This window comes from Brachycentrus maculatus, unplaced genomic scaffold, assembly GCF_059751285.1.
Source record: "Brachycentrus maculatus isolate JH-2025_06_01 unplaced genomic scaffold, ASM5975128v1 h1tg001133l, whole genome shotgun sequence".
Taxonomy (NCBI): Eukaryota; Metazoa; Arthropoda; class Insecta; order Trichoptera; family Brachycentridae; genus Brachycentrus; species Brachycentrus maculatus.
In genome coordinates this window covers 1-222,500 of record NW_028281830.1, presented here as the reverse complement: position 1 = coordinate 222,500, position 222,500 = coordinate 1, and the positions used below count along the sequence as shown (strand labels likewise).

Genomic DNA, 222,500 nt, shown 5'->3' with positions numbered 1-222,500 from the left:
ATTATTATAGTAAAACAATACTTATATTCATTAAATTCAAATTCGTCTACTCGGAAAAAAAAATTTCAAATTTCATGAGCCTCCTCAACTCCTGGCATGTTTTAAATGTATATTATGATATTTTGCTATCGTTACATTTCACCGTAACGTTACATTTTACCGTAACATCGTTACATTTCACCGTAACGATGACATCCGGCCTCTGTTCAAATATGTCAAAAGAGGAAAAAACATTTAGATATTAAAGTTTTTTTGTTATGTTTTCCTGAAACGTGAGTCATTATAGTTGGATTTTCTACCGCCCTCGGCTGATGCAATTTCACAAGTGACTCAAATTGAAATACCTATCGTTATTTTTCATAGGAAAGGAAATAGAAGTCTGAGTGTCCTAGAGAAAATAATTTTGGCTAAATTAAGCGATTACTTTTTACACTTGCGTATAGTTCATAAGTTAATCTATTATTAATAAATTAAATCATCAAAGATGAAGAAAAATATAGAAGTCTGGGCATTTACGGGGCTGACGACCGTCACAGGCTGGTTTTAGTGATCACTTTACACACGTGTAACATTCACCAATTCTACCCATTATTGACAGCCACACTACTCAAATTCTTGGAAGTTTTATATATATGAAACAATTTAGAAACCTTGTTTTTGAATCACGAGAACTTCACTAGAGACATCTATTGGTGAGATGTTAAGAAGCTTTTTACTAAGCAGAAACTCTTATATTAGTATGTGAGGTCCGAATCCTGGATTATAATCACACACATGAGAAACGCCAGAAAATACAATTTTCATTTTTATTATTTAACCTTATAATTTGAACAGATAATTTATTTATAAATTAATTAATATTGTTACAATTTCATTTTAAAATCGTTTTTATCATACCAGATATCAATAAACACACTGTTGTAGACAATAAATACGATTCTAGGATCAAATCTACCCACTAGTAAGAACTAACTTATCCCCTAAACTCACAACCCAACAACCATAATTTCTACAACTTGACAACCACCAAAAAAACTTCCTTGAAGTTTTGCGGAATGAAGGGTACGGGCCAAAATGTGCCCCATTGAGTATTAAATAGTATAGGTCCTAAAATATATACAATATTTAGGGTACACTATTTTTTTTCTTTCTTCCTATGTATTTTTTGTCATAGTTTTATTGTAATATATTATACGAAAACGAGAAGTTTTCGGATTTGCGTCATTAATTCAACTTTAAAATATACAACTTCAAAAATAAAAATAGAAAATCATAAAAATATTGAAGTTATCACAATTGTCATAATATTGAATTATTTGTATATTTTTTTTGCTTTAAATAAACTTCTTAATTTGATAATCCCTTTGGTTTTATGTGCCTTTTTCCATATTTTTCATCTTTTTATATATTTTATGTTTTAAGTCAGTCTTGTTTATTTTATACTTTTATTTTGTCTGTTTTAGTTACTTATACAGTGTTCTAAGTTTACATCCAGAACAATTTATTTTTAACTTTCCTACTTAAAATTTATATCACTGGTTCTTAGTATACTGTATACTGTAAAATGAAAGCTTATAATTTATTTAATGAAATTTCTTACTTTTCTTTCTGATTTTTAATTAATTTATCTTTAACTTGTATTATTTAAATTAATTTAAATTTATTTGAAGCATTATTTCATTATTTTGAAATTTATTTAATTATTTTGTTAATTTATTATTTTTTTCTTCATTTTTATTAAAATAAACATTTTTAAAACCACACACTTCATATCATTCAACATATACTGATAATGACCTGATGTGGGAATGGCTATCCCGAAATCGGTAGTCGTGAAGAAAAGTTTTAAGTGGTATTACACAAAGTGAACAATGAATGATGAGTGTTACGTGACTATACATAAATGCTGCTAATGATTTTAAAATAAAAAAACATATGTATATTTTCATATGTTCGCATTTTAGGTATCTCAATTTGAGACGAAGCATTTTTACATAAAAGAAAATATTTTTATAAAATGAGTATTTCTAAGGGTTTGATCACTTTATAAGGGTGTGATTACTTTATAAGCTTTTGTAACTTCCACCATTCTGTCATGATCGAAAATTCCAATAGGATTAATTTTAAAATATATTTATACAAAAACAGTTTTTTTGATACTTTTTGTGTCATATGTTTCAGTTACGATCCCTTTATATCTATTGAAAGAAAAATACAGCATCTCATTTTAAAATTGTAATTATTTTCCCGAATTTCTCTCTTTCTTATAATGTTGTAGTAACCTTATATAACGCAATTTAAAATGAGTGATTTAAACTAATCACGAATGTCTTTTACGTATGGAATATTTTTTTTTTCCCGAATAAAATTAATGAAGAAAAAAAACAAATCAGCAAATAGAGACGTAAGGGAGTCTTGATAAGTGCCATTGCTTTAAAATGCGTATATGTGTTTTGTACATTTTATTATTTTTAAATGCGTTGTTGAAAAATAATCCCACGGGAATTTATAACAGCCGGCTCGTTGGTTGGCAGGATACTCCTGAATTGTAGTACTTTATTTGAATTTCCAAATATCCTGGGAGACAGTATGTCTAAGTTCCTTTCATTGTTCGAAACCAAGTAACCTTTTTTCGTTTGTTGTCAAGCCAGGACCTATACTCTAGAACACGTAACAAAGTAACTAACAGTCGATATGTCTTATTTCAAACATGTCGCTTACAACTGTATGAGTATAGTCGATTTTTTTTTGTCGAAAATTTACACAGCTTCTTTCGACTTTTGTTTCAAGGTCAATAAGGTTATCTACCTCTAGATACAAAGTAATTTAGGTATTTATATATATATATATATATATATATATATATATATATATATATATATATATATATATATATATATATATATATATATACATATATATATATACATATATATATATATACATATATATATACATATATATATATATATATATATATATATATATATATATATATATATACATATATATATACATATATATATATATATATATATATATATATATATATATATATATATATATATATATATATATATATATATATATATAAATATATATATATATATATATATATATATATATAAATATATATATATATATATATATATACATATATATATATATTTATATATATATATATATATATATATATATATATAACATATATAAATATATATATATATATATATATATATATATATATATATATATATATATATATATATATATATATATATATATATATATATATATATATATTTATATATGTATATTTACATAAATATCATTGGCAGAATAATAAATTTTTCACGTTTATAAAATATTTAATTAAACTAGCCTATGACGGGTCGTAGGCCCTGTAAATACCCAGACTTCCATATTCTTCTTCATCTCCGCTGTGACGTTAAAATGTAAGTTTTTCGAATACCAGATTTTTTATCACAATGACTGCGCTGAATATGTTGAGCGTAACAGCAGCACACGCAAAACTAAATTGTACTTATGTCTGTCAGAATTGTATTTTTTGAGTTGCATTGCTGTTTAAAAACTTTTTAACATTTCAAGCGTTGTGATGTTAAATATATTAGAAATTTCTTCTATTTCCCTCTTCTTTCTTTTCCATTTGACCAGACCGAGCCACATCAGCGCACGACTAGATAGGGCTTGTAGATTTATAAAATTAATCACTATCTAATGAAGATCGAGTTCTGTGTACCATATTTAACTTTCTTCAGCATTGTTTTCAGCACTTAACTGTCCCATTAATCATTTGATTTGGTTTTCCCGTTTTCCCCAATGTATCTTTAGAGCAAACTTTTTGAGCAATGATGTTTATTTCTTTTAAAAGCATTAAATAATCTATTCTGGATAAACATCCATAATATTACAGTCTAAGTATTCAAAAAGACTAATATTAATCAATAAAACGACACAGAGATTCCTCGTTTTCAGAGAATTTCTAAACCAGGGATAGAAAACCTGCGGCCTTGGTGCCTTAGCTTATATCATATGACCTTTTAACTCGAATCATTTTCTAAAAAAGTACTTTTTTATGTAAAAATTCATCTTTTGTCTGTTTGCGTCTGCAAAAACTGCAAAAGCAGTTGATATATTTCCTTTTTTTTATACTTATATTGAATCAGATAAATGAATTTTGCCCTTACAAAATAGTTTCTAAACCCCTATCCGTTTATAATCCGTAATACGTTTGTAACAGCTGTAATAAATATCAATATCAACATAAATTTAAATGTTAGTTTTTTCAAAATCTGAAATTGCCTGAAGTTATTTAATGATTGCTTTGAAATTTTGATACAACCTTGCATTCAAATACGTCTGTGATAAGAAAAAATAGTTTTTTAAAACAGATTTTTAACCGTAGTAGTAACGCAATCTATTGAACGAAAGAGTATCTTTTGCAATACTATTGAAAACTGCTTATGTTAAACATTTTAAATGGTTTGATTGCATCTTTATTTCTTAGATTTTGAAAATCTATTTATATATATTTTTCGGTTCCAATATTTCTAAGTAAAATGCGGATTGCATCGAAACATGTGTCACGGTACATTTTAAGTAATAGTTAATACCAAGCAAAATTTTAATTTAAAAATTAATCGATATTACCATAAAATGACTTCCGAATCAATTAGGGAATATGTAATATTTTTAAATGTTATTTGCTTCACAATCATTCTTAAATTAAAACATTTTATAAATGTGTGCTTTTTTTTTTCATTCAACCTGATCGGGTATGGATAATTATCTATATCCGGTCTTAATTGAATGAATACAATGATTAAAATAAAAATTGGTCTAAAGTAATTGATATAAACTAACTACAACATTTTGAGTGTGTCCAAATACTTGTTCACAAAATCTGGATTATCTCTTATTACAGAAGTTAATTTCATATTATTTTTTAACATCTCATCAAAGATGAAGAAGAATATGGAAGTCTGGGCATTTACGGGGCTAACGACCGTCATAGACTTCCATATTCTTCTTCATCTTTGATGAGATGTAAAAAAATAATATAAACTAACTAACTAACAATCACGCCGCTTCGCCGGTAGGCAAATAGAATAGAACACCACACGCTCTGTCTTTGCAAAGATTCTTCGCCTCTTCAACGTTCATACATCTCCTCATACATACCCGCCGATTGTTTCGACTCTTAACCCGACCGCTTTCAAGTATTTGGCATACCTGATTAATATTTGATAAATTTATAAAACTGGACCTTCCATTAACCTCCTCCATCTTCATTATTCTCTACCCGCAGATAAGTCTTTAAAATTAAAAACTATGCTGACTATCTTTGGAAAAAAAAAAAAAAAACATAATGTTTTAACCGTATGAACCTAAGAGGCTTGAATAATTCACCCTCAGGTTTGGAATAAAGATAATTAAACAAATATCAATTTTCACAATAATTCAAATTGAGGGATTCAAGTGAGGGAGCTCAAATTACGCAGAGCGTTGGCGAAAATAATTATCTCAGCCATTTGTCTCTTTTGGTGATGCGTCATGGGAAATGGTTAGAGTGAGACCACAGTACTGAAATTCACGGTCAAGTCCACCATCGATTTTCATTGAAATCTATTTAGGGGATCTTCCAAGTAGGTATCCAATAAAAGTAATGATATAATAATTGAAGATTTTTTTTTAAACTCAACAAAGATGAAGAATGATATGGAAGTCTATGTATTTACAGTGCTAACGACCTGTCGTAGACTGGTTATCAGCCATTGACAGGTGATAAGCCATTGACATTGAGATTGACATATCGCTCACTCCTTTCATAACGTCATAAATCAAAAATCGTCAATTTTCAGTTGTGCATGTTTTCGAAATGCCCAGAAAATGTACTATATCCCAGCAAAAGCAGCATATTTTTAACTTAATATTTACCCGCTACAGGGCAGAAAGTGTTGTTTTTGGATTTTTAAGAAAAGGTGTTGTTTAATTTTTTTTTAAATATACTTATTATTTTTTAAATGGAGAAAAAACATTCAGGTTTTACCTTAAAATATCTGTCGCTGTAAAAAATTCAATAAGTGGCTTGATATTTATTTTTAATACATTCCATTATATTTTTAAATATTAAAAACGATCTCCTGAAAAATTAAGTTTTTTTGATTTATGAAGTTGTTGAAAAGAGTGGGCGATATGACATGTCGCTCACTCCTTTCAAAACATCATAAATCAAAAATCGTCAATTTTCAGTTGTACATGTTTTCGGAATGCCTGGAAAATCTACTATATCCCAGCAAAAGTGGCATATTTTTAACTTAATATATACCCGCTACAGGGCAGAAAGTGTTGTTTTTGCATTTTGAAGAAAAGGTATTGTTTAATTATTTTTTTAAATAAACTAAATATTTTACAAATGGAGAAAAAACCTTCAGGTTTTACCTAAAAAGATCTGTTGCCCAGTAAAAAGTTCAATAAGTGGCTTGATATTTATTTTTAATACATTCTATTATATTATTAAACTTTAAAAACTATCTCCTGAAAAATAAGTTTAAGTTTTTTTGATAAATAACGCTGTTGAAAGGAGTGAGCGATATGACATGTGTCAATTGGGTACCAGTCCAGAGTGATATAAAATATATATTATAGTGAAAAAAAAATATACATTTTGACCCCCCCTCCTCCCGGGAATTGAACCAAAGATCTCGAGTACGGTATCTAACTACTACATTACGGGGGTGGAATTATTTCCTTTTTGTAGATTCTAAATATTCTAAATTGATTATGTAAATCGATTATTTGTCCGTCTCGTGTTTAGCTACCGTGCTGGAGGTCCCGGGTTCGATTCCCAGGGGGGGGGGCGTAGAAAATAAATATAAGTGATTTAACACTGTAATATTTATTTAATATTACCCTGGACTGGTTCCTGAAGCGCAAGAGTGATCACCTTGCCTTCATGTAAGTAATGATCAAGATAACACTGCGTCAATTTGATGCTGTGCCCTATGCACCATTAGGTGCGGATAAGGATTATAAATAAATATAAAATAAAAAATCGATTATTACATTTACCGGACAAATAAGTGACATTAAAATTATTTGATGTCAATATTTTATATTTCACATTAACATCAAATCTTTATTGTCACAATTTTATTTCATATAAACACATTACGCTTCGTTTCACAACAATTATGAGTCACGTTATTACATTTCTAGTTTTAAAAATTGTTTACCGAAATAATCTCCGTATTTCAGAATATGGCGAAATAAATTAAAATTATTGTCATCATATGTCACAAAAATGTGTTTGTGAATGACTATAACGATTATGTATATTAAATTATCTAAAAAAAAATATCAACCCGCAAAGCCTCTACTTTTAGAGGCTTGTCTACAGGTAGGATAGTAAGGATAGGGAAGGTAAATGTGAAGAAAAAATCACAAACACCCAGACCAATTGAAAATAAATCTGTCTTGAATTTATTTTGCGATCGGTGAGAATCGAACCCGCGACGCCAGTTTTGCAGTCGAGCGTGTACCCAAACGTTTTATTTCGTTTAACGATAATTTAAGAAATTACGTACTGAGATTTAATTTTACTTCTTAAATACCAGTTTTTCTTAAAATATTTTATTTAACGTGTTTTGTTGCATTCAAAATCGTTTTCAACCTTCATATTTGATGATGATGCTGAATGCATCGATATCATTAAAAAAAAGAGTTTTACAATAATGATGAATGCATCAAAACACGTTTTACAATAAATTTTAAGAAATAAAAGTAAACGTTACGTGACCATTTATTTTTGTTCTCAAAATGGGACATCTACCAATTATTACGTTATAGTATGTATATTTAAGAAAACACGTGTTTTTTCATAGTTTTTAAATATTAATAAAAATAAAGGGATGTTGATAAAGAAAATAAGAGTAATAAATAATATATATGTGAAAAAATTATGTTGTTCAGACTATCTAAAAACGGGACGGTCCCGTTCAAAATGTGACGTATGGTCACTTTAAGTATACGCCAGGTATAAAATTAAAAACGAATGTATATATATTATCATAAAGTGTTGAAGCATTTAATGAAATTTGAAATAGAAAAATCGGTTAAATAAATTATTCAAGGTAAATATGAAAAAAGTATAATAGTAGGTACATGATTCTTCGATATATTATTATTTGATCAATGTAATATCTCTATCAAAATTTAAATAAAAGTATATTCAACAATATAAAATACCTCATTTATTATAATAATTTGGTACCCTTTAAGCATCAACAAATAAAATTATATTATTATTTGGATATTATCAATTGTTTTAGTCTGAATCGGCTATTGAAATGAAGAAGAATTCATATATTTGCTCGATTTAAATATTATGCAATGACTGGCACAAATAACCGTACTAATTAATACCTTTCATTAATTTTAATCGCATAATTGAACTCTTTTTCATGAGCGAATGTGCGAATGGAAACAGTAAAATAGAATGTACAAAACTATGGCTAGATTTTGTACAAGTACTTGACTCGCCTGGAAACAGGTATTACTAATGATAGTGAAATACACAATAATGAATAAATATTATTATTACCATGATTTTTCCATGCGAAAAATGACGCATTTTTAACTATTGCTCTTGTCTACGATTATTTCAATAAGTAAATATTTTTTATTTTTTTATTTATTTTTAACTAAATTAAAGCCTAAGAAATATAATTTACATCAATTTAAAAAGATTAAGATTTTTTTTTAAATAAAGTTACTCCCTACCTGACTTTTTTTTCAAGCAATGTATAAATTTATTTTTAGCTAAATATATAAATATATAAAACAAAAATATTTCTTAACTGGCGTTTTCAAAAAATGATCAACTAAAAGTCAAATTAATTCATAATCAAACGCTCCAAATAAATATATAGTAAATAAAAGTCAGTCTGTATTCTTCAAGTGTGAATATAACAAATTAATAATTAAGATGAAATCATGTATTAAAATATTAATAAATAATTAAATACACTCACCAATATGAAGAAATAACTATTGTATTAAAAATTCAATATTTATTCCGAAAACTTCACAAAAATGTTGTTCAGTAATGCACCGATTCACCGTTTTTAAAAATGTTTCAAAACAAATATTTTATCATTCTAACACCATGACCATAATAGAATTACGCGGTTTTGTGAAATACAATCAAATTTCCCAAATGGGATTTTAAATTGTTTACTGGTTTAGGAAATTAATCACTTTACTTGCAAAATTTTTCGGAAATTAGATTTATGCCTCGGATGGGTGCTTTACGGCGACCCTCTCGCGATCACTTTGGGCGGCTACTGAGGGTGGATGGAACGAAATAACTTGCAATTGGCGGGAAACCTCGGAAAAGTTGGAATGCGCATGCGCGAAAAAACTTTTCAACAGTTCCACACACTCGAATGCGCGCTTCTCTAATTTGGCATGCTTTTATTAAAAAAAAAAAACATATATAAGTTTATGTTTTGGATTCATATCCATGATACGATACGTTTTTTTTAAATATCAAAAAGGATAATTACTAAATTATTTTTGACATCTCATCAAAGATGAAGAAAAATATGGACGTCTGGGCATTTACGGGGCTGACGACCGTCATAGGCTGGTTTAAGTGATCACTTTACACATGTGTAACATTCACCAATTCTACCCATTATTGACAACCACACTACTCAAATTCTTGGAATTTCTATATATGTGAACCAAATTTGAAACATTGTTCTTGAATCACTAGAACTTCACTAGAGACATCTATTGGTGAGATGAAAAGAATCTTTTTACTGAGCATAAACTCTTTTATTAGTATGTGAGGTCCTTATCCTGGATTATAATCACACACACGAGAAGCGCCAGAAAACATCATTTTTATTATTTAAGCTTATCGTTTGATCAGATAATTTATTGACAACATTTTGAGTGAGAGTTTGTGATTTTGTGAACAAGTATTTGGACACACTCAAAATGTTGTGGATAATTACTAATAATATAAGGCTGGTACAATAATAAGTTCCGTTTTTTTTGTTACATGTTTTTAGTAACAGTCCTACTTATATTTTAAATAATAAAATAGGAACTTTGTATTTTTTCCCAAATACATTTTATTTAACCAGTCACCGGGTTACGACGTAACCGACATCATCAGACACCAGTCTGCAATGTGAATTACGATGAAACCCGGTCACTGGTCGGATAAAATTTATGGGGTAAAAACAATGGGGTTTGTTATTTAATTACATAAAATGCAGTTCCATCTAGAATGTCAGTACAAAACTCAATTCTATTTTTTTATTAGTAACATAGGATCTGATTACGACTTATGCAACACCGCTTATCGCGACTTTATGTAAGCATCATTTTTATAAGTTTAATATATTTTTCTACATGAGTACATTACTTACTTAATTAATTCATATCTGATCAGTATGTGGAGCATATGGAGTCCACAAACTGTCTCTAGGCTCTTCTGTTGTCTGCCAGCTTCTTTACCCTCCTCCCAAGTCTGACTGCGTCTCGAAGTTCAGACGAGAACTGTCGGCGGATTGTTTAATTTAATGCAATTTTTCATCTTTGCAATTCTTTGCAAAACCTTTACCATCGAATTCGTTTGTAATTTTATATATTTTGAAAAAAATGTTAAATAACTCCCGGTAAAATAAGTGGAAGAGCCCGATTTGTGAACAATTATTCGGACACACTCAAAATGTTGTGGACAAAGATTTTTCTCATATCGCTCACTCCTTTCAAGAACGTTATAAATCGAAACACTTGATTTTTCAGGAGAACGTTTTTAATGTTTAAAAATATAGCACAATGTATTTCAAATAAATATATAGCCATTTATTGAACTTTTTTACTGTGCAACCTGAAGGTATTTTCTCCATTTGAAAAATATTTAGTATATTCAAAAAAATAATTAAACAATACCTTTTCTTCAAAATGCAAAAACAACACTTTCTGCCCTGTAGCGGGTTAATATTAAGTTAAAATATGCCGCTTGTGCTGGGATATAGTAGATTTTCTGGGCATTCCGAAAACATGCACAACTGGAAATTGACGATTTTTGATTTATGACGTTCTTGAAAGGAGTAAGCGATATATCTCATATTCAATTTTTTTAGGGTGCTTGAACATAGCCTACTTTTCGTTATCAATCTGCTTTTGACGTTTTCATGGCAAAATATTTGAATACGTAGGTACATAAAGTAATGTCTGTTTTTAGTTTTCAGACGGGGTGAACTATAACCTTTGAACCGTCCATTTCTAGTTCAATTTTCAAGTTCACTTCAAGAATCTGTAGATCATACATCATACAGTTTAAAGTATTTTTTTTATTTATTTAAACCTATAAAACTGCTGAAACCGATAGTCAATTTATGGTTTAAAAAAACTGCGTACTTTTAAAGTTTTAAAGGTCGTAAAATAGGATTGCACTGACGTAAAAACGCCTTCCGATTAGTCGACAATTTAATGTTCGAAAAGTGACGGTTAAAAAACTACCAACATAACTAATAAATCAAAATGGGCATAGTGGTTAAGGGAGTGGTAAATATTCGGAATATATTTTTATTTATTTGGGAATTATACGATATTTTTTTTAAATATATAATGGCGTTGCATATGAAATACATTGCTTTTGCCAATGTCAAATTAATTGAATATTGTTACTTAATTATAAAATAATATAATTTTGTCCGCCTCCGTAGTGTAATGGTCAGCACGCTCGGCTACCGTTCTGGAGGTCCCGGGTTCGATTCTCGGGGGGTCAAATAAATGTAAATGTTTTTTTTTTCACTCTAATATTTATTCAATATTACCCTGGACTGGTGCCTGAAGCGGAGGGCTGATCACCTTTCCTTCGTGTGTTAACGATCAAGATAACACTGCGTTTGTATGATGCAGTGCCCTATGCACCATTGGGGTGCGGATAAGGGTTTGAATTGAATTGAAATTATAAAATATGATAGACTAATTATTAAACTATAAATTTATTCCATTCAATTAAAAAAAACAACAAAATGTCTGTACATAATTGGGTTCCTGCTCGCCAGGATGAGATGGATATCTGTAGGGAGGGGAATAAGCGGGGCCAGAGGTTTAAAAAATTTTGGCATTTGGTCACTTATTGGGCAAACAAAGAATATGTGGTTACGGTCTTCCTCTTCAAAATGACACTCGCAAATGGGGGAGTAAAAGACACCAATCTTCGCAACGTGCTCTCTCGTACAGCAATGTCCCATCCTCATTCGACAAATGATGGATGTATCTTTCTTGTTCATTGGAATTTTCCTAAACCAAAGATGGGATGGGACAGAAGCCTGAATGAGAGAGTAATGTTTTCCTTTTGAAACTTTGGAGATGTTCCATTTGAGGGACCGAATTATTCGATTAAAACATAAAAAAATAATAACAATAATAATTAGATGGACAATAATAAAAGAATTACATAAAATGTATAAAATAAAACAATTTTGTTTTAACCACTTTTTATTCTTACCCTTTATCCAACCGGTTTCGACAAGAACCTTGTCATCATCAAGGTTTATGTACTAAATTATAAAACATTGAGTATATTAATGTTTTAGAATTTAGTACATAAACCTTGATGATGACAAGTTTCTTGTTGAAACCGGTTGGATAAAGTGTACCAATAAAAAGTGGTTAAAACAAAGTTGTTTTATTTTATATGTCAATTTAAACTATATTGTTTGGAACACTGTTTAAGTAAAGTTTTATGATTGAATTAATTTCAATTTTCTCGAATAAAACTTGATACCATACTTACTAGACGTTTGCACCTCCCTATAAAGTTTAGGCAAGTCAGATTTGTAAAATGTTGTTTTTTTCATATTTATTTCAGGCTCTATTCCAGATTCTCATCAATTATGCGATTTCTCATTCTACTCTTGATAAGGGTCACGCTCGAAAAAGATTGTTTGCATGAATATGTAGAACCGTAAAGGGAAATAAACAATTATTTGGTGTTCTGATGATTGTACCATTCACGTGATTCAGGAACTTTATTCTTGATATTGATAATCATCATGTCTTCATTCTCCCAAATTTTAAGAGGCCAAACAGTCACATGTGGCTCCTGGGCTGTGGTTTGATGACCACTTACTGGTTTAATGAGTTTAAAAGGGTTCTATTAATACCCGAATTAATTATAATTAGAGGAAGACCGAGAAAAACATGGCACGATCAGGTATGCCAAATACTTGAAAGTGGTCAGGTTAGGAGTCGTAACAATCGGCGGGTATGTATGAGGAGATGCATGAACGTGGAAGAGGCGAAGAATGCTTGCAAGGACAGAGTGGTGTGGCGTTCTATTCTCTCTGCCTACCCCTGCGGGGAAGTGGCGTGATGGTTAGTTAGTTAGTTAGTTAGTTAGTCTATTAATACCCATACAGGATTTTTTAAAATTTTTAGTTCACTCTGTGCCTCCCAAAAACAGACTAGCTCTTTATTTAATAAATGATAATAAAACCCTTATCCGCACCCCAATAATGCATAGGGCACTGCTTCATATGAACACAGTATTATCTTGATCGTTTACACACGAAGGAAAGGTGATCAGCCCTCCACGTCAGGGTAATATTGAATATATATTACAGTGAAAAAATCAATTATATTTATTTGACCCCCCCTGGGAATCGAACCCGGGACCTCCAGAACGGTAGCCGAGCGTGTTGACCATTACACTACAGAGGCGGACAATTTATACCTTATTTAATAGAGCCCCTTTAACCTAAAATATGAATTCTCAACGTCCTTTTGTGACCGTTGTTTCCAAAAATATTTTATGACCGATCGTAGCGCTCGCGTCGTCTCAGGATCGAAGGGAAGAAGGAGAGGGAAGTTTGTTTAGACAGGCTCTTGTACTAAACCTGACATACTTATATGTATTCATACTATATAATTTGACCGCTAGCGCTGTGGCAAGCGAACGGTTACTGCCCTTGCATACGGGCGAATATTTTTACGAATGCATATGGCGCAGGATCCGTTTCGACCTTATCTTTTGCGGCGATCCGTTCACTATCGGTTTTTGGTCGCACACCAAATTGGAAATCAGCCTGACTTTGATATATGTCATGCTGTTGCGTATTTTCGTTATTTTTATTTACAATTATTAATGGGAGCTCAAGGCAAAACGACCTTGGTGTAATGTCACAAAGCTGGCTTTTCTCACTATATCCATGGTTGCCAGGTTGTTATTCTGAAAATACCTGGAGGTCAGCCATTTATGAAGTCCTCCGTGTATGAACCAGCCATTGGAGCATCGCATAGTTGTAGAAATTTAAAATTTGCTTTGCAGATACATACATACAAGAAAAAATACAGTTTCAGCGAATGAAAAACTAATATGAATGCATAGAAAATGCTAAATAAAATTAATAATGTGATACAAAAGGATAGACTGGACTACGTCAATTCTTTATGAATTATCTTAAATAAAAGTTGACAACTCCATTATCATTTCTCTAATTGCCCATAGACGTTTTCACGCAAAACAATATTATTACGATTATTTAAACGCATTTGGTCTTTAATGATATTTTAAAATACAAAATAATTTACACACTATGGTCGCTTTACTTACAAACCTCTACATTAATTTCCTTTCAAATCCATGATTTTCAATACTTTAAAAAACTCGACTATGGAAGAGAGTGAAGATTTCCTGGGATTCTCTGTTTTCAAATTCTTAGTATATTTTTGGACCTTAAAAGTTTTCGAATATCGTTACATTTTCTGTGACATTGTGCGTCACAACACCACTGTCAATAACAGTAACATATCTAGAAGTATTGGGACAATGGAAACATTTTTGGTGTTTCATAGTTATCAATAACATTCTGCGAAGAGACAAATGGAAGTTCGCTTTTATGGTAATGAAAAAAAATTCAACCTCTTAAAAACATTTAATACATCAAAGATAAATTCAAAATAAAAATGCAAAAAATAAACAGAAATTCCAAAAGATAATCAAGATAATAAATAATAAGATAAAAGATAATGACAATTTATTATTCGTTCAATAAGATTTCATAAAATAAAATAAATGTTGAATATTAATTATGACAATTTATTATTCGTTCAATAAGATTACATAAAATAAAATAAATGTTGAATATTAAATACGAATATTAATTATGGCATATGACTTATAAAAAATTGAGCAGCAAAATAACTGAAAAAAATATGGCAATAATTTATAAGAAGATTTAACGTTTTTGGTGACATTTTTATTTTAAACATGTCAAGTATTTAAACCAGGTGTTCATAAGTGTATATTTCTGGTCACGTTTTAGAAATAATTGTCTTAGATTACATATACAATTTCCGTCTTTTGCAATATTTAAAATTTGTTCACATCAATTTGTTCATCATTGTTGTACCGCTGTGTGGAACCGAAACGTGGATTACAAGGCAGGCAGAACGGGGGCGGCTGGAGTCGTTTGAGATGTGGTGCTACAAGCGCATGTTGGTGATTCATTGGTCGGAACATGTAGGGAAAAACGGGGTTTTTAGCAGGGCTGGGGGGAGTCTACATGCTTACTAAAAAAATAACAAAATGCTAAACCAAATGAATAAGGAATAATAGATACCCAAGCTTGCTTCTTTAGATTGCAGAAGGCATGTGGAATGTCTCAAACTATAGAAGACCACCCCACTTAAGCTACATGGACCAAATTATCTTTGACATGAGCTGTAGAGGGTACACCGAGTTGAAGAGACGAACGGAGGATAAAACGGATGGAGACTGGCTATGAAAGAAGCTAACCAAACATCACACAGATTGTAACCCACGAAGAAGAAAAAATTGGTCCATTTGTGAATGATTGCAAGTAGTCACCAGTTACTGCAAACGTTTAGTTGTTGCTGGGAGATATTACTAGTACAGTAGAGTCTCGGTTATCCGACCTTCTGAGTTATCCGACCGGCGTCTGAGAGATTTAGTTAATAGTTTCGTAGTTGACTGCATTGTATGTGAGTATTTACCTACTGTACAACATGTTTAATTACTTTGCCGTAAGTGCATTTTGATGTTTTAGTTCGTTACATAGTTACATGTACATATTTTAAAAGTTTTCGATGTACAAATACAATTAACACTTTTTCAATGTCGTTTTTATCATTTTCTGTGTTATCCGACCCTACTGCGGCTGGTTTAAGTCAGATAATCGAGACTCTACTGTATTATATTTCCGATTTTAAACTGCTACCGAAGGATCTGAAATTTTGGCCACGAATATAGGGACTAAGTCTTTGTTGATGATGAAGGCGAGGAAGGGTTCGTTTGCCGTGAAGTGGAACTCGTCGTAGTAACTGGCCAGCGACAGAGTGTTGACAGTTAGGACTGTGGCCGCCGCGGCAGTGGCTCCATTCTCGTCCACCGTGATGACGGCCTTCTGCACTGCATTACTGATGGTGACTGGTCTATCCCGGAGTATGGTGCGCAAGTCCGATTGAGTACTGAAGATTCTGAATAAATTCATCTGGAATCAACGATAAAAAATAACCACAAATTAAGTAATTTCAATATAAGAATAAAATAACACATGAGATGCCTAAATAATAATAATTTTTCTGAATTTACTGAACATATATTAAATAAAAATCGATCTTTTTATTTTTAAAATTGCATTGAAATACTACATTCTAATAATATTTGGAAATGAAAAAAGCCATCAAACAAAATTTCAATATTATTAATAATCAATTAAATTTAAGTAACAGTCCTATTTTTTATATTTTTCCAATTTCTGCTCCTAAAATTTCTGCACAGTAAGTTTTTGTGTGTGTTCTCCACTTAACGTATACGTTCGCAGCTTCATATTGTTGTTTTGGGTGATTCCATTATTTGTTATTTGGGGTTGCTATGCAACGAATAATAAAAATACTTTTATAATATAACATTATAATGCGAGAGTGTTATAATATTTTAATGTTTTTGAATTAATATAAACCCTGATGATGACAAGATTCTTGGTGAAACCGGTAAGTTTAATTGTATGAATAAAAAAGTGGTTATAACAAAGTTATTTCATTTTGTAAAGTTTATTAAATGTGCCACAAAGTATCTGCGGAAAACATTTAAGAAATAAATTAAGTATTTGGATACACTCAAAATGTCATAAATAAAATAACTGATCAAATCATAAGCTACATAAATATATTTAAATCATGCTTTCAGTCGGTTTTCAGTGTATGGACATAGTCCGGGGTTCGGACCTCGGATACAAATGAAAGAGTCCCAGCTTAATAAAAGCTTCCTCAATCCAACAAAGATGGCTGTTGTGAACTCATATGTGTGTTATGAGGCTGATAAATATTTCCGTGAGTTCCAAAAATTGAGGAGATTAATTGTCAATCATGGGTTGAATTAGTGAATGTTGCACGTGTGTAAAATGATCACTTAACCAGCTACGACAGGTCTAAAGCCCTGTAAATTCTCAGACTTCCATATTATTCTTCATCTATGTTGATATATTAACAAAAAACTTAGCACTAGTTGTATTAAATAACATGATTTATTAACAAAGTAACAAGCGAGGAAAAATGTGATTTAAATAAACTCATTGCATTGGTGACTATGTATATTTCTAAATGATGGAATAATACAAGGCTGAGAATAGCAGTATCGATAAAATTTAGAAAGGTGTGTGAAGGTAGTTTGGACATGTTGAACGAATGAGTGAGGAAAGAATGGTTAAACAATCGTATAAGGCAAATATTATTGGAAATAAATGTGGAATACAAAAGTAAATCTGAATACTTGAACGTAGTCAGATTGGGAGTCGGAATGATTAGCGGGTATGTAAGAGGAGATACATGAATGTGGAAGTGGCGAAGAGTATTTGTGAAGACAGACTGGTGTGGCGTTCTATTCTTACTGCTTACCCCTTTGAGGGAGTGGCGTGATGGTAAGTTTAATTTTTAATTTAATTTTATTTTTAATTGTTCATGGAATGAAACTTATAAAATATTATTTTTTTTACATCTCATCAAAGATGAAAAAGAATATGGAAGTCTGGGCATTTACGGGGCTGACGACCGTCATAGGCTGGTTTAAGTGATCGTTTTACATACGTGTAACATTCACCAATTATACCCATTATTGACAACCACACTACTCAAATTCTTGAAAGTTGTATGTATATGAACCAATTTTGAAACTTCACTAGAGACATATATTGGTGAGACGAAAAGAAGCTTTTTATTGAGCAGAAACTCTTTAATTAGTATGTGAGGTCCGAATCCTGGATTATGATCACACACATGAGAAACGCCAGAAAATATCATTTTCTTGTGAACAAGTATTTGGACACACTCAAAATGTTGTGAAGGAAACTTACCCTATTTAGTACATTTACAAGGGATGTGGTGTAGTCAATCTTGAATTTGGGAAGACCCAGGAATACTGAATGCTCATTCGTCGTATTGAAAATGGTGCGTAGATTCGCTTTATTCAATCTCTGTATCAGTCTGTCCAGACCATGACTCTCAGTAGGAAGCATGAATACCATGGAAAAATCTGATTCCTGTTGAAAATACGATAATCAAATTAGATGCACAAATAAGGATGATCTCTCGAAATGCTGCAAAGGATTGCTGACTTTGGATCATCTCGGGCACTATCAAGTATGAAATAAAATAAACATAATATCAAAAATAAAATCACAAAAAACAAAAAAAAAATACAATAGGCAAAACTGTTGGCTGAATGGATAACGAATCCATCCCAAGAGATCAAAGTCAGAAAGCCAAGAAACTGTTTTTCAAAACGAATGATCTCCTAAATAATCGAGACTTCAACCTCATACTGGTCTTGAGAATTATACGATTCTACATATTTTCGATGTCTTAGTATGACGTCGATAGCTTGACCCTCATCCACGCTACCACAAAGAGAAGTTCGAAATGTGGTACTATAGGAGAATGCTCAAAATATCGGTTTGAAAATCGATACAATATAAACATGAACAAATAACCTAAAAAATAAGATGAAACCTTTTTTTTAATCATGAGCGTTTTTTTGCAAATATGAACAGCCTCAACGTCATTTTAATTACTGAATAGACCGTCTTACTATCTTAGTATGACGTCGAAAGCTTGACTCTCATCCTTGCTACCACAAAGAGAAATTCGAAATGTGATGCTTTAGGAGAATGCTCAAAATATATGTTTGAAAATTGATACAAATAACATAAAAAATGTGATGACACATTTTTTTTAATCGTGAGCGTTTTTGCAAATATGAAAAGCGTCAACATCATTTTGATTACTGAATAATAATAGAAATATTAATAATAATAATAATATTAATGGACAAACTTCTATTTATTTGCAAAATCTTCATTCCAAGATCGAACACCAAAAGATAAATATGTGACTGCAAATATACCATAATATAATAACACTTTTACTAGAAAGCTGCAGTATACAAACAAATTGATAAAATGGGCAGAAATGTGTATCAATACTAGTGGCAGCTACTTGACAGATATCATATTTTCCACTTCAAAAGAAAAAAATAGAATCTAAATAAAGTTTTCCATTACTTAAAATATTTTTATTTATTTAGTAAAAAAGTTTTTCATAAACAAAATTGGATGGATGATATTGCACCATTTAATGTATACTAAAGCAGTTTAGTTCACAAATGTCAAATATGATTGACGTACAACGCCATTTGCAAGAATTATAACATATTCCGATATGATTAATTTTGCGCCACCCTGTATTAGGAACATCATGAACTGCAATCTGTTATGGTTTAGAGTTCAGTTGTCAGACATCGTGTTTATGCAATAAAGAAACGTTTCAGGTTAGTTATAAATTAATAAATCAATCTGAAGTCTGAACTTACGACGAAGGGTAGTTTAACCCATTTGGCCCCCATATTTTTGTCTTCATTACAGGGGAAACTGGACTTGACGCGCATAAAGTCCACGTCGACGTTGCGATGCGGACTAACGGCAAACTTTTGCTTGGTGGTCTTAGCAGGGTCGAACTTGGTCTTCCAGACGTTCTTAAAGAAAGCGGCGTTTAACAAGACGCACTGAGTACTTGAGTCGATCATTTCTGGGGGAAAATAATGTAAAATAACGTCAAAAATCTGGAGATATTATAATTTAATTATTCATACTCCTAGACATACATCAAATGCAATATCTCGACAATACATTCGCAGACTTTATCGATATCTGGAATTTGTCTTTTCTTAAGTACAAAGAAATAAAATATTTTTAATAAATGTTTTACTAAGTAAATACCACTATTTCTTAAAATCGACTGTGACACGTGTTTCGATGTATTCCGCATCATTTTCAAACACCGTATGTGAAGCTAATTCTAAATTTTACAGTTTGGTCTTTGGGACGTTGAAGGTTGAAGAGGGGGTAGTAGCGGTTTCTTATTTTTATTTATCAATTTAATTTTTTTTATTTCTTATCAGTGGGAACATAGACAAAAGGGGGGAGGCTTTAGTCATTTAGGCTTTAGTATTTACTAAGTAGAACATTAATTAAAAATGGATAGATTTTACCACAAAGTGACTGCCGAATCAATTAATGAAATAATGTATGCAACATTTGTGAATACAAAAATACGATTCCCATACGTCTACAATGCCAAAGATATTTAATTTGCTGCCCGTAACCATTAAGAATTCTAGTAGTGATCATGGATTTAAGAACAGTGTCCGTCGATGGTTGCTTCTCGTCGGAAGGGACAAGGTAGAACGTGAAATAATTAAATTAATTAAAGTCCAGGTGTAATTATTTTAATGTAAAACCTTCATACTGAAAATTGTTTTTGTATATGTTGTATGTAATGTATATAATCTAATAATAATAAAAAAACAAATAATAATAAATTTTAAAAAATGTATTAACATGTAAGTATTTCGGCTCTACACAAGCCATGCCTAAAGAGCCGTAATAATCTTTGAAATAAATAAATAAATAATAATTTTAATAACAAACATACAAATTCTTCACAGCAATTGCAATCAGCACTATTTGCAGAGTAAACAGAGTCGGGTTGGTCCCATGGTTAGTGTCGCGGACTCTCGAGTCAGAGTTTCTCGGTTCGAACCCACTCTACCACAATTTGATACCTATTTCTAATAATGAGCCGCATAGGCTCACAAAAATAGTGTGAAATTGAAATATTTTTGTAAATAACAAAAACCCTAATATTTTTCTTAAGAAAAAAAATTAATACACATTTTTTTCTCTTTATTTTGATGACAAAATTAATGTTTACTACTTCGAGATACTCACAAAATTTACGTAACGTTTATTTACTATGTATCGCTACATTTTATATGTATGATACTTAAACTGACCATTTATTTTTGTCCTCAAAACGGGACATCTACCAATTTTTACGCAAAAGTATGTATATTTAAGAAAATACGTATGTTTTCATAGGTTTTATGTTTTAATAAAAAGAAAAGGAATGTCGATAATGAAAATAAGAGGAAATGATGAAAAAATGATGTTGTTTTATATTTTCTGATGAACAAATTTTCTTCGGTACAAGTGGGTTTGCTTATAAATAAGATTGGAATTCTTGACAGGATTTTTGAAATTTTATCTTAACTAACAACACGGCTATACTACAATCTACCGCCAATTTTTTTCACTTTATTTAAATTGTTGCCGTGCGTTGCTCTTTTTTGAAAACGGGACATTTCGACGTCCCAAAACTTTACTTGGGGACAACGGGACAGGCTATCTAAAAACGGGACGGTCCCGTTCATAACGGGACGTATGGTCACTTTAATGATACTATCTCATTTAAAATGTCTACTAAAATAATACTTTAATAAATATATTATGTTGCATAATACAAAAAAAACATAATGAAATAAATATACGAAACCATTTTCGTGAAATTAAACCTATATTGGAGGTTTACAACCACGAATGACATCAATAATGGAGTATTCTTGAATTCTTGGTCTAAATTACCATTCGTAATGAATATGGCATTACCTAGATAAATAACAGCCGATACCCTGCTGTTTATTTGAATATGCTGAATATTTTCATTATCTGTTGATTTGATGAGGGAAGTTTACTAGAGACACATCTGCTCTGAAGCTCTGAATTGCAGAATTCCTGAAATCTTAGTTCAAATTACCATTCGCAACAAACATGGCATTCTTACCTGGATAAATAATAGCAAGTATTCTGCTTTCAGTATTTTCACAGATCTAGCTGTTGATTTGATGAGGGAAGTCCGCAAGAGACACATCTGCTCTGAAGCTCTGAGTTGCAGAATTCCTGAAGTCTTGGTTCAGATTACCATTCGCAACAAACATGGCATTCTTACCTGGATAAATAATAGCAAGTATTCCGCATTCAGTATTTTCACTGACCTAGCTGTTGATTTGATGAGGGAAGTCCGCAAGAGACACATCTGCTCTGAAGCTCTGAGTTGCAGAATTCTTGAAGTTATGGTTCAAATTACCATTCGCAACAAACATGGCATTCTTACCTGGATAAATAATAGCCGGTATTCTTCCTTTAGTATTTTCATTAACCCAGCTGTTGATTTGACTGGCGGCAGAACGCGGATGAGAGAAGTCCGCAAGTGACACATCTGCTCTGAAGCTCTGAGTTGCAGTATTCTTGAAGTTTTGGTTCAAATTACCATTCGCAACGAACATGGCATTCTTAAACAAAATGTCTTTGGTGCTGCTTTTCTACAACGCAAAAAGTAAAAACTTAGTATTAAATAAGTTTAAAAAAAAACAGAATTGAAAAATGACTTATTTAAAATTATTTTTTTAAACCATTTTCCGCACTGGTGGTGCATAGGGCACTGCATCATATAAACGCAGTTTTTTTGTTGATCCTTAACACATGAAGGAAAGGTGATCAGCTCTTCACTTTGGGAACTAGTCCAGGGTAATGTTGAATAAATATAATGGTGAAATAGTCACTTCTATTTATTTGATCCTCTCTGGGAATCGAACCCGGGACCTCCAGTACGAGCGTGCTGACCATTGCACTACGGTGGCAGACAATACTTGAATATGGTATTGCTGAATGTTATTGCCGAATTAATTAATAATATGCTCGTATCACAGTTCATTCGGACTTCCAAATATTTTTTTTATTAAATTATTAGTTTTTTTTTCATAATTATTATAAGTTTAAGCAAACCTGTAAATTAGTCACAAAGGCTTCATATATCCTCCTTGCGTCATTTTTGTTAAGTGACAGGACACCCTCTAGTTCAGCGAGCGTTTCGCTTTTGGCTCCTTGGGCCAACATTGCTAGCAAAGTGGACACTGAAACCGGCGATATCACCATGTTCCCCTGTTCCAACTGTACCAATTCCTGTTTGGGAATATGTAGTTTATTAGTATCGTTGCTCAATAATATAAAATAATAAAATATAGTAAAATCGTATTGGCAAATCGATTTATAACTTTGCTAAAAACAGAGGCGTGCATTCAATACAGGTTTAATCTCAAATATATTTTATATTTTTGTAAAAAACATAACAAATCGTTTTAAATTCTATCACCATAATATCTGGCATTTTTCACGTTAACAATTACGTCGAACAAAAAATATTTACTATTTTTTTTTGATAATGTAAGGTTACTAATTTATTACTTTAAGTAATAATATTTTGCCTTTATCAATTTATAAACATGAGTGTTAAGTTGAGAAGTTTGATAATAAGAACAAAAATAAATTATAACTTTAAAACTCGTGAAACAAGTTTCTGATTTGTATTTTTGGTATTTGTTTATTTCCCTTTGTTTTTGAACATTCAACGTTTGCACACATTTTCAGAAACTAATTATGTGCAAATATCATGGAGCAGCCTGTATGTATTTATTCAATTGGGGGAAGACATATATTGCCCTTTTTAAAGAATTAAATTGTTATGCATAATATATTTTGTATATTAAATGCATACTTATGTTTGTGGTATGGTAATATAACACCCTGTTTATTACATTTGACCTGATGATAGAATTACATAAGATTCATCCTCTTTCTATGAATATTAAAAATTATATTTATTGTTGTATATAAAAAGGAGATCGTATGAATTTCACTTAAGTCAACATTTGACCTGATTATAGAATGGTAATTGCGAAACAGGTAGTCATGAAGTAGAATTTTTAAGTGGTGTTACACAAAGTGAACGATGAATTGCACTGCACGGCAACCCCAAAAGTAGACGACTCCCGACCAGACCACTAAAGAGGTGGATTGACAGCTGAGAATCAACATCTAGAGGACTAGTCCCTCTTAAAAACAGGTCTTAAGGCGTACACAAAGCAGAAGAAAAAGAAGAACGATATTCATCGTTATTATGATAAATGTTGATAGCTTTTAATATCCTAAAATTGTTTGATGTATAAGAGTTTGAAAATGTATGATGAGATGCCTGAATGTATGAACAATAAAAAGAGTCTGAAAGAATTTAAGAATAAATGTTTTGTTTACTGTAAGGAGATGTAAATGTATTTATGAATAATGTAAATTGAGTATAAATAATTGTTTATATTAGTGTAATATAAGCTAATTAAAGAAATAAAATAAAATTAAAATAACGTAAAAAAGCCAAATATTTACCTTTGTCATTTTCAAAGAGAAATCAGTCAGAGCTTCAAAGTTCTCTTCATGTGCGGTCAAATCATGGCGGTTCTGGGAAGATTGTTGCGGATACGAAATTGAATCTGGGCGTTGTTTTGGTGGACTCTGTTCATATTGAGTCGGGGCTTGTCCAATGGAAGGTGAACTTTGCTCGTACTGAGGTTGACCATTCCTAGTTGGGATCGTTCCATACAACGGGGATTGTTCATACTGAGTAGAACCCTGAGGAGTGCCTTGGCGATGTTTGGTTGGACTCTGGCTATACGAGGTCGGATTAGCACCAACCGGATTCGGACTCTGGCCATATGAAGGAGCAACTGGATTCGGACTCTGACCATATGAAGGAGCAACCGGATTTGGACTCTGACCGTATGCAGGAGCTGGTGCATACTGAGGAGAACCCTGAGGAGTACCCTGGCGATGCTTCGGTGGACTTTGGTTATACGAGGTTGGAACAGTACCAATCGGATTTGGACTCTGGTTATACTGAGTTCCCCCTTGACCTCGCGACGGAGTTACATCAGGTTGTCCATACGTTGACAACTCATCATCAAAATGCAGTACCTCTGAAGCATCCTTCTTAATATTACTTATCGGCCTTTTTGGTACATTTGGCGCTGGAGTTTGCGACACTATTCTTATATTAGGATTATTTTGAACGTATGGTTGTATGCCCGAAACTGATTGCACTCTTCCAGTTTGAGAGTCAATCACACGTCCATACTCGTCATAAACTAGTTGTGACTGTACCGATGATATGAAAATTGCAAATAATACAAATAAATTAACACTCCATCTCGGGTTGGTGGTCATTGAGGAAAGTGCTGCCATTTTGGGTCTGAAAAGATAAATTGTCTATTTAAAATAACAAAATCTCAATTCTTATGCATTATGAAAATATCAAATAAAATATAACTAACCCAATAAAATAAAACAATAATGGAACTTTAAATCGTTCATATTATTTTTTGACATCTCATCAAAGATAAAGAAGAATATGAAAGTCTAGGCATTTACGGGGCTGACGACCGTCATAGGCTAGTTTAAGTGATCACTTTACACACGTATAACATTCACCAATTCTAACCATTATTGACAACCACACCACTCAAATTCTTGGAAGTTCTATATATATGAACCAAATTAGAAACCTTGTTCTTGAATCACTAGAACTTCACTAGACACATCTATTGGTGAGATGAAAAGAAGCTTTTTATTGAGCAGAAACTCTTATATTAGTATGTGAGGTCCGAATCCTGGATTATAATCACACTTCTTCATATTTGATGAGATGTCAAAAAAATCATTTGAAAAATAACTCCTATAATTGGAGATAATCCAGATTTGTGAAAAAGTATTTGGACACACTCAAAATGTTGTATCTAAATCGTTCTTTCATGCAAATAAATAATATTAAATATGATTTTTCGATGACCATAACACACAGTTTGAGGGCTCATATCACTTTTATTAGCATTTTTATTAAATAGGGTGATAACCCTAATTATGGGCACATTAATTAGATTTTTTCCGTAAATATTCATTTACAACCGAATCATTTATCAAATCAATGTATATATTTTTGGACTATTAAAGTTTGTTTATAAATTATTGCGGTTAAAGAGTTCAAATTAGATAGAAATTCCCTGAAACAGTATCATTGTATGTTGACTCAATTTACGGAAAATTTTCAACTAAATTATCATTAATATTAGCAACATATTGGTAGCACGAATATTTAAGAATGTAATTTTTACATGTATCTTTATTCAGGAAATATTAACAAATAAATTCAGTAATGACAACAATTAAGGAATGACAATGTCCTTATTTAACATATGTATTAAAATAACTTTATTGGTTAAACTAAATTAATTTAAAAAACGTATCAAATTCAAATTTGAAGCAGCGTTTTTAATTTGATACCTAAATTTTGGACATCTATCTAAATTACATAATAAGCAACAATAATATAACAATATATCTTATTTTTTTAATAAATTTAATTAAGGTCGTTTTTTATTTAAAAAATGTAAATCACTTTTTATTATCTTTTCCTTATAAGTATTTCAAACCAAATATAAAACACACACTATGAATTTTGTTTTTCAAAACACTTTTTAAATAAATATGTTCATTAAAATAATATATTATTTAATAAAACAGTGATCAATTCCTCGAAACATTTATTTAAAAGTATTAATAAAAGAGATGATGAAATATACTATATTATTGAGTTCAGTTTGGTGCCGAAATTCGTTCATTATTTTAGTAAATAATCTCATACAATTTAATAAAAATCAATTCAATTAAAATTATAATCACACGTATTTCACTCAGTCTATCCTCACTAGGTTTAACAAATATCTGTTCTTGTTATAATAGTTTATTGCCAGCAATTTTAAGGTTAGTTTAATGCTTACATGCTGATCTATATATATTAATGGTATGATAAACACATTACGAGGCAAGCAACACAACAAATGATACCGCAGATGAAAAACACTGGATTTCGGTTCACTACAACATAATTAGTTCACCTTTGACACGTACTTTAAAATGGTCACCGTTTAAAATATATCACGTCTTAATTTATCATGTTTACCGATCTTCAGACCTGTAAATTCAACACCGGAGAGTGTTTTCACAATTAACTTGTACCTACCTTGTTTGAAATCTTAGTAATAGTAATTTTACACTCACAACAATACAACTTTTGACGCCCGCGATGCGCGCGCGTTTAACAAACTACTCAAATTAAAAATCCACAAGGTCCACCATTTTCTTGCGTCGGACTCGACAGGGTTAACAGAAAATGCCGTACACATCTATGTTTCGTTTGGTTTTGAGTTTTAATCTATTTTGTTTTTTTTCTAGTCTGAGCTGTTTTATCCGATTTGTTTAGGGGGACAACGATACGAAGGTGCTAAATTATCCTAAAATAATGATTTTTACTCATGAGAGTGAATTATCAATTTTCTTCTTATAAGTTAACTGTCTCCGGATTGAGGCAAAGTTTTTTGAGGAAAGTTCCAAATTAGATTCTAACGACTAACTATTCTTTTTTATACAAACGTCATGTGACCAGTTTGAGACCAGTTTTTAGACCAGTATAAGGATGTTTTAGGGGTGGTTGAGTTAAATTGAGTAACACCAACACTTTAGCATAGGTTTTTAATTTGTTGCACAATGTTGCAAAAGCGAAATATTGTATTGCGCTCGTATCCATCATTTTTACCATGGATTCTATTCGTGCAAATATTGCTTTTTCTAGGCTACATCCCAACTTATCGTCTTTTTAGAATGTCAATGTTAGCTCACCTCATCCTCAGGTTGTAGGTCCTTCTATCACGGACAACGTCACCTAGGCCATGCTTTTAAATCATGCTATCTTTCTGTAGCATCTATGAATTTTTTGGTCTTCCTCTAGATGTCTTTCGAGGAAGATCCATGGCAATTGCTTGAAACATATTATGTTCAGAATTTCTGCGTCATATGTGTCCATACCATCTCAATTTCTTCCAATTGAACACAGGATACTGTGTCCAATTGAACACAGGATACTGGATATAATGATACGGAATAAAAAACTATATTTTTTTTCCAAATAGAACTTCAGTTAGATTAACTGATATTTTACTTATTTACATGAGTAACCATCGAGTATATTTAAAAAAATCTTGGAAACTAAACTGCAAATTTAATTTCAATGCTTTTTAAACACCCTGTTCACCGGCTCGTCATCAGATATTATGAACATGTATTATACGAACTTGTTCAAGGAATACGTAGCTCTGTTTGCGTTACTGACCATGTTCAGGAAACTTGTCAAGCCACTTTGTGCCATAGCACGAATTGGAATAAACGCCAACCGCAAACCGCAACACGTATAAGGAAAAATGAAATATAAGGATCAGAATTGTTTGACACTCATGTTGCAAGAAAGGACGTTTCTCCGTATTATCGGTATTTTATCGGACCGGGGATTTCAACCAATAAAATCAAAATTATTAATATACAGGTTTTTGATATGTCGGTGCCTACTTAATTTCTATATATTTGTGTTCAATTAAAATATTATATATTCCATATATTTTTTATTAAATACGCAGTAAAGTTATTTAAATGTATATATACATAGTCATAATAATAATATTATACGTGCAGCACAGTCCCTGTACACCAATAAATTTGAATAAATGATTTATTTATTATTTGTATAAATTGAATAAATTACAAGTATTGAGTAGCGTGAAATAAAAGGATATATCATCTCCCTTTCAGTTAATTGGCCCAGTACCGTATGCACCTTTAAGTCTCGATAAAGGTCTGAAGATAAATAAGTTCTATCTAATAGAACGTATCCATACTACTCTGTCTTTGCGAAAAATCTTCGTCTCTTTCACAATCAAGCATCCCTCATACATACACGCCGATTGCTCCGACCCCTGACCTGACCACTTGATGATGCCAAGTTTTCCTTGTTCTTCGTCTGCTCCTATTTCTAATTCCATTCGTCTCATATTTTTTTACCGTTTATTCGTTCCACGTGTCCAAAACATTTTAACACACCTTTCTTAATTTTATTTTGTCCGCCTCCGTAGTGTAATGGTCAGCCCGCTCGGCTACCGTTCTGGAGGTCCCGGGTTCGATTCCCAAGGGAGGTTAAATAAATATTAGTGATTTTTTCACTGTAATATTAATTCAAAATTACCATGGACTGGTACCTGAAGCGGAGGACTGATCACCTTTCCTTCATGTATAAACGATCAAGAGAACACTGCGTTTATATGACACAGTGCCCTATGCACCATTTGGGTGCGGATAAGGGTTTTATTATTATTATTTCTTAATTTTACTGATAATGCTTATCTCACCTATGAATTATTTTCTAATTTTATCATTCAAATATCTATTATACATGCTTTGGCCACATATTTATCTGATTTCATTCTTCTTTTGCTAACTCCATGTTTCATTTCCAAACATAAGCGTTGGAATCGGTACTCTGGACTCTAGATAAAGACTGGATATGATCTGAAGATTAATTAATAAAACTTGATTCTGACGGTACTTAGTAAAAAATACTACAAATAATATCGGCGCTTTTACTCAAAATTTTTATTATTGTCTGATTACCCATGAATCATCCCTTTTACTCCTCTTGCCATTAAAAATATATATGAAATCATTAAAATATTACATATCGCTCACTCCTTTCAACGTCATATATCAAAAATCGACAATTTTCAGTTGTGCATGTTTTCGGAATGCCCAGAAAACATACTATATCCCAGCAAAAGAGGCATATTTTTAATTTAACATTTACCCGCTACAGGGCAGAAAATGTTGTTTTTGCATTTTGAAGAAAAGGTATCGTTTAATTATTTTTTTTAAATAAACTAAATATTTTTCAAATGGAGAAAAAACCTTCAGGTTTTACCTCAAAAGATCTGTTGCACAGTAAAAAGTTTAATAAGTGGCGTGATATTTATTTTTAATACATTGTGTTATATTTTTAAACATTAAAAACGTTCTCCTGAAAAATCAAGTTTTTTGATTTATGACGTTCTTGAAAGGAGTGAGCGATATATCACAATATATTTAGCTCTACAAAAACAGATTTTTAACCCAAAAGTCTATAAAAGTGAGGATATTATCGTGTAATTTTAGACCGTTGGGTGAATGAAAACGTAAGTTCTAATAAATACGATAAAAAAATAAATATCGACATTCTTACTTACAGGTGTTTTTATTTCATTTCACGTGTTATTTATTTTACGCATTTTATTTATTTATTATTTGACGCAGCATTTTGACAACCCTGTATCAGGTATGTATTTGCAAATTACAAACTTGACCACTTAAATTTCACCTGCTTCTTTTGTCTGAGGTCAAAAAGATGTGCATACAGTTTGAGTAAACATTAACTAGGTTAATTAGCACAAACTTATATGTACGCCAAACTTCAGCGACGTCAGGTTTTTGAAATTCTGACTTGAGGTGACAACTCGGAAAAACCCAATAAATGCTTTCTGGTTTTCGATGCAAATGTTGTTTATATTCGAGTGATAATGAATGCAGTGAAGGAGGGGATAATGTAAGAAATCACAATATACGGCAAAGAATGTACAATCTCATTACAATTTAAAACATGTCTCTTTTTTTGGTAGTGTATTGTACGGAATACAAAATAAATACCGTATTTTCACATAATTATGGTATAAATGTAAATATTTGGAATTTTTAAAAATTATTTCACCATTTACTTTGTAATATACCATACGTATATATTCTTGACAACTCAACATAGATGAAGAATAATATGGAAGTCTGGGTATTTGCAAGGCTTATGACCTGCCATTGGCTGCTTACGTGATCATTTAAAGGTAGGGACTGGCCGGAGCATTTCGTCGTAACGTAACGTCGTAACATCGCTCGCGGCGAGCATCAGCGAGCATCAGCGAGCATCCGAAACTATGGATGGAGCGCTCGGCTCGCTGTACTGACTATACGAATGCTCATAACGTGTTATGTTACAACGAAATGGCTCCGGTCAGTCCCTACCATTACACCCGTGTAACATTCACCATTCTACCCATATGATTGACAACCACACTACTCAAATTTTTGGAACTCACACATATATCATAAAGCTTATGAAGCTTTATGTTTAAGTTCCAGGGAGACATCTATGGTTAGTTTGGAGAAGATTTTATTAAGTAGAAACCCCTTTATTTAGATGTATGCAATATCTTAACAGGAATAATTTACATATTGGGAGACAACTCATTTTTTATGCAGCTTACAATTTGACTAGATTCTTCTTCTTCTTCTTCTTCTTTTAGTACTAGGTCCTGTCATTCTCGGGTCGCTCCTGGGAGGTGGAAGACCAGCTATCCTTCCTTCGTTTAGGTGGTCTTCCTGGGGGAAGATTATTAAACTAGATTATTTTATTGAAATTTTTGGACATGTCCAAGTCTTTGTTCACAAATCTAGGTTCCTCCACTTAGAAGAAACCTAGCACTTAAGCAGAGAAGCCCAGATTTGTGAACAAGGATTAGGACACACCAAAGATATTGTGAACTATATATATATATACTTACGATTGAATTAACTTAGAAGTTTTACTCGATTCAAATTTTTAACTTACATTGTGGTTTTGGGAGAAGAGTCCCATGATCGATAAATGAATTAAAACTTAATCAAATTACCTGTCTTATAGAGTATTGATCACCTCAAACTTGGAGTTTTAATTTAAAATTTTAATTTACTTAGCTATTTTATGAAATCATAAATTATGTGTGCTTTTGTTTCAAATAAATATTTGCCATGGATTTATTTTAATACTATTACGTGCAGAGAGATTACAAATTAACCTTAGATATTTTGTAAGTAAATTCGAATATATAGCTCAAATAAGAAATAACAAAAAAAACGATATTTTTTTTCTCTTAAATATATTGATAATAATTCATTTTTTTGATGGGCCTTGTTTTATAGTAAAACGATTTTAAAAAAATCAACATAAATTATTTGAACTATTGAAAACTTTACAAACAATCGTTTACAAACAATCATTGAATATAAAAATTTAGTCGTTTGGTTTTTTTTTAATTGCAACAATAATTTCTAAAACGAATCAGCTGCATCAACTACCCTCCCTCTAGTCTTCCTCTCCCATTCTTCCCCCAAAACGACGCATTAATTTAAGATTCTGGGGATCAAAACAACAGGTGTTTGAACAAGTTATTTTTCATATTTTTGTCAAGTCGATGTTACTGTACGGTTCACTTGTTATTTTTTTATAATAAAATGCAAAATAATGTAGAATTGACACTATAACCATGAAAATTCATTAAATTCTACCATACTGTTTTAAAGACAAAGCTGAAACACTTTTTTTTACGTTTTTATTGCGGTAACAATATTAAAAAATACACGTGGCCATTTTTCAAATAATTTCTTTTTATTTCGCAATATTATGAAGTAAATTAATACAAAGTGTTTACTGAGAATGTAAACGTGTTGTTAATGTTTAAGTGCTTAATTATTTGTGAGTGTGAGTTCGTTATGAAAAAGCAGAATTTTCCATCATAGTTATCCAAAACATATCACTAGCAAATATACTTGTAAAAAGTAATTTTGTGCTGTTAGTCTATAAACTATGATAAAATATGATATGAATATATGCCAACCTAACAAACACATAACCCCTGGTTATGTGTTTGTTAGGTTAACTTTGATGGTAACGCCTGCAGTGTTGACATGTCGCTCACTCCTTTCAAGAACGTCATAAATCAAAATACTTGATTTTTCAGGAGAACGTTTTTAAAGTTTAAAAATATAACACAATATATTAAAAATAAATATCAAGCCACTTATTGCACTTTTTACTGTGCAACAGATCTTTTTAGGTTAAACCTGAGGGTTTTTTCTCCATTTGAAAAATGACTACTTTATTTTAAAAAATAATTAAACAATACCTTTTCTTCAAAATGCAAAAACAATACTTTCTGCCCTGTAGCGGGTAAATATTAAGTTAAAAATATGCCTCTTTTGCTGGGATATAGTACATTTTCTGGGCATTCCGAAAACACGCACAACTGAAAATTGACGATTTTTGATTTATGACGTTCTTGAAAGGAGTGAGCGATGTGTGTGATAAGATCAATGTGTATGCATTTGTTGAACATCGAACATTACAACGCTGAGACCAAAAAAGTTCTCGGAAAATCTTTCGTAAGTACCAATTATTTTTTTTCTATAAACTTTTATCGACATTTTTTGATGTTACCATTTCACTTTATGCTCGTAAGTTCAAGTGTGCATTTTGTGATTTTTGGATGAAAAACGTTTTAACTTTTGATCAAGTTTAATTCCTGAAGCAGGAATCGTTATTTATTTGACATGTTATAATTTTATTTTATGTATTTTAATATATTTTAACGATAGAACATTTCGCTAAATCTAAATTCTCTTAATAGAATTTTGAAATTATTACGCCTAAGGTCTTAAACATTCATTACCTGTCACAAAAGTATGGGTTTTACCTACAAGCAACGCCGAAACCCGGTCGCCGGTCAAATGAATAAAAAGTAGAAAAAACCATTCTCTTTTTATTTTATTCAAACAAACAAAGCAACAGTGCAAAAATCAGTAAACACTATCGAAAAATAAAATAAAATAGATTAAAAGGAATCTTTACCTTCCTGTAGGTATCATATGCTTGTTCACATGAAATCTTCATTTTATCTTATAAATTACCTGTGCTCAAAAATGGCGAACAAACGCTACTGTATTCGTTGAATTTAACTTCATTTTCAACGACTTCTTCTTCGCCTTCTGTCCTCCACTGCTAGATATAGCCCTCTGTTGCTGCAGTCAATTTCTACCCCCCAAAGCGACTATGTTGTCGGACCATCTTTTTTGAAGTCTTTCGACAACATTTTCAACGACAACAAGAATAAATTTTATACTCTCTATCAGAGACCTTTTTATTTGGATGTATGCAACATCCTAACCAGATTATTTTACATACTGGAAAAAGCCTGAAAACATGATTCTCAATTCTAATTTGGCTTATAATTTTATGTTGCTTTAACCTTTTCGAGAGTACAATAATTGGCGTTCGATTTTCTCTCGGGATTGGGTAATTTTTTGAATAAATAAAAAATCACGAAATCTATGCATTATGAAGAAAGGAATTGTGTAAAAATAATTTAAAAAAATAACAAACTCACCATCTCTTAGTTTTATTTTATGACAAAATTACATACAAACATCCACATATGTCATTTTCTATACAAGTTACATCATACCAATTGACAGACGGACTTCGACGTTCATTAACGTCGATACTCCTTTGAGGAAAATTTGCACCAACGTACATTTACGTCCATACTCCCGGAAAGGATAACATTGCATGCTTTATGATGTACTGTACATGCCGTTTGAACTTAAGACGTCTGCATACTACAGATCATGATTTGTCTCTTCTTTTTCCAGGCTACATCCCACCTTATCTTTGTAGACTGATGGGGTCAGCTCTCCTCGTCCTCAGGTTAAAGGTCCTTCTGTCCTGAACAACATCTTTTGGTCATGCCTTCGAATCATGTTATCCCTCTGCAGCACCCATGAATTCTTTGGCCTTCTTCTAGATAACTTTCGAGGAAGATCCATTTCTATTGCCTGGTTAACTACATGTTCGGGTTCTCTGCGTCCTATATGCCCATAACATGTCAATTGTCTCTCCTCTACCTTCCTATTTATGTATGTTGCGCCCAAGCTTCCACGAATGCGTGAACTCTTTATTTTGTCTCTAAGGGAGACTCCCGTTGACCATCTAAACATTCGCATTTCAGCGGATTCTAGTTGCCTAGAGAAGGTGCTATACATCGTTTAGCATTCGGAGTGTGGGTCTGACAATTGATTGGTATACTTTTCCCTTTAATTTGTATTCCATTTTTGGATCGCAAAGGCCTACCGTCACAGATCGGAATTTCATCCACCCCACACTTATTCTGTGCGATACATCTGCTGAGCACCCTCCATTCCTATGTAAAATTGATACAGATCAAGATTTGTAATAAAAATAAATAAACAACTTTCAATTTGTTTTGTAAAATATGGCGGTATGAAACGTTTTGTTTTGCCTTCGATATACCGCGCGCCTCTGCAGATAAACATGTTTGACTTGGAATTTCCCAAGCGTTATTTATTTATTATCATAATGACCTTTATGAACCGGTGAGGCGAGAACATATCGGGATAGTATATTAAAATTAAAATCGTTTAATATTTTATTTTATCTCAACCTATTTATAAGAGACACTGTCTAATGCTCGTTCCAGACGATGCGCAGTAGCTGGTGCAAATGTTTATATTAAGCGACGATTTTTGCGTTTAACAATCTTTTTCGATGAAATAACACTAGAAAATAGGTATTATCACGCGGGAGGAATATCTAATTTAAAATACTCTACCTATAAAGGATTGTGTAAGATTCGTTTTTTTTTTGTTTATAACAGCCGATATAGTCAATATTTTCATTCATCATTTTCTTTTGCGAATTTCGCCTTTATGTATCTGCTTTATAGAGCTGTAATAGTAGTAGTGTTTATTTGTTTCTGTGACGTCATTCGTTACCAACTTACGAATGGCAGTAATGCCAATTTTATCATACTTTACAAAATAATCGAACCCGGGACCTCCAGAACAGTAGCTGAGCGTGCTGACCATTATACTACGAGGCGAACGTTCTGGAGGTCCCGGGTTCGATTCCCAGGGGGGGGTCAAATGAATATAAGTGATTTTTTCACTCTAATATTTATTCAATACTACCCTGGACTAGTACCTGAATCAGAAGGCTGATCACCTTTCCTTCGCGTGTAAACGATCAAGATAACACTGCGTTTATATGACGCAGTGCCCTATGCACCATTGGGGTGCGGATAAGGGTTTATTATTACTATTATTATAACAAAATCATTGTAGAATACCAATACCATCGTACCCAATTGCACCAGTGCAACATCGTCTGCGACGCCATAACATATCGCTACCCAATTTTTTTAATAACATATTCACACAAGTTACACACATCATACAAGTCACACATTCAAAAAAAAAAGATTAGATATTAACATCGTTCTTGGACTTTTTCTATAAAAAATCTCATTAAAAAATAACACAAGTATTTTGTTTACAATTTTATTTTTATTAAGTTAAAAAATATATCCGTAAACATACTAATTAAATTAAGTCTTAATAATTATAAATAAAAATACCCTTAAATTCAATTAAGTTTTATAAAAATAAATAAATTGTGTACTTTCTCATTATCAAATGCTTCTGGAAATCATAATAATAATAATAATAAATTAAATATCTTTTTTTTCTTATTCTAAAATATATCACAAGGAAAAAAGTAATATTATTTACGTCTTGCCAACTCTTCTACAAAAATAATCTTAGAAATAATTGGATATTTTTTTAATGTAACATTTTCTTCCGATAGCTTTCTCGCTCTTGCTCGCATCATTTGGTGTAATATTAAATGAGATAGCAAACATGTTTAGTATTTTTTTTTTAAATATAGTTATCTCATTTGCACTGATGCAGTTGTATCTTAGAATGAGCGAGACGACGATATATTTTTAGAATGTCTCGGGTTGTTCGGGGTCAGTTACAATACCAGCGACAACGACAATGTTATCTATTACGTCCATTACGAAGAAGAGGAACGGTCTGTCGACTGCAAATTCTTCGGTGTTGTCTTCTTTTTCTAATGTTGAAATTGGTTCGCTTCTCTCCAAATATACTACTGGATTTGACACTGAAAAAAGGAAAAAGGAAAAATTGCATTAAAATCTCTTTTTTTGACATCTACACATAGACATCTCACACATCGCTCACTCCTTTCAAGAACGTCATAAATCTAAAATCCTCAATTTTCAGTTGTGCATGTTTTCGGAATGCCCAGAAAATGTTCTATATCCTAGCAAAAGAGACATATTTTAAACTTAACATTTACCCGCTACAGGGCAGAACGTGTTGTTTTTGCATTTCGAAGAAAAGGTATTGTTGAAGTATTTTTTGAAATAAACTAAATATTTTTCAAATGGAGAAAAAACCTTCAGGTTTTACCTAAAAAGATCTGTTGCACAGTAAAAAGTTCAATAAGTGGCTTGATATCAATTTTTAATACATTGTATTATATTTTTAAACTTTAAAAAGGTTCTCCTGAAAAATCTAGTTTTTTGATTTATGACGTTATGAAAGGAGTGAGCGACATACCATACTACTCCCATACTCACACACTCACACACACACTCACACACACACTCACACACACACACACACACACACACACACACACACACACACACACATATACATTATTATAAAACCCTTATCCGTACCCCAATGGTGCATAGGGCACTGCATCATATAAACGCAGTGTTACCTTGATCGTTAACACACGAAGGAAAGGTGATCAGCCCTCTGCTTCAGGTACCAGTCCAGGGGTAGGTAATATTGTATAAACATTAGTGAAAAAATCACTTTCATTTATTTAACCCCCCCTGGGAATCGAACCCAGGACCTCCATAACGGTAGCCGAGCGTGCTGACCATTACACTACAGAGGCGGACGACATCCATACACACACATATTTACACTCACACACAGACACACATACATACCCTCGCACACACCTACCTTCTCTTTTCTCTCTTAATATACATACAACAACATTCATAACATATTGTATATATCGCAGTCATACAGGAGAATGTGACCAAGTGTATTGTTTTACAAAAACGAGATCATTGACTATTTGATATCTTACTAGCTTAATATTGCCCTCAAAAAAAATCAAAGGATTTTAAATTTGGAATTATAATATATTGACTTGTTAAAAATGACTAACTGCATTGGTTTTTATTTTCTTGACAAGCAAAAGTGACTTAAATGGCCATCCTAAACATTTTACGTTTTGGTAGTTGGTCAATTTCTCCTGTACGACTACGATATAGAGTTATTTAGTTGGCTTTTATTATAATCAATCTAACTATTTTTACATTTTTTATACATGCTGGATATTTTTTTTCTCGATAACAAATTGGTACGACATAAAAACCGGAATATTATGTATAACACATTCATTAATTGATCAACCCGACATGTGCCTTCGATAGCTCAGTTGGTAGAGCGGTGGACTGTAGAGAGTAAAGCATTGTAATCCATAGGTCACTGGTTCAAATCCGGTTCGAAGGAATTTTTTTATAATCACAAATATACAAAAAAAAAAAGTTCGTTTTTTCAAAATCTACAATATCTTAACGTGATTCACTGATTTGACGCAACGTCGCATTTGAATGTAAGCGGTTTTTTAAAGTGTGACAGATGCTTTAACCTGTTACAGGTAAAAAAAAATCGCAATGACAGTGCCATCTGTTGACTGTAACAGCAACAAACGCAATACTAAACATTGCTCGTGGTGGCTACGGGCTTCTTGACAGCTGTTGTCACTTTTTGTTTTGCAATTTTAATGCTTCGATTGCATTGTTGTTTGAAAGATTTTTAATATTTTCATCGCTTCACAAGCATTGTTTCATCAAACGTATAGGAAATGGGTGTTTTTACTTTATTTCTTTTTCATTTAACTAGAACAGGACACAGCAATACGTGTCCGGGTACAGCTAGTACGAAACTAATTTATTTAATCTCTTTTAACTTTTTTTTTAAATCCTATTTTATATATTTTATATGCCTATAAATATTATTTTCTGTAAAGAAATTCATTTTCATTAAATACTACTTTTAAGGCATATTTATAAAGAAGTGAATTCCTTTACAGAATAAAATATTCATAGGCATATAAAATATATAAAATGGGATTTTAGAAATGAGTTTATAAGTCAACAGTCCATGTAAATTTAATTGTCAGGTCAAGCCATCAGTATTACTAATATAAGAAAATATTTCATAACTATCCTTAACGAACCAATCAATGCAATTGTAAAAAACAGTTCATGACTTTTGACAGTTTAACTTGAACAAGACACTTGTTATACACATAAATGTGCAAAAATTTATTTTATTATTATTGATTATCTTGATAATTAATTCATCAGACATTGGTCTGATAATGCCACAAGATCAATGAGACTGCGGGTCAAGAAAATTAAACGGAAAAACATTTATTTTATTTTCAATATTAATTTTAATTAAATGACGTTGAATTTCTACCATGAAATTTAACTATAAGGCAACTAATACCAGCTTATGCGAGATTAAAATACAACGGATTTATTTCGGCATATAAATAATTAAGTATTCACCCAGTTTTCTTAAACTTTAATTATTATTATTATTTACATACTAATATAAGAGTTTCTGCTAATAAAAAGCTTCTTTACATCTCACCAATAGATGTCTCTAGTGAAGTTCTAGTGATTCAAGAACAAGGTTTCTAAATTGGTTCATATATATAGAGCTTCCAAGAATTTAAGTAGTGTGGTTGTCAATAATGGGTAGAATTGGTGAATGTTACACGTGTGTAAAGTGATCACTTAAACCAGCCCATGACGGTCGTCAGCCCCGTAAATGCCCAGACTTCCATATTCTTCTTCATCTTTGATGAGATGTAAAAAAATAATATGAAAATAACTCCTGTAATTGGAGATAATCCAGATTTTGTGAACAAGTATTTGGACACACTCAAAATGTTGTATTGTTATTTTACTTTCATTATTGTAATTTGACTTGTCTTTTTAGTTCATCATTTCCCAAATTTTTATTCATTAATTTTTCGTTTTAATAAGATCATTATGTTCAACAAATAGTTTTTGTATGAAACTAGGAAAACCAAGAGTAGTCTACTTAAAATTTGTATAAAAAAAAAACAAAAACATTGATTTTCAAATACAGTCCAAGTTTGAAAATGTATGAAAATGAGAATAAATATATGTTTTGATGTCACAAATCTGTTTATGGAATTTTGTCGCATTATCAGTGTCTAACGAATCTATCAAGTTTATATGAGTACATATCGCTCACTCCTTTCAAGAGCGTCATAAATAAAAAATCGTCAATTTTCAGCTGTGCATATTTTCGGAATGCCCAGAAAATGTACTAAATCTCAGCAAAAGAGGCATATTTTAACTTCATATTTACCCGCTACAGAGCAAAAAGTGTTGTTTTTGCATTTTGAAGAAAAGTTATTGTTTAATTATTTTTTTAATATACTAAATATTTTTCAATTAGGGAAAAAACCTTCAAGTTTTACCTAAAAAGATCTGTTGCACAGTAAAAAGTTTAATAAGTGGCTGATATTTATTTTTAATACATTTTACTGTATTTTTAAACTTTAAATACGTTCTCCTGAAAAAACAAGTTTTTTGATTTATGACGTTCTTGAAAAGAATGAGCGATATATACATTCTCAAGTGCCCTGGCTATTGCTGGTGTAATAATTTTCCCTTGTTATTGTTGAAGTTTTATTCCCATATCAGTTATATTCATCACCCTTAGCTCCTTCACCTACGTCATGTGTAACCTATCAAATATATTCTGCCATATTCCTATATTCCCATCTCAAATAACTTCTTCTTCTTTGTTAAGACATAAAAAAATGACAACTTCAAATCTCATTTTGATTGATATTTGTCTATGAAAAAAGTCATAAAAAAGCAAAAAATTCCTTCGAACCGGATTTGAACCAGTGACCTATGGATTACAATGCTTAACTCTACAGTCCACCGCTCTACCAACTGAGCTATCGAAGGTGTGATAGTTTCAGACAAATAATAAATACAGTTTCCAATGTCTGTCAAGTAAACATTATATAAGAGTAAACAAATGCCTCCGAGCAAGTTTTGATTTCTCATTCACCGCCTTTCTCTTCAGCAATTGCTCCATTTTAAATTGATTATTTCATTCGCAACTCGCACACCTTCGATAGCTCAGTTGGTAGAGCGGTGGACTGTAGAGTAAAGCATTGTAATCCATAGGTCACTGGTTCAAATCCGGTTCGAAGGAATTTTTTTTGTGTTCAAAAACATTTTTTATTGCCATTATGTTTTACAAAATTATAAATTTACTCATTACGTTTAACCGGTCAAAATTAATAATTCGTGCATTTTTTTTGTCCACAAGGAACTCGTTCACAAGCTAGTACGAGTACGGGTATGTAACCCCGAACGTCTTAGTGATTACTGTCATTCTCATTTTATATATTTCTTAGAGATTCATTCTCTACCCTCTCTTCCATACAGCAGTAATATAATTCACCATAAATTCCTTTAAATACGTCATATGCATCCCTTCAAATATAGTTTACCTCCCTCTCAGATTTGGAGATACTGCTTGATCATCTAACCTTAAAACTATTAAACTATTGAATTCAAATCACTTCGAACCAAAGTAGTGCTCTATACACCATCTCAATGCCAAGAGGAGTCAATGAAGATTTTTAACTTAAGGGAGAGGATACGGTGTTTGAAAATGATGCGGAATGCATCAAAACACGCGTCACAGTAGATTTTAGGAAATAGTGGTTTACAAAGTAAAAAATTTAATTAGAAATTAATGGAAAGCTTCTGTCATAGTGTAAGTTCCACTAAAATATATATTTGCCTATTACACATAATAGGCAGTTTCGTATATAGTTGGTGTATCATTTATTATAGAAGTCAAAAACCTCATTTGACAAACGTAGTACTCGCGATATTAAAAAAGACACGCAGGTATTATTCTAAATCCAGTTTATACTCAAACCCGTAGATGGATCATCTGTAGCTTCCAAAACTATTCGTTTAAATATAATACTCGCGTGGTACAAAACAAGTGTTTATTAATAATTTAACTGTACAAAAATCTACATTAGCCTAAGAGGCAGTAACACTTTAACATGTCATATACAATGATCCGTCTGAAATAGTTATTTTTTCAAACCAAGTAGCACACTAAAGTATGCAGCTTATAATTTTCATTCGTCCCGATATGTCCCAAAGAATAAACATGTCAACGTTATTGACAACCATGTCCCAACGTCTTGACGATCCGATATTCAAAAAATATTTGTGACCTGAATGTTTCAGGGTAGTTGGAAACACAATAATATGAATCCTTCTTTCCCCTCAATGAGAATTTACAGAAAACTTAAAAAATGATTAAGTCCTTAAAATCCTGGAAAAGCATAGAATCTGAAAAAATATATAAATCAAATTGTAGTCGACGATTTTTTTTCATCGTGAAAATATTCCTACAACTCTAGGCTTGTCTATTTTTCTTTGTGTTGGGTTTCTGAAATTTATGTACCAAAATAATCTTGATTAATTGATGCTAATTGATCTCTGAACTCTCCGACCATTTGTATTCGCAAATTAAAACTAATTGTTCGAAATTGTAAAATGTACAGTTCATACTACTGAATTTAAGTGACACTATCAAACGATCACGTATAAAACACCTAAGTAAATTGTCAAAAAAACATATGCATAACAATTTTTCTGTTCGAGTCAGATTTACACAATAAACAAACAAAAACATGATCAAACAAATCTTAAGATAAACATTTTAACAACACTTGTATTTTACTGATTATTATTGTGAATTATTTCAATATTCTAACAAAAAACTAATTGACTAACCATCAAGCCGCTTTCCGCGGGGATGGGCAGAGAAATTGGAGCGCCGCACAACTCTGTCTTTGCAAATAGTCTTTGCCACTTCTACATTAATGTATCATCTCCTCATACATAGCCGCCGATTATTCCGATTCTCGAATTACGAGTTTGAATAAAAATTGTTTATTCATTAAATTTTTTTACTATAAAAATTTTATTGAAACGAATCTGTTCATATTTCAGTGGTATTTTTACTACAACATTTTGAGTGTGTCCAAATACTTGTTCACAAAATCTGGATTATCTTCAATTACAGGAGTCATTTTCATATTATTTTTGACATCTCATCAAAGATGAAGAAGATTATGGAAGTCTGGGCATTTACGGGGCTGACGACCGTCATAGGCTGGTTTAAGTGATCACTTTACTCACGTGTAACATTCACCAATTCTACCCATTATTGACAACCACACTACTCAAATTCTTGGAAGTTCTTTATGTATGAACCAATTTAGAAACCTTGTTCTTGAATCACTAGAACTTCACTAGAGACATCTATTGGTGAGATGTAAAGAAGCTTTTTACTAAGCAGAAACTCTTTTATTCTTTACATCTCACCAATAGATGTCTCTAGTGAAGTTCTAGTGATTCAAGAACAAGGTTTCTAAATTGGTTCATACATAAAGAACTTCCAAGAATTTGAGTAGTGTGGTTGTCAATAATGGGTAGAATTGGTGAATGTTACACGTGAGTAAAGTGATCACTTAAACCAGCCTATGACGGTCGTCAGCCCCGTAAATGCCCAGACTTCCATATTCTTCTTCATCTTTGATGAGATGTCAAAAATAGTATTTTTACTATTTTAATCATTTCACAAAATTACCATAATAGAAATAATATGTATGATAAATATATGAACATGCGTTTCAGTTTGAATCTTCCAATAAATTTTGCACACTAAATGCGCCTTGATAAAAATGAGCCGATTATTTGCTTAGCATTTGCGTTAGTTAGAATACAGCGATCAAGGAGCATCCGAAAATACGCGTATATATATTTTATTTTCGATCAAATCTAATAACTTCTGAATTCATAACGTTTTCACCACCGTATATAAAAAAACATCACTGTTTCAAATGTAGGTTATTTTTCTGATTTTTAGTTTATTATTTTATGGTCGTTTTGGAAATAATAACCTACATATTGGTACATCATGCCAAGAAATATTGGCAAGAAAAAAATCTAACTACCGAACCATCACGCATTCAGAGAATAGAACCCACACCATTCTGTCTTTGCAATCTTCGGCTCTTCCACATTCGTGCATCTCCTTATATATACACGCCGATTATTCGCAGACTCCTGATCTATGTAACCACACCCAAGTATGTATTTGAACTACTTGATCATGCCAAGTGTTTTTTAAATAAATTTATTATAACCAAGCACTGCCTGTCAGTTTATTTCAAGTAGCTGGGTATGTAAGTAACAAATTTTGATCAATTTCACTAGTCAATTTTTAAGTGGTTGGAAAAAATTAATTTGAACATAAAAATCAAAATTAAAGATACGTTTCTTGAATGTTTATCGCAGATACTCAGTGGCACATTTTATAAACTTTATAAAATAAAACAACTTTGTTTTATTTTATAAAGTTCAAGTTTTTGGTATCGTTAGAGAAGGGTTATTAACTATAACCTAACTATGAGTATTTCAATATTTTAGAATTAGTACATAAACTCTAAGGATGACAAGGTTCTTGTCGAAACCGGTTGAAAAAGTGTACCAATAAAAAGTTGTTAAAACAAAGCTGTTTTATTTTATAAAGTTTATTAAACATACATTCTGAAGAATAATTTTTATGTCACACAATAAACAAATCATGATTGTTAAGTTGACAACTTCGCGAACGTTCATGTTCTCAGAGCATAAAGTTTAATAAACGTAAAAATAATTTTGTAAGCTGCAGAACAGTTCTATTTACAGATGGTGAATTGTATGTCAAAACATGGTTTTATTACCTGACAGCTGAGCCTGAGAGCTTCCTCCATCATCAACTTTCACCGAGACGTGTTGGACCATCTCTTGCACAAAGAGTCCAGGAACGGTTGAGATACCAGATAAGTCCGCTTCAGGTCCAAATATAGAGCTCACTCCAAACTGAAAAAAATATATATAAAAATAACTCATCGTTATTTTACGTGTAAAAACTCATGTTTATATTTAAAATAACAAACATTTAACAAAACATACAAATGAATAACCAACATAACAAAACTAAACACATATACTACTTTTTTATTTATTCAATTATTTATTTGGAAAACCAACAGAAAATTTTACAAAAATCAACAAAATATGATAATTTTTAATTTGAGTTTAACTTAGTTAATACCACTATTTCTTTAAATCTACTGTGAAACGTGTTTCGATGCATTTCGCATCATTTTCAAACCCGTATCAAAACTGCATCGAAACACGTGTCACAGTAGATTATAAGAAATAGTGGTATTTACTAGGTAAAACATAAATAAAAGTGGATAGATTTTACCACGAAGTGCCTGCCGAATGAAATTATTAAGTCTATTGTAACATGACAACATTGATGTCAAGGAGTGGGGAATGATGTCAGCCAATGGATACCCGCCAGGTTGCCTGGAGCACATGTACTGGAAAACAACCGCTGGCAACCCGCACTTCTTCCCTGGATCGAGACCAATGTAGATCATACATAAAATCGTATTGCGCACCTTAAGTATTTTTACTAACAAACACGACGGCTGTTACACTATTTCAATACCCAGTATGACCTGCGACCTACCTTAGCCAGAGCTGTCAATGGTTTAGTGGTGACCTCAACATAGAAGGTGGGCAGCTTGACCTTCAGTTGTCGAGGAGTGAGGGCAGCAACCAATCGGGATGGTGGTAGACCGGGCAGGTCCGCTACAAGTCTACGCAATCCGTTCCTAGCGCGTGGTACCACAACCACCAATGCATATCTGTCACCCTGGTAACGCGAATAATACAAGTATCACATAAACAAGAATGCAAGTATTACGTGAACAATAAAACAAGTTTAATATAAATAAATATATTTATAATAATAATAATATTTTTTAGAGGATGGCGACTGACAGAGACAAGTGGCTGACACAACAAGGCGCTGCCTTTAGAAGATGATGATGAATATAAATAATAATATAACTAATACATACACAATAATACTAGTGTTACATTAACAATGGTTCTATTAATACGTAAATAGAAATACAATATTTTTTTTACAATAACAGGTACACGTCCAAACGTCATACTATTAGAGCTTATTAGGACTGTAAATGATAAATATGTTTCATATAAAAATATTATTTTTTGACATCACATCAAAGATGAAGAAGAATATGGAAGTCTGGGCATTTACGGGGCTACGACCGTCATAGGCTGGTTTACGTGATCACTTTACACACGTGTAACATTCACCAATTCTACCCATCATTGACAACCATACTACCCAAATTCTTGGAAGTTCTATATATATGAACCAATTTCGAAACGTTGTTCTTGAATCACTAGAACTTTACTAGAGACATCTATTGGTGAGATGAAAAGAAGCTATATATTAAGCAGAAACTCTTTTATTAGTACGTAAGTTCCGAATCCTGGATTATAATCACATACATGAGAAACGCCAGAAAATGTCATTTTCATTTTTATTATTTTAGCTTATAATTTGACCATTTTATTTATTTACAACATTTTGAGTGTGTCCAAATACTTGTTCACAAATCTGGATTATCTCTTATATTCTTCTTTATCTTTGATGACATGTCAAAAATAACTATATTTGGAGATCATCCAGATTTGTGAACAAGTATTTGGACACGCTCAAAATGCTGTAAATACAATATTTATATACACATTGTATACATATTATATACACATTTACGAAATGCGTGGTACTGAAAATAAACTTAATTATTTGGCATCGATTTGTAGAATGGACCGCAAAATGCAATCAACAAATGTCAAGTGAAGTGAACGTTACATTAGCACTGTCTGGTGCGTTTGTGAAGAGAGTGTATATGAATTTGACAGGTCAGTCGCAAAATGTACCGTCAATTTTTCCTATTCTTCTCAAACTATCAAATTGATTGATTTATCTTTTTTTCAATTCGTCTATATATTTAACGATTATTGAGAAGAAATAAATATATTTACTTTTATGTATTTTACATTTGTGAATATGTAAATAATGAAATAATTCTCATCTTCAAACCCTTATCCGTACACTAATGGTGTTATATATTTATATATATATATATATATATATATATATATATATATATATATATATATATATATATATATATATATATATATATATATATATATATATATATATATATATATATATATATATATATATATATATATATATATATATATATATATATATATATATATATATATATATATATATTTAGATATATATATATATATATATATATATATATATATATATATATATATATATATATTTAAATTTATTTAAACACAGTGTTATCTTGACACATGAAAGAAAAGGTGATCAGCCCTCCGCTTCATATACCAGTCCAGAGTAATATTGAAAAAATATTAATGTGAAAAAATAACTTATATTTTTTTGACCCCCCCCCTGAAAATAGAATTTAGGATCTCTAGAACGGTAGCCAAGCGTGCTGACCATTACACTACGAAGGTGGACATTACATTACGGACACATATTTATACATTTTCTTTATATTTTTACTAATTTCCATTCCTAGGTTTTATATAATATTTTTGATTTTATTAGATTTTTATCGGCTTCTTTGTTTGAGAAGCACTGCGCACTGTTTATTCGCACGGCGGACGGCCTAGAGCAATCAAAAGTTCAAAGTAACTGTTTGATACTGCGATGCACGTTCCGCTCGCCAAACTCGCGTTACAAGTAATTAATCGCCGACAAAATGTCATAATATGACTTCAGCTCTATTACAATGTCAACGTTAAGGTCGCGTATTATCTCGGATCGCAGAACGGGTTCTCGATATTCAGACGAAAATGTAACCGTGCAAAGTCAAATTACTTAGTGGAAAACATTGCATGTGTACGGCCATTAACTATGGCGTTAGAAAAATGCGTAAAGTCATTTTACATATTTATTGATTTGGTGTTTAATTTGTAACTCCATTTGAATTTATCCGACCACTTAATTTGGCTGACATTTTAATTTGACCGCTTTCTTTACGTTTTTCTAGGTCTTCCTCTGCTCCTATTTCTAAATATATTCACCCAATTTATTTATTTCACCGTCCTTTCCTCACTCATTCGTTCCAGATGTCTAAACCATTCCAACACACCTTTCTAAATTTTATGGACAATGCTTATCTCAGCCTTGCATTATTTTCTTATTTCACCATTCGAACATCTTTCATACGTTGTTTTACATCACATTCTTCTGAGAGATCGCATTTACATTTGGAATACTTTTGACATAATTTATCAAATCATAAGAGAGTTTTTTTTATTTCTTTGCACTGCGTAACACGTACAATATGCAAGGTAATAAAACGAAGTTTCTAAGGGGATTTTTTTACTGTTGTAGCCAAGTTATGGATGCGTTGAAACACATTTTCATTTTATTTCGAAATATCACTACAGCCCACCGGAGCATAGTTGATGAGGCAACAAAAAGCGGTCTATTGTTTCCCCAGATGCAATCGTGAATCTGCCTTTATAATTCGAAATCCTTGTTCAAATAACCGTGTTGGAGTAATTGCAACAAAATGCTAATCATTAAATGCAAGGCGTTTCAACCTTTTACAGACTTCAACACACTTATTGCAACATAATTTATTTAGGGCTGGTTTGATTATCCTGAAAGACATATCGCTCTCTCCTTTCAACAACGTTATATATCAACAATGTTAATTTTTCAGGAGATCGTTTTTTAAGTTTAAAAATATAATGAAATGTATTAAAAATAAATATCAAGCCACTTGTTGCACTTTTTACTGTGCAACAGATCTTTTTAGGTAAAACCTGAATGTTTTTTCTCCATTTGAAAAATATTTAGGATATTTAAAAATATAATTAAACAATACCTTTTCTTAAAAATGCAAAAACATCACTTTCTGCCCTGTAGCGGGTAAATATTAAGTTAAAAATATGCCGCTTTTGCTGGGATATTGTACATTTTTTGGGAATTCCGAAAACATGCACAACTGAAAATTGATGATTTTTGAAATATGACGTTGTTGAAAGGAGTGAGCGATATAGACACAGTAGCAATAATCACATAGTCATATTGATAGATTACTAGATAGTCATATAATAATGAAGACAGACATTATAGCACTTTTGCAAACATACTGGCAAGGATTGTGGCGCCATCTGCACACAGCGAACGCAATTACCAATAGTGATAAGCAATTTTATGAATACAAATTTTAACTTTAAAAAAATGTAAACGATTTCAATAAGCAAAGAGATTATGTTAATCTAACGTATGAATTGAGTTATAATTTTAATTTAATTTTTGTGTATTTGTATTCCTTCATTTTCTGATTTATGAGTTCTCGAATATTATTATTTACCTTCATAGAAATTTCTTTTCCATCACGCGAATTTTTGTATTATTATTAAAAATTCAAAGACGCCAGTACATAACAATAAATTTAACACAATGGTGAATTATGATGTTTTTTCCATGCACGGAATTTTCATGTTTCTTAGAAAAGTGTCAAAACGCCAAAATAACACAAATAAATAATGTCCGAAACTATTTTACTATAAAAAATATACGCGCTACGCATATTACACGTCAATGGTCAGATACCTTTACGTATTCGTAATAAATGACCTTTCTGAAGTTAATAACAATAAATATGAATAAATTGTGGATGATTTACGGCTAATTTTTTTGACGAATTAAAATACCACAAAATATTAAAAAATGTTGGTCAACGTTTTTTTTATAAAAATGGAAGAAATTTGTAAAAAAAAAATATCCAAGTTCTTTCCTATGCAATACTTCAATTGATGAATTTCCTTCTCTTCGAGATTTGCGTCACTTTATGTATTAATCAACCATTTAGCGCTTTATTCTTGTTTCTTTAACCCTTCCCTTAAGGTGCTAAAAACACCGGCGACATGTATTTTGTACACCATATGAAAATGAGATTTAAAAACTAAAAAAATGTAAATATTTCAAAATGTTGTTTTTATTGACCATAGTTGAAGTTGAAATGTATCAATTTTGTAATGTTAGCTCTGGTATTTACCTAAAAATGAGAAGAAAAAAATCGCAAGTACCCGCCATAGCTAGCGTAGCGACCCGACCACCCTGAACGACGACTTGTGCGCAACTAAAATGAGACCATCGGAAACAGTATGAAGCCGCGTGAGCGTGTACGTAAAGTGCGGCACGCATGCATACTCTGAAAAACGTTTGTGTATTGGTGATTCTATCCCCGATTATTTTGCAATTTAATCATTTCCTTAGCTGCAAATGAATAAGTCTATATTATAATGCTTTTATGGAACACTTTAAAGAAAGGTATTACGGAAAGGTATTACGGAGAAAAACAAAAATTGTGAGCCCGTATCTTTTATATTTTATATTGAAAGTCAAGTTGTAGTAAATATGTACGTATCACCGAGAGGGGAAGGTTAAAAGACCAAACACGAGATAATATTTAAATCAATTTTCTCAAAAGAAAATTACAACTAACGATTCCGTTAGTTTTATCTTTTCGCTATTGTGAAGCCAACAAAACTTTCAGCTGGTTTTTTTGTTTGTTTTTTTCACATTTTTTTCCGATATTTGAAAAGGTTAGGTCATGCAACTAATATGAATTTAAATATTAAAGGTGACTTAGTTCGCCCTTTATTAGCGTGCGTGTTCATATAAAAATTTATAAGATTTCTAAAAACTATTATTAGACACCCTAAGGAAAAAATTCCTTTCATGTGTACAAAAAGATGAGCTTTTCTACAAATAAAGTAAAGTTTACGAACGATGTTAATCGATTTCAACAACACAAGCAACAAAAAAAAAGTATATGAGAAAAATAAATCCCTATAAATATTAAATGTTCTTTTGTTGAAAATCTCAAATATTTTAAAGTTTATATAATTTTTTGATATCTCATCAAAGATGAAGAAGAATATGTAAATAAGCTTTTTATTGAGCAGAAACTCTTATATTTAGTATGTGAGGTCCGAATCTTGGATGATAATGACATACATGAGAAACGCCAGAAAATATAATTTTCATTTTTATTATTTTAGCTTATAATTTGGCCAGTTAATATATTTACAACATTTTGAGTGTGTCCAAATACTTGTTCACAAAATCTGGATTATCTCCAATTACAGGAGTTATTTTCATATTAGTTTTTGACACCTCATCAAAGATGAAGACGAATATGGAAGGCTGGGCATTTACGGGGCTGACGACCGTCATAGGCTGGTTTAAGTGAATTTAGAATTTGAGTAGTGTGGTTGTCAATAATGGGTAGAATTGGTGAATGTTACACGTGTGTAAAGTGATCACTTAAACCAGCCTATGACGGTCGTCAGCCCCGTAAATGCCCAGACTTCCATATTCTTCTTCATCTTTGATGAGATGTCAAAAAATAATAAATATCAAATATTAAAAGGTATTTATGAACTTTTGGGCACAGACAAAAGTTATAAGCAGAAAATTGATGCTTTGTTAAGTAACACTTTAATTATATAAAGGCAAGGTGATCAGTCTTACGCTTCAAACCTACCTAGTTCCCTTTGACTATGCCATTTTCAGTTTTTTTTAGTTTACTCATCCATTTATTCCTCAAATAGTCCGACGCCCTATCGCGTGAGGAAATTGAATTAGACATGCTCTGGCGAAACGCGAGTTTGCCAATTGCAAAGGAAAATATGAAAAATACACAATCATTACCGTGAACATTAATAAATTATGCCCTGGCATGTAGGTGTGCGCAATTAGAATTTTTGCACGGGCACCTTTTCAACCTCACACGTGACCTCATCAATTCCTGTTCCCCGTTGATAGGTGCCCTTAATGACTTCGCAAGTATTTCAATAACTTTCCGTAAACAAATTACGGTATTTCATTTGCTGAACCTATTTTATTTCAATACTTTTCATTTGACAATACTCTCGGAAGATCAATCAATTGTCACACGAAAACGAAATGCGTTGACTCACAACGTATTATTGACTGTCTCTTTATCTCCTTTCTCTCTCTTCTCCCTCTTTCTCTCTTTTACTCTTAAGTAGTGGACTCAATCGTTGATTAAATTAAGGTATGGTGATCATTCCTTAAGAGTTTTGAATCTAGGAGTCTAATATATGTATAGAGATGACGTTAGTGACGGATTTTAATGTTTAGGATATGACTGCCATATTGCAATGGAAATGGAGTATAAGTAATAGTAGGTAGGAATGTGAGAATAGCACACACGCATAAGTTTGTAAAATATTTGAAGAGAGTGTATGATCTATGCATAGGTACTTATTCAGTTCCTTATTTTGTAAACTTTTGAAAAAATATTTTGAAAACAGTCAAGTAATTATTTATCTTCGAAACAAATTTATTTTTATTTTTTTTAAAACGAAAACTAAAGATTTATTGATTTTCAAAAATATCGTGATGGATTGGTTAGATTATGACGATAGATTTAATTTTTACAAGGCTAATATAACGATCTTACTATAAAACTTATTATAATGGTTATTTAGCATCGAACAAATCGCTCACTTCTTTCAAGAACGTCGTAAATCAAAAATCGTCAATTTTCAGTTGTGCATATTTTCAAAATGCTCAGAAAATGTTCTATATCCCAGCAAAAGGGGCATATTTTTAACATAATATTTACCCGCTACAGATCAGAAAGTGTTGTGTTTGCATTTTGAAGAAAAAGTAATGTTCAATTCTTTTTTTTAAATATACAAAATATTTTTCAAATGGCAAAAAAAACTTCAGGTTTTACCAAAAAAAAAATCTGTTGCACAGTAAAAAGTTCAATAAGTGGCTTGATATTTATTTTTAATACATTGTGTTATATTTTTAAACTTTAAAAACGTTCACCTGAAAATTCAAGTTTTTTGATTTATGATGTTCTTGAAAGGAGTGAGCGAAATGTCCAACCCTTTATTGGTACCTTTTTGTTTACATATAGTTTTAACTTCAAATCGGATTGTTGATATTAGTACATACTTCATAGGGTACTTCTACAGCAATGCTGTCCAAGCCTGGAAGAGAACCAGTCTTGAAGGTTCCCTTGGCTTCCATCATGGGGACTGACTTCTTTTCTGTGTCAGACTTGTAGAAAGAATCCGATGGAATGTTCTTGAAGGGGGTCTTCCACGAGCCTCGGAAATACAGACCGTTGAAGAGAATCATGACGGAATTGGGATCTGTAACCACATTTACAAAAAAAATAGTGTGCATGTTTTTGAAGTTACAAACAACCGCTTCAAAAAAATTGACAAATCAGACTATTTGGAGATTTATTTTTATTGATTTTAATTACAAACCGATTTTTCAAAGATAGATTTTATTTGATTTTAGTAATAGTTGTATTTACAACATTTTGAGTGTGTCCAAATACTTGTTCACAAAATCTGGATTATCTCCAATCACAAGAGTTATTTTCATTAAAATAACTCCTGTCATTGGAGATAATCCAGATTTTGTAAAAAAAAATAATTGGGCACACTCAAACTGTTGTAAATATTATCTGGTCAAATTATAAGCTTAAATAATTAAATTAAAAAAGATATTTTCTGGCGTTTCTCATGTGTATCCAGGATTCGGACCTCACATACTAATAAAAGAGTTTCTGCTCAATAAAAAGCTTCTTTTCATCTCACATTTACCAAAGATGTCTCCAGTGAAGTTCTAGTGATTCAAGATTAATGTTTTAAAATTGCTTCATATTTATAGAACTTCCAAGAATTTGAGTAGTGTGGTTGTCAATAATGGGTAGAATTGTTAAATGTTACACTTGTGTAAAGTGATCTTTTAAACCAGCCTATGACTAAGCAAATACCCAGACTTCCATATTCTTCTTCATCTTTGATGAGATGTCAAAAAATAATATAGCTTTATTTCTTTAAATCAAAACAATTTTTAAAACAAAAAGTATCGGTAACATTCGTTTTGAGACTGCATATCAAGAAGTTTTGATAGTGAACGCATGTTGGTCCTCGGATCGACCAAAACGCATGTGATTAACATTTGGTGTAGTTGTAACTATAAAAATACTACACGTCACTACCATAGCACTATTAATTATTTTGTGCTATGCCAGAAAAAAAATCAATAGTGCTATGGTAGTTACGTCAATTATTGTTTGCATGCTGTTGTAGTGAATATCTTGACGTACGTGGGTGCGTCTCGAAACCGGCAGACTAAATTCTCGGTGAATGGTTATATACTAACATTATTAGTATTTTGTTAAAAAAAATACTTAATTACAAAGATAATCCTTAAAATATTAATAATAAATATAAGTGTATTCCCATACGAGTGGAAATGGAATCGGCTAAGACTTGATTTCCCATCGTATAGAATCAAATTCATTTGACGAAATTAAATATGTCATAACAAATTCGATCAAACAGAAATACAGTTGCAATAAATACAGTTGCAATAGATAAGACGAATCCAATTAAATGACTTTTAAACGCCTCACCCCGGATATCCTTACTTCCGACGCGGTTAGCCGACAAAGTATTGGTGATGTCATCCTTTCCAAAAATGGATTTCGACTTCCTGTCATGATTTCTTGCTTCCACAGCTTCCATGATCTCGTCGGCACCGCTGATCTCTTGTGTCTTTTTAAGAAGCGTGTTAATAAATTTGGTCTTGTCTTTGTTATTCTTTCCTGGCTTCTTCAAATCCTGCTTATCGTATAGTTCCGAGTCAGGTTTCTCTGGTGTATCTTCCATTGCAAATGTTATAATTTTTTCCCCTTCGCTTTTTGGTGTTTTATCTAATTTATGTGATTCTGCAGCCTCTGAATCATCTACTTTTACCTTGATTTCATCTTCTACTTGGACAACCGCTTCTTTTTCCTCTGGCTTTATTTCGACGGAAACACTTTGTTTATTAGGAACAATATCTGTTACAACAGGATCTTTAACTTCAACTGATGGCATTGGTTCAATTTGATCTACTTTCTCTTCGGTGTCTACAGCTTCTTTTTTAATTTGGAAAAAGCTCGAATCGTACCTTTCTACGCTTTTGACTTCTGTCAAGTAAAATTCTTCCAAAATTTTTCTGTAGTCATCATTAACCGTGTAGTTTTTGTAAACGTAGAACCAGTTCTTGAATTCTGGAGTGTTGACTTTGTATTGGTTAGTTTGATTTAGCCTCTGCATGATGCCTTGATACATGCTTCTTACGAGTTTATCATTTTTAGGGAATTTAAGGGCTGCTTCCAGTTGAGTTTTGGTTTCGCCGCGAGCTCCTTCAGCCAAAATAGCCAAAATTACAGAATACCCCAAAGGAGAAAACGCCAAGTTTGATACATCGTCCACGTAGCTCTGAAATGAAAAAAAAACAATGCAAATCATTCAATAGCAGATAACAGAAACTTTTCACCGAGTTAATCAATTCATTACTAAATATAGACATACCTGGAATATAGCAGAAGATAATTCATTAGTGGCTTCTCCAATAAAACTTCCAGGATTTTCATCAGACCTTCCTCTCCTGGGCCAAGCAATTGCTAAGGATACAAGTCCTAGCAACACCAAAACTAAAATCAAGATGAAAAAGTATTTATTAAAATCTTAAAAAGCCAATAATAAAAACAATAAATAGAATCGATTAATCATATACGATAATTTAATAAACAGTAAGACTCCATCTACAATCGTCAGTTTAAATGGTGCAGTTTTAAATATATTCTTCTCTTATGTTTACATATCGCTCACTCCTTTCGAGAACGTCATAAATCAAAAATCGTCAATTTTCAGTTGTGCGTGTTTTCGGAATGCCCAAAAAATGTACTATATCCCAGAAAAAGAGGCACATTTTTAACTTAATATTTACTCGCTACAGGGCAGAAAGTTTTGTTTTTACATTTTGAAGAAAATGTATTGTTTAATTATTTTTTTTAAATACACAAAATATTTTTCAAAAGGAGAAAAAGGTTTTGGGTTCTTTCAGGTTTTGCCTAAAAACACCTGTTGCACATCAAAAAGTTCAAAAAGTGGTTTGATATTTATTTTTTTACACATTGTATTACATTTTTAAACTTGAAAAAGTTTTACCTTTAAAAATCAAGTTTAGTGATATATGACGATATGAGTGATATGTGAATAACTCTGTAATCGTTAATTTTATCCGCCTTCGTAGTGTAGTCGTCAGCGCGGTTGCCTACCGTGCTGGAGGTCTCGCGTTTGGTTCCCATGGGGGCCAAAATAAATATTTAATACATGTTTTTTGTCTCTTATAATGATTAAATATTACGCTGGACTTGAAAGCTGAATAACCTGAAATGCAGGTCTTTTCTTCACGTATTTAACGATCAAGATATCAATGTTTAAATACGATGCAGTGCTCTTTGTACTACTGGGTGTGGATAGCGGTGAAAAGTTGAAGAATCGTTGAAATATAATTAATGATTTTTATTTTACTTTTGGCTTTTTATTATATTTTTACATACTTAAGTGACATTACAAAACCTAGTGCCCTTCTATAGCTGTTATACTTATCGTAATTTTAATATTCTCACGTTGGTTTTGTTTTATTTTAAATGAAAACATTGTCAACAGATAAATGTATCAGAAATACAAGAGGCTCGATGAGCCACAAACCATTCTTAAAGTTTCACAGAATTAAAAAAGAAATATTAATTGCCTTCATTTGTTTTCCAGGGGTTGTAACAAGGAAACAATTAATATTAAAAGAGTCCTCAACAAACCACCCTTATAAATAATTAACTACTCTATAAATATTTGAGATAAAAACACAGCAAGTAAGAAAGCGATTCTTGATAAAAAGCTGAAGGGTTATTTTTTTTAGAATTAAGGAAGCTAAGTCCGTCTCTTAATTTATATTTTGTTTTTTAAAAAAGAAGTATTTTTTAATTAAATAAAAACAATAAACCCTTTTAATCGTTACTTTGTGTAGATCAACGTCATGATAATACAGATTAATAAACGGTTTCAAAATACCTATGTCGTTATAAATAAAAGACAATAAATAGGGTAAAATTCATCTGCAGTTCACTAACCTACGTTGATAATATCTTTGTAATAGTCCCATTCTATACAAACAGCAACCAGATTTTTTTTTCATAATACATTGATATTTTAAATACATTTCCTCCCTAAGATTTTCTCCCTATTTCTTAAGGGAAAATCATATAGTTGAAGGGATTTTTTAAAAGCATTTATGAATAGATACTATGAACTTAAGTAATTTAGAAAATAGCAAAGAAAAATGTATTTAATTTTGTATTTTAGAAGCAATATGTTAACTTTGTGGTATGGTAATATAACACTCTCCTTATCATTCATCGTTCACTTTGTGTAATACCACTCAAAAACTTTTCTTCACGATCACGATCGGGTCATTCTTCAGTTGGCCTGATGAGGGAATGGATATTCCGAAACCGTTAGCCGTGAAGTGTTTTTAAGTGATATTACACAAAGTGAACGATGAATGATAAGAAGAAAATATATTTTATGTAAAAAAGTATCTACTAACACAGATTCGTTTTAAAATATAGTGGAAAATCAGGACAGCCTTAAATTGATCCTTTTAGGAAGAAAAAAAGTGTCAACAATCTACATACATTTGCAAGTGTATGGTACACCAAAGAAAACGGTAGCGTTCTCAATCAAAACTCCCGTTAAATGTATTTTAGATATCAACCTCCAGTTACGGGTATTATTTTAACAATACTTAACCGCCCGTCCCAGTTTAAGCTTGACGCCATAAACAAGGCTGAAGAGGGTCACCTGAGGGCGTTCACATTACGCCTGATGATAAACGGTGTTACTGAAATGGTAACAAATTGAAGACACGTGTGCAAAAAGATTACTTTTCTTCTTTAACAGTTGATCTTTCATTTTATAAATGCAAAGTAACTTTTTGCTACAACTCAATTACTGTCTCAAAAAATTCTTTAGCAAATCTCCAAAATTAAGGAAGTTTTGTCAATATTGAACGAGATAGGAAGAAATAAAGAAACCCAATTATCTTTGTATTTTTCTGTTTAGTCGCAGACGAAATCTCTGAAACATATTTTGAACATTTTTAATATTTACTTAACGATGATATAAAATTCCAGATGAAAAATGCAATACAAATATTGATTAAGTACAATATAAAATATTAACAAAAGTCAAAATTATACGTTAAATTGCATTTTTTAACAGCTTGTCATCAGCTTACTCAATATATATATATATATATATATATATATATATATATATATATATATATATATATATATATATATATATATATATATATATATATATATATATATATATATATATATATATATATATATATATATATATATATATATATATATATATATGTATATATATATATATATATATATATATATATATATATATATAAATATATATATATATATATATATATATATATATATATATATATATCTTTCACGTGTGAGTTCTCGGCACCATCTGTGGTTGAATTGAGTAAGCTTTTTATTATGCTGACACCTTCGTGAATTTTTTTTTAAATGTATAGCATTTGAATACGATCGTGTTTTTTATCTATCCATACCATATTAATAGAAATTAAACAAATAGAAAAACTTTTTTTCAAACAGTTTTTTTAGCAGTGGCAACGCCAATTTCTAAACGTTACCGCAACATACGCAATATTACACCTTGCCCATGGTGGACAACGTGCTTCTTGACAGATGCTGTCACTTAGCACTTTAAATGTTTTCGATTGGATCGTTGTTTCATAGGTTTTATATATTTTCATTGCTTGACAAACATTGTGAAATTTTACATGCATACTAGAAAAGTGTGCATTCTATTATTTTATTTTCCATTTACCAAACCGAGTCACAGTCACACGTGGCCATGCCCAGCTGATTAATAATTATAAAAACAGATTATATGCAAATTAAACATCTGTAGAAAAATTCATGTTAAACGTAAAAGTTACTTGAAATATTTTATAACATTTTTCATTCACGCTGTATATCAAAAATGCATTGAATATATAGCCGTATTTAAAATTGCTCTTTTTTAACCTATTTCTCCGGAAAGTATACATTCTTTTGTTTCATCCGCAAAAAAGAAATTTGCTTTGAAAACAATGGAAACTAAAATCTCAACTTGATTAATATGATACGAAGATACTGTTGGATTTATGTACCTAATTTGATGGTGATATACGAGATGTGCCAATTTTTTGACGGAGGTATTAGGTTAGTCCAAAAGTTCATGGGATTTTTTTTGTAGAGTGTAAATCAAACCCAAATTATTATTTTGTACAATAATGCAAACAATACTACACCATAGCACTATTCACACACGTATAACTACACAAAATGTTAATCACATGCAATGTTGGTGGAGATCATTCTGACGAAGAGACGTTCTAAGAGACAAAAATCTCGGTTAGTGGTTATATCCTACCATTACTATTTTTTTTTATTTAAAAAATGTAAAAATTTACAACTGTAAAGTTAATGCTTTCAATGTTAAAAGTATTAAAAATAAAATTTATTATTTCTCCGCGGGGGTAGACAGATAACATAAAACGCCACAATAATATATTTTTTCAAATAATGTTCATTTCTTCCGCAATCACGCATCTCCTTATACATACTAGTCGATTATTCCGACTCCTGACCTGGTCACTTTCAAGTATTTGAAATACTTGATCGTAACAAATATTTTTCATAAATATAACTTCCGAAATTTGGGTCGTGTGGTTATCAATCATGGGTAGAATAGTGATTTTCACACGTGTATAAATAGATCACTTAAACCAGTATATTACCAATACTACTCAAATTTCTGAACTCTTAGATATATTGATCAATCTCATGACACAGTACGTATGGGTTCACAACAGCCATCTATGTTGACATATCGCTCACTCCTTTCAAGAACGTCATAAATCAAAAATCGTCAATTTTCACTTGTGCATGTTTTCGGAATGCCTAGAAAATGTACTATATCCCAGAAAAAGAGGCATATTTTAAACTTAATATTTACCAAGTACAGGGCAGAAGTGTTGTTTTTGCATTTTGAAGACAAGGTTTTGTTTAATTATTTTTTGAAATATACCAAATATTTTTCAAATAGAGAAAAAACCTTCAGGTTTTACCTAAAAAGATATGCTGCAAAGTAGAAAATTCAATAAGTGGCTTCATATTTATTTTGAATAAATTGTGTTATATTTTAAAAGTCTATAAACATTCTCCTGAAAAATCAAGTTTTTTGATTTATGACGTTCTTGAAAGGAGTGAGCGATATTACCTAGCCTACAAAAATGTACTTTCAGTTTTCATAATTTATGCAAATCTACCATTAAAATTAATTGATTTGTGCCAAGTTCAAGTTTCAAACCGGCTATGATTGTTTATTTTAGTGATATTTCCTAGATGAAAAAAGTCAACTTTCTTTGCAAATATTAATGCAAATTTCAAATTTCTTTTTTGGCTAACGACCGACCCACTTAATAATCACAACAATTAATTTAAAATCTTGACAGTCAGGTTAAACTGTACCCGGTAGGTAATTAACACACAATCCTTGATTAAAACCAACGGTTTATTTATAATCTACGTTGAACAGTTGTGATGCATTCTCTTTTCTCTTATTTTGCGACTTTGACCTTAAGAAATTTGAGTCGACTGAAAAAAACAAAAGTAAAATTAGTATCTACTCAACACAACACACAATGACCATAAATCATTCGACGAGATAAAAGATTTCTCTTTGTAGTAAACGTAGTCAGGATTTCCGTATTACCATCGTGAAAAAAGAGTTTGATAATGAAAAAACGACGCTAGTTTTGAATAAGATGACAGAAAAGCGCTTTGAAATATTTTATGACATAAATATTCAAACGGTAAGTCTGTATAAGAAATTTAAGGACAGCATTCTGGATATAGATATTGTCTCCAGAGGTCACAGTCATCAATGATATCGATGTTGTCAGGTCAAAAAGTGGTCCGATTGTGTGTGTGTTTTATTTGTATGTTTTTTTTTCATATACAGAGGCCTTTGTAGTATATAGAATGCCTTTGTCGGTGCCAAATTTGCCTTTTGATATTCAAAATTATTAATTTGAATTAAAACGCGATCAATGACTCGATTGACTTTATGCTGTTTTGAAAGATAGATCTTTAAATACGCACTATTTAGGTGCTTAGATCTTCAAATAACTAATGTAAATATTGAAAAATCCATTAAACATGATTTAAAAATATTTAAACACTCCTATAAGACTAATTTTTGAGTTATTTATGTAAACACGATAAGTTTTGAGAACTATAGACGTTCTCGAAACTAGTCGTGTTTAAGTAGCTACTAAGTAGCGAAGTTTATGAAACATGATGAAATAATCTAACTAACTAACCATCACGCCACTTCTCTGCAAGGGGTAGGCAGAAGAAAAGAATACCACACTAGTCTGTCTTTGTAAATATTTTTCGCCTCTTCCACATTCATGTATCTCTTCACACATATCCGCTGATTATTTCGACTCCCATCCTGACCACTTTGCAGTATTTGACATACCTACCATCTATTTTACATCATGCCAAGTTTTTCTCGGTCTTCCCCTGCTCCTTTTCCCAACTACATTCCCAATCTCATAAATTTATTTTACCGTTCTTTCCTCACTTATTTGTTCCATATGGCCAAACTATCTCAACACACCTTTCTTAATTTTATCGATAATGCTTATCTCATTTTTGCATTCTTTCCTCATTTCGCCATTCGAACATCTATCGCACATCGTTTCGCCGCACATTCGTCTGAGAGATCGCATTTCGACTGCATTCAGTCTACTTTTACCAACTCCATGCTTCACTTCCATGCCTGGGGTTGGAACCAGGACTCCGTTATAACGCGTTGTGTACTGCCAGTTTATTCAGAAATATACTGATTTAATTTTGCTCACAGTCAATGCCTGGTATAAGCGTTGTGCAATGACCTTTCTGGGTAGGTGCATAAACGCAATACTGCAAACTTGTCACTTAAAACAAAAATGGCGCTTAACCAAACGATAATATAAACGCCCACGTGGTATGAAGTTTGTACAAACGAGTAATCCCGACATTTTCCGACCGTCAACATCTTTTATTACACTATCAAAAATATAATAAACTCCTTGCCCCGGGTAAAGTGTTTTATATACACTTTTGCGATAAAGAAAAATCGTTATTTATTTGCATTAAAGTCTCTTATATCGATACAATGCCACCGAAGTGCCCATAAGGTTTCTTAATGAATTTCGCAGCAGAAGAAAACAACGTTTTGTATTTTGAAAAGCAATCACCCTCTACTTCTTCGTTCGGGACATGTCACATTTTTAATCATAAACCGTGTTGAAAATGAACATATATTTTAATAGTATATATATATATATATATATATATATATATATATATATATATATATATATATATATATATATATATATATATATATATATATATATATATATATATATATATATATATATATATATATATATATATATATATATATATATATATATATATATATATATATATATATATATATATAAGCACCTTATCGTTATGAATTTGGAGAACTAGACACGGTGTAAATTTGAGCATAGGATAACCTAATCAATAATTTCATGAATATTTTTTTCTATTAATGTTGTTTTTTTTAATTGCTTTTTTATTGAGAATTTCAGAACATATAGTATTTGATACTACCTACTGTAGTCAATAATTTAACACCGCACCTAGAACAAGTCGATCAGTACGTTTCTTCAAATTAACAAAACATCTGACCGATATTCTAGAAACTTCATTATTTGTGCGAACATTTAAAACAAATATATATGTAGTCACTCCTTAGACGAAAAAACCGATATACCTACCATGCTAATAACTAACAATGAAATCATAGGATTACGTCATAGTACTATAAAGCTGAATGATATATAGTAAGTAGGCTTGAGTGCATACAAACTCTAATGACTGAATCGTTGAAAATACCATGAATGGAATATTAAATTCACAATATATTAAGTCTCTTCAAATCTTTGTACACAAATCTGGATTTTTCCAATTTAGAAAAATAATGTGGTGGTCCATCATGGGTAGAATGGTGAATGTTTCAAGTGTGTAAAGTGATCACTTCATCAGCCTCTGATAGGTCATAAGGCCTGTAACAACCCAGACTTTTTTTTAAAGCAATAACCCGCAAAGCATCTATTTAAGTTGCTTGGTGGGATAGTAAGGGTAGGGAAGGTAAACGTGAAAAATACATCACAAGCACCTAGACCGATTGAAAATAAATCATTCCTGAATTCATTTTGCAACTGGCGGAAATCGAACCCGCGACGCCAGTTTCGCAGTCGAGCCTCTACTCAATTACGCCACGTCGCCTGGCTCTGGGTTATAGTCAAAATTCAACCATTTTAATTTATATTATTTTTGACATCTCACCAAAGATAAATAAGAATACGGAAGCCTGGGCATTTACGGGGCTGACGACCGTCATAGGCTGGTTTAAGTGATCACTTTACACACGTGTAACATTCACCAATTCTACCCATTATTGACAACCACAATACTCAAAATCTTGGATGTTCTATATATATGAACCAATTTAGAAACCTTGTTCTTGAATCACTAGAACTTCACTAGAGACATTTATAGGTGAGATGTAAAGAAGCTTTTTACTAAGCAGAAACTCTTATATTAGTATGTGAGGTCCGAAAATCCGAGTATGTGAGGTGGATTTCAATCACAAACATGAGATATTTGGACACACTCAAAATGTTGAAAAAATCATTTTAACTTAATTTTGATAAGTTTAAGGTTATGTATTCATTTTAAATCAAACACAGATTTTTTGAGTCTACCAAGTTGTTAACTTAGTAGACTAAAAAAACAACTTAGCAGACTCGAAAAATCTGTGTTTGATTTAAAATTAATACATAAATTAAAATGGAGTTCTACAAATTAAACGCCAAATCAATAAATAAGTTTAAGGTTGTAAACACATGTATTACGTCGCTTGTTATTTTCTTAACATATTAGGCTGAACCGAGTATTTCCTAAAGGTCCAAAAGTTGTGAAACAATTTCTTAATATTGATTATTGATATGACCTTTATTTTAAGGCTACACATTATCTTTTCAATGCGTGTATCCACCATCAATGGTTTATTGTTATCACGTCTTACAATTTCGTTGGGTAGGTACACCAATAAAACACTTTTTTCCATGCTGAAATAGTTGTGAGACAATATAATACGTCAGTGACGAAATCATCCTAACACCATAATACAAATATTTTGGCATGTTTAAAGACACGATTAAAATACCCAAAATTCCCAAAGTTAATTAATTTTTTTAGGGATTTTTTTTTATTTGAATTTAATATGACTAACTTGCTAAGCATCACGCCGCTTCACCGCAGGTATAGTTAGAGTGAATAGAACGCCACACTACTCTGTCGTTACGTTGTGTCGGGTTGTGGCCCCGTGGTTAGTGTCGCGGACTCTTTTTTAAGTCAGAGTTTCTCGGTTCGAACCCACTCTACCACAGTTTAAAACCTGTTTCTAATAATGAGCCGCTTAGGCTCACAGAAATAGTTTGAAATTTAAATATTTGTGTTAATAACATAAACAATTATCTTTAAAAAAAATATTTTCCACATTCATGCATCTCCTCATTCATACTCGCCGATTATTTCGACTCCTTGTCTGATAACTTCCTAGTATTTGATTATATCAAGTCTCCCCTATCTTCCTCTGATGTTATTTCCAATTACTTATACTAAGCAATGTTTTTTACTGTTCTTTCCTCACTCATTCGTTCCACATGTCCAAACTATTTCAACACATCTTTCTTTTAGGGACTTTTGGGTTTGAGAGATAATTCAGAGTAAACATGATTTAACCGGTAACCATATGTAATATTCGTTATAAATTTGGAAGAAATCAATGTTAAATTTTCCCGAATCTACTTGAGGCCTTGGCTCATTTTGAAATCAAGCCCATGACAAAACAAGCGATCTTTCGATGACGAAATTACACACAATTGAGGCTATGTTTATATGGTTCAATCATACGGCTCAGACCATATTTCATTTCGAAATGTTTATTTGCTTAAAAATAGTTTCGGAACAACCGATTGAACAGCTTCTATTCTCCTTTAAGGCTTTCCTATCTACATACTTCAAAATTCAATTGCGTACAAAACAAAGGCGAAGCTTTTTAAAATGCTAATCAATTCAATTATAAATAATTGGCATATGATTAAAACTCCAACGCACGTTTAAAACGAAAACACAAAAAACTCTTCGTTCTGTCTTTGAAAAAAAACATCCTAAATGTTTGTATTGTATTTTAATATCGTCTACTACATATTACGATAAAAAGAACTAGCTTACTGTATGTATGCAATAACCCTATGTTATAATCCTTATCAATGTCCACCTCCGTAGTCTAGTGGTTAGCACGTTTGTCTACGAGATGGAGGTCCATGTTTCGATTCCCAGCGGTATCAAAATAAGTGTATTTTTTTACTTTTATTGTAATATTTATTTAAGGCCTATTAATTGTTAAGTCGCAACTATATTTTCAACAGATTTAATTAAACAACGTTTATTTTCTATACATCTAGGTAACATTTTACGTATTATTTATTGATTTGGCGTTTAATTTGTAGAACTCCATTTAACTTATGTATTAATTTTAAATCAAACACAGATTTTTTGAGTCTACTAAGTTGTCACAATATTAATTTTTATGTGTTTTTGTTAATAAAATACAACTTAGTATACTCAAAAAATCTGTGTTTGATTTAAAATTAATACATAAAGTAAAAACATTTTAATTAATTGATTTTTTTATAAAACACAGTTTTTGGATTGAAAAAATAAGTTTTTCTTCGAAATAATTATATGGATTTGAAAATAAAAGAGTTATTGAAAGTAAAGGAGTGAAATAAATAATAAATAATATTTTTATGTATTCTAAAATTCAAAAAAAAATATCCAATACACATTCTTTAAAATATCGGGCGAAATTATTGAATTCTGTGTTTGCCTTAACACTACTCGGGATTAGTAGCTGAAGCGAAGGTCTGATCATCTTTCCTTCGTGTATTTTACGTTCACGATAACTCCTAAAGCCCTTTGCAGCACTGGTTACGAATAAATATTAGAAAGAAGAAATGATAGAAAAGACATATTCATAAAGTATACCAGTTCATTTTCACGTCTGTGACCACAGACAAATCATCTAAAGCTCTTTAAAGGATATAATTATGATGCCGATGAAAGCTTTTTTTATCTGAAAGGATTTACCGTACTCACAATTTCGTGCGGATGAATTTGATTATCTTTAGCCCATTTTTAATGAACGCTTTTTTAATCCACATTTATTCCTCTCTTAGTCGTTCTATAACCATTGTAAAAAATATTTAAAATTACAGGGAATGGTTTATACTTAAAATACTAATTTGAATTTCGCTTTTGACTCTGTAGTAGTCTTAACAATAAACCGAATAATGAATAGAAGAGCATACATATTATCACATACATGTTGTTAAATATTTTTCTCATTCATTTGCTGGTATAATTTTCTTTTCAAGTTTATTTATAAAAGTCAATAAAATATAGATTCAGTAACTTTAAAAACAAAGATATGTTTAAGTGTCTAATAACACAATACAAATTGAATCACACCATATTTTACAATTTCAATTAAATGTGTGAATTAACACTTGCAATCCCGATGAAAAAATTAAATAAAATTCCGGGTACTGTCAAAATCTTAAAATTTGGATCGATTAAAGTATTTTCATTAATTTATTTATAAGAAATACCACAGTTTAAGGGTACATTAAAATAACAAAAATTAATGGAATCTCCTCAATATTTGGTCGTTTAATCGAATTGTGAAATATAATTAAACTTATTTTTATTTTTAATTCAACTAATATATATATATTTTTAATTGTAACAATATAAATTGTTAAATGGATGGAATTTTCTGAAGACTAGTCCGATGATGTCGGTAACAATGAAATCCAAAAGCTAATAAAAAAAATAAGTCAAAAAATTTATTCCGTGGAATATTAATTTCTTATATAAAGTGCGTTTACACCAAGAAATGTTGATTTAGAACTTAAATTTAATGAATGTTTATCTAATTAAATATAACAATAATGGACAATACCGAGATGTTTCTGAGATAAACAGAAAAAAATGAGGTTTTTTAGATTATGCAATAAAGAAGATCTGGGAATATAAGATTAGAAAGAAAAGCAAAAGCAAAATTGCATAATTGCCTTTTGTATAAAGGAAGTCAAATACACAAGGAAATTAAAAATAAACAACCAAAATAAATGAAACTATTTTTGATTAAAACGAACAATATATAGAAGAGAAATATTGATGTAAATGTGTTGATTTTAATGAATTATTATCAAAGCATTAAAAACAAGGATAAAGTTTACATTTAAGTTATAAATAAATTTTAATATGACACATCCTATAAGACAATGTATGTGTACCATATATATGTATATATATATATATATATATATATATATATATATATATATATATATATATATATATATATATATATATATATATATATATATATATATATATATATATATATATACATATTTATATATATATATATATATATATATATATATATATATATATATATATATATATATATATATATATATATACATATATATATATATACATATATATATATATATATATATATATATATATATATATATATATATATATATATATATATATATATATATATATATATATATATATATATATATGTATATATACCATACACACATACGCATGGGTGTGTACAAAGAAATAAACACAAATATAAGTTGAAAATCTTATGATACAAAGTACGTGTGTAGGCCGTTGTAAAAAACTATTTTTTTACACAAAAGATCTATTTTACTTCCTCACCTGATTTCAACTCCATTGTCCGCTGGCCCCAGATCAACAAGTAATATTGATTCTACTTATTTTAAATATATATTTAATGCACTGTAACATCCGATACATAAATGTCAAAATAAAATTTGTAAGTGAGGTTAGGTTTGCCGCCTTAAAATAATCCTATTCCCGCCAGGTGCGCGCGCAACTCGAACTATTCTGCTATTCAAAAGTTTGTTCCATTCGTTTTATATTACGTGCTAGCCGCGATGGCCTGTATCGAAACAGTCGTTTCTTGTGACAATCGTTCAGGTAAATTAGAAGCACGAGTAAAAGGGCATAGATCATTTGTTTCGTGGTCTTTTCTTTTAAAGCGATTTTTGCGGAGGAGCCTTCTACTGGCTAATTAACAATGTATACTTTCTCAGTGCAGTTCAGGTATAACAGTAAGGTCTTCTCAATATTGTACAGGGTAAACATAAAAATGGTGAATTTAAATTCAGTTATGGTTTCTAATTGCATTTCTTAAAAATCTATTGTAATCTTAGCTTTGTATGTATTGTAGAATTAAAATAATAATAATAATAATTTAATAATACTCTATTTTAAACCAATTAAAAATGTTCAAAAACCAAAGATAGATATTACTATATAAAATCACTAAATCGGCATATTGGAGCTTTTTATTTCATGTATAATTGCAAAATATAATTATCAATTTTTGGTGAAATTTTCATTATATACAATATATTTTTTATAAATAACTATAAATGCAGGTACAGTAATAATAATGGTTCGAATAACATCATTAATCAGCCTTAAAATAATATTTCCTCTTCTGCCCCTATCTACACTCAAGTGGTGCATAGGGCACCGAATCGACATAGTGTCAACTAGATCGTGATTATATGAAGACAGGAGAGAAATATATATGATAAATTCATGATGATACTGATGATGTAAGTGAGGTAGCTCTTGATGAAGGAAATTACTGCTTTATAGAAAAATGTGTGCAACAGGAATAGTATTTAGGTAGAGAAAGAAGAATAGCCTAATGGCTACAGCACTCAAAATTGCTTACCAGTACTCGTACTAGCTTTTGAAAATTGTATACTGTTAATTTACACGATTTCCAATAGAGGTACCTAACTTATTATGATTATTGTAGACAAATATATATAAAATATCTAAAAATAATATTGTAGTATATTTCTTTATAAATATTTTTTACTTATTTGTTTCCAATGGGTAGGTGGTACAAAGGCTTCTTTCTTCAGGAAATTACTTCGTTAAAAAATGTACAACAGGAAATGAATGCCTTACCTTTTTTACTAATGGTCTTCATTTTGCATTTTCCAATTCTGTTAATTTCTTTTTAAATCTCCGGTACCGCTAAGAAGAGAATGACCGCGTTTAGTACCATCTTACGTCTTAAAGCAGTAAAGACGGCTAGGAAATTAAGGCTGTTGGTAAAAAATAGAGTGCATTTGATGTAATATTTTTATTAATCCTATGCAATCAAAACGACCTTTTGATGAATTCTCTATATCCTGCTTTTGAATCTTGAAAACAAGTCTGACCTTATGTCTGAGATTGAGTTATATCATAAATGAATACAAGGAGTTCACAAAATACGTATCACTTACATAATATATTTTGTATATTAAAAGCACTGTTAACTTTGTGGTATGGTAATATAACACCCTCCTTATCATTCAATTTTCACTTTGTGTAATACCACTTTAGTTAAAGTGGTATTACATAAAGTGAACGATGAATGATAAGAAGAGTGTTAACATTCATAAAACTTTATTTAATTTAACTTCTGCTTTCCTTTTTTGTTTATGATAAATAATCCAAAGAAAATTTATTGTTAACACAAAGTTCTAAATTTATATATTTATTAATTTTATTAAGCTTTTAATTGAAGACCTTGGGACGAAAACAACAAATATCAATTTTTTTGACTAATTTTTATGATAAGATATTATTTTTAAGTTAATATATAAAATAAAATCATATGTCCCTTCAATCAGCTGTGATAAATATGTTTTGCTTTCTAATATGCTAAAAAATATATGTGATTATGTATATATATATATATATATATATATATATATATATATATATATATATATATATATATATATATATATATATATATATATATATATATATATATATATATATATATATATATATATATATATATATATATAACACCTCCTGAAAAATGGTATTGAGACATTATGTATGCTTTTTAGCCCAGTTGTTTGAATGAGTACAGACCAATTATCCCTGACCAACTATGTATTGTTGAAATGAAAATAAAGATAGGGATAGCGAAGTCAAATTAGTCACGCTTAACAAGATATGGAATTATCGAGGAATCTCTTTAACATCATAATGGGAGTTGGTGGGTTTTAATATTTTAATCAATTTTGAAACATTATTCTTGAATCACTTCACTAGAGACATCGATTGGTGAGATGAAAGAAGCTTTTTATTGAGCAGAAACTCTTTTTATTAGTATATGAGGTCCGAATCCTGGATTATAAGCACACACATGAGAAAATATCATTTTCATTTTTATTATTTGCGCTTATAATTTGACCAGATAATTTAGAAGACAAGGTGATCACTCATGTGCTTCAGGGGACCAGTCCAGGGTAATATTAAATTAATATTAAACGGTAAAATCATTAATTTTCATATTTATTTTCACTCCCCCCCCCTGGGAATCGAACCCGGGACCTCCAGAACGGCAGCTTAACACGCTAATCATTACACCACGGGGTTGTTAAATTAATTGGCTGAAAAATACTATATAGTTGGTGTTTTCTACGTCTTCCATGTGTTGTAGACGTATTCTGCAAAACTTTGAAAACCGGAAAGTTTGGAAAACCCTGTTATTTGTCGCCAGCTTGAGAGCCAAAGGGGGAAAGAGAGGTCACCTGTATGCACTTAAATGGAGTATAGTGCATCGCATTGGGTCGATGTGGTGTTAAAATCATTGCAACGTAGTATTCTCATTTAAATTTATTTTACCATAAACCCTTTATGAACGAAAGAATCTTCAGAATATTAGACCTGCGCTTCAGGTCATTGAATTTAAGAGTAATATATATTTTAAAGTGTCTTATTCTCTTTGCTCATCCTAACTCATCTTCTTTGTTGACTGGTTAGGGTCAGCTCTCCTCGTCCTCAGGTTGTAGGTTCCCCTATCATATACAGCATCACGTACGTCATGCCTTTGAATCATGTTATCTTTCTGTAGCATCCATATTTTTTTTGGTCTTCCTCTAGATGTCTTTCGAGGAAGATCCATGGCGATCGCCTGGTTTACAATATGTTCAGGTTCTCTCCGTCATACGTGCCCATACTATCTCAATTGCCTTTCTTCTACCTTACTATTGATACAAGTTACATCCAGGCTTCTGTGAATGCGTGGACTATTTATTTTATCTCTAAGAGACAATCCAGCTGACCATCTAAGCATTCGCATATCAGCAGTTTCTAGTGTACGTGTAATGAAAAAAATGGAGTGATTTATATTAATATTTTTATTTTTCAATGTTTTAATAGTAATTGTAACATAAATGTGGAATTGTTTAATTGGCTTTATTATTATTATTGTAACTGTTTTTGTTTATGTAATGTAATGTTTATTATTGTTGATGTATTTTTTCATTATTATATAATTTTTAATTCCCGAACAAATAAAAAAAAATATTTCAACATACATGAAGAAGAATATAGTAATCTGGATATTTACCCGGCTTACGACCTGTCAAAGGCTGGTTTCAGTGATCATTTTACACACGTATACCATTCGCCATTCTACCCATGATTGACAACCACACTTTTCATGTTTCGGATGTTATTAAAGGGAATTTGAAAGAAGATAGAAATGTAGAAGTGTGAGCATACGGGGTATTTGATTGGCTAAAGTGATCACTTTATATACTCGTGTAACATTGACTATTCTGCCCATTATTGCATTAATTTTTAAACATCACAGTTCGTAAGCTATTGGATGCTCATCTTCCATCTTCTTTCATATAAACGAAAGATGTTTCATCTTAAGTCGAGGCACCTAAAAGGTTGATATCTATTCAAAAGTATTTCAAGATGAATGAAAAAATCCCAAATATGTATAAAATATTGCAAGGAGATTTATGCATTTAAACATGTGGTTAAAGAAAAAGGCTTTAAGTATTGTTGACATACCCTCACCTTTTTGGTAAGACCCTTCCGGATTACCTAGAAATCACATGCTATTTCTAAGAATAGGGAACTCCGTCTTTTAAAGGGGTTAACCATTGGAATATTTTTAATTCCTAGTGATTCTACAACTTGAACTTGAAAGGATTTTTGATACACCAGAAATGATAAGTGAATATAAAAGTTTTTTTTTGTAAATTCCTTTTTATTTAATTATATTAATATAATCACGCATACAATAAAAAAATCTACATAAATAAAAATTTCAATGTTCGTTGGCTCAAAATCTTAAAGCTCCTAAAGTTATTCACCGATTACTTATGAAGGAGGCATAGATGAAGAAGAAGTCTGAGTATTTACAGGTAAAGTCTGGGTATTTACAGGGCTTATGAACTTAACCAGCCTATGAATGGTTGTACGTCCTGTAAGTACTAAGACTTCCATATTATTTTTCATCTGAGTTGAAATGTCAATAATGTAAAAATAACTAATAAGTGGAAAAAACCCCTGATTTGTGAATAAGTATTTGGACACACTCAAAACGTTGTACATGGTGATGAGTGAAAAATTACTTAGATTTAGCTTGACCCCCCTGGGAATCAAACCCGTGGTCTACAGGTAGCTAAACGTGACAATCATTACACTGCGGATGCGGGAAACAGGGGTAAAAAGTATTATTGGGGTTATTTTTTTTACTAAAAACCATTGAAAGAAGGTGTTCAGAAATAATGAATACATTGTAATTGTTGTAATAAATGTTTATTCCTTCGTTTAGACAACTTACATAAGTACTATGTCTAAAAGTCTTTATGAATACATTTGTTTTAAGTTGGTCTTACATTTTGTGGAGTCAAAAAATACCTGGTCTGTTTGTGGTTTGATCGTCTACAGAAAACGATACATCGGTCTTCTTTTGTGACGTAACATTTTCAAGGTTGCAATTTTAAAATTCTGACTGGTTTTGGTTCGATAATGAGCTGACCAGATACAATTTAGGCCGTAGCCACACTTCGCGGTCAAATTCTAGTAGACAACAAGTAGAGATTTGTTTTTTTTTTTAATTACAATTCTGCTCTGTAAAAAAATACAGGCCAGACAAAAAAGTTCACAATATACAACACACCTTTTATCCAACATCTTTTTGAGTTGAAAAAAAAATACATTTTTAAGATTAACGAAAAATTTTCACATAATTTTTGAACACAGTAAAACACAGCATCGCCACTGCTTATAAATAATACACTAACGCTCGTAGCACAAAAGTTTATGAACGACAATGATTGGTTACTTTAAAGTAAATCGTTAGTTAAATTAATGTGCTATCGGATTTGAACTCAATTGTTAAAGTTACTTTTACTTAAGTATATATCTACTTTATTAATGTTTTTTTCGAGAATTTTTATATCGATTTCATATCGCTCACTCCTTTCAAGAACGTCATAAATCAAAAATCGTCAATTTTCAGTTATGCATGTTTTCGGAATGCTCAAAAAATGTACTATATCCCAGCAAAAGAGGCATATTTTTAACATGATATTTACCCACTACAGGGCAGAAAATGTTGTTTTTGCATTTTGAAGAAAAGGTAATGTTTAATTATTTTTTAAAATATACCTACTGTTTTTCAAACGATAAAAAACCTTCAGATTTTACATAAAAAGATGTGTAGCACAGTAAAAATTTCAAAAAGTAGCTTGATATTTATTTTTAATACATTTTATAATATTTTTTAACTTTAAAAACGTTCTCCTGAAAACTCAAGTTTTTTTATTTATGACGTTCTTGAAAGGAGTGAGCGATGTGTTATTCTACATATTTATTCAACTTACAATATTTACAATACATAATGAAATATAAATGCGATGTAGTTTTGTCATTTGATTTCAAAATTTGTCATTGTTTCTTTTGTGAATTAGTTTGATAGATGTGGCAACGGCTTAAAATAATCAATTTTTTAATCAAGCATATTATTTAGGTATTAAAAATAAAAATTGGTACGTACGTAAAATTACCATATTGTAGTCGTACAGGGGAAAGTCACCAACTAACAAAATGTAAAATGTTCAGGAGGGCCATTTAAGTCATATTTGCTTGGCAAGAAAATAAACATCAATGCAGATAGTCATTTTTAACAAATCAATATATTATACTTCCATGTTTCAGATCCTTTGGGATTTTTTCAGGGCAATATTAAGCTAGTAAGATATCAAATAGTCAATGATCACGTTTTTGTAAAAAATGCACTTGGTCACTTTCTCCTGTATGACTACGATATATATGTTTTTCTTATCGAAGACTAATGACTTAATTTTGAGTTTTCTCGTTTAGTCGGTAAACATATGCGCTACTGAATTATTCGAATTCATCATACTCGTAGCTTCGTTCCAGATTTGATCGATAAACTGTCGAGGGTTTTCTTCTATCATCATAGCTCCGTTCTTGGCTTGGTCGATATACCGGTGATAGTGGTTTTCTATCGATGTAAATTGTTTCCTCGTCTGATTCGTACACTATCGGATTGCTGGCTTGCTTCCTCTCTTGGTAGACTCTTTCCTGATCTGATCGATATAGTGTTGGGACAGTGGGTTGTTTCCTATCGTCATAAGTTCTTTGCTGGTCTGTGCGATAATCGATTGGGTTATTGACTGCAGATTTATTATCATAGTACGTTTGAGGTTGTGGCTGCGGTTGGTAGATGGACGGGTTATTCGATTGTTCTTTAACGTTGAAGTTCGTTCGCTGTTCCGAATAATAAACAGGTGAGCTGGTAGTTTGTCGATTTGCCTCATATTTATTTTGAGGCTGATTGTTGGACTGCGTGTTATAAATTTCTGGCTCTCTCGATCGGTAAGTGGTAGTTGATTGGTCCTTAGTACTATACGCAGCGGGATAATAATCTACTTTGGGAACTTGGTCTCCCTGATTCAGGTCTTGGGCTTTATAAGACTGGGTCGCTTGATAGCCAGGCTGGTATTTATTGTAACTTGCTGGAGCTTCTTGGAGTACAGTTTGTTGTGGAGGTTGTTGGTATATTGCAGCTGGAACAGCTTTGAATTGAATTTTAGGGGTGGTTTGTTGCGGTGTTGGATTTCGAACACCATATTCGGAAGATACTGGCGAGTTTCTTGATGGAGTTTCTTGTATCTTCGGTTTTGAAGGTTGCTGAACGTTTTGCTTGATTGTTTGAGGTACTTGAGAGTTCACAAACGCGGGTCCAAAGTCTGAAATCAGGAACATTTTTTTAGAGATGTTATTTCACAAAAAGCATAAAGCATACAAATAACTTTAATGAAATCTTATTCATGCGTTGATTTGAACATGCCCTTTTTAAAACTCTTTTTTTTTAGTTTAATGACGTTTAGTATATATGGAGAATTCAATTCTTTAATTGGAATCATCCTTAATTACTACTACTGTTAGTAACTGAAAGACTCTCTACGACATGGAAAACAATTTTATGCTGACAGGAGTAGTATTGATAATACAAACAGGAACATTCAAGGGTTAGCGCCCAAGTGAACAACCTGAATGGAGCGGAGACCAAATAAAAAAGTTTACCAAGTCCTTTCAAAACCTTGAGTTCGGATAAATTGAGACGAAGTGTTCAACGAATGTCTGACATTCTAAAAGACCACGACGCTGAGCATTGAAAAAAATGAAGACTGCTTCTAAAATACTCAACGCTCAATTGAAAGCAGTAACAGTTGTTTAAAATAATTGAAGTTTGCCAATGTTCGTGTCTTCAATAATATTTTATCGAGCATTAAAAAACATTTTGAAAAATACTCAACTTTTCATCTTTTATTAAATTTGATTTGTTGATGGATGGATACTTTATAATAATACGTGCAAAAGCATCAGTCAAGACATTTTTTTTTCTCTTTTTTTTTATAATTCAAGCCACGCTTTATCACAGACAAAATTTGCTTAATATGGTTTTTAGGATGAATCTGCATTCTGAATGATTAAGTTGAGTAATAAGTAAACAAAACGTTTAATTAAATGAATATATTTTTTTTTTTAATTACAGAAATCAATAATCTTTTTTTTTCTAAGAAACTAACATATTCGACAGTAAAAAATAATCACAAAAAATAATAAATTGATACATCGCTCACTCCTTTCAAGAACGTCATAAATAAAAAATCATCAATTTTCAGTTGTGCATGTTTTTGGAATGTCCAGAAAATGTACTATATCCCAGCAAAAGAGGCATATTTTTAACTTAATATTTAACCGCTACAGGGCAGAATATGATTTTTTTTACATTTTGTAGAAAATGTATTGTTTAATTATTTTTTTAACTAAACTAAATATTTTTCAAATGGAGAAAAAATCTTCAGGTTTTACCTAAAAATATCAATAAGTGGCACAGTAAAAAGTTCAATAAGTGGCTTAATATTTATTTTTAAAACATTGTGTTATATTTTTAAACTTTTAAAACGTTCTCCTGAAAAATCAAGTTTTTTAATTTATGACGTTCTTGGAAGGAGTGAGCGACATGTTCTCTTGTATCAATCAATTTTCTTTTGTAGTCTTAATAACACTTTTTTATTCATAGTACACTTTAACCTACAAATGCCAGGCCATAAGCCCTGAGATGGTCTGAATTCCACCTTCTTTCATATAAAAATTCGATAAATGTTTCATCTCAAGTTAAAACACCTGTAGTAAAGAAACGTGTTTTGTTTGTATTGATTTCGAACGCATGCGGTTCTTAGTGAATGTATGGAACCAGAAAATTTATGATATTTTAAATGAAATTTAACCAAATGACAGTGGATATAATACGGCTGTCCAAACTTAAAACACGGTAAGGGACATTTTTTTGTAGTACGTTTTTTTTGCATTTTTGGACTAAGTAGGTTCTACTTAGTCCAAAAATTAAATAAAAAACTACTACAAAAAAATGTCCCTTACTGGACAGCCGAATAGGTGAGGATCAACTCTATCTCTTTTTATGTATGGTATTTTTATTCCAAGATCAAATATCGTCAGGATTTATGAATACGGGTATAAATGAGGTTATGAGCTTGTCATGCATTCTTTGATGCAGTATGGAAAACTCTATATGATATTTAATCTTTTTAAATTTTAATCGATATTGATATTTTTATTTTATTTTCAATCAAAGCGATGACGAATTTCCCAGTGCAATGCAATGCGAAATAATAAACTGCACATACTTTACAAATAGTTTTCAGCTCCTTTACTTCTTCCGAAATGAAATTTTCCTTTAGTACCTATTATCACATAAAATACAATATTAAATAAAAAATTCAGACATGATTAATTCAATATATATATGCATAAAAATAAATTTAAGATTTCCTTATTATCTCCTGTTTGGTTTGCTTCTTCTATAGCCGTAAAAAAGGTTATTGCAGGCAATTTATTTGACTTATTTTCAGTATTATTTGTTTAATTGAAACATCCAAAGCATATATTAATATCTGCACAAAAATGTGTTTGAGGTAAGTGGTTTTAAATTTTATATAAAAAGCTCCTTTATTGAACAAGAAAAAATAAATAACCAGGTACAATTTCGACAATTTATTTACTATATGCAGTGTTGCGATTTTGTAAAAATAAGTGTGCAGTTTGATCGGAACTTTCGCATTTATTAATTTAACTTTTTGTTTTGAGAGGTAAGTACTTAACGTATGTAATCGATAACTGAAATTTGATATTCGTCTTGTATTTCGATTTATTTGTAACTAAATACTTACATACATTTTCCTGTATACTGAAAACACTATTAAACATATGTAAATAAAACTGTTGAGATTTCAGAAGTGGTGTCTGTTTTTTTAATTAGTAGATGTAACCAAAATCAGTAAAAAATTGAAAAGTGACTCCTTTCGTTTTTAATTTTTTCGATGATGCTTATTTTATTCTCAATATTATTATTGTTTAAAGCATTTACTTTGTGGTTAGTCATTTTTACTTATTTTTTTTTTACAAAAATGTTAATAAAATTAGTATATAACCACTCACCGCTTATTTTATACATTGTTTTCATATTTCACCATTTAAACACCTATCATACATCATCTTGCCAAATTTGTTTGAAAGATCACATTTGGACAGCTTTCAGTCTACATTAATTCTTCTTTTGCCAACTCCATTATATAATTTCATACATTTGGGTTGGTAGTACCAAGGACTTTATATTGTACTGCCAGTTTAAATTCCACTGTTAGGCTTTTATTTGCCACAACTGATTTCAGTATACTATTCACTCTCCATTTTATATCTTCATCAATCTTTTCATCTCTGGAAAACGTTCTTCCCAAATATATGAAATCATCTACCAGTTCCATAATGTCTTCATTTACTACTATTTTACATCCAAATATATTTTCATCTCTTTTAAAAACCAAGTCCATATATTTTTTAACGTTCGTCAGTAAATCATCTTTGTTACCAGCGCCTGCAGATATTCCCTACTATCGGTAAGAAGAACTGCATCGTCACCACACAAAAAGCAAAAGACAGTGAAAAATAACATTTTAGCTCCCATATTCACATTTCAGTTCATTCATGCAATTATCCATGTATATATTAAATAGCCTCGACGACATTACACATCCCTGTTTGACACCATTAAAACTGCTAAACCAAGATGCGTTGCATGAGATACACCGTAATACTCACATTAAATTTACATGAATCATTTCACACTCATTGTGGAGATAATCAAACATAGTAGGTTTATTTGATTTAAATTTTTTAAATGGATGCAAAATATGAAATTTTCGCGTTTTTTCTTCATTTTTTAGGACCACATAAAAATAATAGAACAATGTTTTTCTTCAGTTTGATGTAATACGCCATGCACTTTGAGTTATGATTAAAAATAAAATATACGTATATGATAAATACAGGCCAATATCCCAATACATTGTAAAATATTTTGAAATAAGTAGTAGACAGTAGGGTTTCTGGAAAATCTTTAATATTTAATTTTTTTGTTAGTATGATTTATTTTCGAAGTTGTTGATAGAAGCAAGAAAATATGAAAGACAGTTGAATACTATAAAATAAGTTTTATTAATAATAACGTTATAACTAGATCACAGAATTTCTCACGGAATTTAAATGTTACTATAATATTTTACATCAAAAGTCAATACAAGTACATAGAATGTAGAGGAATTATACGTATATTATTTACTAAGCAGATATAATATAAAATTAATATAATTATAAAATATGCAGAATAAGTCAAATCATTTAATATGTATTCGTAACGAATATTAATTCTTCGGCTTAAAAACCATAACAAAAAAATCACAAAACATTAAAAGAGTTTTTTTTTATTTGAGGACTATAAGTAAGGATCATTTCAAGTTACACAATTATTATTGTTTCGTATTTCTCAACTTTTATAGTTCATTATTGAAAATACATACTTGAATGACACTAATTTGCAAACAAGAAAGACTAATCGTGGTAGAAATATATTATAAAATGGAATCCACCTCTTTTATTTCCAATTTTTACTATCTTCAAATATAAACATACATTTTCTTTTGTATATTGATTTTGTATTTTCTTTATGGAATAATGTGATGATTGAAATATAAAAAATATAACACTTGTATTTAACCGCTTTTTTGGTTTATTGATATAAAAACGACTAGTTTCGAGAATCTCATATCATCAATTTCATCTGTAGTTCCTGAGAGGCAAGTAGTGTTGTCATAGATAAAATCTATAAATTAGTCATGTACAAATGTTTTATTTATTATATTTTTAGAATTTATCTTCAGAATCTTTGAATATTTATGATACCCTTGTGATTTTTTTGTTTTGATTTAAAGAGAGAAGAATTTGTTTTACCGAATACATAAATAAATATTTTTACTTAAATATGGAAAAAGGCACCAGTATTAAAAGAAGCTCCCAATACATAAAATGACACCAATATAGCTATGTACTTCTTTGTAGAAATAAATAATCTTACAACTAAAAACAGAATATCATCTGTCATGCTACAATGTAATTACAATTAATAATAAATAATAAATCCCTTACCGCACCCCAATGGTGCATAGGGCACTGCTTCATATAAACGCAGTGTCATCTCGATCGATTACACACGAAGGAAAGGTGATCAGCCCTCCGCTTCAGGTACCAGTCCAGTGTAATATTGAATTATTGAGTTATAAAATATACTTATTCTACCTTTCTAAATATGATATTTTTATACTTAATAATTATAATGAATCTCAATTGAATGCAGCAGAATATTATTCGACTTTTTCACTACCCTTAAATAAAATTTCGTAAAACCTCCATGTGTATTTACAATGAAACATTTTAAATACACACGAATAAAATATTTTTCTATTTATTTTTAATAAACGTGATTTAAATCTTCAAAATTAAATACTCCATTTAGTTCTGATACAAATTTTAATGTCAAAATTTTTCTAAATTGTTAATTTTTTGGTTTCATAGGAACAAGTATACTGCCAAACGTGGCCAATTGTTATATTTTCACTTTTTTATTATAAAATATCTGCTTTGAAAAGCCAAAAATAAACCGTTACATAAATTGTAGTTTACACTATATTGAGGGTATTTTACTATTTAAAAATCCTTGATAGTTTTTACGAGACCGGATTTATTTTCTGCCTTTTTTCAGTAAATAATACGCGAATTTATAGTTTTGTAGTAAAACCAACGATACAATGTTTTATAGAAATCTCCAAAATGTCTTTAACATTTTGAAAAGGTCGTACAAATCGATAATTTTAGTGATAATAGTCGGATAGTAATTAACTATGTATAATTTAAGTAATATTTACATTAATATATAGACACTGGGAGAGGTAAAATCTCTAACCTACAACATCTGCATTCTTGTTCCATCAAGAACAAGGTACTAATAATGTCATGGTGATGTTGCCATGCGGGCATTAGATTATTTTCTAAACCTAATTTACTCTATGATTTTGTGAATAAAATGGAATCGCTGTTAGCTATCGCTTCCACGTACGCTCGGTCGGAGTTATTCTGGATGACCAAAGCAAATACAGGATCAGGCCTTCCCTGACTGGAGAAGCTAGGATTTTGGGGTGAAGATGATCCCAAGTTTCGATGAATAGCCCCCTGGTTGGAAGATTGCGATGATGGTGGATTCGAATGAGTAAGCACGTTTGTATTCTCATCGTTCGCCCACTTACCTGAGTTTGTATTGGGACCCTGGAAATTGTAACTGCTCGGCTGTGCTGGTTGTTGGCTTCCAGCTGAGTACTGATTATTCGGCGGATTATAAACAGGTCTAGTAGAAGATTCTACGTTAGGATTGCTATTGTAGGGTTTTCGGATTCCGGGATTGTTATCGTTGGTTCCTAGGTTGTGGACATTTCCTTGGTTGTGAACATTTCCTTGGTTGTGGACATTTCCTTGGTTGTGAACATTCCCTTGGTTGTTAGTGTTTCTATTACTTTGGATGTTATTCACTGGGCGTTGAGTCGTTCTCACAGGCGTTGGCGCCAGAGGAACTTCGTCGGGTTTATTGACTCGTCCGCCGAAGATAATTGCGCCGGTGCTGACATCTCTGATGAAGAAGAGGAACGGATGGTTGATATTCATGGTGTCTACGGTTCCACCCATGAGAGGTACAACCATGGCTCCTGTGACAGCGGCCGCAATAGCCCCCTTTTCGTTTACTTCTATATAAGTCTTGTGGACTACTTTATTGACTTGTGGGCTCTGTCCAATGTCGATTACAATTCCGGACAGGTTCGCAGTTGGTGCGAATATCTCTCTGATTCCAACCTGTAAAGAAAAAATAAATTGATTAGTTCGAATGGAAATATGATATTAAAAAAATGATAACGCTACAGTCATACAGACGTAAATAAATATTTGAGAACACTGACGAAACACAACACATTTCCTTATTTTCTCACTCATCTTTAAATATACAATCTTATCTACCTTTTAAGATTATGACAACATTAACATCCTGGATTTCAAGTGTCGATATTTTGGAGAAGATTGTGTAAAATAATAGATAAAAAAGAACAAGGATATTTAAGTAAACTTTACGTTGTGAAATAAGAAGCTTAATGGACAAATTCTCAAGACAACTTCAAGACCATTAAAAAAATGTAAAATTATATTTTTTGTTACATAAAATATTTCATTTTTTAATAGATTTATATTATCCACTGACACTTCGTGATGGAATTGCATTTTTAATTTATTATTAGATTAAAACCAATATTTTTAGCTTTTCCACTTTTTTATTTGACCAGCGACCGGGTTTCGTCGTTACCGACATCATCAGACTGGTGAGAGGCTATACAAATTGTTATGTTATATATAAAAACTCCTGCCTTCTTTTATATATAACATAACAATTTGTATAGCCTCTTACCAGTCTGATGATGTCGGTAACGACGAAACCCGGTCGCTGGTCAAATAAAAAAGTGGAAAAGCTAAAAATATTGGTTTTAATCTAATAATAAAATAAAATATTTCAACTACAAAATTTGACCAAATTGATTGTCAATTAAAGAAACTAAACTAAATAAATATATGTAGTAACTAAATACAATGAAAATATTCTAATACAGTTTTGATTTGTTTATTTGTAGGTATAGTATTGCTTTTATCAAAGCTCTTCTACTATTTATTATACAAAAAACATTAAATAAAACAAACCGAAAAACATGTACTTGAGTGATATTGCATCGTATTATTTATTGATTTGGCATTTAGTTCGAGAAACAATATTAAATACAAAAATAAATAATAAAAAATAAAATAAAAACTTTTATTAAAATAAGACCATTTTCGAATTTATCAATCTAAATAACGAGAACGCATGTTCTCATCAACAGGTGAAAATTCAAAAGAATAGTATGAGGCTCACCTTTTTGAGTACTTCGGTTATTTCTGTCTCAAACCCAATCTTGAATTTGGGCATCGATAGCTGCACTTCAGTTTTCTGCATCTTACTCAATATATCTTGGAACTTCACGTGCCTCAAATCTCTAACTACTGAATCCACTTCCCCCTTCTCTTTCGGCAACAAAATCAGCATAGAGAATTTACCACCCTGCAAATAATATAAATCACGCTGTATAAACACAGAATTTAACAATTATTTAATAGTATTCGTCCTAATTTATTAAATATTTCAATAAATTTTGAATGATTAAATCTTGATCTATCTTAAAGTTGTATGTTTCATTTGTGTAATTTAAAAACCTTTTCACGTTACGTATATCCATACCTAATTTTCAACTTTAATTTAATGACGTGTTACGGTCTGTGGTTAGTATCACGGATTCAAAGTCAGAGTTTCTAGACTCAAATCCACTCTACCATAATTTGAAACTTATTTTTAATAATGATCCACTTTGTCTCACAAAAATATATTTGATAAAAGCACAAAAAATATAAATTAAAACGTAAATTGGGTAAACTCTCGCAAAACGGAATTTGAATGCGTTAAAAATCAAAGTACATCATACGAATGTTTAATCATCATTAGTAATCGTGCATTGAATGACCACTTAAACCAACCCATGGCATATGGTAAGCCTTAGTAGGAATAGCAGGTAGGAACACGTTAATAGTAGTAAATAAGGGCTACGTATTCATTTTATATTGTACGAATATTAAAATGAATATGAGCATGTCTTATAAGGTAATTCGATATATGTATATGGACATACCTCGTTAGGTTATTGCGTTAATCAATATATAAACACACCTTGTAAGTTTATTCAAAATGTGAATATAAACATACCTTCTAAGGTAATTTAAAATATGAAGATATCTTTTAAAGTAATTCAATAATTGAATATGAACATACCTTGTTAGGTAAAACAATATATGAAAATGACAATACCTTGTAAGATTATTCAAAATATGAATATGAACACATCTAGTTAAGTAATTCGAATTATGAATATGAACATACCTTGTAAGGTAATTCAATTGCGTGTGAATTCAGCGCATCGATGTATGCAAAATTGTATTCCTCTTCAGAGTCCATCATGGCGACATAACGACAATCATCCTCAGTCGAGTAGAAACAGGTTGTCTTCGTCAATTTTGCGTCAAATGACTGCTCCCAATCTCCCTTGAAGTACAGAGCATTCGCGAGGAGCGTTATCGTGTCGTAATTGAAGTCACCTGAAAATACAAATTGGTCATCAATACATGATAAGGGTGCTCTCAACTAACTAACCATCACGCCGCTTCTCCACAGGGGTAGGCAGAAAGAATATAATATTATTTTATTGATTCGGCATTAACTTTGTGGAATGACATGATTATTTTATTAAAATTAAACACTTGAATATACCACATTAATGAGTTTTATTTTTATTTACGACTAGTTTCGAAAACGACATATGTTTTCATCTTCTGGTACAAATTAAAACATTAAAATTAAAACATCTGTCGTTTTCGAAACTAGTCGTAAATAAAAATAAAACTCATTAAAGTGGTACATTCAAGTGTTTAATTTTAATAAAAAAAATGAAGAATATAACGCCACACCACTCGCAGAAAGAATATAACGTCATATATCAAAAAACTTGATTTTTCAGGAGAACGTTTTTAAAGTTTAAAAATATAACACAATCTATTAAAAATAAATAACATACCACCCTGTCTTTGCAAAAAATATTCGCCTCTTCCACATTCATTCATCTCCTCATACATACCAGCCGATAATTTCAACTCCTGACCTGACCGCTATTTTTATTGGTATTTGACATTCACACATGATCATGTTTTTTCTGTAAAAACTGTGTTTATACAGAAAAACTTGATAAGGTATGTCAAAATTATTTTTTTGTGCCAAGTTTTTCTCGGCCTTTCTCTGCTCCTTTTTCCAATTATAGTCCCCTCATAATTTTATTTTACCGTTATTTCCTTACTCATTCGTTCCACATGTCCAAACCATCTCAACATACTTTCCTTATATCATAATTCGAACATCTAGCTCAATCAATAATCTAGAAAGATCGTTTTTCGACTGCATTCAATCTACCTTCATTATTTTTTTGCCAACTCTTTGTTTCACTTCTATCAGTGTTGGTACCAGACTCCATTGTATACTGCTAATTAGGCTATATCTGTTAGGTTTTATTTTTTATGTGTACTCACCAGGGGTGACAAAGTTCTGAATAGTTTTGTGTGTAGCATCACTAATCCAGCTGTTGACCATTCGAGCAGCTGCAGTAGGATTATTGAAGTCGACGGATTTCAATTCTGACTGATAATAATTTTTCAAAATCTGTTGGTACTGAGGCTTCGGAGTGAAGTTTTTGTTCATGAATATTCTATTGGCACTCTCCAGAATCACTCCATTAGTAGACTGTAATTAAAATAAAATGTTTTTAATATTTATGGCATTTCCTTTGTCAATTTGAATTTTTTTTCCAAAAATGTTTTTTATTTTATTTATGTAAACGTATATAACCACACACTGAGATGTGCACTGAGAGCATGTTCGTCCTCGGGTCGACCAAAAACGCATGTGATCAATATTTGGTGTAGTTTTAAGTTTGTGAGTAATGCAATGGTAGTAAGGTGTGGTATCGTTTGCATGCTGGTATAGTAATTATCCTGACGAAGAGAAGGGTACGTCTTGAAACCGGAAGACTTAAATTGTGGTGAGTGGCTATATGCTAATATTACTAACATTTTTATTAATAAAGTAAAACATATTTTATTGAACGTGTTTAATATGTTAAGATGTGTAATGTACATATGTATGTATGTATTAAATATCAAAATTTTGGTAAATGGGTAGGACATATTGCGAGACAGGACCCCACAAGATGAACCCCTAAAATTTTGAGACGAAGACCTTGTAAGAATAAATTTTCCCTCTCCAAGCACAAGAGCTTCTTGGACTCTTTATTGCAGAGAACAGCCTAAATAATTTTAAGATTGTCCAAAGAAGAAATAACCAGATGAAATGACCAAATGAATTAAATTATTTAAAAATATGAAATGAATCAAATAAAAATGATAAGCAGTCAAAAGCTTCAAAAAAGTTCCGATGACTTAGCCGCTATGGGAGATAGAAACTGGTTGCAAACAGCAACAGAATGAAAATAATAGAAGGCTATGGAAGAGGCCTATATTCAGGAGTGAAGGACAGAAGGTTAATGAAAAATAACAGACAAAAACACAAGCTCAGACCCCAGTACTTGACGGTACGTCAAAAAATATATTTTCATTACCTTTAAAGATTGCAAGTAATTTGAGAATAATTCTCTCGCCGCGTTCACATTCTGCGGAAGCCTCAAAGCTTTTCCAAGTTCGGCAGCACTGGCCCCTTCAGCACCCTCATAGATCATCGCAAGGGTGGCCTTTATGCTGGCCGGGGATATCATGAAGTTCCCGTTGATCTCCTGCGCAGCCACCTCGAGGAGTTCCTGGTCGAAGTAGTGGAAGCGGGCAGTGGAAGGCTCTTCAGGCTGCACCCAGCTCGGGTTGAGGGATTGTGAAAACTGTGGACTGGCGGCCTCAATAGGTTGAATGTCGCTAGTTAAAACTGCTACTGAAATAAATCAAATAAAAAAGATAAATAAAAATTCCATAGGCACACTTTTTAAAAATTTGGAACTCACACAACACACTTCTTAAAAATTTGAATTTCACACAACACACTTCTTAAAAATTTGGAACTCTTGTCACACTTCTTAAAAATTTAGAACTCAAATAACACACTTCTTAAAAATTTGAAACTCACGCAACACACTTCTTAAAAATTTGTAACTCATATAAATACGATAAAATTCCCACATCGCTTCATCTGTGACTTTGCTGCAGTATCTATGGTTGATTTGAGTAAGCTTATTATAAAACAGAGACCATTTTATTGGAAAAAAAGAGCAGAGGAAGACCGAGAAAAACTTTCTCCCTTCCTCACACACACACTCCCACTTTTTTTTATTTTATTTTTTATCTCTTTATGTTTTTGATCGTTGTTAAAACATAAATGTGGAATTGTGTAATTGTTTTTTAATGTAACTATTTTTTAGTATAAAATAATAATAATAATAAAACCCTTACCGCACCCCAATGGTGCATAGGGCACTGCTTCATATAAACGCAGTGTTATCTCGATTGTTTACACATGAAGGAAAGGTGATCAGCCCTCTACTTCAGGTACCAGTCCAGTGTAATATTGAATAAATATTAGAGTGAAAAAATCACTTTTATTTATTAAACCCCCCTGGGAATTGAACCCGGGACCTCCAGAACGGTAGCCGAGCATGCTGACCATTACGCTACGGAGGCGGACAACTTTTTGTTGTATACTTTTACGAAATGTAAAGCTGTACAATTCCCGATTATTTTTTTTTTTAATTAAAAAAAACATGGCACGATCAGGTATGCCAAATACTTGAAAGTGATCAGGTTAGGAGGCGTAACAATCGGCGGGTATGTATGAGGAGATGCATGAACGTGGATGAGGCGAAGAATGTTTGCAAAGACGGAGTGGTGTGGCGTTCTGTTCTCTCTGCCTACCCCTGCGGGGAAGTGGCGTTATGGTTAGTTAGTTAGACCATTTTATTATCAAAAGTAGGCAAAATCCTTTCCGGATTACTTCACATACTGGGAAATGCCGAAAAACGTTATTTTTATTTTATTTTAATGGAGCTTATTATTGGACCAGTTATTTTTATCACAACATTTTTTGTGTGTACAAAGTCTTATTTGCAACTCTTCAAACTCCAAATCACGAACTACACTTAGGATTTATTTTGTACTATTTTGTACAGTAATACGGAAATACTCAAAAATTCGTTATTTCATATTTAATTGTACTTTATGAACCATATTTTTGGTTGTGTTTTATTTATTTCCTATATTTTTTACCCTTCACTATGCGTTAATGTAACAAGAAAAGTAATTAAATCGTTTTAAAAAAAATTATAATTGTGCACCTTTACATTTTTTCGCATGTTTAAAATAATTAAAAGAATTAAAATATATTAAGTGTTTAATGTGCTTGTGAGGAAGTCATTAATATTGATTACTTTAATAATTTAAGTTCTTACAAAAATTAAGAGATTCAAGGTTCAAAAATTGTGTAAATGAACATATGTAGCTGTTCTAAACACATACAAAACCTTGTTAATAGTATTTTGCTCACAAACTGAAAAATTAATTTGGAGTACTAAAAAAATATTAATCTTATTTAATTAATAAAAATGGCCAGCTTTTCTATAAATTACTTCCTTTCTGGATATTATTTACACATTTAAAAAATCTAAATATCAACCAAATTATTCACAAAATCGATGAAAGCAAATCTGCGTTTTGACACTAAGAAACTATTGTTATTGAAGTCTTTACAAAGATGAATAAGAATATTGAAATTTGGGTATGTACAGGGCTCACAACCTGTCATATCCCCCATATGACAGCGTTTTTTAAGTGATTTGGCGTGTAATATTCACCATTCTATCCATGATTTATAACCACACCACTCAAAATTTTGGAACTCATACATATATCATAAATCTTTTGATGGTTTATCATAATTGACACGTTCTTTCATCTCTGAGTTCTCGCCACCATCTATGGTTGACTTAAACCAACCTGTGATAGGTTGTAAGACCTGTACATACCAAGACATTCTTTTTTATCTATGTTGAGATGTCAACTTTTTTTATTATTCAAGTTCAACTCAAATATTATTCAAACCAAAAATTTGAAGAAAAAAAATCCATACATGTTTTTTTTTAAATATTTCTTTATTATAGGAAACTTAATTCAAGCGAAAAGCCGTTTGTTTTTATGAAATAGCGGGAAAACAATTTTTTTTAGAAATATTCGAAATTACCTACATGATGTAGTTTTTCACACAAACATGAAGTCAGTATTTTTCATATTTTTCTTTGACATCTCATCAAAGATGAAGAAGAATATGAAAGTCTGGGTATTTACGGGGCTGACCGAATAATATTTTATTTAGTTTTTTGTTGTATTTTATTAGAAGGAAAAACAAATGCTTCTATATATGATAAATCAGAATACAAAAAAAATCATGAATACCAATTACAGTTTTTCACATTTAGGCATAGGAAAAGTCTATATATAAGAAGAGATATGAGATAAGGATAGGATAAAGAGAAAAGGAGATGACAGTGATAGGAAAAGAAGAAAAGGAGAGGACAGGGAATAGAATTACCCTCTTAGGTTTATAAAATTTCTAATAATATGAACTTAACTCCTGTAATTGGAGATAATCCAGATTTTGTGAACAAGTATTTGGACACACTCAAAATGTTGAGTATTTTTCACTTGTGTGAAGAAAAAACTACATGATTTTGGTAGACTTAAATTAACGAGTGAACAATGTTTCATAAAAACGGTGACGGTTCGCTAATCAACGACCTCGAATACCACCGAAGGTTATCAGTAAACGTCCATTTCACAACATCTAATAATTAAAATTCGATTCGTCTTCTCTGTAATACCGAATCACAAAATAATATTTCCTAGTAATGAATGTACTACACCACAAAATATATTTAGGTGCAGCGCCAGTTATTGACATTTTGATAAATTCGTTTGTCAATATTGATTTACAATTATACCATTCATGACATCGACGTATTTTTTTAACCACGTTTTTTTCCTCTTTTAGGTTTTTTTTATTATTATTATAACAATAATATAAAGAATCACTCTATTTGTGCTAGTTTTTAGCACACTTTGTACTTTTTTTAATATTTGATGAATGATATGTTAAATTTTAAAATAACCTCTACGCAGTCAGCAAAAAAACATTTTCAACCAAAAATAAAACGTACATTTTATAAACTCTTTATTAAATTTATTACTACCAAATTCGTTGTACGAGTTTCATTTTAAAATTCATGCAAAAACGCGTTACTTCCTGTAAAAATCATCACTGATTAGATCCTCCTGACTACGTCATCAAACATCCGTTTTGCCGCGAAACGTGATTGGAAAATTTTTGTGCATTGTAGATATTTTCAGTCGATTACGAGGCCCATTATTCGCAATGTATAAAATGAAGAACTTTTTAATTTATGTTTTTAAAATATTGATTTACTAAAGAGAGAGTTATGGAAATCTGGATATGGAACTTACAGCATATAATTAGCTGGTGTAAGTGATCACTGTGTAATATTCACAATTCTATCTATGATTGACGACTATATTGCTCAAATTACGAAAATTGAATGTATCTGATGGAAGAGTGTTTTTTTAATCCACATCCATTGGTGCATAGAGTATTGCATCGTTTATAATCAGTGTCATCTTGATCGTTACACGCATGAAGGAACGGCACATAGCTCCACACTTTAGGTACTTGTTCAGGGTAGTATAAAATAAAAATTGTAATGAAAAATCACTTATATATATATATTTTGATCCCCCTAGAAATTGAATCGAAGACCTTTAGCAAGGTATCCAAACGCGCTGACTACTACACTACAGAGGTAGATGCAGTGTCAACTTGATCGTTAATTACATAGAATCATGCTAATTTGAAGCGATCCAGGGTAATTTAAGCTTCATTGAACAATATTCTTAAAAAGTTGTTGAATATTTTCGGTAGGGATTTCAATCATAGTAATTGTCTGCTTCCTGTTTTTCTCGACGAATTCTCCTTATTAAACTGAGTCAAAAAAGAACAAGATGACACATACTCCTAAGTACAAATTCATTCGCAAAAATTTAAACCATTTAGTGCATTATGTAGTTAAATAACAGTTAAGACTGAAGTCAAATAATCGTGGGAATATCCCTCAAATCCATAATCCATTGTTTTACAGGTAGATTCGCCCAATTATGTATATGCCCATTATTTAGAAGTTATCTATGAATGCCCTTTTTTCAGTCAATAGTTACAAAAAAATGTTATTGAAAAAAATATTACAGTAACAAAAAATATATATTAATATACAACTTCATCGAGAATGGTTTACATTTTACGGTTACATTTTTTTTTAAATTTAAAGTAGTTTTTTTCCAAAATGTAATTATTAGTTAAGTTTAGACATATTAAGATACTATTTTAAAAATAATTTTGTAATGCTTGAAATGAAATAATTTTTTTTTTCATAATTTGTGAAATTAATATATATAAATGGAATATTCAGTGAGGCAAGTAAATGCATTTTATCATCTTGTTTTTTACTTACATCAATTGTGACATTAATATATTATATTGTGTTCTTAGTAGTAGACTTGCGTCATTCAATTTATTTTTGATTAATTTATATAAAAAGTCTCAGTGAAAAGAACAGTTTGAATAGTTTTGGGCTTTGTACATTAGGATATTAAAACTAACAGCACTCTGTATTAATAGCTTTTTACGCAATTCTTAACCACTCAAAGGCAAACGACACTCCATCTAATTTGATGCTATTAAAGGTAAATATAAACTTATTACAGTATTGGAACACACCATTATAATCCATTTATACACATATATATATATATATATATATATATATATATATATATATATATATATATATATATATATATATATATATATAATATATATATACATATATTTATATTAGATATCCCGCTAATAACTAAGTGTGTAATGGAGCGAAGAATAAAAATATTAAAATAGCTCAAGTTTGCCCAAATTTGAGATTAGTTTTCCGGAAAACCCACATAAAAGCTGTTTAAAATCGATAATTTTTTTTTTATTTATTCGGGAATTGTACAGCATTACATTTAGTAAAAGTATATCATAAAAAATAGTTACATTTAAAAAAAGGTCAATTATACAATTCCACATTTATGTTATAATAACGATCAAGAACATAAAGAGATAAAATATAAATAAGAGTGTGTGCCTTTGTAATAGGTAAAAGTGAGAAAATTTTACGCATATGATTATGTTATTGTTATTAATCAAAACATTTGATATTTACCGGCGATAACAAGAAACAACACATTCACAGCCATGTTTGAAGATAAAATTTCAACACCGCACTGATGGTACACACGCACAAACGTCACACAATACGTCTTTAACAATATTTTGCTTGGCGATATTTGGTAAATAACTATATTTTTCCTTTAACTGTTCGTTCACGAGTCGCCAGTAACTCACTCTCCGACGATTCGGAGTTTATGAATACAGACTTGAGTCGTTCATGGTCACTACTCGAGGCGGCCATTTGCATTTTGCGTAGGTAGAGGGGGTATATGGAAAAACCGATGATTTTATCCTGCGCTGAGCCGACTGACCAGTAGTGGTACATTAAAAAAAATACACACAAGATTTTCGTCCGACACTGCGTCAATACCGAATTCAATTAAAATGATTTTTTGTTTTTTACAGACGATTTTTTAATTAAATGATTGAATAAAGTTATTTAAAAATAATAATAAAAATACCCTGATATGGTATAAACTTTAATTTAAGTCTACCAATTTATTTATCTGAAAAATTATAAACTTAAATTCACTCACCAATATAGTATGTGTTGCAAAAAATTACTAATAAAATTATATCGTCATGTATAATTCCGATATGACAATTATACTTGTTTTACGTTATTATACGTATGGACATGTGGAGCAAATGGAAAACGATAGAATGGCTAAGAAAATATATGTGGCGAATGTGAGTGGGAAAACAGAACGAGGACGACCGAAAAAGACTTGGCACGATCGGAACCTAAAATCTGGCGGTGTCAAAAGTCTGCGTAATCGGAGACAATGTATGACTAGATGTATGGATGTGAAGGAGGCGAGGAGTGTATGTCAGGATAGAGGAGTGTGGCGTTCCATCCTTTCTGTCTACGTCTGCGGGGAAATGGCGTGATGGTAGTAGTAGTAGTAGTAATTATTATAATATAAAACTCAAACTCAACGTTTTTAATCACTTTTATTTTTGGTAGTTTTCTCCAACCGGTTTCGATAATAACCTTAAATAAAATAAAAAACGCATTTTAGAGGCATATCTTTCCGCTTCTATGAAATTCAGACCACCTCCCAACGAAAATTTAAAGATTTTAAAATATTTATGTATGATTTTCTAAAATTTACAAATATTTAAAAATCTAACAATCTAATGACATAAAATTTACACAAAATATTTTTTTTCCAAACTCTCACAATCACTGTTATGTTTAAAATAAAATACATTATGAAGAAAATAACTAAAAGGATTTTGAGTAGATTTCACCACAAAGTAAGTGCGCGATCAATCTATGAAAATATAATAATATATATCAAAAATGTCTTTATAAATGAAAAATGTCTTAATATTACTTTTTCTGTAAATGTCGTTTCAATTAATCCTCTTATGTAAGAAAACAAATAGTCGCAATAATCAAAACTAAATTTGTCAATCTATTATTTTTGACGCTATCGCCGATTCATATCCGGTAAACATAAATTTCACCAAAATAATTCCGTAGCAAATGATGTCAATAGTGAAATGGTCAATAGTTGAGTTGTTGTGTTAAAATAGCGCTGAAAACACCTACTTCATAAAGAATTTGTGTATTGTTACATCGTCATCAAATAATAATATGAATATTATTGATCTACATATTAACTTTATGCGCCCGTGAAACAACTCAAATTACATTTTTTGCCCTTTTTTACTTGAACTTTAAACATTAATAATTAATCCCCTTATTAGTAAGAAAATGCTATAAAACTTTTAAAGTAAGACCCTAAGAAGGGCCATTATAATCAGCGTTGCATAAGCCGAGATTGGACGTTGGGTAATTTAAAAAAAAACTCAAATAACTTCGTATTAAATATCAAAACTCTTTTAATTGCGAAAAAGTGATCTAGGACTTTTTTTCCATGATTAACGTAATATTTATATACATTTCTACAAAGAGTTATTTAATCGACATACAAATCTAACTAAAATTTTGTTATATTTTTATTTTTTAAATATATACACATCATATAAGGAACATTGTGTGAAATAAAAAAAGTCACCCAAAAAATGTTTTGATCAAATTTCACCTGATCGAGATCGTTCTAACATTGATTCATTCTCATAAGACTATTTCTTCCTTGAATATTTTACAAATATTCAAAAAATATTTGTTTTTTAAATAATTTACAGTTGTATCGAATTGTGGAAGAATGGGTTCAAACCTAGATAATCTGAGTACTGGACACTTAGTACGGGACCACAACCCAGCATGTTATCAAGGGTTTTTTCTTGTCCTCAAATAATTTATTTGAGATGTTCTATTATTTTATTTACATTCCATGCTTTGTTTGCTAGAATTCGTATTAATTAATTAATTATTCCTAATTTATTATTATTATATCAAAACTCTTTTAATTGCGAAAGAGTAATCTAGGACCTTCTGGGTGGAAATTTCGTACTTTTGCAATCCGTCGAAACTTACATTCAGCTAATTGGTATGAGTTCTACTATATAACATACCATTTTCTTTTATCTAATCATCTTGTTTATTAAATTTATTATTTTCACATTCATCTCGCATACGTTGAGAATGCATTTCTGATTGTAACACAGCCTAAGATTTCTCTTCATTCACAAAAATTCCTGGAATAATTATGCTAAATAAGCTTATTACTTAGAATGAACGTCATACAAGATACTTTTAGTCGTTATTATTTTATTTGTATGCTTACTATCTGCACATAATATTATCACCGAATTAGAATGCAATTAGACACTTCACAAAAAAAATCTTACTTGTATAAATACATATATATATATATATATATATATATATATATATATATATATATATATATATATATATATATATATATATATATATATATATATATACATATACATATATATATATATATATATATATATATATATATATATATATATATATATATATATATATATATATATATATATATATATATATAAATATGTATATATATATATATATATATATACACATATGTTTATAAATATTTGGCCAAAACATTGTTTAAACATTAAAAAATAAAAATGTTTTTAATCAATGTTTTCGTTTTATTTTTTAATAAAATGTATATCATTAGCTCACCCTTTATAAAATATATAAAACTTACAATGTAAGGCCTCATTTCGTTTATATTACTTCACATATAGGATGTTTTGTTTGACCGAATTATTTAAACATTTGGGTTAAAATATACAAATTCGGTAAAAAATAATTATTATAATATTTTATTAACCGTCTAATACCAGTCTGTTTAAGGAAATTTACCTTCGCTGCATTTACATCAATTGATAATCGTCCCTATTTACAAATATTATCACAACTCGCATATTATAAATTAATAGTTTATGGCATAAAACTACCGCTTAAAAAATGTCGTTTCTAAATATCATACAGCAGTGGTATCCAACAAGTTTGCTTCTCAGGATAGTAGTTTTTGACGTCACATAACATACTAGTGATTGCCAATGAGAAAATAATTCATAGTTAACATATATTTATTTTTTGCTTACTGTGGTTAACACACTTGGCCATCAAGCTATGCATCAAGGAATGCCAAAATAAAGATTGGTGTTTTTGTTATTATTTTTTATTACTCTGGACTAGAATCTAGTTTAGAGTAATATTAAATAAATATTACATGTGTAGGACTACCTTTATATAAAATTTATAAAAACGATCAAATTAACATTGCATCAATTTGATACAGTGTCATAAGCATCATTGGGTGTTGATAAGGGTAAGCAGTTGACTCAATTTTTTACGTGTCATGGAGCATTTCGTGAATACCTCTTCCGTTTTAAAATTAGACAAAACCCTTAAATGAAAGTGATGAGACGTCATCACATTATGTCCCTCAATTAGTATTGATGTGTGTAATTTTTGAAAAATAAAGATTCAAATTTGAAACACAATGTGTGAAAGAAGGTATGCAGTTGACAATAATTGACGAGGCAATAGGCCATAAAGATTTAACGGATTTAGTGATGTCTTTTTCAGAAAGTATGACAAAAAAGGCGAAAAAATGGAGGATGTGACAAATCTTAATTGATATAAGATATTGAATCCATTTTATCTGTTGTACCTATTGTTTTTTGTAATCAACATTATTCAATTGTTTTCAAATAAACACATTTACTTTAATTTTCAAGACCTACAAACTAAATATGCTATAAATCCTTGTACATAATATGTACTATAATAGTAGCACGGAGAATTTTCTCAGGCAAGTAATAAATATTATTAAAAAAGGATCAGTGGTAACATATTCAAGTATTTTAAATTTATTTTGAAAGAAGAAGAATAACAATATTATGGAATATTTAAGATGTTAGCATTCTTTATAAAACGCTGTCATAATCGGGTTCGAAGGAAACATGTAACATGAATTATAACCCTCAGTTTATTTTTAGATGCTTAATGGTTCCAGTTTTATAATATATGTGTTTCATCTTTAAAAATAGCTGCTAAAATAACGGATCAGTGGCGTGCCATTTAAGAACAACATTTTTTATTTAATTGTACTTAAAAACCCCTGGCGGAAATATATATCATGATTTAAATCAAACAATGGCAGGCCGTAAACCCTGTTTATGCCAAGATTTACATATTTCATTGTATGTTTGTGTAAAAATATTATTTTATAAACCTTTCGTTGCTTAAATCGTACTAAATTTAAAATTATTTATTGTTCAATTTAGCAAATCAATAATGCTGAACTAACTAACCATCATGCTGCTTCCCCGTTGAAGTAGGTAGAGAGAAAAGAACGCTTCACTTATCTGTCTTTGTAAGCAATGTTTGCTTATTCTACATTCATACATCTCATACATATCCGCCAATTATTTGGACTCCTGACCTGACTACTTTCAAGTATTTAAAATACTTGATATTTTCACTGTAATATTTATTAAATATAACCCTGAAGCGGAGGGCTGATCACCCTTCCTTCGTATGTTAAATATCAAGATAACATTTCGTTTATATGATGCAGTGCCCTATACACCATCGGAGGCAGATAAGGGTTTTAAAAAAATGTCGGTAACGCATTATAATTATATTAGAATAGTCACATCATACAACAACAAAAAATACAGAAATATCGTACTTTGGAATTGATTTTATATCGTATCTTGTCTGTACTTGATATATTGAGGGGAAAATGAAATATAAATTCATTGGAATCCAAAACATCGTTATCGACTTATGACGCTCGGGAAAAGTGTATTGATTTTAGTCCAACAGCTCCCTTAACATCCTGTTTTATATCTGAGAAAAACCAACCGTGTAACATCAGACAGATAACGTATAAAATTCGTTAGAAAAAAATTCCTTTTACACATTTTTTTCTTACCTCAATATCAATTGCATTAATGTGGTTTTAGCGGTGGGCTTTTACACTAATCGTGCAATACAACATGTCGTGACATTGGGATTTTTTATTCGGATAACAGAGAATACCACGAAACATGAAGATGCTTCAGTGGGAACTATTTAACAGTCGTTATTAATTATTAACAAGAATATACTTTGACTATTCTCTCAAAGAACGTGATTCATTCCGAGAATAATGTGGTATAGTTTGATCACTTGAGGACGTTTTAAAGTTTTTTTGTCATTTATTTTTTACGGTTTACCCCACATTTAAGGGCATGACGCGATATAGTGACTAAACTCTATAGGCATTTTTGAATATCCGAATTTTAAAAACATGTGTAAATGAATGTGTGAAAAATCATTGCATGGCAGAATTAAAAACTAAGCTATAAAAAAGTTGAAATGAATGTAAGGCTGAACAAGGGATACTTGAAAAGATGAGGATGATTCTTTAAGGTGGTATGGAAATGTGGAGTGAATGGATAACGAGAGAATGACTAAAAAACTGTACGTAGCGAATGTGAGCGAGAGAACAGAACGAGGACTATCGAAAAAGACTTGGCACGATCAGATCAATCAGAACCTAAATGACTAGATGTACGGATGTGAATGAGGCGAGGAGTGTATGTCGGGACAGAGGAGTGTGGCGTTCCATCCTCTCTGCCTACCCCTGCGGAACAGCATGATGTTAGTAGTAGTTGTAGTTGTAGTATTAGCAGTATGAATATATCACAGTAAATTTTGGTGGACAAGTATTGTATATTGTGCAAGTCAATTACATATTTAACATTAAAATAATAAATCAGGCAGTATGGAAAAAATATTTGGTTGACAACATGTTTGTTTTATTATTCTACGTGTTACTAACATAGTAAACAAAAACTTTTATGATATGAACTATTTCAAGTTTCGCAGAGTACATACCTACTCTTAATAAAGTTGACGAAAGCTAATCTTATCAGATTACATGTAGGGATAATAATCCTCACGATAACTGTATCAAATACTTAACGAGCGGGTAAAGATAAAACCCAAAAAATAAATCAAATGATTTTTTTTTTTTATTTAAAAAAAACTTAATTAATTAACCAATGTTATATTTATCTTATTTATTCGTATAGCCTATTTTTCTACTGTTCATTAGGTTTTGGGTTACGAATTCCCAGGAGGGTAAAAATAAACATTTTCACGGTTGTTAAAAAATAACGTGATATTAAACGCATTGTATATTGTAATATTTATCATTACAATAATTCTGACATAATTTCAATCATCAAAATTTTACACATTATTATTAATAATTGATATTCTATAAATACTACTTTCTATGGTAGCTTTATTAATTTTTTATGAAAATTAAAATATTGCAAATAACTACCTACATAAAATTTTCAACAGTATAATTTTTTTCTATGATTAACGTAATATTTATATACATTTCTACAAAGAGTTATTTAATCGACATACAAATCTAACTAAATTTTTGTTATATTTTTATTTATGAAATATATAAACATCATACAAGGAACATTGTGTGGAATAAAAAAAGTCACCCAAAAAATGCTTTGATTAAATTTCACCTGATCGAGATCGTTCTAACATTGATTCATTCTCATAAGACATAAAATTTTCAACAGTATAATTTTTTTCTATGATTAACGTAATATTTATATACATTTCTACAAAGAGTTATTTAATCGACATACAAATCTAACTAAATTTTTGTTATATTTTTATTTATGAAATATATAAACATCATACAAGGAACATTGTGTGGAATAAAAAAAGTCACCCAAAAAATGCTTTGATTAAATTTCACCTGATCGAGATCGTTCTAACATTGATTCATTCTCATAAGACTATTTCTTCCTTGAATATTTTACAAATATTCAAAAAATATTTGTTTTTTAAATAATTTACAGTTGTATCGAATTGTGGAAGAATGGGTTCAAACCCAGATAATCTGTATACTGGTCACTCAGTACGGGACCACAACCCAGCATGTTATCAAGGGTTTTTTCTTCACGAACCACATCTTCGTGTTTCATTTTTAAAACAGGGCTACTGTTTCAAAAACTGAGACACAAAGATGTGGTCTTCACAAATAAGTTAATATTAATGGTTCTCAAATTGTCCTCAAATAATTTATTTGAGATGTCCTATTATTTTATTTACATTCCATGGTTCGCTAGAATTCGTATTAATAAATTAATTATTTCTACTTTATTTTGAATTTACAATTCTTTTTAAGTATTTGTACACATGAAGAATTCCCGTTTTACGAGCCTATGTTATGAAGGAGGCTTGGCTCACTTTAACGACATTTTTTTAATGTATACGTTTATTGATTATTCATTTAAGTAAATACATAAAATCCTCTTAGTATACATAAACATAAAAGTATTAAATTCCGTTCATGCCTGTCATTAAATACACAAGAATTTTTATGCGAAATTCAATATTTCGACCTCCTCTGTACTATTGTACGCCGAAAATTAAATATGTTTATATTTTTTATGCAGTGTTTTCATAAAAGTAAAAAGTTTTGTTACCCTTTTAATTACATTTTTCATGAAATATTCATCATTACTCTCTTGAAGGCAGGGTAATCAACCACGAGCTACGGGTAGCAGTCTGTAGTGACAATAAACAAATATGAAAGTGAAAAAATCACTTTGATTTATTTTGGCCAACTGGGAATCAAATCTGGGACCCCCGGTACGAAAGCCGAGCATGCTGACCATAACATTACGAAGGCGAACAAAAATCATACCTAATAATCAAATAGCAATATGTTATAATCACGAAAATACTAAAGGTGTTATACCTTTATAAGATTAAGCAACTTTGTTTTAACTACTCTTTTATTTTTAGTATACTTTAATCTACCGGTTTTGACAAGAACACACGAAAAAGTTTTTGGTAAAGGAATGTTATTAGTATGAGTATTTTAATGTTTTTAATGTTTTAGAATTTAATAAACCCTGATGATGACAATGTTACTGTCGAATCCGGTGGGTTGAAGTGTACGTATAATAAACAAGTGGTTAAAACAAAGCTGTTTAATTTTATCAAGTTTATAAAATGTGCTACAAAATATCTGCGAAAAACATTCAAGAAAAAGTATTATACCTTCTTCATACATACATTTACTAACATAAAAAATTAACGTTTTTCAAGTAATTTCCGTATCATTTTTTAAAATAAATAATTCATTGTTCAAATAGTGTAAGAAAAACATATTATTTTTCAATAAGCATAAAGCGAATACGTGCTCTGAGCATCCAATCAAGGATCTTCACACTAAAAAAACAAAGTCGAGACACCTCCCGTACATACTAGCCAATTTCCTGTTTCTATGTCTATAAATAAAATTCTCTTCTCGATCCAGACAGACGAAGCAAAAATATGTCTAAAATAAACAAGACTCTAAATTGAGGGAAAATTTACGCCTGGGAAAATATTAAACTCACAGGAGCTTATGAGGAGGTAGAAGATGTGTTATATCTGTTCCGGATTACCGAGAAATGAAATTCCCCGTGGTGTGGATCACATAAGGCTTATCAGCCTGTTTAATCCCTTGTTTGGGTTTAACTACCCTTCTGTGAGGATTGTCATTAGGAGAACAATGCGACGTTCAGTAAACTGACCAACACATTACTTTTAACCCTGACAATTATCATATCCTGTTATTTTAGGTGCCTTTTCAATTAATATTGTGGTTTTTTGAAGAGGAGATGTTTTTTGTACCCATTTTGAAACACAATCTGAAAAAGATTTATTAAATATCTTGATACTAAAAATACAATATTACAAAAAAATACAATCAGAGTTTCTGAGTTCGAACCCACTCTACCACACTTTGATACCTATTTTTAATAATGAGCCTCTTAGGCTCACAGAAATAGTATGAAATTGAAGTATTTTTGTAAATAATAAAAACACAAATATTTGTATTATAAAATAAAACTTACAAAATATATGTGTATAACTTTTTTTAACTAGCATCACGCCGCTTCTTTGCAGGGTTAGGTAAAGAGAATAGAACGCCACACCATTCTGTCATTGCAAACATTCTTCGCCTCTTCCTCGTTCATGCATCTTCTCATACATAGCCGTCGATTATTTCGACTCCTGACGTGACCGTTTTCAAGTTGTTTTTTTTTATCTATCATAATCATTTTCATAACACAATTCAGGTTTGTGTAAGCGCCCTTGTGGTAGTATTTTATAAAATAGCGCCATAAAACATGAAACGAAGCTTGAGTTGTGTGTTTATCAACAATGGGTAGTACGGTGAATGCTACTGGTAAAAAAAGTGACGAATAATTCCAGTCTTTGACTGGTCAGTAGTCCTTTAAAAGCCCACACTTCCATCATCTACTTCATCTATTTTGAATTATTAATAAATTTTAAAAGAAATATTGTTTTATTAAGCCTTAAATCGAGTGATAAATTATTTTTTATTATTACATATTAAATTATTAACATTTCTTCTACACCGCAGTCGATAAGAATATAAAAATGAAATTTCATCAAGAAATATTTCATTACAATATTTTAAGCTAACGAGTCGAATAAACTTCGAAGATATAGAATTTTCAAGATTTATATTCATGCGACCATTTGATAAATGTATGTGTAAACTACACTTTAATGAGTTGTACAGGTATTCATTGATATGTTTTTCGTAAATTTGTAAACAATTATGTTATCGTTTGGGGTTTTCCCAAAGCACTTAAACATTATATTAAATTACGTACGTCGCGCGAAGACTAACCAATAAATTATTCAAATGGTGTAAATCTTTACAATTATACATGCCACCAATAACATACGTCAGATAAAATATACTTCCAGTTGTGATGTACATTGCATCAGATAAAATATACTTAAAGTTGTGAAGTGTTACATTACATCAGTTAAAATATACTTCCAGTTGTAATATATTACATTACGTAAGATTAAATATAATTCCACGTGTGATGTGTTTGTTATATAGATGAAATATACATCGAGTTGAGAAGTGGTACGTTACGGCAGATAAAATATGCTTCCAGTTGTGATGTATTATATTACATTATCTAAGATAAAATACACTTCCAGTTGAGATATTTTACATTGCGTAAGATAAAATATACTTCCAGTTGTGATGAGTTGAGAAGTGGTACATCACGGCCAATAAAATATGCTTCCAGTCGTAATGTGTTACATTACATTTCGTAAGATAAAATAAACTTCCAGTTGAGATATTTTACATTGTGTAAGATACAATATACTTCCAGTTGTGATGTGTTACATCACGGTTGATAAAATAAACTTCCAGTTGTGATGTGTTACATTACATCAAATTAAAAATATTTCTAGTTTACTATGAAAATGTAATGTTATGTTAATTTCCTTAATGGAACTCGGATGTACTATTATTTGACTCATCGTCGATAAGTTTAGTTTAGGTCAATATCGTGTGGTTTCCCCAAACCCTAAAGTAGTGCGTGTGATTAGGAATAACTACATTCGTATATAGCTCATTATAATCCCGTGATTTCCCAGAACCGCTAACGCGTTAAGGCCAGTTGTGACGTTAGGATTTTATTCACCCCCCAGCTTCGAGTAGAACTGCAGGTATAAAACTGAGTTCAAGGGATTTTAGAATAACTTTTTGGGTTTTCACGTTTTTTGGGAACTCATTCTTTACATATTATCATTTTTATAATACTAATCAATAGAGATTGATATACCATAGAACGAGGCTACTTGAACATTGATGTGTTACTTGAGCCCAGTACAAAAAAGAGATTCAAATCTGTATTTGGTCTACAATAATGAACGTATCGTGACAATAAGTGTCACCTGTCAGGGAAACAATGAATCATGTCAATACGTTCATTATTGTAGACCAAATACAGATTATAAATATTTTTTTGTACTGGGCTCAAGTAACACATTAAAGTTCAAATAGCCCCGTTCGACGGTACTGATTGTTAAATATATGTATAAAAAATCCTTACTTCAGCTTTACATAGTATTTTGGCAACACTTTACGTCGTATTTTTTAAAATGGGTTGTTACGCAAATATGTTCGTTTTAACTAAAAATAGAAGAATCTTTAAATGTAATTCGGCTTCGATTATTCGGATCAATCAACTTTTTTTAAAATGTCTTTCAAATTCTGGAGCCTTCTTATTTAAAGATGTCACCATGAAGTGGTTTGAGAGGCAAGAAGAGTGTAATTCAGAGATACTTAACGTATCGAAAGTATTCGCAATTTTATACTTGAAAAATAACAGCTGGCCTAAAGTCAAAATGGTAGTTTTCTTTATGAATTAAAAAAAATAACATTATTTTTTGACATCTCAACAAAAATGAAGAAGGATAAGGAAGTCTAGGCATTAACGGGGCTTACGACCGTCATAAGCTGGTTTAAGTGATCATTTTACACACTGTAACATTCACCAATTCTACCCATGATTGAAAACCACACTACTCAAATTCTTAGAAGTTCTATATGTATGATTCAATTTCGAAACATTGTTCTTGAATCACTAGTATTTTACTAGAAACGTCTATTGGAGAGATGAAAAAAAGCTTTTTATTCAGAAAAAACTCTTTTATAAGTATGTTAGGTCCGAATCCTGGATTATAATTACATACATGATAAACGCCAGAAAATAACATTTTTATTTTTATTATTTTTATCTTATAATTTGACTAGTTAATTTATTTTATGAACAAGTATTTGAACACCCTCAAAATGTTGTAAATAATTTAATATTTAAGCTATTTGTAAATCTACATTAATAAAAAGTGTTTATACTAAATGTATGTACTTGTCTTTCCTTGTCAATTATGATATTTTCGACTGTCCGGATTTTTTCTTATCAGGACTACCTTCATCCCAAATCAGCCCAAATAATATAGGTTCTACTGTTCATAAATATCGTCGCTTTCTTAAGCGTCGATATCTGAAATGCCTAAGCCACTTTTTTCCTTTAACCCTTATACGCACCCAATGGTTCATAGAACCCTCCTTTATATCGACGTAGCGCTTTCTTGTTCATTAATTGCGTAAATGCAAGGTCCTGGTACTAGTCCAGGGTGATATTAAATCAATATTAGAAAGGAACATCACCTATGACCCCCCTAGGAATCAATCCCGGAACCTCCAGCGCGGTAGCCAAACGTTATGACAGAGATATTTAGTTTCCGGTATTGTAATATTTATTTAATGACGTGTCGTAAAGTATGACTGTCGTTAGTACTGTAATTAAACGTGTCTTTTGTGGTTCTCAATACATACTTATATCTAAACCATTTCGAAAAATATTTTTAATGATACTTAAAATTATATATTTTACATTATTTTTCAAAATAATTCATACCAGTTCTAAAGAATATCAGAATATCAATTATTTTACATGACTTATCAAAATTATTCAAATCGGTTTTGAGGAATATCAGAATTCAAATTATTATATATAATTCCTCAAATTAATTCATGTCAATTTTTAAGAATGTCAGAAAATCAATTATTTTACATAATACCTTAAAATAATTTGTATAAGCTATGTAGAATATAAAAAAATCAATTATTTAAGCTGCTTTTTATGCAAGAAAACTTGATTTCCTTTTTTTTACCAGTTTTAATATTTATATTGCTAATTATAATATTACGTAGCCTTATGAATGATGAGGACATGATATTTTATTACATTTTTTACAGAATGTAGTTTTTTAACACTTTTTGCTCGTTCTAAACAATTAAACACCATGGTTTTTAACAAACCGCAAATTATTATCTACAATATGAAAAAGTATTTGATTTGAGTAATTTGGAAAAACGAATCCCCAAATAAAGGATATTCCAAATTTCGACCCCTTCTCTTTTGATGAGGACAAACAGATTTAGTTTTATATGAATATAAAATAAAACGATTTTTGTATGTTTGTTTCTAAATGAATTATATTTGCATAGATACTTGTGTTCTTTTGCAAATAAGTACCATAAAATTATCTAAGCACGATAGTTTCTAAATCAATCAGTTATAAATACTTTTGTTATTTTACAAATAAGTTCCATGAAATGATCTAAGTAGGATAATTGTAAAATGAATTATGTTTAGGCATTTGTGTTATTTTGAAAATAAGTAACAAAAAATTATTCAAGTATAAAAGTTGCAAGATGAATCATATTTAGATAAATGTGTTATTTTGAAGCAAAAGCACCTTAAAATGCTTTTAGCATGATAGTTGTAAAATAAATCATATTTAGATACTTGTGTTTTATTGAAAATAAGTACCAAAAAATGATCTAAGCATGATACTAGTAAAATTGAACATTTTACGATATTTGTGATATTAAAAAAAAAACATGATAAATGATCTAAGCATGATAGTAGCAAAATTGATAATTTTAAGATACTTGTGATTTTTTGAAAAAAAGTTTCATAAAATGGTGTTGCGCAAACTAGCATGTTAGTTGCAAAATTGATCATTTTAAGATACTTGTGCTATTTTGAAAAAGAGCACTATAAAATGGTCTAAGTATGAATTCTGCGTCATTAATAATATTAATATATTTATGCTATTTTGCAAAAAGTACCATAGAGTTGTCCATAAATGATAGTTGCAAAAATTATCATATTTAGATACGTGAGCTATTTTGAAATTAAGTACCATAAATAATTTTGAATGCCCAAGTCCTGACCTGACTACTTTCAAGTATTTTAAATATTTTAATATATCAAGTTTTCCTCGGTCTTCCTTAGCTCCTATATCCAACTTCATTCGCCTCCCAAATTTGTTGAAATACATCAGGTTCAAAATAAAACAAAACATTATAGAAATATATATAAAAGGTGTTTATTTTTTTTTAATCTATCAAAACATTATAAAACAGAAACAATGATAAATATAAATCGTTACACAAACAATTTTTAGTAAAAATTTGTACAGTATTATTAACATATACGAAAATTATATAAATGTATGTAGATAAAAGAAAAAAAATGTACGCCATATTTTTAGTTATTCTTGGTGTTATTGTTAACTTTCTCCTCATCGACTTTCAAAATACCTGAAAAAGCAAAAAAAAATATCAATAAAAAATCACCTTATATTATAATTATTGCAAAAAAAGCGTTTTTGGTTAGGCAACAAAAAGTTTAAAAAAAAAATTATAAATTTCTTTTGTATACACAAAAATAATCTTGTATTGACGTTTACATGGATAAAAATAAAGGCATAATTATAACTCTTTGCAAAAATTATTCTATAATAATCCCATATGATAGCAGAAAATATGAATATAAATATAATATATATATATTAGTAATTTTCACTCTCATATTTATTGAATATTACCCTGGACTGGTACAAGAAGCACATGACTGATCGCCTTGTATGCATGCAATGAATGATCAAGATAATAATGCAGTGCCTTATTCACCGTACCATTGGGTTAGAGTCCTGTTGTAGTAGAATATATATTTATAGGGATGCAAATGATGTATGTTGTTTATGTAAATTTTCAATTATTAAATGAAGGAATGGTTTGTTCAATGATTCTTTGTTTACATCGTGATTAGTTAAAAAGTTAAAAAATTCCAAAAACTTCTTTTCTCCTACAAATTTGACGATAAGAATTTACGATTGTTTATTTATGGAATTGTTAATCACCAATGATGAACCATAATAAAAATGAATCACAATTTTCACATTCAATTAATCATGGAAAGAACAATGATACATAAAAGATACTAAAAAAATGACAATCATATTTTTCAATGATGAATTGATAAAACAATTTTTAATGACCACGACATTCTTGATATGTGAAATGTGTCCCATACGTACATCCGTGTTGCAATTATGTATGTATTTAAACATCGAAAAGATTTTTTTATGTACTAAAGAAAACGGTGATTTTTAAAAATATTTCACTGTAATTTTTATGATGCAAACAAAAATTACTGAGCATTTTTATATTACTGCAAGAAAAACCCTTTACTGCCTTTTTCAAATATTTTATTGCTTTCAATAATTCATTAATTGATTTGGCAGTCACTTTCTGGTAATATGGTATCTAACCATCTTCGAATTAAGTTTTACTTGGTTAATTATGGTGTCCGCCTCCGTAGTGTAATAGTCAGCACGCTCGGCTACCGTACTGGAGGTCCCGGGTTCGATTCCCAGGGGGGGTAAAATAAATATAAGTGATTTTTTCACTGAAATATTTATTCAATATTACCCTGGACTGGTACCTGAAGTGGAGGGCTGATCACCTTTCCTTCATGTGTAAACGATTAAGATAACACTGCGTTTATATGAACCAGTGCCCTATGCACCATTGGGGTGCGGATAAGGGTTTTATTATTATTTATTAATACCACTTTTTCTTGACAATCTAATGTAATATGTATTACGATGCATTCCGCATCATTGACACGGTATTTAAAAATGATGCGGACTGCATCAAAATACGTGTGATATTAGATTTAAAAAATAGTAGCATTTACCAAGCATAATCTTATTTAAATAGTAAAAAAATCATTTTGAGTTCCAACAATGGAAATTCAATTGTTTTTTATGATTTATGTTATTATGTACTGTTATATGAAACTGATGGATTTAAAATGATATCTTTTGGTAGGGACTGACCGGAGCCATTTCGTCATAACGTTACACGTTACGATGAGAGCATTCAGGCAGTCAGTACAGCTAGTCGAGCGCTCCATCCATAGTTTCGGATGCTCGCTGATGCTCGCCGCGAGCGATGTTATGACGTTACGTTACGACGAAATGTTCGGGTCAATCTCCACCATAAAGGAAACAAATAATTGGGTTACGAACGGTTTTAGGGACAAAATTCAAGTTCAACTACCTAACATATTTTTACTAAGGAAAAGTCAAATATAAATGGATTGATTTTTTCACAAAGTGACTGCCGAATCAATTAATGAAATTATTTTTAAAGAGCTTAAAAACAGCATAATATATTTAAACTAAAAATCCCGACAGCGACATAATGTTTTTCTAAATAAGACCTTTAACAAAAATTAATTTTAGAACATACAGCTAGTGTTCATATATATTTTGTAAAGTTCTATTTTAATTGTAACGTTGTAAATAAAGTTATGTGAAATAAAAAAAAACCTTAATTAAAAAGCCAATTTAGTACGACGTCGTAACAATAAATATACATGATCTAATTTCGAAACATTGTGTTTGAATAACTAGAATTTCATAAATGCCCAGACTTCCATATTCTTCTTCATCTTTGATGAGATGTCAAAAAATAATATGAAAATAACTCCTGTATTTGGAGACAATCCAGATTTTGTGAACAAGTTTTTGGACACACTCAAATTGTAATAATTTTAGAATATTTAATTATAACATATGAATATCACTTCTATTCTGACACCCTGTTATACACATAAGACTGTTGTCTTAAAACATTAGCCTTAAAGGATACTAACGTGGAAATATAAATTGGACTTTGTAATCCCGAAGAATTTCTCCTCTTCCGGTCAAATTCTGAGAAAAGAGAAGTACGCATGTAGCCATAATCAGCACGTCTGGGAGAAACCAAAATTTGATTACTTTTTGTATTATTATTTTTAAATCGTGAACCATTTTGCTGAAGACGGGAAGCCCTCAGCATCGAACCAATCCAATTTTAACTTTCTTTTTCCTCAATGAATATATAAACTATGTAAATTATGTATGTAGATCATTATAACTGCTCGGGTAGCGTATTACCAAACTCCTGACGCAGCAGACACCCACGATACACGTTGGGATACAGTTCGGAACTACGTAAATTTTTATTTAAAAATCAAAATATAGCATGGTAAAAAAAAAATTATAGCGATTCTTTGCAGAAATGTGCAAAATTGTCATCAAGCTGTGCAAATCACATAGGTGTGACGTTTCATTTTCTAATTTTCAATACAAATGCATCACGCAGAATTATCTACCTACGGCTTATACCACTTTTTTAAATCCTTATCCGCACCGGTTGGTTCATAGGGCACTACATCTTATAATCGCAATGTTATTTTCATCATTAACACATGAAGGAAATTTGGTCAGCCCTCCGCCTTAGGTAACAGTCCAGGGTAATATTGAATAAATATTGGTGAAAAAATCACTTTTATTCTTAATTTACCCCCACCCTGGGAATCGATACTGGGATCTCCAGTACGGTAGCCAAGCTTGCTGACCATTGCACTACGGAGGCAGACCATATGTCGTCTTGCAAAACGATGTCCATATAACACTATTTAGCCTCCACGGCTTAGTAGTTACTACGTTTGGCTACAACGCTGAAGGTCCCGGGTTCGATTCCTAGGGGGATCAAAGGAATGCTAGTATTTGTTTCACTCTAATATTGATTTAATATTTCTTTGGACTGGTACCTGAAGCGTGAGACTAACCACCTTGCCTTCGTTTAATAAACAATAAACTTCACATTCCATCAATTCGATCCAGTGCCCTATGTACATATGTTGGATGGCAGATGAGGGAACAAAGAAGATGAAGAATATTAATTTTTTTGTTACATTTGTTTTATTAAGTATTTTTGGCACGACCTGATTCGAGTACTGCTGGTTTTAATAATGCGGTTTAGTGTAAGCAAAATAATGTCTGGGAATTTCCAAAACATTTTAATGGAGCTTGCCTTTAGGCCAATTAGAACATAATGGGGTTAAATTTGGCCGATTTTACAAATAAATAATAATACCTCGTGATATTTGAAACAATAAATATTGTGGTTTTCCCGAGTGATTTGTTCCGGAAATAAAACGCGGAAACAGGACGAGCTCTTCACCGATCGAAATAATTACTAATCGAAGGCAGGAATATCCCAAATTCGTCACAGTCACAAATAATAATAATATTATTTGAGTGAACTTTGATTTGATTTCCACATTTCTATTTGAAATCTTAATGATTGAAGATGACAGAAAATATTCAAATAAAGAATATATATTTAAATAACTGGCATTTTTATCCGGACATGTAAATTCTGAAATCCAATTAAATGAATTATTTTAAAGATATTCTTGGTAAATTGATTAATTGATTATTCATTGCCAGATGTTGAGTGCATTGGAATTTTAAAATATTTACTTTTACAATTTATATATATATATATATATATATATATATATATATATATATATATATATATATATATATATATATATATATATATATATATATATATATATATATATATATATATATATATATATATATATATATATATATATATATATATATATATATATATATATATATATATATATATATATATATATATATATGTATATGTATTTATAAATATATATATTTAAATATAAATATATATATTATATATATATATATATATATATATATATATATATATATATATATATATATATATATATATATATATATATATATATGTATATGTATTTATAAATATATATATTTAAATATAAATATATATATTATATATATATATATATATATATATATATATATATATATATATATATATATATATATATATATATATATGTTTATGTATTTTTTTTTTATTTCAATTTTTTTTTAAAGAAAGGAGAAATATTTGTGTTTTTATTATTCACACAAATATTCTAATTTCACACTATTTCTGTGAGCCTAAGTGGCTTATTATTTGAATCAAATTATGTAATCAAATTGTGGTAGAGTGGATTTGAACCGAGAAACTCTGACTTAAGAGCGTCATCCGCAATCATATTATATACACATTCATTATTAGCCCTCCAATGAGCACTCTTTTCATACAAAAATAAATTTTAGAAAATGGTTATTTTTTCAATTAAAAATAATACAAAAAGATTTTAGTCGGTAGCTTCAGTCCATAGATTTCAGTGGATAATTAGGTTGCGTTGCGTTAGTATCTACACAACAATTTATAATAACATAATATTGAAATGTAATACTATGAACATAATAAATAATAATAATACTGTTTCTATAACATACATACATAACAAGTAAAGTGACATTACACATCCCTGTTTCTCTGCTTTCGATAGTGCAAAACCACGATATAACCCTCCGTCAATCATTTTATAAACATTATGCTTTTGTCCAAGGAAGTAAGTGAGTTTATCGATTTATCGCATACTCCATATTTGTCCAACACATCATGTTATTTCATTCATTGATCAATCAACATGTTAGTAAGAGTTGATAAAGCGTGGTGTTAACAAACAAATAAAAGTGTTAATAAAATATACAGGGTGTGATGACCTGATGCAAATAAATTAAGAAGATACAATAGGCTATATTCGAGACTAGTTTCGAGAACTACAGATGTTATCATTAACAGGTAAAAACACAAAAGTATTTAAATAGGTAAAAAAAAATGCGTTAAATGTTAATTGTTTGTGTTTTTTTTTACCTGCTGATGAGAACATCCGTAGTTCTCGAAAACATCGCCCTGTATAATTAAAGAGAATGAAATGTGCCTACCTTAATAGAAGACATCCACGTGCAATAACAGGGCCCATAACACAATGTCACAAAACACAAAAATAGTGAAACGAGGGATGAAAAGTGTCAAAATGATGAATCGGTGAAACACAAAATCATTACACCAAAGCAACGAGTCGTTCTTATAAAAAAGTGCATAATTATGTCAGTCGCTATGGACATTTGAAATTCCAATAAATAAATGCAGAAATTCTTCTTTTTTGTATTACAGGAGTTCATTAAAAGTATAAACCAGGGGTGGAGATTAAATTAACCTGCGGCCTTAAGGCTGAAATCTCTAACGTTCAAATAAGAACGCGTTGATCGCGCTAGAGGCTTGACGTCTTTCCGCGCTTCATTTTTTTTACATTATATATTGAAATTATTTTTTTTTTAGATTATATATAATATATAAAAATATTTTTATGTATTTTTTAAACTCCTTACCTTTCGATAACTCTTTTATTTCGAGGAAAAACTTATTTTTTCAATACAAAAACGGTGTGTTACGAAAAGAATCAATTACGTTCAATGTTACCTGGGTTTAATGAAAATGTTGCGATTTATCATCGGGCCTTAAGGCAGAATTCGGCTTTAAGGCTACTCTGATATGACCTTTTAACTTGTGCAAATTTTTTAAAAATAAATATTATAACGCAACAAGGTTGGAGTCTCCATAATCTGGTTTTGTCTACTTATGATCTCCTCTTACGATAGCAAAAGAAAAACTGCTATATTTTATTAACGTCATTTCAAACTATCTAGTGACTGCAGGCGTCGTATGTCGGTCGCAGTACACACTGCAAATAAGAAAGGTACATTTTTTTACTGCCCTCATTTTTGCTTTATAAATATAAATATTTAGACAACCTTTAACCGTTATTATAGTCTAAATATTTATCAGTCATAAACAAATGTGGAGGTCCTCATCAAAACGTCACATTTCCATTATAAATGATTTTAAGAAATCAGGTAGCTTGTAAAATTGTTACGTTTTGGTGCGATTTAAGGATTTCATATTGGTTTAACACAGGATTGGTCACGTTTTATCGTATATTTAATTAAAATTTCGATAGAAAACAGTAAACAGAACAGATCTGCATTTGAAGGATTTTTGTGCAAAATATATATTGTTTAAATAAAAGATAAATACTTGTGTTTTTTTTATTTACTTAAACGCATATTTCAATTTCATACTATTTCTGTGAGTCTAAGCGACTCATTATTAGAAATAGGTATCAAATTGTGGTAGAGTGGGTTCGAACCGAGAAGAGTCCGCGATACTAACCACGGGACCACAACCTGACACTATATCGCTCACTCCTTTCAAGAACGTCATGAATAAAAAACTTCATTTTTCAGGAGAACGTTTTTAAAGTTTAAAAATATAGTACAATGTATTAAAAAAAATATAAGGCCACTTATTGGACTTTTTACTGTGCAACAGATCTTTTTAGGTAAAACCTGAAGGTTTTTTCTACATTTGAAAACTATTAAGTATATTTAAAAAATAATTAAACAATACCTTTTCTTCAAAATGAACACTTTCTGCACTGTAGCGGGTAAATATTAAGTTAAATATATGACTCTTTTGCTGGGATATAGTACATTTTTTGGGCATTCCGAAAACATGCACAACTGAAAATTGACGATTTTTGATTGATGACGTTCTTGAAAGGAGTGAGCGATATTTTGGGTATTCAACTTTTTGGTGAGGACCTCCACAAATGTAGGCAGTAAAAAATGTTTGATGTAACTTGTTGCATTGTGTATCAGGACCGCAGAACTAGCGGGGGTAATACGCTTTCCGGTTGCAGCGACCCCCGAGTGATGAAAGCGACCCCCGAAATTTTATTTAGTGATTTACCATCATCAAACTTGGTTATCCGGGGAGCGAATAACCCGTGGAGTCGCGGAACGTATTTCCATCTGATCTTGCTAGCGGTACTCTAGCGAGCTTGGAACCGACAGGACGCTGGGTTAGGTTTGGAGGCGGTCGAGAATTTGGTACACCGCCATAGTGCGACGGGGCTGCTACCCCTAGCGAGTAAAATCGTGTTATTATGGAAGTAGCTGTTTGTACTTCTGTTTTTTCAAATAAATAGGTAAACTTAATATATAGTTGCTCATACTATAACAATATATAACTTGACGAGAGTAAAATGGTGTTATTTTGGGGGTGTCTTGACTTCTATTATATTTTTTCAAATATTTTTTTTACTTAATATATAGTTGTTCATACTACAAGAATACATAACTGATTATCACTAATAACTAAAGCTGTGACTAATTGGTAGTCACCAAGTAGTGATTTTTAAAGTGGTATTACACAAAATGAACAATGAATGATAAGGAGAGTGTCAAAAGGTAGCTGTTGCTTTTTCAGTTACCTGATTGCTAAAGCATTCGTTACTTTTTCTGTGTATATATTTTAGTCCAACCAAAGTTTTCTATTTATGTATTAATGTTAAATCAAACACTGATTTTTTGAGTCTACTACGTTGTATTTAATTGTTAAAAAACACATATAAAATAAATTATGTGACAATTGTATCGCCTAGTTACGGCATTTTCAAACGAATGTCATCACGGACATAAAATAAAATAAAATACAATTTAGTAGACTAAAAAAATCAGTTTTTATTTTTAACATTTAACAAATAAATTAAAACGGAGTTCTACAAATTAAACGCCAAATCTATTAACAATACTAAACTGTTTATCACTTGTAACTTGAGTTGTGATTAATGGGTAATTTGTCATTTACCTTATTGATATGGTATTCGTTACTTTTTCTATGTATATATCCGGCTTAAGTTTTCCATATCAAAATATCAACTTTTTGTTATTAAGAGCTAGAAAAATGCAATGCGCAACTAAATTTGTGCATTGATTGGCGTAATAAACTTTTAATACCGAATCCAAGTATCGAATTATGTAAGTAAAGACTTTTTTTTAATAGAAGTCCTCGTTTATTTGTTTTTTTTTTTCGATTTCCTATATCTCTAGTTCACATCAACTCTTTAACTTCATTCTATCATTAACACTTTTTTAGCCATTTTTTAACATATAATGCTATCAAGTATATTTATGCTAATCTTGGTCTTTATAAAAAAATCAAAAGTACTAAAAATCATTAAAATTAGAAGGATTGCTCTTGCTTTCAAAAATCTGTTGCGTATTTTGCAGTATCGGCATAGCGAAGTGGAAATTAATGAAAGAAAATCCAGGATAATGATTTTCTAGAATACTTAATAAATTTTCCAATACAGTAAAACTTTAAGTCAAAGTTGGATGAATCAAGAGTAACAATATAACCATGTACTATATCTTCAACCAATCATATACAATCTCATGGCTGTTTGCCGGACTAAATGAGGACACACCGGCAGCTAGAAGCTGCATCCTGAACTAGAGGATATATTCCTTTATCAACTGTTCGTTAGATGGAATTTCATCCTATTTACTCTGAATAAAATTTTAAAATAGTTCTTATTGTGGTCATTTAACGATTTCAATGCCTCAGCGTACGAACATACCAATTACATTGCTTTTAGGAAAAAAATCTTTATATGAACCAAATGATTGATTACTTTTTTATAGGTATCTCAAATTGATATGAAACGTCCATCGTTCCTCTTTATATTTAAAAAGACATCTCATCCGTAGGATGAATAATACAATGTATGATGTAATAAATAATATAAGTATTGTTGATTGATTACTTATTTAAAGTTTTGAAAAAAACTTTTGAAACAAAAAACTTGAGATATTATATTTAGAGAAAATTAAAACCTATTATTTTCTATCACTTATTAAGGTACGTTTATAAGCGCTGGGCATTGATATACGTAAAACAAGTAGTTTATATATTTTTTTTAATATACATAATTTGACATTTTTAGTATTAATAACAAACAGATCCATCATTCCCAATTCTACTGATTCTTAATTTTACTAGAATCAAATAAAATCTTGATTAATACCCTCAACCAAATCAAAACTACTCATGTATACTACTTAATTATTATTTCACTGAAATTTTTATAGTACCTTAATGAATACACAGATAATGTACGATAGGATAGAGTTAAAATACAAAAATAAATGTGGAATGTGTGGGTAATATATATGTATATCGGGTTTCATCAGGTTTTCAGATCTTGTTTTTCTAGTTTGGTAAAGCAGTTGAAGGAAATAAAACTACGATTAATAGATTTTTAAACAATAAAATCAAGATTGGAGAAAGAAGATTGCAGAAATGATAAGCATTTATAAAATTATCATTCCCGTTGTATTTCAAATAACAGACAGTTTTAATGTTGGATACTAGAAACCATGGCCAATGTCTATACACGATGGATTCTTCAGTTCTTTGGACACGTTGTGTGTGATAATGAGGATTGCCTGGAACGTTAGATTGTGATCGTAGCGTAGAGGGAAAGAGAGGGAGAGGAAGATCCTCACACGATGGACCGATCAAGTTAAGGCAGCAACAGGCACCTCGGTGGTTGGAGCGCTAGGTGCAGTACAGTCAAGGGATAGCTGGAGAAGAGTCATTGCTTCCACAAGGGTCATAAACCTCAGTAAAGAGGAATAAGACAGAGAAGGAAACTAGAAACTTTATTTCCTATGATTCCTTTCTACCTTTTCTTTAAGAAAGGTCTACATATACACATATTATAAGACATTGCAATTGTAACTTCCAACACCCGCCATTGAATGTAGAAGACATTTGGTACATATCTCCGAATTTGGTATAATTCTATTATTTGGAAAGACGCGTCAATTGTTATCCCTTCTATATCGTAATTTAAAATGACTGGAATTAAATTCATTTTCAATTTACAGTCTGCTCATCAACAAACACCATAATTGAGAATCATACATCGTCATTTCGCAATAGGACACTCAATAATGACTAGTATGAGTCCATTTTTATTCGTTTATAATAAAGTTCAATAGGAATGATATTTTTACAAGGACACAAGTTAGTTAAAGAATCTGATCACATACCAGGGACGTGTTTCTCTTCAAGGACTCCGGTAGTGATAAGAGGATTGTTGACAGTTCCGCTGAAGAGGACTTGCTTGGTTGAAGAGTCTTCAATGAAGAACAGGAAAGGTTTATCTGCCAGGAAGTCTTCCGGTGCATCGTCATCGATACCGAATTTGTTCACTAGTGATATGGCTGAGAAGGAAAAGAGAAATGTTAGAATCCTCCAGGATATAATATAATAAGTGGACGTATCGATAGCCCGAAATAACGTATTTTGTACCCGGCTACCGTACCCGTTACACGTCACAATCTTTATTCAGAGTACCTATTATGCACGGAGCTCACCTATGTTTCGAATGGCTAGTGTAGTGTCAACATAGCTAAACCATGAGTAAAACTCATGTTTTAGCTATGTTGACATTTTCAATTGCGGAAAATCTGTGTTGAAAAGTGGAATGTTGAGCATATTGTCCTCTCAGGATCTTTAAAAACTATGCTTCTCTGCATTGTATGTATGTCCCTACTAGAATCAACATCACACACACACACACACACACACACACACACACACACACACACACACACACACACAAACACACACGCGCGCACATTCATTCATTTGCTAGATCTACACCAAATATTTTGTAATAATCTTTATGTTCCTGAGGCAAACTTTAATTGGCTTATTTAATGTTTATCTTTCAACTGTTTTGTTTTACATATCGCTCACTCCTTTCAAGAACGTCATAAATCAAAAATCGTCAATTTTCAGTTGTGCGTGTTTTCGGAATGCCCAGAAAATGTACTATTTCCCAGCAAAAGAGGCATATTTTTAACTAATTTTTTTAATTTTTTACCCGCTACAGGGGAGAAAGTGTTGTTTTTGCATTTTGAAGAAAAGGTATTGTTTAATATTTTTTTTTAAATATACTAAATATTTTTCAAATGGTGAAAAAACCTTCAGGGTTTACCTAAAAAGATCTGATGCTCAGTAAAAAGCTAGGTAAGTGGCTCGATATTTATTTTTAATGCATTGTATTATATTTTTTAACTTTAAAAACGTTCTCCTGAAAAATCAGGTTTTTTGTTTCATGACGTTCTTGAAAGAAGTGAGCGATATGTTGCTGTTGTTAACCCAAATAAAAAAATAAATCTTTGGGTTTTGTAATGTCTTAGACTCTGTTCTAATAGCCAATAATCTCTCCCAGATATCTCTATAAGAAAGCAATATGAATGCTAACTACTCTTTCCTTATTATAGTTGTCTCAACTTAATATGTAACATCCATCGCTCCTTTTTATATGAAAGAAGATGGAAGTCTGAGCATCCCAGGGCTTTCGACCTGGCATTTGGCTGGCTTGAGCGATCACTTTACACACTTGTATAAGTGTCAGCCTCCGTGGTGTAATGGTCAGCGTGTTTAGCTACCGTGCTGGAGGTCCCGGGTTCGATTCCCAGGGGGGGTGAAGATAAATATTACTGATTTTACACTGTAATATTTATTTGATACTACCCTAGACTGGTTCCTGAAGCGCAAGAGTGGTCACCTTGCCTTCATGTAAGTAATGATCAAGAAAACACTGCCTCAATTCGATGCAGTGCCCTATGCACCATTGGGCGTGGATAAGGGTTATAAGTAAGTAATAAATGTATAAATTATTGAAACTTTTATACATGCAATGGTCGTGGAACCTTTCATATGTCGATATATTTGGAAATACAGTTAAGCAATACCTGCAGTACTAGCTTATTCCGTTTGAACACAGTTGTTAACATACCCTTTTCGTTTCTGATCTTCTTTACATTATGGGTTCACAGCAGCCATATTTTCAGGCGTTTCCCAGTATGTTAAAATTATCCGGGGTTCGGATCTTGCATACAAATAAAAGGGTCTTTACTGAATAAAAGCTTGCTTAATCCAAAATAGATGACTTTTGTGAACTGTGGTATGAGATTGATCAATATATGTAGGAGTTCCGAAAATTCAAGTAGTGTGGTTGTCCGTCTTGGGTAGAATGATGAATGTTTTACTTGTGTGAAATGTTTGCTTAACCACCCTATAACAGGTCATAAGTCCTGTAAATACCCAGATTTCCCTATTCTTCTTCATCTATGTTGAGATGTCAAAATGTAAAAATAACTCCTGAGTGGAGAAACCAACATTTATGAACGAGTATTTGGACACACTCAAAATGTTAGGAAATAATAATAATAATAAAACCCTTATCCGCACCCCAATGGTGCATAGGGCACTGCGTCATATAAGTGCAGTGTTATCTTGATCGTTTACACATGAAGGAAAGGTGATCAGCCCTCCGCTTCAGGTACCAATCCAGGGTAATATCGAATAAATATTACAGTGAAAAATTCACCTTCATTTATTTAACCCCCCCCTGGGAATCGAACCCGGGACCTCCAGAACGGTAGCCGAGCGTGCTGACCATTACACTACGGAGGCGGATATATATGTTAGGAAGAGTGTGTAAGAATCTCACCGGTGGCAGCGAACGCCGTAGTACCGAGTTCATTTACTTCAATTCCAGCCTTTTGCAGGATATTGTTGACGGCTAGTTTATCTTCCAGACCAGCTCCTGCTGCTATCCCCGCGAGGGAAGCTGTGTTCTCAAATAACTCCGTGATACCCATCTGAAAATATCATCATCAATATTTAAATGTATTATATCACCATGCTCAACCCTTTCCACTCTTTTCCACATTTTTTCTCATAACTGATCAGCTACTCTGATACAAAAATGCGACGTTTTTCTACCATTAAAATAAATATTTTGCTTCCCTAATTTTGGGACACTATCTGGCAATTCGTATGACCATGTTAATTAAGATTAACTGTTACAATGATTAAAGAAAACACTTCGTTTTTTACCACTTGAGTTTTATTATAGACTACATGTTTCAGAAGTTAAACTTCCATCATTCAGGTCTGTATAATAACTAAAATATAAAATATAAAATTGTTCTATAAATAAGGAGAGGGGAAAGTAAAGGGAAGGGGTTATTTCTAAATTTTCAATTATCTTGAAAATTTTGAAATCCAAAAAAACCTGAATTCTAATAATAGTTTATTAAATAATATATTGTTTCAAAATTCTTCACCATTGCTTTCCATTTTTCCTTTGTTTTCAAACTCCGTCCCTTGACTAACCCCTTCCCCTTACTTTCCCCTCTCCTTATTTATAGAACAATTTTATATTTTATACTTTAGTTATTATACAGACCTGAATGATGAAAGTTTAACTTCTGAAACATGTAGTCTATAATAAAACTCAAGTGGTAAAAAACGAAGTGTTTTCTTTAATCATTGTAACATGTCTTACCACGAAGTTAATGCCGAAACAATAAATAAAATAAGATTGACTGTATTTATCTAAAATATTTTTTGGAAGAAAATACTATAAATCAGTGATTAAAGTTATACCTGCGCCGGGACAGACATTGTGGCCCACGGAGCTGCCTACTAGAATCATACGGGCCAGAATGTCTGGCCTACAGAGTGGAAAGAGTTAATACACAAGAAGAATAACATTTGCATCTTCTCTGTTTCGAGGAATTTGCTGCCTTTAGACATATACGCAGTCGCGTTTATGAAGTGACACCATCATTCAAGTTTTACCTAAAATGATCTGTTGCACAGTAAAAAGTTTAATGAGTGGCTTGATATTTATTTTAAATAAAAAAAAATTTAAACTTTAAAAACGATCTCCTGAAAATTCAAGTTTTTTGATGTATGACGTTGTTGAAAGGAGTGAGCGACACGTGAATCTAAGAAAATAAAAGAAAACACAAAAAATTATAATAAAAATAAATCGTATTACCAACAAACATGTCTAATAATGTATTATTAGATTAAAACAAATATTTTTAGCTTTTCAACTTTATTTTTATTTGACCAGCGACCGGGTTTCGTCGTTACCGACATCATCAGACTGATGATGCCGGTAACGACGAAACCCGGTCGCTGGTCAAATAAAAATAAAGTGGAAAAGCTAAAAATATTGGTTTGAATCTAATAATATATTAAAATGCAATTCCATCACGAAGTGTCAGTGGATCCATGTCTAATAAATAATAAGTGTAAGTCCCTCTCCAAGCACAAGAGCTCAGTCTCTTTATTGGAGAGAACTGCGTTATTAATTTTCAGATTGTAAAAGTAGAAATGTCTAGAAAATTAATTAAAATTATTATATTTAAACTTTTGTAACTATATTAAATTATTAAAAAAAAAATTGTATTTGATTTACCTCTTTGAGAACGGGAATGAGATGAGATTCAAAGTCGTACTTGAATTTGGGAATAGTAACTTTGACGTTGACATTCTTTAAAACATCCATCTCCTGTTGGATGTTGTAGGATGTCAGCTTCCTCTTCATTTCTTGAAGGCCTTGGATGCTGTTTGGGAGCAATATAACCATGGAAAGGCTTCCACCCTGTGTAAAAAGAAACAAACACATGAGAATAGAAAGTAAAATGAAAATATACAAAACATGTGTTTAACCAATAGCCACTTATGGGATTGAGGCAAGAGCAGATACTTCTAGAACAAAATCTCGACTTCGAACCCCTGAGATGAAGACTCTCCGATCCATAACTGGAAACATATTGCGAGACCGAGTAAGAAAAATACCGACATCCGGAGCATGTGTAAGACGGAGGATATCGTGAGGTGGGGACGATAACGAAGGCGATACAGGAATGATCATGTTAACAGAATGTGAGATAACAGACTTCCACGTATCGCTCTTCAAGGAATCCCTGAAGGACGCAGACCCCCAGGCAGACCTCCAAAAAGGTGGAAAGACAGCTGGGAGTCAACATCCCAAGAGCTACAAGCGGAGGCACAAACAGATCCTTAGGATCTCGAAAAAGAAGAAGAATAAGATATTTTTACCATTTACAGGAATTTGGTTTATTTATGTTGTCTAGTTGGCACGCTTACAGATCAAATTACCTTAAAACTGAGTGATTGAATAATATAACTAACTAAATAGCCATCACACCGCTTCCCCGCAAGGGTAGACAGAAAAAATACAACGCCACACAATTTTTGCAAACAATCTTCGCCTATTACACATTCATGCATCTCCTTATACCCACCGATTATTCAGACTCCTGACTCGACAGCTTTCAAGTATTTGAAACACTTGATCATAACAAGTCTTCCTCTGCTTCTTTTACCATTAACATTCGCCTCATAAATTTGAGTTACTATTCTTTCTTCCCTCATTCGATTCACATGCCCAAACCATCTCAACACATCTTTATCGATAACGCTTAACTCAACCAAGCATCTTTTCCTTATATCACCATTCAAACATCTACCAAAAAACGTTTTGCTGCATATTCGTCTGAGAGAATGCATTCCGACTGCATTCAATCTACTTTCATCCTTTTTTGCCAACTCCATGCTTTACTTCACTTCAATAATATATTTTTTTGTAAATAATCATTGTATTTGTAAATGACAAGTACAGTTGCTCACTTACCTTGAAAGGCATCTTCAATATCTTGGCATCAAGTTCTTCGGAATTTGTGTAGTTGAATTTTTCAATTTGCGTCATGAAGGGAACATCGACTGAATGACTTCCGTTGAAGTAGAAGTTTCTGAACTTCGTCTCTTTCGCGACAAAGGGGGTCTCCCAGGCCCCTTTGAAGTAAATGGCCGAGAGCAGGAGCAGTACGACATCTGTCAAGTCATCTGAAAACAAAGAACCGCAATACTGTTTTCAAAAATATGCAAAACAAAATGTTCGATCTATGCAGGCTTTTAGCTTATGGTACTCTTTCTCTGAGGTCATGTCAAGAGATGAATTCATCCCTAAAGCCCCAGTATTCGATAAGTCGCTTCATTTATCTGGTGACCACCGGAAAGGTCTCATGTATCTTCACGTCTGATTTTTTTAAAGAATGTATTTTCGATTTTTTTTTGTTTTTTAGAATAAATACAGAAAAAATATTTTCATATTTTTTTTAAACTCCTTCCCTTTTCATAACTTTTTTAAACCATATAATTATTTCGAAGAAAAACTTATTTTTTCAATGCAAAAACAATGTTTTAAGAAAAAAAATAATTACGTAGACTGGTACCTGGATTTAGAGAAAATTTAGTTACGATTTAACGTATGTATGTTGGGCTTTAATTTTTTAATCGAAATAATTTGGCATACATCCCTTAAGTGTAATAGTGACGTAATAGATATCTAACCAAATTACTTAGCTCTCTCGTGGACCAATTACTGACACAAAACTATGAAAACCTTTATATTATTTATTGATTCGGCATTAACTTTGTGGAATGACATGATTATTTCAATTAAATTAAACACTTGAATAATCCACTGAATTGAGTTTTACTTTTATTTACGACTAGTTTCGAAAACGATAATTGTTTTCATCTTCTGGTATAAATTAAAACTAATTAACAAATTAAAATTAAGTTTTAATTTGTACCAGAAGATGAAAACAATTGTCGTTTTCGAAACCAGTCGTAAATAAAAATTAAACTCAACTCAGTGGATTATTCAAGTGTTTAATTTAATTAAAATGAAAACCTTTTTTCTCGTAACGAACAACGATATTTCAAATAATATATTAACGGCTCTAAGTGAATAATAAAAAAATAATATTATTACTATTGCAAATATGCCTCATTAGTGTAGTGGTTAGCGCGCAAGGCTACCATGCTGGAGGTCACGGGTTCAATTCCCAAGGGGGTCAAAATAAATATTAGTGATTTTTCAGTCCAATATTTATTTAATATCATCCTGCACTGGTACCTGAAGCGCAAGATTGATCACCTTTCCTTCGTGTATTTAACGATCAAGATTATACTGCTTCTATACGATGCAGTGCCCTATGCACCATTGGTGCGGATAAGGGTTAGAAAAAGAGACCATGGCATTTCTAATGTCTAGCTTGTATTTTTCGCAACACATTTTACTGTTACGAGTACCTACTTATAATGCCTTTGGTGTAAAGTAGCTCAGGGTAATTTTGTGTGTATACTCTTTCGACTAGGTTTATTTTGTACATAGACCATCCATTTTTAATATAACTACTTTGTATGTTGCACATTCTAACCTGGGCTATTATATATGAAAACTATTATAACACAAAGTAAATTTGTGTGATCACCTACCGTTTTACCGAGAGTTTTTTTTTGTGTGTAGACCATTTTCACCGGGACTAATCAGTGTTTAGACTAATAATATAATAAGCTAGGTAATTTGGACATGGAGTAATAATGTCATCTATCTCTGGCTTCTATTCGCATCCAACGGTGCATGTCGAATCGACATGGTGTTAAATTGACCGCTAATTATATGAAATCAAAGTGATTAGTTCTAGATGGTGTGTCTAGGTGGAAAATATATTTAAAATGATATGAATGACAACGGCAATAACTCGACACTGGCTATAACACCCAAGATGGGTGAAAAGCTATCAAAAAGAAGAAGAAAAATAAGAATGACAACGTCATTCATGACAATATGTATGACAAGAGAAGAACTGAGAGCCAAACATGTTTCTGGTATATAGGAAATAAAATGGAGGTTGAATAAAAACAACTAATAGATAAATACAATAGCAGCGATATCTTGGTCACTTAGGTTTGGATAATTTTCAAAAATATTTGTATGTGTGAGTCAGATAAATCAAGCCAAAGTTGGTAGCATCTATTGAGATCTATTGGAACTTTGATAAGTATATCTTTTCTTTTAACCAAAAATTTTAGAATATGATTTTACAGTCTTCATTTATCGTTACATTAAAACAACATATAGCTAAATTTATGTGAGATAATATACATATGAACCATGCGAACATATTTTGTAAATCGTTTTGCCCCACATACGTCTGATTAATTGCATTTCGATTGAATTCAGTCTACTTTCATCCTTCTTTTGCCAAAACCATTTTTCATAACCCTGTTTGTGTAGCACACTTGATAATTATTTGTTTTTTTTTTTTATTATGTTAATTCAATTTTATAATACATATTTAGTTGTAAACAAAATATGTCGCACATAGTATCGCACACACCACTTAATCAACCCGAAATAAAATTATTATTATTACTTTTATAAATATGTATGTATGTATTTAAATATATATTTATATATATATATATATATATTTATATATATATATATATATATATATATATATATATATATATATATATATATACATATATATATATATATATATATATATATATATATATATATATATATATATATATATATATATATATATATATATATATATATTTATATATATATACAGTATCTACTCAATGAATTAGGGCCACGCAGAATTTCGCGCATTTTCTCAATTCAAACAGGAAAAACTCAGAGAAAACCTTGAATAAAACAACATTGAATTTTATTTACACATGAACACTTTATTACGCTTAAATTATGCATATATTTTCATATAAATATAGATAGTATTTAGTATTTCCACCTTTGGCAGAAATAACTGCCTCAATTCTTTTTGGCATACTTAAAATGCACTGTTTTATCATTTTTTTATTTCTTCGTCTTCTGACCAAATTTTTTGAATATTTTTTTTAGACAGTCTACTGTCGGATTTGGAAATGAGTATACCTTATTTTTTAACATGCTCCATACGTTTTCTATAGGATTAAGGTCCGGAGAATTTCCAGGCCAGGGGAGCAAAGGCAGATTTTTGTTAGACAAAAATTTTATTATTGATTTAGCCCGGTGGCAAGGTGCCCCATCCTGCATGAAGGTGTATGGACCTTCTGTTGGGTCGAGTGTATGGTAGAAGGGCAATAAAATTCGTTCGAGGACCTGCTTATAGGAATTTTGGTTCATTGTTCCTTCCACGAAAAACAACGGCCCAGGTAAATTGTTAATAATACATGACCATATCATTGTTGCAGGGGGGTGTTTGATAACTTTTACCACACAGGCCTCATTGTAACGTTCCATTGGTGTTCTCCTGACGAATCGACGGCTCTCTGTCACGGCTTCTAACCGGCACTCATCACTAAAGATGACCTGAAAAATAATGAAAATTTAAGTTTAATTCAAATATATAAGTTTATTTACTAAAATGATATGTTGAAAATTCAATTTAAATAAATACCTTTTTCCAATCATCTACCGAGTAATTTCGATGTAGCCTGGCCCATTTTAATCGATCCGCTTTCATTCGTGGTGTCAATTTTGGTACTTTTACAGGGCGCCTGCATTTCAGATTTATTTCGTAAAGACGTCGCCTCAGTGTTGATACCGATATATTTATACCCTCTTCTTCCAATTTTATTTTTAACGTTTTTGCTGATGCACTACGGTTTTCTAAGGCACTTTGAACGATTTTTCGATCAGTCCTCGGTGTTGTTTTTCTAATCCTACGACAGTTCTTTCGCCGATTGCTGGTGGCGGGTGACTGATTTTTTATTGATTTTGAAATTCTGTCCACTGTTTGACGAGAAACGTTTTCTTTTTTTGAAATTTCTCTATTAGATAGTATTCCTAATTTCAGTAGCACTATAACACTAGACTTTTTTTCCTCAGAAATGTCTTTACTTTTTCCCATTTTGCCCTTTTCAAAAAAAACACTTGTGCTTACAAAAAAATTTTATACTTTATGAACTAAAATTAAAAATTAAGTTTTTTTCACAAGACACGATAACTATATAACCTCTCTGAACAAAACAACAACCAGAACTCAAGAAACTTCACTAATAAATGAGATAGGACTATTTTTTGAACTTTCAACTATCTGTCTACCTGTGCTAATTAGGGACCTTTCTCAGAAAAAGGGTTTGAAATTTTGTAAAGGCTTAAATAATCCAGGTATATTTTACATATTATTGAAGGTAATATACATGATATTAGATGTCAATAGAAAACTTAAAGTATTTATGTAAAATAAATATAATAATCCAAAAGATTTCAGAGTATTCAAAAAAATAATGGGTGGCCCTAATTCATTGAGTAGATACTGTATATATATATATATATATATATATATATATATATATATATATATATATATATATATATATATATATATATGTATATATATATGTATATGTTTATATATATATATAAAGTAATATTATTAAATATATACATCACGATATGATTAGGTCCAGTCACAGACATTATGCCATAGTTCCGGTCATTGTATCCGTTTGCGGTTTTTACTGCGAAACGTGAATATTGTTATTTTGTTTATGTTACAAAACATACCAAAAACGATCCTATTCATAATACGAATGCATGACGTTTCGTACTACAAAAAACCGTAATGGAATATCTATTGAATTAGGAATGAAGCATTTATTCATTTTAACTAACTAATTTTCATGCTGCGTCATTCTGGATGTATAGAATTAACATTCTAGAGAGATAGAAAGCCACACCATTCTATCTTAACAAACATTATTCGCCTCTTCCTTAATGATGCATCTTCTTATACATACCCGCTGATTATTCTAAGTACCTACATCATGCCTGGTTTTCGTCTGCTTTCAACTACATTCACCTTACATATTTGTTTAACCATTCTTTCCTCACTCATTCGTTCTACACCTTTTAACCATCTCAACATTTCATTTTTAATTTGTCGATAATGCTTACCTCAGTTTTGTAATATTCCCTTCTTTCGCCACATGAACATCTATCACACATCATTTTGCCTCACCTTGGTCTGATTTATCTCTTTTCGATTGCATTCAGCTTTTTCTCTTTTTCAAACATCCTTCTTTTGCTTAATCCATGTTATTCTTCCATACAATAGGTTTTGTACCAAGATTCCTTTATGCACTCCTAGTTTAGCTACTGATCTAGGCTTTTGTTGGATTCAATTGATTAAATTACGTTATTCCATCTCCATCGTTAGAAAACTTACTTCCCTGATATACAAAATCATCTACCTGTTCCAAAATGTCTAACTGTTTCAATTTTTAGTTTTATTTTTCATGTCATCTGTGATCTATTTTATAAGTCGATAAAGTAATACACTCATGAACAGTTAAATAAATACACGATAAAGAAAAATTAGAACTGTATCATTTTAAGTTTCATTAATATTATTTAAATATTTTACATTATTTTTATCTTGAGTTGTTTATATCAAAGAGGAAAAAAAAAATAGAAAAAATGTATCCAAGACTCAGTTAATTTTATTTATCAACAGGCAGTGGACACTGGGGTCAATTAAGCAGTATCGGAATGAATATGTAGATATAAAAAATGTAACATGTATGAATTTAAAATATACATTTGTATTTTAGGATAAACTGGAATAATTACTTAAGACTATCTTAGAACAGCGATTAAAAACATACAGTATTGTTTTTATTTTATTTGTAAATGTCATTTTTTCTTAATATAAATACAATACTTACATATATACGAGTATAAAATTTATCTATTTTTTGTGATTCCTTTGATATTAGAGTTTCTAGGCCAACCTACCAAAATTTGAAAAATGATCATTCTTTTGTATATATTTTACAGTGTTGGTCACTAAGAGATTCAGAGAAAAAACGATTCCAGGATTCAGACCTCACATACTAATAAAAGAGTTTCTGCTCAATAAAAAGCTTCTTTTTGTCTCACCAATAGATGTCTCTAGTGAAGTTCTAGTGATTCAAGAATAACGTTTCGAAATTGGTTCATAAATATAGAAATTTCCAAGAATTTGAGTATTGTGGTTGTCAATAATGGGTAGAATTGGTGAATGTTACACGTGCGAGTGATCACTTAAACTAGTCTATGACGGTCATCAGCCCCGTCCATATTGTTCTTCATCTTTGATGAGATGTCAAAAAATAATATGAAAAACAATCATTTTGATTCACCTATGTCCTTGATGTATGTACCTATGTCCTAAATGTGTGTAGTCTAATGATATTTTCCTATAGTTTATTACCACGACTCTTATTATCATTCTCACTGCGAGTAATATAGCCGAAAAATTTAATAATTTCCATGTAGCCAACAGATCGTATTTTTTTGGGTTCTCAATTTATTTTTAATTTGATAAGGGGTTTATAAAATCACAAAATTACAGTTACGGCCCTCATCTTTTCTGTTTGTGATATAAATCGTAAATATATTGGTCTATTACATAGTTATACACATAATGTGATACAGTGAGTGTACTTGTCTGCGTATTGGTACATTTGTGTGAGTGAATCTCCCATTAGCGATAGTGACCATGTCGCCACCACTTGTTGACCTCTGTGTTATTAGCAGAGCAGTAGGAATTCCCAGATATTAAATTCTGTCATTATTTATTCCGAGGTGCTTATAATATTCCGAATTCATCAAATTTATCAACAAGCGTCTAAAATAGATTTTTGGCTTATGAAAAGAAACGTTAGCTTTTAAAAAGAGTATGCTGAGATGTTCCTAGCTCATAATACGAATTTGAATTCAATTTACTTAAAACTTTAAAAAGTAAAAAACACTAAGCTTTTTACTTACAATTTGTGAGAAATTTACCAAAAAGTTTTTATTTATTCAAAAATTACTTATATATTGTTGGAATATGTAATATAATAAAATATTCGTTCGCAAGTGCTCAATTTAACACCCGAAACTTCTTATAAAAACATACTTCATCCCTGAAAAATCTATAATATGTATAAAGAAAATAATGCCGCGAACGAAAATTCTAATATCTGTATATAATACAATGTTTACAAAAATTTTCTGTCTTTGGATAAATCAAAACCGGTTTAATTAATAAAAATTATCAATGCATCGTATCACCTCTAATTACGACTATAATTATAATACTTCTAGCCTCATCCATACAATTAGACTTGGCGAACGTCGTCCCACACAAGTTAGCTTTTTGGTAATATTTTTTTTACGTTTTATACGTCTGCATCAAAAACGTCGAACATTGAACATATATTTTAAGCCTGTTTTTAAATTTTAAAAATGTTTACTATTAACTATGTGATCATTATTGATCTGATATGCGCTATCTATACCCCAAAAATATATATATTTTTAAATAATAACTCCAAAACACTTCCACTTATCGAGTCCAAAATTTTCCACCTTTGTTAGGGCCAGACTAACTTATGAAAGAAATTTGGTTTAACGGTTCCAGTGAAATAACTTAAAATGCCCAGAAAATGTACTACATCCCAGCAAAAGCGGCATATTTTTAACTAAATATTTACCCGCTATAGGGCAGAATGTGATGTTTTTGCATTTTGAAGAAAAGGTATTTTTTATTTTTATTTTTTGTAATACACTAAAAAAAATTCAAATGGAGAAAAAACATTCAGGTTTTACCTAAAAAGATCTGTTACACATAGTTAAAAGTTCAATAAGTGGCTTGATATTTATTTTCAATACATTTTATTATATTTTTAAATATAAAAAAACGATCTCCTGAAAAATCTAGTTTTTAATATATGACGTTGTTCATAGGAGTGTGCGATATGCACCAATTTTTTATATATTAACACATTGACTGCCACCAATTTCCGACACCAGGCATTTCAATTGCTGCATTTCTTATCAGCCACCGGAGACTGATACTTAGTACCTTATATTGGCTCATATTGGCCACCGTAGGCTGACACTTTGAACCTTATATTGTCAATATAAGGAACAAAGTGTCAGCCTCCGGTGGCCAATATACATAACTCAATATAGGGTGCAAAGTGTCAGCCTCCGGTAGCCGACAAGACGCAATTGAAATGCCTTGTGTCGCCCACCGGGTGGCTGACATTGGCAGTCAATATGTTAAGATATACATATATCGTAGTCATACAGGAGAAAGTGACCAAGTGCGTTTTTTACAAAAACGTTATCATTGACTATTCGATATCTTATTAGCTTAATATCCCCCTGAAAAAACCCAAAGGATTTTAAACATGGAAGTAAAATTGACTTGTTTAAAAAGGACTAACTGCATTGATGTTTATTTTCTTGCCAAGCAAATGTGACTTAGATGGCCCTCCTGAACATTTTACATTTTGTCAGTTGGTCACTTTCTCCTGTAGGCTTTCGATTAAACATTAGTTGATCTATACGATCAGCACACTCACCTTCCTGGAGCAGTTGGTTGATGTTCCCGCGGGTTACTTCCCCGACCCACTGATTAGCGTCGATGACAGTGTCCTTGGGCCGCAAGCTGTCTAGTGGTCTGACTTTGGTGTTGAAGTTATGCTCCAATAGACTCGAGTACTTTGGTCTCACATGAACTATCTTATCAGCGTACATCCTGGTTGCCAAATCTAGCGTGTACTCTTCAGACGGTGGACTCTAGAAATATCATAACAATTTACATTTTTTACATCTCAGCATAGATGAAGAAGAATACTGAATAAATTGATTCGGCAGTCACTTTGTGATAAAATCTATCAATTTTTAATTAATGTATTACATAGTTAATACTACTTTTTTCTTAAAATCTACTGTGACACGTGTTTCGATGCATTCCGCATCATTTTCAAACACCGTATGTGAAACTTGAAAATTCTTCCCACTGATAAGAAATAAAAATAAATAATAAATAAATAACTAAAAATAAGAAACAGCTACTACACCCTCTTCAACCTTCAGCGTCCCAAGGACCCAACTCTAAAATTTAGAATTAGCCTCACACACAGTGTTTGAAAATGATGAGGAATGCATCAAAACACGTGTCACAGAAGATTTGAAGAAAAAGTGGTATTTACTAAGGAAAACATTAATTAAAAAATAATACTGAAGTCTGGATTTTTACAGACCTGATGACCTATATGTGTTTAGGTGATAACTTTACACACGTGTAACATTCACCACTATACCCGTGATTGACAACCACATAACTCAAATTGTTAAAACTCATAAATCTAATGACAGTTTTAATTTGAGTTCACAGGAGCCATCTATGGCCGGTTTGAGACATATTTGATTAAGCAGTGACCATAACCACATTATTTTTACATACTGGGAAATTCCTGAAAACATGATTTTCAATTTTTATGTAGCTTATAACTCGACCAATTGCTGGTACTTGAGTGTTAACATATCGCTCACTCCTTTCAACGTCATATATCAAAAATCAACAATTTTCAGTCATGCATGTTTTTGGAATGCCCAGAAAATGTACTATATCCCAGCAAACGCGGCATATTTTAACTAAATATTTACCGGCCATAGGGTAGAAAGTGTGATTTTTGCATTTTGAAGAAAAGGTATTGTTCAATAATATTTTTAAATATGCTAAATATTTTTTAAAATGGAGAAAAAACATTCTGGTTTTACCTAAAAAGATCTGTTGCACAGTAAAAGTTGAATAAGTGGCTTGATATTTTTTTAATACATTTTATTATATTTTTAAGCTTAAAAAACGATCTCCTGAAAAATCAAGTTTTTTGATATATGACGTTGTTGAAAGTAGTGAGCGATATGTTATACGAGTACTAGTTACGCTGTGCCTCCTACTGTACTCTACTACGCTGTACTCTCTCTGCCTACCCCTTCGAGGAAGCGGCTTGATTGTCATTTAGTTGTTTTTTTATTTATCTAAATGATTATACGCACCTTGAGACATTCCCTCATCGCTTTGAACTCCTTCGCAACACGAAGTTCGTCGGAATGGAATCCCATAACTTGTTGCATTTGTCCCTTTGTAGTGCCCGCTGCTCCCAAGTACAGAATCGCCATGGCTATCTTGACGCTGAGCGGTGATACAAGGGTGTTTTCCTTCTGTTGGTTGAATTTCTGCACAAACAAACATTTTTATTTATTGTTTCGGCATTAACTTTGTGGTAAGACATGTTACAATGATTAAAGAAAACACTTCGTTTTTTACCACTTGAGTTTTATTATAGACTACATATACTTGACAAACCCCTTCCCCTTACTTTCCCCTCTCCTTATTTATAGAACAATTTTATATTTTATATTTTAGTTATTATACAGACCTGAATGATGGAAATTTAACTTCTGAAACATGTAGTCTATAATAAAATTCAAGTGGTAAAAAACGAAGTGTTTTCTTTAATCATTGTAACAAACATTTTATTTATTTATTTTATTATATTCGTTCGGAAATTAAACAGTTTTACATTTTAAAAAGCATATAATATAAAATATAAAATATAATATAAAAAAAGCAAATAATGTCAGCCTCCATAGTGTAATGGTCAGCACGGTCGGCTACCGTTCTGGAGATCCCGGGTTCGATTCCAAGGGGGGTAAGATAAATATAAGTGATTTTTTTCACTGTAATATTTTTTCAATATTACCCTAGACTAGTACCTGAAGCGGAAGGCTGATCACCTTTCCTTCATGTGTAAACGATCAAGATAACACTGCGTTTATATGACGCAGTGCCCTATGCACCATTGGGTGCGGATAAGGGTTTTATTTATATTATTTTTAATATAAAATAGTTACATTAACAATAATAAACATTACATTACATTAACAAAAATAGTTACATCAATAAAAATAAAGCCAATTAAACAATTCCACATTTATGTCTAAATAATAATAATAATAATAATAAAACCCTTATCCGCACCCTAATGGTGCATAGGGCACTGCTTCATATAAACGCAGTGTTATCTTGATCGTTTACACATGAAGGAAAGGTGATCAACCCTCCGCTTCAGGTACCAGTCCAGGGTAATATTGAATAAATATTACAGTGAAAAAATCACTCATATTTATTTTACCCCCCCCCCTGGGAATCGAACCCGGGTCCTCCAGAACGGTAGCCGAGCGTGCTGACCATTACACTACGGAGGCGGACAAAATGTGGAGGCGGATGTCAAAATAACTATATTAAAACGTTAAGAGATAAAAAATGTGGGTGTGTGTGAGTGTGAGGAAGGGAGTAAAAGGGTAAGGGTATGGTATAAAAAAAGTAATATTAAATGGGTTACATCACATTACCCGCAGAGACAAAGCAATTAATGGGAAAGAAATGTGAATGTACACAACATTTTTGGTGTATCCAAATTCTTGTTCAGAAATCTGGGTTAGGAAATACGGCATAAAAAAATAATTTAGTTGGCTAGGCCATGCACTTCGCATACCTCCCGAGAGCCATAATAAAGCTTACATCTTTTACTAGATATCAGGCTCCCGCCACCCATAAGATGTTAAGAAGCTAGCAACCGACAAAAGAGTCTGGAGGCAGTTTGTGGACTCCATATGCTCCACATGCGGAGCGGATATGAATTAATAGAAGTAGTGACAGAAACTAAAAACTGAAAACTTGATTATTTCAACTGATAACTTGATTGTAAGGCTGAACAAGGAATAATTGAAAAGATTAGGAGGAGTTCTTTACGGTGGTATGGACATGTGGATCGAATGGATAACGAGAGAACTAAGAAAATATATTTGGCGAATGTGAGAGGGAAAACATAACGAGGATGACCGAAAAAGACTTGGCACGATCAGATCAATCAGAACCCAAAATCTGGCGGTGTCAAAAGTCTGCGTAATCGGAGGGCATGTATGACTAGATGTATGGATGTGAAGGAGGCGAGGAGTGTATGCCAGGACAGAAGGGTGTGGCGTTCCATCCTTTATGCCAACCCCTGCTGGGAAACGGCGTGATGGTAGTAGTAGTTGATTCTTTCTTAATTTGGTTGAAAGATTATTGCACGCTTATGCACCAACTTTTTATATCAACCGGTTTCGAGGTACATATACCGGTTTTCATCAGAAAAACTACATAAACTGAGATTAAATGTTTTGTGCCGGTGTGAAATATTATTCACTGGATCCTGGCAAAGACACGAGCGTATCGAAACCGCTATACAAAAAAGTCGGTAAGTGGTTATTGCATATACTGACATGACTAACATAAGTAAGATAGTTGAAAAAACTGACATAGCTCACATATCTTCCATAGCCGACATACAGTATCGAACAGATTAATTGAAACAAAACATTTTTTTCGTATTATTAACATCCTCTAAATAAAATGTTTTGGTGTGTTCCTCGTATTATGGACCAGGGGTGCTTCTTTCAGTGACTGAGATGATGAATAGCGAGAAGTATCACCCAACTCTACTGGAAAAGATACTACCAGTGATACAAAGACGAAGGTCAAATGGTAATGGAATATTTCAGCAGGATTTCAACTCCACAAATGCAAACAAAATTCTGAAATTTTTCACACAAAAAAAATTAACTGTGTTGGACTGGTCAAGAATTTTACCAGACCTTATAGAAAATCTATCGGCAATCTGTAAGAATCGGCTCTCCATAATTGATTGAACTACGGTGGAAAAACTCATTTTGTCCATTATTCAGGTATAGTTTCGAAACGATAAAATAGCATCCATACATCTATGTAAGATACTCGTATGAGAGCTATCAGATATATAACATATCGCTCACTCCTTTCAAGAACGTCATAAATAAAAAAACTTGATTTTTCAGGAGAACGTTTTTAAAGCTTAAAAATATAACACAATGTATTAAAAATAAACATCAAGCCGTTTATTAAACTTTTTACTGTGCAACATATCTTTTTAGGTAAAATCTGAAGGTTTTTTCTCCAATTGAAAAATAATTAGTCTATTTAAAAATAATAAAAAATTAAACCTTTTCTTTAGGAACCGACCTTTTCTTCAAAATGCAAAAACAACACTTTCTGCCCTGTAGCGGGTAAATATTAAATTAAAAATATGCCTCTTTTTCTGGGATATAGTACATTTTCTGGGCATTCCGAAAACACGCATAACTGAAAATTGACGATTTTTATATATGACGTTGTTGAAAGGAGTGAGCGATATCGAACATAGCCAACATAGCTTACATAGTGACATAACTGACATAGCGACAAAACTAATGAATTGTTAAAATAACAACCACTTACCCCGATAAGTTTCCAATCGAAGTCATCGTGAGAATCTTTTTCAGCATTCGAAGAGCATTTGAAGAATTGGTCCAATTCAGGATTAACTGTGGTGTATTTATTGCTTTGACTGACAGTCAAATCGACGGATAAATAAATCACTGAAAAAACATCAAAATTTATTAATTTACGTTTATAATATCCACATGTACGAGATATGATCCATGGAAAGATCCATTTTGGTTTTAACATGAAGGATAAAGTAGGAAATGAAGAAATTAGGAACAGAACAAAAGGATATCATGGATCGCGAGGCAAGACTCAAATGGCAATCGGCGGGACTTATTGCAGGACAAGATGGACCCCAAAAAAATTCAGATGGAGACCTTGGGAGAATAAAAGAGGCGTCGGAAGACCCCAAAAAGATTGTTCAACGACATAGCTGCTGTGAGGGGTAGAAACTGGCTGCAAACAGCAACTAACAAGGAAATGGAAGTATACGGAAGAGGCCTATATACAGCAGTGGAGAACAAAAGGCTAGGGAAGAAAAAATATGTAGGTACGTGATTATTGAAGGCATTGTTTTATTGAAACAGTCGATAGAAGGGAAAGTAAGCAGAACGCATAATTTGTATATAAATACTTTGGAGAACATATATTATCCTTGGGTAGCTAGATTTAAAATTAAACACATATCGCTCACTCCTTTCAAAAACGTCATTAATCAAAAATCGTCAATTTTCAGTTGTGCAAGTTTTCGGAATACCCAAAAAAGTACTATATCCCAGCAAAAGAGGCATATTTTTTACTTAATATTTACCCACTACAGGGCAGAAAGTGTTGTTTTTTCATTTTGAAGAAAAGGCATTGGTTAATTCTTTTTTTAAATAAACTAAATATTTTTCAAATGGAGAAAAAACATTCAGGTTTTACCTTAAAAGATCTGTTGCACAGTAAAAAGTGCAATTAGTGGCTTGATATTATTTTTAATACATTGAATTATATTTTTAAACTTTAAAAACGTTCTCCTAAAAATTTTTTTTTTTTTAATTTATGACGTTCTTGAAAGGAGTGAGCGATATGTGAAATAATTTGGTTGGGATCTTGCATCTTAATAAAAGGATTTCTGCTAAATAAAAGCTTTCTCAAACCAACCATAGATGGCTTACTAGCTTTCAAAGATTAAAATGGAAAAAAACCCTTTAAAAGATTACTTAAAATAATAAAATAAATATTTTGAATATTGAAAGCATTTACTTTGTGGATCATATTGATATATTAATTTGAGAAATAAAAAGACTTTGTTTTTTGATCCACTCACATTTTTATTAACAACCGACTAGTTTCGGCAACAACCTGTTGCCCTCTTCAGGGTTTAATTTATATAATATAATATTTATATACATATAAATATATATATTTATATATATATATATATATATATATATATATATATATATATATATATATATATATATATATAAATATATATATATATATATATATATATATATATACATATATATATATATATATATATATATATATATATATATATATATATATATATATATATATATATATATATATATATATATATATATATATATATATATATATATATATATATATATATATATATATATATATATATATATATATATATATATATATATATATATATATTTATATATATATATATATATATATATATATATATATATATATATATATATATATATATATATATATATATATATATATATATATATATATATATATATATATATATATATATATATATATATATATATATATATATATATATATATATATATTTATAAATATACATTTATATATATATATATATAAATATATATGTACATATATATAAAAAAAGCAGTGATTATCTTTCAACGTAAATTGGCAAGATTTTTCCAAATCCATTTTGAATTCACTTTTTCAATTCCGTGGTATACATTATTATGTATATCGTGGTGAAACGTCACGCAGTACCTAATACCAGGCATCTCTGTACTTGACCGCTGGCAGTGGACTATACTAGCGGCTCAAAACCGGTTATCAGTCCCGCACAAAGTGGACGCGACGACTCTACGGAGAGATAATAACTTTATCGCGAATATTGCAAAACAAAACTAAAAACAACTTCGTACCAACAAACACGTTCTCCTACCGAGAAACCATTAGCAATCGATACCGCGGGATAATTCCAAATAATCTTTGACCATATTTATTATTTATTATATCAGACACTGGATTATTCGCCCTACGGATGAGATGTCAATATTAGAGGTATCTCAATTAGATATAAAACATCCATCGTTCTTCTTATATGGAAGTCTAAATATTTCATAAATTTCTCAACTGATGGCACAACAATCAGCTATGCTTCCAAACGCATCGAAAATCATACCCACATGTGGAAGGCTCTGGGATTTTTTGAAAAATAATGTGAGTATATGTCCGCCTCCGTAGTGTAATGGTCAGCACGCTCGGCTACCGTTCTGGAGGTCCCGGGTTCGATTCCCAGGGGGGTCAAATAAATATAAGTGATTTTTTCACTCTAATATTTATTCCATATTACCCTGGACTGGTACCTGAAGTTGAGGGCTGATCACCTTTCCTTCGTGTGTTAACGATCAAGATGACACTGCGTATGTATGATGCAGTGCCCTATGCACCATTTGGATGCGGATAAGGGTTTGAATGAATATGTACAGGATGCCGAAAAATTAATCACCCTATAGAAAGATGTTATATTTTATGCAAATGGCGTCGCACGTCAATTAAATTGTATTTGCAAATGAGATAGCTTCAATATACAAACAAATTTACGAAACAGACACAAATATGTATTAACATTGACGGCAGCCACTTGACGGAAATCATCTTTTCCACTTAACAGAAAAATGATAAAATCAAGATATCGATCACTCAAAAATTTTTAAATAAAAAAAGTATTAAAAAAACAAAATTGATTTTTTTATATACTTCAGCTGTCTAGTTTACAATTTCTAAATATGATTTATGTGCAATGCCATTTTCAAATATTATATCTTCCGATAAGGTGATTAATTTTGCGCCACCTTGTACGTCTCTTCACAAGTTCTGGTTAGTGTGGCGATCATTAAAAAATCTATTTTAAACCACAAAAACAAATTAATATTATCTCTTTAGGTCATAATTGCTATCTAGGAACTATTATAATTAATAATCATTGTGTTTCTTTGGCTATAAATATTGTTAAATATATGGGTATATTATTGTTAAAACAATAGATTCTTAGAAAACAATGTTCGATAACAACCGACTAGTTTTTCAGCATAACCTTCAAATCATTGGAGAATATATATTTATATTTGCCATGTATCTGCCTATCTCTGATAGGCAAATACATATAGTATTTACACAATTCGTAATAAGTTAGTATAAGTATTGATTTTACAATCAGAAAATCGATTATGCACAATACGTATTTACTGGAGCGTTCAATAAATAACTATTTAAGTGTTTAGACTTTTTCTTATGTGTATGCTAAAATTTCTGACGATTTTTTCTGCCAAAATGTGACGTGTGTTTTTTGACAGAAGAATGTATCAAGCTCATGTGAAAATCGTACTCGAAGTTTTCACTATCATTGGTAAACATTCTAATTTCATCGTCACTATCACTATTTTGAGCAGAACAAACAATTTCGTGCGATATTTGACAATCGCTTTCAGCTTCACTATTGAACGAATCCATCGTTGTTAAAGCAAAAACAAAAAGTTGTACATATTTTACCAAAAACTAGTTAATTTTTTTAATTTATTTTTACGAATCAGAGCTTTTGAAACGTGCAAGCTGTGACACAACATCATGGCTTGATTGCTAAAATAAACTGGCGTCATCGTCTATATGTCGATGGCCGCGCTTTATGCAAAGTATACCAGAGTCGATATATCGATTATTCGTAGTTTAACAGTTAATCGATTTAATCTCCAGGCAAATAAAAAACATCTAGTTGTTCGCAGTATCAGGTCAACTTCACAGCCTTCCTCTTTATGACAAGAGTTGATTCAAGTTATTGGAACCCAAATAGGAGAGTGGCAATCTAAACTCTAGGAGGCATATGTTATGGTGCCTACTCACACAGAAGCAGAACGCCTTTTATGTGTTTTCATTGTCAAACCTCGTTAAAGGACTTTCGCAGAGATGCTACTATTTCAGCAAAAGTCTATTATATTATATTAAAGCTGTCTCCTATGATAAATTTGACTAGACAAAGTCGTAAAAATTCCTAATAATTCCAAAAAACTGTCACTATATCTTCATAACAAAATATCTATACCAGACTTAAATGTTATATAATATCACAAGATGCCCCGGATTGAAGTTGTGTATATCTACGTTTTGTTGATAGCCTTTACTTAAAATATGTAAACATTCTCTGACCCATTTTTTATCAGCATTTGAAATGACAAGTTTCTCGTGAATATGATTAAAAATTAGGTGAGTTGAGATGGTATGGACATGTGGAAAAAATGAGTGAGGAATGAACGGTAAAATAAATGTATGAGACGATGTAGTTGGAAATAGGAGCAGATGAAAACATTCAATGATCTGAAAAGGTTGACCATTCTATATTTCTTTTATTGGATTTAATTCGTTTATGGTGATTAGACATTTTCAGTATATTCATCAACTGGTAGGACTATACGAGTACATACGTCTAGAACAATAGATGACTGAAAATTATTGTGAATACTATATAGCTACGTTTAGTAATCATGTAAATCGTATTGTTCTCAAACTATGTACTGTATTATATACATCAGGAAATATCATAAAAACTAATTATCTAGACGTGTTTACCAGTTACCACTCAAATAACAAAGATAAAATTTAAATTTACCTAATATCCTAATCAACGCATTTACCGAATCCATTCAACCAGAAACTGAAATTGTGCGATCGTGACTATCTTTCAAATATCGTACATATTCAATATTCATCATATGGCAAATTGTGTATAAAGTACTTTAAAATGTGTTAATACTACTACCATCTATAATAAAAAATTAAATGTTAGTTTTTACAAAATCTAAAACCCACTAAAGCTAAAACCATAAAATTTTAACAAAACTTCGCATTCAAATACACGCGTGTTTTAATATACCACTGTGACAGGTAAAAACATATGTATTTAACCTTTTTTTTTCCACAATGGCAGCGCCATCTGTTAAAAGTTAAAGCAACATATTTAATACTTAATATTGCTTACGACGGACAACGTGCTTCTTGACAACTCCTCTTGCGTACCAGTTTCAATGTTTTCGGTTCCATTATTGTTCAATGGATTTTTAATAGTTTCATTACTTCACAAGCATTGTTTTAAAATAAATATAAAAATTGAATGTTTATTTTTTTATTCTATTTAAACAAAATGAGCCTTAGCAAGGCGTAGTCGGTTACAGCTAGCACTAAATAAATAGTTTATATTATATTCATGTAAATATGTGATAGTGAAGTACCTACATAGTTTTCATTTTTCTTTTGATTTATTTGGCCAATGACTGAGATTCGTCGTTACCGGCATCATCAGTCTGCTGTCGGTAAAGACGAAGTCCGGTCACTGGTCAAATAAAATAAATAAAAAAAAACAAAAATAAAATTGTTTTATTATATAAAATGCAGTTCCACCAAGAAATGTCAGTACGAAACTTTTATGTAAATATGTGTTATATTTCATATTCCCTATCCAATATAAAAACTTATAAATTGTGTTTGTCACAGCTATAAAAAATCTTAGTAGAATGAAACAGACATTAACAAATTAAATATTTATTTAGCTTTTTTATTTTTATTTATTTTATTTGGTTTAACAAAAGCTACATATCGCTCACTCCTTTCAAGAGCGTCGTAAATCAAAAAACTTGATTTTTCAGGAGAACGTTTTTAGAGTTAAAAATATAACACAATGTATTAAAAATAAATATCAAGCCACTTATTGAACTTTTTACTGTACAACGGGTCTTTTAAGGTAAAACCTGAAGGTTTTTTCTCCATTTGGAAAATATTTAGCATATTTAAAAAAATAATTGAACAATACCTTTTCTTCAAAATGCAAAAACAACATTTTCTGCCTTGTAGCGGGTAAATATTAAGTTAAAAATATGCCTCTTTTGCTGGTATATAGTACATTTTTTGGGCATTCCGAAAACATGCACAAGTGAAAATTGATAATTTTTTATTTATGACGTTCTTGAAAGGAGTGAGCGATATGTAAAACAGAACATTAAAAGATGTATATTAAACTAGCCAATTATAGTTGACCAGAGAAACATAAATATTAGTACATAATATTTAGTGTAGATCTAGCAAATAAACACGTATTTATGAGAGAAAATGTGTGTGTTTGTGTGTGATGTTGATTCCAGTAGGAACATACATCGAATGCAGAGAAGCATAGTTTTTAATGATCCTGAGAGGATAATATTCTCACCATTCAACTTTTCAACACAGATTTTCAAATTAATAATTAAAATAATATATTCCGCTAAAATTGAACGATGCTGATCCCAAGTTCATAAAGTACGTGTAAGATGCTGCAAAAGTTCAGGTTTGTAACTGGATTATCCGGTTCGCCAATTAACCGAGGGTTTTTTCATCGAACGCGGGCTGAATCGAAGATGAAACTTCCTCATATGCCAATAAGTAATAATCAAAGAGTAAGGAAACTAAAATATGCCAGATATATAAATACTAACTGCCAATAAGAGAAAATAAAGTCTATTTTATGTAAAAAGATATTTGGAAAATATAAAAATTACATTTTGACATCTCAACGAAGATGAAGGAGAATATGGAAGTCTGGGACAGGGCTTACCACCTGCCATAAGCGGGTTTAATCACTTTACATATACACGTGTAAAATTTACCAATCTACATATGATTAACAACCACACTGCTTATTTTTTTAGAACATATATATGTGTGTGTACATATATATATATATATATATATATATATATATATATATATATATATATATATATATATATATATATATATATATATATATATATATATATATATATATATATATATATATATATATATATATATATATATATATATATATATATATATATGTATGTATAGATACAAACATAAGTATATATCATTCATTTATTGGTTGAATTTTATACAACGAAAAACTAGCAAAGGAAAATAAAAATAGATAACAACATTTTGAGTGTGCCCAAATACTTGTTCACAGATCTGGATTGTCTCCAATTATAGGAGTTATTTTTCATATTATTTGTGGAAAAAAAAATTAAATGAAAAATAACTCCCATAGTTGGAGATAATCCAGATTTGTGAACAAGTATTTGGACACACTCAAAATGTTGTAAATAAATTATCTGTTCAAATTATAAGCTTAAATAATACAAATAAAAATTATATTTTCTGGCGTTTCTCATGTGTGTGATTATAATCAAGGATTCGGACCTCGCATACTAATAAAAGAGTTTCTGCTCAATAAAAAGGTTCTTTTCATCTCACTAATAGACTAGTCTCTAGTGAAGTTCTAGTGATTCAAAAACAATGTTTCGAAATTGGTTCATATATATAGAACTTCCAAGAATTTGAGTAGTGTGGTTGTCAACAATGGGTAGAATTGGTGAATGTTACACGTGTGTAAAGTGATCACTTAAACCAGCCTATGACGGTCGTCAGCCCCGTAAATGCCCAGACTTCCATATTCTTCTTCTTTTTTGATGAGATGTCAAAAAACAATATAAATAGATGACCATAATATTATCAAAACAGTATTTAGTGTTAAGACGTATTCTTTTACGACAATTGTCTGTCATTACTTAACTTTATGGTAGATTCGTGACTGTTAACAGGCCATAAACAATATTCTAGAGGTAGTTAAATTCAACAGTTTTTTATTGTCTTCGAAAGTTGCTTCTGCTTTGGAATTTTTAGGGAATATGACGGTTATTACTAGTGTGAATCGGCCTTATCTTTTTTAAGAACTCATCGTTACAAGGTATACGATTTAGTGAATTCGCACACATACCTTCTCGAATTCAAAATAATGTTAATAACACGATATTCAATAAATTAATCGATTTCAAAAAAATGGTCTATCATGTAATTAAAAGTGTGAATTACTCGAACCGCTGAAAAAAAAAACTTTGGGATGTTTCGTGCTAAATTTTAATAGAACCACAGTAAATAATGGGCCCAGATAGAAATAAATGGACACAGTGTCAAAATGCTATATTCTACTATTTTTTGAAACCTTTTCGCACATTTTATTTATGCCCTGTACGTACTGTAGAATTATTGCAGTTAAATAAATACAATAAAATAACAATTTTATAGTTTTCACCACATAATTTTTATTTGACCAGCGACCGGGTTTCGTCGTACCAGTTTATGATGTCGGTTACAACGACACCCGGTCGCTGGTCAAATAAAAATTATGTGGAAATAATTATGTGGTTATTTTATCATATAAAATGCAGTTCCACTAAGAAATGTCAGTTTAAAACTTTTTAAAATAATTAAATAAAGCGTTTTTCAATTAATACTTATCATCACTTTTTTTCCTATTTTTCAATTCAACAAGTTTTTTTAGCTCATCACATGACGGTATTCTTTTTAAGCCTTTTTGATCTACCAAGGACAACAATGATTTAAAAATGATATGCATATATGTATGAGAAAACCTGACATCATGTTTTTAACATTTTATGTTCCTTAATATCTTGTATATTTTTAAACACACATATACATTTAAAAACAAGAACTATCGGGCACTTACCGAAAAAACACAGAAGAAACGACTTCATTTTAAATCACTTTTAAAACTTTTAATTATTCAGTTTTTAAATTATAAATAACAAGTACAATACAACGTAAAAACTTTTAAAGCATAGCGCGCCCTTTGTAACCCGACCGCAGTACATACAATCTGTAACGTTATTATCAGAACAAATTGTACTCCTTCAAAACTAGTACTTGTTATTTTTACTGTTGATAAATATTGCTACTGGATTTGAAATTATCAAGCCCACGCAAATGAGCGAATTCGGCATCCACCGCTACGGATGCGAGGTGCTAGACTGTTTCAATTCGTATGGTAATCATTGGCATTGGCGATTCCCGTCGGTCATCCTCGCTAGAACTTGTTTTGTCAACACCGAATCTGAACGCGATGCACATACTCCGTACTGCCATGCTAAAGGAAAAAGGGGTATCTACGTTCTGAGTTTATGAATTCGAGATTTAATTTTTTTTACATATTTTATTTTTAAAAGAGAAATATTTGTGTTTTTATTATTTAAAAAAATACTTCAATATCATAATATTTCTGTGAGCCTAAGCCGCTCATTATTAGAAATAGGTATCAAATTGTGGTAGAGTGGATTCGAACCGAGAGACTCTGATTGAAGAGTCCGCGACACTAACCACGCGACCACAACCCGACACTCGACATCTCAACATAGATGAAGAAGAATATAGATGTCCCGGTATTTACGGGTCTTACGACCGTCATGGGCTGGTTTGAGTGATCACTTTACACACGTGTAACATTCGCCAATTCTACCCATGATTGACAACCACACTACTCAAATTCTGGGAAGCTCTAATATTGTTCAAATTCGAAATATAGTTCTTCAATTCACTAGAGACATACGAGTATATGGTGAAATGAAAGAAGCCATTACCCCAGACTTCCATAAGCCCAGAAGCCCAGACTTCCATATTCTTCTTCATCTTTTCTCATCGTTGAGATGTCAAAAATAATATAAAAAATAACTCCTAATTGGAGATAATCCAGATTTGTGAACAAGTATTTGGACATACTCAAAGTGTTGTAAATTCGAGATATTATTTAAAATTTTATATTTTTATTAATTCCAAGCTCAGCGATGTTATTAGTTTTGTTATGAAAGGTCATAAATCTCAAAAAGTTGCCGACAGGCGCCGTGGCGTAGTTGGGTAGACGCTCTACTGTAAAACTGGCGTCGCGGGTCCGATTCCCGCTAATTGCAAAATTAATTTAAGAATGATTTATTTTCAACAAGTCTGGGTACTTTTGATGTATTTTTCATATTAACCTTCCCTATCCTTACTTTTCTACCTGCAGCCATGCATCTAAAATATAGGCTTTGGGGGTTATTCCTTTTTTAAATGCATTTTTATGAAATATTTTTAACACTCCAATAGTCGAAGCTTTGTAACTCTACATTTGTGATAGCGTTGTGTCCTTTTTATAAATAATATTATTATTAGTGACGCCATTATGTATATTGTAACAACGTCATTATGTGAAAATCATTTTACACATTGTCATTATATTAATGGAATGAAATATCTGGTATAAGTAATTAAGAATGTTGTTCTGAAAAGGACGTTTGTAGGATTAAAATGTAATTTAGTATGGAATGCTGTCCAATCAAGAAAGAGTTTCGCTTTCGAGGGAATAAATATGCAGCAAAATATAATAATTTATACATACATATACGAAAATGAAAATTATAATGTTACGAAAAAGTAGCATCTTGTATGTTCCGGCACGGGAGCTGTTCCCCGACCGACTTCCTCTTAGATTCAGTCACTATAATTTGAATCTCTTTTCACTCATCTTATTTGCCTTAATCTGTAATTTTCTTTATGGATATCGACACTTAATTTTTAAACAACGTATTGAAAAAAAACAGAGATCCAAATTAATAAAAGGATGAAATTATATTAAATTGTTAGTTACCCCTTTTGTGCTTAGTACCAAATTTTAATTATTCCATAAAAAATTATAAGCCACTTTTTAAAATAAAAATTAAACTGGTAAACCACATTAAAACAATGACTCAAATAATGTATTGTGAAAATTATTAACAAAACCACACAAAAAAATCCTAGGGAATTGTAAACTTGACATAAAATGACAAACAATCGCATCCTGTTTAACGAGAAATTAATGGAAGCATGTCAGTATTTAAAAAAAAAGAATAAATAAATAAATAAATAAAGTTTAAAAAAAACTATGACCAATTTAATATTTTTTTTCGTTACACTCATATTGTAAAAATATTTTTTTTTTTTTAAATAAAAATTTTATATTAATATACATATTTCTATAAATATTTTTTAATATACATATTTCTATCGAGATAAGATTCTTGTTGGAATCCAATGTGTTTTAAATTTGGATTACACTCGTACAATTATCACCTGTTTTATAACAGGTTCTTATGGTACGCTTATGCGTACATGTTAAACATATAATAGTATTTTTTTTAATATATTACTTTTATCAATTTGGATGTTGGTCTTTCGGTCTGACGCTGTATAACAACCGACCGGGCTTCTCCAAAATTTCAAATAGTTTCCGTCAGTAATTTGCACTAAAGTCTGTAACTTTTTGCATACATAGAAAAACTGTGCTTGACGTTTACTTGAAATTGTTAAAACTCACAATATTCTAAAGGTTAGAAAAGGTTATCAGAGAAAAGTTCATCGATGATATTATTCCGTCATTCATATAGTAATCCAAAGTTATTATTATTATAAAAATTTCTTCAAAGGACTCGTACATATTGGCTGTGTCAAACTTACTCTAGCTAGTACGAGTACGGGTATGCAATCTCTAGTCATTGCCGATATTTTCCTTTTTCCCTATATACTGTTCCTCTCTCATTTCCATAGCAGTTGTGTCCTTTAACTTAACCTCCTTGACTTACGTTCATCTGTATCCCAACTAATAGATTCCACTCCTTTATCTAAAAAAAAAAGAGCCCGAGAGTGATCACCTCACTTTCGTGTAATTAACGATCAACTTTATACTTATACCACGTTGATCCTATGTTCTGTGTACTCTGAGTGCGGTTAGGGGTTAAAAAAATAGCATCCTTTTTATTTTTTATAAACCTTTACTCAAAACTATGACCATGTTTATTTTTGCTCAAATGATAAGAGGATAGTTTAGAGTTTGGGGAAATACAATAGTTTTATTTTCCTTCCCGGATTTAAAAACCACAATATCAAACGTCACATTTTTATGTTTTTTTTTATCCCTAACTAATGGCAACATTTACTAAACGTCAAAATGTCGGCGAGAAAATATAAATTTTGATGTTCTGATAAATTGTCAAAACCTATTATTACATAAAATAAGTGTACGCCTTTGTTTTCCAATACGTATTTATTTTGCCTGTAAAATGAAGGCAATTATTCAACGAGTCACTAAAGCTAGCGTCACAGGTAAATAACAAAACTTTTTTGAGGTTAAATCCGTTGAATGTAATACATATTTTAATTATTTGTGTAAATTAAATTCTTTCGCCATTATACGTCGCTGATAATATAAGTACTCCCGCTATGATTGTTTAGATTAGTCTCTGTGGTAATCTTTATATAATAATAATTTTTAATCGTTTTGACTTTGCTGCTACATTTGCCTGATCCAGCTAACATAGTTAAATTAAGGTTATCGGCACCGAATGGTAAAAAAAGGGTTTACCACTATTCTTCTTCTTCTTACCCTTATTCGCACCCAATGGTGCATAAGGCACTACATCGTATTGACGCAGTGTTATCTTGATCATTACTTACATGAAGGCAAGGTGATAACTCCTGCGCTTCAGGGACCAGTCCAGGGTAATATCAAATAATTATTAGCGTGTAAAATCACTAATAGTAACCACCATTAGACGGAGCAAAATAATGAGCGTCAAAAGTTTCCATTAAGGCGGAGACTGACCGGAGCATTTCGTGGTAACATAAGGCCGTAACATAGCTCGCGGCGAGCATCAGCGAGCATCCGAAACTATGGATGGAGCGCTCGGCTCGCTGTACTGACTGCCTGAATGCTTGCATCGTAACGTGTTACGTTACGACGAAATGAACCGGTCAGTCTCCACCTTTAGACAGTTGGTGACATTCGTAGTGTAGTTTGTATTTGACCAGTTACCGGAGTTCAAATATTACCAACATCACCAATCTGAAAGCTACCAGGTTTGCGTAATCTCTTGTCTTCTCTTTTTATTTGCCAACGAGCACTATTTCTACGTATGGGTAGCATCAAGCAGAGTTAAGTCCTATTTAGACTCAGTGCTTAACTCATCTCTGATGTTTGAGACTATAATTAAATACATTTGATATTAATACCGATATAGGTACCGTAGAACGGGGCTACTTGAACTTTGAAGTGTTACTTGAGCCCAGTACAATAAAAAGGTTTAAATCTGTATTTGGTCTACAAGAATGAACGTATCGACATGATTCATTGTTTCCCTGATGACAAGTGACACTTACTGCCACGATACTTCGATCGATACCGCGATCTAAATATTTTTTTTGTACTGGGCTCAAGTAACACATCAAAGTTCAAGTAGCCCCGTTCTACGGTACTCTAAATAAAAAGGCATATAAATTTGGCATTTGAATGCATTTTTATTTAATTATATCCAGACTTTTCACAGTTTTTTGCGTCTCCAGTATTTTATTTGTTATTATTTTGTGTTATATGAGGTATTTGTTATACAACAAACAATACGCGTAGTCGATCACAGACGTTAAGGTTATCTCAAACATTATTTTTCCGATAAAAGTTACAGAAATACGTAAATAAATTTTATCTAAATTAACATTATCCATCACACTGTAATCCGTCAGAGAACCATGACTGAGCAAGGAAAAACCCACAATTACAATATAAGGGAACTACCGATTACTTAATTTCCTCTTCATTGAAATAATGAATGGGAACAATATTGTACTGTATTTAGTTGTTTATACACAGCAACAGGGTTTTTTTTTAAAGGTCTCCGAACTCACTTCATGTCAAGCTTTTAACTAAAAAAACATATATTGAAAAAAGATGGTGAAATGCTGTTCCATCGCGTTGCATGAAAAAAAGCTCTGCATAGCAGTATAGTTTTATAAATCTAAGGTATAACTTGCACTTGAGCAATAATTGTTTGTGAACATTATACATACCGTATTTTATGGACTATAAAAACGCACCATGATTTTTAGGCAATTGTTAAAAAAATAAAAATAAATCAACTGCTAAGCCAGACCAAAAAAAAATATGACTTCCATCACTACAATGTTCCCAGATAGAGATAGGTTTCCCGCAGCATCCAACATATGGGTATTTTGAAGACTGGTGGAAATTTGAAATAAAACATTGGACATTTTCATTTGATTCCCGCCAAGTGCAAAATGAATTAATTTTTTATTTTATTTCAATTGGCCTGCGTGTTTGTGATGAATTTTTCATAGCTACCTTCCCTATCCTTTCTATTCTCCCTACAGACAAGCCTCTAAAAATCTTTTATTTTCTTCTAAAAAAAGAGTCTTCGCTATTTATTTTTCTTTTTATAAATATACACAACTATCCAGTCCACAAATTCATAGTCAAAAGAGTCAAATTTCTCTATAATCAATAACCCTGATATTTTTCAACAATGACAATATTAGAAAAAAAATTGTTACTAAAGTTTTAATGATTATGATTTTTTATTTATTATTTTTAAAGAAATGGTAAATAGATGGAAGTATAGTATATCCATCCCATTAGACCACATGGTAAAACATAATATATCCATCTCATAAGACCACATGGGGAAAACATAACATATCCATCCCATTAGACCACATGGGAAAACACCAGCACGGAACCATGAAAGTTGACACAATCCAATTGATATTTTGCGCTATCCTGTAGCTAACCCCACACAACACGATTGTACCATGACACAACAGTTTTATTTGAACCACGCTTGCCAAGTTCAGATGTGTGAATTTCTCATTCGTACATCTGAGGTTTGCGAGAGTTTACTACATGTAACATTTTTATGCAGCGTGTGAACATTACTATTGTAGTGTACTTCTATGCAAAAATGTTTGCTTGTGTATCTTCTGTAAAAAAATGTAATGTTATATGCCATCAGAATTATCACTCATATCGCTCACTCCTTTCAAGAACGTCATAAATCAAAAAACTTGATTTTTCAGGAGAACGTTTTTAAAGTTTAAAAATATAACACAATGTATTAAAAATAAATATCAAGCCACTTATTGAACTTTTTACCGTGCAACAGATCTTTTTAGGTAAAACCTGAAGGTTTTTTCTCCATTTGAAAAATATTTAGTTTATTTCAAAAAAAATTAAACAATAACTTTTCTTCAAATTGCAAAAACAACACTTTCTGCCCTGTAGCGGGTAAATATTAAGTTAAAAATATGCCTCTTTTGATGGGATATAGTACATTTTCTGGGCATTCCGAAAACATGCACATCTGAATATTGACGATTTTTTATTTATGACGTTCTTGAGAGCGATATTTAATATGAATTTTTCAATTAATATAGATGATTTAACTTTTCAGTTGGAGATGAATTAATAAACAGCATAGGACAAGGATTATGTATTCTAGTCGGCATCTGTCGAGAAGACACTAAACAAGATTATGAATATTTGTAAGTTCACTTCACTTATATAATCCGTATCCGCCCTCAATGTGGAACAAATGTAGTCGTAGTCAATGTCTGTTGGCTGCTAGTATACGACTGAGGCAACTGAATCACCTTTTCTTGGTGACTGTTGTGACCATTGATTGGTGTATCCTGCTCTTTGTTTATATCTTCCTCATAAAGTCAAACCATTGAATGTCTAAAATGTGTCAGAGACACCTATTTTCAAAGCTAAGTATAAGGTTGTCCTAAGCCCTTGAAAGGTGCCATGTTTCAGAACATTATAGATTCTTAATTAAAAACATTAATTAAAAATGGAGAGATTTTACCACAAAGTGACTGCCGAATCAATTAATGACATTATAGATTCAATGAAGATGTTGAATAGTTGGCATTTGGTCTTTATTGGGTACAAATCTGATCTCCATACAGCCTTCACACTATTGAATCCTGTAAATCCTAAATGCTCTCCTGTAAATCCTAAATCCTAAGGCTATCCTGTGTACACTTACAAGTAAAGAAACTCTTGACCCTGAAACTTGATTATAATGCTTGTTTTTCTAATTGTAGCTCCAAAACGGTGTTTTACCAGTTCCCAGTTTAGCCTAGGAGTGTGAGTGTGACTAGGACAAGGAGTTTGCATTGTAATGATGAGCCCGAGTGCGGCTCGTGAAAATTGTATTCCAACTTCTCGGCTTTAATTTGCCTGTGACAAATATATATATAAATATTTTTTTACTAACCCAAGCGGTGTTCGGGTAGTCTTGTTTCGACTTATTGGAGAAAATTTCTTCACTGGTGAATTTTCTCGCACAAATTTAACTGTTAGGTGGTTAAACGCATTCATGCACTGAAGTGATTATCTTATGAATGTAAAATAAATGCATTGTATGGGTAAATGAAATTTCCATTGGTCTTATATTCGAAAATCTATCAATTGACTAAGTAATAATTATTAAATTTTCAGAGCTAAGAAGATATTAAACCTTAGAATATTTGATGACGATGCTGGTAAGAGATGGAGCCACAGTATAACTGATAAACAGCTGGAAGTACTATGTATCAGTCAATTTACGCTTTATAGCTCTCTCAAGGGAAGGAAACCAGACTTCCATAAAGCTATGGGAGGAGAACAATCTCAATCCTTATACAATGATTTTCTAGCCGAACTAGGGAGACTTTATAATCAAGAAAAGATTAAAGGTATATTTATTTTTAAATGAATGACAAATCACTACTTTTCTGGAGACACACAAAACGCTCTTTAACTTTGTTAACACTATGCTGTCCCTGCATCTAATCAGGATTCTTTTGTTTGGCGCCAGTAGGACTGGTTCAGATAATTTTGCTTGTCGCTGGCCGTTTTTCCAGGTTTTCAGAAGATCATAAATTATTTATTTATTGATTTGGCGTTTAATTTGTAAAACTCCATTTTAATTTATGTATTAATTGTTAAATCAAACACAGATTTTTTGAGTCTACTAAGTTGTATTTTATTTTTAAAAAACACATAAAAATTTATATTGTGACAATTGTTTCGCCTAGTTATGGCATTTTCAAATGAATGTGAAGACTTAATGGACCGACTGTCCTTAAATAGCGATACAATTCTAGGTTTGATTTAACAATCATAAATTGTCAAGTTTTACTAATCTACTATCATCATCAATTAAAATGAGTTCTCAATTCTGTCCCTCTATTTTCACGATATTAAAAGATATTGTCTCATGATATTGGATAATGTCACCGGCACCTCGATAATTTTGTGCACGACACCAATACGGATTACCGCCATTTGCCTGATAGTTTTTGCGGGACACCAAAGTGGTTTCGCAAGATAGCATAGTGTTAACTAGTATTATTTAACTATTGTTAAATAATAATATACATGTGCAATAGGTTGATGACTGCTTTATAACGCTTTATTACGCTTCAAATGCGCTCCTGAAAAAAAGCGATTCATCCCTTTTGGCTACTGATAATCAACATGTACATGAGATGACACTATTATCTTTCTAAATAATAATGGTTGATTCCAGATGGTGTATTTGGAGCCTATATGCAAGTACACATACAGAATGATGGACCCGTCACTATAGAAATTGAATCGCCACAAAAAAATACATCTTGTGAAGACATTCACTGAGATTGTTGTATTAGATATATCATCGAATTGATTTTGCTGAATATCGTATGTGTTTTGATATTGCCTCACATCTTTGGAGAGACATAACACTAGTAATTCACGAAACAGATTTCAGTAGGGAATGTTTCCCAGCTGGGCAATAAACGTATTAATGTTTCATAAATGTATTTTATTGCATAATTTATATTTGAAGCACTAACTTTGTGATTTTCCATTTTATAATTTAAATGTAACTTTGTTTAAAAATCACTATAAATATTTTATTGTAATTTAATTTTAATGTCTAGCGAAGCTAACCGGTGTGCATTATAATTAAGTTATATTAAAATATTTATAGTGATTTTAAAACAAAGTTACATTTTAAGTATTTTATTATCTTTATTTTAAGGGCTTTTAGAGAGAACAGACCAAATGGCTTTGATCATATCGACACAAATAATCAAAAAAGTTTCGAGCGCTATGCTGAACATTTTTTAACTACAGTATTTGGTATAAAGTTTGATGGTATTTTTACATAAATAAAAAACAGTGGCTTATCAGATTTATTTAAAAATGTTTTTATCTCATTATATTCATAATAAATAAAATCTGGAATAAAGGAGTTCATGATCAATAACTAATTTTCCCTAACTCGTCAATGTAATTCTACAGAAAAAGATATTTTGATCCAATTCAAGTAATTATATTGATTTAAAAAAATAAATACATGAAGTAAATAATATATCAAGCGAAAACAATATTTCCTTGATCATTTGTTTTACAATCTATGGGTATTCCCAATAAACAAACGTATGTTTATGTCATAAAATGTACTTTCCAATATGAATAACGATAACCACAAAAATAAAAATTGTAAGGGAATGATATAAAAGATCTATCATGAATTTATCTATCATGATAATTTTATTATTTATTTTTTGCATATGCCACGGTACATGGATTCATATGTGTGTGTGAGTGTATGTGTGTGTGTGTGTGTATATGTATACAATTTTTAGAAAGTTTTGTAGTTTTATGTTTTATGAAAAATAAAAATTAAAAAAAGCTTTATCAGGTAATACAAATAGTTTCCCGCATTATCTATTACCACCTCAAAGGAAGAGAAAAGACACCAGTTTTGATTGATTATATTTTAACAGTTTTTTAATCTTACTTTATATTTAACTATTTGAAATAAGAGGCTTCATTATTACGAGAAAATACTATCTATTCTCCTCCTGAATATGCAAATATTGTTATATAAATCTTCAGTGCTTCTCTACTGCATCGAAAGTTCATGTCTCGCCCACATGGGCATTTTTTGTGGTGACATCACCACAAAAATTTAAGCAATGAAAATTTGGTATTATTGATGGATATGGGATATTAATTTTAAAAACAATGAGGTATAAAAATTATTGGTAAAATACAAATAAATATTAAATTCTATCAATACATTGTAAAGTGTTTTGATGTAGCTGCAGCTTTCTTTACTTGGTGTTTTATTCCCTTTTCGGCGGTTTTGGTAGCACAACAGGTCCTTTTCCAGGTACTTTAAATGTTAATGCTGGCAACATTTTACAAAATGTTTCTGCAACCCATATTTACAAATTGGCAGTTGTATTGCATATTTACAAATTGTTTATACTTGCACCATCTATGAGAAATTCTTTATAACTTTTGAGTAAAGGAATAGTCTTGAATGTTGGATTAAAAAGGGACATAATAATTTACTAATTTTAACAAGGTCTTCATAGAGGGCCTCAATGGCCATATTGTACAAACTTCAATTAAAATTTGTAATTGGTTTACTAAAAGCTTGATGATTTTAAATAGCGGTACCAAAATTTGAGAAATATTTTGATAAATGAAACGTAGGAATGAAAACATTCAGTGTTTTGATAATTATATTTTAGAATTTTAAAATATAAAACATTCAAACTCTGAGAATGAAAACAATCATTGGAAAAACCAGAATATGAAAAAATTAATTGTTGGAAAATTCTAATTATTGTTTTGAGTTAATGTGCTTTTGTGTAAAATAATTTTGCTGGCCCTCACAACTTGATTTAATAAAAGCAATATTTATTATTAATTTTATTTTATTATTATTTAAAAACATATTTTTTATATAAAGATCCAAGGAACATCGTTTACATATTTTACAAATTCTTTTTTTTTTTTTTTTTTTCTCACCTTAGTGCCTTTTAGGATGTCTAAACATGTTGCATGATTCGTGTCTATTCTTCCTGACTCTGGGCGATGTGGCATAAAGAAGATCCCATTAAGTTGCTTTCCTCTTGCTCACTTTTCTTCAACTGTCCCTTCTTTTCCCTTCTAGAAATACTTCCCTTTCTTCCTGGCAATATGCCCAGCGTAAGACTCAATCTTTTATCTCTTATGTGTTATAAATAAATATTATTAAACCAAGATCGTGGATAAAAACCATGTATGTAACCGACTTGCTCATAACTACCAGAAGTACTACTGATTGATAATCCTGAAATTATCCGGAACATTGGTATGTATGTTCCCGATAGTTACCTAAGACAGCGTCGGCATAGATTGTTTCACATTCCTACACAGGACCAACCTGCCGATAGTTATGCCTGTAGCTTCCTCTTCAGCTACCGCTATGTTGAACAATATCTCATTGGATATTGATCTGTTCCATGTGTCTGAAGGAGTTTTCCGAAGCGGGATTCTTCTACACCTTTAGCAATAGTTCTGGCATATTTTCTTTTTTTGTATTTATTTAATGTATACGCTTAAAAAAAAATTGTTTGTAATGTATATGTTAATTGAAAATAAATAAATTGAAATTGAATTGAAAGTTGCCTCTAATGTACCAGGGGCTGAATCCTGAGTACTATATCTATATATGTATATAAGTAATGTGTAAATAAATTATACATTGCTTCTGGACTTTTATTCTGACGGCTTTGACATTTAGTTGTCCATTTGTATTATAAGGAAATCAATATTTTAGAAAAAGGATTGTTGTCAGTTTACTGAAAAGAAGTAAACTTAAATTTACTTGGCTTATCTACATAGATAACACCTACATCATAAGTCCAGCACAGAAACCTGATAATTTTTATCCAGGCTTTTAAAAAATTACTTGTTTAAATAAACACTTGATGGGTCATCAACAACTCAATGGTATTTTTTTTAATGTATTATTTTACAATGCATTTTAAAGCCAAACAATATAAGTAAAATAGGAATTGGGGTTGTTTTCTAAAACATGTTATATCAAAATAATCATATACACAACCCCAATAGCCCTAATTGTTGATATTAAATTTTAATTCCATTAACTTTTTCTACTTCCATTCCTCCTCCATTTCCTTCCTCGTTCAGTAATAATATACTTCACCCCCAGCTCTTTCACTTTATTCACTGTATTCTATCAAATATATGCCACTCCTATATCCAGAAATCTGAAGAACAGGGCTGATCACCCCTTACCTTCATATAATTGGTGAACAAATTACCCACTGTGTTAATCCAATGTAGTGCCCTATGCACCATTGGATGTAAAATGGAAGTAAAACATTTTTGATAAAACTGCAATTTGATAAGAAATATAAGTGCAACTGTAAACTGCGACCAATTTTGTAAACAGCAAAGTAAAGATGTGCCTAATGGGTAAGAGCGCTTGTGCACTACACGGAATTTTACCATCCGGCAGTCCGTTTTTTTTTTAAATAAAAGCAACTACTACAGTTTAGCGTGATCTAATTTACGCGCCTCCGCATGTCCGTCTCCGTAGTGTAATGGTCAGCAAGCTCGGCTACCGTTCTGAAGGTCCCGGGTTCGATTCCCAAGGGGGGTAAAATAAATATAAGTGATTTTTTCACTGTAATATTTATTCAATATTATTACCCTGGACTGGTACCTGAAGCGGAGGGCTAATCACCTTTCCTTCATGTGTAAACGATCAAGATAACACTGCGTTTATATGACGCAGTGCCTTATGCATCATTGGGGTGCGGATAAGGGTTTTATTATTAATTTACGCGCACCGATCAAGCACACCGATCCGAATAAAGACGGCCAAAAGCACAAGCCAATCATCCGCCGTACAGAAAAATTGCGTGTAAGCACCCTAAGGGCGTTTGTGCACTACACGGAATTTTACCGTCCGGCACTTCAGTTAGCGTGATAAAACGATGATTGGCTTGGATTGGCTTGTGCTTTTGTCCATCTTTCTTCGAATCGGTGCGTGAACACGTTACGCATAAATTCAATCACGCTTAACTGTCGTAGTCGCTTTTATTTTTCAAAACCGGACTGCCGGACGGTAAAATTCCGTGTAGTGTACAAGCTGCCTTACTGTTACATTTTCCTGATTGGAATTATATTTGTTACTTTCTCTCAGTTAATATTTCTTTCCAGCTTTTGGCATCAAGTTTTTGATGTCAAATTGTCTTCTTCTTCTTCTTCAACTTGGTGTAGGCCTTGTGGCCTGTTTTTAAGAGGGATTAGCCTCCTGCGATTTTGATTCCCAACCATCGACCCATCTCTTTGGTGGTCTGCCCGGGAGTCGTTTACCATGGGGTTGGCCGTACAGTGCGATGTGGGGGAGTCTGGATGGTTCCATTCTCCTCACAAAGTTATAAATATATTTGACATACGTCGAATTGTCAAATATATTTATAACTTTTGTAATACGCGGCCAAATTTATGGATTGATTGGCGTGATTAGTTTCAAATTTTCGATTCATGAACCTGAACTTGGTAACTATTTGTTTTAAGTTCATCATTTCATGTTTCTTTTTTTGGCGAAGCACCCGAAATTGAGTGATTCATGCCACACAACTGGTATTTTTTAAAATTATAATTAATACTTACTAAAATGTTTTTGTTTTATGTTTTGAACAAATTAACTTGCCATGGTAAACCATGGGGGTAATGGAATAAAGTACAAATTAACTTGCCATGATTGCAATGCATTTTATATTGGAAAAACATCGCATTCATTTAACATTAGAATAAAGGAACATATGAGATGTCTTAATAATAACAATTTTTCGTAATTCGCGGACCACATCTTATCTAATAATCATTTGTTCAATTTTGAAGATGGGATAGAAATTTTACATTGTAATAACAGAACTAGCCAAATGAATAATTTAGAGGTGTTAGAAATAAAAAAATCGGTTAAACAAAAATTAAATATAATTAACAACCAAATAAACGTTAGTCAAAGTCCCATTTTTAATATTTTTCCCATAAAATCAAACCCAACCTAAACAGAGTTATCCCCTTCCTTGCTCTTACCCCTCCTTAAAACACCATTACCCCCACCCCTACCCTTTTGAAACCCAACAACTTGTACACTGTTTCTTTTTATATATATATATATATATTTAGTAATAAATGAAACCCTGAAGAGGGCAACATGTCGTTGCCGAAACTAGTTGGTTAATAAAAATGTGAGTGGATCAGAACACAAAGTATTTTTATTTCTCGAAATAATATATGTTTTTGTTTTAATTGGCCACATGCTTTATGATTGCATTACTGATTTTTGGAGAGTTTAGTGATAGGACATTTAACGGAAGGACAAACCCTCCGAGTGAATGTCCTGAAGGAATTCAAGGTTAGCGAAGTATTCGTTTTTAATTTGATGATCTATCACTTGGGTAAAGGGTTGAAATAAGAAAATAGTTTAGGAAAAATCTTTATTTACTAATTTAATGAATATTATCTAAAAACCTTATATGAATATACATAATTAGTAGCTTATGATTGTAAGTAATTATACAATATCTTCAAATAAGGAAAAAAATGATTGATGTGTTGAATAAGTTAAGTTTTGATTTTTATATTATCAATAATTAAAAATAATATGTAGAATGTTTTCATTCCTAAATGTGATAATAACCTAGGGAGAGCATCAAGAAATCTGATACTAATTATTCCAACGGTGCTACGTTACAATCAAAATAAACGAAATACGCAAGGTGAGTACAAAAAGTATAAAAATGCTTCAAAATTTCCAAAGACAGAAATGAGGCTAAAATGAAATATAAAATTTGATACATTTTAGGTTAACACGTCTATACTCTCTCTTGGGATTCTAGGAAGGCACACTATTCTAACAATTTTGGACATAGCTGATTGGTGTCAGGAAATCTGATCTTTACTTACACGACCTCTGAGAACGGTGACAGCCGTTAATAAGTTGTTACTACAACCGCTTCGTAAACCAACTCTATAGCACCTGATACTGGGCCCTTAGTCTCACACAGTTCTGAATCGTATCGATTCGTCATTATCTACACAAATCCAAAATGCGCATGTTTGAAGAAACACTTTTATTCTCAGAGTAACTTAAATTTAACACCACTATAAAATAATTATTGTAAGGAAAGTATCTTGAATATAAAGAAAAGATGTTATATAATATTTAGTAATTAGTATCGCTAAAATTTATAAGAAAAATTGTTAGCCTTCAAAACCTAAATTCTAATACACTAAATCTATAGTTTTTGATAAAAATAAAAGATAAAATAGAACAATAAAAAATGCATACGGGAGTATGGATGTTAGAGAATAATATCGCTTATTATGTAGACTGAAATAATTTAAATAAAAAAAAGCACAAAAAATAAAGCATTAAATGAATATAAATACATAAAAAATTAAAGGCAGCTTACACACAAAAATGAAAAAAGAATCATCAAGATTGCGGTCGAACAATGCACTTTCTGTATATATTAATTTCAAATAACGTGGTATATATCACTATAAAACTAAGTATATAAGTATATCCATCAATATTTTAGCTGTTAAATGCATCGACAACTTCTCTAATGAAAGGTGACGCGGACATCCGATCGAGTACAAAATTTTACAAAACGCCAACAGACAAACTTGGACTGAAACAATTTACTGCCAAAAACTCAAACGCCAGTAATGAAATTGGCCTTGCGTTGATATGTCAATAGTACTTGCATTCTAGTGAAGATTAGTCGATTCAACAAATCGCCGGGGTCTACACCGATGTAGGAATTATCTGGAAGCGATATAATTTAGTTTGGCTTGTGTCCTTTGTTTCCGGGGTTGCTAATAGCGATATGCAGAGGGCCGGGAAGAGTCTACCACAGTCCGGAAGAGTAGCCGCCGGGAGGAACGCGGTTGTGGTTGATGGGAGCAGCGTTTCCATTGAGGGGTGCCACATAAGTGTTGATCTCTCCGTTCATGGACTTGTATCCATCTCCTGTGATTGGATTACCCTCTGAAATATTACAAATTAAATTAGTTTTGAAAACCTAATCAAAAACATTTATTTTAAATCAACATTAGTTTTTACTAATTCAGTTTCCCTCTATTATATTCACTGTAATTTAATTTAAAAACCAAGAAAAGTGTCATATCTTTTTACGAATTTCCAAATTAATATTTACCACCACAACGATTCCGTAATCTAATATCTTTTTAAAGAAATCCACCGACAAGATTGGTGGATTTCTGCAAAAAAAAAATTGTATGTATATTTATGAATGAATGTACATGTACGTATATATTTTTAATAAATAAATGAAATTCTGAAAAAGAAAAGTAAGAAAATTTTCTTTGAGAGTTTTTAAAATTAAAATTATTTTATTATTTATTTTATCTTTAAAAAATGTTAATTTTATTTTTTCAAATCCCCATCACTAGATTTCAAAATTTGGGAAATGCATAGATTCATTTTTCTTTATATAGTCTCCAAAAGAACCTAGAGTTTTAGACTGAAGTCCATGTGTTCATTAATATGTAATTTATCATTTAATTATTATACATATGTGCAAATTTATAGTACGTTAAAGTTTTCGGTAACATTGGTACAGTGTGTTAGTAATAAATAAAATATTTTTAAAATACAGCATACAATTTAAGATTCAGAAAAAATATTCAGTACAAATGACCAAGCGACATTTAAGAAAAACAGGACACAAAAACATATGTACATATTTTCTAAAATATATTAAGTTTGAAGGATTTGTTGAAAATATATACCATCACCCGATTGCTTGTATGGTCTGCATACCATTCAGAAAAAAAATGAAAATAGTTTTCTTCTTCAGCATTTTTCTCTATTTGAAGTTAATAATATTAATTAGATTTATGAGTAAGTAAACAAGCACTCAGATGAGGATTTACTATAAATATTTATTATTTATCTATTTTTAAAAAATACATAAAAAAATGTACTTTGTGCAGTAATATATAACAATTCATTAAATTTAAGACAAAAGACAATAATATTTTTAACAAGTATATATTACAACATTTTGAGTGTGTCCAAATACTTGTTCACAAAATCTGGATTATCTCCAATTACAGGAGTTATTTTCATATTATTTTTTGACATTTCATCAAAGATGAAGAAGAATATGGAAGTCTGGGCATTTACGGGGCTTACGACCGTCATAGGCTGGTTTAAGTGATCACTTTACACACGTGTAACATTCACCAATTCTACCCATTATTGACAACCACACTACTCAAAATCTTGGAAGTTCTATATATATGAACCAATTTAGAAACTTTGTTATCTCACCAATAGATGTCTCTAGTGAAGTTCTAGTGATTCAAGAACAAAGTTTCTAAATTGGTTCATATATATAGAACTTCCAAGAATTTGAGTAGTGTGGTTGTCAATAATGGGTAGAATTGGTGAATGTTACACGTGTGTAAAGTGATCACTTAAACCAGCCTATGACGGTCGTAAGCCCCGTAAATGCCCAGACTTCCATATTCTTCTTCATCTTTGATGAAATGTCAAAAAATAAGTATATATTATATTTAGAGAAGACAGAAAGTACTAACTAAACCGAGGAATATGCAAATATAAGAAAATTACTCATAACCATACTTACTACATTCCTACCCAATTAATATTATGAAAATTCAAATAAAATAATAAAAAACACAAATATTTATCATTTAAAAAAAGACATTTAACAAAAATAGAAATAAAAAAGAAAAAAATACTAGAGGTAAAAACTTATTCCCCAAAAAAAAACAATAATGTTCAAAAGATCCCATAATTATACCAAAAAAGTTATGTACATATTCAAGATTTGTAAAACGATTTTATAACAATAAAGAGATGAATGAAATGACAATTCTACATCTTCCACTATCCTTCGAGGAAACATTGAAAGGGAACAACAAATGATGATGACATCCACATAACACTGGACAACGACTTCTAAAGGGATACGATGATACTAATATCACCTACTATCACCTACTATTTGTAAAATTATTGCTAATTTAGTGATACGCAAAAATAACAATGATTTTTAACTAAAGCATCCTTATGAATTATGGAGATAACAAATGATGATGACGGCCAACAGAAAGTACTTTAAAATGATGATTCTCAGCCACCAAGACCCATACAACCTAAATATAATCAGTACAACATAACCTCACAAAAAATGTTGATATTTGATTGACAAGAGCGCATTTCCATTAGAGAAAGCTTAAAAAAAAGTACTCGAATACAAATGATTTTAATTCCTTCAAAATAACATAATGATGTTCATCATTGATTAGAATTAGAAGGTTTGAAAATGCTAGCTAGTTTCAAGATACTGTGGTCCAAGACATGTTTGGAGCAATGTTGAGGTTATGTTGTGATGCAACTAACGCAATATGATGAAGCAGGGATGATTAGGAAGGAAGAGGATGAAGGGCACCTCTGCGAAAGCGCGTACTCCAGATATTTCTCTCTGGTTCTCCGATCCCATCACCGGTAACTGGATTCCTCCGTACCCATTTTGCTGCAATTTGCCAATGAAACGTTCTGATACAAAAGTAAGATCCTGGCTGCGTACTTAGCTATACATGGGTCTTGCCTCACAAAGCTAGGGGACGATGCTTCTCTTGCCAAACAATTCATACTTAGAATGAAACCTAATTTATATTTTTGGGTAGTTATTTAAAAGGTCGAGTCTTACGAAATAATAAGCGAGGATTTCAAAAAATACTTTAGTAATCTGAATAGTTTAAGATGAACCTAAGAAGCCAAATGATTATTTATATTATTTTTTCCATTTATGAAATATTTATTTCTATTACTCTTAAATACTAGCCATTTTATACTTCGTATTCAAATGAATTGTGTAGCAAAATCATCAACATATTTTTTTTAAATAGGAAGAAATTTAAACATCATAGATGGGCATGATGGGTTTCTTCCCACAACTCAATGTTCGATATTTAATACCTTATCTTGACAAGTTGAAGAGATGTTGTAAAAACGTTTTTATGTAACTATAACATGTATGTATCATACAACCCTTGGACGACTCCAGAAAGTAGCATACAATTTCTGGATAGTGACAGTTGCTGAAGCATATTTCTCAAGGATTTAAATAAAGTATTACTAAGATTTTAGATAAAAAGGCGAGCTGGTTAGTTTTAATTGCATTAAAAATGATGTTTAAAGTAGTTCGAGAAATGTGCCTTGCGGAACACCGGTAGAAGCAATGAAGAACAGGCTTTGTAGTGTTACCTTTGGCGGGGTTGGCGGCGTGGCCGTTGGTCTGATTGGCGTGTCCATGGTGGCCGTTGCTGGGGGAGCTCTCGTGGTGGCCGTTCCCGTTGGCGTTGCCGTTGCCGTTGGCGGCGCCGGCGGGGGCGCCGCGAGCCTGGGGGCCCCCGAAGAGACGCGCGTGGGTGTCGCGCGGGCGGCTGGGGGTGTCAGGACCGGAGGAAGAAGGAGTAGATCCGCCGTTCTGGCTGCCGTCGCCGAAAATCTCACCGATGCAGCCGCGAGGTGCGTTCGGAACCCTGAAACAAATATTTTATATTTAGAAAATAATAAAAAATCAGACACATTCTTCTTCAATCCCTTATCATATACCCAATGGTGCATAAATAGGGTAAAATTACTTTTGAAAATAAATTATACTTAAAAAGGTGTTCTTCTACGTCTAACTCTTATCCGCACCCAATGGTGCATAGGGCACTGCATTGTATAGAAGCAGTGTTATCTTGATCGTAAAATACACGAAGGAAAGGTGATCAGCCTTCCGCTTCAGGTGCCAGTCCAGGGTCATATTAAAAAAATATTAGATTGTAAAATCACTAATATTCATTTTGACCCTCTTGGGAATCGAACCCGGGACCTTCAACATAGCCTAGCGTGCTAATCAGGCACATAGGTACAAGATAGCGCAAAAATGAGTTTCCCCGGAATATTTGCGTAATGCACTCTGTATAATCTATAAAGATTATCTTTGTGGTGATTTTGCGGTAGAATTTACTTCAGATTACAATACCATAAACTTGTCACGATGATGTGGAAAAAATAGGTAAAGTTTCCTTACATAACAATTCAAATAGTCACACTTTTATGATGAATACATAATACTACGAGTAAATTAGGCTGTGAGGCATTTAAATAATGTGTATAATAAGACGTAAGAGATATTTTGCAACAACTAGCGATAATAATATATACAAAAATGTTAGTCGTGATGGTCCATCGCTCCCATATCACGTACTAAGTATAACACGCATGCAGCAAGTGTATATTTATCCACTTTGCCCGAAGACATTGGTTAGCTTAAAGAAAGCCACCAATAAAAGCAAAATGGAAGTCGAGCCGTACATATAATATAGCGAGCACTTGGCATCTGCTGAGGTACTACGCTCTAGAAGTTCTTTTAATTGATACCACGATTGGCCATGCTTCGTCTGCAATACGGCTTCCTAATAACGGAGAATTTACACAACCACGTTCGTGATGAAAATAAACAGTAAATATGCACTTCATATTAGCCCAAACTTAAACCCCTGACCCGACACCAACCTGCAACAGCCAGAAATCTGATGCAAGATCCACGAAAATAAAGTAATATGATAATATGGAATCCACCAAGCTCCTTGTTATTTTCACCAAATTTCAAAATGTGTTTGATCGATTTTTTTTATAAAATGCATGCAAATATACTATTTACGTAAAGTTTTATAATTGAGCAAATAAAATACAAAATATTTAAATAACAATTTTTGCGTAAAAACTGTGACTGTTGACTTTTTTTTAAGTTAAAAGTTTTAAAGTTAAAGAATATATCTAATCATATCTAAATATTTTTTTAAAAGAATACTCAGAACCGCATTCGATTTTTATAAACTTGGTTACTTTTATGAGAATGACCGTAAAAATAATATAACAAAATAAAGAAATCAAAATAAAAACCGAGAGTATATATATATATATAATAATAATAATAATAAGACCCTTATCCGCGCCCCAATGGTGCATAGGGCACTGCGTCATATAAACGCAGTGTTATCTTGATCGTGAAGGAAAGGTGATCAGCCCTCCGCTTCAAGTACCAGTCCAGGGTAATATTGAATAAATATTACAGTGAAAAAATCACTCATATTTATTCTTACCCCCCCTGGGAATCGAACCCGGGTCCTCCAGAACGGTAGCGGCTGTCCAAATTTAAAACACAGTAAGGGACATTTTTTTTGTAGTAGGTTTTTTTTGGACTAAGTAGAGCCTACAAAAAAATGTCCCTTACTGTGTTTTAAATTTGGACAGCCGATTAATTGAGAGTAGCGGAATGATGCCGTTTTACGCGAGTATTTTATAGCAACACCACGTCTTCGGCACGATTTAGTTATCCATAACGATATTACGAGCGTAATGCATTGTTCGGTGACCATTATTATACGACAGTTAATACATAGTTAACTGTACTAAAAACGTGCAGCCAGAAACCGCGAACTTCTAAGTGCAAGGGCGCGGTCAATCAAACAAGTATTGAACATTTCAACAAGTAAAAGGCAATCGGCAGTGAATAATAATGCATCTTAATTTGATCACGTGCCGAGGTAAGTGCCTATCGAGCTGTCCAGAATATTCCCGGAATGGGCTACCGTTATACAATTTGATTGTGAACGCATAATGGATGGCCAATCAGTGGCCAACATAACCGAGTAAGGCTCTCGGCCCAGATAAAAACGGGGCAGAGGAGTTGTTCGCGGTGTGGTGCATTACGAATTGAATTATCGAAGAATGCGTGACTAATTTATTGAAAGATCCCTTCGATTAAGAGTCAAGGAAAAAGCAGCACCGAAATCTCTCGTGGGTCACACTTAATCAGATGATAGCGTTTCACTTCTGACTCTCGTGGGCTTAATATTTTACAATTTAAAGTCTCGAATGGACATAAATCTCCATCGCTGTCCATTTTAAAGGCGGGATTGAGGATCCACAGCTTAAATTTGTAGACAAAAAATAAAAATTATTATTTCGGCGAGTTCTTTTTTATCAACAGTTCTATAGTCCGTACGGATTTATCACAATTATCAATTTAAAATATTCAACAAGTGAAACTAGGAACCTATCTATACACAAAGCACTAAATCTAAACAGACAATATAAAATCTAGGCCCAAAATGAATCGATCAAATAAAAGATGTAAATAATAGGTCTAAAACATAAACTCGGGAAACGCAGAAAGTAATGGGAGATTAATAATAATTAACAAACGAGGAGTAAAAAGTACAAAAAATGAACAAAGATATTGGTGGTACACTAAATGACTCTGGTTTCTGTCGTTTGCGTTGTAGTAAAAATGTCTCAGTGATATGATTTTATCAAGTACACGGATAATAATAATACAGACAGCTGTCTCAAAAAGAAAAGCCAGCATTAGTTTCACTTTGTTAACCGCCAACTTCCTCGTGCCGTGATAGCCCATCATTACTCTTCACCGCAAACCATCCTCCTTGAGCACTAGTTGTATAGAAGATGTAAAGATTCTGCGTAATCTCAAAATCGTTCGGTTAAATAATCATCATATAAAACAAAACGACACGATAAAAATAAATTGAGACATGATTTATCGGCAAATTTGTGGAAGCGATATTGGTCAATGAACACCGTAGTTAGCCACTGCGGATGACTTGAATATTTTTAATTCGAATTATGGTTCATCGAAATGATGTATCGATAATTAGAAGTGTGAAGTATATTTGATATTATAATTCGAGTATTCCTAAAAAGAAATGAACTCCTAAACTCCATACAGTATCGGTAGTCAGAGTGTGAACACAATATGACGAGCGTCAAGTGGATAACGTCTAGCCTGTAGTCCATAGCGTGACTGACACCCTTATAATTATGTTACACGACTCAATAGTACGCTATTCATTCCTTTAGACATTGTTGATAAGTGCTTTTGGTTCATATAATTTGATGTAAAATGTCAGTACAATAACATTTGTATCTAATTGACAAATATATGACAAAAATAAATATATTAATATTCCAATAGTAAGATTTTTAAAAATAATATACGGATGATTGATACAAAAGTATTAAACTGTGCTGTGATTTTCATGTCATAAATATAAAATCCTTGTAAAGGCAGTGGAAATAGTTCCGAGTACGTGCATGAAACGTTTAGTGTTTATCGATTATGCCATAAAGACGGCTGAAAACAGGAGGACGTTGCACTCACAGCCTTCCAAGGTGTGACTACTGCCAATACAGGGTCGCTCGTAATACTCGGCTTCATGACATATTAAAAGGATATTGGCAAACAGCACTCCGTTTACACAAGGTGCACAAAGAAAGCTAATATTATAGAATACAATCGCGTAAAGTATTTGGAAAGGAGGATTAAAAAAAACTTTGTGGTGAATCAGGTCACCCTAAACAAATAATCGAGGCTTTCGCAAATGGTGCGAAGCCAAAATACGCCAGACGCAGAAAGCAATAACTGGAACAGAGCCTAAATGTCCCAGACGTGTGGAGCGAGTTGGAATAAGAAATATGCCAAAAATGGAGCTAAGAACGGAAATGTCCGACACGCGAATGAGAAACTCCTTATATTCTGGACTAGGCGGTTCGATTGTTATGACTCTTCCGTGTCTGGTTGTCACATTGCGATAAACTCTAAAATTATTGCGTGCCGTCATTACTTCCTTAAAAACGAAACTAAAGATAAAGTCAAATCGCTGACAGAACTAGGAGAAACATAGGAATATCGAATAATAACGATTTGGCAATAATGAAATAGGCTGCACGGAATAGAATAAACACGAAAGGGTTATATCCCTGACAAACTATAAGACATGAGAGTTTACCAGTATAATTTTTGTGTAAACGCTTTATATAAAATAATTAAAAGTTTCCTATCCAGATTAAAAATTTTAATATTAAAAAAACTGCATTTAGGTGGCGATTTTAAGAAACTATTTATGTTTTTTCTCGATAAATCATTTGTTATTCGGTTTGCTTCGCGAGGCACTGGATCCAAAACATCAAAGGAAAATTACGGTTAAAACAATCGATGGAACGATCAGAAATACAGCATTACAACAACATAAAACATTATGCCCGGGCATCCATAATGCGATAACTGCGCAGCCGAGCGTATTGGATTGAAAACTGTAAACTGTGATTTTTTTCAATGAACGTTTAGCATCGGTCTAGCAAAATAGCGTTAAAACTAAGTTTAGATAATAACATTTTTTTAAATAAGTTCGTAAATCAAAAATCAATCTAATCTTTTTCTTCTTGATGTAGACCTTTTGGCATGTTTTTGAGAGACACTAGCCTCCTGCGATGTCGATTCAAAGCTGTCAATCCATCTCATTAGTGGTCTCCCTGGGAGTTTTCTACCTTGGGGTTGGCCGTGCAGTGCAGTGTGGAGGAGTCTGGATGGGTCTATTCCATCACCTGCGCATAACATTGTCTACCTAACGATATCATCGATCTCGCATATTTCTCTTATCCTGGTGTTCCTTATTATTTATTTTTTTTAGATGGGAACTGCATTTATTATTTACGGAAAATTACATTACGGTTGCATTTTTTCACCCGACACTCGCGTGTGACATCTTGTGGGGTCTTTACCCACGTGTCCATTCGTTCTCGTGATTCATTAATGACACTTCTCCCTGTTACAACCCTAACATCCCCTCGCGGTGCAATACCAACGCATGTTCCACTCACATGTTAATTATGGTTCCATATTTGTTCCAGTTGTTACTCCGATTGCGTTTTCCGGCGTGCATTCTGATACGCTTTTTACGTGGTCTAATGTTCATTTCATACTTTCAGATATCGTATTAGTATCGGCCCATTTGTATTGGCCCATTTGTATTTGGTATAATATGAAGCCGGTTTATTCTGATGGTATTAGTATTTCGTTCAATCACAATATTGATCTATTTTGATATCGCAATAACAAAAGAGCTTAGAGTGTAAGAACTGAAGACTCTAAGAAACATATCTGGCAAGAGTCTACGAGATACGTATAATAAGGAACACCACAAAATGTCGAACCCTCTCCTAGTGGAATGGAAGGTCTGCTGATGACAGTCCGCCTTCTCCTGAGTGCAACGTGGTAAGATTCACAAACAGTTCCTTTTAAATGTTTCTACATATTACTTATACTTAAATTATTTTTATCCTCCGCAATCAACCTTCTGCATACGTCTTTTCCGAATTTAATCTTTATGTCGTCATTCTGTAGTTTTTTTTCCTTTTTTCTCCATCTTTGGAACAGGATTACTCTTAAAACCACCAAAAAATGATCTGTTTTATTACGGTAACTAATGTAATTTTATCTGATACTAACGTAGAAAACGGATACTTGTTCAAAAAACAAACTGCTAATTTGATGTAACGTTGCTAAATTTTGATTATTTCCAGTGCTTGCAGTAGATACAATTAACTCTGTAATAAAATCAAGGAAACCTTCAGAATTTTTTTTATCAATTTTCACTCGCAGAACCAACATAAGATGGATAGAAAAGGCGCCATTTAATTTTTATGTTATTTTAATTTAATCTCAAATAATTTTAACGACAGGGCGGCCTTGTGTTACGTTAACTTTGGGAAAAAATAACAGTAATGGTTTACATGTTAAAAATATCACATATCCCCAACCCCGGCTGGAATATGTGCGGCAATATAAAAATACACACGGGCTACCCTAATTTTAACTTTCCAGTAAGTATCCTCGTGTGTACTGTGTACATAGTTGGAGTGGTGCCTAATACGCGTGTAAAGTTTTAGAGCGGCTTCTTACATTATTCAGTCGCCGAGCGAAAGAATGTCGCTCATACATAATTTACCGAAACACCGTGTACATTCATAAATTAATAGGACTGAACCCTCTTTGTATTGTATGATTAAATTTATAGTCAATAGGTAAAGTACTCTCAGCTGTTTATCGGCTGCAGCAGGACAACAAAGGATACCCAAACGCAGACAAGAAGACGACTTCAATAGAACAAAAGATAAAAACAAAAAAGGAGTCCAGAAATGTTTATTTGCCTTCGTCTTCCTCCTTCTTATAATAAATCCGAGGATCTGTCTGATCTGTTTTCCGTCTCTTGTTACGTGGACTGCCAGCTATCAGGCCATAGCTTTGGAGGTCTTCCAGGTGGTCTTTTTCCGTCTGCGTTCTTTTGAAGATCACATAGGCCTAGTTTATTTTCTTGCATTCTATTGACATGTCCGCCTCCGTAGTGGTTAGCATGGTCGGCTACCGTTCTGGAGGTCCCGGGTTCGATTACCAGCGGGGGTTAAATAAATATATAAGTGATTTTTTCACTCTGATATTTATTCAATACTACCGTGGACTGATCACCTTTCCTTCGTGTGTTAACGATCAAGATAACACTGCGTTTATATGTGCAGTATCCTATGCACCACTGGGGTGCGGATAAGGGTTTGAAGAAGAAATAATTGACAGGGGCATTCCAGAATTGCCTTCGCTGTTTTCTCCATCGGACTATATCCTCCGTACTGTTACACATTTTCCGAATTTTCGTATTCCTTATTCGGTCTCTTAACGTGTTTCCGGTTATACACGTCAATGTCTTCATTTCTGAAGAAGATATTTGGCTCTCGCTGTGTCTGCTCTGGTCTCTATCCCATATGTGGCAATCGATCTTACACACGTCTCGTATATTCTTACTTGGTATTCAATATTGATTCGCCGATATATTAAATTACACGAGAATACTTTTTGCGAGTGTCGCGAGACTCGACACGTTCTAGAAACAAGAAATGCAACAATTCCAGTGCTTCCGAGACTACTGCGGGCATTCGTTTCCTCTTCCACTATCCTTGCAGTGGTATCAAATTACTCGGTGCACCGCATGACGCAATATCAACGTACACTAATGGAATTCTAGAATGTAATTAATAGCCGTCATCGAGGGGTGAAACAAGGATCACGAGAGGGACTAAATTCGCCGTAGGACTTCCCTTTAGTTTAATTAAACTGGGGTGTCCTTATCCCAAAAGGACATTACAAAGATTAAAAACGCGATCTAAAACTCAATTCATCGGTTAATGAAGAAATACGATATCTCTAATAGAATTTGTACACAAGTAACTAAACGATATTAATAGGATGTAACGGACGAGTAAAATGATACTGCAAGTGTAGTAAATATAAAACAATACTGTTTAAAACCAAACTACCGGACACAGTATTAATGAAATTAATCCATAGAACTCATCGCTTCTAAAAATAACGACTTGGTTATGTAGTATAACATGTTAGTAATGTAATATGGGTACAATTGAAACATTATATTATGTACTACCGTTAACAATTCGATATGAATTAAATTGTACACAATTTGACTAAACACTAAAACGGAACAAGTAAAAAATGTAGTGATAAATTACATCTTTGACATTTCAACTTGGACGAAAAAGAATATGGGGGTCTTAGCATTTACAGGGCTTACGACCGTCATAAGCTTGGTTGAGTGATCACTTTACACAGTGTAACATTCACCAATTCTACCCATTATTGTAATCCATACTTCTCGATTTTTGGAACTCCTAGAAATATTTGATTGTAATCCATACATCTCAATTTTTGGAACTCCTAGATATATTTGATTGTAATCCATATATCTAAATTTTTGAACTCCTAGATATATTTGATTGTAATCCATACATCTAAATTTTTGGAACTCCTAGATATATTTGATTGTAATCCATACATCTAAATTTTTGGAACTCCTAGATATATTTGATTGTAATCCATACTTCTCAATTTTTGGAACTCCTTGATATATTTGATTGTAATCCATACATCTAAATTTTTGGAACTCCTAGATATATTTGATTGTAATCCATACTTCTCAATTTTTGGAACTCCTAGATATATTTGATTGTAATCCATATATCTAAATTTTTGGAACTCCTAGATTTATTTTATTGTAATCCATACATCTCAATTTTTGGAACTCCTAGATATATTTGATTGTAATCCATACATCTCAATTTTTGGAACACCTAGATATATTTGATTGAAAACCACACTTCTCAACTTTTTAAACTCCTAGATACATTGATCAAACTCGTGACACATGTGTGAGTTCACAACAACCATGTATGTTGGAATACGGAAAGCGTTTATTCAGCAAAGAACAAGTATGAACTTAAAATGTAGTGACAAATGTTTCAAAAATATTATTTATGCCTTGCGTATAATATATTAAATTCTCGGGAAGCAGACTAATTTTATGTCGCTAAAGCGGAAATTCTACTCGTTAAGGTGTTAATAGTTAGTATTTTATACGTATATTAACGTCTACATACGTGGTTTCTAGGCGAGGCGAGGGGGAGCTGCTAGAGTGTACTACGTACCCTGCTGGGTTGAATGGAAAAAGGAAACAACGCAAGACACGGGGCTAGGAAGCGTGCCAACACTCGTGCAGCCGAGTGCAGCAGAGATTCAGGCAGATAGCCGCAAAGTTTCATTAATGAATTTTATATGTGCATTTTATAACAACGAGGCAATTTGTACAAGACAGGAAGCCGGCAAAATCCACAAGCGTGAAAAAGCCTGAATGAAAATAGAAACAAGTTACGTAAACATGGAAAAGACTGACGATCTACATTTTAAAACATATTTTTAAAATTGTTTTATGTGTGAAGTAGGAGTTATATTGAACTCTATCTGTGCCCTTTTTTGCATTTCACAATATAATATAATTATTCTTCTTCAAACCCTTATCCGCACCCCAATGGTGCATAGGGCACTGCATCATATAAACGCAGTATTATCTTGATCGTTAAACATGAAGGAAAGGTATGATCAGCCCTCCGCTTCAGGTACCAGTCAAGGATACTATTGAATAAATATTATAGTGAAAAAATTACTTATATTTATTTGACTCCCCCTTGGGAATCGAACCCGTGACCTCCAGAACGGTAGGCGAGCGAGCTGACTATTATACTACGGAGGCGGATATAATATAATTACAAGTGCAAAAATATTATATTATATTAAAACAACAGCAAAAAAGATCCCACAAAATCATGGTCTGTGTGCGGGTCTACATTTTATTTTAAGTTATAATAAAGGGCACTACAAATAATACAATAAATATCAACAAAAAATAGACTAAAAGGCTACTATAAAATACAAATATTTGATTTTAATCAAAAACAAAAAAAAAAACAAAGAAAAAAAAACATAAAAGTTAACAATAAGTAAATAAACACTATATGAGTTATAAATTAAAAGTAGAAGCTACATATATTTGTTTTTTATTTAATAATTTCAGAAAAAATCTCAAATCGAAACAAATTAAAATTAAATAGCAAGATTGAAAACCTGCAGATTGACAATCTCGCTATTAAAATTAAAATTTGTTTGGCCAAAAAATGCAGTTCAACTAAAATCAATCAGGGTACTGACTGCATCGCTTCAGGTTGCCGATATTGTACAATGATAATTGCAACGAACCAGTTAGACCGTATAATTGGACGAAAAAATAAATTTGCGAAAAAGCCAGTTAATCTAGTGTTCCGCAAAGTGTGTGCCGCGGCACACTGATGTACAGTGGAGATTAGTTGGTGTGCCGCGGAAAAAGTCTAGTTTTGTGAAGATAACACAGCTTTATGAACGCTTGCTACAAATTTTGATTGCCTGTGCTCAGTTAAGCAGAATCACATTTCCCATTAAACATAATATGTTAAACATGTCGCTCACTCCTTTCAACAACGTCATATACAAAAAAACTTGATTTTTCAGGAGATCGTTTTTAAGTTTAAGAATTTAATAAAATGTATAAAAATAAATATCAAGCCACTTATTAAACTTTTTACTGTGCAATAGATCTTTTAATGGAGATAAAACCTGAAGGTTTTGTCTCCATTTGAAAAATATCTAGTATATTAAAAAAAGAATTGAACAATACCTTTTTTTTCAAAATGCAAAAAAAAAACACTTTCTGCCCTGTAGCGGGTAAATATTATGTTAAAAATATGTTGTTTTGCTGGGATATAGTACATTTTCTGGGCATTACGAAAACAACTGCACAACTGAAAATTAACGACTTTTGATATATTTTGATAGTTTGTTGAAAGGAGTGAGCGATTTGTTTTCGCTTTATGTTACTTTTAATAATAAATCAATGTTAAATAAACTTTAATTTTTTTCCTTTAAAATTTCTTTATTTGGCCGGTGTACCTTGAACGGAAACAGTTTGCGGAACACTGAGTTAATCGATCCCGCGCGTCGAATCAGCCGTGACATCCGATAAACAAAGGAATTCGCTGCAATTCTACGCCAATAGGAATTTCACACGTCTTTTAGCGTTTTTAGGCGGTATTACCCGAAACCGCCAGACTCAATTTTGACGGCGAAACGGAAACGTAACTCACTTCCGATGGCAGTTAATATCCATTACACTAAAATACCGTTCAATGAAGCAATAATACACACAAAATTGAAACCTCGATTTAAAGTGTGATTTGTAACGCATCAATACCAACTGAATTCTAAAGTATTAAATCCGCCTCAAGAAGATTTTTCACCCAAATATTTATTAAGACTAATTATTACTTAAGCGCAGGGCTGATCACCTTCTATTCACGTATTTGACGATCAACATAACACTTATACGTTGCAGTGTCCTATGCACCATTGGGCTGAGATACGATTATACCGTTTTTATTTGTTTAAGCTTCTTCAACCGGGCAAGATTTTATCTACCGCTTTAACTAAAAGCATGTTTGATATTGTAATTTCAATTACATATGCAGATTCACTAATAACAAATTAAATAAGAGAAAAAAGGCGCGTACATTGCATAACAGATAATAACACACTTCACGTTACACAATCAGATTAATGAGTTCATTCCCGGGTTACGATATTTTATTTTAATTTAATGTTAACAAGAACTTAACACGCAAAGGGCGTCTAATGTTTATTACATTCCCTGAAAATTAGTTTTCACCCAAATTTTAATGATTACCAGATCCAGATGTTTCCTTGTTAATTTGGGTTCTAAAATTAATAGATAATTATAAACACTTTTCGAAATTGCTGAGAAAAACGTAATACGTATTCAGTCGGTTATTCGCAAAAAAAGTATATCATTGCAATCGATGACAAAGTACTAAAATGCGTAGATACGAGTAGGTACAGTTTAATAATAAATAATAATAATAACGATTTTGGATAAATTATATAGCGCCATTTTCGTAAAATACTACCTCAAAGGCGCTTACACAGACGTGAATTATGGTATGATAATGATGTACAAAAAAAATATTTAAAAAAAAGGTCGATAACGTTGAAAAAAACCAAAATTCATAGGATTCAAAAGCGTCGTTTTTACAGTGTCATTATAAAAAAAGAACAGAAAAATATCGAGCATTAAATTGGACTGATGCAGCGTTATCATTTTTATTCAATTTGTCAAACAATATATAAAATCGTGGTTTTTAACCCCTGCTTTGTTGTGTATATAACATTAAACTTTATCTAGTCTCCCAATAGTTTGATAATGTCGGTAACGAGGAAACCCAGTCACTGGTCAAATAAAATATATAAATACGGAAAACTACAAAAAAGTTATTTTATAACATCGAAATGTAAGATTTATTGAGTAAAAAATAATATTCTTATTTTCATCAAGGGAATGAGAAGTACATACAAATTTACCATATATTATATGGTAAATTGTCAAACATCAAATGGATAAAAAGTTTGTCGTAAATAGTAATAGTAGGCGTTCCCTACATTAACATATCCCTATATCTTCCCGGGTATCGGCAATAAAGTAAGAACATACTGGAATAATTTTCGTGTGTAATGTGTGCATTATGTGTAATAAGCTCGTGGGAGGCGAAGATGATTAAGAAAGCCAAACTTCCTCATTAAAATAATAGTCGCTCGAGATCAGTGAACTCTCCCGATGCACTGCAAACCGCATCAACGTACTTAGACACTAGACAAAAATAATGAACGTTAATTTTAATGTGCATGCCTACACCGATGTTTCCGTAATAGCGCATAAAGCAAATTAAAAACATAATTTATAATTGAACAAATAAAAGAAACAATTTAAAAGATTATTAATCGCTTTGCGACGTCCAATATTAGCTGATGTAATACGCTCTTGTTTTTTATTCATTTAATATATTTACATTTTTATTTATAACATAATACATTTGAATCATTTATACATATGGAGAACTTTTATATTTCGATTCGTTGTGCCTCTCCATAAAAGAGTCTGTGCTCTTGTGCTTGGAGAGGGACTTACACTCGTGGTTTAATGCTATATAATAAAAGATATAATAGTTTTTTTGTATATTTTTTTAAGATTGAAATGTATAGAGCTTTAATTTTTTTCTTAAGTATTTTTATATCATCTATTTTTTTTATTTCTTTAGGGAGTTTATTGAAATGTTTGATTGCCAAATATTTGTTGTTCTATCACTTTATCCACTTATGAATTATATAGTACCGTAATCATTATTTATACATTTAAAAAATTCTTGTATTAGGAAAAGGGGAAAAGGGAAAAAGATCGAAACCCAAGTCAAAGATAAATTGAACGAAACGAGAGACACAAAACGATATTAATGTCGTCTTGCAATGTTAGTGATCTCAGCGTTGACAATGTCGAGTTGAACATATTCATCGTTAACTAATTCTGACGAACGATAAATATAGGAACCTTGTTTAGATTTTGTTTTACTCATGGGATATAAAATATATAAATTTTATAACAAAATTAGTTTTATATTACAAACTGGTTCAATGTGATTGATATTAGAAGCAGAGAAAAATCAAGGAAAACTTGGCATGATCGGGTATTTTTGAAATACTTGAAAACGGTCAGGTCAAGAGTCGGAATGATCGGCGGATATTTATCAGGAGATTCATAAATAAGGAAGAGACGAAGAATGTTTGAAAAGACAAGAGTGGTGTGGCTTTTTATTTCTCTGCCAAACCCCTATGGGACGCAGCATATGAAATGTGAAAGAGACGCGATAGTCAGTTAGTCACGCAGATTTCAAGTTTTTTTTTACTTAGTTTTTGAAATATATTGTTTTGTGTGGTGTGATTCGAGAAGATTGTATGTAGTACTGTATTAGTAAAATAAATTGCATCTAAATAGAAAATTAAGTAAGAAAAAAAATTATGGAAATTACGTACGCTGAAATTAATTCATTATCGTATATTTTATTGCATCTGACTGGGATTACTTATCTTTAACCGTAATAAGCGTACAATCAAGATTTCTTCTACATTAATTGTGTTTCGGAAGAAGCGCTTAAAAAAATTACCATACCGAATCAGATTATTGTTAAGTCTCATGGTTAAAGTTCAGAGCCAGCATCGGTGGGCCGCTTCGAACAGCTATTTCACGAGACAGCAAAATTACACTATTGTAAAATTTTGACGCATAACGGAATGATACTATCTCTTCTAATGGAGTCGATTAATGAACGCGAATGTAAAAAAATACACGACTTGATATTCAAATTTACCGTTTTTCTACAGGTTAACATCCCAGTTCACATCAAAATCAACCGATACGGTAGCCAGGTACTAATTATTTTACGTCTCATCTTTTGCATCTCGTATGCACGGAATTATGATGTCTAGAGATTATAATACAGTAAAACCAAGATATAACGGACCTGTACTTAACGAACTTCGGAAATAAGGGATCAAAAATAAAACATAAGTAAAACGTCCTGTTAATATTATCCACCTCCATGGTGTAATGGTTACCGTGTTTAGCTATCGTGCTGGAGGTCCCGAGTTCGATTCCCAAGGAAGAAGGTAATAAATATTAAAGGACAAAATAATATTAGTGGTTTTACATTTACATATTTAATATTACCCTGGACTGATCCCTGAAGCACAGGAATGATCAGCTTGCCTTCAAGTAAGCAATGATCTAGATAACATTGCGACAATGCGATGCAGTGCCCTATACACCATTGGGTACGGATAAGGATTATAAGAAGTAGAAGTTAATATTATACATGCTTAAATTCAAGTGTCGCAGCATGTCAACAATTTTTATCGGACATGATAATCACGTCATAGAGCAGTCTAGCACTAGAATTTGAGACATAATGCCGTCCTGCGCGTAGACTGCACCTAGCCGTAGCAACAACAACACTGCCAAAAATTAAGTTTTCAGTGCTAAGATCACATCTCGGCGATCTAATAACATTTTTTGATTATTCGTCAGATAACGAAGTTCAACTATATTATACGCATTTTCGTAATTTTATAAAGTTGATTATAAAAAAAAAGCAAACTTAAAAAGTACAATCAAAGCTTGATTCCTTTTTCAAAGCGGGATAACTAAGCGGGAAAGCAAGCGCGTCAGTATCAAACAGCAACGTCACTTCGCGACGAGTGTCCGAAGACAATAAATATATATATTTTTTGTGTTTTGTTTTGTTTTTTTTTTATATCTAAATACAGTGTTCATATTTTTTTAAGTTTATTTACTTATTTTTAACTTATTTTTATATAACTGCTCTAACGGACACCCCCTGGCCTTTATTAGTCCGTTATATCGAGGTTTTACTGTACTTACAAGTTATGACACTGATACGGGTAAAAATATGCTTCAATAACTTCGAATGCACGTTCGTGTACTCGTAATTATGAAGCAATTCAAAGTGTTGGTATGCAGAACCTTCCAAGCAATAAAAAAACCGTTTGATTTTATTCTGGATATTGTTTATAATGAACGCTTAATGGCGAAACCGTTGCTCTAAAAAATAAAACTAGCGATCTAACATTCAGTTAAAGATAAAACCTGAAACTCAAATTGATTCAGCGCGCATTTTGTACGATTTATTTTGGTAGTTTGTTCAAAATCTCATATCTCCCAAAGTTGCTCACCAATTGCTATGAAATTTGGATACAACGTTGCATTCGAATACGTATTTGTTTTCATTTACCTGCAACTTTATTTGCCTGTTTTTACATGGGACAGATATTTTTTTTTCAAAACAGCATTTTTACCTCAATGGCAGCGCCATCTGGTGAATGTAACTAGAGCATACGCAATATTCAACATTGCTTGCGGCGGACAGCGTGCCTCTTGACATTTAACATTATCAATGTTTACGATTGCATTGTTGCTTCATACATTTTAAATATATTATATAATAACTTCACTTAATTAGAAATTAGAGCTTTCTTTATTAGATTATACCTTGATTTACAAATCGTTTTTCATTGGATTACACATTGTATTAGAAATAAGTGGGTTTTTTTCTTTCTCATTTAATCAGACTGAGCCACAGCAACGTGTATCCGGGTATAGCTAGTTAGGTAATATAAGTAACGCCTACATAACTGTGTACTGTACATCATACAGTGTAGTGAATATTCCCGACTGTATGTACTAGTACGACGCTATGCAGTTACATATGTAGATATGAGTATTTAGTACAAGAGAACCATCTAATCCTAGTATTAGAGCGATCCTGGAAAATAGCTGTGAAAATATTAAAGTAAAAAAAGTAAAGGCAAAACCATTGGAGATTGTGAAATCAGTTTTATGATGTACAAATGGACGTCAGTGAAACTAGCATACCAAACATATGTATACATCCGGTATATTTCCCACTAATACAAACTGCATTATTTATCCGATGGAACCCAAACATCGTGTTCCATGGGATTAACTGCATCGAATGTGTGGAAAATCATTGTATAACACGCTGTACTTGTATGTAACGCTGAACTAGGGATAATTGAAAAGGTTAAGAAGAGTTATTTAAGGTGGTATGGACATGTGGAGCGAACGGATAACGAGAGAATGACTAAGAAATTAGAAAATATATGTGGCGAATGTGAGCCAGTGAACAGAACGAAGACTGCCGAAAAAAATCTTGGCAAAATCAGATCAATCAGAACCTAAATCTGGTGGTCTTGTCCACTCTGCCTACCCCTGCGGAAACTGCGTGGTGGTAGTATTACATGTATATATATATATATATATATATATATATATATATATATATATATATATATATATATATATATATATATATATATATATATATATATATATATATATATATATATATATATATATATATATATAAATATATAAATAACCATGCAAACTAAATCCAGGTCATCCGAAGGCGGTGGCGATTAATATTATGCTTATTAGTTCATACAAATGGATTTAGAGGCCATAAAACTGTGAAGGGAGTCTCAATGCAGGGCTGACAGTAATGGTTTACAGAAAACATGATTAATTTATGTAATAATTTCCGAAAAATCTTAGTTCACGTTACAAGTTTCAGAGACTTACGTATTTTGTTTTTTTTTTTTCTCATTGATTGGCCAACATTAATTTCGTGTGCCATAAATATACAAATTAATTTACTCATATATTTAAGGATTTTTGTTTATACGTTTTTTTAACTGTAGACATTTGGAAGAGTCGGCGGGTACTGCATGCAATCCCTTATATTTTATATTAATGCTGAAATCGAAATAGTATTGATTTTTCTTCATTACTCAACATTTATTGAGTATTTCTCTTATAGTATAACTATAGTATAGTATAACTAAAGTATAGTATAACTCTTCACACGTTAAACCATAACACTAGTTTTTTTAATTGATTCGGTAGTCACTTTGTAGTAATATCTATCCCAATCCTAATTTTTTTTTAATGTTAAATACCACGATTTCTTAATATCTATTGTGACACGTGTATCGATGCATTCCACATTATTTTCAAACACCGTATGTAAAGCAAAGTTTAAAGAGTTGTGTCTTTGGGAAGTTAAAGGTTAAATAGGGGGTAGGAGCTGTTTCTTTATTTATTTATTTACTATTTTTTATCAATGGGAACATAGACAATGTACAAAGGACACAGCTCTAAAATTTACATTAACCTTCACATACGGTGTTTGAAAATGATGTGGAATGCATTGAAACACGTGTCATAATAGATTTAGAAGAAATACTGGTATTTACTAAAAACAAATTAAATTAAAAATGGATAGATTTTACCACTAAATGACAATTAATGAAAATATATAAATAAGTTATATTTGTTATATGTACGTAGTTCTGAGAGCCCTGCGCATCTCCGCACGATACCGGCTCTTCGTGACATGACCTAATAAGATCAGCCTACAAATTGAAATGCCGCGGAAAAAAAGCACAAAACTAAAGCGTGTAACAGGCACGGATACATACGGCATAGGAACTCCACAAATCCTCATACTCCACCGCTCTACGGGGCTACGACAGACAAAACTATACCATTGTACAGAGGCCTATGGGATAATCCCGGGGCTTTGTAGGATTAGACGCGATTCTAATCCATCACACTCCAAAAAAAGTGAAATTTGTAGCAAATGTGACTTGGGATTATTTACAGTAGCGACTCAATGAGTCACCTGTAATCGGAATTATATGTGCATCTAATTGGACCAATATTAATCCGCAGAATCAAAACTTATAACGTATAAATATTGACAAATAAAATTTCGTTTTGTTTAGATCAGCCTGTATGGCATGGCGATATTTAATTGACTAAAATCGGATTTTTAAAAAATAAAATTACATACGAAAATAAATTAAACATGAAAAGGTATAAATACAGAATGAATTTTTTTTCGAAGAAATGTAAGAGCATATCCTAAAAAGGGGCGTAACAATTATTGTTAAAACACTCGTAGATTGTCGAAAAAATGCGTTTTGTTTGAAGAAAATTTAAGACCGAGTATATTTACTAAAGTACGTAGGTAAGAATGTGCGTGCTGCGATATAAAATTAAAGTAACAGTTAGATAAGGGATGCAAATGCGTATAATAAAGTAATGTTAAATCATGTATATAGGGAAAATATATTACGTTAAAAATGCGTTAGTTTACATATTGTGAAGGTACGTGTAGTATGGTAAAAATTGTGTATGAAACGATAGTATATACTTATCCACATTTTTTTAAATCGTGTTACACTACTACAATTATTAAAACGAAACATGTTTACCATCGCTGATGCAAGTTTTAGTGATAAATAAAGCTTGGATACGGAACTGTCATGTCTATATTTGTATTTTTGTGAGAAATTTGTCTTCATAACTCTGTATTGATGATATCGACCAGAGTGGAAATGGTACACCTCGGACTATCAAAAAAACTTTTCAAAAAGAGATAGTTTAAATTTTCTTAGAGTTTCCATTATTTTCTTTACCAAACTTTAGTGACAACAGCCTAGTAGAATTATCAACGATTAAACAAACAAAAAACCATCTCATGAAACGCTTTTCGTGCCATCGATTTCTTTGAGGTGGGGGAATTAACAAACAAACTGAGAAGTCTGAAAATATGGCTCTTTTTGCTGCCTTTCGGAAAATTCACTCGCTTTTTGCTGCCTATTAATGCCCCAAACGCCCTCTCGGAACCAGCTCAAATTCGATTATCAGTATTCAATATCTTTATAGAGCATCTAAAAGGTAATACGCAACAAGCATACAACAAACATTGATGGATATTCGATTCACCAATTAACACCCAAATCAAACTAAAACGATTTCCAATAAGTTATTTATGATTCTGTTTCAATGTGTTAACAAAATAAAAGAGAATGTTTTGTGTATGTCCAAATATTTGTACAAAAATAAGTTAATAATGTGACCCTCTATAGAAAAGAATACTAATGTGTTATCATTTATAATCTGTCATCGGTAAGTTTTGGTGACACTTTATACGCTGTGTAACATTCTCCTTATTAAACAATTTTATTCAGTAATTGATTCGGCAGTCATATCCATTTCAAATTTTAATTTCACTTGTCAAAAACTACTATTTGTTAAAATCCTTGTATTACGCATTTGAAAATGGTGCGGAATACATCGAAACACGTGTCATAATGGATTTTAAGAAATAGTGGTATTTACTAAGTAAAATTTATATTAAAAACAACATTTACACAAAGTTTTATATATTACTTGTGAAAAGAATCAGTTCGTATGCGAGTTTCCTACTGTCAAATGCCGAGAGAGTTAACACCCATACTATCATACTAAATCATTTTAAAAACTTATTGCTTGTGTTGAGATATCGAAGATAAAATATGTTTTTATTCTCAAAAAATACTTTATGCCGACTCTTGTTGCAATACATATCGCAGCATATAATGCAATTGAAAAAAGTCATTCTCACTGTCAGGAAATAAACAAGTGAATTCCGCGACACGTTATAAACGTTTACATAACAATGTTGCAGTTGTCTTTATTGTGACACTTCTTGGAGACACATTCGAGGAAATGTGATGAGAAGTAAGTCGAGTAAAAACTCATCAGGTTCTGTTTAAACTACCTTTTGAGCATGCGTGATCGAGCCACGAACGAGTTCGGTTCACATCTCGTCAGTCATTCCAGACATTTCGATAATATCTCTGACACCACAAACGCCCACAAAAAGTATAAATTGAATGTCTTTCAAAACTATCGGTATAACAAAGAAAATTATAACATTTTCATTCCAAAATATCGTTATTTGATCTAGTAATGCTTATTGGTAAAATACGTACATAAATTTGATAAATAGCTTTTGATAGTGAATGTCCGTATGCGTTATCAAATCTTGAATATTTATGACGAGAAAGCATACCCATAATATTTTAAGCGAGTTTTTATGGGTGTCATTTTTTAGTCAACGATTTCAACTGTAGTTGATAATTCTTAAATTCTTTTTTAACGTAGAAGCCCTTTATTAGTGAAAAAAAATCAAATAAAAAAAATAATAAACAAAAAAAAAATACGATTTCTAATTTTTTTATCTACTCGTAGGCATAACTTCAAGTGGTGAAAAAAATAGGGAAAAGAATGTCCGAGAGGACAACATGGATTTGTCGTATTGGGGCAGACAAAGGAAAATTATACCTGAAACATAATTAGAAATGCAATCATATATATATATACTTATAAATGAGAACAGCTAGCCGAACTATTTATGTAAATTTTGCTATGACTACTCTCCTTAGTTACGAGTATCTATCTATTAAAATACAAACGAATTGTCAAATACTTGTAAAACTATAAATTCTAAGTGGACGTGTACAGGCTGGCAGGAATGCGATTCCAATGCACAAAATAATTAAGATGGCGAAACAAAACAGAATTCCAAAGGTTTTAGCTCACGAACATTGGCGTGGATGATTCAGCTTCATTGTTTGCGTAAAACCGAGAAAACCCTTTCTCAAAATGAGTCAAATTTTAAATTATGCACAGTGCCCAAAAAGGGTGGGCAATTCTTACATACAAAACAAAGGAAATTATTAAAAATACATAATAATTATCGAAATGCCTTCGGGCGTGTTTTGATCATCATTTTAAATCTTTTTGACATCTCTAAGACAATAAAGACAATAACTTTAACGTGTCTAAAGACAATTAAATAAATAAATACATAAGTCATGAATATTTTTTCTGATATTTTCCTTAACAGCAAAAAATGATGCGTTATGATAATAAGGTATAATCGGAATTTCTAAAATTATGATTTAGCAAAAATTCCAGATTACGAAATGCATTTTCGACTAAAAAATAAATATTTGTCACGTAACTCAAGCGAAAATCCATACTTTCATAATGAAAAATATATTCTCAATATTTTGTGTGTGTCCAAATACTTGTTCGCAAATCTCAGTTTCTCCACTTGGGGGTTATTATTACATTTTTGACATCTCAACATAGATGATTAAGAATATGAAAGTCTGTGTATTTACGGTTTTCATTTTATTTGTAAAATGTTGTGAATAAAATAATCTGGTGAACTTATAAGCAGCATAAAATAATACTTGAAAATCATGTTTCAAGCGTTTCCCAGTATGTAAAATGATGCAGTTAGGATCTTGCATACATCCAAATAAAAGGGTCTCTTTTTTAATTAAAGTTTTAAGTAAATACCACTATTTCTTAAAATCTACTGCGACACGTGTTTCGATGCATTCTGCACCATTTTCGAACATTCCGCATCATTTTAAGAAATAGTGGTATTTACTAAGTAAAACTTTAATAAAAAATGGGTAGATTTTACCACAAAGTGACTGCCGAATCAATTAATGAAAAGGGTCTCTGCTAAATAAAAAGCAGTCTCAATCCAAAGATAGATGGCTCTAGTGAACTCACATGTTTAGTGTCATGAGATTAGTGATACATACAGGAGTTCCAATCATGGTAGTCAATCATGGGTAGAATGGTGAATGTTGCACGTGTGTAAAAAGTGATCCTTAAACCCTGTAAATACTAAGACTTCCATAATCTACTTTATGTAAGTTGAAATGTCAACAATGTAAAAATATAAGTCCGTTCTTTCAGCCAAAGAAATAATTATTAGGAGAGTGATTTTTTTTATTGTCACATTGTTCATTTGAAATCAAGCGAAAGTTAAATATGAACACAGGTCATTGGTACCAACTTGCAATATTTACAGTAGGGTAAGCGTTTTGTAAAATCATTATGATTAATGATGTATTATGAGAACGTTCTACCAGACTACGCATTATTCCCAATGAGGTAACATTTACTTCTTCATTCTATCACGCCATAATCCAATTTTACGTAAGTTGAACAAACCACAAAAACAACAAAAGTTGGGCTTCTACAAAATTCCAGAGCATTGTGCTCGCATACAAGAATGCAGCCGTATTACGTAAGGTTTACGAACTTTCAAAGCTAGGGTTTAGCGTTATTCTTAGTAGTGTAAAGTGTAGAAAAAAATGGGTTATCGATAGAGACGATAAACGAGGTGGTATGTATGGCGAAGCCGTCGTAAATCGACTGTCTAGAAAAAGAAAACGTTTTCAAACGATAAATCAAGAGAAAGATAGCGTCATGCTCCCCAGCTACGCGCTATATTGAAACTGACGAACGATATTTTGTTCTAGTTTATATAATGTATACACGAAAAAAGTACAAACAGCCTTGGAATAATAAAAAGTGGACTTTAATGGCTGCAAACAGTTTTTGGGATGACTGAAAACATAGGAATAAATTGCCAGACAGGGTATAAAAATATTTAATAAAATGTTTTCGTTTCATACCGTTTTACAGTCGTAAAATTTTGAATGTAAATATATGTATCTTTTCAGAACGAAATTTGGTAATGATGACTAAGAAATAATGAGAACTCATACATCAACAACATAACTGTAGAGGATAACTACTTTTAATTATACTACTACCATCACGCCATTTCACTGCAGGGGTAGGCAGAGAGGATGGAACGCCACACCAGCTGTCCTGACATACACTTCTAGCTTCCATCACATCCATACATCTAGTCATACATGCCGTCCGGTTACCTTGACTTTAGGCTCTGATAGATCTGAGAGTGCCAAGTCTTTTTTGGCCGTCTTCGTTCTTTTCTCCCGTTAACGTTTGCCAGATATATTTTCCACGTCTTTCTTTCTTTATCCGTTAAAGAACTTTTCAATTATCACTAGTCCAACCATACATTCCTTTCATAGAGAATAGACACTTTGTATTATACACATTTATCAATGGATTAAACAAATAAAATTAATATAATTTATATTTGAATCACTAACTTTGTGATTTTCCATTTTATAATTAAAATGTAACTTTGTTTTAAAATCACTATAAATTGATAGTTATTTAAAAACAAAGTTACTTTTAAATTATAAAATAAATTTAATACTACGGTTATTAATGCTACCGTTCATTCACTACTTTAATATGGAATAATTGGATGGGGAGGGGGATAAGACAACATCATAAACTCAATAAAAGTAGTTCAAAGAATAATTAGGAAAGTAATATTAAAACAAAGATCAACATTCTCAACACAAACCAAAAAAATGCAAAATTTTGCAAAATTCCCAGTACAAGAATAGAATATATATAATATTTAAAAAAACGTCAATTATAAAACTTTTTAAAGAAAAAAAATCACTCAAAATCAGAAACAAACATATCTAAAGATATAAAAAAAGGCAGCATACATAGCACATGTGAGAAAAAGTTTATCAAATGATTTTAATATATAATTTCCTTAACACGAACAGATTGATCAATAGAACCGAATAATAGCAATTTCCATTTAAGACCTGTAATCAAAAGCACGCGACAGAAGAATAAATCTAGATTCAGAACGAGAAACACTTCTGTAAATAATTGGGTGAAGTGAACAAACTCGTACTTATAGATTCGTTTAAGGTATATTACAATCCTCACATCATAAACTGCAAAACTGCGATTACTAATTTGGTTCATCATTATTTATTTTATTAATACAATTTTTAATCAATCACAGGAAGGATAATGAACGCTGCAGGTGTATAAAGTAATTACTTAAACCAGCCAATAACAAGTCGTAAGCTCTGCAAATATTCAGGCTTCAATATCCTGATTTCAATAAATTAGTAATCGCCATTGATATACTTATTAACAAACAGTTTTTTTACTATGCGACAAAATTTGCATCAGTGAAAAACTGGATTTTAATAAAAGTAACATTAAAAGTAACATTTGATATTAAACAGTTGTTAAATACCAAAACTGAGTTATCGGTTTACTTTCATTACACTTTTTGTTGTTGTTTTACAGTTATACGTCTATTATAGTATACATTTGAGTAAACTAGTACTACTATACTACTATAGTCTACTTTTGAGTAAAATTTATCTCACCACTTCACTACGGAAGCAAACAGCGAGTCTAAAAAAGATTAATTATGTATTTATAATGAATTAGAAATTAATTCGTTGCATGTGTAACAAGTATTTTCGACTGTGAAAAGCGATCCCAGCATTATTATAAAATTTATACGAGTAAAAACGCGACACTTTTCATTTCGCTCACATAGCGACTGTAAAAAAACTGGTATGGTACCGTGGAAAACTCACAATTGCGTATGGGTTAATATTATAAACGGCGTTACAAAACTGTGAAAAATCCATGTGAAAATTTATAATTTTCACGTGGAAATGTGTGACTGGTTTTTACCGATCCAGACAAAAGTGGAACGTATAACTTGTAATTGATTTTAAACCAACGTTTTAAATATTCATCGCAATGCGACGAAAGGGACGAAATTACATGGGCGCTTTTATAGACATTTCGTGATATAATTGTATGACAAATATTCTGTGACAACGCGTCAAAACGAGGAATGAAGAGTCATTATTAAAATTAAAATTTCACTTCATACAATTTTAAGGCCAAACATATCGCTCACTCCTTTCAACAACGTCATATTTTAAAAATCGTCAATTTTCAGTTGTGCATGTTTTCGGAATGCCCAAAAAATGTACTATATCCCAGCAAAAGCGGCATATTTTTAACTTAATATTTACCCGCTACATGGCAGAAGGTGTTGTTTTGCATTTTGAAAAAAAGGTATTGTTTAATTATTTTTTTAAATATACTAAATATTTTTCAAATGGAGAAAAAACATTCAGGTTTTACGTTAAAAGATCTGTTGCACAGTAAAAAGTTCAATAAGTGGCTTGATATTTATTTTTAATACATTTTATTATACCTTTAAACTTTAAAAACGATCTCCTGAAAAATCAAGTTCTTTGATATATGACGTTGTTAAAAGGAGTGAGCGATATGTGAAATCGCAGGTAACATTTGACGTTATTGAATATTTTGCTTTTGTATTGAAAAAAAATCGTTTTTCTTCGAAATTGATATGGTTCAGAAAAGAAAAGAGTTATTGAATGGTAAGGAATTGGAAAAGTATTATTAAAATATTTTTTCAAAACTTGTTCTTAAAAAAAAATCCAATACGTATTATTTAAAAAAAAAGGGCGTGGGGAGTAGTGTGGCCTCTCGGGTAGCCGGCCGCTTACTGAATTCTAAATATACAAGTGAGGCAAAGCCTAGTTAGAAATATGCAGCTATGCACAGCATTTGATCGCGGTCAATTTTAACAAAACAAATCAATTTGGGATATCGTAAATCTCTCTCATTAGTCTGAACGTTGAATTTATAATATAACGCAACTAATTTCAAGATGTGGCACGCTGAGTGTACCAAACACGCATTTTCATTACAATAAAACGGTGTAATGGCCGCTCTTATACATATCAGACAATCAGACCGTGCAAATCTGGATCAGCGGCGTATGTGTGAGATATGTAATGTTAATATTATATTTGTGAGTCGTTTTCACGTAAAACGCTTCAAAATACATCTTATTATAACGGTCAACTTTATGCACATACATGAAAATTAATAAAACGGAGAAAATGTTTTGGGTAGGTACGTAGAAAGAAGAGAGTAGAAAATCGACCTCAATAAACACGAGCAAGTAATTGTGCATACTTATAAAAAAAATAACAAGTGAGTTTTCCCTACCAAATTAGTAGTATTTTATCTGACAATTCATTAAATCCATACAATATTATAGTTTTATTTTGTGTCGAGTGATTTTCTTATCTTGAATTTTTAAGTAATTATAGAACATTTTTATGTTTTACTTGGTGACTACCACTATTTATTAAAATCCATTGTGACACATATTTCGATGCATTCCGCAAATTTCAAATTCATTGATTCATTCGCATCATTTTCAAAATTTTAAGTGGTATTTACAAAGTAAAACTTTTAGACCTGAAGATGGAAGCTTAGATTCCGAAACTAGTTATCATTCATAAACAAACTCAAGTGGGATAAAAACAAGTGTTTTCTTTAATAATTTCAAGTAAAACTTAAATTAAAAATGGATAGATTTTACCACAAAGCGACTGCGGAATCAATGAATGTAACTATAGTACAATGGGTTTATTAGTACACACGGTAATGTAGAAAATATGAGATAAAACGTTTTAACAGTTTATATTTTGATTAGTAGAAAGATACTGCTCATCAGCATAATTTCTCTAATTGCTCCTACAAAAATATAACATTTAGATAAATAATTGTAGTGAGTATTTTATGTAATATATATTTATATTTGTATCGGTAACTTTATTTTATAATTATTTTCAAAAACGAATGCACGCAAAGCGCAAGAAACAAAAATGCATTTCACATTATGGTTGCATAAGCCGAAGCCCACTGATACGAATCGAATTACTTCCGGAAATTTACGAGGAAAATCGTTCTGCAGGAATTTTGCGAAATGGATTATTTAGCGATTCTCTTTATATACTGCATAGTAAAACATAAGATACACGATCACAGATCATACAAAAGTAGTATCGTTTAAACTTCACATTATTATTGTCATTTTGATTCGTATTTCACTCTTTCTCATAATTGAAAATCTAATACATATATTTACTGATAACTAATTTATATTTACTGATTTTAATGTAAAATCATAATGCACATTTGGTACTGTGCTGGAGATCCCGGGTTCGATTTTCAGGAGGAGTCAAAATAATGATAAGTGTTTTTTTCAATGCATTATTCATATAACATTAACCAAAACTAGTACCTGAAGCGCAGGCCTGATCCCCCTGCCTTCATATAATAAACGATCAAATTGAACATTTCATCAATTTGATGCAGTGCCCTTTGCACCATTGGGTGCAGATAAGAGTCAATCACTCAATGTAAAATGCGCATTTTTCTTTATCCATCTTTGATTATCCACCTTTAATTTGAAAAGTAGGTAAAACATATTTCGCCAAATTACAAATTAATCTCGAATTGTTGAGTTTTTAAAAGAAACGGTTTTTTTCATTCAAGGAAGATTATATCAATGAGAACAAATATGTGAAACCAGAAAATATGCGATAAAGTTGTGTTCCAAGAATGCCTAGATAAAAGCTTGGCGCTAGTTGCATCTTTATCGATAAAAGCATTCCTTAGCTGTTACGCTAAGTAGTGTCGGCTTGTTCTGTCGATTCAACTATTTGTATACTTGGAAAATGTCTATATGTACAATAAGAGAAAATTGAACACAACCAGAGTATTTAAAAGTGTGTATAATTTCAAGTAAAACGCCATGAAGTTACAATGATATTAAACTTAAATTAATCCTAGAGGAAAAAAACGAAAATAACTTACCTAAGGTTGCTAAGAAAGATTGAAATCGAGTAAAAACTGTTCAAAATCGCTTTGAAAAAATTCATAGTAACCAAACGTGCAACATATAATGGAGGTGAAAAAACTCAGGTCCCGGTTACAACCCTAATGTATGGAAGTGAAGCATGGAGTTGGCGAAAAAATTAAAGTAGACTGAATTAAGTCGAAATGTGTTCTCTCAGCCGAATGTGTGACAAAACGATGCACGATAGTTGTTCACATGGTGATATTACCAAAGAATACAAGGCTGAGATAAGCATTATATTATAGATAAAATTAAGAAGGAATTATTTTTTTAAGATAGAAATTGCATTTATTATTTACCTTGTTTTTTATTTACAAGGTTTACATTTATTATTTACCTTGTTTTTTATTTATAGATCATTAAGTGGATTTTTGTTTCATCTAACTAAATAAATTTTTTTTTAATTGGATCTGTGTTGGACCAGTCTGTCATTGCAAACAATCTTCTGGTGTGGTGTTCTATTCTCTCCGTCTACCCCTCAGCAACGCACATTAAACAAAAATGTGTATTTATACGTATTTTTTTGGGATCCAACAAATGCACTCTGACTAAAAGAAGTTGAAACAGTAATTCGACAGCTGAATGCCAGATACTGGAATAGAATAAAGGAGAGTAGTGTTTCGATTGTTCTACTGCAGATTACTACAAACACCACTAGTGTATGCTAAGATGCAATCAATACTTGTCAGACGGCTAGGAAGCTTTTCCTTACACGCATTCTTCGCTTTATTTAGAAGATAAGTCCTCTAATGACTGGCCTAATCGTAGCTACTCGTAAAATGCTCAGCAGAAATACAAAGTAGTTTTATTTTAGTCACAGAATAATTCTCCTAGATAAGTACTTATTTAAGGAATAAAAATTAAAAATTTACAACTATTGTAGATTAACGACTAATTACTAGTTATTTTTAAAAAAATAAAAATTTATATAATACCACTTACGTTATTTTTTTCAAATAATCAACATGTCATTCCAGTTAATGCCGAATCAATAAATAATACTAATGACTTATATGATAAAATATATGTCATGTTTAATTCCATTTAAAAAAATACTAAAAATCGTAAAATAGCGTGCGTGTAATTTCAGTGTAAAAATTTAAATTTCACTTGGTAAATTATTAAATTCTAGTAAAAAAGAGCTTAAATCGTAAAGCAGTGTACGTGTATTTTGACAGTGCACAAATTTAAATTTCACTTTGTAAATTATTTAATTTTGGTTAAAATAGGGTAAAAAACGTAAAAATTAGTACGTGCATTTTAACAGTGCACAAATTTTAATTTCACTTGGTGAATTATTTAATTCTAGTAAAAATATAGCTTAAATCGTAAAATACCATAGTGTACGTGTATTTTAACATAGTGCACAAATTGAAATTCAACTTGGTAAATACCACCATTTCTTAAAATCCATAAGGACAGACGAATCAATAAATGAAAATAGTGCACATGGAAAAGTTTTATTTTTAAATTTTTCAACAGAAAGTAGCTGATTTTACACAAAGGGAAAATGGAAGTCAAGGCGTTCCCTCGGCTTTTATGTTTTTTTTTTTTTTTTTAAATAAAATATATAACTTAGTAGACCCTAAAAATGAGTGTTAGATTTTTATATTTTAAATTCTTTAAAAAAAAAACTACTGTCGGAGGAAAATGATTATTTCTTTAGAAATTGTAATATTAAATATAAGAAGCACAAAAGCTATTATTTTTGTTGGAAATAAGGTTCAGATTATTCATCAATCCAGGTACTATGTGAATCGATTAAGGAAAGACTATGAAGTTCTCCATTGTCGAGTTAATTCCATATGCTTATAGTCGACAGGTGATGGATGTGTAATACATGATACATTCATTTATTCAGTATGTTATGCGGAGTATGTGTTAAAAGAAGGCACACACTATACTGATTCTGATAACATAACACAATCTCATTGTTACAAAGACGATACTTATGACACACAAAATATGTGTAATCGTAGACTAAGTAGTTTTAATCAGTGATAAGTTTTTATTACTATTTATTTATCCCTGTGAGGTAATAAAAACTAGATAATTTGACAACAAATTGTATTAATTCATATGTTGCTTAATATTTTATATGTAAATACAAACGATGTAGACCATATAACGTAAAATACCTTTTTTTACTGTAAACCTATGTTAGTAAAAATATCTCTTTTGGGCTAAACATAACGGAGCAAGAGGCAGAAATAAACACAAATAAGCCACTTAACAAAATTTTTAGTGTGTCCAAATACTTTTTAAAGTTTTGGAGTTTAAAGATTTTTTTGACATCTTAACATGAAGAAGAATATGGAAAGTGAAAACGTGTGTAAAGTGATCACTTAAACCAGCCTATGGTGGTCGTAAGCCCTGTAAATGCTCGGACTTTCATATTCTTCTTCATCTATGTTAAGATGTCAAAAAAATGTACAAATAAGCCAAACTAACAAACAACGTCTCTCGATTTTTTGAGATATACTCGTATAATATAATATTTCCGATTCAATAAATACATGACGCCATCTAAAAATATATATTTTTGATATTTTATACGTTAAAGTAGATTTAATTCATTTACTTACATTTTTAAAACTTTATTAAAATAAATAAATTACCGCTTTTTTGCGTGAATCCCTATGTTCTTAGACGAAAAATTGAGTTTCGTGTTTCCTGATATTGTTAGATAGACAGGACCAGTCTGGTATATGTTATAACCATTCCTTATAATTTTACTTATAGTTTTTTTTTAGTTGAGGATTCAATAATTTAAAAAATATATATATTTTTTAAATTGAAATTATATACACTATATGATATTACAGACAGTTCACAAACCAAAAGCATGAATTTACAATGTTTAATTCATATAATAATAAATTATAACTGTAAGTCTCTCTCCAAGCACTAAGAGCTAAGTCTCTTTATTGGAAAGAACAGCGTCAACAACTTGTCAATATAACAAGATTGTCAATATTATAAATGTCTAGAAAATGAATTAAATTATGTAAGTTTTTTTTTTAAATCAAATTAAAATTATACGATAATACAAAATTGATTCAGTATGACCTTATACAATTGTACGATGTTATATTATTCTGTTATATGCAGTCTTAAAATATTATGCTGTATTGATCGTTAAATTATATAAACACTTCGATTGTTCGAATTCTCGGTTCAGAATTCGTATTATTCAGACAATGACAACGATGCGAAAACGTTTATCAAACATTTTCAGTTATACCTACCATTAACAATGGAAAGTTTACAAAACACGATACGACATTAAATAGTTTAATTTACGACAATTTCTTAGGAAAACTTTGGCTTCAATTATATTCATATAAAACTTGAAGGCTGTGCTGAGCTTTCGTGCTCATTTGAAATGATCAAATAAATTTATATCGACGGTAAAATATTTTGAAGGGCAGAAAAGTATAAACATGATTATGGTAATTTTCGAGAAGTTTTTATATGAAATGGAACTTCGTGATACGAAAAATGTATCACGATATTTTATTTGCATTTTTAACTTTAAAAAAGTCAGTGGCGCACGTCAAAAAGTCATATCACCGTATATGATTTTAAAACAGATCACACTCGTCTAAAAATGCCATCGATAGAAAAGAAAATTTTGAAAACATATTTCACACAAATTAAGTTTTTTAACGTGTAGTTAAAAATAATTAAATAATGAAAAAAATCCATAGTAATGTCGGTGTATAAATAAACCAGTTTTAGTTTCATTTGTATTTTCATATTATTTTCGTCATTTAAATGGGTTGACACGTTTTATATTTACTAAGAAACCGAGCCCAAACTGCAAGCTGATAACTCACATTACATACAAATTTAATAAATTTTACGTAATTTTTCAGGAAATCAGTTATCATGATTTTAAGCATTTACACTTATTTGTTTTCAGTCAGGAAGGCGAAAAATTATTGCGATAAGACATAAATTTTTATCACATTATTCAGAATTTCCGAGAAATGAGTCAAAATTACAGTACATATATATTTTCAGATGAATAATATATTATAACGATAGATTAAAAGAAGTAGGATTGAATTAAACGAATTCAGAACAAAAATGATCTGGAAAAGAAATCTCGCGTTTATTCGAGAAAGTTCATCTAATTTCTTAAAATGAAAAAATGGGTTTTAAGACGACAAAAAATATTTTGTTTTCATAAATCTCTAAAATGGATACCTAGGTACACGCAATTATTATCCCTCGTAATTTACAAGGAGGGTGGCAACTGGCAACGTTTAGTAGGGCGCATGAATCTAAGATGAAATCCGATAATTTTCACATGTTTCAGGATTTTCAGGAGGTTCGCTTACCTGTTCTTTCCGTAGCCCACTTTGTGAAGCTCGACGTGCTTGAAAGCTGCGTAGGTTGCCATCTCTGAATCAATACGCTGCTAAAACTCCAAAATACAAATCACACACCACGCCGCTACGCAGATATCAAGCCTTTTCGGTATTTAATTTCGGGTCACTGCTGACAAATGACTCTAATTTTATTACGAGACGATAAACAGTCTACACTTTGAAAAATTTTATTTCGGAGATAAAATGTAGTGATCGTCTCTTGTTTCGGCTGTCAGTTGTTTTTTGGGGTGAGCGAACGCGAGACGTCGTGTTATCAGAGATGCGCGAGCAGTGGCAAGTGTTGGGAAGTGTTGCGAGCGACCGGTTACGGCTGAGGCGAACAGCTGACTGGCTGAATCACCCGTCTGCCACTAGCTAAAGTACGTCGGGCGGCGCTCGGCGGGGGGAGGGGGGTGTTGTGCCTCCCTGGAGCGTGACGTACCTCTCCCCCCCCTCTACCCCCCCCCCCACCGCCGCCATCTCGCCGCACAACTCTCACCATCCCCCGAATCCTCGCTAGACGAGACATCCCACATATCGCTCACTCCTCTCAAGAACGTCATAAATCAAAAAACTTGATTTCTCAGGAGAACGTTTTTAAGGTTTAAAAATATAATACAATGTGTTTAAAATAAAGATCAAGCCACTTATTGAACTTTTTACTGTGCAACAGGTCTTTTTAGTTAAAACCTGAATGTTTTTTCTCCATTTGAAAAATATTTAGAACTTATGTTTAAAAAATAATTAAGCAATACCTTTTCTTCAAAATGCAAAAACAACACTTTCTGCCCTGTAGCGGTTAATATTAAGTTAAAAATATGCCTCTTTTGCTGGGATATAGTACATTTTCTGGGCACTCCGAAAACATGCACACAACTGAAAATTGACGATTTTTGATTTATGACGTTCTTGAAAGGAGTGAGCGATATTTGACTCGTTTCACACACGATTAAAATGCCCACGGGATACGCACTCGAGAAAAACAATAACAAGGCACTACGGCACTACGTACTGTTAACGAACTTAATCCGGAGCACTTTTATTCGATTAATAAAAGTCACTACGCCTGGATATTCAATAATAATACTCTACTCGAAGAGTAGATTTGAAATGACGCATGCATACTCTCAGCCACCCCAACGATAACCTCGTTACATACAAAACATCCCACACGACCCCCCAGACTGTGTAGAGTCTGTCGAGCAATACGAGTGTTAGAAGTATGAAAAAAACTGAACCTAGCACTGAATACACAATGATGTATCGAGCAGTTTCACCGACAAATACAAAACGCGTAATGTTCTCAATAAAAATACATTTTAATATTTTTATAGATTTGGCGTTTAATTTGTAGAACTCCATTTTAATTTATGTTTTAAATGTTAAATCAAACACTGATTTTTTTTAATCAAATAAGTTGTATTTTATTGTTAACACATAAAATTAAATTTTTATCTGTTTTATAAGTAAAAATTGTTTCATTATTTTGATAAATAAAAAGACTCGATGTTTTGATCCACTCACATTTTTATTAACCAACTAGTTTTAGAAACTAGTTGGTTAATAATGTGAGTGGATCAAAACACAAAGTCTTTTTATTTCTCAAAATAATATATCAATATGATCCACAAAGTTAATGCTTTCAATATTAAAAAAAGACAATGGTTTTGCCCAGTTTTCAAACTAATGTGATGATTAAATGGACTGTAATTTTTATGACTTGCATACAAATATTATTTCAATAACTTGTATACAAATATTAGCGTGTTAGCAACGAAATACAGACAATAAATAGAAATAGTTTTCACATTTCACCTGTAGATGAAAACATCTGTTTTCGAAACTAGTCTTGTGTCATGGATTAAAACTCATTAAATGGTATTTATTATACGAGTTTTTATTTTTTTTCATAAAGAAAAGACAATACCAATGGTCGTAATGCGATATTCCGGAGCTTTATATACACAATAGAAAAGATAGAAAATACATTAATGTAGAAGGAAATAAAATTACCACTTGGTGTAGAATACGCGCTAGGCGCGTATGGGTGACAAAAAAGAGTCAAATGGATTAAAATAATAATTGCTTAATTGAAAGTTTACCCTTACAGTATTGATTACAAAATTTTGTCAGTGTGTAGTGTATAAAAAAATCATGTATAATTTATGAGTGTAAAGTCAGCTTTAGTCCCCTCGACGATTCGTGTTTATACTCGCTTGTCTCGAGGCAAGTATAAACATACGCCGCGCGTGAATGCTACACACAAAGAGAACTGTGTGTACAGGTATATGTTTAGCAAACTTGCAAATTCAAACAAAATTTAAAGATTTATCCGCCCGTGGACAGCCACCAGCAAGTTCCTTGAAAATTGAAAACGAACCCGGCAACAAAATACGAATCGTGCAGATTGCAAAGAAACCATACAAGATTAGCGAATAGAACAATGGGTTTGGTAAAGTATTGACAGGAGAATATAATCACGACAACTCGAGAAGAATAAACTCCCTACTGTGTGAAGGGAATTGACGCGACCAATTAAGGCCCAGTATTCGTTAAGTTAAAACTTATTTTTTTCTAAATCCAGGTAACATTTAAGGTAATTGATTTTTTTCTTAAAAAATAAAAAATACAAAAAATATTTTTTCTTTATATATTCTAGAAAATCAACAAAAATTACAATATACATTCTTTAGAAAAATCGGGCGTGGAAAGGCGTGTTACCTCTACGGCGGTCGGCCGGATGAAGGACCTACAACCTGAGGACGAGGAGAGCTACAAAGACGATAAGTTGGGATGTAGCCAGGAAGAAGAAAAAATGTTTCGAAATTGAATTAAATTGTAAAAAAAAAATGCACAAGACTAAGACATAACAGTTAAAGAAGGATGCTGTCTCGCGGAGAAAAGTGCATTTTGATTCTAGAATACTGTCTAATAGCAGCCTCACATTTAGAGATTACATAAACTTGTCCAGCCGACGAATTTCTCCATTGGACTCATGCCAATTGGCATTCTCAGTTAGGTGGTGGGACAGACAAATATTTTGATGATGCACGACGCTTCGCCAGACAGCCGACACTAAAAGATAGCCTGCCTTTTTTCTTTTTAGGAAACCCGATCCTGAAACTTCTTAGCATAGACGCAGACGACAGTGCTCTGTTGTAACTTTTCATGTAAGTATTCAATACGCCATGTCGTATTCGATTGCGTAAATAATTTTCCTACATTATAATTTTTTTAATGTCCCCTTGGCGCGGGAAAACTCAGTGGGACACATTATTGTAATATGTTATTTGTAATTATGTATATAAAAAAATAAATATATAAATATGATTACGGGTTGATTTACCAATGATTTACAATAATGCATTTTTATTTAGTCCGAATATAGGAGAAAATATTATTCACTGCATATGACTAGTAGACGTGTTGTATAGGACCTATGTAAAATTGATAATACAACATTGTGTGTCCAAATATATGTTCACAAATCTGGATTATTCCCGCGTAGGAGTTATTTTTAGATTTCTGACATCTCAACATAGAAGAAGAATGGTGAATGTTATACATTGAGTAAAGTGATCTCTTAAACCTGCCAATGACAGACGGTTAATACCCAGACCTAATATTTGCATCACAATAATCATCTTCATCTCCACATGGATGAAGAAGAATATGGAAGCCTGGGCATTTACAGGGATAAAGACCGTCATAGGCTTGATTAAATGACGACTTTACACATGTGTAATATTTACCAATTATAGCCATGATTGACAACCACAATGTATCTATGAGTTGCAAAAAATTGAGTGGTGTGGTTGTCAATCATGGGTAGAATTGGTGATTGTTACACGTGTGTAAAGTGATCACATAACCAAGCCTTATACATACCCAGACTTCCATATTATTATTCATCTATGTTGATTTGCCAAAAAATTATATTATAGTGACTGGCAAATAGCGGAATTAATTTATGGCGAATTTCGTACGACAAAATAAATATTCATGAAAGCGCTAAAAATTAAATAAAATTTTCTAATGTTAATTTGAAATTTGCAAAGCGGAAAGCACTTCTCTTTCCGACGGTAATTAGTTGTCAACGTAAAAAATACGCCTGCCACACTTTTCTGCGCACAAAGTAATAAAACATTCCGATAACTGTGTCAATTGGACTTAACGCTTTTAATTGAATCAAATGATAATTAAGCAGCGTCAACCTTCGCCAACTTAACAAAAATCGCAATTATTGAATTAAAATAGACAACACTTGGAAACGAAGACCTAAAAAATACAGTAAAACCTCGTTATAACGGACTTATAGGTAGGGGTGTCCGTTAAAGCCAAAAATCCCTTGTATAAAAATAGGTTTGAAAAATATAGGCAATGTATTGAGATATAAGTAAACAATAAAAAACACAAACAAAATCATATTTATTCTTATTCAAGTTATACTTAGTAACTACCACTAAATAGTGGTATTTACTAAGTTAAACATAAATTAAAAATAGATAAATTTTACCAAAAAGTGACTGCTGAATCAATTAATGAAATAATTATAAAAATTATAGTTAAGTGACGTTGTATTTTGATATCGACGAGCTTACTTTCGGTAATCCTGCTTTGAAAAAGGAATCAAGTTCCATTTGCGCTTTTGAAGTTTGCTGAAGGAAATCTACGAACAGGGCGGCATTATATCTCGAATTCTATGTAGTGCTAGACGTATGACGTGATTATCCTGACCCCTAAAAATTGTTTACATGTGGCGATACTTGTACTTAATTTAAGCTACACCGGTGGACACAAAAACCATATTCTTACCTGTTACCGTAACCCTTGACTTTGCTGAACCGCTCTTGTAAGAAATCCTTTTTCTATAATTGTTTCTTTTTTACGTCGTATTTAGGATGTTATTGGTTATCATTCTACAAAATTTAAAGCTTTGAATATATAACACCAGTCTTATTTAACTGAAGTTAACGTTAAAATCACATAAAAATCATGGAAAGATATAAGCAATGAGATTAGAGCCGCGATCAAATGAAATATTATCACACTGTGGAAGTAAACACTTCAAAACATGAATTTTCTCTGAAATATTGTTTGTACCGAAAAGTACAATATAGTATATATGTTAATTGATTGAAAGATGTGTTAGATGTGTTAACCAATTGAAAAAGAACGATTTTTACATAAACTTTAATTAATAATGGCCAATTTTCTAATTTTAAGCGAGTGCGATAGTTTTTGTGTCCACGGGTGTATATAATATTAACAGGACGTTTTTGTTTTTTTTTACTTTTCATCTGATTTTTGTCCTCCATATCCGAAGTTTGTTAAATAAAGGTCCGTTATATCGAGTATTAACTGTAATTGTAATAAGCGAAACTACGCGTTTTATTTTAAGTGCAAAAGTTTCATCGTAGTAATGGAACGTAATTACAATGACTTTTTTGAAGGGTCATATCGAAGCCCACGCGAGTTGGTCAGTCGAGAATACGAACCCTTGTCACGGAGAGTCACGACTCCTTTGACTAACGGCTAGACCACTAAGCAATGGAAGCAATGGCGGAAATAGACAAAGAGAGAATCAATGACTTTAATTGGAAAATAATTATACACCCAATGAACGGCTCTCCACTGTCAATAATGAGAGTAATTTTCAATTAAATGTAAAGTCTGGCAAAGATTAATTGTTATTGGATTCCGGGACATGAGTACATCTTGGTGTATTTCTACGGCTAAACGCGTATTTTGTTACAACTAATTTAGATATATACATAATTACTTATAAAAAGTATCGTTGTATTTATTTCAATCAAGAAAAATAGGTTGTCACGTAACGAAACGACAATTTATGTTTGTACTGATATTTCTTGGTGAAACGGCATTTTTTATAATAAAATAAGTAATATTTATGTAGTTATCTTTGACATCTCAGCATAGATGAAGAAGAATATGTATAAGTCATTTACAGGCCTAACGACCGTCAAAGATTTGGTTGAGATGTCATAAATGTAAAAAATGATTCCTAAGCGGAGATAATTCAGATTTGTGATCAAATTTTTGGACACACTCATAATGTTGTACATAAAGAGATTTTTTATATTTTTTTTACTATTTCGTTGTATCAGAAAATATATAAAATCATGGTCTCAACCCTTGCCTTGTTGTGTATATGACATATAATTTTATCTAGCCTCCCACCAGTCTGATGTTGTTGGTAACGACGAAACCCGGTCACTATAATAATATAATATTATAACGTGGTCAAATAAAATATAAGTGGAAAAACTACACAGTTGTTATTTTACTATACAAAATGACAAGGTTTATAAAATGGTATCAAATGATCTTCTTCAAACCCTTACCCGCACCCAATAGTGCATAGGGCACTACAGTATATAAACACAGTGTTATCTTGATCGTTAACACATGAAGGAAAGGTGATCAGCCCTCCCCTCAGGTACCAGTCCAGGGTAATATTGAATAAATATTAAAGTGAAAAAATCACGTATATTTATTTGACCCCCCCCCTGTGAATCGAACCCGAGGCCTCCAGAGTGGAAGCCGAGCTGACCATGACGCACCGTGCACTACGGAGGCGGGCAATATCAAGTTCATATTATTCTATTAAACAAATTAACCTATGCCAACAATTTCAGAAATAGCAGACGTTGCGTTTTTTTAGTGGAAATGAGAAGGAACGCATACATTAAAAAATCACTTATATTGATTTGGCCCACCCTCTTGGGAATCGAATTTGGGAAGACCAGTATGGAAGCCAAGCGTGCTGACCATTATACTACGGAAGCGGATAGTCCAATAATAACCGCTTACAAACTCTCCGGTCTCGAATTCTGGAACCGATTTGCATCGAAAGTCGTGAAACATTGTCCGCATGCAAGAACAATGGCCGTTTATTCCCGGTGCAAAACGGAAATAGTGGACCAAGGAAAATTGTCGAGTTGCTGACGGGAAACGAGCCAATACAATCGCCATGTCCAACTTCTTTCTTCACAACGCTTACGAGCAAACTGCTGCCACAAGCTATTACGGAAGAACTCATACGCACGACGCTTGTTTAAGGCCCAATATACGATAAATCGCAACTCAATTTTATTTAAACTTAGCTAACATTTGACGTACGGTAGAACGGAGCTACTTGAACTTTAATGTGTTACTTGAGCCCAGTACAAAAAAAATGAAATCTGTATTTGGTCTACAAGCATCAAGCAGAGTTAAGTCCTATTTAGACTCAGTGCTTAACTCATCTCTGATGTTTGAGACTATAATTAAATACTTTTGATATTAATACATATATAGGTACCGTAGAACAAGGCTACTTGAACTTTGATGTGTTACTTGAGCCCAGTACAAAAAAAAATTTTAATCTGTATTTGGTCTTCAATAATAAACGTATCGACATGATTCATTGTTTCCCTGACAGGTGACACTTATTGTCACGATACTTCGATCGATACCACGATCAATTTTTTTTTTGTACTGGGTTCAAGTAACACATCAAAGTTCAAGTAGCCCCGTTCTACGGTACCTAATCGAGTTTTGCTTTAAATACCATTTTGTATTAAAAAAATTAGTTTTCTTTTAAATAAATACAGGAAAGCCTCGATATAACGGATTAATTGTTGGGGTTCCGTTAAAGCCAAAAGTCCGATATATAGGTTTAATATTTTTTTCTTTGGAAATATGAAAACTGTAATTAGATATAACAGGAAGTATTTTTTAATTTTTTTACATTTGACCTGATTTTCGTCCGTTATATCCGAAGTTCGTTAAATAAATATCCGTTATATCGAGGTTTTACTGTATATGGTTTTGAAGAAAACAGTTATCGAAAAACAAAGGAGTTAAAAAAAAATAAAGACATACTTTTTCAATTTCAACAGAAAAATTCCAATACATATTCTTACTGAATTGGATGTACTCAAAAAAACAACTGAAAACTCCCCTCTTAAAGACTGTAGAACACTCATTTCTTGGGAAAGTAATGTTCTAGTACATATGTATTTAGCGACTACGCGCAAAAAAATATTTAAAAAAATCCACGTGATATGTATTCGTTTCTATGACAGACTGCGATTTTCTGAATGCTGCTGAAATTCGCTCGAACCGCAGCGCCGTCACGTTTTGCGCTGATTGGCAGAGCGCTGTTTCAAAAACAAACCAACAGAAATGAATTCCGTTATTGATTATCGTCTAAAGGCTACAGAAAAGCGTGAAAATGCGATCGGCTGCGCTCAGCGCGGATCTATCTGGATGGGCGCTGCTCGTGAGAAAACAGGTAATAAGCCTCCGAACTGATGCCACCGGTGCGGAAATTATTATAACAGCTCGAGTCAAACCCAACTGAGCAAATACAAACGAAGAAAATAAGACAAGTACAAAAATCAGAGAAATTTTTACCACCCATTTCAAGAACTACCGTTTTTAGACGATACGATTTTTAAAATGCAGTTTATTGACGTGAATGAAGTCTAGAGATCGCAACTTCTCGCGAATATATACATACATATCGGCAGTGTAAAGGCAAAGGGTAAAACTTTCTGTAAAAGGGCATCTGTAAAATTTTTCATTTTCTAAGTTTGTTCCACAAATCTAAAATAGTGTATACTATATATCTGGCAAAAGGATATAACTGTAGTTGCAAAACTTATTTAGTTTTATTAAGATATGTACGTATAAAAATGCATAAAACAAATGAGTTATTTAATTTCACAAGTTTGTTTTTGCTCGCCCCTAAAATTTGGTCCGAGACAGATATACCCCTTTGCCTTTACACTACCGATATTTGAATGTGATTTAAATATGAGCTGACTTATTGATTACACCATCGTCATACGTTCTAACCCTTATTCGCACCCAGCGATGCACAGAGTACTGCATCTTATGGATGCAGTGTTATCTTTATCGTGAAATACATGAAGGAAAGGTGATCAGTCCTGCGCTTCAGGTACCAATCACCTATATTTGTTTTGACTCCCCTGAAATTAAACGGGGACCTCCAGCACGGTATCCAAACGTACCGACCACACAGTGTGTATGTGAGTGCACGTTGTCATATATATTCGTACGAAAGTAAAAACTAGGTTTGAATCTTAAGAAATGATATTAGAAAGGGCACTAAGCAAACAGTTGGAATATGTAATCAAATAAAAGGGCACCTACGCCTAAAAGGTCAACAAGGAAGCGACCGCGAGAGGGCAAGAGGTAATTACGCGAGGCAAGCAGACGAGACATCTGCGAAAAGTCGAATATCAGATGCACGGCCATCGGTGTATCGGGTGATCGCAAGATCATTGTCCGGGGAGACGATCGCCTCTGCAGTCTGCGAAGCCTAACTGTTCAGCGCCAGCGGTTGCACGGGCCGGTGGGCATGGCGGCCGACGCCAGCGCGAATGGGCGATATTATACCCGACAGTGAAATTATCGCAATGTCAATGGCGCCTCGGCGCGGAGCTACTTAGTGCTGTTGCACTGCATAATATATGGGCATACGGTGCACAGACCGTGTTTCAAAGCCAGAACGCCATTTCAGGGGGTTATTTCGTATGGCGATATGGGAAAAGTTTCCAATAACATAAAACTGCTCATTTTTCATTGTTAATTTAAGTTTTACTAAATAAATACCACTTTGCAAAAATCTATTGTGACATTCGATGCATTCAGCATCATTTTTAAACATCGTATGTGAAGTCAAGTCTAAATTTTGAGTTTACCTAACGTCCAAGTGACTCTGAAATCTAGCTTCGGCTTATGCAACACCGTTTATCATGTCCCTACTCAGGCTTCAACTTAAGTTTCATAGCCTATGCCTACTTGCGAGTGGATTTACTCTTTATGTTTAAAGTTACTATAATTTCATGTAATTCATGAGTGAAAATTCTAGGCAAAAACACTCGCAGAGTTGTGTCCTTGGGACGTTGAAGGTTGAAGAGAGGGTAGGAGCTGTTTCTTATTTATATTTATTTATTTTTATTTTTTATCAGTGGAAACATAGACAACAGAGGGAAGGCTTTAGTAATTGTCATATTGTCACAATAGATTTTAAGAAATAGTGGTATTTACAAAGAGTAAAAGTTAAATTAAAAATTAAAAGTGTCTACCGAATCAAATGATTAAAAAGTTTTTCTAAAGTTAATGTACTTAATTTATCATACACAATCCGGTACGGGTACAAAAAAACATCCCCAAGTGTTCGACTCTTGTAGGTATTCTCTTTTGCCCACCTTCTATTCCTGTATTATTATCTTTACCATTTAGCAATTATGTTCTTCACTTACGACATATTTATATGTTAATTTTTTGGTGCAGAAAATATGTACATTGGCAAGCTTATTGCCATACATGTATTTTTCTCCTTCTAACAGTTAACAGGACACAGCACCATATTGACGCAGTATTATTTTGATCGTTACTTACATGAAGGCAAGGTAATCAAATCCTGCGCTTCAGGTAATATCAAATAAATATTGAAGTGAAAGATCACTCATATTTATTTCGTACCCCCTGGAATCGAACCCAGGTCTCCACCAAGGGATCTAAAAGTGCTAACCATTACAATACAGAGACTACGTATGTATCCTATCGAATATATTTGACTCCTGAATCCAAGTATCTTATGAATAACACAGATAAATGAACTGCTTATAAATTAAATTAAAATACGCAAATATAATCATTATCTTCCACTTAAAATTGTCCCTAATTCATAAACGATGACAAACTTTTAAAGCCCAAAGTAATAGGTTAATCAGGCAAGTTGTGACGATGTAAATAGTCAAAGGGCGCCTACGGACGCAAATAACCCTAGCGTTTAAAAAATAATGATCTGTAATGGTTCCCGGATATTCCTGGAGGTGTCGGTGGACAACTGCGTGGGGTCTATGAACCCTTCCAGCGGACGTTAGAGCAACAATAATCTGGGTCAAGTCATAATGCATCTCGCCGGATTCACTTCGGAGAAACGCAAAGAATAGAAAAAGAGCTTTGAAGAAGACGATTGTGATCTACGACAAAACCTCAGAGCGCTTTTTAAACAAATCCACGCACCAGTTGCAGCTGTAATTGACGAATTAAGTTCGTAATTTACGTCCGTTGTGAGCAAAAACTAAATGACATTTAATAGCTAACAGGACCGAGATGGAGTGGCAAAAAAATGTAGCTAAATACTTTGAAGGTTCATAATTAGATACTTTCCATCTTTTTGGATTTTGCTTAGTGCATTTTGGATTTTTAAGCCCGCAACTTAATATTCTTTAAACTCAAGTAACGTTTGACGTAATTTAATTTTTTCCTTAATACACAATTTTTGTATTGAGAAAATAAGTTTTTTGAACAACACAGATGAAGAATAATATGGAAGTCTATTTTATACGTTGTACGTTCATGAAGGCAATTTATATGCAACCTTATATGTCGCCGACGAAATAACACATGTCGCTCACTCCTTTCAACAACGTCATATATCAAAAATCGTCAATTTTCAGTTGTGCATGTTTTCGGAATGCCCAGAAAATGTACTATATCCCAGCAAAAGCGGCAGATTTTTAACTAAGTATTTACCCGCTATAGGGCAGAAAGTATTGTTTTTGCATTTTAAAGAAATAATATTGTTCAATTATTATTTTAAATACAATATACTAAATACTTTTCAAATGGAAAAAAAAATCAGGTTTTACCTAAGGAAGATCTGTTGCACAGTAAAAAGTTTAATTGGTGGCTTGATATTTATTCTTAATACATTTTATTATATTTTTAAACGTTAAAAACCAATTTTTAAACTTTAAAAATCTGAAAAATCAAGTTTTTTTTGGGAGTGAGCGATGTATATTTGATCCTTTCAATTAAAAATGAATATAATTTCCGAAATTCGAATAGTGTGATTAGTTGTCAATCACGGGTAAAACGGGGAATGTTACACAGAATAAAATGGCCACTTAAAACCAGCCAATGATGGGTCGTAAGCCCTGCAAGCGCCCAGACTTCTATATCTTCTTCATCTATGCTGTGATTTCAATAAAAAATCTTAATACTATTATTAGTTGGGGACTAAAAAATATAAGTAATTGCTTCGTCAAAAATTAACCACTGACGCGACAATTAAACAAAATTGTACCGTAAAACACTTATATCCTATTAAATTTTAGATCCTTTCATATTTCTGGCAACCTTTTCACACAAAAGGGGGACAAAATACAATCGTACGAATTTCGGTTCGCGTTTCAATCGGCGCGCGACGTGGGGTATTATTACGCCTAGCGCGAGCAATATTGTAAAGGCAAACGCTCCACTCTGTAAACACTCCCTCCTAGACCAGGGGTCGGCAACGTGTGTCTCGCGAGCCACGTGTGGCTCTTTAAGCAATTTGTGTGGCTCTCTCTTTGTCAAATTCAAAATGACATTTCAACAGAAATTTTGATTATTTTTTCAATTATTCTGTTTATATTCATTGATTTAAACATCTATGATAGATGTATAAATCTGCGCAAAAAAGAATCTCTGTTTACAAAATCTGATGCTTAAAAAATACTTGTGGGCTCCTTTAAACATTCAATAAATTCAATCAAATTATTGTAACATTTTGAGTGTGTTCACAAATCTGAATTATCTCCAATTAAAGGAGTTTTTATACCATTTTTGATATCCCAACATAGATGAAGAAGAACAAAGCTTCTTTCATCTCACCATAGAAGTCTCTAGTGATTCAAGCACTATGTTTCGAATGTGAACAATATTTATATAGAACACCAAAGAATATGAGTAGTGTGGTGGTCCATCATGGGTAGAATGGGTGAATGTTACACGTGTGCAAAGTGATCACTTCAACCAAGCCTATGACGGTCGCAAGCCCCGTAAATGCCCAGACTTCCATTTCTTCCAGTTCTTCTTAATCTATGTTGAGATGTCAAAAATAATATACATTACTGTACATTAAAAATTGGCTCCTCAAAAATTTCTAAACTGTTTCGCTACTCGCGTTTGTCTCTGTTGGTCCAAGAGGTTGCCGACCTCTGCCCTAGACTATACAAACAATAAGCCGGCGCCGGGGAAAAGGTTAATGGATGCCTAAATATCACAAGTCGAACCCTTGGACGTGTCGAGGCGATTGGCATTTATTACGGTTGTATTTAAAATCAGCAAACGCGGAAAATCAGCAAAGCTCGGCTACTTACAAATGTATATTCGCTGACTCTGGAGCGACATTTCCACGACCTAAAATAGCGGGGATTACTGCTCATGTGTGTGTGTAAAATGTACGAGTAGCGCCCGATGTCATATAAAAGGTTTACGAACTCGTGAAAAAATGTTCTGCCTGGTGTTGAATGTACTCAATATAACTCATTTATCGACTTATTTTACTTAAATTAATATAATATTATTACATATTTTTAATTAATCTTAGTCACATATGACATTATTGTAATTTATTTATTTATTTATTGAATAAAGTTACATTTTTAAGAACAACATAATACAATTTCTAAACATTTATACATATGGCAAACTTATAGTTTTAGTATTATTTTTTGACATCTCATCAAAGATGAAGAAGAATATGGAAGTCTGGGCATTTACGGGGCTTACGACCGTCATAGGCTGGTTTAAGTGATCACTTTACACACGTGTAACATTCACCAATTCTACCCATTATTGACAACCACACTACTCAAATTCTTGGAAGTTCTATATATATATGAACCAATTTAGAAACTTTGTTCTTGAATCACTAGAACTTCACTAGAGACATCTATTGGTGAGATGTAAAGAAGCTTTTTTATTAAGCAGAAACTCTTATATTAGTTTAGTTATAGTTTTAGATTCGCTGTGCCTCTCCAAAAGAGTCTGAGCTCTTGTGCTTGGAGAGGGACGTACACTCACGTATTGGTGAGATGTAAAGAAGCTTTTTTATTAAGCAGAAACTCTTATATTAGTTTAGTTATAGTTTTAGATTCGCTGTGCCTCTCCAAAAGAGTCTGAGCTCTTGTGCTTGGAGAGGGACGTACACTCAAGGTTTAATGTTTTATATAATTAATGGTATAATAGTATTTTTGATAATTTTTTTCAAGATTAATATGTTATGGGCATTAATTTTTTTCTTAAGAATTTTTATATCATCTATTTTTTTAATTTCTTTAGGGAGTTTATTGAAATATTTAATTCCCAAATATTTGATGTTTTGTTGAAATTCTTTAGTATTACATTTTATTAAACACTTAATTGATGTATTTCTGTAGCTACAATATAATTAATTTTTCAATATTTTCCAACATATGCAATAAAAAACACTTTATTATTTTTACTTTTTTTTTAAATACTCTTGGCAGGCAACAATTTTATTGTTGTCAAGTATTACCATATAAAACTACCGAAATAATAAAATAAAAATTACACGTAAAACCACAAAACAGATTGAGAAAAATAGTTGAGCTTCCAAAACGAGTTTTACATTAAAAATTATACTAAATTAGCTACAAGTATATTTATAAATCTACCTGGCGAAATCTAAGCAAAAACTTGCAAAATTATGGTAAAGAACGTGACCGAGGTAAATCACTCATCCATAAAAATATTGAGATGATTGAAAACAAGAAAAAAAAAAACATGTTTATAATCAAATTGTAAGAATAATGGTACTATTTGATTGATGAAAATACATTAGTGGACACCTGGAATCACGGATATACTGTACGCTTCTGAGAAATACCCCAAATGTTGACACACCCAATACCAAGTATTTGGTAATTAATGAAGGGGATAGAATTGTTGAAAAATTCTGTTTGCATAAGTTTTAAAAATTAGAGCACATTGTACAATAAAAATATGGATTAAAATTCATTACATAAACTAACGAATGATCATGTTCGTTTTGGGTTTATTTTTAAAGAATTAATTTATTTTTTAAAGAAAAGAGAAATATTTGTTTATTTTTATTATTTACAAAAATACTTCAATTTCATATTATTTCTGCGAGCCTAAGCGGCTTATTATTAAAAATGGATATCAAATTGTGGTAGAGTGGGTTCGAACCCGGAAACTCTGACTCAAGGGTCCGCGACACTAACCACGGGACCACAACCCGACGTTTCTTTTCATTTCTCTCTTTTGTTTAAATTCAACATTTATTTCCACATAAACCTGCATGCAAGCTGTATGCATAAACAACGAAGATTTTTTTTTTAAATATTTAATTTATTTAATTTTGATTGATATCGATTTTGGACAATATCGAGTTTACTATCCCCGACATAATCGCAGTAGATATATCATTTAACTTTATTATATATTGGGTGAAAATCTGTCCGCCTCCATAGTGTAGTGCGCTAGGCTACAATGCTGGAGGTCCCGGGTTCGATTCCCAAGAGGGTCAAAATAAATATAAGTGATTTTTCAATCTGATATTTATTTAATATGACCCTGGACTGGTACCTGAAGCGGAAGGCTGATCACCTTTCCTTCGTGTATTTAACAATCAATATAACACTGCTTCTATACGATGCAGTGCCCAATGCACCATTGTGGTGCGGATAAGGGTTAGAAGAAGAAGAAGAAAATCACAGCGTTTTGTACAATTTTATTATGTATGATCTCTAACCGTGAATATTCGAAACCGCTTATAAAGACACCGCGGATAGTAAAGGTTTACCATAAAGTAGCCAGGAGATGAAAGCCACAAAACAATGGGACAAGCGATCTATTTACGAACCTCGATAATCGAACAGTCCTACTATGCACGTTATACTGCATTTATCTTGATACCTATAATGTACAGCCGGTGGACTTTACATTAGCACCTCTATTCAATTAAATTTTTAAAGAATAACGATTGTAAGTTAAACAACATTTATTTTTGAGAATTTGTGAATAAAATTGCTCTCAATCTGAAACCTTGATGTTCTGAGATCGTGTTTATTAAGAAAACGCTACGGAACTTAATTGAATATATTTTTTAAAGATTTTCATGGCATTTCCTAAGAGTATAAAATAGTCACAACAAATGACTTGAAAATTGTAGCGACAAAAAAAATTAGAAGAAACATATATATTTTTTAAGAATATAACATTATTTTATCGACTTTTTACACATGACATCTGCGTCATTAAAAAAATCCTTTAAAAAAATCCCTTGATATGGTATCTGAAACGTCGGAAGTACGACATACTCGGCAAAATAACACAGAAACATACAATTTACTAAATAAGTACACGTTTGTAAATTGATCACTTAACAAAACCTATGACTTCGTTAGTCCTGTAAGTGCCCAGACATCCATATTCTTCTTCATCTATGTTTAGATGATAAAAATGTTACAAACATTTTGGTAGCAATCAATTACAATAATGAATCCGCTTGCCAGACACTAAAAGTACATATATAAACACATAATTTGTTTTATATACTGTATCTACTTTTAGTGGTCCTCACGCGATGGGCGCCTACTGTCGTGCGTTTGGGTACCAGTCGACACTTGTGGCGGATTCGTTTGATGGTCCGCTGGAGCTAGTTTATTAATCTCCGCGGCTAGAAATACACCCTTTCCGGGGACTGCAAGCTGCACACGGCCCTAGCGCCAGAACATCTTCCTGTTTCTAAATCGGTCCACGCCTAGAAGAAGGACCGACCGACGTTCGACGCAAAGTTCAACCGCCACGCACCTGCTTTACAGCGATACGAATGGAATGGATGGGCTAATTAGAAAGTCTTCTATGACTAAATCTTCTATGACAATTGACTAAAGCCTCCCCCCTATTGTTTATGTTCCCACTGACAACATATAAAAAAATAATAAATAATTAATTAATAAATAAAGATAAGAAAAAGCTCTTACCTCCTTTTCACCGTCCCAAAGACCCAACTCTAAAATATAGAATTATAATATTCTCAATATTATTCATATTTAAAGCATTTACTTTGTGGTTAGTCATTTTAACTTATTTATTATTTATTTTTTATTTCATTATTTAACTCAAGTGGTAAAAAACAAGTGTTTTCTTTGATCATTGTAACCACAAAGTTAATGCCGAAACAATAATTAAAATATTTATTTTTTTACAAAAATGTTAATAATATACTATACTAATACCACCACTCACCGAGATTTTTATGTCTACCGGTTTCGAGACGTACCCGTCTCTTCGTCAGGACAATCACTATCACAGCATGCAAACAATACCACCCTTCACCACCAAAGTACCATTTACACACTCAAAACGCATGTGTTAGACATGTTGTGTAGTTTTGAGTGAGTGATGTATATAATGAGTGAGTGAGTAATGGTGAGTGGTTATTTACTAATATTATTAACATTTTTGTAAAAAAATATATACATAAGTATATAGAATTAGCTTTGCATACGGTGTTTGAAAATGTAGTCTAATGCATCGAAACACGTGTCACAATAGATTTTAAGAAATACTGGTATTTACTGAGTAAGACTTAAATTAAAATTAGAAAAATCATCTTTTTTTGACATCCCAACAAAGGTCAATAAGAATATGGATGTCTGGGTATTTACAGGGCTCACGACCGTCATAGGCATACATTCCCCAAATTTAGTCACGACTGACAACCACACTACTCAATTTTTTGGAACTTGCACGACCGGATCAATCAGAACCTAAAGTCTAAAATCAAAAGAGTGCATGTATGACTAGATGTTTGGACGTGAAGGAAGCTGGAAGTGTATATCAGGACAGAAGAGTGTGGCGTTCCATCCTCTCTGCCTATCCCTTCGGTTAAAAGGCGTGATGGTAGTGGCAGTAGTACTTATAGCTTGTAAGTTTTGATGGATGTCCGAATTGCGATGGCTTACTTACTTACTTATAACCCTTATCCGCACCCAATGGTGCATAGGGCACTGCATAGAATTGACGCATTGTTTTCTTGATCATTACTTACAGGCAAGGTGATCACTCTTGCGCTTCAGGAACCAGTCCAGGGTAATATTAAATAAATATTACAGTGTAAAATCAGTAATATTTATTTTCACCCCCTGGGAATCGAACCCGGGACCTCCAATACGGTAGCTAAACACGCTGACCAATACACCACGGAGGCGGACATTGCGATAGCAACGAAACTATAAAAAAAATCCTCGGAATAATTTTCTTATTTCAATAATCTACAATAGAAAGACTTATTTAGAGATACAAAATACTACACTGTTTCAGGAAGCGTATCCAGAGGTACAAAATACTACACTGTTTCAGACTAGCGGACGGGACGAAGTAGTATAATATTATTCTAATCGCTCGACCGAACTATAGTGAAACATAACAGTCCAATGCTATTGCAGGATGAAATTAATACCTCTAGTGTTGCAAATACATAATTATAGTTTTGAACAACATACATACATAACCATATGAAAAACATCAAAATAATTATTGCAATAAAGTAGAAACATGATATCTCGGAAATGAAAATGCTACATGTCAGCATTTACTGGGTCTTAATTTCACATTCTATGCGGTACCTATTATAAAATTACTGCTTTAATTAAGCTGCAAAGTCTAGAGGAAATCCATAAATGATAAGAGACATAAGCACGTCCAGCGATTAGAACCAAAGCATACTTTTCCAGGCAATAAAATATTTAAAATGGTCGATTAAACATAACGTAATATAAGTATTGTATTACGTGGATTAGTAATACAAAGATAAGTATTATTTTAAGACATGATAAATCAATAGTCCGCAACTTAACCCAGGTTACATTTAACGTTATTGCATTTTTTACTTAAAATACTGTTTTTGTATTGCAAAAATAAGTTGTCTTCAAAATGAATATATGATTTTGAATAATAAGACTTTTTGTAGGTAAGGGGTGACATTTAACGTTATTGCATTTTTTACTTGAAATACTGTTTTTGTATTGCAAAAATAAGTTGTCTTCGAAATGAATATATGGTTTTGAATAATAAGACATTTTGTAGGTAAGGGGTGACATTTAACGTTATTGCATTTTTTACTTAAAATACTGTTTTTGTATTGCAAAAATAAGTTGTCTTCGAAATGAATATATGGTTTTGAATAATAAGAAATTTTGTAGGTAAGGGGTGACAATATATGGTTTTGAATAATAAGACATTTTGTAGGTAAGGGGTGACATTTAACGTTATTGCATTTTTTACTTAAAATACAGTTTTTGTATTGCAAAAATAAGTTGTCTTCGAAATGAATATATGGTTTTGAATAATAAGAGGTTTCGTAGGTAAGGAGTTCTAAAAAAATATAAAAAATATTTACTGATCAAATTTCAACACATATTCAAAAAAGCTGTACGCGGACGGCACATGTTGTTTTTTTGCGAAGCCAGTCGCGTACTGACTTTGTATATTTGAGAGTACACCCACAAGGAACTAAACAATAAGTAAACGTTACAATTCTAATGAAATACGGATGATGGTTTATCCGTTAAATGTCAACATTAATGAAAAAACGAATATATTAATTTGGGGCATTTTTCTAACTTTCTTTAACAATTTCATGAATTGATTCGGCAGTCACTTTGTTGTAAAATCTAACCTCTTTTTAAATTTAAGTTTCACCTAATAAATATCATATTATATATTAAGTTTCGCTGAGTACAAATCAAATTATATAGAAAATAAAAAAAATATGAAAAATATAAACTAATTTAGGAAAGGTTGCTTTTTTCTTCTGTATTTTTAATCTCTCTATCAGACAGACCTAGGCAACGTTTACTCATTAAAAATAATACAAACACACGTAGGTCAAAATAGATACGTGAGATAAGCCACGAGCGGAACCAAAACACTCCATCTCTGGTAAGCCGCCACCTACAGCATGCATCATGATGCTTCGGATAAACAAAAGGCGAGAGCAGGCTAATCTCTCCTAAATAGCAGCACACGAGAACTTCGGGTTGTTTATATTAGGTGATCTTAATCGGTACCTACATGATATGTACGAGTACTGCACACAGCGAGGTAAAGGAAGTACATGTTAGAATCACTCGCACGAGACGCGAACGTGACACGCTGGGATGCGTTCGAAACGCAAAATGAACATTGCAAAAGGATATTATTTATTGATTCGGCATTAACTTTGTGGAATGACATGTTGATTATTATTTTTTTAATTAAACGCTTGAATATACCACTTAAATGAGTTTTATTTATATATACGACTAGTTTCGAAAACTTACAGATGTTTTCATCTTCTGGTACAAATTAAAACTTTTTAATTCGTACCAGAAGATGAAAACATCTGTAAGTTTTCGAAACTAGTCGTATATATAAATAAAACTCATTTAAGTGGTATATTCAAGTGTTTAATTAAAAAAAATAATTGCAAAAGGAATTGATGAAGTTGACGATTTTGCTGGAACCTCTATACTTTCAAATTAAATATGAAAAATCATAGTTTTACCTTACATACAATGGTAGCTCTTTTTGTCTTTAAATCTACATTTTTTTATTTAATATAGTTACAAAAAAAATCATTTAATTCGTTTTCCAGACATGTCTACTTTACAATACTAAAATTAATTACACTGTTCTCATAAAGAGATAACATGTTTGTTACTATCTAAAAACAAAACCAATCATAAATATAAATATTTATGATATTTTTATAAAACTGAAATTTTTTATAACGCTATTTTTCAATTCAATATATTCTTCTGTTTTCCTTCAAAAACTGGTGTTTATTTTATTACGACCATTTCGCGTTATAAAGACATCTCAGAATGATCTTTTTAAAGTCAAAACTACTTCAACGATGTTTTTTTTTATTAATTCATAAAAATTAGTTAATTTAAGCTGTAAATCAAAGACTGCAATTATACATTTACTGGTTGTATGATTCCAATTTCATACATTGTAGAAACCTCTAAAGAAATTTACAATCAGAAGTAGTTTTCGAACGCAGCTCGGTAGATGTTCCCGCTATAACGCATTTACAAGATAATATTATGTATATTACTTAATTAACGGTTTATTATAATACTTTTCAGCATATTCTGAATTCAGCGTGAGTTTCCCTTGCCTTCGAATTTATTCAATAGCGCCAGAACGCATTTACCTATGTCGAGATACCTGTAACTACTGTCGTAATAACTGTATTTCGGTCAAAATAATAATTTGATGGACAAGATAAGTAAATATTTAAACGGGCGAAAGGCAATAAATTAATAATAACGGAATAATTAATTTCATTCTTACAAGTGAGCAGATACCATATATTGTCAGTAACACGAAACTCATCTCTATCAAAACTTATGTAAATTAAAGGGATCGCATCGTGGAAATAAACGAAGGGGAAAATTATTATACTGTTTACTTGCTTTATTTTCAGCTTTAGAAAATTTAAAAAGCTAATGTCATTTTAAACACAATCACGAGATGGCATTTAATTGCATCTTTTATCTCACGCGAATTCCGGAAAAAATATTTTAATGATAATAATTATCTTACTACAATATACGTTTTTTACTGTAAAAAAGATTAATAAATATTTAATTAATTTTTAGACGACTTTTTCTAACCTAGAAAATAAATGAAGGTTTTTTTATCAATCGTTAAAAAACCTAACTACTGAATGAAAGGAGATTTGAAAAGGTATTATTTATACTAAAGTAAATAATACGCATATACATATTAACTACGTACAAGATTTTGAGTGTGTCCAAATCCTTACTCACAAAACTGGATTTCTCCACTTGATGATAGATGTCTACTACTACTACCATCACGCCGTTTCCCCACAAGGTATGTAATGTTTTGCTTAAAACGTAGATTTTGTTTAGAAAAAATTAGTTTTTCTTCTAAATAAATATATGGTTTTGAAAAGGAGTTAAAAAATATTGTTTTTTTTTCAATACATGTAGGCAGAAAGGATGGAACGCCACATTCTTCTGTCGTGACATACACTCCTCGCTTCCTTCACGTCCACACATCTAGTCATACATGCCCTCCGATTACGCAGACTTTTGACACCGCCAGATTTCAGGTTCTGATTGATCTGATCGTGCCAAGTCTTTTTCGGTCGTCCTCGTTCTGTTTACCCTCTCACATTCGCCACATATATTTTCTTAGTTATTCTCTCGTTATCCATTCGCTCCACATGTCCATGCCACCGTAAAGAACTCTTCCTAATCTTTTCAATTATTCCTTGTTCAGCCTTAAATTCCTTTCTTATTCTTCGTTTTTAATTCGGTCATACATTGATTTTCCAAACAACTCTCTGACAGAGCGCATTTCAACAGCGTTCACTCTGCTTTCATCCTTCCTTTTAGATGTCAATATACGTATAATGATATTCGTATTTATTTCGCCTTCTAATCAAACCATAATTTCTAATAAACACACAAGTATGGTAAATAAATTAAACAAAATGCGTAACGGTTGATTGGCTTAGTTTCTAAAACTATGTGGTATCTATAATAGAAAATAACAAATTGAATTGCGTATAAAACTGAAAATGATAAATGATAACCTTGGTATGTGCGTGTAATCGGTGTGTTCTCGGAGTTGCATCCGTTCCATGAGATATGATATAGTAATAGTCTATAAATATGTTGAATTATATAAAACTGTATCATGTATATGTTATAAGCATGTTATAAGTAATTATAGATTTGACGTTTAATTTGTACAACCCCATTTTAATTTATATATTAAATGTTTCGCCTTGTTATGGCATTTTCAAACTAATGTGACCGTTAAATAAACTAAGGGTCCTGAACATAGCTATACAATTTTAGGTACTTAAGTAATAGTTGTTACAGTGCAGTGTTAGTATTGTATATACAATGTTATAAGTACATACTTAAAAACAATAAGTAACAAAAAAATGTTGAAAAAATGAGTTATGAAAAGGAGTTTGAAAAATTAGTATGAAATACTTTACATAATTCGTTTTTTTTTAAAGAGAAATATTTGTTTTTTTTATTTATTATTTACACAAATATTTCAATTTCATACTATTTCTGTGAGCCTAAGCGGTTCATTATTAGAAATAGGTAACAAATTGTGGTATAGTGGGTTCGAACCGAGAAACTCTGACGTAAGAGTACGTGACACAAACCAAAGGACCACAACCCGACACGTATTTCAAGTAAGCTTTTAAGGCCCAATATACGATAAACCAGAACTTAATTTTAATAAAACCAAGGTAACATTTAACGTAATTTAATGTTTTGCTTAAAACGTAGATTTTGTTTAGAAAAAATAAGTTTTTCTTCTAAATAAATATATGGTTTTGAAAAGGAGTTAAAAAATATTGTTTTTTTTTCAATACATCATCTAAAAAAATCGAATTCCAAAATGAATTTTATAAAATGTGCGCAGAAACACGTCTGGCCCTATTGCACAGCAGGTCGCTTTCTGAATTGGATGTTTGCAAGTTCAGCCTTAAGAAAAAATTATTTAAATAATTACTGACATTTCTGGACTAGACTCTTTCTTATTCAGAATACATAATTGTGCATTTTTTTATTGTAATGCCTATAAAAATATGCGTATTCCAAGTAATTCACGATTGATGACGAGATTGTCGCTTGAGAGATGAGAGAGCGAGGAGCGATACGCTCAGCTACCTTACAGTACGGTCACTGATCGCGACCATACTACGGTTTTTAAGAGGCCAGCATCTTTGGTTGTTATAATAAAATAAAAATAAAACAGTTATCATTATCACCCTATCTGGGGATCAAGTCTCTCAGAGACTCAATGATGTACTCTATGCAACACTGTGTACGGATAAGTATTACAATAATCAGGGCACTAAAGTAACTCAGAATATAATGTTAGGAGACGACAATCCGTTAATATAAACAAGCTGATATACTCCATAAAACGTGTCCAAAATATTCACGAAAAAAAACGCATTTCCCATAAAATAAGCAGGTATTTTATCCTTCACTATGCACCTGGCTTTTTATCGGGAAATAACGCCGCAATATAAAAAAGTAATACGCTTAGTTTAACATAATATGATACCTATGAAACCTAAGGTTTAATCGGCTTGTCCAATTTAGGGGTGTTATTAATGAAATATACGTTTCTATAACAATTTTTTTATTAATCCCAATAACACAAATAGAGGTGATGGGATGAAATCATTGACAACTGTGTTGTATGTGAAAAAAAAAAAAAATATATATATATATATATATATATATATATATATATATATATATATATATATATATATATATATATATATATATATATATATATATATATATATATATATATATATATATATATATATATATATATATATATATATATATATATATATATATATATATATATATATATATATATATATATATATATATATATATATATATATATATATATATATATATATATATATATATATATATATATATATATATATATATATATATATATATATATATATATATATATATATATATATATATATATACACACATATGTAGCACAATTTATGAAAGGTATGAAATGATAATTGCGGTACTACATAAATTATAAGATTGCAAAAACACTAACGTATTTTATTAGCTAATAATGAACGGCATAAAGATATTAAAAATCTTCTAAAAAATCATCGTGACATATTTAAACTATTTAACTGTTGGGGGTTTGCGAAAGTGAACTTACTCACCTCTTAATCCTTACTGTCCGCTGTCCATTTGTCGTCGTACGATTAGCATCAGCAATCTGACTTTGCATCGGCAGTATGGATAGGGTAAGTAGTATGTAGGACTGCTGAAATTGTTTTGCTCTTGTTTTCTGCACACTTTCTAATTATTGCAATTTAGCGACAGCTATTGGTGTTTTTGATTGACAAAACAACCGGGAGAGAAAACCGATTGAAAGTCCCATTATAGCTGCAATCTCGAAGTTATTGCGTTCCCATTAAGTACGTACAATACTAGCAGACACCCGAGAAATATTGACAAAACATATTTCGAACGTAAAATATTTATTTTTTAGTAAAACGATTAGATACCATAACGAATAATCGCAATGCATCGTTTAGAAGCAGTGTCATCTCGATCGTTAAATACACGAAGGAAAGGTGATCAGCCTTGCGCTTCAGGTACCAGTCCATATTAAATAGATATCAGACCAAAAAAATCACTAATATTCATATTGACCCTCTTAGGCATCGAAACCGGGACCTCCAGCATGTTAACCATTACACTATGGAGGCGGCCTTATATTATATTTACACAAGCAATATCGAGTCAAGTTTGACGTTTTGATTGATTTGAATCGTATCTCATTAAAATTATTTTTCTTTGAAGATGAATTTGGAGATAAAATCCAATTTAAGGTTAAAACTGGGTTATTTTATAGAACATGAACTGGACTACTTTTTTATACAGTATGTATGCATTACATTAAAAACTAAATCGATTCCGATACATTTTAAGTTCGACCGACCACAAATCCATCAGGAGTTGTTCTCTTTCACCATAAAAGCGAGGAAAACATTAATATCGAATAAGTGCGCCGTTTGCGGTGTTCGGGCTCCAATTCTGCGGCGGTAAAAAGGCGGGCTGGGAGGAAATCACGAGCGATCCGCTACGAGGAAGAATGGGGGACGGGCGGGAACATCATCCGTCATCACGAACTGATGACTTCGCCATGTTACGTCCAAGGAATATTATTACAGGTAATGATGCTGCATGCATGATGCTCGCTGCTATAGGCACGCGCCGTGCGGATGACGATCCACGACAAACTGACATGGCGCGATGCATAGATATACATGGAGGCATATAATGTTGTATACAACATTTTGAGTGTGTCCAAATATAAGAGTTTCTGATTAATTAAAAGCTTCTCTACATCTCACCAATTAAAAGCTTCTCTACATCTCACCAATAGATGTCTCTAGTGAAGTTCTAGTGATTCAAGAACAAGGTTCCTAAATTGGTTCATATATATATATAGAACTACCAAGAATTTGAGTAGTGTGGTTGTCAATAATGGGTAGAATTGGTGAATGTTACACGTGTGTAAAGTGATCACTTAAACCAGCCTATGACGGTCGTTAGCCCCGTAAATGCCCAGACTTCCATATTCTTCTTCATCTTTGATGAGATGTCAAAAAATAATATTATGTTATATTAGAAAAATAGATACGTGCATTGTCGACGTGTGAAATTACGTAATGCGCGGAATCCAAAAGCATACCGAGTAAG

The 222,500-nt window shown here is 31.6% G+C and overlaps 5 protein-coding genes and 3 non-coding genes across 19 annotated transcripts; 3 read left to right on the top strand and 5 right to left on the bottom strand.

Moving 5' to 3' along the window:
• Positions 1-14,968: 14,968 nt before the first annotated feature.
• LOC148299460 (antichymotrypsin-2-like) lies at positions 14,969-30,735 on the bottom strand. Of its 5 annotated transcripts, none has more exons than XM_088276064.1 (7): positions 30,449-30,735; positions 24,684-25,542; positions 23,250-23,426; positions 22,579-22,786; positions 19,940-20,154; positions 18,426-18,611; positions 14,969-16,565 (listed from the first exon to the last, which is right to left on the bottom strand). In XM_088276064.1, the coding sequence occupies exons 2-7, from the start codon at positions 25,533-25,535 to the stop codon at positions 16,281-16,283; spliced, it is 1,923 nt and encodes a 640-aa protein (XP_088132190.1). In that variant the 5' UTR covers positions 25,536-25,542; positions 30,449-30,735; the 3' UTR covers positions 14,969-16,280. The 5 variants fall into 5 exon arrangements, with proteins under 5 accessions (XP_088132190.1, XP_088132188.1, XP_088132189.1 ...); XM_088276062.1 differs by lacking the exon at positions 30,449-30,735 and adding an exon at positions 28,026-28,045; XM_088276063.1 differs by lacking the exon at positions 30,449-30,735 and adding an exon at positions 27,370-27,504.
• A 5,667-nt stretch (positions 30,736-36,402) lies between these two features.
• LOC148299456 (uncharacterized) lies at positions 36,403-68,269 on the bottom strand. The gene is made up of 7 exons (XM_088276067.1): positions 68,074-68,269; positions 55,511-55,632; positions 54,565-55,417; positions 53,085-53,284; positions 45,660-45,845; positions 44,860-44,998; positions 36,403-37,041 (listed from the first exon to the last, which is right to left on the bottom strand). Exons 1-7 carry the CDS (start codon positions 68,087-68,089, stop codon positions 36,863-36,865), a joined length of 1,695 nt encoding a protein of 564 aa, XP_088132193.1. The 5' UTR covers positions 68,090-68,269; the 3' UTR covers positions 36,403-36,862.
• On the top strand, positions 38,395-38,483 carry TRNAY-GUA (transfer RNA tyrosine (anticodon GUA)). Its single transcript is given in 2 exon segments — positions 38,395-38,431; positions 38,448-38,483. It is a non-coding gene; the product is annotated as a tRNA-Tyr (tRNA).
• TRNAY-GUA (transfer RNA tyrosine (anticodon GUA)) lies at positions 40,910-40,996 on the bottom strand. Its single transcript is given in 2 exon segments — positions 40,910-40,945; positions 40,960-40,996. It is a non-coding gene; the product is annotated as a tRNA-Tyr (tRNA).
• On the top strand, positions 41,163-41,249 carry TRNAY-GUA (transfer RNA tyrosine (anticodon GUA)). The gene is given in 2 exon segments: positions 41,163-41,199; positions 41,214-41,249. It is a non-coding gene; the product is annotated as a tRNA-Tyr (tRNA).
• A 4,741-nt stretch (positions 68,270-73,010) lies between the features above and the next one.
• Positions 73,011-145,092, bottom strand: LOC148299455 (uncharacterized). 5 transcript variants are annotated; one of them, XR_015839078.1, is made up of 16 exons: positions 144,790-145,092; positions 135,969-136,108; positions 132,668-132,847; positions 131,185-131,401; positions 122,612-122,823; positions 121,370-121,555; positions 119,606-119,756; positions 117,129-117,302; positions 86,499-86,818; positions 85,414-85,624; positions 84,218-84,432; positions 83,162-83,347; positions 81,462-82,059; positions 77,454-77,510; positions 74,080-75,488; positions 73,011-73,692 (listed from the first exon to the last, which is right to left on the bottom strand). XR_015839078.1 is itself a non-coding variant. In XM_088276074.1 (15 exons), the coding sequence occupies exons 1-14, from the start codon at positions 144,815-144,817 to the stop codon at positions 77,455-77,457; spliced, it is 2,874 nt and encodes a 957-aa protein (XP_088132200.1). In that variant the 5' UTR covers positions 144,818-145,092; the 3' UTR covers positions 73,011-75,488; position 77,454. The 5 variants fall into 5 exon arrangements, 3 of the variants coding, with proteins under 3 accessions (XP_088132200.1, XP_088132197.1, XP_088132199.1); XR_015839077.1 differs by lacking the exon at positions 77,454-77,510; XM_088276074.1 differs by having other exon boundaries at positions 73,011-75,488.
• Positions 145,093-148,070: 2,978 nt separating this feature from the next.
• Positions 148,071-156,060, top strand: LOC148299454 (D-aminoacyl-tRNA deacylase 1-like). Of its 3 annotated transcripts, XM_088276068.1 has the most exons (4): positions 148,071-148,232; positions 151,367-151,457; positions 152,419-152,654; positions 153,491-156,060. In XM_088276068.1, the coding sequence occupies exons 1-4, from the start codon at positions 148,190-148,192 to the stop codon at positions 153,595-153,597; spliced, it is 477 nt and encodes a 158-aa protein (XP_088132194.1). In that variant the 5' UTR covers positions 148,071-148,189; the 3' UTR covers positions 153,598-156,060. The 3 variants fall into 3 exon arrangements, with proteins under 3 accessions (XP_088132194.1, XP_088132195.1, XP_088132196.1); XM_088276069.1 differs by lacking the exons at positions 152,419-152,654; positions 153,491-156,060 and adding an exon at positions 152,022-152,219; XM_088276070.1 differs by lacking the exons at positions 152,419-152,654; positions 153,491-156,060 and having other exon boundaries at positions 151,367-151,461.
• A 4,588-nt stretch (positions 156,061-160,648) lies between these two features.
• Positions 160,649-196,668, bottom strand: LOC148299453 (microtubule-associated protein Jupiter-like). Of its 2 annotated transcripts, XM_088276075.1 has the most exons (4): positions 196,285-196,668; positions 164,099-164,376; positions 163,281-163,364; positions 160,649-160,825 (listed from the first exon to the last, which is right to left on the bottom strand). In XM_088276075.1, the coding sequence occupies exons 1-4, from the start codon at positions 196,344-196,346 to the stop codon at positions 160,686-160,688; spliced, it is 564 nt and encodes a 187-aa protein (XP_088132201.1). In that variant the 5' UTR covers positions 196,347-196,668; the 3' UTR covers positions 160,649-160,685. The 2 variants fall into 2 exon arrangements, with proteins under 2 accessions (XP_088132201.1, XP_088132202.1); XM_088276076.1 differs by lacking the exon at positions 163,281-163,364 and having other exon boundaries at positions 196,285-196,665.
• Positions 196,669-222,500: the final 25,832 nt, after the last annotated feature.

Excerpts from the sequence above, each read along its gene's own strand:
- LOC148299460 (XM_088276062.1), bottom strand. Across the intron at positions 20,155-22,578 it reads ACCGGCTATTATTTATCCAG|AAATGATCGACTCAAGTACT; the intron begins GTAAGAATGCCA and ends ATTTTCCCCCAG. Across the intron at positions 16,566-18,425 it reads TTGTAAATGTACTAAATAGG|ATGAATTTATTCAGAATCTT; the intron begins GTAAGTTTCCTT and ends CGTTGATTCCAG.
- LOC148299454 (XM_088276068.1), top strand. The coding sequence starts at position 148,190 with ATGAAGGCAATTATTCAACGAGTCACTAAAGCTAGCGTCACAG. Across the intron at positions 151,458-152,418 it reads AAACAAGATTATGAATATTT|AGCTAAGAAGATATTAAACC; the intron begins GTAAGTTCACTT and ends TTAAATTTTCAG. Across the intron at positions 152,655-153,490 it reads TAATCAAGAAAAGATTAAAG|ATGGTGTATTTGGAGCCTAT; the intron begins GTATATTTATTT and ends GGTTGATTCCAG.
- LOC148299455 (XM_088276071.1), bottom strand. The coding sequence starts at position 144,817 with ATGAAGTCGTTTCTTCTGTGTTTTTTCG. Across the intron at positions 119,757-121,369 it reads TCATTCCCGTTCTCAAAGAG|ATGGGTATCACGGAGTTATT; the intron begins GTAAATCAAATA and ends TGATATTTTCAG. Across the intron at positions 82,060-83,161 it reads TAACCGAAGTACTCAAAAAG|GTTGGAATCAGAGAGATATT; the intron begins GTGAGCCTCATA and ends TTTTCTTTACAG.
- LOC148299453 (XM_088276075.1), bottom strand. The coding sequence starts at position 196,346 with ATGGCAACCTACGCAGCTTTCAAGCACGTCGAGCTTCACAAAGTGGGC. Across the intron at positions 164,377-196,284 it reads GTGGGCTACGGAAAGAACAG|GGTTCCGAACGCACCTCGCG; the intron begins GTAAGCGAACCT and ends TATTTGTTTCAG. Across the intron at positions 160,826-163,280 it reads GAGTACGCGCTTTCGCAGAG|AGGGTAATCCAATCACAGGA; the intron begins GTGCCCTTCATC and ends GTAATATTTCAG.
- LOC148299456 (XM_088276067.1), bottom strand. Across the intron at positions 55,418-55,510 it reads TATCTTCTGCTATATTCCAG|AGCTACGTGGACGATGTATC; the intron begins GTATGTCTATAT and ends TTTTCATTTCAG. Across the intron at positions 53,285-54,564 it reads CGGAAGTAAGGATATCCGGG|ATCCCAATTCCGTCATGATT; the intron begins GTGAGGCGTTTA and ends ATGTGGTTACAG.